This window comes from Onychomys torridus, chromosome 4, assembly GCF_903995425.1.
Source record: "Onychomys torridus chromosome 4, mOncTor1.1, whole genome shotgun sequence".
Classification (NCBI taxonomy): Eukaryota; Metazoa; Chordata; class Mammalia; order Rodentia; family Cricetidae; genus Onychomys; species Onychomys torridus.
This window is the reverse complement of record NC_050446.1, coordinates 76,329,948-76,597,339: the sequence shown is the minus strand read 5'-3', so window position 1 is coordinate 76,597,339 and position 267,392 is coordinate 76,329,948. Positions and strand designations below refer to the sequence as shown.

Sequence of the window (267,392 nt, the reverse complement as noted above, 5' to 3'; positions counted from 1 at the left end):
TTGAACAGAGGGAGCCTGGTTTAAAAAAAGAAATTCTGGTACCCCTGGGAGTCCCTCAAGGTCATAAACTTGGGCATTGTCTCCATTCAAGAAAGAGCATGTTGGTATGTGACCTGGAAAATATTGTTCACCTCCATTCAGCTTACAACCCACAGTCAGTGTAAGTCTGTCTATTCAAAGGCTCAACTGGATGAAAAGCATTAGATTGGTACAAAGGAAGTGTACCTGGTATTCATATTCATAAGAATAAAAGAGCTATGCACCCACTGAAATTCAGGAAAAAGGTTGGTGACAAGATCTACTGACTCCTTTAACATCCTGTAATCCAGCAAGTTCCTAAGACATAAGTGAGAACCCCAGTTACAAGTAATTAACTTATTGAAAAGTGAGTATTGTCTATTACAAACAAGTCTTCAGGCCTGGATGGATGCAGTTGATGAACAACTGTCATAAATAGTGTATTTCTTGGGAGCTCCCAAAGCAATACAGTCTATGGTCCACCATAACTGGCTGATATGACCCTATTGCTGAAGACACCATACATGTTGGATACAAGACACAGAGAAATCAACCTAGAACTGAGGTGGCAGTTCCCTACTGCTTGCTAGTGTTCATAGTACTAGAAGGTGGGAAGAAAAGATATCAACAGTTATTCCCAGTTACAGACTCTACTATAATAAAACCTGCCAACAAAGGCTGGTTAAGGGCTAACCAACCACTCCCCAATTAGTCTGAGACCTAGTACAAGAGGGAATATGTGCCTCATACTGTAAACCTTATCTAAAGTCTGGCAGTTATCTTAGTTAGGGTTCTGTTGCTGGGAAGAGACACCATGACCACGGCAACTCTTATAAAGGAAAACATTTAATTGGGGTGGCTCACTTCCACTTCAGAGGTTTAGTCTATTATCATCATGGTGGGGCATGGCAGTGTGCAGGTGGTTGTGGTGCTGGAGAAGTAGCTGAGAGTTCTATATCTTGTAAGCAACAGGAAGTGATCTGAGACACTGGGTGGTATCAAGCATATATGAGACCTCAAAGCCCACCTCCATAGTGACACACTTTCTCCAACAATGCCACATCTCGTAATAGTGCCACTCCTTTTGTGGGCCATTTTCTTTCAAACCACCACAGCTGTGAAGGTCAAGGGGCCTAGAGAAGATTGTACTACTGATGTTTTGCTAAGTGGGCATTGTAGCCAAACCACCTCCTGAACACTTAAGTTTATACTGAGAGACTAATGCTGCTCTCAGCCTGGGTCAGAGAAATTTCTTTTTGTAAAGGGTGAATAGAACAGAGACTCACAATTGGTCTCTTAAGTACTGAAAATAAATGACTAGTGGGTGCTGAGCCCTAAATAGGACATTTATTTCACCCACTTTGGGAACATCTTGCAAGAAGAGGTGCAAAGATTTTAAGAGCTGGAGGATTGGAAGGAAAGCTATGAAATACTGTTGTCTATGTATGTCATGGCTTTTGTGATCATGGACACACAGAAAGTGTGGGTATCTGCACAAAAAGACATAAGGCAACTAATAAGGAAGAATGAGTCCATGGGAATGAGAAGGGATAAGAGAATATTGAGAGATGAATATTCAGGCAGTGATGGCGCACACCTTTAATCATAGCACTTGGAAGGCAGAGGTAGGCAGATCTCTGTGAGTTCAAAGCCAGCCTGGTCTACATAGTGAGTTCTGGTACAGAACTTGAAAAACCAAGAGAGAGGAGGAGGGCAGTGATTATGATTGCAAAATTAGAGTCATGTTACTTGTGTATAAAATTATCAAAAAGAGAATTTGTGGGTTGGAGAGATGGCTCAGTGGTTAGAAGCACTGGCTACTCTTCCAGAGTTTTCGGGTCCAATTTCCAGCAGCCACATGGCAGCTCACAACTGTCTGTTCAAGGGGATCTGACACCCTCATACATGCAGGCAAAAACACTAATGCACATGAAATAAAAATAAAGAATTTTTTAAAAAAGAATTTGCTTCTAGGCCTGGGGAGATGACTAAGTAAACAAAAACACTTGTCATGCAATCCTGAGTTCAAATCCCCAGAACCCACACAAAAACTAAGTACATAGTTTAAGCTCCTGTAATCCCAACACTCCTGCAGGAAGGTGGGAGGTAGAGACAGGCTGGCTAGCCTGCCATACTTGTCAAACAAACAAACAAACAAACAAACAAACAAACAAGAAAAAGGCCTGTTTCAAAGAAGATGAAAGGCAAGGACTAAAACCCAAGGTTGTTGTCTTCTGACTTCCACATGTGTACCATGCATGTGCACGCCTACATTCACACACACAAATATATCCATACACATTTCATTGTCCTCCCCGCACTTCTCAGCCCCGTTTTGCTCAGTATTGGTTTCATGAGAATGAAGAGACATTCTAGAATCTACAGACACTCCTTTAAATTAGCTCATGATTAGACATCCTTGATCATGTCACTACTACTGTGGGTAGGACTTAATCCCTTAACTGACAGCACCACCAAAGTTATATGGAGTAGGAAAGGGACAGTTCCTATGTGAACGGTTCTAGTAACAGTCAAAACCTTAGTGTATCTATTGGAAAGCTTCACCGAGAAAGGCTCACAACTAACTAGCCCAGATTTTAATACACATAAGAAGATAACGTAGGCTTTAGGGCAATAGAGCTACAGACATTAAATGCTTTGCAGAGTGCAGAGGCGATGTCAGCAAGCATTGCAGAAGAGTCAACCAGCCTTTCTCCAAACCCAGAGGCAAGACAAATTAAGATGATGCATCTGAGGCTGGCATCATGTGCTTTTCTTAGATAGTCATCTGGGCTTGGCCACACAGACATAAATATCTATAGGAGGAAATCTACCCTATAAATAGAAAGAAGTAACTCCCAAACTCCAGACCTGCCCTTGAGCTCTGAAAGTGCTGAAATGGGATAATTATTCCACCACACGTATCCCACTGCCCTGACCTGCAGTGTTTTAAAACTGATGGATCAGTTTCTTAAGACCTCAAGACTCACATATGCATGGTGTTAATTAATGAGGCTTCCTGTGGTTAATCATTTTACTCATGCCAGAGAGCAAGGGTGCATCAACACCTAGGATGACACCCCTCAGGAATTGGGACAGTTGTTGCCGCCAGAGCTACGGGGTAAATTACCATCAGGTGTGTCACTTAAAGACACAACCATGCAGGACGAAGGTGTGGTGTCAGAGGAAGCATGTTCCTTTAAATATGACCCGTGTCTCCATTGGGCTGGGTTTGTGTTTTGAACCAGAATAATTCACTTTGATGCTTCAGTACCACTCCATATTTGACTTTTTATGCTCCTCACATTCACTCTGCTGAGCCATCCCAATGGACTAAGAGGGAAACTCACAAGAAGGACCATGACAGGCAGTGTGTGTAGAGGGACCTGGAAGCTGCCATGCACCTCTCACATTCCATTGCTAGCACTCTCTCTGGCACCATAGCCACGCCTACCTGCCATGCAGATCAGCTGTGTGACCAAGAACCACAAGAGAGTTGGGATACGAGTAACCAAACACATTTGGGTTTTTCTTTTCAAAGGTACATTCACCCTTTGTCCATGAGAAGACCCTGCCATTCAGTGTGATGAAATTCAGAAGTTATGATCAAGTGAGAATTCTGTGTGAAGCCAGATGTCGTTCCTCTGGAAAGACTTTCTCACCCCACCCCCTCCCCCCCACACACACACAGCTCTAGTCATCTCATCTGGATTGCCTCCCTTATGCTGTTTTTAAAATTGTTGAGTGGTATTCATTTCACTCGGAATAGAACAGGGTAGAAATCAAAATGGTGTTCCACAGGACCTGAAGGTGTCTGGCTCCCCCATGACCCACCCACCCTTTCTTCTGTCCTCCCCTTTCTCTGCCCCAACTGTCACCTTGCCAACTCTTGAACCCACCAGGCATGTTCCCAGCCAGGGCCTTCGTTTTTGCTGTAATTCTTCTGGAGCACCCTTTGGAAACCTTTCCCCAACTGGATCCCCATCCACTTGAAATCTTGATATTGATGTCCTTGGGGCTTCAGCTATGGCTACTTTGAGACCCTAGAAGAGTTAAGTACATGGATTCCACTCTTGACAGAATATAATTACTATTCAAATGATTGGGAGTGAGTCCTAGGTCCAAGTAGTATACAGGAACTTGGGGTGGTGTGTTAGGAGTCTTGTTCTTATGTGGTCTGTGCTCAGGTAAATCAACTCAATTAATATCTTGAGATTAGAAACAGTACAGCTCAAGTGTGAGTAACAATTGCCAAGGACTGAAGTGGCTCCTGAACATATACCTGCCTGACCCAGCATGCAGTGTGATGCTTCCATGCAGTGTGACTCTTCATACAGTGTGACTCTTCATGCAGCGTGATGCTTCCATGTAGTGTGACTCTTCATACAGTATGACTCTTCATACAGTGTGATCCTTCATGCAGTGTGACTCTTCATGTAGTATGATCTTTCATGCAGTGTGACTGACTCTTCATACAGTGTGACACTTCATGCAGTGTGACTCTTCATGTAGTGATATTCATGTAGAGTGATCCTTCATGCAGTGTGACTCTTCATATAGTATGATACTTCATGCAGTGTGACTCTTTTGCAAGGGAACTTGATATGGCTACCATCTTATAACTGTGGTATACTAGTCAGTGAGTTAATAAGAGCATGTGAATATGACTCACACCTTCAGGGGTGTAGGACCACAGATTTTTCTTGAGCTAGTGAGTGATCTCTCCAGTTCATGACCCCTTGTTCAAAGAGGGAAAAAGAGCTACAGAAATTATTGAATGGAGATCCGTGCTGGCCTCCTTGTGAATACAACATAAACTGCTTTCACAACTCATCGCTCTGGTTGGAATCAATCACCAGGAAATGGCTGAATGTAAATGTCTTGACCCCACTTGCTGGCTTGGCTTAGATTGATAAGTGGCTCTTTCATGGAAACACTGTTTGTACTTGCCTGCTGCGTTCCCTGGGATCAGTTAGAGCCCCAGCAGACTTTACAGGAATAAGGGGTTTAATATGGAAATTAGGGCTTACAGTGACATGGGAAGAGCTGATGAAATAATGGCTTCGAAGTTCCAACTGGAGGACCTAGACATAGTACCCAAGAACAACTGCTTCGAGCCTGGGACAAGGAAAGAAAGCAGCAGGCAAGGAAGGCCGGAAGGCCCTTCATGGAGTCTCCAAAGGTGGTGCTGCTGCTCCTCATGGCTCAAGGGAGCTCAAGGGAGCTCAAGGGAAGTCATGGCAAGGACTGCAAAGACATTGTATCTAACTACATGGGGGTTGGGGAGAGACAGAGGAGGAAGGGGTGGAGGGAGGAGAGAGAAGGGGGAGGAAGGGAGAGAGGGAAGAAAGGATAGAGGAAGGGAGAGGGGGAGGAAGGGATGGAGGGAGGGGAGAGAGACTGAGTATGTAATAGTTATATATGTGTGTATGTAGATACTCAGTACACAGTGGTACTGAGCTCTTTTGCTTTGTAAAGTCTCATGAGTTCCTTTTACTGGCATACTTGTCCACACAATGGCAGCCACAGGACGGAGGGGCAGGAGGAAGTGTGGTCCAAGAATGCCGACAACAGTTGTCTCAGCCACATCTGAGGGACCTTGATCTTGGTACCTTCCAGGTGCAAGGATTCATATTTTGCAGGAAATTAAAGTCAAGGAAGTCAGGAAGTGTTAGGCTATTAATTTTTATGTACCTAATGAGGAAAGGAAATTTCACTTCTGACCTTTAATTTGTCTCATTGTAGCCTACAACCCGAGTGTGTAGTTTCCAAACCAGGAAAGATTCCTTTGAAAAAGTATGGTGTCATCTCTTGTAAATTATTTGGACAATTTGTGTGGGCACAATCCGTGTTAAGAAATAGAAAGACATAGCTTTGGAAGTGAATTTGCTGGTGATTAGATTTGCCCCCGAACAGAACATTCTACTGCCCAGAGATCTGTTCATAAAAGGGCAGTTGTGAGAGTGGGTGATGGATTCATCAAGCTAGGGGTGAGTGGCTGTCCCCTCCTCTCACATACGTGACCAGTAGACAGGCCAGAGGTTAGAGTTAGAACCCAGGTTGGAAAGCGGTGAAAGGGTGCTGAGATGCTCTTGTCAAGCAAATTAACTAGGTAAATGCCAATCAAGTAAGAAATAGAGACAGGCATGGCATCCCGGAACACAGTGTTCAACTGCCCATACTGAGCTCAGGGATGTCTTGGTTTCTGGGACAATTAGCCTAGAAAAGGTGAGTCCTCTGTCTGTCCATGTCCTCCACCCCACCCCATCTTCCTCTCAAGCCCTCTTTCTCTGTTCCCTTCCCTCTCCTTCCTGTATCTCCCCCTCCAATCCTCCCCACACTTGATGATGAGTTTCTGAGACAAGATAATTTGTGCTCTTTGGAACAAGCCAGTGTCCAAGGTAGCTAAGTGTCTTCAGAGTTTAACCTGTAGCCCAATTTTGTCCACTAGAAGATGAGAAGGTTGAGAATTAAGGAGTTATACCAAGAGAGCCTCAGTCTGCTTTCCGTAAATAGCTGTTTTTGTTTGTCCTGTGTACTGGGGGAGGGGTTAGCTGTTACAAGGGAAGCATGTACTTTGGAGATTAGTAATCACTTCACAACTATTAAACCTGAGGTCTTAATTCCGTCCCTGACCTAGTGGGGATCAGGTAATTTTCCATTTGTCTGCTTCATTTTACTGAAAATACTGTTAGCAAGGTTCATCCACATGGTGAACCTCAGAATTGCCTTCCCACTGTAGAGAAATACCACATGTTCCACCGATTTGCCTATTGGTGGCCATTTGGGTTGTTTTCCCCTCCTTGCTATATGACTAATGTTGCTATGAACATGGATGTAAAAATAGCAGCTCATGTTCCTGCCTTTGTTTAGGGTTTATATCTAGGAATGGAGTTGGCCCAGCATGCTTGAACATCCTTTCCAGCTTTGGAGAGTTCTGTGTTGGAGTCTAACCTCCTTAAGAAAGGGATCAATATCTCTTTCTCAGACTCCTAAGGAACTGGGGCCCAAATTGGTGGCTAAGGCCCTCTATCAGGACCTGCTCTTGGAGTCTTGAACTGAAAGAAGAGTTTCCAATTGGTGAGAAGGTTCTGTTGGGAAGGGTCCGTGCTGCCAAGCCCAATGACCTGAATGAGTCCTTGGGACTCATATGGTGGAAGCAGAGAACCCCTTCACATTGTCCTCTGATCTCTACCTGCATGCTATGACACACACATGCACACATGTTTGTAAGTTGATGGTTGCAGGTGTCTGCTGAAAGGATTGAGAGCCACATAATCTGACCTGCATCGCACAGAACGGGGGTCGGAGGTGGCAAGGCCTTCTCCAGCTGGAGACCACAGCAGGGACAAGCAGCTTCTCGTGCTGTGCCAACTTGGCTTGTTCAGATGCTGTTTTCTTAATTAGCTTACAAAGTAGTAAGTTTGCTCATACTAGTTTAGGGTGATCTCTTCCCACCCCCTTCTCTCCCCATCTCCCTGCTCCTCATCCCCATTTAAACCCTTCTACCCCCACATTTCACTGTTTTTGATTTGTATATGTGTGCTAGCTTGTATGAGATGTGTGAATGTGAGTGCAGGTACCCCCAGAGGCCAGACAGAGCCTGATCCAGCTGAGCTGGAGCTACAAGTAGCTGTGAGCCACTTGACATGGGTGCTGGGAACTGAACTGGGGTCCTCTGGGAGGGTAGTACACTCTCCTAACCCTGGAGCCAGCTCTCCAGCTCTCCAGCTCTCAGTATTCCACTTCCAAATCACACCAGTTCTGTACTCTCCTGATCCCTCTCCTTTAAGGCCCCTCTCACAGATCCCGTTCTAGCTTTCTGGCCTCTACACACACTCACTTCTATAGTAAAACAAATATAGAAAAGTTAGAAGCTGGGGGGTTGGGGATTTAGCTCAGTGGTAGAGCGCTTGCCTAGCAAGCACAAGGCCCAGTGTTCAGTCCTCAGCTCCAGGGGGAAAAAAAGAAAAAGAAAAAAAGTTAGAAGCTGGGAGTGGATTGATGGCTTTGTAGTTAATACCACATGCTGCTTTTGCAGAGGACTGGAGTTCAGTTCCCAGCTTCCTTGTTGGGAAGCTCACAACAGCCTGTAATGCTAGCCCCTGGGTATCTAACACCCTCCTCTGGTTGCCAGGCATGTGTGCACACAGATATACACACAAATTTTTTAGTTCAAATTAGAAGAAAGTTTCAAGTAAGGATCCACATGGAAAGAAATATTCCTGGGTTCTGTCTTATTTGTAAAGACTTTACACAGATCCCCTCTGGATCTCACTCTCTGCATGACTTCCTGGTGACAGCATCAGGCCTTGCTGGAAGTGGCCTCTGGCTCCTGCTCAGAACTGGATGGTTCTTCCCCATGGGTTATTAGTTGATTTCTTGGCCTCAGAATCGATCCATTCCCAAGACCCTGATGCTTTCCTTTTGAACATCAGGAGAGCTATCAGATTAGGGAGCTGGGTTCTGGGCCAGCTGTTCAGAAACTTCCTTCTGAGTCATCCATCTCTAGGACTCCAGTCATGTCCCTCTTGTGTCCCCACCTCACCCTGAATGCTATTTTGGCATCCCTTACTTCTCATCTGAATCCAGAGCTTATTTGGGATAGATTAGTCTCTGGCAGTAAACAACCATAAATCATGGGTAGTGCGGCAGCTTATGGTCCATTGGAGAGGGGCTATCAGGGTGGGCTCCCACTCCCTGGTTGTCAGGGTAGAACTGAGAAGGGCCTGAGCCATGGGACAGCCACTTGAGGGGCGAGCCATCCTTGCTTTACCACCCTCACCATCCAGTTGCTGCTGCTGCTGCTTCTTCTTCTTCTTCTGTTTTTTTTTTTTGTTGTTGTTGGTGTTGGTGGTGGTGGTGGTGGTTTTTTGAGACAGGGTTTCTCTGTGCAGCTTTGCACCTTTCCTGGAACTCACTGTGTATACCAGGCTGGCCTTGAACTCACAAAGATCTGCCTGCCTCTGCCTCCCAAGTGCTGGGATTAAAGGTGTGTGCCACCACTGCCCAGCTCTAATTGCTTCCTAATGCCAGTGATGTTTGTTGGACTCCCGTCTTCACTGGATTGGGGTGTCCTGAAATGCTTTACTGTTGTTGAAAGCAAGTGGTCTGCAGAGAAGGGCCTGGGTCACTCATACAAAGCATTAGTGAGCGGACTAGTACTCTACTTCTGCTCAGAAGCCTCTTTCAAGCTAATGAATGCTGATGGAATAACACTGGTGGTCAAAACGAGATTCCCACAGCCTTCCCCAGCACGCATCCAGACTCGTTTATCTTTTCAGAATGTATTAGGTACACACTGTCACGCATAATACCCCAAGATAGACAGCACAGGCCAATCCTGGCCTCTGCATACCCCAGGACTTTTCTCATGTCTAAGTCCCTCTTCTTTCCCTCAGCAAGTCCGTCTGTGAAATGGAAGAGCAGATGGCCAGTTGCCAGCAGCCCTGGAGAGTCCCCATCTAGCCTTGGTCCCAGGAGATGTGTGGGTCAAGCGGCCCAGCAGCAAAATTCTACCTCTGAAAGCAGAGGCAGAAGGCTCTGCAGAGAGTCTCTCAGTCGGCCTTATATCTTGAATAAATTGCATGTTGGAATTTAATTTGGAATCCCTGCTGTTTCCTTGATGAACGCAAACCACACCGCAATTAGAGTGATGAAGCAGGCCGCTGCTGAGCCTGACAAGAGCGATCTGTCTGAGCAGCGAGGGAGGGAGCCAGCGGTTGGCAGGTGGCTGGTAGGCTCATGCTGGGCATGTTCTTGCATCTCTCCCCATAGAGGAAAGCCCACAGGACAAAGGTGGCATTCTCTAACCACTCAAGGAGCTGCATGGAGAAGATGGCTTGAGCTGGCAACCTTTTGCAGCTTCTAGATAAGGCCTGCTCAGCTCATGGCTCTAATCTCAGAGTCCTACCTTCTCCCCATCTCAGTATAGAGGGAAATAAATACTTATTGATCCCTGTGTGCCGACTACTGGGCTAACCCTCTGAAGGCATCATCTCATTGAATCTACCCAGAAACCTCTTGAGAAAAGCGCTCTTATCATCTCCACTTTACATGAGAAAACCCCTGCCTCACTCAGAGAGGCTAACTACCCTGCACACTAAGTCATATGACACACAGCAGGGTGGTAGATAGGCTCTGAGCCCAGCAAGTTCACATTCCTTTTACTCAGCCTCATCTTCATATTCACCAACGTCTTCACTGGAACCCTGTTCTTCCCACCCAGCGCTTTCACTCACCCTCCAATAGCCCCTTCCTCACAGGCAGAGGACTGTCTTTTCTGATGGATACAGTTAGGAGAGTCAGCCATTGCCAGCCAGGTGAGCAGCGGCTGGGAGCACGTCCTGCCCGCTTGGCTTTGGAAGGAAGGCACTGCTAGTCCATGCCGCCAGGTGCTTGCTGTCGACATCCTGCTCCAGCTCCTCCACCTGAGACTGGAAAGGATGGGGTGACCAGCATGCCACGTTTGCAGAGAGAAGCGGGAGAGAGACAAATTTGAGCCGCAGTCTGTCCTGCATACTGTCCAAGCTAATGTGTGTGTGTGTGTGTGTGTGCGTGTACACCTTGGTGCACACATGGAGGTCAGAAGACAGCTTGCAGGCATCTCTCCTTCCACTGTGTGGTTTCTGGGGACCAAACTTGGGCTGTCGGGCTTGACAAGCATCTTTACCCACTGAGCCATCTTTCAGGCCCAAAACTTATTTTTGAATCCTCCTTTCTTTGCATCATGTTATGGATGGATCAGGATTCTGGAAAGGAAGGAACAGGTTTCAAACCTGATCCTGCCGATAAGACAACTACGTATCTTTGCTGCCTGGCTGGCGGTACAACATCAGACTATGCTAGAAATTGCCCCAGGGAACCCAAGTGAAGGATGCTTCCCGGTGAGTCCCCGAAGCACACGGGCCTAGGAACCCCAAATCCAGGCCTTTCGAGAGGAAGCATGGAGAGACCCAGAAAGCTCGCAGAGCCCAGAGCTGGCATGACTGAAGCCATTTGGCTGCAGACATCCATGTACAGGTGATGGGCCCAGAGCAGGAGAACGAGTATAGTCAGTTTTAGACTGAATATAGACCTGCATTTCAGTCCTGGGTTTGTGCCAGCCTGCTGGGTGGCTTTTCTGGTTTAGCTTTAGTTTTCCACTGGGTAAAGTAAGAACTTTAAGTGAGCTATTTTAAAGTATTAGAATCCTATGGTTCTAATGTGATTAATGCTCAAAGCAACAGGTCAAGAGGTCCCAAGGCTTCTTGGTGCCCCAGGCCCCTATTGGCGACAAATTGCACACATCGTGGTTTTTTAGTTCAATCATTTATTCTGCAAAAGTGTAGTGGATGCCAGGAGGTAGGAATTTGTTGTTATGCAAAAAGAAAGGTCCTGGTCCCGAGGGATTACTACTGAAGGGTCTGAGACTGGTAAAGCACACAAATCTACCACCCGTAACACTACCTAGAGAAGCCATTCGGTCAGTCAGTAGCACAGCACACACAGGGCTGTGTGCATGCCAGCCTCAGCACCTCTTGACCTCACCGTGGATGAATGTTGACCGCTTGGCTGAGAACAAAGTAGCACACACTCAAGTAAGAGAGCCTTTCTGTAATAGAAAGGTATCCTGGCAGCCGGGAGCTGAGGAATACCACAAAGTCACACCACATAACAAACCTCACGAAGAAATTTACTAGGAGGATAAAAAAAGACCAGGAGGGTGGCTGCCTCTGCTCGGGTGAGAAACAGGCTACAGGGCTTGTGTAGAGTTTCTTGGGAAGAGGGTGGAGATTGGTGGAATTTCAGCTCTAGAGATTGGGCTTTTTACTTTGTAGGTTGTGGGCAGGGTCCAGCAGTTAGAGCAGTTAGAATATTCTGTGGGTGCGACCTAGCAGAGGTCCTCAAGGGAGGGGCCTGGTTTACATTCCTCCGCTTTTTTTGTTTATTATTGATAAACAATCAGGTCACAGGAAAGGGAGCAATGTTATCATTAGACTACTTCCTGCTGAATCAGGGTATCAAAGTCCTTTGGGCGAATTTGATCTTCACCATTAGGGTATAATTAGGGAGTCACTGGCCTCTGCCTCTATAGGTAGGGGCTGGTAATCTTGTAATAGCAAATAGCAACTGATTAAAAGTCTGGTTAGAGATCTTTTGAATCTGTTGTTGAAGAAATCTAGACAAGAAGATTATAAAGCAGGATGCAACTAGTAGGATTAAGAAAAGCAAGAAAAAGGGATTAAGAAGGGTAGTACCCAATCCCATAATGGACTGTCAATGCGCCACTGGCCAGAGGCATCGAGCTGTTTCTTACATTTTTGGAGATTCATCTGGAGTTGTCAGATCTTGTCTTTTACTATTCTTGACTGGTTGGCATAGAAGCAACATTCCTCCCTGAGGAAGAGACAAAGACCACTCTTTCTTCTGTTAGCAAAAGCTTTAGAGCGTTAAACCAAAACCGAAAGAGTATGAGATGAGCAGCGATGGTCCCTATGCGAATAGTCTGTCCCTTACTCTTGTTTTGCTCTCCTTTCTCTGTCACACAGCAGATGGCTCACCTGTTATGGGACAGAGATTTTGGAAGAAACCTTTAAACAAGAATGCTTGGGTCTAGAGGAGAGGGAGCCATACCCTAACTCCAGAGCCAGATTTTAATTCAAATGGGATGGCATAAAACAACAGTCTAATGCCACTCATACCTAAAAGATACCTGAATCCCTGTAAAACAAAGAAGGCTAAGAGATAAAAAAAATTTTTAATTAAGAATTTTTTCATTCATTTTACACACCAATCAAAATCCCCCTCTTCCCTCCTCCTGCCTGCCAGCATCACCCCAACCCACCCCCAACTTCTCCCACAGGGAGGCAAGGCCTCCCATGGGGAGGCACATCCAGTAGATGCAAGTCCAAGCTCCTCCTCCTGCCTCAAGGCTGCACGAGGTGTCCCATCACAGGTAGTGGGCTCCAAAAAGCCTGCTTATGCACCAGGGATGGATTCTGATCCTATTGCCAGGGCCTCCGCACCAAGCAGATCAAGCTACATAATTGTCTCACCATGCAGAGGACCTAGCCCAGTCTCATGCAGGCTCCACAGTCATCGATCCAACTTTCGTGAGTTCCCACTAGTTTGGTTTGGTCGTCTCTGCAGATTTCCCCATCAATACCCTAACTCTCATCACAGAACTTTTTTCCAATTGCCTGATGGAGGCAGATGCAGAGATCCACAGCCAAACACCAGGCAGAACTCCAGGAGTCCAGTAGAAGAGAGAGAGGAGGGAGTCTATGAGCAAGTGCATCAGGAGATAGGAAATTTTTGAGTCCTGGCTATAAACAAAGGATTGCTGTAGGAGGGAGCTGAGAGAAGCAGCAGCCAGTGAAGAGTGTGTGCAGGGTGTGTGTATGCTGCAGCTGGCCTACTCCTTTGCTTTCTCTTCCTCCTGCTAGATCTAGTTCCTAGCCCCCACTTTGCAACAAACTTACAAATCTATCTATGGTAACTTAAATGACAGGACATTTACACAGTGTGTGTGTGTGTGTGTGCACGTGCGCGCGTAACAGGGCTAGGAGCTGAGAAATAGGGGATGGGGGATCTCTTTCCATTTCCTCCATCACTTATATTTGTAAAGGTCTCAAATAATAATAGGATCTAAGGTGCCATTAGGTGGCCCTTTGGATTGACTATCTAAGAGATATTGAAGCCAAATTTGGTTGCAAAAGTGAATAAAGGTTTTCTAGCAGGCATCATAAGGGGGAATGGGAGGGTATGGAAGACACGTTCCCATGAATGAGAGAGAAGGAAAATGTTACTGCAGCCTGTAGTCATGAACGTCCCCAGAACTCAGGGAGGACTGAACAAGGACCAAGCTGTTCAGTGGGTCATCACCCTACTCAACGTAGGTCAGGGGCCTAGCCTGGCTGAGCCGGCAGAGACTCGGGCCTGGTACTAGGGTTTTCATAGAGGAGAGAAGGTGAGAACAAAAACCAGGCTCTAGGAAGAAGGGTCCCATCCACAGGAGAGGTTTGGGGCCACAAAACTACAAGGGCCTAAAGGAGCTGTGGGTTTATGGGCTGCTCCCAGCAAGAGAAGTGGACAGGAAGAGGCACAGTAGCCTGGTTAGGCCTAAGGAAACTTTAGGGTTGCAGCTTCAAGGGTGGTGAGATAGAATCAGGTGAAGAGGACCAGCTGTAGACTTAAAGACCGTGGCTGGGGGTACCTTTGCCTCCTAGAGTACTAGAGGGTGCCCAACACTCAATGGTCACTTCCTCAGACTCAGGGAAACATTTACACTAACCAAAGGGGAGACTTACCTAATTGATTCTGGTGGATGGGGTGCTAAGTGATTGGTGAACCAGAAGGTGAAATGAGGGATAGGATCCCAGAGCAACTTAGACCATGAGGGGAAACACCGGCACCAGGAGAGCCTATCTGAATCACAAAATCAAATGTAAGAATTACAGCTCAGATGGAAAGGTATCCTGGCAGCCAGGAGCCAAGGAATACCACAAAGTCACACCACACAACAAACCTCACATAAGAGATTTACTGGGAGGGGAAAAGCAAGGAGGGTGGCTGCCTCTGGTCAGGTGAGAAACAGCAACAAACTGAACAGGATACAGAGCTTCTTGGGAAGGGGGTGGAACGTTTCAAGGTGGAGCTTTCCAGGGTGGAGATTGGTAGGATTTCAAGTCCCAAGATTGGGCTTTTTACTCCATAGGGTAGAGACAGGATCCAGCAGTTAGGGCAGTTAGAGTATTCTGTGGATGAAACCTAGCAGTTAGAGGTCCTTGGGGGAGGGCCTGGCCACCTGTGTGGCTCAAGGGGCTTACATTTTCTGCATCACAAAACAATCAGAAAGCATGGAGATGCTAACAAAGATTGACTTCCTCCCTCCCTCTGTGTGTGTGTGTGTGTGTTTGTGTATGTGTGTGTGTGTGAGAGAGAGAGAGAGAGAGAGAGAGAGAGAGAGAGAGAGAGAGAGAGAGAGAGATCCTTGTGTGTTACTGTGGTCCACATGGATGAAGACACTCACCACCAAATCTATTTAGCCAAGGGAGTGAGGCAGAGTTTGCTCCCCCCTTCTTTTAAATGGTCAATAAAAGTTGGGCATGGTGGCCATGTCTATAGTCCTAGTACTCAGGAGGTGGAAGCAGGAAGATCATGAGTTCAAGGTCATCCTCCAAGACATAGAAAGTTCAAAGACAACCTGGCCTACATGAAATTCTATTTCAAAAAGAAACAGAAAATAGTAAATAAAAGAATACTGAAAACAAATAAAGCCAACAGAGTTTAGTACAGCCGGTGTTATCAAAGTCCCAGAAGACAGAGCCAACATTCTCAGAGCATGAAGAGAAGGCAGGACTCTATGAAAATGCCTTCATGAAGAGGGCCTAGTCAGGAAAGCAACCTCTTCAGGCCTTTCTAACGGAAGGCAGTTGGCACAGTAACCGGCTATCCGGGTAATGGAGAAGCTGAGAGGCTAAATCACCCAGAGATTAGCCATTGTAAGAAGCTATTGCATTCTTGCATGACCAATGGGGGAGCCCAAACCATGATTGTGGTGCCCAGTGGAGCCTGCAGACGGAAGGGCTGCCCAGTAGGAATGAGAGCCAAGGAGAAAATGCTGGAGAATCTACTAAAGGCAGAGAGAAAGAAATGGGAGTGTTCTGGTCTCCTTTCCCACCTTCAGTTAACAGTGCCCACTGGCCAAGTTATCTGGAAGCCACTTGAAAGATTCTTTGAGATGTGGTTCCTGGGAGGGAGCAGGCAGGAGTGGAGGAGGGTGGGGTCTGAATACATTATAATAGACTGGCACAGAGCAGCACAGACCCGGAAGCGCCTGGGAGACAGGCTGGCAGTGTTCTGTCTGGAAGCTGGGTTTTGCCCAGACTATAACTACTATATATAACAGGCTTGGTTTCTGCAGAATCAGGTGGAGACTGGAGCCATGATTTCAGAAAAGCATGAAGTTCACTGGGAAGTAGAAAGTCCTTACACTAGGCTATGATCACTCTTTTCAGAAATTCTACCATTGAGGCAGTAGCTTCATACAATGCCTACTTGCCTTACATTTCTGGAGGCCAGAAGTACGATTGGGTCTTCCAGGGATCAAAATCTAAAGGTTGGCAGAAGTGTGCCTTTTCTCTGGGCTCCAGAGGAGACACTGTTCCCTGCTTTCTCCAGTTTCTGTGGGTGCCCACATTGACTGACTCAGCCACACCATTCCAACCCTTGCTTCTGTCCTCAGGGCTCCTTTTCTCACTCTCCAGCCTCCATCTTATAATTTTGCGCACCACCAAAGTGATCCATGATCGCCAGTCTCAGGAATTTTGACTTAATCACACTTGCAAAATCCCTGCTACCTTGTAAGGTAACCGAGCCACCAATTTTAGGTTTAGGAAGCTGACATCTTTAGGAAGGCCATTATCTTTTACAGCCCTCACTTTATTTTTCCTCCTAACTCTGGATCTAGGCCTCCAGGGACTCTCCATATGCAGAAGTGATCACAGCTACACAGTCAGGTCCTCGGCAGGCATTCTGTAGGTTCTGTGTGGACCCTGACTGCCCTCTGTAGACTGGTACTCAGTACGTAGGTAAATGATCATCCAATCCTGGGTAGGTTGCCCTTGCATCATTTCAGAATTCTTTGGAGCTGGGCGGTGGTGGCGCACACTTTTAATCCCAGCACTCGGGAGGCAGAGGCAGGCGGATCTTTGTGAGTTCAAGGCCAGCCTGGTGTAGCATGAATCTTAAATGATCTTATTAATAAAAATCAAACCTGAGGCCAGTTATTGGGGTGAATGCTGGAAGATCAGAGAAGCAGAACAAGCCACAGCTACCTCACCTCACCAATTCCTCAGCTGATCCTGTTTCCTCAGACTGGAAGCCTCTGTATCATCATCCAAATGAATCTCAGCTGAACTGTGCTGCTCAAAGCCTAAAAGCTTAACCAGCCAAATGCTTCTAGTTCCTGGTCTTCACGCCTTATATACCTTTCTGCTTTATTCCCTCACTCCCTGGGACTAAAGGCTCACTTTCTGGGATTAAAGGCCTGAGTCACCATGCTTGGCTGTATCCTTGAACAGATGGATGTCTGCCTCTGGAATGCTAGGATTAAAGGCGTATGCTACCACTGCCTAATCTCTATGGTTAATATTGTGGCTGTTCTATCTCTGATCCCAGATAAGTTTATTAGGGTGCACAATTATTGGGAAACACAATATATCATCACAGCATGGTCTACAGAGCGAGATCCAGGAAAGGCTCAAGCTACAAAGAGAAACCCTGTCTCGAAAAACAAAAAACAAAAAGCAAACAAACAAAAAAGAATGCTTTGGGCTGCAAGCTACTGAAAACAAGATTTCAATAAGCTTTTTGTTTTGTCTGTATGTGGCTGCTGGCGTGGCTTCGGCTTTGATGTCAGGCTGGTATAAACCTGCTATGACACGGGGTGAGGGGAAGGAGGTTTGGCACTGAGTTAACCAAACACAGTGTCCCCTTTCTTCAGTTTACTTGTGGGAACCTGTGGACTGTGCATGTATAGTAAAGGTGTGGTTGATCATGCCCAGAGGCCTAGTCTACCTCAGCTCATCTTTTAACTCCTATGGCGAAGTCAGCTCTTTAGACAAGCATACGTCCACAGGCCTAAAATTCTACCTATTCGGCAGGCTAAAGCAAGAGGATTGCAAGTATAAGAGCTTCCCTAGATAAAACATAAGTTCAAGGCCAACCCAGGCAACTTATGGAGACCTTGTATCAAAATGGAAAGTATGAAGGGGACTGAAATGTAGCTCAATAGTAGAATGATTGCCCAGCATAGGTAAAACTCCAGGTTCAAGATCTATCTAACACTGGGGGGTGGTGGGGGGGAGTCCATGGCCACTTTACCCAACCTTGGTGAACCCAGGGGCCTGATAAGCTGAGGGTCATGCTGCATACCTTTTCCTGGGGAGATGCATCTACTCACCCCACTTAGGTCACCAATAACCCACTAACCTAATGACTCTATCCAAGCCCAATTTGATAAACTAATGAGCTTGGTACACTTACTCTCTGGAGAATGAACGAGGGGTGACTTATAGGAATGTGGGTGACCCTGAAGCAGCTGTATCACCAAAAATCCCACCCCATTATGGGTGGATGGTCTTGTAGAAGCTGAGATGAGTGAGGACTGCAATCCCAGGTGAGTTTCCCATGACCCCTTCCTTCTCTGATAGAATGATAAAGTCTCCACTACTATTATCTTAGACCTGCTATCACTGCATCACTTTGTTTATTTCCCTGGTAGGACTACAGGGCCACGGCCATTTCTGTTCCATGGTGGCAATGGTCATAGTGGTATAATGTAATAGTTGGATTGTGCCCAGAAGAATAAACACACACAGTAGGTAGGATTTGGAGAGCTCATTAAAGGCCCATAACATGAATGAAAATGCTTCATGGTAGTGGTAATGCTGATGAAAAATTATCATGTGAGTGGGGGCTCATGAAGCCCCCCCCCCAGCTGAGAGCATTGACAGTGGAAGGCTGAGAGGAGAGAGTCAGTTTTCTTAGGAGTGTGGCCTCTCCCAGATTGCCCATGTACCCTGGATGGCCCTGTACCCATGCTCAAAGAAGCAGCTCTAATTGGACTCTTGGTGGGTTATATAGGGAAACAATAAGGAAGATGATACATGAAGTTGGGAGGGAGTTACACAGAGGGTCTGGGAGAAATAGGCAAGGAGGGGGAGATGGGTATGATCAAAATACATTGTACACACATATGGAACTCTCAGAGAATAGAGAGAAGGAAAACAAGTTTTGTTTTGTTTTGTTTTGTTTTTTAAAAATCACACGAGTGCATTCCACCATTATTATGTAGAGAGGGGAGAAGACTGGAACTGGAAAAAACTAAATGACCCATCTCAAAGTGTCAGCACTTCCAAGAGCCTGAGATTTTGGTCACTGTGCTAAAGCGCCGTCTGGAATTCACTTTCCAGAAAGAGAAAGCAGAATGTTTCCTAGGTCTATCCAGACTAGAGAAGCAACCATCCAAGAATAATGACCCAAGTATTGGTATCAAAGCGTGTTGCCTGTAGAGCATCAGTGGCGTGGGATGCAGTCCAGGGAGATGATTGGCACAGCATGCACTTAGCCTTGTCCCACAGTTCATCAGTCACCCTCAGTTCAAGAGCATTTATCATGATTACATTGGTCCTAGTCTCCATAATGAGGTGGGGTCTTTGCAATTTTTTTAATAAGGAAGGATGCCAGGCAGTGGTGGCACATGCCTTTAATCCCAGCACTTGGGAGGCAGAGGCAAGCAGATCTCTGTGAGTTCAAGGCAGATTGAGTTCCAGGAAAGGCACAAAGCTATGCAGAGAAACCCTGTCTCAAAAACCAATAATAATAATAATAATAATAATAATAATAATAATAATAATAAGTGCCAGGCAGTGGTGGTGCATGTTTTTAACCCCAGTACTCAGGAGGCAGAGGCAAGCAAATCTCTGAATTCTAGGCTAGCCTGGTCTACAGAGCAAGTTCTAGGACAGCCAGGGCTACACAAAGAAACCTAAAATAATAATAATAATAATAATAATAATAATAATAATAATAATAAAATTTTAAAAAGAAAGAAAAAGCACATCTTTTCTGTAATTTCTGTGGTGAAGGTTTTAATACCAGGCTCATTCATTTAATGAATATTTGTTAAGCTCCTACTGTATGCTAGGCAGTGTCTTAGATGATGGAAATCCATGAGGGATTAAAACAAATTTTAAAAAATCCCTGCTTTCATGGAGTGAAGGGACAGGTAATACACAAGACAAATAGGTAAACTATAAAGGTGAGTTCTATGATATCCCACGCTCCTAGGAAAGCTGATTTTTTTTTTTTCTATAATCTTGACGATCAGCTTCCACCAGGACTGGTTTTAAGCCTGTCTAGTTCATCAATGATGGTTCTATAATCTTGAACCAAACACACCAAGAGCTGTTTAAAATTGGATGAATGGGTGAACGGTAGTTTGCTTCAATGAACACACTTCTGAAAGCCAACCCATGAAAGACAGTGTTGTGTATGGAAATCAACCAATGCCTGGGGAGAACTTGCATTTGTGAAGACACATCTGAGGCAGACATCGACCCACTGCCTCTAAAATCCAACCTGATCCAACGCACTTTCCCAATGATTTTATAAAAGATGAGCAATTTACTTTGCTCAGAGAAATCTGCCTGACCAGCATGGCTCTTCTCTACTTCAACAGTCTTAAGAAGACACTCAGATTCTGAGTGATGGGCTTCATCTTCGATAAATCTGAAAGTGCCTTTGAGATTGTTTTGAAGATTCCCAGCTGCCAACATTCCATGGGACTCCTAACCAACAGATGCCACCACCATGGCCTTTGTCCCAGTCCCACTGGATGTTGCTGACATATCTCACTAAAATGCTTTTGGATTCATTTTGTTCTCCTAGGACTTTCGACTAGATTTTCTTTGTTCTTGCAGATTCAGTGTTTGTATAATTAGATATTCTTTTCTAGATGCATCATCTGATGGATATTTTTGCTATTGATTTGCTTCGTTTTTTCTCCTGCTAACTTAGCTTTGTGTTGCCTAAACTATTAGTCCAAAGTCTCACTGTGTGCCTTTTGTTTTGATCTCGATTGTCTGGTATTGGTTGAATTAGCAGAGAATATTCCACAGGGAGACTGGAAACACAGACTTCAATGCAACCCAAGCCAGCCTGAGGACCGAAGTGACTAGCAACCGCTTCTGGCAAAAGTGACAGGCTTTTGTCCTGGGTCTCCTTGGAATTTGTATGAGGCCATTTCCTGTCTCTAGTTTATTTAATCAATCCCAAGGCTGACAGTTGTTGAGCCATTGAACATATGGCCCCTTCCAGGCTTCTGCTTGGCTATGGGTTCTGAAACACACACAGGAACACCCACACTTCTGACCTGCTCTGGAGGTCACTTTGTCATAGGTTTGGTAGGTCAAGGCCTCAGTCTCTTCCTGGCTACCTTGATAAGATGCCCATCACTGTGGCAGAACACCTGGGACAATCAGCTTGCAAGGAGGCAATGTATACTTTTGACTTACAGTCTTCTGGCAGTTGGCTTGTGCTACTATCCTGGGTCTGAGCCATGCCGTACATGATGGAGGGAGTAAGCAGCAGAAGAGGCCTGCTTACTTCGTTGTAGCCTGGAAGGCAAGAGGCTAGGTTCTGATAGCCCCTTCAAAGTACATTCCTGTGACCTAACCTTGACTAGCCCTCCCCCCCCCCCTTTTTCTTAAATTTATTATGAGGAGAGAGGACATATGTGGAAGCCAGAGGACAAGTTGCAGGGATCTGGTTTTGCCTTCCACTGTATCTATATATCCCCAGAATCAAACTCAGGTTGTCAGGCCCACTGAGCAATGTTGCCAGACCCAGAATCCACATCTTATATATTTCCTCACCTCCCAATGGCAGGCCAGCAAGCAAACATCTAACTGCAAACATAGGCCTGGCCACGTTCTCTTCTTACACAAATTTGCATTTACTATATAACAACTTCTAGTAAGAACAACCAAACAAAACTGTCTTAGTTTCCTAGCATTGCCATACAGAAGAACCACAGGCTAGGTGATTTAAACAACAGGAATCCATTTCCTCATGGTTCTAAGGATTCTGAGGTCAGGTTGTCAGCCGAGACTTCTCTGAGCCTCCCCCTTAGCTTATGGATCAACCCTCACCTGTGTCTTCACACATTCTCCCTACTGTGTCTCCGAGCATCTGAATCTGTTGTTCTTACAAGGCAGTGGGTCATGTGGAGATGGGTTCATAATAATGACCTCTCTTTAACCTCACCGCCTCTTTAGAAGGAGTCTATCTCTAAACAGTTACCCTTTTGGAGTACCTGTGGTTAGGATTTCAACTTAAGGATTTCGGGGGACTGCATAATCCTTGAAACAACTGATCACTTAGTGAAGATCTTGGCACATAATAGTAAGAAATCAGCACTGTTCAGAATAGGTCTAGAAAAGTGTAGGAAAACTGTGTTCAATGTTGTGCTTCTTTGATTAATATGCCAGAGAGTAAACACAAAATACTAACTCCAAAAGAGATTCAACTCCTCTGCTCTAACATCCAGACTTCTGTCCCCTGTGTCCCACGCTCCATCATCACCATTCATTTGCTTTCCTATGTTCCTTCTACTTTTCCTCATGACCTTGTAAGTGAATCTCTCATGGGCAAAGAATGATCACATTGCAAAATGTATCACGTTAAAAAATACGAGAGTAAGAGAGAGGCATATCAGTAGAAGATGACTCTTAACCAGAGCTAAACTGGGGTATAATAAAAAGATTTCTGTAAACTTCAGGAAGACAGGAATTTGCTGTAGAATTCTGAGGATTTTCTTACATCAATTGTCCTGAGCTTTTGGATTTATATCAACCAGTTCACAGAATCATTAGTCTTGCTGAGGAGGGGAAATGTTAAAAGCAGTGGTGTGGGAGAGGCAAGCAGAGAAACTAAATAACCCAGAGATGTCACAATTTTTAAAGGACAAGAAAATAATATTTAATAAGGCATTTCTGGAGGCTTCTCCTTAGAGGCAGGGAACTGTTTAAGCAGGAGCTCTGTGGTGGGGAAGCTGTGAGTTGCTGTATTTGCCAAGTTCTGTGGTGTAAATACTCCCACCAGGGCCAATTTCCAGGTAAGCGCATGACGTTGCTGAATGTAGCACTGGACAGACAGACTCTCAAAGGTGGGTGGCACTACTGCTCAGGGAGCTTGGGCAGAGAGTTAAAAACCAAGTAAAAATGAATCCGCAGGGACTCCAGAAACCATCTGCGCAGGATGTTGCCATGAACCCTCAGTTAGCGTCAATGGCAACTCAGTCTCTTTCTTTCATTGTGCTCCGACCTGAAAAGGAGAACAGAAAAAATAAGTTAAAAGGAAAAATTGTCAATTTGAGAACTTCCCAATATGTGGCCTTATGCAGAATTACACAAGATAGAAATGGAGATAAGTACCCTGTTTATCCTGTTAGGCAATGGCGCAGGGAGCAAAAGGTACACTATTTACTCAGAGGACTACTTAGGCCTAGGGCTATAGCTTAGTGGCAGAGTGCTTGCCTAGTATGCGTGAGGCCCTAGGTTCAATTCCTACTTCTGCAAAAAAAAAAAGGAAAAGAACAAAAGAAAAGAGAAGATTGCCTATTACCTACACATACAATGAGCAGAAGGGCCTTTAGGAGAATGAATGTCCTGTGACATCACAGAAGTCAAGATCCACTTTTCATTAATCTAAATGAAGCTGATCCTGGCTCCTTGAACCTCCTCCTCTTGTCTAACAGGGGACACAGGTGGCTGGACAGGTGCTCAGTTGCTTCAGTAGTGACCAAGAGACTCAGATGAGGTCAGTCTGAATCCTCCTTATCTCTGCAATAGTCTCTCTGCAACAGTAAGGGGATTGTTAAACTGGGTGCTAAGTGAACAAGGGCCCACTTCTCCTTATGCCTGAGCTTCCCTCAGCTATGCTTTTGATTCTATTCCCTCTACACTGTAAGACCAGCTAATTCTCCCTCTTCCTCTCACTTTCCATCCCAGGATCCATTTCCAAATTATCACACAAAGGCTTATATCACTTATAAACTTGGCTGATAGCTCATGCTTGTTACTAGCTAACTCTTGCGCTTAAATTAACCCATATTTTTATTTATGCTTTGCCACATAGCTCATGGTTGGTTACCTCATTTTTCAAAACTTCCTGTTTGCTGGGTGGCTGGCTGGAATCCCCCTTGACTGCCCTGACCCCATCCTTCTCTCCCAGCATTCTTAAAACAATTCTGTAGGTCTTTGAAGTGTTTGAATATTGCCTATCTATCTGAAATATATCTCTGTATGACCTTGAAAACCTAACTAACATGACCATAAGTTTGTTAATATAGATGACTATTAATTTGTATTTAATTATATATTACATTTTTAAATGAGCTGCATAAACATAGCACTCTAGACAAGAGTAGAAATATATATATATATATATATGTATATATACAGTATAACAAAATTAACTTTAAATTTGTATTAACAAGCTAAAATCCATAGAAATATAAAATATTTTGAGATTAACAGTTGTTTTTTGGATTAAAATAGATCAATAATCCACCCCTTTCTCCCATCATGTCTATGTCATACCCCCTTTCTTCTTTTAAAAAGAGATCTCTGGGGGTTGGGGATTTAGCTCAGTGGTAGAGTGCTTGCCTAGCAAGTGCAAGGCCCTGGGTTCGATCCTCAGCTCCACATACAAATAAATAAATAAATAAATAAAATAAAAAGAGATCTCTGAATTTAACTCTTTTGTTTAGTCTTTTTTTTATTATGACCAATAACTATTTGTAACCAACCCCCCGTAAATGAAAACCAACATTTATAACCAAAACAAACATTTTGGGAATGAGGGCATAGTTGTTTTCTAGGCTACTTCCTGTTGATTGGAGTGCTGGCAATCTTTGGGGGATCCTGAGAAAATCAGGATAATTATTAAGTCTTGGCTGGAGTGTTCTGTGAGGCTGGATCACCTCAGTCAGCAGCTTTGAAGCTGTTTTAGATGCTGGATCATCTGGGCCATCTTATTGGTGTCTGATCCCCTTGCTCTGAAAATACATAAACTTTTAAAGGTAACATACATATCTATATTAATAAAATATAGACTCTGCATTGTATACAATTTAGCCAAAGATGATTTTTTTGTTATGTGTTTGAGCAGGTAAAATATACATCACATGTCTTGTAGTTCCTTTGGGTTTATTTTTCCATGTCTGTAGTCAGAATTTCAGGGGATCTTCCTTGATCAAACCTGATTTTCTTTAACCCAGAATCAATCCATAGCCTCTCATTTCCTGTGCAAATAAAAATATAACCTCTTTCCCAAAGTAACATATCTTTTGACTTAAATTTTGAAGTCAAGATATTTTTAAAATGTATAGGTTGGTTTAATCTATCAGTTTTTATAATTCAGTATCTCTTAGCAGCCAAAAAATTTAAAAATAACACAATAACACACAGTATCCAGACTCTCTGTGTATATTTCATTTTTATGAGGCTTATTATGTATTTATCACTCTATTCCTTTTTTAAGAACTTTATCTTAAAATTATATTTTTTTATCTAAGACTGTATATATTCTTTTTTCCCTCTCTTCCAAGTCTCTCTCTATATATATATTTAAACATACTGTAACCCATTTATGTTTTTTTTTTTTTTTTCGGTCTCAATTTGTCTTTACTCGTACCAAAGGATTATCCCACAACACACTTCCTTAAAACTAATGCTTTCTTATGGTGACTGCTGGCCTTCCTCTATCAGGCCTTCCTTGCCATTGCCTATTTCCTTTGCTCTGTGCAGAACAATACTTCTTCCTATTCTACTGCAAAAAGACAGGTAGCATGCCTGTTGTGTGGACTTCATCTACCCAATGCCATGAATATTTTTTTAAACAAACAAATGTTCCATGTCTTTCTCTGAGCTCATCACTAAAGTATTCCAAGGAATGGGACCTGATGGGGGGAAGCCATCAGCTTTCTTTTTATTCAGTCATTCTGCCATGGTCCAACTCATTGTGGCCAATGTCATGAACTATCTAGCAGGGCCACCCAAGGATAAACACTGCAAGTGTTTGGGGTTCCCCCAAAAGATGGAGATACAGTTTTTAGATGTGGTCTGCTCACTCCTAACAGGTTTCAGGAGGTAGAGGCTGACATGATTCCCAGTTCCTAATATTCATGCCATTGTGCATGTCCTTCTCCTTGGATGTAGGATGGACTCATGACTCACTGCTAATCAGTAGAATATGACAAACATGTTGGGTTATCTCTTCATAATTAAGTTAAAAGACTATGACCTTTGAGTGGCTGGTATTCTCTCTCTCTTCTCTCATTATATTTGTCTGAAGGACAAGCAAGGTGTTGTGGGCAATCTGTAGACAACAGTTGGAAATGGAATCTGACTAACTGTCACATGACTTTGGAAATTTTCCAACAAAGTCTTCAGATGAGGCTGCCACCTTGGTTTCAGCTCTTGAGATATCTGAGACAGAGGTTCTGGCTAAACTGTGTCTGGATTCCCCATTGACACTAACCATGAGATCATAAATATGTCCCTTTTGAGTCATCAAGTTCTGGGGTAACTTATTGTGTGTCAGTAGATAACTATACCCAGCCAAATGACATCTCACCTCAATGTTATTTCAACTGTTTTCTTAAATATTCAGGTTGGTCCTCCTGGGTTGACCATTTATATCAGCAGAACCAACACATCTTTCAGACTTTGTGTTTCAAGGGTGAGAAGCAATGGGAAGTTTGACAAGATGTCCATGAAAGACCTCCCAGCTTGAGCCTGTACTCAAGGTGGAGACAGAAGCCCACCAACTACTGGACCTCTGGAGCCTTGTAATGCCAATATATCTGGAGCTGAGGTGTCATCATCCTTGGAGAAGGTGACCAAGCCTCCTGAAAGAGACCCCAGGCCATCAGATCAAAAGATGCCATGTGTTGGGCATGATTGGTCCTCCATCACCCTTGGAGCACGGCTTATACTTTGGACAAAGGTGGCTACCGGGTCCTATATTTGAGTCTCTGAAGCAATCCTGAGCTGCCAGTGGTTTTTTTTTTTTGGTTTTTTTTTTAAGACACTCTAAGCTCCTGCCTTGAATAAAAGTGTCCCCTGCAAAGAGCCCTGGACCCCTCTAACCCTCAGCCAGAGCCAAGACATGGAATGGCCAGGAAGGAATGGTGCAGAAGCTAGGCATCTTTCCAGTCTCCCCACAGCCTGTGGTATCTTAGGAAACATTAAACACCCAGCTGAGGCCCCCAACAGAAGAAAAACAAATCAGCTCACAGAATGTCTACACCCTTTCCATCCAACAAATTATGTGGCTTTACAGAGGGTAACTGGGAAACCTATGACAAAAGAGACAAAGAGCTGGTGTTTGTATTTTCCCATAGGCTGTTGCTGCTGCTCTGTGTGTGAGGGAGGGGGTTGAGAGCTACCTGGGCACCTTCAGTGCAACTGCAGGGAGGGCAGAACAGCCCCTCCCTCAGGCCTCAGAGTGCCGTGTTGAGACGCCCTCTCCTTCCCTTCCCCTGGCTGTTGCAGGCCAGAGCTCAGCCAGCATGCTCTGTAAACCACAGATTCTGCCATGTAGGTTAAGAACAGGAGAGTTCCAAGAAATGTCTGGGTGTGACAGTCCAGAGAGCAAGCTGTCTACCTTGAACCACAGTCCTCCTTTACGGTACAGGATACAGTGACTCTAGAGAAAGGTTCTAACAAGGCTTTGTGGAGAGGAAAGAATAGTTGCTCTGGGGCCTGAGAAGCTTGGGTGGAATCCTGCCCCAGACACTTGTGGTGTGAGCTTGGGTATATGACCTGATACATGTTTCATGTCTCAGTGTCCCTATCTACATATGTGCAATAATTTGCTTGTTCTGCGTCCACCTTGTATGGTTCAACAAATTGAGGGGAGCATGAGGAAGTTCAATAACCAACATAATTAATATTCTAATGACATGCACACATGTATTTGCATATGATATAAGTGCACTTCGTGTGTGTGTGTGTGTGTGTGTGTGTGTGTGTGTGTGTGTACATGCAGATGTGGATGCATGTGTGTGCAGGTGAAGATGTGGATGTGTACATGTGCACGTAGAGACTTAAGATCAGTGTTGGTGCCGGGTGGTGGTGGCACATGCCTTTGACACACGCCCTTAATCCTAGCACTTGGGAGGCAGAGCCAGGAAGATCTCTGTGAGTTCCGAGGCCAGCCTGATCTACAGCGAGATCCAGGATAGGCACCAACTACACAGAGAAACCCTGTCTTGAAAAACCAAAAAAAAAAAAAAAAAGATCAGCGTTGGTGTCCTCCTCAATTGGTCTCCATCTTCTTTTTAAGACAGGTTCTCTCACTCAACCTAGAACCTAGGGCTCACTGACTGGGGAAAACTGGCTACCCAATGAGCTCCAGAGACTTGCCTGTCCCTGCCCTGTCCCCTCCTAGACTTAGAAGTTATGGACACAAAGCTGTGCTTGGCTTTTAAGTATTTTCATGCTCATGTGCCAAGCACTGTACTAACCAAGCCATCTCCCCAGGCTTTTTAGTGCAATATGTTTAAAGCTCTAAATTAGTAAAAAGAATTCGTGACAGGAAAAATACCACAAGGTATTGTCTGCTTAATAAACGGCTGTGAACCATTAGCAGCCTTTGTTTGGATGTTTTTAGGGGGCTTAGGAGGTAAATTCTAACTGCATAAGAGCCTCTGTGGGTCAGCCTTGGCTCAAATTCAACATTACTATCCTGATTGGCACTAGGAAAACGAGTGACTGAATATGTAGAGAGGGCCTGTAGACCCTGTAGACCGTCTGCGCCTGTCTTCTCTGCTCCTCAGCTCTGTCACCTTAGATAAGTTACTTCACGGCTCTAGGCCCCAGACTACTTATGTGTAAATTAGGCAACATACACTACCCCCACCAAAGGGTTTTACAATTCAGGCTACCTGACCCATAGCTGGTGTTCGGTCACCATGGCTGTCATTATGGGATCATTTACCAGGCAGGCATCAGGATAGCATGAAAATTTTCTCCTGGCTGGGAAGTGCTGAAACAGGCTGGCATTTGGTGGGTGCTTTCTCACTGCCTCTGTGATAGGATGCATCTGCCCAGCTTTCTTGTTAATCAAATATGCAGCTGGCCTGGGAGCCGCTGCCAGGAGCCGCCATTACTACTGTGTCTGCTGCCATCTGGATATCAGAGGGAACACAGAAAGGGGGTCGGGGCAAAGCAAAACCCAGCTGAGGCAGAGGGCCCAGAGAGTCCAGGTCCCAATCTGTTTGCAGCACACGAGTTTGAGATGCAGAGGTTTTGGCAAGGAACAAAATAGCACCCCAAGGTTACAATGAGCCATCCTCTGCTTTTTCCCTTCACAGGTACAGAGTTGAAGCTTGGCTCAGTTTTGTCCGGTCATCTGTTCTGATGAGCGAGCTTTCCAGTTTAAGGGGAGCTGAGGATGTAGGGAACTCCAGCAAGGCACAGAAAACATTTCTAAGTCATCTGGGGTAAGTGTTTTCCTTCTGACGTTGAGAGGCAGAAAAGGCTTTGAACAAAAGCTGGCCGTAGGCAAGTGTCCATTTGCGCATTTAGTAAGACAGGCTACACTAAGTGCCAGGAGGATTGCTGGTGAGACCAAGGAACTAAGGATGGCAGAGTGTAAACTCATCCCAGTTTCTACAGGGCTGGAGAACACCTGGAGAGCTATTAAAAAACAGTTTTGGGCAGGAGAGAGAGCTCATTCCCTAAAGTGCATGCACAAGGTCCTGGGTTCAACCCCCAGAACACATTTGCTTGGTTTTGTTTTTTTTTTTGTTTGTTTGTTTGTTTTAAGCTGGGCGCGTTTGGAATTCTAACACTGGGAGAGGCAAAAGTGGGTGGATCCTAAGCCTTTGGCCAGCCAGCCTAGCTAGCTAGGCAAATCTCAGGCCAATGAAAGACTCCATCTCTGGGAGGAAAAGGGTTAGTGGTACCTGAGGAACAGTGCCCAAGGCTGACTTCTGGCCTCCACACTCAAACAGACATACCTGTGCATATACCTGCACTGACATGAACGTACACACATACATATAAACACAAATACACACCACACACTTGCCTCAGCATGTCTAAGCGGGGGTGGGGGTGGAAAGCAGGAATCTGCATTTCTAATATCCTCAGGTGACTGTGGCTCTGGTGGTGGCTGGTTTGGACTCTGGGGTGAAGAACAGTTCAGCTTCTTACGGGCAGTGGGAACTTTGGCAACTTGATCTCTCCAAGAACCAGCTTCCTCACCTGTAAAGCAGATGAAAATAGTAGCCATCCATGGGGTTTTCGGGAGAGTGAAATGAAGTAAGCATGCATCTACACGTGAAGCCATGCCTGGAACACAGGAAGCCCCCAATACATGCTAGCCCTTGGAATCCTTAATGGCAACGCATCTCACCATGAGAACTTTGAATGCCTGCCTTTGTAAACAAATTAGAAAACATGAGTAGGAAGGTCCCTATGTATTTAGGCCTACACAAAATATTTGCATATCCTTTCAAGGGTCTCCCGTGGCCCTGCAAGTTCATCCTTCTCACAGCCTTGGTTAAGTAGATTATAACAGCATTTACGTCTGTAACGCCTCTTTTTCAGGATTCACAATGCCAAAAGACACGATACCAGGTAATAGCTCCTGCTTTTGAGCCTTTTCTCTGTGACCATGGTGATCCATGCTTCTCTGTTCCTTCAAAGGCAGTCACAGCCGTTTCTAGTCTACAGTGTAACTGAGGCTCATTCCCGCATTGCTGAGTGTGGGAACCAAGGTATGCTCAACTTCGTCAGCCCATCACCGTACCTACCTCCTTTCACTTCTGTAGGATGATGATATTACTAGAGGAATTTATTACTAGTCTTTGTGTTTAGCAAAGACTAAGTGATCAGGAGAACCAGTTAAAGGATGGAATTAACCTGGAACAAATTAAAGGATTTCCTTGACCTCACAAAATTTTCATCTAGCTGAGAATCAAGATGAACACTGAGGCTGGGATGTACCTCAGTGATGTGAACTGCCTCATAAGCTACAGCCCTGGGTTCAGTCCTCAGCATTAAGTAAATGGATGAATAGATAAGTAATCATTATAATCAAATAATGGATGTGGCAGACATTTCTGAGCTTCCCCTGGTATGCATTTGGTCTTCGTATTTTGAAGCCTCCTTTGCAGTTATACCATGACAGTGGATATGGCTAGTGAACGTGGCGGGCATGGAAGATGCTACCTTAGGTGTGGCCCTTATGAACATGTGCGTTCCTTCTTCCTCTTGCCTTGCAATAGTGATTATGACAGCCCTGTGGTCCAGACGATGCTGTTCAGATGCAGGAAGACAGCTCAGTGGGTCTCTGGATAAGGCAAGAAAGGGGAATAAATCTGAGGGGATCACACCGTGAGATCCTTGGTTACCAAAATATTTTCTAATTTCCTCTGCTCAGAGAAATGAGGTCGCCATGGTTGTGAAGGAAGAGTTCCAAGAAGATCAGTGAGCCCTAGAACATATGTGGGGAGTCACCTGAAGACCTTGTTCTAGACCCAGCAGGACAAAAACTTTAGGAAACGTGTTGGAGATGATACACCTTTAATAGAGCAATTCTAAGGATTGACCAGGTTTGGGGAACCCTGCAGTATGAACTTCTCCATCCACCTGAAAACCACTCTCAGCAGAGACATTGTCGAATGACCTCCAAGAGGGAAGGCTCTGGGGTGGAATCTCCTCAGCTAGAGGAGATTCTATGACCTCCCAACTGAGTCACTTTAGTAACTGAAAAGCTGTTTCATCTGTAGCACGTAAGAAAACGTATTTTATACAGTTGTTGTGATGATTGAGTTAGGACAGCACAGTTGTAATAAACTTAGTGGTACAAAATAACAATAATCATTCTGTATCTCTTGGAGTTTGTATGGGTCAGGAATTCAGAGGTTACCCCTGGGGGCAGTTCTGGGTCAAGCTGTCTCTTGAGGTGTGTTGAATGTTGACTGGTGCTGTGTTACCTGAAGACTCAAGATGGGATGGAAGACCTACTTCCCAGTGGCCTTGCTCATATGACTGTTGGTCCTAGGCCTCCCCACAGGACTGTATGAATGTCCTCACTGTACAGTGGCTGGCTTCTTCCCAAAAGAACCACCCAAAAGACCAAGGAGAAGGTGGTGATGGATTCACAGAATCTCTTGGTCACACAGGTCAGCTCTGCTCAGCATGGGGAGGGGGGCAACTAGACAAGGCAAGAATTGCAGGGGTGAGGATCTGTGAGGCTGGCTAGCATAACTACTCCTGCCAATATCTGAAATACTCCAAACCATGCCTGACACATGATTGGAACCTGGCAAACATTTGCTATTTGTAGTAGAAACAAAATGATCTGTAACCTCTCACCCAGAACCCCAGCTACTCCACTACTTTATTCTTCTGCATGCATTCCACAAAGACACACAAGTGTCCTTTGTTCTGGAAAGCTGTGGACTGGACACTTGACTGCTAGGAAGAAGGGACCCCATCCTGGTACTCTGTATCTCTGGAGATGAAATATACAAACAGAGACAAGCAAACTGCTAGGAGCTTGCATTTCCCAAGGTGTATTCACCACCATTATCTAGCTTGAGGTACACAATGTGGAGGGGTTAAGACCACAAATTCTGGAACAAGATTGCCTGGGACCAACTCTCAGCTCTCTTTATTAGTTGTGTGACCTTGGACAAAGTTACTTCCCGGACCTGTTTTCTTCTTTGTTATAAATATGAATAACAATTCCTATTTCATGGAGCTGTTGAATGAATTATATACTCTAACTATATGAAAGGCTCAGAACCATGTCTGGCTTGCAATGAATGCTCATAAATATTAGCTATTATAACTACCCAGAGATGGGGATCAAGGACGATACAAAGGAACAAGGAAATAAAGAGATGCATGACCAGCTCAGACCTTTATCTGTGACCCTTTGACAAGTGCAAGGTAAAGCTGATGTTAAAATAACTTTCTAGTTCTTCCCCCAGACACCTGAGGTTAGTTCAGAGTGATGGACACAAAGCTTGAAGAAGCATATGCATGGTACTGTGAGCTGATAGGCCAGGCTTGTGCACCTTCAACCTCACCTGGTACGAGTTATTTATCTGACTTCTCTGGCTGGGACCAGCTGTTTTCTGGCTCTCTCCAAGTTTGTTATTTTTACCTCCATTTCCTAATTCCCTTTGTTGAAGAGAAACCTGGGTGCCTGAGTGGATTGCCTTCCATTGATGGGGCAATGGAGTTGGTGCTGGGGTCCAGGGTTCTGTCTCTATGGACGGGCACAGATGGAATGAGATGGGGCAGCAGGCAGGTAGAAGAAATCAAAGGGTTTAGCATCAAATTCGAAGCATCAGTCAGCTGGAAGACTCTCAGCACCCTAATTTGTGAATCTTAGGTAAGTTACAGAAAACAGAAGCTAAGGGTCGCTGGACTTTTTGTCCAGGGAAAGTTCTAGTTGAACAGATTCAGGGTATAACATAAACACTGCTCCCATGGCGCAGGGGTCTCTGCAACCTTCATGGCCAACAGAGTGATGAGCCACCATGAGAGGCAAGAAGGAAGTTTGGCTCAATGTGACTCAGTTGCTAGTGTTTCAGACTTTGGGAGTCTGACCCCAAGTGGTTTATTTTAGGGTTATTTAAGCACAGCACAATTTGGTGAAAACTTCATCATGCATACACAACAAAAAATACACAAATCTCTGAAGAACAAAGTAAGCTAAACACAGATCAGATGTGACTACATAAAAACTCTTTGTAGAGCTTATAGATTGAGTGAGAAAAACAAATCCATGATAAGTGTCTGGGGAAATGTCTTGTGCCAAAAAATATCTCTGGCCACACAGATAGTGCAAAGATCATCAGGCTAGAAAGCACAGCTGCTCCAGCCTTCTGGGCAGAGAGCAGGTCTTGCATTCCTTCTCTTGAGGAAACAACCCCGTGTGCTTAACATTCCAGGTTCCCCTAGTGCATGTCTGTGAGCACAAAGACCTCCATGCCCCCTAAACCATGGAACTCTAATGAGATTGAGTTCTAGAAGGTAGGGATACCACACAGAAAATGATACACTGTCTCTGTGTTCCGGGAGCTTGCCTTCTCAAAGGCTCTCTTGGTTCAGCAGACACCAAGAAAATCATGTTGGAAAGTGTAATACATGAGAGGCTCATGCTTAGGTTGAAACCTGAGCACCAACCTGTGGTATTGGGAGCAGAGTATAGAAGAAGAGTTTTGTGTGATTGAGAAGAGCAGGGAACTCCGGGTGGCTCTGGTAAAGTGAATCCTCTCCAGGCTCAGAAGATGGTATAGGTGTACAGTTAGCCCTATGGCAGGGCATAAGCTTAGGAGTGAGAACATCTGATGGTTTAAAGTGATCACTTGGCTACCAAATACAGATAGAATTCAGCGGGCTGTGTAAGTGGGGAAGTCTAGAGAAGGACTTGAAAAGTCAGTGAGAGAGACAGTTGATCAGAGGTGCACAGTAGACCAAAAAGAATTGGGCTTCTTGGAGTCACATTGTGATAACAGAGGAGAGAAACAACTCACACACACACACACCACACACACTATAACTCTTCAGTGACAACCACAAAGGAAACTTGACCGCTGCTGCTACTCAATGGGACTCTGTGGGAAGAAGAGATCACACCCAGACATGTACTATACAACAACAACAAAGACCATTCCCACCCCAAGCCATTTCCCTTCATCTTGGGTGTCACCAATGGGAGGTGGGGGTCATTGGCCTCCAGTCTGAGCAGCCGATGGCTGGCCTTCTGGCTGGCAAGTATACAGCTATACACACTTCTTTTTTTTTTTTTTTTTAAAGATTTATTTATGTATTATGTATACAGTGTTCTGCTGCATGTATCCCTTCAGGCCAGAAGAGGGAACCAGATCACATCACAGATGGTTGTGAGCCACCATGTGGTTGCTGGGAATTGAACTCAGGACCTCTGGAGGAACAGTCAGTGCTCTTAACCACTGAGCCATCTCTCCAGCCCTATACACACTTTTTAATGGAGAGTTTGGAAAGTAAGAAGCACTGGGAGGTTTGGAAAGGGGTACAAGGCCAGGATATGCATGCTCTGGGGCTCTAGGTCTCAGCTGTGGCATGCCTTGGGCCCTGGAAGCTCCTGCTCTGGGGAAGGCTATCCATGGGACTTCAGCCCTTGGTCTGGGGAGTGGGACATGCGCCTGCAGAAGAGCCCAGAGGGAAAAGTGGCAGAGCCAACATGCAAGGAAGGGCAGGGAACCCACAGGGGATCCCCTGGTGTTCTGGAGCTACAGCCTCGTTTGAAACATTCTCTCCTGGAGGAATGTGAGAGGATCATAAGACTCAAGAAATAAAGAAAATGTGTGCACACATTCAAATAAATGCAAACGACAAGGCCCAGGAAGCTCCCAAAACTTAGAAAACTCACAAGATCATTGCCACAGTTAGACAGACAGCAATGATCACTGGAAAGAGAGACTCCCTGAATGAGCTGTCACATATTACCTGCATGTAACGACTGTTAGAATATTTTCTGGGCCAGGACTCTGCTTGGCTTTGTGGACATACTGTGAACAAATCAAGCTTCTCAACCACATGGAACATCCAATGAGAAGGCATACAATGAGCATGAAAAATAGAATACACGTAAACTCATTGAATTAATAGAACTTTATTTTAGATGGGGGGAAAACAGGGCCTGGAAATACAGAGGAACATTGTTTTGGAGTTTCTCTGAGGAAGTGGTCCTCTAGATGAGCCCTGAAAAATGAAAAGCCACTCTTTTGAAGAGCAGGGAAAGACTGTCCAGGTGCAGATATGGGGTTGGGCATAGGGCATACAAAGACTCTGGGATTAGAAATATACAAAGGGACCCTGGAACTGACAGAGGCAGGGGAGTGAGGTGATGGGGAGCAACAGGATATTGGGAGGCAGAGGCTGATGGATGATCTGTGCTGTGACAACATGGGTACATAGATAAAGAAGAATGGATGAGTTGAGTGCATTAAGAGATAGGACTATCAGGGTGTGTGCTCATGCATTTAAACAGTTGGGGATGAGCCTGGGGCTGAGAAGGAGAGGCAGCAGGGAAGTGTTCCACATTTCTGGTTGGGGCTATAATTTACTAAGATAAAGAAGCGTGGGCAGGTGAGACTAGGTTTGGAGGGTAACACAGAACCAGGTTTGTCCATGGCTATGTGGGCATGGCCAAAGACACAGCCCACAATGCTACCTTAGCAGCCCGAAGAATGCTTCCCAGAGGCTTCTTCAGGCAAAGCTGGGCGTCTTAGCTAAGGTTTTTATTGCTGTAAGGAATCACCATGACCACAGCAACTCCTATAAAGAAAACATTTAAGTGGGGGCTTGTTTGCAGTTTCAGGGTTCAGTCCATTACCATCATGGCAGCGAGTGTGTCGGTGCACCCTCATGCGGGAGCTGAGTCCTTACATCTTGACTTGCAGGCAACAGGAAGTTGACTGTCACACTGAATGAAGCTTGAGAAAAGAGACCTCAAAGCTGGCGCCTACAGTGTCACACTTCCTGCAAGGCCACACCTCCTTCCTAAGAGTGCCACTCTTTTGGGGGACCATTTTCTTTCAAACCAACACACCGGGATTCTTGACTTTGCCACAGAAAAGAATTTCAGGATGAGCTGGTATGAAACGGAGCTGGATTTTATTAGGAAGATATTTCAACAAAGGATTATGGTTAATAAAAAGAGGGGTGTGGGAGGGAGTGCGAGTATGGCCTTCTCAAGGGAGACTCAAACACAAATGTCTTGTCAGTAACCGTAAATACTATTTTGGTAGCCCCAACTACTGAGAAAACCCTCTTTCCTTCTCTTTCAATACATGAGATGATTATAGGGCTGCTCCAGAGGTGCCTTGGAGAGGACCCAGCTGTTAAGAAACCATGGTCACAAGGGCTGCACAGTGGGACTTGACGTGCCTTTTACTGTAAATGGGGTTTCTTGTGGGAGTCCTAGAAAATTGCAAGTTTGCATATGGCAAAGGAATAAGGCCGAACTCAAAGGCCGGCTGAAGTATGATTTATCGATATTTTAACATTCTTATTTGAAATGCCTCTATAAAAAAGGAGTATTGCCTCTATGTAGGCAACTTTCACAGTAATTAACCTGGAGTTCTTAACTGTCAGCTGCTCTGAGACTCCAACAGGACTGCTGGCTCGGGGCCTCCTTCCCCTTCCTCTTCTCCAGTCTTTCTGTCCTGCTGCGGGTTGATGCCTGGACAGTGCTGAAAAGGCTGACTTTCAGGAGAACAAGCAGGCAGCCTGATTCAAGGTTGGTCCGGGACTCCAGATGAGAAATGGGGATGCCCAGGGTGGTAAAGGAAACAGATGCCCGTCCTAAGCAAGCAAGGGCCCTGGGTTCAGTGGTAGAGCATTTGTCAAACATACTTGGGGGAAAAAAAAGACAGTGAGAAAGTGCTTTGTAACCTCCCCCAAATGCTCTGGGTTTCCACCTGTGAGATGCTGAGCGGCCAGCCAGATGAAGGAGTTCTTTTTGGAGAACACTGAAATGAAACCACCATCTGGAGAGGAGTGGATGGAGAAAATGGGGTCGAAAGAGACCAGGCTGAGCCTCAGCGATGCGGCGTCCTCCACAGCTGATTGACATGGTGAGGAAGTTCTGGGTACCATCTGTGCCAGGGAAACGGTATCCTGGGAAACAGATGGCTAGGCAGGCACGCCCCCTGGCTGACCAGAGTCCTGCAGCCAGGGTCACCTTCCTGGGAGGTTTAGGATGGAACATTCAGGAAGGCTGTGGGCCCAAGAGGCTGCCTTCCTTGTCATCATGAGGTCCCCCTGTTGCTGGACCAAGGCCGCTCTGTTTGGGGCACTGCTTTCTCATTGGCTGCACTGTTCTCTCCAAGCTCCCTGTCCAGCTTCTCAGGTTAGCAAAGGTCAGGGGCTAGTGAACACTAGTCAACCCACGGCACTTCCAGGACGCTCATTGTCTCTTTCATTCATTCATTCTCATTCATTCATCCATGCTGGGTGCTAGGGACAACATGGTGAGCAAAAACTAGACTCTGTACTTAAGGGAAGACACATCAAGAGGACAAGTCACCATGCCCTCAGAGGAAGCTGAGGCCGGAGACTCATGAATTTGAAGCCAGCCTGAGCTCTATAGCAGGACACTCCCTGACACAGAAAGAGAGAACAAGGGAGAGAGAATATGGGGTAGGGTGGGGAGTGGAGAGCTTCCATTCCTGGTACCCAGACCTGTTCATGTTCATTACCTACAACCTCCACCCCCTCCAGCAGCAGGGCTTTACGCTGTTAATTCAGATTTAAGCCATTTCTTTACCTTTGTTCCAAGAGCTTAAGATGTAAGTGGAAGGACAGTGAGTATCAGTTCCGAGTTTAGCCTTCATTCTGCAGGCATTAAGGAGCCATTAAGAGTTTTGGGCAGGGGAATGCCATTTGACTCTATTCACACAATGCCTTCGGCAGGGAGGAGGACAGGAGGAAGCTGCTGAGCCCAAAGGCAAGGAAATCCAGATGCGAGTTCCCTGGGGCTCCTCGCCATCCACTGCCTCAGCACATCAGACCTCCAGGTCACATCAGAACCGAAGAGCTTTCTGCCTACAGAGGGAGGGGCTTACCTGGAAGAGGCCGCTCACACATAGAAGTTTAACCAACAGTGATGGGCATCTTCCTCCACTCAGATACCTTCATACATAATTAATCCACTCCAGGCTGGCTTGTCAGGAAGAGTTAAACTTAATCTCTCTCTTAGACAGGTGAAGAAATTGAGACTCAGTCCGAGCCACCCTGGACTTGCATCCATCCTGTCTCCACTGTCTACCAAAGGAACAGGAACCTCTGTTGGCGGAACTCTGGACCTGTGGTCACCACTAACAAACCTTGTTTGGAGAAGCTGCAACTGATGAGTCCTAACGGACAGGATCTGCTAGCCTGTGGCAGAAGCAGCAAGGAGGCAGTAGGCACTACCTCAGGAAACCAGATATAGGGGGGTGTCCTTAAGAGCTCCCCGGGAGTCTGCCCTGCCTACCCTCTGCCCCTTCTGCCAACCTTGGTTGCCCTGGGGAGATAACAGGAAGTCACGGGCCTTGATCTGAGGACTTCTTTTACAGGTAGCCTCTCCCCAGCTGGGGTTCTGGGAGAGGTCTGTTCCTGCCTCCCCTTCCCTACTCTGGTCTTTGTTTTCCTTACTAGGCCAAGATGGGAGCGAGAGGACAAGTGCGCCACCTGCTGGAATTATCAGGCAAGTTCCAGCTGCGTCTAACTGAGAAGCAGGCAGCAATTGCCTCACAAGTTAGATTTTAGGCTTTAGGCTTTTGAGTCATCAAAGAGGGTATGACCTCTTGACCAGTGACATCTTTTATGAAATTAATCCCAGGGACAGGTTATCAGTTGATCTGGCAACTGGAAACTTGGTACCAATAGGAACTGCCAATCACCTGAGTGCTCAAGTGTGTGTGTTGTAGGATGAGCGGTCTAGGGATGGAGACAAGTAGGCAGACCATCAACACCCAGTGTGTCCACGAAGATCACGCAGAGGAGACAGGCAACAGGGTCCGACTTCCTAGGCCATTGCTGGGTGTGCTCTTGAGTCTATGAGAGGAATAGGGATCAAATGAAGGCATTCCAGACAGGACTCAGCTGGGATGAAGGACTGGCTATCTGGACTTCATCTTGACTTAAGACCCACCGGCCCAGTAAATCCTTCATTTTTTCCCCCACCTAGCTGATGGAGAGAACCCAACACCTCTTTCCATGGCTCTTTATAAATGCTGGTCCCCAACCTCTAATAATGGTGGGACCTCTAGAAGTGGACACCTACCCTCCACTGTCACTATGGCCGTGACACTCAGGATTCCCAGCCCTTCCCCTTCTACCCATAAATTATGGTGGGTGGAAGAATGTGCTGTAGGTATCCCCACTTCCATGGACCTGAAGTCAGTGAAAGCTTGAAAACATAAAGAATGGCTACAGTTGATGAATTAGGGCCTAGGCAACATAGACTTATTTAGAGACAATATAAATGAATGCCACTTCCGTCAAACCGTTATTCAAATTCACCCATGACCTCTATAAAAGTGACCCCACAGGTTAGTGATAGCGCTCAGGTCCCAGATGAATTCGTGAATTATAGTTGGGTGGCTATTGGTCAATCTGTTGTGTGTTGGGCACTGTGGTAGGTACTGAGGACTAGGTTAATGAGACATGGCCTCCTTTACCAAGAAGCATACACATCTCCATCTCCATCCCCATTGCGCTCTGTCTTCTTCTCGTCCCCCATACTTGAGGCTACATTGCGCTGAAGTTTATGACATCACCTGTCAGATGTCTCTGCTGTCTTCTTCCTACCTTCCCTGTATCTGAGGACAGGCTGTGAGCCTGAGCAATGGAGACAGTGGAAAGAATGTGGCAACACCCGGTGCACTCCCTTCTTCCTCCTAAGGTGCAGCCTCGGACCGTAGTGGTGAGCAGACTTTGTCCAGGGCAGTGAGGGTGACACTCAGTGATTGGTAAAGCAGACAACAAAAAGAATCTACGCCCATGAACTCAGAACTATTGGAGCCCACTAGGTTTCCTAGTGGCTGTATCCAGCAGGACTGCATAAGAGGTTGATTGGACCACGGGCCTGGGTACCAGGTATTTGTAAGGGTCTACACTTGACTGTATCTAGCAAGGGAGAGGTCTTTTGCTCCATGCCTTGGCACTGTTATAAATAGACCTTTGGACTAAAGTTGTGGGCCGGTGGATAAGGATCCAGGCCCACCTGAGTCTATTCTGTGTTTTCTCTCCCCTCTATTTCTAATTAAGTCTCTTATTCCTTATTCCTCATGAGTCCCTGGGGTAAATAATGGTGGGGGCCGGTCCCCCACACAGAACCATCCTATTAACACAGCCTTCTACTGGTTTGGACTTTTACATTATACATGCCAAAATGTTTTGACTCAGGGAAAGTGGACTTTTGTTATAGCCAAATCAACACCTAACAGAGTGAGCCTCACTCCTTGAAGTTAGTGAGCGCTTTAGCCCTAGGGACGCACACCCAGCAAGTTCCTCCCAATTCCCACTAGGTCCTCCGAGGACTGGCGCCATGCCTGCATTCATATATCACTCTGTGGGGTGGGGCATCCTTCATTGTGGGCACCATTGACACCAATGGTCATGAAAGGTTCATTCTTCAGCCAGCAGGCTTATGAGGTGTGCCGTAAACCCATGCTGCCTAAACAGTGCCCTCATCTCCCCTTATAGGTGAGTTCTGAAAGTGCCCCCCCATCCTGGGGGAATGCTTTCCCGGGCATTCAGGGACAGCAAAAATCTCTCCTTGGAGATTAGGGTCCTCTAGCACCAACCAGGGACTACTGTTAGTAAACTGGATTTCCTTTTCAAAACTGCAACGAGGGCAATTAAGCCATAGAAATGTGAGCACCAATCAAGGTCAGCAGCTGTACAAAGATCAACAGTGTGCAGTTAAGAAAATCCAGGAGCTACCAGTATTTGGAAGTCAGCAGAGCCAAGCCCAGAATAGTTCTTGTGTCTAATGGCTTGAAAAATCTTCAAAGTGCCAGGTGGCCAATAGCTTCTAGATTAGAATTTATAAAGAATGATAAAAGTTTCTCACTGTGGTAACATCTCAGCTTTCAAACCATATCGGACTCAGAAATCTATGAACACTGGGCTGGATAGTTTGACTCTGGATGCCGGGACAGGGTGCCTGTGTGGGTGCAGAGACCCAGTGGGTGACTGACTCTGATGCCAATTTGTCTTCAGACAGAACACCACCAGAAAAGGGAGGGTAAGGAGGACAGTAGGATCCACAGAGGTGGTAAGGTAGGGAGAGCTGGGAAGAGCTGGAAGTCGCCACATTCAAGGCAGACTTAGGTCATCTGTGGAGAATCACAAGTTTTTCCCCTACTGAATCAGCAGCGTTAGGGACATGGCTCAGATAGTAGAGTCCTTGTTCAAACACAAGGACCTGAGTTTGCATCCCTAGAACGCACACAAAAAAAGCTGGGTGTATGGTGGCACATCTTATGATCCCAGCACAAGGAAGACAAAACAGATCCCTGGAACTCACTGGCCCATCAGCCTAATGTATGGCAAGTTCAAGACTGACTCAACTGTCACCCAGAGGGTGACTCAGCAATCATAAAATCAGGTGGATAACTCACGAAGAGTATCTCGCCTCCAGATGCGCTGTGACGCAGTCTCATCCACAGGCATGGATCGGCACACTAGGAGGAGTGGGGTTGGCTCAACACTGGTCTCCCTTCTCATCCTCTGGGGTCTGGGTAGGCTGGAGCAGACAGGCTCCGAGTGCCAGGAAAGCAGGTCTCAGCACTGCTGACTCACTGCCAGAGCCCAGAGGCCAGGGCAGCCTTCTGGGCAGATCCTGGCAGGGAGAGGCAGATGGGCTTTCCGGAGTGAGGTACAGCCACAGCACAATCTCAGTGACAGACACACTGATCAGGACTGAGACAGCAGCCCACCTCTGTGCTGTGGAGGTGGAATGTGTTGGGCAGCTCGCTCTCTCTCTCTCTCTCTCTCTCTCTCTCTCTCTCTCTCTCTCTCTCACTCACACACACACACACACACACACACACACACACACACACACACATGCCCCGAGATTGACTGTTGTCCTTTGACAGACAGTCTGCACATCAAATCTTCCTGCAACCTAGGGAAAGGGGCTTACTTACACAGAGCTGCTCCTCATACAGAGAGTACCAGGAAACCATACAGTCACCCAGTGAAGAACCTCCTTGGAGATCAATGGGGAAGTGAGAAGTTCTTCTGAAATCCTGTTGACCTGACCAGAAATATGGTACCTGTAAACAGTCTATCCTTGCTAAAACAAACAAACAAACAAAACAAAAAAGCAAAAAACAAAACCAAAAAAAACCAACCAAACAAACAAACAAAAAAAAAACCCAACAACAAAAAAACCCAAGTCCTGTAGAAAAGCAAATTATCCAAGGTCACCAAACATTGGCTGACTTTCCCAGGTAAGCTCGTGTGACCCCACACCATAAGTGTCATTGCATTCAAATAGAATATCCAACTCCCCAGACACACAGACAGCACTCCTTGTATAAGTTCTTTATGAATGACAATGGTTAATGGGAGACTGAGAAGATGTGATGTGAGGTCTCAGCAGATCACAGGAGCTGGAAGGAAAATGGGGTGAATTCCTGTCAAGGCTGACTCATACATGAGAACAGCAGCTGTCAACCTTAAGTAGTGGGCTGGGGTCTGAGCCATGGCATGCAAAACACGAAATAGTCCTTTTCTACAGACAGGATCCACAGGCTCTCCATGAGTGTGGCCCAAAAGAATTCAGGTCAGCCGTTTTAAGAACAGGCGACTGCCCCTTACTTTGTATCTCCATACCCACAGCTTAGCAGAGCTCTCTGACCTCATTAGAGAAGTTCCTTTGTGTAGCAGACAGTAGTGAGCACAGAAATTCACAAGTGGCCCTGGTGCAGAGTGTGTTTGTGGAGTTCTCAGCCACAAACAGGACATCTGTATCCTACTTGCCCTCAAGGCTCAGGGACAATTGCAGAAGAGTTTCAGAAAGACTGTAAGGGCCTGAGGTCAGAGAGGACCAGACTGGAAGTGTTTTCTGGACAGGACGGAACCCTGTACCAAAGAACACATAGCAGCTGTGGTTGCTGGGGGTGGGGGGAGTGGATGTGGGGTGTATGACCTGCACACGCTCAAGCCAGTCAGCATGCCAGGACAGAGGGGGAGGGGAGCACAGTCTCCTACTCCTAGCTGGAGATACTGACAATCTAAGGCTTCTGGGAGAGGAAGAGTCCATTCTAAGAGTGTGGCCCTGTTAGGTCAATCATCCACCAGGAGATGGCTGGAACCGTGAGTGTCGACAGCCCAGACTGGACTTAACTGGTTATCTTTCCAAACAAAACAGAACGAAACAGAAAAAGAGGACACAAGTTGGGAGGGATGGAGGGGTGGGGGCGGGTCTGGGAGGAGTTAGTGGGAAAGGGATGGTGGTGAATATGATCAAGATGGAATTCTCAAAGAATTAGTAAAAATGCTTCTTGAGATCAGGTTGCTCAGCGGGTTGTCTTGACTTCCCAGGATCTCACTGGGTGGCCAGAGGTTAGATTTTTTTATCTTCACATTCCGATTTTCCAAACCAAGCCACTTAAAGAACTTCATGTCCCTTGCAGAGACCTGTGTCTGAGAGAGAAAGCTAGAGAAATCTGGCCTCACATCCTAATGAGGCCATTTGCCAGCAGGTGACTGAACCTCCACGAGCTGGCTGTCTCATCCACTAAGGGAGGACAAGGCGTTCATCCTCATACCACCCCGTTGGTTAGACAACGCAATGGATGCCCAGAGCGTCCCACTGCTGTCTCTATTAATAGTCAGAGCCAGTGTTCTTGAGCCCATTAGCTGTCCCAGTGCCAAGTGCTTTCGGGAGTGCTGGACTATTTAATCTTCACAGTCTTATAAGGAAGATACAATTAGGTGTCTACTTAATTAAAAAAGGTTAGCAGGGGTGGGGAGGAATTGATCCTTAGAGGTCAAGCACATCACCATCAAGAAGCAGGGCTGTCTTCCCTGCCTGGCTGCCTGACTGCCAAACCTATACTCTTCACCAGTGATGCTACCTCCTCCTCCCTGCATCACCCGCCCTAACACACACACACACACACACACACACACACACACACACACACACACACACCTCCCCCAACACAGACACACAGCACACACACCAACCAGGCTGCATGTACTACTGTGGAGATCACTGAAGGAGAATAGGTTTCCAGACACAGGGTCCTATGGCATGTGAGGCACATGAGAGAGCTGTTCTCACATGGCTAAACTCTGAGGAGTGTCTCTCCTGACTGTTAACCCTGTTTCTTTTCTGTTTTTCGTTTTACATGATGGACATCAGCAGGAGAGTGGTGAGGTTCATTAACCGTGCATTAGCGCCTACCATGCAGTTGTGAGCTTAGCTTGGAATTAAGAAGTTAAGGTCATTTATCCAGATGAGAGGTAGCAAGGGCTGAAGACATCACCTCAAGTAAAAAGAATCATGACCAGAATCATAAAACTGTTATTTATTTCCGATTCTTCCCACTTTCTCGCCCAGGAGCAGTGGCAAATAGCACGTTTCAGTTTTCTGAACTGGAGCTATGGCCCAGCAGGGCTGCAAGCTCAGGGAAGGCGCTGAGGGATCTTGCTGTGGTGTTGCATGCACTCTGGTATATCTGCCGGCTTCTCTGATGGGCGAGCAGGCGCTGCGGACATCACCCCTGATTCCCTCCATGTATTCTGGGGCTGGAAATGAACTCCTCTGAGCTAGAGCTGGGGGGAACTCATTAGGCAAGCTCCACAGTTTGGGCCTGTAGTTTTCCACAGCAGCAGGCACAGGCAGCTGATAGAAAGAACATGTTCCCTCACACAGCTATGGCAGTAGCTCAGCTCCTCACAGGGCCTTCTCAGAGGTGGAGGCCTCTGCTCATCCCCAGGAAAAGGAATAAACTGAGCAAGAGAAAGATTGGCGTGGCTCGGCTGCTTCCTCCCTCCACTGTGCCCTCCGAAGAGCAGCAGCCCCTCCATCTCGCCATCTGCCCCGTCAGCCCGTGTGCTGAGAGCCGCACCGGGCCGGGTCAGGAGCTGGTTGGCCTATTTATTGGCTACAGCGGAGAGCTGGTCCCGGATTCGGCCCAGACCATCTAACATGGTATCCAGTGTTTCTTTGCTCAGTTCCATGGTCACAGCCGAGATGGAGGGTTTGTCTCCACACAGACTAGGGTCTTCTTGGATCTGCAAGAAGAACATGGTCCAGAAAGCAAAGCTGCCTGTCTTTCTTTCTCCCTGAAAGTGAGTCCTACTCAGTTCTGCTGGCTCCTGAAGGGAAGGTCGCTACTGAGTGCATCGGAGAATGCTAGCCTTCCACCCGTTAGCAGCTGGTAATGAAGGAGATGCTCAAAAGGCCTGGGTCACTTTCTTTTTACACACCATGGGTGAGTGAAGGCTCACTTACCTCTGATACTGGGTCTTAGCACTCAAGTGAGAACACTACCTGTCTATACTGCTCTGTAACAATGGCTCTACAGCATGCATAAGCAACTGGACACAGAAAAGACAAGTCCCAGATACACTTCTGATCTTAAAGGAGGACATGAAATGTTACTATATATTTGAGAGGGGGGGATTGGTTTTTTGAGACGGTTTCACTGTGTAGCCCTGGCTGTCCTGAAACTCACTCTGTAGATCAGGCTGGCCTTAGACTCACAGAGATCCTCCTGTCTCTGCCTCCCTAGTGCTGGGATTAAAGGGGTGTGCCACCACTGCCAGCTTCCCCCACGGCCTGCCCCAAATGTTACTGTACTTTGAAAGGGACCGGTTAAAGACACTTCCTCATCTTCTACAGATGCTGAATTTCAGGGGGTCTGGTAAAGTGGGCATTACACTCTTCTAATTTCAAGTACACAAACCCTAGAAAATGTGTATGTGCCTTTGCAGGGTTCCAGAAAAGAATAGTAAGGTGGAGATAACAAGACAGGACATGTGAATAGGAAAATGAAATGCTGACCAATCAACCGCCAACAGAAGCTTGGGCTGTACCGCAACAGTGCTGGCCCAATTCTACTGGACAGGAAGCTAGTGAGAGGCTACTTGATAGATCCAGAGGGCTCGCTGACATCTACATGCATAACCGTGCTGTTAAAGCCAAGCATCTTCAGACGTCAGCACATCATTTAAGAAATACAATGCCCTGCACCTGTCGTTCTGAAACCCCTGCTTTTACTACTTCATTATGACCACGCTAAGTCAATATGGTGTAATCTGTGAACAGCATCTCATTGTGTGTGTGTGGGGGGGTGTGCAGTAACTTTTTTTTTTACTTTGACTTCTGGTATTTAGATGGTTGTGGATGCAGGAGGGCCAACTCACTATCGCTCCCTCTTCCCTTCTGAGGAGCCTGACAGTGGGCATACCTTCATCTGAGGGGCCTGACAGTGGGCATACCTTCATCTGAGGGGCCTGACAGTGGGCATTCCTTCATCTGAGGGGCCTGACAGTGGGCATTCCTTCATCTGAGGGGCCTGACAGTGGGCATACCTTCATCTGGAGCAGGCAGGTGGGGGCGGCCATGCGGCTGATGCTGTCTGAGGAGGTTTTGATATCCACTCTCCAGTCCAGGTCCAGCAGGCGTGGCAGAGAGACTGGAGGGAACAGTTTCGACAGGGGTTATATATCCTATCTCTCCTGAGCTTTTATTTAATGACAGGGGGCTGTAAGGCTTGGTACCACCTGTCCTTGGCACTGACTCCCAGTGGGTGCATCTGCAAACACCCACACCCACACTCTAGACGTTGGGAGAGAATGAGAAGTGAATGACACACGGCAGAGATGTGGCCATGGCCTGAGTCACAGAGAAAGGGCAACTTCAGTGACCGTGCTAGAGACTTGGTTTATAGATGAAATGGCCTTCGTCTGAATGCAGGCCCCACACTTGCCTAACCCCCTCATCTAGAAGCCTGGACCGCAGGGGGACTGGGAGGGTTGGATGAGTCAGCACAGACACAGCTCCAGCTGTGGGACTGACTTAACCCAAGTGCAAGGGCAGTCACTCAGCAGCACGCTCTTCCTAACCTTCACAATACATACACAATTCTCACTGTTTATATTCATTGTATACGGGACTGTGTGACATAGGGTCACTGTCACGTGCGTCTAAGTTGAACACATCACGCCCTATACCCACTCCTTTCTTTCTCCTCCTTTCTACTAGCCTGCTTTGCTCCCCTATTTATTTTTTGTCTTAACTGACACATACTTTAAGTTCTTCACTTTCTGCTTAGGAATTTCTATATTTTTTAGCAACTTGCTTCCAACATCATCATCATCATCACCATCACCACCACCACCACCATCATCACTACCATCACCACCACCACCACCCTCAAGAGGGAAATTTGAAAGGCACATCAGAGTGTGGTTTGGGGCTAGAATAGTTCTCTTTGGTCTGTGGTTAAGTTCCTGGTCGGGGGACTCAGAGCTGGCACTGAGGAGCAGGGGCAGGAGAAGGAGGGCAGGGGGAGGCAGGTAGGGCAGGGAAAGGCGGGGTAGGGCAGGAGAGGGCAGGGGGAGGAAGGGAGGGCAGGGGAGGGCAGGGGAAGAGGGGGTGTTCTGTACTCACTCTGGTTTGCTTGGGCTTCAGTTCTCCAAGTCGATCTGTTTGAAAGGGAGAGATGAGGAAGAAACAGTGGAAATGCAACGAAAGACAGCTTTCTGGTAACTTCTGATAACGAGGGACCCCACTTGTGGCCTCTCACTTAGAAACCCTTCCTACGGAAGGCAGCTGTCATTGTTTTGCAAAGCTCAGGGAGGGCAAGACCCAAGTGCTAGGAGTTTTCATAGCTCAGGAAAAACAACACAAACCACAAAAGGCAGAAGGCAAACACACTTGCAGCCCTAAGGAGGACCTGAGTTCAATCTGAAGGACCCATCTGGTCGAAAGAGAGGACTAAGTCCTGCAAGCCACGCTCTGACCCGTGCCACCATGGCATGCCCCACGGCCCTCCAAATAAATAAATGTAATAAGACAGTAGAGAATGCTTACTGTGTCACAGTCTTACTGTGCTACTGGTCTCAAAGACAAAACAGAAAAGGTCAATTCACTCTCCCCTCCCTGAGCAACTACTAGAGTGCTGCATCTTAGGTAAAGCACACCACACACGCCTCACAATGCTAGAGCAAGTGGCCCAGGTGAGGTGCCAGGCAGACGGAGTAGAAAGTGGTCACATGTGAGAGTTCTAATTCGGCAACAAAGCCCTGGGAAACAGCCATTACCAATTACTGCTGCTAGGGGCTGGAGAGATGGCTCAGAGGTTAAGAGCACTGATTGCTCTTCCAAAGGTCCTGAGTTCAATTCCCAGCAACCACATGGTGGCTCACAACCATCTGTAATGAGATCTGGTGCCCTCTTCTGTATACATAATAAATGAATAAAAATCTAAAAAAAAAAAAAAAAAAAAAAAGTAGTTAAGCCTAAAAAACAACAACAAAAACACTTTAGGGTTGGGGATTTAGCTCAGTGGTAGAGCGTTTGCCTGGCAAGCGCAAGGCCCTGGGTTCAATCCTCAGCTCAAAAAAAAAAAAAAAAAGAAAGAAATACCAATTACTGCTGCTAGACTCCTTAAAGCTTTCAGTTAAACAACAATCCTTTCTACTTAAGATTTGTGTTGAAAAGCATCTTCCCAGCTTAGAAAATATAGACAATTCATAAGAGAAATTTAAAATGACCAATAAATACAGGAAAAAGACAAGCAATATCTCCAATTTCAAAAACAAAGAAGCTAAAATGAGGTGCAATTTCCTATTCATAGAAATGGGGAAAGAAAAGTAAGGAAAATTGTCTCATTACTGGGAGGCCCGGCTTTAGGATGCATGCCTCTAATCTCAGCAGCACAAACAACAGACGCCACATGCAAGGCTAACCTGGGCTACACAGAGAATCGTAGTCTCAAAAAAGGGGGGGGGGCGGGTTGGAACAATGGTTTTGGTAGCCAGCTTGACAACATAATTCAAAACCCAGTATGTCCCTTTATGTGCAAGGCTTTTAAGCCAGTAAGTGAATAACTGAATACATAACAAGTTTCTATTGCAAATAGTCTTTGGGAGAAACTGCCAATACCTTAAATGACTAACCTTAAAGAATTGTTAAAAATTAAACCAAATTCCTCCATGTGCTAGAATATATTTTACATTTAACTATTAAAAATGACCCTAAGGGGAAACATTTACAGAAGTGTCATCAATATTAATACTGTTTGCTGAAAATAAGCAAGCTATAAAATGGCAAAATCCTGTTTGTTAAAAATCAAACCATGGGTTGGGGATTTAGCTCAGTGGTAGAGCGCTTGCCTAGCAAGCACAAGGCCCTGGGTTCCATCCTCAGCTCAAAAGAAAAAAAATGTAAAAAATCAAACCATAACATCAGCTTTTCCATATATATACTAAAAGAAACTGTTGTTTAAATCTTAGATGGTCTTCTAATAAAAAAACCCAGAGCCAGATATTGGGGTGAAAGCTGAAAGATCAGAGAAACAGAGCAATCCACAGCCAACCTGTTACCTCACCAACTCCACAAATCCTCTGACTGAATTCCTTTGAGTCCTAACCTGAAAGGGTCTCAGCTGAACTGCTCTAGTTCCTGTCTCCTCACGCCTTATATACCTTTCTCCGCCCTGCCGTCACTTCCTGGGATTAAAGGTGTGTGTGCTTCCCAGTACTGGGATTAAAGGCATGAGCTACCACTGCCTGATTGTTCCCAGGGTGGCCTTGAACTCACAGAGATCCAGATGGATCTCTGCCTCCCGAGTGATAGGATTAAGAGTGTGTGCCACCACTGTCTGGCCTCTGTGTCTAATCTAGTGGCTGGCTCTGTCCTCTGATCCTCAGGCAAGCTTTGTACACAATTAGGGAACATAATATATCTCCACAAGAAACAGCAGCCAGGGTCTCACCTTCAAGCTAGGAGTGGTAGCATATCCCTGTAGCCCAGCAATTGGGAGGTGGATGTAGAAGGAACAAGTTCAATGTCATCCTTAGCCACAAAGGGAGTTCAAGGCTGGCCTAAGCTACATGAGACCCTTCCTCAAACAACAAAAATAAGTAAACAAATTAAATGGCTTTCCATTAAGAAATGGATGCAGCTAACCTCTAGGTGTGGGGTTACAAGCATCTGATTTTCTTCCATCATTTATCTGTATGCATTTTCACTCACAAATTTGCATTATTTCTAGGCTTTGTGTCTATAATAGCATAGATAATATACTAACAGTAAAGACAAGAACATGAATTGCACAAGGACAGTAATAACAGGAAATATGCAAGTTAGAAGGAACTCTCCAAAACACACTTACATGTGCTCCAGGACGATTTTTGCCAGCAGGTTTTTGAGGTTTGGGTGGAAGTTTTCTGGAAAGAGAGCCAGAATCGCTTCTGCAGAGGACAGGTCACGGAATGCCACAAGCCTGGTGAAGCGGTGCAGAGCCTGGAGCAGCTGCAGGACAAAGAGAGGACCCCTGTAGCTGCAGGGCAGAGGCAGGAGGGTACAGGCACACACAGAGGGGCAGGGGTGGAGCTCAATACACTTGCCTGTGGGCACAGCATCACAGTCACATGCATGAGTAATCTCAAGTGTGGGGCCTCTGCAGGAAACGCTGACACCCCAGCTGACTTTGCTAGTTCACTAACCCTTCTAGAAGACAGACGCAGCTATCTGACCTAGGAAGCCATCAACTTTTCAGAAACTTGTTAGCTGTGGGCAGAGGGAAAATATATTTTTTTGCCTTCTGTGGAAGAATCTGACCTTCACTTAACTTTGTGATGCTGTTTCCTTGGTAACCTGAGAGAAGTGCAAAGCCAGCTGAGTTACTAGGCAACCCTGCATTGGCCCAATGCCTCTGGACTAAGAGGGCTATGTAAACACTGGGCCATACTTCCATGAGTGAGGCTGCACCCTTTCTGCAAGAATCTGAACTTGTGCTTATTGAGTCATTAGAGAAGATATCAATTCCCCTGGAGTGGAAGGCATCATATGTCCTTACTCTTAAGCTGTCACCTGGAAGATCAAAGCAAAACAGTTCCTGAGCAGTGGTGTAATTCTCTCTGTGAAAGAGGAGTCTTGGACCTTGCCTTGCTATGTGTTCCCACTTTATACCCTGTAGACACTGCCTAGCAAACCCAGGGCTTCTGCACAGTGGCCCAGCACTCTATCATTGAGCTGTACTCCCAGCAAATGTCCTTGTAGAGCTGTAGCCAATTGTAGATTGGAGCTCACTTATGAATATAATGATGCTTAGCTGAACCCAAGAAAGCTCTCTGTTTCTCTGTGGCTTCCTCTGATATCATGGAGGTTGTCTGACTATAAATGATTATACTTTCCTCTGGTTGATTTCCATGAATAAAGCTCTAGATTAAAGGCAAGTGACAATAACAGGATTATTTGGATGAAGACAGTCCTGTCAAGCACATCTGCCCTGGATGGACAACATAGTCACTGCTGTGTAACTTAGCATGAGTCACTCTGGCTTCCTCTTAGCTGCCTCATGAAAATCATATGACCTGAGCAGAAGGTGTCACAGGAGTGGAGAGACAAGAAGGGGGTGTGGGAACAGCTTTCCTGAGGGAGCCTGATTGAGCCCAGCAGTGAGTACTCTCTAGACCACTCAGGCCTCGGTGCCTCAGCTCAAAGATCTCTACGAGTTCTGCCCACAGACGCTCAGCTGACAGTTCATCAGCATCCGCAAGTCACATACTGAGCATGAAAATCACAAAAGGTCGTTTGTTTTTATTTATTTTTTTAAATCCACACTGCCTAGATAATAAGCCTGAAATGAAAATGGCTGGGATCTGGTTATTTTTCATAAGGGGGCTTATGTGTCATAAGGAAAGGCTCAAAGACCGAATCCTTTGAATTCATTAATATTTTTAAAAAACTATGAAGGCTCACTACAGTGTCAACAAATGTGTGAAAGAGAAAATGTCTTTGGGCATGCAGCTGACTGGGAAGTCAGGAAAGAGGTAACACGTGACAAGGGCTGGCGGCGATGGTCACTTCTCACCACACTTACTTGCTCTGCCTCCTCCTGGGCCACAGACAAGCTGGAACATGTAATATCCAAGAGTTCCGCTGAGTCAAGGGCTGAAGTGGAAAAGCTTTCCTGGCACAGTTGTCGGACAACATCTTTCGAGGAGGCCTAGGAGTTAATTTACAGGTGGAAAGTACACCAAGTTAGACTCTGCAAATGTTTGTGTTGGTTATTTTATGATTCTTTTGAGAGTGTCTTAACAGTGAAGATTCAGAGGACACTTCTGTTTCTGGGGAAGTAGCCTGGACGCCCCTTTCCCTATTCTTCCTGCTGAGAACCAACACCCCTGGGCACTCAGGGAAAACAAAGTTAACTCTGGATGGAGGAGAAGGCAGATCGGCTAGGATGAGGCCCAGGGAAAGCCACAGGGCTGAAGTTCTTGGTTTCCCTTTGCCTTAGTGATCCCAGACCTTATCCTAGAGGGGCAGCCTCCTAAGACAGCTTTACTTCAGCCCCAACGACGGTCACATAAAGAACTGTGAACACATATCACCCGGGCTGGCAATGGCTGAGAGGAAGCCTCGCCATGAGCAGCAAGGAATCCCAGCATCTGTTAGGGTGGACTGAGAAGACTATTCTTGGTTGTCAACTTGACTAGGTCTGGAATAAACTACAATCCAGAAATGGAGGGCACACTTGTGATCTGGATCTTGAGGCAGGAAGGCACACCTTTAATCTGGGCCACACCTTCTGCTGGGAATCTATATAAGGACCATGGAAGAAGGAAGGGGTTGCTCGTTCTTCTCCTGCTTGCCAAAGCCTTGCCAGCACATCCATTCCTTCTCTGGCATTGGAGCCTGTTTCTTTAGGACTCCAACATATACAGAAGACCAGCTGAGACACCCAGCCTTGTTGGACTGAGCACCTACTGGATTCTTGGACTTTCCATTCACAGCTAGCCATTGTTGGACTGCAGCCTGTAAATAATTCCAATAAATTCCATATATCTCTGGGGTGAGGGAAGAGAGAGAAAGAGAGAGAGAGAGAGAGAGAGAGAGAGAGAGAGAGAGAGAGAGAGAGAGAGACAGAGACACTATAAGTTCTGTGACTCTACAGGTGGTATCCAGGAAAGACAAGAGGGGATCTTGGATCTTCAATTCCACTGGCCTGTAACAAGCCACACTACCCTATGGGGAATCTGGACTTGTACCTTCAGGTAGGATTAATGAGGTTTCTCTTGCTGTAGAATACTGACCAAGATACTGACCAAAACCAACTTGGGGAGGAAAGGGTTAATTTGGGCTTACAGGTTACAGTCCACAGGGGAAAGCCAAGGCAAGAATCTGGATGAAGAAACTTTAGCCAAAGGCCATGGAGGAGCAATGCTTACTTGCTCAGTCTGCTTTCTCAGGACCACCTGCCCAGGGCTCGCACATCAATCATTAATCAAGGAAATGCCCTTGTACATAGCCAGTCTGGTAGAGGCATGTTCTCCATTGGAATCCCCTCTTTTTAGATGACTCTATCAGTTTGTGCATGTGTCAAGATGACAAAAGATGCCCCTTCTCTCTGTCTTAGCAGTGTCGGGAATGAATGAAAAGGGGGAATGAACAGATAGATATCACATGAGGCTGAGGAAATAAGATCAGAAGTTGCACATCAACTTGGGCTACATGATGGGACAGTCTCAGAAGATGTTAAAATGATCTGACCAAGATTTTGAAGCAGCTTATGATTGCAATATTCCAATAATTAAAAACATGCCTGAAACAAAGACTGGCAAAAAACACAACACAACAAAACAAAACCAGAAGGCAACAATAATATAATGTAAACAAAATGAAAAATACCAGAGACACAACCCAAACAAACACTCAGAGGACAAACCCAGCTCAGCAACATGGAAGGGACAGTGAAGAAGTGATAGATGGAGGACAGCCCATTATATGAAATTACCCAGCCTGAACAGGGGAAGAATGGACTGAAACTAATCAACAAGGCCTTGGTGGTCTACAGGGCTCCACAAAAGATCTAACAAGTGTACCAACTAAGTCATGCAAGGAGATAAAAGAGAAAAAGGAAAATAGATGATAGATAGATAGATAGATAGATAGATAACAGATGATAGATAAGAAATAGATGACATACAGATGATAACAGATAAATGATAGATGAATAGATAATAGATGATATAAATAGATAACATTTAGGAAATAATAGAACAAATTAAACTTTCCAAATTTAATCAGACTTAATGGTAAATATTTCAAGAAACCAAGTAAACCCTAAAGAGCATAATTTAAAAACCTCACACCAAGACACACCAGTTATTAAACTTTAAAAAAAATGAAACACACAAAAAAATTGTAAGCAGTGTGAGAAACACCCAGAATGGCAACAGCTTTCATGTCAGAACTCAGAGAGGCAAGAGACTATTTCTCAGGTATGAAATGTACTGTTGACTTGGAAATGTCCTTCAGGAATGAATGAAAACCAAGATACTTTGTCAGAAGATCTACCATGAAGACTGGCTATGGCAAGTTCTTCAACAGAGAAGGAATGAGTAAAGTGTTTGGGGGGCACTTCGACCTGGCTGAAACTATCTTAGGTCATCACTGCCATACCGCCCCTCAGGCAGCCTGGCCTCTTCCCCTGCATCCTGGGGATACACAGAACCATGAGAGTGGTATGTGAGCTTTTCAAGCTGATCCTGGCACCATCAGCATCAACAATGTGCAGGACACTTTTCTTTAGTTTTCTGCTACCTTCTGACAATAGCAGTCAGTGCTTTTATAGATTTTCCTAGAACATGAAGATAGAAAAGAACAAGCAAAGATGGAAGAAATTAATTTTCTAAAATATATTGGAAGGCTAAGCAAAAATTATACCATTGTTTGGTGAAGCTTCAAATGTAATGCAGAAGAAATATTTAACACAATGTGTTATAATTAGACTTCATCCTAGCTGATAAAATGATGACACCAACAGACTAGAAGGCTCTATTGAAAGTGCATTTTAGAACCCCAGATAATGTAGAATTCTGTGTGTAAATGTACATGCATGCATGGCGTATGTATGTGCATGCATATGTGTACATGAGTGTGTGTGTGTGTGTGTGTGTGTGTATACCAGAGGAGGGATGTCCAGTGTCCTGCTTCATCACTCTCCTCTTATTCCCTTGAGACACTGAACTTGGAGCTAGGCCGGCAGCCTGAACATCCCAGAGACCCTCTTGTCCCTGATCTCTACAGTGCTGGGATTACAAGTGGCTGTGTGGCCATGCACAGCTTTCTGAGTACTGGGGATTCAAACTCTGGTCCTCAGGCATGCACAGCAAGCAAGCCATCTTAGCCATTTATCCACCTTCCGGGCCCCTAAAATAGAACTCTTCTTAAAATGTTCAAAGACCCCGTGGGAAAGTGGAGAAATGTAAAAAAAGAAAAACAAACTAAAGAATGAGCAGAAAACCAGAAAGAGCAAATTGAAGCCCTAGCATGGCAGTATTTGTATTAACTCTAAGTGACCTAATATTCTAATTGAAATAGAAAAATGGGCAGAGTGGATGAAAAATATTAAATGCTATATACACAGATCTCCCTTCAAGTATGTGGGCAGGCTAAGAGTGGACAGATGAATAGAGAATGCCTTTCAAACATCAACCAGTGGACTGCAGGAATGGCCACATTGGTAACAGGTAAAGCTTACTTCACAAAGAGAAAACTATCAGGACAGTATTATAAAATGCTGTAAGATTTTGTCCACTAAGAAGACATCCAGAATGTGTATACAACCAACCTGAGGACTGCAGACTGAAGCAGTAACTGACAGACGTGTAAGGAGGAAAGGGTGAGTTCCCAAATAGAACAGGCACAGCGACACCCCTCCTTCTGCAACTGACAACCAGCCAGCTATGAAACAGGGCAGGGAAGAATTAAGCAGCACCATCAATCACTCTAATTGACATCTGGGGGACAGTCCCCAATAAGAGGACAGGGAAGTGGGTGAAACAAAGAGCTGGCAGGAACGACAAGCCAGACTTCAAAAGGATAAGGGAGCCACACAGACCTGACGGCTTCCACAAATGGACCAATTACTCAAAACCCCCATCACAATGCCCACAGACATACAACAGCTGTCACTACTCAGGAAATCGAATCCACAGCATTAACTCAAAAGAGAAATCTCTAGACATATACATCTTCACTGGAGAATTCTAACAAACACTTCAAGATTAAAAATTCTATAAATCTCTTTTAGAAAAAACAAGGACAGTTTCTAATGCATTTTACTGGTAAAAATACTTTAATATTCAAACCAGACAGACAGTTCAAAAAAGGGAGAGGAAAGGTATAAAGAAAGTTACAGATCCTCATCCCCTCATAAAAACCGACACAAAAATTCTTAGCAAAATATTAACATATAGAAATGAGCAATAAAAATATATATAAAAGGGATTATACACTACGGCCAGATGGGATTTATTCCAGGGATATAAATCTGGTTAAGTATTTGAAAATCCATGTAACTCACAATTTTAACAGATCAAAGAAGGAGGAATCTCAAACAAACCAAGAAAAATGTTTGATAAAATTAAACACCAAGTTTTCACTTAAAAAAAAAAAAAAAACAAAAAACAGAGAAACCCCTCTCCACTAAGGAGATGGTTTGGTAGGTCAAGAAAGGCATGAGCTGAGGACCTGAGCTTGCTTCCCAGAACCTATGTGGTAGAAGGAAAGAGCCAACTACTGCAAGTTACTGTGGAATAATCCTTCTGTACACTATGAATATATATTACTCTCATTGGTTAATAAAGAACTGACTGGCTGGTAGCTAGGCAGGAAGTCTAGGCGTGACAGCCAAAGTGAGAATGCTGGGAAGAAGGGCAGAGTCAGTGGAGTTGCCAGGAGACACAGAGGGAGCAAGACATGCTGGAGGACAGGTCAAGCCACAAGCCATGTGTCAATACATAGATAAGTAGAAATGAGTTAATTTAAGTTGCAAGAGCTAGTTAGTAAGTCTCAGCTATTGGCTGAGCATTTATAATTAATATAAATAATAAATAATATAAATATAATATAATTGAGGCTCTGTATCAGTTATTTGGGAATTGGGGGGTGGGATAGAAACTTCCCCCTACAGCAAGTTGTCTTCTGATCTCCACACCTGAACCATGACGCGTGTCTGTGTGCGCACTCTGTAAAAAGCCTAGTTAACAACCTCTACTGTGTCTAGCACAGCTGGGTTCTGGAAACCCGACTGAGGTAACTAATGAGGGAGTGAAGAAAGGAGTCACACAGACATGTGTCCAGAGAGTCTGGGACTGAGTGGGCTGTGCTCACTCTGATAGAGTGGCACCAACTACTATACAACAACGTGGACCCTCAGCCTGTTCATCACTTACAGCAGGGGAAGAGAGGTTAGCCAGGCTCCATAGGCAGGAAGAAGCTGCAGTGGGTGCTTTCGGAACACTCTGTCAGCACCTGCACACGGACCAAAGGCTTTGGCAAGTCCCTGAGCCTGGGCCAGTGAAGGTTTTGCCAGTTCCCATGAGTCCGAGGCATTGGAGTCCTTGTCGATAGCACACATTCACTCGGGACTCATCTGCTCCTCACATCCTCACTCATGCGTCTATGGTCCCCATAAACAGTGTCCTGTCCTCGGCTGTTTACTCTCACCACTCCTGTGAGCAAAACCCTGAAAGGTCCAGAAATAAGGAAAGACAAGGAACTGAAGGCTATGCAGACGACACAGAAGAATTAAAAGTCTCTACTGGTAAACATGGTCTTCTATGTGGATACACAAAATCACCAAAACCCAGTAGAAGTGAATTCAACAAGTTTGGACATACAAAATCAACACACAAAAGCCAGCTTTACTTCTACACAGACATTCTTTGACTCAGCATGGGATGACATCAACCTTGCCTTTAAAATACCCTAATTCGAATTACACATGTAGTACACCTTAACCTATGGAATGTTGTGGTTTGGCGATGGTATACTGGATGGTATAGTGTTCTTGTTTCCACTGAATGCTGCCTAGCTCACAGGGTGCTGAGGAACTGCTGCCTATCATTTCAACTATCTCCCCCAGATGCTGCAAGCCAGGAGATGATCTAAATCCAAGGCATGGTTCGACCCAATGCTATTACTTTCACACTGTTGTAAGGTCAACAATCAAACATTGAATCATCTTAACTCGGGCGCTGTCTCTCCGAGGAATGGACAGTTGTTTCTCAGAGAAAATGTCACCTTTCAAAATAGGTTACTGTGATGATGAGCAAGGACTGTACTCCAGCTTCAGTGCCCTGGCTTTGGCCTTAAGTATTAACTAGTATATCAATATTTTCATAGGACTATTGGGTATCTTCTCCCATCTACAATTCTGAGAAGAGCATTCTAGTATGTTCTGGCTCCTCATTTATCCACTCCCCCTCCTTCCACCCTCTCCCTTTCCTCCTTCCCCTCCCTCTTTTCTTCCTTGAGAGTGTATCTTCTGCTCATTCTACTTTGTAGCCCAGTACTCCCGGAAGACTGGCTTGGTTTGCTTCCCATTATTGTGATAAAACATTTGCCAAAAACTTGGGAGAAAGGGGTTTTTTTTTTTTTCATCTTACAACTCTCAGGTCATACTCTATCACTGAGAAAAGTCATGTCAAGTTATATGTAGATAATTTTAAAAAGTGTCCTTTGCAATTGGTCAAAGAATGAGTCCTAGAACTTCTGTGCTGCAACCTACACACTGCAGACAAGAGAGCTCGGAAAAGATGAAATAAATATGGAGACATATCAAGTTTATGTACTGGGAGATTCAACATCCTAAGGAGGGCAACTCCTCCCTAATTGGTTAAAAACAATTCCTATCAAAATCTAAGCAAGTTCATTTTAGATATAGCCAACGACACTTAAAAATGTATGCTGAAATGTTGTTAACTGTTTTTTTTTTTCTATCTACAGTGGACTATTGTGCACAGGTATGTGCATAAATGTAGAGGCAGAAACAGTCTCACTATGGCTCCTCAGGCGCCATCCATCTTGCTTCTGTAAACAGGTTCTACCATTGGTCTGGACCAGCCAAACAGCCCAGACTGCCTTCCAGCTGTCTGTATCTCCCCAGTTCTGGGATTACAAGTGCACACCATCATGTTGGCTTTTTCACGTGGGGTCTCGCTATTACACTCACATCCCCCTTCTTGCCCAACACACGATTGACTGATTGAGCCATCTCCCCAGCCAAAGCAATTTTGAGAAAAAAGAATAAAGTAGGAGAAACTGGTCTGATTTCAAGATTTATTATACAGTTAGAGCAATCAAGCCTGGGCATATTTAGACGGAAGAGCTCATAGATCAAGGAAACAGAGAACCCTGAAACAAACCTACACAGATATGCCCAAAGGATTCTTGAATTGCAAAAGTAATCCAGCATAGGAAAATTTGTCTTTTTAACAAACAGTACTGAAACAATATGACATTAAGAAAGCACACTCAACCTAAGTATCACACATTTTATATGACTCAGTACGGAGATCACAGCTGGGGAGGTGGCTTAGTGGGTAAAGCAGTTGCTGCACAGCCTGATGACCTAACTGGGATCCCCAAAACACACACAAAAGCTGAAGTAGGACACATGTCTGCAATCCCAGGGCTCCTGTCAGAAAATGATAGGCAGAATTCCCAGAAGCTCATGGGGTAAGGCTGGTGTATGCTGCAGTAAATGATGAGAAAGATCCTGTCTCCAATAAGACTGAAGACAAAGACTGACACCCAAGGCTGTCCTCTGACCACATGTACACACCCACAATCACACACACACACACACACACACACACACACACACTCATGCACGAACACACATACACACCCTCCCCACATGCACACTGAGATCCAAGACACATTTATTAGAATGATTCAGGTAAGAGATAGAGACAACCCCAAATTGATGCTGGTACAGATGTAATGTAAAGTAGTATAGGCACGCCAGAAAAGTTTGGAGATGTCTTTAAACCATGCAACTTCCAGATGACCTAGCAACTTTATCTGTAATATTGAACGCTGGAAATACTCTACATGGCTTTCAACAGACCAATGAGCTGACAAAGAGAATACAGTACAGAATACTCCTAAGCAGTAAAGGGAGGCAACTGTTGACACACATGATTTATATGATTCTCTGGAGCAGTGGTTCCCCACCTTCCTAATGCCGTGACCCTTTAATACAATTCTTCGTGTTTTGGTGACCCTCAACCATAAAATTATTTCATTGCTACTTCATAACTGTAATTTTGCCACTGTTCAAAACCATAATGTAAATGTCTGATATGCAGGATATCTGATGTGTGACCCTGCTCTAGAGAATTAGGCTGAGTGAGGAGAGCCAATCCACAAGCATCATCTACAGTGAGACGTAAAAAAGTTCTTGAAATGAAAAACAATGACAGAAGAACACAGAAGTGTAAAGGAGGTCTGGAAGCTAACTGCAAGTGAGCATGGCCATAAGACACCAACACAGGGCTCTGACACAGACAGAAAGGCCTTGTAGTTTAGTCCAAGTTATTTACATTGACTCTATCAATGTATCAACTGTGATATTGTTCTGTAGGAAGTCACCATTAGGGGACACCTGACAAAATGTAAATGGCATCTCTCTGCATTATTTCTTACAACAACATGTGACTCTATTGTTAACTTATAATAAATGTTAATTTAAAAAAACAGAAATAGCAAGGAAAACGAACGAGCAACTGCTACACATCACGCCTGAGAGCCAGATGTGAAAATGAATATGCCGAAGTGTTCCATCTGTGTGAAGTTCACATCTGAGCAATGTGAAATCAACTGTGTCAGAAGCAATGCACTACTGGGAAGTAAGGGGCAATGAGGGACTTCTGGGGGTATTCTGTCTCAGCTTGGGATTGAGTGCCAGCTACGAGTGTGTAGTCAGTAAGTGATGCCCTCATGATTTCTGCATTTTCAGTATCTCCGTTATATACTATTTTTTAAAGTTTACCAAGGGAAACGAAGTGTCCCAAGATAAGCAGGCATGCAGAAGGAATGATTCAAGTCAGCCACCATGAAGGTTAAAAACTTTCTAGTCACAACTGTTACACTAATGTACTTAACAGCTATTTCTTCAGGACATACTGGGTGCCAGGTGTTGTTCTGCTTGTTGGGATACACTTGTGAACAACAAATCCTTCAGGAGTGGACTGAGCAAATGCTTACTGAGGAGGTGTATGCTTACTGTGGGGATGTATACTGGAGAGGGCTGATAATGATAGTGTCGTGAGTATCATTACCGATCTTCAATTAGAGAAGAGAGAAGAAGGGAAAATAAAAAGAAGGCATGTTCCTCAGAAAAGACTAAAAACAGATCCACGATGTCGGTTAGTGGTAAGTTCTAAGAGGGAAGGCAAAGCTACCCTCTACAGAGTAATTCAAACTTTACGACGTCTCCAGAAGAATGTCCCTTTCAACCTTACAACCTTACCAATGACGATCAGGGAAGTGTCTCAGCCCTCACACAGGCCAAAACTAGACCTCTGTGGGACAGAACGCACACACAACCCAGGGCTGGGCTGATGAGAGGGGCAGCATTTCTCTGACAGAGCGGGCAGAGAGACCTGGATGAAATGGGGAACTGATTGCCACCCCAGGGCTCCAGTCCGGAAAACCACTCGTAGTCACTAATTCTTGGGTACATTCACATCCATTATCTGTTTTTTAACTTCCACCGTAATATCAGGGAGTCATCAATTTTGTTGCTCCTGTTTAAAGGCTCAGAAAGGCTGAGCAACTTTCTCAGGGTCCACACAGAGAAGTACTGGCAGGGGGCGGGGAGGGAGTGCTCCGAGCCAGGGCCTGTTTATTCCCAATTCTTGCTTTGCACAAAGTCCCAGAGACTAAGGCAGCCGCCGCACGCGTTCCCACCCCTGCAAGATACCTTCAGCAGGCTCTGGAGTGCCCCGAAATGCTCCGCTGTCAAGGCCGCCATCTTTCTGGAGTCACGTGACAGTAGGAGCAAGCGGGGCGTGCCACATGACACCTCGTGGGGCATGCTGGGAGTTGTAGTTCTTTACTGAGGCAGGCTGGGATGGCATAAGAGTACTAGGATGTGCGGAAGACACGGAAGTCACACTCCAAGATGGCTAAACTCAAGGACCGGGGGCCGAGATGCTGGGAAAACTGGGGTATAGGATGGTTTCCAGGGAGCAACTGTCTGGACTTTCTAGTTCTGAGAAACTGTTTTTGCCTTTGCCCTTCTGAGTAGGCTGGCTGATTTGGGGAATACACCTGCAGGCGTGGCAGGCACCTTGGCAATACAGACACCCAGAAATGATCGGCCTACTCTCCATCTGGATTTAAACGAAGCAGTGCCTGTTTGAATTCTTGGAATTCACACACACATGCATGCATGCACACCTGCCATATACCCTGAAAACAAAACAAAACAAAACAAAACAAAAACACCCAACAACAACCCAGTGTTCTTAGGCATATAGTTTCTTTTCTGTTTAGGGAGAAGTAGGGGCATGGCATTATAGTTAACCTTATCCAAACAGTGAAGCCAAATCATCTAGGGTTCTTAGTAACTTTCCTGTGGTCCCCAGAAGAGCTCTGGTTTGAAGAACAAGTGATTAGGAAAGGAGTCAGAAAGCAGGAAGGCATATGACATTATTACCTATCTCAGCACTGCTTGTCTCAAACATGCTCTCCCTGGACTGTTTCCCTAGCAAGCATCTCTTGCTCTGAGAACTCAGTGTTGAGGCTCATGCATTAAGGAACTGAGGCCTGCAAACACCTCCTTCCTAGGAGGCAGAACCTCCGACCTCTAGAGAGTCCGAAAGCAGCAGTAGCCAGGCCAACAGCTAACTGCAACCTTGTTATGGGTTGAAATCTACCTGGCAGCTCCTGCCTTGGCCACTTGGTCCCCGGCTTGGGGGGCTGTTTTGAATGTTGTGGAACCTTCAGGAACTGGGACCTGGCTAGCAAATGTCCCTATTGCCAGGCCTTTGAGAGCCATACTGCTTCTGGTTCTGGCCCGTTTGCTTGGTGACTTGTCTGCTACCATGTGCAGAGCCTTGCCTATATATTACTGCCACCATGCTCTGCCATGTTGGACTACAACTTCTGAAACCTGGAGGCAAAAATGAACCTTCCTCCTCTGAGGTGCTCCTGCCCAGTATTGTGTCATAGTGCATTGGTCACAGTGACCCATGCAAACCTTTTGAGATGTCGGAGGCAGAACCACTCAGCTGAGCCACCCCAGGGTTCCTGGTCTTGAAATATTGTGTAAGACTTTAAGTGCAGCCTTCCCAATCCTGATTCAAAGTGGCTGCAGGCTGTGAGCTTCCAGCACAAGGCACTAACCACACTTGCCAGCTACTAGAGAAGGCTCACATCCCAGTGGAGCAAAGATGGAGGCCAAAACAGCCACCTCCACTGGCATGTGAGGAGCTCTCTTTGCTGGATACTACATCTACTTCAACTGCAAGATGGGGAGTGACTTCAACTGGCTTCCAGAACTAAGAAAGAAACAGAAACCTGTGCAGGAGGGAGCTAGGCTTTCCCTACTACCTGACTTTAAAGATGCCATTTTTAACTTGAATAAACACAAGTAGGTGAAGAGTTACCAGGGAAAGATGAATGTGCCAAGGGTATGGAGCACCTGAGGCATGCCACAGCAGTGTGTGGGCAGCCTCAGCAGCTGCTGCAAGGATCATGGCTGTCGCCTCCGCCACCGGTCTTCCAGATGCCACCAACCAAACTTCTAACCATCAGTGAGAGAAGTGCAAGTGCTCAGCGCTTGGCTGCAGATGATGTGGAGTGTGCCAGATATCAACATGATAAAATGTCAATTAAAATGCTTCCAAAATTCTACACTTGGAAGCTGAGCAGCCATGTGGGAATAAGGGCAGACATGCTTGTTATGACTGTTCTGCACTGAAATCTACCAAACTGAATGTTTACTGTGAATAGATTCACTTCTCTGTTTTATTTATTTATTTTCTGTGGAAAGTGCATCTTGACAGAGCTCTTTAATTGATAGATACACTGTAAGTTATCAGACTATCGTGGGTTCCATTTATTTCTTAGGACATGCAATTAAGATGTAAATTCAGTAGAACATGTCTCTTCTGGTTCTATCTCTGTCGCTGCTACAATTATGCTGACAGAAAGTGATAGACAGGAAGAAAGGGTTTGACTTACAGTTCCAAGTATCAGCCCATCATTGAAGCAGGAGCTTGAGACCATGGTCACACCACATGCACCAGGAGCCGAGAGGAAAACAAACACACCTATGCTGTTTGCTTGCTGCTTACACCCAGCTAGCCTTCATCTTCCTTATACATTTCAGTGCTCAGGCCATGAAACGGTGCTTCCCACATTCAGAGTACATCTTCCATCTCAATTAACAACCAAGACAACCTCCCAGAAATCTGCACACAGGCTAACCCAGGCTAACCCAAGAGAGAGAATTCCTCCATTGAGACTCCCTTCTCAGATGATTTATTGGCAGCAGCATGTTGACATCTAAAAACTAACCACCACAATTACTTAGGTTAAAAACTCCCATTGACAGTTTCAAAAGATTTGGGGGTGCTGAAGTGTGGAAGTTAGCCACAGAATGCTGTAAGTCAGAATATTGGCTAGAGCTTGTTGGTGTTTGTGAAACTAAGCATTAGAGATCATAAAATGATTGCTACAGCTCTTTTGACTCTAACATCTTGGGCCTTTGAAAGCTGGAGAGGGAAGAGGAGAGAGACACTGGGGATTTAGCATGTGTTGAAAATACCAGGAAGCAATAGATGACTCTTGGGACAGTGTCCCCTGATTCCCATTATAGAAACGACAGGCTGAAGGTGCCTGTGTCTTGTCCATGTCCTAAACGGCCTGATTGCTAAGATCAGTTGAGTTCAGAGCACACTATGGCCTCATTTTTCATCCACTGTCCCCAGGAGTGACATCGAAGCAGCTGGGAACACAACAGCATTGTCCCTGGATTTGTACACAGGCCCCCTTTGTTTTTCTTGTACACATTCAAGGCTGTGACAATAGCCCTGAGTAGCACTGTATCCTCCTTTCTCTAATGTCATACTTGTTTATCGGTTCTGAGATTGGCGAAACAATGATTTCCTGCCAGGAGGGGGCACTTTTTCATATTCTGTTTCCCTTTCCATCAGTCTTCAGGGTCAGTGAGTGGTGAGAGAGGACCAGAGAGATCTGGGCTGCCCAAAAGGTCACCACCTCAAGAGACTGGCAGGACAGGATACCTCACCTCTCCTGTGCAAGGTAGGAACCACCCTGGAAGAAGGAACCAAACAGGTAACCTGGAGAGAGGGTGAGAGCCTAGGGCGGGGCCACTACAGGCAATGGTTGAGTGTGTAGCCCAAGAATGAGACTCTGGGTTGGATATACCCTATTTACTGGAGAGACACCTCTGGCTCACACACGGGGAAAAGCAATTGTAGGCAAGTTTGACAACCTCCCAGCAGGGAAGCAGAGCCGAGTCTGCTGTATCCATGGGTTTCACATCTGAGTATGTAACCAATGTTGGATTAAAAATTATCATTTAAATTTCATCTGTCCTGAGCATGCAGACATTTTCCCTTGCCATTGTTTTCTAAACAGCACAAAATAATACATAGTTACAGAACCTTTGTGTTGTACTAGATAGTGGGAATAATCCAGTGATGACTTAAAGTATGTGGGAAGGTATGCATAGTTTTATGAAAAAGGCTGTATCGTTTTTAAAATAAGGGCCTTGTGCATTCTCAGATTCTTGGTGTTCCCAGAGGTCCTGAATCCAACCCTGAGCTGATAAAAGGCAGCTATGCTTTTAAAAAACATTTTAAAAGACTTATTCACTTCATTTTATGTGCATGGGTGTTTTGCCTGGTTATATGGCATGTTCTACCTAATGGCAATGTTCTCTCCAATTGAAACATATGTCCCAAAAAGGGGGTGGGAGAGAGGCTCCCAAGTCTCACGTGGTAAACAGGAGGTTACAGTGTCTAGGAAGAATGGGAGTTTGGAAGAGTCTGGAGGTCCCCTACCAACAATATAAAAAGGAGTAAACAAACGAACAGGCAAAGGAGTAAACAGCTGATGCCTCTGAGACCTTTGAGTGACCATAATCTTCAGGGACATGTAGGTTTATTGAAGTTTCTAAATAGCAGTTGTTACTATTAAGCTCTTATTGTATGTACTGTTACATATAGATATTACTCTATTATCTCACAGTGTTAATAACAACAACACCAAACAATTACACAGTCACGTTTCCCATTCTTTTTTTAAAAAAAATACTTTTTTCTTTATTATTATGTGTTTTAAATTTTATACATCAGCCATGGGTTCCCCCGCCTTCCCCCCAGCCCCTCCCCTCCATTCCCATGTCCTCCAGGATCAAGGCACCCCTGGGGATTCATTTAAACCTGGTGGATTCAGTACAGGCAGGTCCAGTCCCCTCCTTCCAGACTGAGCAAAGTGTCCATGTGTAAGCCCAAGGTTCCAAACAGCCAGCTCATGCACTAAGGACAGATCCTGGTCCCACAGACTGGATGCCTCCCAAACAGTTCAAGCTATTCAATGGTCTCACTAATCCAGAGGGCCTGATCCAGCTGGGGGCCCAACAGCCTTTGGTTCATAATTCATGTGCTTCCATTTATTTGGCTATTTGTCCCTGTGATTTTTGCAATCTTGGATTCAACAATTCACGCTCTTGCAGACCCTCCTCTTTCTTGACAGTTGGACAACTGGAGCTCCACCTGGGGCCTGGCTGAGGATTGCTGTATCCACTTCCATCAGTTATTGGATGAGAGTTCCAAGATGACTGTTAGGGTGTTTGGCCATCTGATCACCAGATTAGGTCAGATCAGGCTTTCTCTCGACCATTGCCATCAGACTACAGAGGATATATCATTGTGGATTTCTGGGGACCTCTCGAGCACTCTGCCTATTCCTGGTCTCATATGGTCTTCATTTATCATGATCTGTTATTCCTCATTCTCCCTTTCTGTTCTTGATCCAGCTGGGATCTCCTGATCCCCTAAGCTTTCTTTCCCTCAAATCTTACCCTTCATTACTCCCACTGTCATCCAGGTTGTTCATGTAGATCTCATCCATTTCTCTGTCATTGGGTGATCCTTGGGTCTTTCCTAGGGTCCCGTTTTCTAGGTAGCCTCCCTGGAGTTGTGTAGCAGTCTAGTCATCTTTGTTTTACATCGAGTATCCTCCTATGAGTGAGTACATACCATGTTTGTCCTTCTGAGTCTGGGTTACCTCACTCAGGATGATTTTTTTCTAGATCCATCCATTTGGCTGCAAACCTCATGATGTCATTGTTTTTCTCTGCTGAGTAGTACTCCATTGTGTATATGTACCATATTTTCTTTATCCATTCTTCAGTTGAAGGGCATCTAGGTTGTTTCCAGGTTCTGGCTATTACAAACAAAGCTGATACGAACATAGCTGAGTAAATGCCCTTGTGGTATGATTGAGCATGCCTTGGGTATATGCTCAAGAGTGCTATAGCTGGGTCTTCGGGGAGATGGATTCCCAATTTTCTAAGGAAGCACCATATTGATTTCCAAAGTGGCTGTACAAGCTTACATTCCCACCAGCAGTGGAGGAGAGTTCCCCTTGCTCCACATCCTCTCCAGCATAAGCTGTCTTCTGTGCTTTTGATCTTAGCCATTCTGACAGGTGTAAGGTGGTATCTCAGAGTCATTTTGATTTGCATTTCCCAGATAATTAGGGATGTTGAGCAATTCCTTAAATGTCTTTCAGCCATTTGAACTTCCTCTGTGGAGAATTCTCTGTTTAGTTCTATTGCCCATTTCTTAATTGGACTGTTGGGCATTTTGATATCTAATTTCTTGAGTTCTTTATATATTCTGGATATCAGCCCTCTGTCAGATGTGGGGTTGGTGAAGACCTTTTCCCATTCTGTAGGCTCTCGCTTTGTCTTGTTGACCGTGTCCTTTGCTCTACAGAAGCTTCTCAGTTTCAACAGGTCCCATTGATTGATTGTTTCTCTCAGTGTCTGTGCTACTGGTGTTATATTTAGAAAGTGATCTCCAGTGCCAATGCATTCAAGAGTACTTCCTACTTTCTCTACTATCAGGTTCAGAGTAGCTGGATTTATGTTGAGGTCTTTGATCCACTTGGATTTAAGTTTTGTGCACGGTGACAGATATGGATCTATTTGCAGCCTTCTACACATTGACATCCAGTTATGCCAGCACCATTTGTTGAAGATGCTTTCTTTTTTCCATTGTACATTTTTGGCTTCTTTGTCAAAAATTGTATGTTCATAGGTGTGCGGGTTAATGTCAGGGTCTTCAATTCGATTCCATTGGTCCACATGTCAGTTTTTATGCCAGTACCAAGCTGTTTTTATAACAGTAGCTCTATAGTAGAGCTTGAGGTCAGGGATTGTGATGCCTCCAGAGGTTGTTTTATTGTACAGGATTCTTTTGGCTATCCTGGGTTTTTTGTTTTTCCATATGAAGTTGAGTATTATTCTTTCCAGATCTGTGAAGAATTGTGTTGCTAATTTGATGGGAATTGAGTTGAATCTGTAGATTGCTTTTGGTAAGATCACCATTTTTACTATGTTAATCCTGCCTATGCATGAGCATGGGAGATCTTCCATTTTCTGACATCTTCTTCAATTTCTTTTTTCAGGGACTTAAAGTTCTTGTCATATAGGTCCTTCACATGCTTAGTTAGAGTAACCCCAAGGTATTTTATAACATTTGTGGCTATTGTAAAGGGTGATGTATCTCTGATTTCCTTCTTAGCTTGTCTGTCTACTGTATATAGAAGGGTTTCTGATTTTTTTGAGTTGATCTTGTATCCTGCAATGTTGCTGAAGGTTTTTATTAGCTGTATCAGTTCCTTGATTGAATTTTTGGGGTCACTCATGTATACTAACATGTCATCTGCAAATAGGGAGAGCTTGACTTCTTTCTTTCCAATTTGTATCCCCTTAATCTCTTTGTGTTGTCTTATAGCTCTGGCTAGAACTTCAAGTACTATATTGAGTAAGTATGGGGAGAGGGTACAGCCTTGCCTTGTTCCTGATTTTAGTGGTATTGCTTTGAGTTTCTCTCCATTTAATTTGATGTTGGATGTTGGCTTGTTGTACATTGCCTTTATTATGTTTAGGTATGTTCCCTGTATTCCTGATCGCTCCAAGACCTTTATCATGAAGGGGTGTTGCATTTTGTCAAATGCCTTTTCTGCATCTAGTGAGATAATCATGTGGTCTTTTTCTTTGAGTTTGTTTATATGGTGTATTACATTGATGGACTTTCATATGTTGAACCACCCTTGCATCCCTGGGATGAAGCCTACTTGACCATGGTGGATAATTGTTTTGATGTGTTCTTGGAGTCTGTTCACCAGAATTTTATTGAGTATTTTTGCATCAATGTTCATGAGGGAGATCGGTCTGTAGTTCTCTTTCTTTGTTGCATCTTTGTTTGATTTGGGAATCAGGGTAATTGTAGCCTCATAGAAGGAGTTTGGTAATATGCCTTTTTCTTCTATTGTGTGGAACAATTTAAAGAGTATTGGTATTAAGTCTTCTTTGAAGATCTGGTAGAATTCTGCAGTGAAACCATCAGGTCCTGGGCTTTTTTTGGTTGGGAGACTTTTAATGACTGATTCTATTTCCTTAGGGGTTATTGGACTATTTAAATGGTTTATCTGGTCTTGATTTACCATAGGTATGTGGTACCTATCCAGAAAATTATCCAGTTCTTTTAGATTTTCCAGTTTTGTGGAGTAGAGGTTTTTGAAGTATGACCTGAAGATTCTCTGGATTTCCTCATTGTCTGTTGTTATGTCCCTCTTTTCATTTCTGATTTTGTTAATATGGATGCTCTCCCTCTGTCTTTTGGTTAGTTTGGATAAGGGCTTGTCTATCTTGTTGATCTTCTCAAAGAACCAACTCTTTGTTTCATTAATCCTTTGTATTGTTCTCTTTATTTCTATTTTATTGATTTCAGCTCTCAATTGATAATTTCCTGGCATCTGTTCCTCCTGGGAGACTTTGCTTCTTCCTGTTCAAGGGCTTTCAGGTGTGCTGTCAAGTCACTAGCATGAGATTTCTCCAGCTTCTTTATGTGGGCATTCAGTGCTATGAATTTCCCTCTTAGCACTGCTTTCATAGTATCCCATAAGTTTGGGTATGTGGTGTATTCGTTTTCATTGATCTCTAGGTAGTCTTTAATTTCTTTATTTCTTCCTTAACCCATTGGTGATTCAGTTAAGCATTGTTCAGCTTCCATGAAATTGTAGGATTTCTGTAGTTTTTTGTTGTTGTTGTTGAAATCTAACTTTAAACCATTGTGGTCTGATAGAACACAGTGGGTTATTCCAATTGTTTTGTATCCGTTGAGATTTGCTTTGTGACCAAGTATGTGGTTGATTTTTAGAGAAGGTTCCATGGGGTGCTGAGAAGAAGGTATATTTCTTTTTTTGTTTGGGTGGAATGTTTTGTAGATATCGATTAAGTCCATTTGTGCCATAACATCAGTTAAGTCCATTATGTCTCTGTTAAGTTTCAATTTGGCTGATCTGTCCAGAGGTGAAAGTGGGGTGTTGAAGTCTCCCACTATTAATGTGTGGGGTTTTATATGTGATTTAAGCTTTAGTAATGTTTCTTTTACATATGTGTGTGCCCTTGTGTTTGGGACATAAATGTTCAGAATTGAAACTTCATCTTGGTGGATCTTTCCTGCGATGAGTATGTAATGTCCTTCATCATCTCTTTTGATTGATTTTAGTTTGAAGTCTATTTTGCTGGATATTAGGATGGCTACACCAGCTTGCTTCTTAAGACCATTTGATTGGAAAGTCTTTTCCCAGCCTTTTATTCTTAGGAGGTGACTGTCTTTGAATTTGAGGTGTGTTTCTTGTATGCAGCAGAAAGATGGGTCCTGTTTTCGTATCCATTCTGTTAGTCTGTGTCTTTTTATAGGTGAATTAAGTCCATTGATATTAAGGGATATTAATGACCAGTGATTGTTCGTTCCTGTTGTTATTTTTATTTTTTGGTGGTAGTGTGTGTGTGTGTACTTTTCTTCTTTGGGGTTTACTGCTGTGGTGTTATCTATTGCCTGTGTTTTCATGGGTGTATCTGCCTTCCTTAGGTTGGAATTTTCCTTCTAGTGCTTTCTGTATGGCTGGGTTTGTGGATAAGTATTGTTTAAATCTGGTTTTGTCTTGGAAGGTCTTGTTTACTCCATCTATGATGATTGAAAGTTTTGCTGGGTATATTAGTCTAGGCTGGCATCCATGGTCTCTTAGTGCCTGCATTATATCTGTCCAGGTCCTTCTGGCTTTCAAAGTCTCCATCGAGAAATCGGGTGTTATTCTGATGGGTTTGCCTTTATAAGTCACTTGGCCTTTTTCCTTTGCTGCCCTTAGTATTCTTTATTCTGTACGTTTAGTTGTTTCATTATTATGTGCCGAGGGGACTTTTTTGGGGGGTCTAGTCTGTTTGGTGTTCTATAGGCTTCTTGTATCTTCATAGGCATTTTCTTCTTTAAGTTGGGAAAGTTTTCTTCTATGATCTTGTTAAATATATTTTCTGTGCCTTTGAGTTGGTATTCTTCTCCTTCCTCTATCCCTATTATTTGTAGGTTTGGTCTTTTCATAGTGTCCCAAATTTCTTGAACATTTTGGGTCATGACTTTGTTGGTTTTAGTGTTTTCTTTGACTGATGAATCTATTTCTTCTACCGTATCTTCAACACCAGAGATCCTCTCTTTCATCTCTTGCATTCTGTTGGTTATACTTGCCTCTGAAGTTCCTGTTTTCAACATTCCTTCTGCTAGTGTCTTCTTCATTTTTTTCTATTTCCCTCTTCAGGTCTTGGATTGTTTCCTTTGCTTTTTCATGATTTTCATTCAAGGATTTATTGTTTTCTTCTGCTTTAATTGTCCTTTCCTCTAGTTTTTTATAGCGTTCTTCCCATTTTTTGTTTGTCTGTTCCTCTACTTTATTTTTGATTTCTTCTATATAAGGCTCTAGCCTCTTCATGATGTTACTTATAAGGTTGTTTTCTTCTTCTTCTTCTTCTTCCATTCCATGGTGTTCAGGTCTAGCTGTTGGAGAAGGGCTAGGTTCTGGTGATGCTGTATTGCTGTTTATTTTGTTGTATGCACTTCTGCCTTGAAGTCTGCCCATCTCCTCTTGTGTTCGTTCTTTGTGTTATCAGTGTACTTGGTCCAGAGAGCGTTTACAGATTTAGGGAGCCTCTCTCTGGTCCAGATGGAAGCTCTGGGCCAGATGGGAGTGCTGGTCCAGGTGAGAGTGCTGGCTGAATAGGAGCTGGGGGGCTGGACTCTGAGTCTCGGGAAGTCCCTGGGGTCTCCTTATTTTGTCCAGATGGGAGCTCCTCTTGTCCAGATGGGAGTTCCTCTGGTCTCTGGTCCAGATGGGAGTTCCAGGGCAGGATGGAAGCTGGGGGCTGGTCTCTGAGTCTCAGGAAGTGGCTGCGGTCTCCCTGGTCCAGATGGAAGTTCTAGTTCAGACAGGAGCTGGGGGTTGGTCTCTGAGTCTCAGGAAGTGGCTGGGGTCTCGGGCAAATGGGTGTGGGGGCAGGGTGTGGAGACTGCCTGCAGTCTTGGAAAATGGGAGCCTTCCCACAGGGCCTGCCGATTGGCATGTTTCCTATTCTTGAATAACTCAAACCCAGGAAGTCTGGTTTGAGAATCTGTTCTCCACCAGGAACTCCTCATGCTGCCAATAAACTGTGAACATTACTGTGAGAGGTCATGCAGTGTAATGCTAAATCTGTGTACTGACTTTGCCCTAGTTGGATATTGCTTTAAAGAATTTTGCATTTATTTCCTCATCTATTCTAGATGATAACTAGTCAAGTAGATACTTTATTACCCCAACTTAATAGATAAGGAAATAGAGGCACAGACAAGCAAAACCTTTCACCTAGGGTCACATGACCTCTAAATGAGAGAGCCAGATTTGAACTCAGTTCTCATTGGAGAATTACGTGAATTTGAGGCTTGCCCAGCTTCCCTCCTGGCCAGGAGTCAGTGTCTCTCAATGAACCGGTGTATTTAGAGGGTGGCATTTACTCCTTGACTTTATAGAATTTCTGTACCCAAACTGTCAGCTGGAGGAATGAGCAGATAGGAAATGACTGGACTGCTGCCATCAGCTTTGTCTGGTATGAGGAAGATGAGCTTCTCCAGTGGTGACAGGGAGGCAAGAGTATGGACTGCTCAGTGAATGATGCCTCTTGCTTGACTGTAGATGGACTGAGGAGCTGTATACACAAGATAATGAGTTTTCTTATACAGTAAACAGGACTTGGGAAGTACATTCAGTGGCCGGCTGTATTTCTGCCCACCACTCTATCTTACTGTTCTCTGTAGGCCCCACTCTTGTCCTAGGATAAGAGTTAAAGGAAATCTGTCATTTTCCTGGATGACTTTCAGGAACCAAAATTCTCTTAGTAATTTAATAGTTTTAACATTGTGTCAATGAAAAAACTGATATGCTCAGTCCTGTGGGGGGGGGGATGCCAGACTTCCAACACCATCTGGGGTGGAAACCTCCCCACCACCTCTCATGGAGTCAATGTTATGCTTTTATCTGACTCCTGGGATGTCAGCGGGGAAGCAGAAAAAACATTAGAGTTTCAGTTTGGTTCCTGTTGTGGTGTGTTAGTTGTAGTTGGAGAGCTTATCTCCAGGTGCCACTAAGCCCCCACGGTCCCACAACCCACATATAAAATAATCACTCAGATGCTTATATTGCTTATAAACTGTATGGCCATGGCAGGCTTCTTGTTATTCATTTCTTCTATCTTAAATTAACCCATTTCTATTAATCTATACTTTGCCATGTGGCTCGTGGCTTACCAGTACCTTACATCTTTCTTGTCATGGTGGCAGCTGGCAGTGTCTCTCCCACAGCCTTTACTTCCCAGAATTCTCCTCCTCCTTGTCCCGCCTACCCTATCCTTCCTGCCTGGCTACTGGCCAATCAGCACTTTATTTATTTTAACCAATCAGAGCAACACATTTGACATACAGAACATCCCACAGCAGTTAGTTAACTTTCTGTTGCTTGAACAAAATACCTGAACAAATCAACTTGTAAGGAGCAAAGTTTCATTTTGGCTTATACTTCGGCAGGGTTCCTCGTGGCATAATCACATGGTAGAAGAAAGCTGTTCATGTCCCAGCAGCAGGAAAGCAAAGAGGAGAGATGTTTTAGTTGGGGTTTTCTAGAGGAAAATAACCAAGGGTGTGTGTGTGTGTGTGTGTGTGTGTACAGAATATATATCAGAGTTTATTAAGCCAGCTTGGAAATAGCAACAATGGTCAAACCATATCTGAGTCACTGAGAACCCAGTAGTGACTAGGTCCTTGATGCTATAAACTGACAGCATGACCCCTCCATGGTATGGTTAAGGGGAAGGTTTTTATTGTAGACATGAGGGAGAGAACGGCCAAAGACATCTGGGAAGGATCTAGGGCAGAGTGAGAAAGTAGTAAACTGAAGATGGCCAGGGGAGAAGCAGGAGCAGAGCCGAGAGGGAGAGTTAGGAGATCTGAGGGAGGAGGGGACAGAGAGGAGGAGGAGGAAGAGATAGAGACAGAGATGGGGGAGAGAGAGAAAGAGAAGGGGCAAGGAAGACAAAAATAGCCGAGGGCAGGAGAGAGAGAACATAGTTGAAATAGCAGGGTTATAAGGAGAATGGGTAGCTGTGGGGAGGGAAGCCCATGAGCTGGGGAAATCTAGGGTAGGGGAGGAGGTGAGAGGAGCTTGGATGCTAGCATGGACTCTGAAATGTGTAACAGGTACTTGTGACACTCAGGGAGCCTGGAGTCCAGTACGTGCTTTGGTATGTTATTAGGCTCCCCAGATATCCACTTGTCCCTTCTGCCAATGATAGGGAAATGGCTCCTTTGGTAGAGAGGAACCAGCTTCACAAACTCCCGAGGAGTGCTGGCTTTTGTCTAACCACCGGAATTTAGGGGAAATGGAGTTTCCTTTGGATCTAACACTTGAAACTGGCACCTCAATGGTTGGGGTAGTCCTACAATGGCTATCTCTCCCTGGAAAGCAGCAACTGGTAGTTTCTTAGTCCATAAGGTGAGTCCCTCAGTAGTTCTTATGTACTGCTGGATGTCCAGAAGTTCCTCTGGTCCCTATGGCACAAAGAAAGCTAGGAAATGCTGGTTCTGCTGTTGGTGAAGAAATCAGCAGCAGCCACAACAACAGAACAGATCAACTTGAGGTCGGGGGAAGGCCAACCTAGCAAACAGCGAGACAATCTTCCTTCTGAAATACCTTTTTAATCTGGGCTGCTACCACAACCAGGGAGTGTCTTCCCAGCTCAATCAAGGATATCAGGACAGTTCTTTAGGTGAGGCTCCTTCCTCGGGTGGTTCTAATGTATGGCAAGTTGACATTAAAACCAACCATAATAAAAGAGGGAGATGCTAAGCTCCAGACGTCCCATCAAGGACATGGTTCTGGTGACCTTTCCTTGAAAGGTCCAAGATCCCAAAGCTTCCACCTCAATTCCAATACTGCCTCAGGTTGGTGACTAAGCCTTTAGTGTATGGCCTTCGGAGGACACCTAAGATCTAGAGGGTGACACCGGCTGGCCCCTAGGCTTTTCTTTTAGCATGACCTGTGGGCACTTCAGACAGTGCACTTCTTTGTAAACTTTGAGGATCTCTGAACTCCCCAGGAAGTGGCTGCCTAAGTCTCCCTCCTTAAGCATCAGAGACAGGGCTGCCACAGACATACCACAGACTTGGGGATTAAACAACTTAAATGTTAGAGACTAGAAGCCCAAGGCCAAGGGTAAGCCTTGCAGGTGCCAACTCCCTCTCTGTTCTCCTGTTGTCTACCTTTCGTGTGTATACATCCCCAGGGTACACTGCTTTGGGATCTACACTAAGGACCTCATAGTTTAACATAATCGACGTTTTAAATAGTGATTTAGTGTGTGTGTGTGTGTGCGTGTGTGTGCGTGTGCGTGTGCGTATGTGTATGTGTGCGCGCTGCGTGTGTGCCACCGTGCATATGTGGAGACCGGAAGACAACTTGTGTGAGTCAGTTCTCTCCTTCCACCATGTGGGTTCCTGGGATTGGACTCAGGTCATCCAGGTTGGCAGCAAGTATGATTACTCACTGTGCCATCCTTCTGGTCCACAGTCAGCTTTTTACAAGTCCTGTTTCCTTATGCAGCTGTATCCAGAGGCACTGGGCACAGAGGCTTCAGCTTGTAAATCTGCATCTAACAGGTACTGACAGCCTCTTTGTGCAAAAGAGTTTCTACTATACTCAAAGCACTTGAGAAGGTGAAGCAGAATGATTGCTGTGAACTGAAGGCCAGCAAGCCTAGTTATAGAGTGATCCCCTGTCTCAAACAAACAAATAAACAAAACCAAATCATCAAGGAACTACAGAGTCCATGAGTTTTGTCTGTGGCATATCTCAGACTTATGGAAAACAATTTCAGTTTACCCTGGCAAGCCCAAAGCCAACTATTCCCTATTATTCCAGCTGGCTACCTCCTCTCTGGTCTCCCCTTTGCATTTCTAAAGTGTGGTACAGACTTAAGTCCTCAGTAACATCTCAGCTCAAGGGACACTGTTCCTCTGAAGCCACTCTTGGCAGGCAAAAAGTAGATAGTTGGAGCTGAGAGCATACCCACTGCTTTCGCCAAAGCTCCTCCTGCTCAGTCCCAGCTGTTTACCTGCATGCTGGAGGCAGTAAAGGAAAGGGAAAAGGAGTTTCATGTCACCGCTGTCCTTCCTTCTGCACCCTGGCATCACAGCTCGCTTTGGAATGTGCCAGCTATTCAGTTCAAACTGATACCAAAATAGCTTCCACATCCTGCTCCCCAGACAACACCTCATTTTGCTTTCACAGAGAACCCTAGGATATTGTTATCCACAGATGGGAGAAGCACCTGGAGCTAGGAAAGGTTAAATAATTCACCCAAGATGGGGTGTTATGCTAAATGGAGGTGGAAAGAGAAGAGTCCAGATTTAGCTTGCATCCATCCACCCTTCTCTGGGCCATCAGCATCTGAGACTCTTTCAGCTTTTTTTTTTTTCCTTCCTGTCACAGTTAGGTGTGCACTGCATAAATGTCCTCCTTTGCAGAACATTCTGAAGGCAAAGGTCATCACTGTGATGTAGGCTGCTGACGGGCCTGACAGGTGCATCAGGAGAGTCCTCCACTAGAGTGTGAGATGAGTTTCTCATTCCTAGGAGATGTCTGTGAATTTTGAAAATCCTCTTCTCCTCCCCACAGTTGAAGTTAAAAGCTGGGATAATGAACGGGAGAGGAGTGTCTCTTTGTGGGAGCCCATTAAAGCGGCGACCTTTGCTCAGGATCCTAATGGAGGCAGAAGGACCACACCATCGCACTATTTCTTAGAAGCTTGTTACCTAGCGGGCTTCAAACTATAAAACTCTGCTTTAAATAACAAACAACAAGGGGCTGGAGAGATGGCTCAGTGCTTAAGAGCATGGACTGCTCTTCCAGAGGTCCTGAGTTCAATTCCCAGCAACCACATGGTGGCTCACAACTATCTGTAATGAGATCTGGTGCCCTCTTCTGGCCCGCAGGGACACATGCAGGTAGAATACTGTATGCATAATAAAGAAACAAATAAATCTTTAAAACAAACAAACAACAACAACAAACAAACAAACCCCATTTTTTTTTCCAAGATAAGAAGGCCAAGGCTGCTTTTGCCTCTGCCACCCTGACAAAGGGAGACCACAAGTTTCTCTGGCAGCATTTGGAAACTGTATGTCCAGGGGGTCATCCAATGGCATTGTGGGACTGGGTTGGGGGTGGGTGGGGTGGGGTGGAGCTGAGATCCTCGCAACAGAACCGAAACAGGCTGGGCTGCAGCTGGCAGGGAGAGGGAGGAGGAGAGAATGCATTTTCTCTTGTCTATCCAGCGGTTCGGCTCTTATCATGCCAGGGGCTTGGTGAACCCTCACCAGGAAGGGAAGATAGTTAGTGAGTGACTTATGAGCTACTCTCTGGGCTTTCAGGGGAATGTTGGTACTAGAAGGAGAGCATCAGTGGTGGCTTGAAAGAAAATAGCCTTCAAAGGGAGTGGAACTATTAGGAGGTGTGGCTTTGTTGGAGTAGGTGTGGTCTTGTTGGAGGAAGTGTGTCACTGTGGAGGAGGACTTTGAGGTTTCCTATGCTCCAGATACCACCCAGTGTCTCAGTCCACTTCCTGTTGCCTGCGTATCAATGTGCAGCAGCTCCTTATCCAGCCCCAAATGTAAACACTGATACATCCCATGAGTGTGAATTTCAGAAACATGCAGAGAAATAAGCCACACCCCCAATATCCCAGACTATAGACTGTATATGATGCATCTGAAAGGCCAGTTCAGAGACAGCAAGCACAGCAGTGTCTGGATTAACCTCCAGTGGACATGAGGGGTCCGGCTGGGTCACTGACAATGTGCTCAAACTAGACTGGGGCAGTGATGGCGCATGTTGGAAAGTTAACTAAAAGTCATTGAATCACACAGTTAACGTGAGTGAATTTTATGTTCCATGAATAAGACCTCAATGAAGTTAGCTAAAAACTCAGAGATGGGAAATGTAATTCCCAGGGGTCAAGAGTGAGAGTTCTTGGGGCTCCGGAAATCAGGTCTTCATTGAAAATGAATGATAACGCTAATGTAAGGAAGGTAGTATGTACATCTGGGCTCCAGATGTCTGCAGAGCTCCTGCTCTGTGCCAGGCCCTGGGTTGATCTCCACAGATACAGACTCTGGCGTCTGTCTGTCAACCTACTTTCTGTGTCTGTGCCCTTTGGGAAGTTCTGGGAATGAAAGTCTAGACATTCTCGGGGCTTCTGAAGTTTGGCATAGACAGCAATGTCAAGGGTCTAGAACGGCAGCTGGCACTTTGTGCTACATTCACACGCGTGTTTGACACACACAGTATATGGTATTGAAGCTTTTAGTTTTGCTTTAATTCTTTTTTTTTTTTTTTTTAAAAATTCAGGGTTTCATATATTCCAGGCTGGCCTGTGACTCACTGTGGCCAAGGATGACTTTGGATTTCTGATTCTCCTGCCTCTGCTCCCTGACACTGGGATTACAGACATGGGTCACCACTCCCCACTTTTGCAGCATGGGGATGAGATCCAGGACTTCATGCATGCTAGGCAAGCACTGTCTCAACTAAGGCAAGGCACTGTTTTTAAGATGAGCACAGTGTGTCCTGGTGAGGCTGGTTGCCCTGACTAAGATCACTGAGGCTGAGGGAGGAGCCCTTGTGACCTAAGCTACTGCCTGACCCTCCTCTATGAACACCCAAGAAGACACAGCAGACAACTGGCAGGCATTTCCTCAGGTCCCAGGGTGATGGTCTGGGTCACACCCCATTTCTGCTGACTAACAATACCTTCCTCCCACATATGCTAATGAGCCACACTTCAGTGTTTCAGGTGACCTGCTTCCCAGCCAGCAGGACACAGCTGACAACCTCAGGAAGTCCAGGCAGACACAGGAAACCAGGACAGCCCCTCACAGAAACCTGGGGCCATCTTGTTTGTGCCAAAGAACTGCAGCAGCCCACTGCTGTGCCCGTTGGAAGAATATTCTAGTTTCAGTCCCAGAGGGTGAATTTGGGACCACAGCCCCATGCTTCTTCATCTGTGACTCAGGAGGAGGTTTCTGTGGGTCCCAGAAGGACTGGCATTTGTTAATCTGCAGTAGCAGCAAGAGCTGGAACTGGGTGATTCACTCTCTCCTTCATCCTGAGCTCTTCATTTTGTTTGTCACTACAGTCCCGAGTGGAGGAGGAGACGCGGCAGACAGTAGGCACTCAATAAGTGCACAGAACTCAACAACAACCATCTGTTTGGTCACACTCTACGGTAAACAGTAGGTGCTATTATAATTTCTATTTTAACTCAGGGAGGTGGGTTAACCTGTCCACAGTCACAGACGGTGCCTGGTAGCCAGGTCTCCTCCTTCTAAAGCCTGTAGAACGCATCATTTCTTCTTTCCTGATTAAAAATTCAAAAATAGAAAGAAAAAAAAAAAGACAAACAAAAAATCTGAGGCAAAGAAGGGCCACACTGAAAAGTGAGAGGTCAAGGTTGTGGGAGGTGAGCAAAGGGTGTGAAACAAAGAGCAGAAACCAAGCAAAGCCAGGGGGGGTTAGGACAGAGTGTGGGCTCCGACGGGATCAGCCACGGAAGACACACAGAAACACCCAGGGTTTCTGATTTGAGCTATAGAAAGCACACGCACCAGCCTAAGTGCTCCCGTGTGAGTGTGTGTGTGTGTGTGTGTGTGTGTGTGTGTGTGTGTGTGTGTGTATGCATATGTGTGTGAATGGAGTAAAGAGAGAATCCTTCCTAGTTGGAGAGACCGAGGCATAGTAATTACTCTTCAGCAAATGTGAACAGAGTTGAATGCTGGGCATGAAAAATAGGATGTCTCCTAACCACTGCACCACAGGGCTGCTCAAGCCCACTCGGATTTCTGTATGGGGACTTGGCCAACAGTTTAGGTAAGAAGCCTTCTTGTGGAACAGTGAGTCCAGGCAGTGGAGCTGAACAAGAGCAGTAACAGTGGGTATGGAGATACAGGGGAGGGAAGAAAGGAATTTCAGAGCAGTATCACCCAATAATTATTCATGCCTGAAGTGGAAGAAGAGGCCAGTTTGTTCCCCACTGAAAACCTGAGCCTGAGAAATTAGACAGAATAAGGGAGCATAGAATGTTAGATTTGTTAAAAACTCAAGAACATGCTAGCAGACCCTTAGCATCCTCCTCTTCCACTGTGCGGGGTGGGTTGTTGTGCAGCCAACTCACATTCCTCTTGTCCTGGGCTCTGCTAACTATCATTATTAGTGCAGCTTGTCATTTGTGCTGTTTGAGCCCTGTCATCTGCAGCTGCTGTGGTATGGAGGTCACCCCTGGACCCCCAGCTGATTGGCAACCCAGTCAAACCACAGCTCCTGGTCCTTCTCTAATCGTTCCTCGACCTAGCATCGTAGCCTTAGCCTTGGATGGCATGATCACACACCTGTGTGTACTCACCAGCAGCCCTTGATCCGTGGGCCTCTTCAGAATGCTTAACTGGGATGAGAAATTAAGCAAATATTGAAAAACAATAGAAAGAAAAGAACATGACCATGTCTTCTAATGCCTATTGATTTGTGGGATCTTCTCGGGCATGAGAACAAGATTCAGTGCTAGTATCTTGACATTGGATTCCTGTTCCCTAGAAGAGTGGTTTATTGATTAGGTGAGGGTTCTTCCCTGGAAAATAACCAGCCTTCAGAGATAGAGCTATACTGGGAGTGAATGGCACCCATTTGAAGTACAGGACCCTGAAGCCCAGAAGAAGCCGTGGCCTCCCTGAAAACCACAGAGGCCACTTTTCTGTTTCCCATCAACCATCTCTGAGTCTCCTTTTTTCATTCTTTTCCTCGCTAAAGGCCTCAATAATTCCTGGTTGTTTTTTCTGTGTTTAAAAAAAAAAAAAAGGCAAGGGCTGTGCTCAGAGGACACAGGTCTGCAGGATAAAACACCAGCTCCTCCGAGGAGTTCTCTCCTGTCATACCTCTCTCAGAAGAGACTGTTCCTTAAACAACAAGTATTTGGTCAGCTGTTATTCCATACTACACACTATGTAAAGGATTGGCAATACAGGTATACACAAGACAGCAAACAGCCTTGCTCTTCTATAGCTTATTTTTTAATTGATCTTTGTGAATTTCATCAGTCCCACTCATTTTCCTGTCCCTACATATCCACCCTCAGTCCTTGCAACCTCCCCCACTAAAGAAAACAAAGAATAAAAATGATAAAAAAAATTAAATTTAAATTAAAAAATAATCTTGCCCTGGAAACTACAGTGTGTCCTGGTGAGTCTCACAGTGTACGCTTTAGTCCACGCATCTGTACTAGCAAATGTTCATGCAATGAGTCTTTGGTCTGGTTCGAGGCCTCTGGCTTCTGCTGCACTATCAGTACTGGACCCTCCCAGAACTCCCCTGGGATATCCTGCTGCTGTCTGGTGTCATGGAGATCCTGCAGTCCCTTCATGTGCTCCAGCAGTTCTTAGATGGGGCAGATGTTGGGGTGGGCCTGGGTGGCAGCGGAGTTGGTCAGGTTTCCCACCCTCCTACCCCCCCCAGCACCCTCAGCTCCCCAGCACTGCCCGGGGAGGGGCAAGACCAGCTCACCCACTCTCACATCCTTGGGGCCTGCTCTCCTGTGCCCATGCTACCAAGATCAGTTTTACAGCATTGCCCAGGTGAGGTGCAGGGCCCACTCTCTGGCAGCTGGTGAGGGGCCCAAGCAGCTCTCCTGCACCACCCCAGTTAGGGGTGGGGCCAGATTTCCTACATCCACACCTCCAAGGCCAGCTCTTCCATATTGTCCAGGCAGAATGGGGCCAGCTCTCCCATCTATCACAGGGGGTGAGGGTCTGGGCCATCTTTCCCACGCTCATGCCACCATACAGCTGGCAAGGGGTGGGGCCAACTCTCCTGAGCTCACATCCTCCCGGCTCTGGCCCAAGCCATGTGGCTGAGGGTAGGGGCATCTCAGGACTCCTCTACCTGCCTGGGTCTCCTCTACCTGTCCAGGCCTAGTAGTGCCAATGAGGCCTATGAATGTCTTTACCCACCCAGGTCTATTGACTGGAGAGTCAATACTATACTATACTTATTTTTAAGATTGTATTTTTATTTCTGTGTGCTAGTGCATGTCTCTCTCTGTGTCTCTGTCTCTCTCTTTCTGTGTGTGTGTGTGTGTGTGTGTGTGTGTGTGTGTGTGTGTGTGTGAGAGAGAGAGAGAATGTATGCCACATGTGTGTCTGTGCCCACAGAGCCCTGAAGAGGGCATCAACTCCTCTGGTGCTAAGTAACAGGTGTTCATGACCTGCCTGATGCGGGTATTGGGAACAGAGCTCAGGTCTTCTAGAAGGTCAGTATGTACTCTTTTCTGCTAAGCCAGTTCTCCAGCCCCTTCTAGGCAATGTTGTGACAACTTGGTATACAGTTTTCCAACCCATACATTTACAAAGGAAAACACATCAACGTGTGCTTCTGTGACTGGCTTTTCACTAGCAGTGTGTCTTGGAGCTCATTCCATGTGACCCTTCCTCACCCTTTGATAAACCCTGAAGCCAAACATATGGAGATTTTGTTAATCTCCAAACAAGGCTGGAGAGATGGCTCAGTGGTTAAGAGTGTTTGCCGTTTTTTCCAGAGGACCTGAATTTGGTTCCCAGCACAAGTTTGGGGCAGCTCATGACATCTTGGAACTCCAGCCTAGGGGATCCACCACTACCTTCTGGCCTCTGAGGGCACATACGTAACAGACAAGCACTCATAGACACACATACACACATACACATACTTTCTTTTGCACATGGTGTTGCAAGTACACCAAGTAAGCATGTACACCAAGTATTCATGTGTGAATTAGGTAGATTCTCTGTACCTCACTTCTCATCTGTTACAATTGCAATAGTGAAATAATGTTTGCTGGGGATGTTTTTCTGTATGCTGTGAATGTGTTACTCTGATTGATAAATAAAATACTGATTGGCCAGTAGCCGGGCAGGAAGTATAGAATAGGCGGGATAAAGAGAGAGGAGAATTCTGGAGAGTGGAAGGGTGAGTCAGAAGATGCTGCCAGCAGCCACCACCAAAAGGATCAAGATGTAAGATACCAGTAAGCCACAAGCCACATGGCAAGGTATAGATTTATAGAAATGGGTTAATTTAAGATATAAGAGCTAGATAGCAAGAAGCTTGTCATGGCTTCTTGTTTATAAGTAATAAGTTTATAAGTAATGTAAGTATCTGTGTGTTTACTTAAGTCTGAGCAGGAGCTGGGTGGACACAGGAAAACTCCAACACAAATGTTTCTTTTCTACAGACATCAGGGAAGCACACTTCAAACCCATGTGGAGACAGATTCTATTTCTTCCCATGCTTATCCTTGATTTCTGGGAATCCTTTCTTATAGGATACCACAGAGATACTGTTGCCCCCTAAACAGCAGGAAGCAATTTTAAGAAAACAACACCCCCTCTCCCAAAAGTTTTCATTTTCTTAGGGTTATAGATAAGTTGTTATAGGGTTGTGGGGGCAATAACTTAGACTCAGGATTATTATTTGGAAATGAAAAAAGGGAAATGGATAGGTATAGTATATTAAGGTAGATTATTGTATATACTACTAAACTAATTTAGCAAACTATCAGCCTTAGATAATTTGCAGATATGGGTTATTGTATATTGATACAAATGTAAACTATTTTCTACTCCTATTTAAGGTAATTTATATATTGATACAAATTCAAAACTACAATTGTCACATCGTACACATATTCCTACTCTTATTTGAAATTGCTTGTATATTGATATAAATGTAAAATTATATTCACCATACTGTATGTATGGTCTACCTCTGTTTAGGATATTTTGTATATTGATACATATTAAGGATATTGTTATCATATTGCACTATACATTTCTAGCTCAGTTTAAGATATTTTGTGTATTGCCACAATTTTGGGGCTGGAGAGATGGCTCAGAGGTTAAGAGCACCAACTGCTTTTCCAGAGGTCCTGAGTTCAATTCCCAGCACCCACATGGTGGATCACAACCATCTGTAATGAGATCTGGCACCCTATTCTGTGTACATAATAAATAAATCTTCTTTAAAAACAAAAGAAGCCACAATTTTGAGGTCATTGTTCTTACACTGTACATCAGTTAGCAGACTGCTTACCCTGTTAATGTGAATTTTTAGTCCTTAAGTTATTTAGGTAGATAAGTCTTACAGATTAATAGTCACCCATGAGTGTCATATCTATAATTACGCTAGTTAGGTTTTCCAGATTTACAGAAACATATGTCAGATGGATAGGTAATCTTCAAACACTTCGTGGACCTAGAGAATATGGCATTTAAATGTTTTGATAAGTTAGAATTCTGTTGATGTGAGACACAATTGCTCCTGGCAGCCCCAATCTACTCCCAAGAGAATGTTGGGCTTCTAAGCCACTCCATTTGGAAGTTTGTCTTCTTGGCACAAAACAGCCTGCTGGGCAATGAACTGCCCTTGCCTTGACTTCTAACAGCATGAATGCTGTCCTTTCTGGATGAGCAGGACACAAGGAAGAATGACTACTGACCTTGCCAAGACAGGGTAAGATGGTCTTCCAAAATTCCTGCTTCTGAAAATGGTCTGTCAAGTATTCTAGGTCTGTAGCCAAAATGGATGCCCCAACAGTGCTGAGAATCTTTAGGTGACTGTCCAGGCTGCCAGCTATTTCTGTCTGTTCTCAATTTTTTCAGAAAATGCCTGCTTGCACTCCTTGTTTTCTCAGGTAATATCATTTTTCTTCTCAGGTCTTTGATGGGGTTGAAGACTAGATAGTTACAGTTATAATCCTCTCATATCTCAGCTAAGAACATTTCAGATAATAAAGTTAGATTCTTTAGGATAGAACAACTTTTGGAGCAATAGTTACAGAGGTAGCAAGCCATTTACCTATGATCTGGACATTTCTTGGTTAGTATGTGTTTCTTGTTTGATATTGTTCTTATTGGTTGTATTTCCATTTTTGTTTATGTTATTACCTTTCCCCTCTCCTGGACAATACTTGATAATCGTTCCCATTATATATAGTTTTGTGTTAAGTTAGAACCTTTTTATTTAGACAAAAGGGGAGATGTAGTGGATAGCTGTTCTGTGTATGAACTTAAAACACTGTCCCCTAGAGATGTAGCAGTTAACTAACTGTCCCATCTACCTATGACATTGAAATACCTGCCCCTGGGTATGGATCTGGCCTGAGACACACGCACATAGGCTGCTTTCTTTGCTCCCTCTTGGGACTTGGATACTGGGACAATCTCAGGCAGAAGAATAGCATGGAACCCTGCCTCACCTTTCCAGAACCCTGCAAAACTTCCTCTGTTCTGTCTTGTGAGTTTTCCTTTCTTAATAAATCTCTTTGACCTTTAAGCAGACTCCGTGGATGTCTCGCTTTACAGCAATGCGCATCCCCAGGGCTAGGCACAATAAAATAATCAAGCAGATGAGAAATGTTGGTGAGGACAGAGAGAAATGAGCAAACTTGCCCCCTGCTGGTCACAGCATAAAATGCTGCTGCTACCTTGGAAGACAGTCTGAAAGTTCCTCAAGACAGAAAACCCAGGCTAATTTAATCCAACAAGCTCTCTCTGAGGTCTGTTCCCAAGAGAAATGAAAATAGATGTCTGCACAAAAGTGCTTACAGCAGTTTTATTTTAGCACACCAAAGATAAATGCAACTTAAGTCTCCATCAACTAATGAAGGGATAAATAAAAATTAGCATATCTATAAACTGGAATATTACTCAGCACTAAAAAGAGATTAAGTTCTGATAGCTGCTACAACATGGACAATCCTTGGAAACATGCTAAGTGAAAGAAAAGAGTCAGAAACAACAGCATAATATATGTATCTACTCATAGGAAATTTCCAGAAGAAGGGAGCAAGTCATTAAGAGGCATGGGAACAAGTAAGGACATGGAGAGAGACTGCTTGATGTTACTGGGTTTCTTTTTTGGAGTGATAAAGATGTTTTAAATCAGCCATATTTGGGGATATCCTTTAAACCATCTAGCTGTTATATAAATAGTTTAATTTTATACTAGATGCCAAGCTCTGAGCACCATGCTCACATCTTCCACAAATTCCTATGTTGGAACTTGCTGATAGTGTGATGGTCTTAGGTGGTGGGCCTCTGGGAGGTCATTAGACCATGAGGTCGAAGCTCTCATGAATGGGACTAGTGCTTTCATAGAAGAGGTCCTAGGTGGTGCGTCATCTCCCTTAACACTTGGAGGCACATCCAGGAACTGGAAAAGGAGCCCTCACAAGACCCTGCCTGCATCATAGCTTTGATCTGGGATATCCTAGCACCCAGAACTATAAGGAATAAGTTACTGCTGTGTAGAAGCCATCATTTGATAGTGATGGTTACAGTGGTCCAAACAGACCCAGGCACCATGTGAATTATACCTCAACAAACGTATTGTTAAAAAAAAAAAAAAGAAAAAAGTGGTCACACTTTGAGTATTCCCTGAAGGACAGACATAAAAAGTATACAGAAAGGCTCTAGCAATCTGTAAGCTGTGTGTATATACTCACTGACTTCTTTGCTGTTTCCAGGGCACAGGGTCCTACAAGCATATTTTTAAATTAATTTTACTAAGTTAGCATACAAGTAATGGGTTTCGGGCCAGGTAGTGCTAGCGCAAGCCTTTAATCCCAGCACTCGGGAAGCAGAGCCAGGCGGATCTCTGTGAGTTCAAGGCCAGCCTGGTCTACCAAGTGAGTTCCAGGAAAGGCGCAAAGCTACACAGAGAAACTGTCTTGAAAAACCAAAAGAAAAAAAGAAAAGAAAAGAAGTAATGGGTTTCATTATAAATACTTGGTATTATACTTTGTTCTTATTTCTCGCCCTCCCTCCAAGCAGAATTGCTTATCGAAAGGGTGGGTACATTATTCTTTTCAAAGATTGAACGAAGTTGCTGCGCCCTGAACGTTCCCCAGGCTCTTCTCCAAGATAGTGTAGGAGGCTGCCCGCAGGAACCTGGCTGTCTGTTTGTCAGTTTCCTTTTGCATCTCAAAAGCAGTCCGTACCCCAACTGTTGGGAGGACATACCATGTCCACAGTGGTTCCTTTGGGCAGTGGAACCTGCGGACAATGCTTTCCCTTTTCTTGATTGTATTTTTTTTTTTTTTTTCTCATAAAAAAAGGAACAGGTACAAACTGTGTACTGCTTTAAAATAAAAACACCCCACCCATCTTCCTTCTGGGCCCCACCAATGGCAGACGGGGTGTAGGTTAGTGTAGGAACCTTCATTGGTGCAACCTAACAGATAGGGACCCTTCCCAATGTGCAGAGTAGGTTGTAAAATGAGTTCTAGACGCGGCCGCTAGGGGGCGACAAACTAAACCTGGGGAAAAGGCAGCCACTATGTCAGGCCTTTTTTTTCTTAGTTCAAAGTTCCCAAATTTCCTGTAATAAAAGCTATGGCCGTGTGGCTTTGCACCCTGCACAGCTACCAGACCCTGTCAGGTCTCAATGACTTCCTCCGCAATGTCATTTGCCCCTCACAGCCATTCCATGACATGGGCGCTAGCGCAAAAGTAGAGTGAGGGGTCTTGGATGACTACCAGGATACAGGCTACAAGGCAAGCATGGTAAACGAGGCTGTCTCTTTCTTTTTTAAACTGTATTAACCCATATTCTTTTTAAAAATATAGTTTTTAATTGAAACATAACATTCTGATGGAAGTTTCCCCTCCCCCAACGCCTTCCAGCTCTCTCTACCTCCCCATCCACCCAACTCCTCACCTTTTCTTTCTCTGTTTAAAAACAAACAGGCAAACAAACAAACAAACCAGAATTTTTAAGGACAAGGAAATAGAGACCCACAAGAAACAAACGCGCGCGTGCAAACACACACACACACACACACACACACACACACACACACAACACACACACCGTCAAAACAAAATTGGAAACCATAATATACAAGCAAAAGACCAATAAGACAAAAAGTGCCCACAAAAGCAATATGATATTGAGTTCATTATGTGTGAGCCATCTTTTGTTGGGCACAGGGCTACCCTGAAGTGTGGTTAATACTCAGTGAGCTGCTTTCTGCCTACCATGAAGTGTCCAAGTGCAGGGGTATGAGGGACTGTGGGCTGAAATGGAAAAACTAAAGTAAATCTCCCACTCTAAGTTGTTGTCTCAGGTCCCGACGCTGAGAAAGCTAACGTCTTAAAGGCAGAGCTTACGAAACACCCACATCTGCCCTCCTGTTTTATCCCAGGTTGCAGTCTTAATGACACAGGGTTGAAGACTTGGTTTGGGTGGTTGCTTTTTAACTATCCCAGTGTCATAGATAATCCCTCTTGGAAGTCTCTAGGCTGGGAGGTGGCTACTTTACTCTCTCAGGAGAAGTCCCTTCAGGGTGACAGGTCTGTGGCAGCTCGCAGGCTTGGATTTGGAAATTGGGAGAATTCTAGGTTTGAAGGACTTAGGAAAGGCATACTCTCCCTTCTCTTGGGGAAGCACATACTTACTTACCTGGCATGAGAGAAAAGGGTGTCAGTCAGCAAATCTTCACCCACTTGTTCCTGTGGTGATATTGTGTTCCCCAAAATATTGTGTACCCTAATAAACTTATCTGGGGTCAGAAAACAGAACAGCCACTAGATAAAGAGGCCAGAAAATAGTGGCACACATGCCTTTAATCCTAGCATTCCAGAGGCAGAGAGCCACCTGGATCTCTGTGAGTTCAAGGCCACACTGGAAACAGTCAGGCGTGGTGACTCACCCAGGAAGTGATGGCAGAAAGCAGAAAGGTATATAAGGCATGAAAACCAGGAATTAGAGCTGGTTAAGCTTTTAGACTTTTGAGCAGCACAGTTCAGCTGAGAGGCACATCCAGTCTGAGGAAACAGGACCAGCAGAGGCTTGTTCTGCTTCTCTGATCTTCTAGCATTCACCCTAATACCTGGCTCTGAGTTTTTTATTAACAAGACCCTTTAATATTCGTGCTACATGTTCCACCTTGGGGCCGTCTGAAGCTTGGTCATGTCCTCAAGCTTGCTTTGCTAGTGGGATGATTGTACATGATAGGGTAGTAGAGGCTAAATAATGCTTCCACAGTGTGTTTGGCCTTGTGGTCCTATTTCTGCCAAGGAAAGAGCATGCTGGGAGTAGCTATAGCCCTTCCTCCCTAGACCCCAGAATTAGTCATAGGAAACAGAACTGAGCCTAACTCAGAAGGGTTGCTCTAGCCCACCTACAGATCTTTAAGTAACGCATATTAGTGTCTTTCTTTTTCTTCTTTTTGGTGTGTGTGTGTGTGTGTGTGTGTGTGTGTGTGATTTCAGGTACGAATACTATGCCACATTTATGGAAGTCAGAGGACAACTTTTGATGTTAATCCTCACCTCCTACCCTTGTTTGAGGCAAGTACACTGTAGGAAACACTGACTGATCCGGGGGCTTCTAAGGCTTCTCCTGTCTTACTTTCCATCACGCCAGAGAGAAGCTGGAATTACAGATGCATGCTATTGATTTCACGTGGGTTCCCGGGAGCCAAGCTCCCGGCCTCATACTTGCATAGCCGACATTTTATCTGCTAAGCCATCTCGCCAACCAACATGCTTGTTTTCTTAGACCACAAAGTTGTTTTTGTTTTTGCTTTTGTTTTTCATAGCATCATTGGCGCACTAGCAAACTGATATTTGGGGCATTGCTCAAATGTGTGGACATGGAGGACGAGCTATGAGGACATGTCCCATTAAAACAACTCCTAAGACAGCAGCCTTGAGTAGAGCACATCACCAGAATGAACTGGAAGTATCTGGGTGAGTTTCCTGAAACAACCCAAACTCTGAACTTTCATATAAACTGCTCTGTGACCCCTTATCACCCAAACAAACTTCATGGCCAAGAAATTGCTAAACCATACATTTCATCATCAGCTCTCACATGCAGTATGTAGAGGAAAGAGTGATGGGTGTGGCATGGGACTGGACCAGAGTTACAAACCACAGTCTGGCTCTTGTCTAGTCTGAGCCTTTGGGTAAGTAATTCAACCTCTTTGAACCTCACTGTTCTTCTCTGCAAGATGGAGGTGGTCATAAAAATAAGATGATTGCCTGGTGATAGTGGTGCACACTCAGGAAGCAGAGGGTAGAGGATCTCTGATTTCAAGGCCAGTCTTGACTATAGAACAAGTTCCAGGACAGTTAGTACTACACAGAGAAACCATATTTGAAAAACAAAACAAAAACAAAAGAGAAAAAAAAAGATAGACAGAAAAAAGATAATGGAAAGAGAGAGAGAGAGAGAGAGAGAGAGAGAGAGAGAGAGAAGTGATCATGTCTATTACTAGTTTCCAAACTGCTTTTAGTGAGTGGGACGTTCTTTCAAACAAAGTTAGCATACACAACTGGTCATTTAATACAATCTAAATAATCGTCATTTAGTACCAAGTCTTTCAATGTTGACTGAACTGGTCAGGTTCCTATCACACACCCTTAGGGTTCTCTGCAGCCTGCTTTGGAAAAAAATCCCGACACAGTGAAGACACTTGGCAAATGTAGGTGGTGGCAATAGTGGGTATGTTGGTGGCATATGATTTCTAAGTCTCTCAAAAGTTTTCACCTTCTTCTCCTCCCCTTAGATCTCTATTACTTCCTGTAATTGAAAAGCCATAGCTACAGACTGTGTGTGTGTGTGTGTGTGTGTGTATGTGTGTGTGTGTGTGTGTGTGTGTGCTGTTAAGCATATGTTAAGCATAAGGACAAGAAGACTCAACAACACAGCTATCTTTATACTGTCATTTTTATAATCCTGCAAGCATCAATGTATCGGCTAACTACCCACTGTTACCCTACGTTTGTATGTGGTGGCTCTTTGCCTCAACATCAGTATTTGAGCAGAGCTTGATATTTGTATCCAGTCATCTCAGAAGAACACCCATGCATGGCTTGACACAGCTGTGCATTGTACCCCAGGCTACTCTTCCTCCAAGACATGATCAGTTCACAAGGCTATGACATCATCCAATGACAGTCAGTTGTTACTGACAATAATCTGTCCTTTGATCGTAATTTAGCAGCACATCTTTACATAGCTCCTATGTGTCTAGCCCATTGCATCAGAACCACAACCTGAGGATATTTCTTCATTTAAATTTACTCCACTGGAACACGTGAGTCATCTGTACCTTAAGGAAGAGCCCGCCAGCATCTATCCAAAGAGAATTAATTGGAGTGGAGTGAAGTGTCTTGGTTAGAGTTCTCCCAGGAGCCAACGGCGAGACAAAGGCACAAGTAATCTAAGTGTAAGGTGTAAGGTGAGGGAAATGCTCTTATTGAAGCAGGAAGCTGAGAAGGTAAGGAAAACAGGCCCATAAAAGTCGTGTTCTAAGGAAAATTATCCCTGTAATGGTGGTTGTAGTTTAACTCCTAAAAGCCCTGGGAGACTGTAGACACACACCTCAGAATTTCTCATTCAGGAAGAATCAGATGAGTATTTCTACACCAGCCTCTTCAGTCAATGGTTGAGAATGCTTCTGAGGACATTATTTCCCTCCACCAGCCTAAGCACAGTGACCTCAGTGAATGGAGACAGCTCTTTAGAGGCAGAACCACCTCTCTTATCTACAAACTTTTATCTGTATGTCAACTATATCATTATCTCCTCTTCTTTCATCCTATCCTACTATTCCTTACCCTAGTCAGAAATTGTATGGCACAGGCTTTTTAATCAAGGAGATATGCTAGGCTGACATCATCAAGGAATATGATCTTCTAGTTATTGTGACTTGGTCAAGATGTAGGTGTGTGGCTGTTACCCACACAGTTATTTCTGAATAACTCAAATATCTCATATGTGCTCAAGCATTTCTCTGACTTCTGAACATATATTTCCTTGGTTCTATTATGTTTTGATACCCAGATCAATTATCAACACCTGTGTAATAACTCCCCGCTTTGCCTGCTGCCTTACTGGTTTAGGTTGGGTGTAACACTTACTATTTCTATTGTAAAAGTTTATTCTTCTCCCTACCAAGAATCAACAACATTAAATTTGAGCACATAAGAAGCACGAAGTCCATAAGTAGGTCACTGGAGTTATAGCAAGAGGAGTTAGTTGTAACTAAATACAGGGTCTCTGAATCCATGTAGTTTAGTGACTGGGAACACAACTCCAGATAATGACTACTGGTTCAAAATACACCACATTTTCAAGGAGTGTCCCTTGACTCCATAAGAGGTCATCCCAAACTTGGCATCACACCTGTGCCTTTATGAGTCAGTGTATGAGTTGTTTCCATCCAATTTTAGACAAACAGCTTTTGTGTGATGTGGTGTAAAATGGAGGCAGTGGATCTTATGGTTATTGCAGCATTGCCTTGGCTGTGCAGTGAGTCCCTTGACAAGGCAGTGATATACAGCAGCCCATGACAAGTCAGGCATTCTGAGAACTCTCAGACTGTAGTACCAGCTATGCCGCTGAGACAGGAAAGGCAAACCCTTCCTATGAATGCATTGTAGGGCTTAATATTCCTTCCATATCAGGATTTTGACATTAGGACAGGAGGTATACTGTTCCTATATTTACCACGCTTTGCTTCTTAACTGTTTGTGCAATTGGATATCAGCACAATCTGCCCTCTGGCTGCAGGCATTAAGAGTCTCTTCATCCACGTTCAGAGGAGCTGTTAGACCGTCAACCTAAGTTGATAGCTTGTTTTTGTTTTTATTCTTGTTTTCTGAGACAGGGTGTCTCTGTGTAGCCCTGGCTGTCCTGGAACTAGTTCTATAGACCAGGCTGGCCTCGAACTCAGAGATCCACCTGCCTCTGCCTCTCTAGTGCTGGGACTAAAAGCGTGCACCACCACATCGGGCGTGAAGCTCTGTTTCTTAGGACCACTTCAGTTATAAAGAAGACCTTGAAGATAAGGTGTCTGGTACCAGTAGTTCTTTTGGAAGCCGATGGAAGCACCCCCAGGCAGGAGACGCCAGGGAGTGTTACATTACCAAAACAGGCATAATCCTGCTAGAGAACTTTGGAAAACAATATGAAATGTGTTTCTTAGGTTATCTTCACTAAGTGGCATAAAAGCTGGGTTATTTATTTATACCAACTTTGTCCAGTCATTGGCTGAGGTGATGCCCATGGTGGCATTAGTTCCTGAACACGTGGATCCCCTACAGTGAGAAAAGGACAGAGAAGAGAGCTGAGAACAGGGGACTAAATTTGGGGAAGGTGAAGATGTCAGGAGAAGTCAGGGATTTTTCTGAACTTTCTCTTTGCTTAGTGTTAGTCTCATGCTTGACATGAGCTCTTTCTATGAACCTTAAAGAGACTGGAGAAAAGGAATACTCAAATCTAGCACCAGTGTGCCATTCCTGCAGTTTAGGGGAATACCTCTGTGGGGCTGCAGCAGCGCTGGGGGCTCAGGTATCTTAGCAGAGAGGCTGTTGTTCATCTCTTCATGAGCCCAGCCTAGGAAGGAAAGGTCCCTGTGCTTGGCTTTGAGCTGCTAAGCTGTGCTAGATTCAATTTTGAGTTTATCTTAGTGAATTTACTGAAAGTACAATGAAAAAATTAAAGAGGTCTGTCACTTTTAAAATGGCTCAAAGATACACTACACCTGGAGAGATGATTTAGTTTAGACTGTTTTTTATCTTCTGGTCTGAGAAGAAATGAGGTCTCTGGTAGAATGAGTGGATATAGCAGTTTCCCATGACTTACTAAGATCGTTTTTTACGCTGGGCCTTTTGAGTGTGTTCTATTTTTCCTCTATTAAAGTGTTCAGTGGAGGGTAGCGTTGGAATTCTGGGATGCCCTCTCCTTCCTTCTCTCTGTGTTAAAGCCAATTGAGGTGCAGACATAAAATCAAAACATCAACTTAAGTGTAGCAAAAGATTAGAAATAATCCCTGTTTGTTAATAAGGGATTGATGAAATAAACTATAGTCTAACCGTAGAATGGGATGCTATCAGCTATTAAAAAAAGAAGGAATATGTTCTCCCAGCTTATTCACATAAAAAAAAAAACCGCTGAGAGTAGGAAGGGGGAGGGAGGACAACATGCTTCAACATCTTAAACATACAATAAAATCTGAAGGCAGTCACAGGACGGTGCTGTGGTGTTTTGAGTAAGAACAGTCCACATAGGCTCATATAGTTGAATGCCTAGTCACCAGGGAGTGGAACTCTTAGAAAGGATCTGAAGGATTAGGAGGTGTGGCCTTGTCAGAGGAAGTCTCTCTCTCTCTCTCTCCCTCTCTCTCTGTGTCTCTCTCCCTGTCTCTGGGTGTCTCTCTGTCTCTATCTCTCTGTATGTCTCTCTCTCTCCTTCCCTATCTGCAGATCAAGACGTAGCTCTCTCCTACTGCTCCAGCATCACGCCTGTGTCCTGCCATGATGATAATGAACTAAGCCTCTGAACCTATAAGCAAGCCCCCAGTGAAATGCTTTCTTTTATAAGAGTTGCCTTGATCATGATGTCTCTTCACAGCAATGGAATAGCAGCTCTGACAAGTACTAATAGGGATTAAGGATGGCAAGAAGGTAGATAGGAACCTGTTGGGGAGAAATTAATCTTTTAAAATGGTTTTTGTTTATTCTTTGAGAATTTTAGGCCGGGGGGTGGTAGTGGCGGCGCATGCATGCCTTTAATCCCATAACTCGGGAGGCAGAGGCAGGCGGATCTCTGTGAGGCCAGCCTGGGCTACCAAGTGAGTCCCAGGAAAGGTGCAAAGCTACACAGAGAAACCCTGTCTTGAAAAACCAAAAAAAAAAAAAAAAAAAAAAAAAAAAAAAAAAGAAAGAAAGAAAGAAAGAAAGAAAAGAAAAAGAAAATTTTATACAGTGTATTTTTTTTTTTTATCATAGTTTTCCCTTCTCTCAAATCTAGAAAGAAACCTCTCCTGGAATACCATTTTCTAGAAACATCAATATCTATTTCCTATGTATATATAGAAACACACAGAGAAAACCCAAAGAGGGGAAGATGTAGAGGGGGTAACTTAAAATAGTTGCTCCTGGGGCTGGAGAGATGGCTCAGAGGTTAAGAGCACTGACTGCTCTTCCAGAGGTCCTGAGTTCAATTCCCAGCAACCACATGGTGGCTCACAACCATTTGTAATGAGATCTGGCACCCTCTTCTGTATACAGAATACATAAATAAATCTTTAAAAAAAAATGGTTGCTCCTGTGTACATTATAAGTTACTGGGATGACCTTTATCATGACTTTGGGAAGGGCAGAAGAGGAAAGACAGGAAGGTATGAGTGCGAGAAGAAGCCGAGTGCTCAGCCTGGAGGTAAAGGCCCACATCTGTCTGCTAAGCACATCCTTGGTGTGCTCTCTGCACCCTATGCAGCAGATGTATTTTACTCTGAGCAGGTGCTTGGCAGTGTGACTGCTGAGGTGTGAGGCAGCTGGAGTACTATACGTAGAATCTGCCGGGCCTGCCTCTCTTTGCTGTTCCAGGGGAGGAGGGTAGGGCAGGGTTAAGATCATGGGCTCCTGAGACAGAAGCAACTTACATCCAAGTCCTGCCTTTGACCTTCACTAGATATGTGAGTCTCATGTCTATTTTACCTTGCATGTACCTCCACCCTCACACCTATGAAACATGAATAATACGAGTGCCAACCATGCTCTCGTGAAATGTGTCCTGTAGGAGGGTCAGTATCTGGTCCACTATAGATGATCAAGCGCCTTTATTGCTTGTGTTCACTGCTTTAGCAGCAATACCCACACACAGCAGTGTAGACCCCGATTCCTTGTACTTAAGGTAATACCAAGTCTATGATTTCTCAGGCAGAGCAGGACAACATGAACCGTCTGTCTTCGGTGTTCAACATGGTGTCCGTGCTTCTGTGGCAGCAGGTAACAGCCTTGCCTGGGCATCTCTGAAGCACTGCTCTGCTGCCAGATGTGTCCTCTAGGGTTCCAGAGGTCATTCCAGATGTAGCCTCGCATCTGTGTTCTCAGACACCCCACAAGTGTTTATTCCCCATGTGACTGCTAAGTAAATGGCTTAATGTCATTGCAAAATGCCTCTAAAGGCTAATGGTTCTTCGGACAGAAAAGCCCTCTCCCTGCCTCCAGCCACACCAGATTATGAGTTGTCAGGAAGAAGTGATGGGCCTCACTGTCCCCTAATCAGCGAGCCTCCACGAGTTTCATCTGTAATCAGCAAATCTTGTTTGAGGCAAGAAAAAGAAAAGTTGATGTCAGGCAAGTTATTAGGGATTCTCCACTCTTAATGTTATGTGTTTTACTCTTCCTGAAGGAAGAGATTTTAAGTTGCACCAAAACATTTGGGGTTCAAATAGTTCAGTCTATTCCAGTTTTAAAAGTGTTTAGTACAAAAAAAAATTGGGTATAGATGGTCTATACCCAAATCCAGAAGGCCCTGGACTTAATACCCAACACCAAGCCAGAAAAAGAATAAAAGGAGGAGGAAGAGGAGAAGCCTTGAGAATGGGGTGCTGTGTAGCACGACTCTTAAATGGTCATATTAATAAAAACAAACTCAGAGCCAGACATTGGGGTGAATGCTGGAAGATCAGAGAATCAGAACAAGCCACAGCCACTTCACCTCGCAATTCCTCAGCTGGTCCTGTTTTCTCAGACTGGAAGCCTCTGTGTCTTCATCCAAATGGATCTCAGCTGAACTGCTGCTAAAAGCCTAAAAGCTTAACCAGCCAAAAGCTTCTAGTTTCTAGTCTTCACGTCTTATATACCTTTCTGCTTTCTGACACCACTTCCTGGAATTGAAGCCATGAGTCACCATGCCTGGCTATTTCCAGTGTGGCCTTGAACTCACAGAGACCCATGCCTCCAGAAGGCTAGGATTAAAGGTGTGAGAGCCACCATTTTCTAGCCTCTGTATCTAGTGGCTGTTCTGTTCTCTGACCCCAGATAAGTTTATTAGGGTGCACAATATTTTGGGGAACACAATACCACCACAGTGCTGGGTACAGCAGAACACACTTGTAACCTCTGCTTCTCAAGAGGCTGAGCCAGGAGGACCATTGGAGCCTGGGAGTTCAAGAGCAAAGTGGGAGATAGAGTGAAGGCTGCATCAGTTTTTTTCTTTTTGGTCTCGGTCTATGTTCTGGACAGACATATATTTCTTTGTTGTACCACCAAATAGCTTGTCCTAGAAGCACGAGATAAGCCAGTAGCAGCTGAGGCTACTCTTCCATGTGGACAGGTGGGGGAGTAGTGAGGGACCTGGGGACCGTAAGGTCTGAGTTGATCTCCAAGGTCTTTTCCTGTATGAACATGTCAAAAATCTCAAAATGACAGTCCAGCAACAGCCAAACAGTAGCCTGAATAATGTCATTGACCTTATCTGTCTTGCCAGTCACATCTGCTTTGAGGAAGAACTAAAGAGTGTAGGTACTGTCAAGTTAGAACTGGAGAGATGGGGATAAAGGGCTTTGCAGTTCCTGCTGAAGCAGATTTCTGCATGGCACAGCTTAGTGAAAAGTCTGGATTAGGGGCTCTGGAGCCCTATGACCCAAGTTTAAAGCCAACTGAGCTTCGCACCAGCACCTCTGTGGTTTTGACTGGTCACATGCCTTCTTTCTGCTTCACTTCGACTTCTGTTGAAAGTGCTGGTGATACAAGCACTTGTTCCACCAGGTTATGGTGGGGATTGAATGTGTTAATAAGGAGAAATAACTTTCATAGCAAGCAGTATACAAAGCCAGCCTCACCTAGCTAGTAATGTCTTTTCTTGTGCTTTTAAAGCACCTGGTACTGAAGAGCCCTTAACTCAGTGGAAACATGTGGTTGGTATGAGGTCATTGAAATAATTCCTTGTGAATTACTTCTAAAACTCAGATGAGAGGTCAGCTAGTGGCTAAGGCATGACTTCTGTGCCTATAAGAATAGCCTACTGTTTTGCCTGGTGGTAATCTAGATCCAGTGTCATGCAGTGACTTGCTGTAAAAGAACCCCCTCATATATCTACAGGCTGGATAGAGCCTGCTCACAGTGCTCTGGGGAGCTCTGGGAAGGATGGAAGTTGTGTGTTTATAGTGTGTGCATACACACACACACACATGCATATCCCACAGCCAACAACATCAACATCTCTCAGGGTTTCTTCTCTCCGAAGTCCCACTTGGCTGTGCTCTGAGGGTTTCCCTCCATGACCTTTTCCTTATACCAGCAGCCAGTCTTGTTCTCTGAGTGCCTCCTGGGAAATTCAAATTCCTTGTTTGTTTCAGTAAGCAGAGCCAGTAGGCCCTGATTCAGCTTCTTCCCACAGTCTTACTACATGGAACACAAGCCAGACCAGCATCTATGATTCAGTTCACTGATAAATCAAAATGGCCCTTTCCTAAGGGATCCCAAAGCCAACAATGGAAACACCCACTCTCCTGCTTACTGGCCCTCAGGCCTGGGGCACGTTATTTTCTTAGTCATCTCGTTCTCAGGTAAGTTGTCTGAGAAACAGAGATAATGACAGTGCTATTAGAGTTACGGGGAAGAAAGTGTGGAATCATGCCTGGGAAACAGAACAGTGCCTGTGCATAATCAGACTGCTGTGCATGCTTTATGAGTGAATGGATAGTCCCATGCCTCGTGTAAGTGGGGTTTCTCATAATAAAAAATAGTCACTGATAACTATTTATAGTTATGTATAGAGAGCACAAAGGAGTGAAGAGTTGGGTCACAAGTAATGGTGGAAAATTTTGCAGCTTACTTAACCAATCACCATATTAACTTCCCCTGTCACAAAATGGGGAGAGTTACATTTACTTATGACTTGTGGGAAAATTAAATGAGATAATACATGTAAAACACAGTCTAGTCCAACTAAGAGTTTAGAAACCCTTGGTACTACTAAAAGCTCATGCCTTGGATTGAGCTATTAGGATATGAAAGTATATCTGCTTCCTTCCCCGGTATAAAAATTGAGTTTGCAAGGTTCAGATATATTTAGGCAATCTTAATGTTATTATTTTTTTTCTTGAAAGCGTTAGTCAAGACAGAAATCATTTAATTTAGGCTAATAGCTTTAGCTTTTAGAGGTTGAAAATTACTGCAGGATCCATAAATGTGCTAATGGCTCCCTCTTGATATTTGGCTTAGGAAACCCCAACTTCTTTGGGGCCTTTTGGCTTTGTAGTGGTTCCCTCTCATCGGTTACACATTCAGAATTAATTCGGGGTGTGAGCTAATAGCCCAGCACTTCTGGCCGGTGTTCCCTTTGATTTTGTGTAAATTGTTAGCAATTGGCCATATTCCACAAGCAACTAGTTACAAAGATGAACTGTGGATGCATGAGCAGAGTTTAATGCCTAGATCAAATAAAGCTTGCAACAAACTTAATGTGATGTTATAAAGGCTACGCAAAATCAATATTGTGCCTGGTGGTAATTAGACACAAACACAGTTCTCGGAGATGACTACAGCCGCTTGCTCAAAGCAAGTCCCCCCAGGATTACCCAAAAAGGAAAGGGTTAGGCCTAGCAGGAGCAGAAAGCAACTTGGAGCCTTTCAGGATGTACCAGAACTTGGAATGTCCAGATGCCACCCTTTGGAGGTGGAGCGAGGGTGACCAGGAAGATTAGGAACAGGGCATGATGGTCCTTGTAGGGAATTGTTGGTAAAGGATTCCATGTTGGAATTGTTAACTGTCTTGATGTTGCACAGACCTTGTGTGGACAACAACAGCTGCTTTGAGTTCCTGTGTGCAAGAGCTGTCTTGTGTCCAGTGGTTTGGATGTGAACTGTTAATGTCTTTGAATACATAAGCCAGATGGTGGCGCTGTTTTGGAAACTTGTTTTAGTGTTAGGAGACACAGTTTCTCTGAAGGAAGTGAGTTAGTTACTAGAAGCAGGCCTTGGAGTTTTACAGCACAGCCCCACTTCCCCTCCACCCTGTTTTCTGTTCCTCCAAGATATGAGGAGGTGGTGCATCCCACCAGCTGCACGTTCCTGCCACCCGGAGAGATTGTCATCATAAGTTAGTTCTCCATGATAGACTATGTCCCCAAATTGTGGGATTAAAGTCCTGCCTGCTTTAAGTTTCTTTTATCGGTGTTTTGCCATAGCCATGAGAGAAATAACCGGACCAGGAAGGAACCAGGTGGAGAGGAGGGACGACAGAATGGAAAGAGTGTGGAAACTGACTGGGGTCATGTGTGAATCCCTTCTCTTGATTTGAGTGTGTGAGTTTCGGCAAGTTACTTTGCCTCTCTAAGCCATCTATGGAATGATAGGACTTACCTCAGATAGGGCCAGGGGGACTTTGGTAAGGAAACTGGTTAGCATGCACAAGATGGTGGAGGTGTGTACCTATATGCTATTTTATTTCTAATTTAGGGAAGTTCAAAGATTTGAGGGAACTTACCACCTTTCATAAATATTTACATCTCAAAATCCAGGTCAGTGCTCAGAGTTAACTGATTTCACAGTGTCCCTATGAGTGGGATTGTTGTGTCCTAGGATGTATGGATGTGCATGTCTAGCTCTGGGTTGCATGTGTTTAGGAGACAATCAATGGCTTCGTAAACACTAAACAGTTTTAGAAAACCGATACAGCTGTTGGTGTTTTCTTGAGTAATGTGAGAAATCCAGTTGCCTGCCTTTCTGGTTTCTGGTGGTGTTAATGATCACCTTCTTAGCGAGTAATGAGCTTCTGTGGTTTTTCATGTACTTATTGACATCTGAATATTCACACTCATAGAGCTCCTGCTCAAGGGCCAGCTTTTCCTACTGACTTGGAGTAGTTCTTCATATAATCTGGACCTGAGATCTTTAGCTGTTTCAGATATTAATTGGTAAAGAAAGCTCCTGATCTAAATATAGTTCTACATATTAATCTCACTTCCACTTTTTAAAGTCTCATGCATGAGACGTTAATGAGATAGCAATAGATCCTGTCACTTACATTATCTGGCACTCATACATGCCATTGAGAACCACAGGGCCAATAATCTCCCTCTATTGCAGACATATTCTATTATATTCTAACATGGTGGATTCATGAAACTCTAGCAGTTTCACTTGAGCTCATTTTCAGCACACACGAGGGCGGATGCACATGGCCACTGTGAAACGGTCACGCATGCTTGGGTGAGATTCCACTTCAGCTGTTTGTCTGAGGGTGGTTGTACCAAAGAGAAGATGGAGCAAGTTCCTGAGGGTGTAAGCCTGCAAGAGGACAAGATTTCAGAGGAGAGGTTAAGTTGTACGAGATAGAGGTTTGAGCAGACGTGGAATGTAGCCAATGAAGGCTCTGGAATATGCAGGAAAATGAGAGAAATTGGGAGGAAGTGAGTCACAGGATAGATCGAAAGGACAGAAGAGCAGGGAGGAACGCAGAAAAGAAGATGGAAGCTGTGGCAACAAATATCAGAAACTCAAATATAGCAGGGAAAGTTGTGGGTAGGGGCTTGGCCTGAGAAGAGCTGGGTGCTTGGGCATCTCTCCCTCTTCATTGCATTGGAAGACCCTAATGGTCTGTGCCACATAACAAGGCTGTTTTGATAATAGAGATATTTAATGTCCTCTGTTCCCCCCTCCAGATGGGGAGTAAAATGGATCATTCACTTTAAGGTACTATATGAAATAAAGAGAATGAAATCATTTTAGAAGCAGCAAGCACTGTGAAAGTATGTATCCCACGTCAAGTTTATGGAACTAGTCCAGTCTAAAATGATCCACATCTTGGAGGGTTCCATTAAGGTCATACTAGGAGGCTCTATTATATCAGATGGATACACACATACACACACACACACACACACACACACACACACACACACACACACACACACACACACACATATATATCCTGCTTGCAAGAAAGTAAAATTCCAATGTGAACTCTTCAACAATCAGAGGAAGGTTTTAGCTTCCATAATGGAGCAGTCTAGAGCAGGTGCTGCCCTCAGATGAGGCCTTTTCTGGCAGCTCAAATGGTGTCACTGAAATGAGCAGAATGGGAGCATGACCAGAGGATGGAAGAATGGAGAAAAGCATCCTGCCCACAGCACATGCAGAGCGCACTGGAGAGATTCCAAAAGCGACGTTCTCTCCAGACAAGGGAAGCATGGGGATTTCAGTTAGGGATCCTCTATATAAAAGGGGAGGCACATTTCTGAACACACTCAGTTGAAGGTCATAGTTCAAGACAGAAAAATGGCAGATCTATTTTGTAGCATGCTCAGTTCACGGTCATATTTTGAAAGATTAATATGGTGGACAGGAACACTTAAGGACATCCTCAGTTCATGGTCATAATCAAGATGCTGAACAGAAGGGTCTCTGGAAATGCTTAGTTTTCTCTCCAAAGGCTTAACCAAACACAAGAACAAAGGACATGCTGAAGATACATTAGAATGAAACTTTCTCCTAGAGGTACCTGCTTCACTTAGAAGACATGCCAGTTTTCACTCTTGAGGGGTTCAGGGACGGAGCTCCTTCTTTTAAACCATGTGTGGCCTGATGGGAGTGCTGTAACTCACTAATTAGAGGAGAAACTCAAGATAACAAAGCAAGACTGATCTGCATGCTGTGGCTAGAGTTCAGTGCATTTTATTTTATCTGTAGCAATTTCACTAAAACCTCTTAAGGCACATCTAAATATGACATAAACCACAGATAAAATAAGTAAAATTGACATTTCTAACTTAAGTGGCCCAGCAAATACAGACTTAGTGTCCCTAGGAATCCAGGCCAAAACGCAGTTAAGCAAGCAAGCCAAAGCTTAGTGTTCTATGTTGTAATAATGCAATTGTAGGGAATGTGATTTGAACTTCTGGTAAGAGCAAGTAGGAGGGCAGTGGTGGCGGCAGGCCTGTAATCCCAGCACTCGGGAGGCAGAGGCAGGCAGATCTCTGTGAGTTCAAGGCCAGCCTGGTCTACAGAGCGAGATCCAGGACAGAAACCAAAACCACACAGAGAAACCCTGTCTCTGAAAAACCAAACCAAACAACACAAACAAACAAAAAAGCTGGAGGAAAGAGCAAGCAGGAGAGGAAGTGAAAGGGGCGCTGGGGCTTGTCTTTGCTTCTTATTCGACCCTGTAGCTTTACGGTGAACATAGGCTGCAGTTCACAGGAACATTCTCCTGTTTGGGTGGGAAGTGTCCACCAAAGGGAGCCGTGTGTTCTGAGTATCCAGCTGGAGATATTAGTCTGAGAGTTTAGAGAGTTTTGGAGGGTTGGGGCCTGGGAGGAAAAAAGTGAGTCACTGGGTGCTTGTCCTGGAGGCCCTGTCTTCTCCTAGGCCTCCGTCTCTCTGTCCCTTTCTGTGGTCACCTGCCTGAGGTGCATGGGCCCTTTGATAGGTGCCTTCCACCGGGATCTTCTGCTTCACCACAGGCCCCGAATGAAGGGATCCAAGAACTAACTGCATGGCTGAGTGGGTTCAATCTCTAAAATCACTAACTCTTAGCTTATCCTCGCAGGTTATTTTTGTTGGAGCTGCCGAATGTTAACTAACCCAGCCTCTGGAGGCCCACTTAGGGACTTATGCTTGGGGATGCCAGGGAAGAAGGAATAATTAGTAAGAAAGGACCTTGTCCATTGGAAGAGGCTGGTCTAGAGGGAACCCTGATGTCCAGGTTTTAAATATACCCTCTTCTGAACCGCCATGTGTTTGAGGCCCCTGTGCTACAGCAACAAAGTAGCTGGGCTAGGGGCCGGACAAATTTTTAGAAGTCAGGGTCTAGTAGCCTGCTTCTGTGGCGTTTGGCTGAAAAAAAAAAAATCTTATTTGGTGTTTTGTCTCCAGAATAGCTGTTGTAGGGTCCAGACTGTTAGTGACTGATCCATAGTCGAATCATTATCCTTCCAGGAAGGAATGAGAGCCTCAGCAGTGTACATACACGTGTACTCTAGATGCCTACCCACCCTAACTGGGCACCAGTAACAAGCCAAGTCCAACTTGGTAAGACTACAAAAGTGCAGGTGATTCCCCAAACTACTGCATCACCCAAAAATTTCACCTCATCAAGGATGATGGCTGGAGTCTGCATCCCTGAGTCTTGCTTTTAATTAACCTTTTCCTTACTATACACTACTAGCCTCTCCCAAGATCACTTGCACTGGGGGAGGGGATGCGCAGGTGGGGGTAGGGGTGGGGATGGTGTTGGTGCGAGGGGATGGCAGGAGCAGAGAAACAAAGCTGAGCTCTCAAGTCAGGGTCTCCTGACCTTTCTTTCTCTCATCTACTAGGAAATGTTAGTATCTTGTTACCATAATGTTACTAGGAAATGTATCATCCTATCCACAGACCTGGATACTACTGTGTCTCTTCTAGTTGCTATGCCGACAAGGCAATGTCCAAGATGGCATCTTCTTACCAGAGGGGATAAAAGTACCATAGCAGCTTGTCATTGGCCCAAGCTAGGTTATGTGGCAACACCTTATCCAGTCTCATAGTAAATAGTCTGATACAGGCGAAGGTAGCAGATGGTCAGGATCTGGCACGGAGGTAGGTATAGAATCAGTTCTGCCAACTACACCAGGAAGGATGGGAGGAAATTGATGACTTCTCCAATGAAAGTAGAGTGCTGACAATGCTGAGGAAGCACGAGACAAGGACTCTCCTCACCCCTCACAGGAAGAGCTGCCTGTGGCTTTGCACTCCTTCAATCCCAGCACTAGGAAGCAAAGGCAAATGGATCTCTGTGGGTTCAAGGCCAGCCTGGTCTACTCAATGAGTTCCTGGATGGAGAGAGACCTTGTCTAAAAAAAATAAAGAAAGAAAGAAAAGAAAAGGAAAGAAAAGGGAACTCTCACAAGAAAATTTGGACCATCAAGGAAAGTGCATGTGATAGGAACAATCACACAACTTAGGCTCCACGTCTAACCAAGTACCTCTTCCTGTATTTGGCTCCGGTTTCGGGTCGATTAAGGGTCCTAGGTTGTGAACAATGGAAATGGGCTCTGAACTCTGTAACGAAAAATGACAAATTTAATACCAAAATAGCCAAAACTCAAATTCTCTGGAAAGAGAGTTAAATTGGGGTGGCATGCGTCACATGTCCAGTAGAAGGGACCAGTTCCTCCACAGCCACCTGCAGGAGAAGAGGGTTTCTTCAGTGATGAAAAGGAGGCGCACAGGCTCTGAATGCTGAATGTGCTGAAGGCAGGGTGGATTCCCACGCCAAGCACTTTCAGCAGCTGTTCTGTATACATTGCTCACCAACCACAGGGCTGTGAGCTTAAAGAAAAGAAAAAGAAAAAGCCCCAAGTGGACAGAAGACCTGACCTGTGTCCTGGCTGAGCTGCTGCTACTTGCTGTTTTGACTAGGACTTATTCCAAGACTTCTCTGAGTCTTTATTCCTCAGAAACAAAAAGAAAACGAGAACCTAGTCACTGAAATCTCTTGAGTGCCAGACTTTGGCATTCCCCTCCAGATAGCCATCATCTTGCCAGTTAATCTCTGAGACATAACACCCAGTGCCCTGCAGTTCACTTTTTACATAATCACTAACTGCAGGATCATGCTGTGATACGTAAGTTGTGTGAGTGTCCATCTCCTCATCCTTGATCAGCCCTCCCTTGCAAGGTGCTGTGGGGATTAGATTCACAGCTTTGTGCCTAGATGAGTTCAGGGGATGGCTTTGGACTTGTGGATAGCAGGATTCCGTCTTTGTTTAGCTTTTTTTTTTTTTTTTTTTTTAACTGTGCAGGATCAAACCGACTGTTTACACCCTTGAAATCCCAGAGATTTCTGTGTCTGTAAAATGTGATTATTTCTAAATTCCTCTTCATGGGATTGACATGAGGATTAAGTGAAATACTACATATAACATATTTAGTATGGGGCTTGCCATACAATGCCCTGTACATACTACAGTTTATTACAATTGTTTGTAGGGGTTTTACTTGGAATTCTCTCTATAATTTTTTCTATAATTATGAAAGTAACAAATGCCTATTTAATTTTTTAAAGTTTCTAACTATTATAGTTGGATATTTTCTAGTATAGTAAAAGGTTTATATAAGAAAGTGCTTTTGTGAAAGCAGAGAGTGCTCTTAACAGACAAGCTATCTTTCCAACTTCTAGTAATGGTTTGAAGCAGATGTTTTTAGTAGTTTGGGCATCTGTCCCTAAGGTTTCCATATCAGTATACTTAATACAATGAACCCTAAAAATAAATTCATAATAAATGTAACACACAAAGAAATAACTCAATAATTTAACTTCTCGTTTGGAACTATGGCAGCTCATGTTTTTAGCTGACTGACATATTTTAGTATGGTACAAACTATATTCTTGGTTTCTTTGAAGAATTCCTTATGTACTTCATGTAATTTTTGAATATTTGACAATCATTGCCTATGACCACTCACCTCTGGATTCATCATAGTCTGAAAAATGTGACCAAACTAAGCATCCTGTGACATGGTAGCAAGTTAAAGCAGTGGCCATGCAGCTTGGGTTAGACATTGCCCTGACATTAGAAGTTGAAGCAGTGGATTGGCCTTCTTGTTGTAGGTCCAGTTGTGCCCCTGTACCAATAGATGGATTGAAGTTCTAATCCTTGGTACCTATGAATATGGTCTTCTTTGGAAATAGTCTCTGGGGCTGTAGACCGGGCTGTAATTAAGGTGTGATCACACTTGGTCAGTGCCATGGCATGTATACCAATAGTGCTTCCCAAAGTCCATATGTTGAAGGCTTGGTATCCAGGTAAATACTATTGGAAAGTGAGTGAATCCTTCGGAAGTGGGGACTAGTCAAAGGTTTTAATGTATGTTCTATTGGTAAATCATCATGGAGTGTTTAAATTTATTGAAAGTAGATTCTGGGAGCCAGCAAGCCCTTGTTTATCTCCTCAAAAACTCCCTGGACAAAGGTGGCACGGTGTCCTAACTCCTAACAAGGAATAAAATTAGCAAGCAGCTAAGTATCTGTAAAAAGTGTGGGAGCAGGGTTGGGGATTTAGCTCAGTGGTAGAGCGCTTGCCTAGCCAGCACAGGGGCCTGGGTTCGGTCCTCAGCTCTGGTTAAAAAAAAAAAAGTATGGGAGCATGCTGGGTAGTGGTGGCGCACGCCTGTAATCCCAGCACTCGGGAGGCAGAGGCAGGTGGATTTCTGTGAGTTCGAGGCCAGCCTGGTCTACAGAGCTAGTCCAGGACAGGTTCCAAAGTTACAAAGAAATCCTGTCTCGAAAATAAAAAAAAAAAAAAAAAAAAGTGTGGAAGCCCATGAGAAGGCTCAGCAGATAAGGGTACTTGTCACTCTCCCAGAGGACTAGGGTCCAGTTCCTGGCACTCACCTCAAGTGGCTTACCACTGCCTGTAACTCTAGGGGGATCCAATGCCTTTTTCTAGCCTCCAAGGATACCTATACATGCATGGTACACACACATACATTCAGGCACAGACAAATAAAAGTACAGTTGTGTTCTTGAGAACAGCTAAAAGGTGAACTATTTCTAACACAGTTACCTTGTTTATTATATAATATCAAAATAACTACAGAGGAGAGGGAAAAACTGAAACTTATCCATCAAGAAGACAGAGGGGACCCTCTGTCCCAAATTCTCTGGATCAGAAACTCTAGCTGACTGCCTCAGTTTCCCCAGTAGGTTTATGTTAGATGGTTGTTAGTATTGATTTGATAATGTTACTATAGGTTGCTCTCTGCTATTTTACTTGGAAGTCTCACCCAACAGGACACTCTGCAGGCCCAGGACTACCAGCTGGGAACTCCAGGCTGGCTGCCTCAAGGGGTCTTCCAAAGCTGAATTCTTCTGGGTATTTGCAAGCTGATTCAATGGTGTTACCTTTTGATTACTCTCAGGTGGGTGACTCCAGTGGTCTCTACTAGGTATTGTGAACACTGAGCTCTGTTGGTCTGCTTCTCTCTACTACCCATTATTTTTTTTTACTACTGCTTTTATATACCTAATAAACTCAACCATCCAATACAAAAACACGCAGCTACTGTAGATCACTCTCCAGACCATACAGATCTATCCTTATGTCAGCGTGGGTGTGCCTTCAACCAGGATTGTGACACTCTGCTCTCTTCCTCTTCTGGTATTTTCTCTGCTTCAGAGCTCATGATCCAAACACCTTATGTGGCTTCCACTAGTGTGGACCAAAGATATGAGGATGCTCAGGCTTGGACTGGAACCTCCAGAATTATGAGCCCAAACAAAGCCTGTTTCTTTAAATTAATTGCATCAGGTATTTCAGTGTAAAACCATGAGGCTGGCTAATAAATTTAGGCTGGGTGTTTTGTGATATCCACAACAGTCCAAATAAGGAAACTACCGAAGTCCAACTTAGTGAACCAATGAGTTATATTGGGGTTACTTACAGGAGTGTGGGGGAAGGGGTTGTTTCCAGGAGAAGAAATGACAAAAACGTCATCAAAAGCCTAGCCCAGCACCGGTGATGGTTCATGAGAGCTAGGATTGTGGAACTCACTGCACAAATTGTAGGCAGCTCAACAAGTGTCCAGGCAGTTCCACCAGTCTCTGCTTCTTCCAGGAAGCCCAGCTTGTCTGATAGTATCTCTCAGCTGTCCTCATGGCTTACAGACTCTTGAGGAGGGAAGAACCTACTGCATCTGGTTAGTTTCGGGAATTTCCTGAAGCCTGTGGGTTTGTGATTTCCAGGGTTGATAAGCTTCTAGGCTGGCTGGTTTTATGTCAACTTGACATAAGTAGAGTATCTGAAGAGGGAATCTCAATTAAGAAAATGCCTCCATAAGATCCAGCTGTGGGACATTTTATCCATTTGTGGCTGATGGAGGAGGACCCAGACCACTGTGGGTGGTGCCACCCTTGACATGGTGGTCCTAGATTCTGTAAGAAAGCAGGCTGAGCAACTATGAGGAGCAAGTCAGTAAGCTGCACTCCTCCATGGCCTCTGCATCAACTCCTGCCTCCAGGTTCCTGTCCTGTTCGAGTTCCTGCCCAGACTTCCCTCAGTGATGGACTGTTGCTAGAAAGTGTAAGTTTATTTCAAAACCCCTTCTTCCCCAAGTTGCTTTGGTCATGGTGTTTTATTACAGCAATAGTAACCCTAACTAGGACAGCTTCCCTGAAGGATAGAATGTTTCACCCTACTTTAGATCATCCTGTGTCTTAAGGATTTTCCCTCCAAGTGGAAGGCTTTCACTCAGAGGACATTGCCACACAACAGTGGACCCTATTCTGATATAAGTGTCCTTAGGGAATGAGGAGAAGAGACAAATGAAGAAAATGTCACTTGAGGATGGAAGCAGGCTGCCATGATGCTACAAGTCAATTCCACGTACAAGGAGCCTGCTGGTTTGTAGTCTTGCAAGAGGCTAATTTCTATTTTTCGAAGCTACCCAGCATGTGACAAGCAGTTTCCCACAGGAGCTAAGACCTAGCATCACTCCCGTCCATATGTTAAGATGTTTATGGAACCTGAGGGTTTGACATGGCTACCATTCCCAGCCTATGGAGAAAGAGAAGGTCCAAAACAAAGAGATGAAACAAGATGAGAATTCAGCTGGTGAGAAGTAGGTTCTGACATCATTGATGTCTTTTACTCTGCTTCCTCTAACAATCCCTTAGACCTACCTCAGAGCTTTCTAGCCCAACCACTAAGGACAGGAGGGCTATCATTATCCCGGAATGTTGGTTCCTTCAGCTTTATCGTCATCTGCCTGGGGTTAGCAGTCTCCCTTCAATTGCAACAGTAGTTGACTCAACGAAAGATTCTTCTGTGGGCTCTGTGATCATATGCTGTGCGTGCCTCGACACGAGCTGAGAAAAACTGACTTATCCTCTCAGCCTTATGAACCTGTAGTCCCTGTTTTTGCTGACACCGTTTTGACCTCAAATTATGTCATTTGAAATGGAAAAGATCCTGGCCTATTCCATGTTATTAGCTGCCAGTTTGGTGAGTATTTGGAGACTGTCTCCCCAAACTTACTAAGACTAACATTTAAAAGGAGGATGATTTTATGTGTTGACTAGGTGGGTTACAGCTGACAGTCTTGTACATCGTTAGTGGGAGTAAAAATAGCATAAATTCTTTGGAGAACTATTTGGTTGTTACTATAAAGCCAGCCAATTATTTAACTACTAGGTATAAACCCAGTAGAGCTAAGTAGATATGATCACAAAAAGATTTAAAGAAAAAAGAAAAAGTTTATGGAATTATTCCTAATGGTCAGTAACTTGAAACAGTCCAAATGTCACAGCAACAAGATATTAGATAAATAAATGATTGTATACTTTTGTAGTGGAATTCTATATAGCTTATAGAAAAAAATCAACACATACAAGAGTATAGATGAATTTGATATTGCATTAGATTATAAAAACCACACACAAAAGGATATGTATTATATAATTTTATTTAGATGATGCATACATGTTTGAATATTTGTGCAAGCTAAAATTGTGGTTACTTGTAAGCGGGGGTGGGGGGCTGGAAGGTGGAGGGTGGGGGACTGGGAGGTGTAGGGTAGGGGTGGAGGGTGGGGGGTGGTTAGGAGCAGTGGGAGCTGAACAAGGTGCGAAGACTTCCCTGAAGTACCCAGTGCTCTGTATCTCAATCTGGCGCGTGGTAACATCTGTCCACATAAAAAGCCACACGGGACACTGTATCAGCTATTTGTCTTTTTACTACATCAAAACATAGGACTAAACTCACTAAAGGGAAAAGAGTCTTTTGTCTTATAGTTGAGAGTGCAGTCCACTGTTTCAGGGCGGTCCTGGAGGCAGGACCTTGCAACACTACACTTACAGTCAGGAAGCAGAGATACACAAATGCTAATTCTCAGCAGGCTTTCTCTTTTTTGTCCAGTCTGAGACTCCCCACTATGGGATGGTGCTGTCTACAGTTGTTGGGGGTCTTTCTACTTCAGTTAGCCTGACCTAGAGAATTCCTCACAAGCATGCCCAGAGACTGGTCTCCCTGATGACTCCAGAGCCTGTCAAGTTGACAATATCAACAGAATCACAACAGTACACTTTACTTTTAGGTGTGTTACCATGGAACTAGAAAACTCTAGGGAATAAACAAAAAGAAACGAGATTTCTAAGGGGAAAACAGTGCTTTTGAAACGTGTACAATGATACTAAACGTTAAGAAGCTTCTTCTCACTTACCTCATTATTCAGAGAAAACTCATGGTTGATTTCTGAGATGTAATATTTTCATTTTCTTACTTTTAGTAAAATTCTGATTATAGTAAACTGGTTATTTTGTAATTTTTGGATACATTTTTGTGATAGTAAATACTCTTCAACACTATTTTCCATGTTGGTAAAATACACCGAAATGTCCTTCACTGGAAGTAAAACTCATTTTTGGTGGACTTTAAGATTGTCTCTTATGGCTTGGCATTAGAGATCTGAGGAAAAATAAACGTGTATTCTTGCTCTTCCAAAGTCTTTCCTCAGGAAGATTTTCTGTGAGACTTGCAAAAGTGCTGACCTGTTCTCCCTCCCTCCTCTCTCTGTTCCTCTCTTTCCCCCTCCCTCTCTTCCTTCCTCCATTCCGCCCTCTCTCCTTCCCTTCTTCCCTTCCTTCCTTCAAGGTAAACACATCTTTTATTCCTCTTGTTGTAACATTGGAAATTACTCGTCCCACTTTTCATTGGAGGTCACCAGCAGTGGCAGCATGTGGGTTTTGCTTTGCCTTTTGTTATTTACAATCGTGGATACCCAGTATTAGGACAGCATCATGAGCCTCCATGAAGCCGTCACTCACTTTAACAACGCTTTATATTTTTCTGTCCTTACTTAATCTGTGCTCTCCCCTCCACTAACATGCAGCACATTTCCTTTTCTGCTCTGCATAAAGCAAATTGTAGGCGCTGTCATTGTTTTTAACCGTTAAGTAGCATCTCTAGTGGACAAGGATGACACACACATGCACGAGTACATCTATGTACACACCACTGTCATTATCACACATAATCTGTGATTCATTTCTGACTCAGTCTTTCATAGCTACCCCACAATGTGTTCACACACACACACACACACACACACACACACACACACACACACATTTACACTTTCTGTTTGCTGGGATTAGGGAAGAATTCAGCATTGAATTTGAGCTGTCCATGTCTGAGGTCCCCATCCTTCTCCCCCTCTTCCCTCTGTACCCTCTAATTGCCTCAATTCCACCTGTTGGAGGCCTTGGGTGGATCATTCGTCTTGTGGAAGACCCCATATTCTTCATTTGCCTGGCCGCATCCCTGGGGTCCCCATGTGCTCCTCTCACACCCCACAAGGTGGGGTCTTGGCAGAAGCTCCATTACATCGCTCCAAAGTTGCTGGACCCTTGAACCAGCTGCTAAACAGCCCCTGGAAAGGTCACAGCTATTCTAAAAATCTGAACCATTCTTAAGGACTCAATTAGACATCAGGGTAAGTGTTTGTTCAAACTTTGCGTAGCCGAGGGCAATGAAAGTAAAGCCAGCTTTTGGCATCTGGTAGACTTCTCCAGATGCCAGTGAGAGGAAGTGTACTGCTGTGAAATCTCCCAGGCAAGCCAAAGGGGGTGGGAACAATGATTCCTTCTATATTTACTTAGTCACTCCTTATTCTGTGTCTCTTGGCTGAGAGCACTGGACAAAAAAAAAAAAAAAAGGAATTATTATACAATGGCTAGCTATCAATTTCATACCACCTGTGGGATGGACTGATACACTTATCCTGAGGAGAGAAAGCTGTTTCCCTCTAGCTTTTACATTCAGTATTTAGAAGACTTCAAATTAAACTGACAAAACACAGGTTGCTGGGCTGAGGCCAGACTGAGTTAATAAAGTTCTTGCCATGCAATCGTGAGGAGATGAGTTTCCAAAACCCATGGGAAAAAGCAGAGTGCTGTGGCATACACTTGTAATCCCAAAAGAGGAAGCAGGGGGGAGGTACATCTCTGGGGCCTCCAGCCAGCTAACCCAGCCAATGAGAAACCCTGTCACAATAAACATGGTGGATGGTTTCTGAGGAACAACAGCTGAGGCTGACCTCTAGCCTCCACATTCACACACACACACACACACACACACACACACACACACACACACACATGCAAGACTTCCTTCACTTAGGTGGAAGTTCATGGGAAAATGTGAGGTAAGGAAGTAGCTATTAGAACACGGTGCTGGCAGAATGAGAGCAGTAAAGGATGCTCACAGACGTTTGAATGACTTAGGAAAGATGGGTGAGCCTTTGGAAATGAGATGTCAGACCCAATAGTTGGTGACAATGTCCATACAGTGCCACCTTCTCATTCCACTGACAGACTCAGTCCTCTTTTCCTGTAGCAAAGTTTCCATCTCTAGACGGTTTTTGTAGTTATTTTTGTTTGTTTGTTTTTCTCTTTGGGGGCCCCGCCACCCAGCTCCCAAGTAAATACACAGAGTCTTATTCTTACTTATGGACGCCCTGCCATAGCTTGGCTTGTTTCTTACCAGCTTTCCTAACTTAACTTATCCTGTTTCTCTTTAACTACATTTTGCCTCTGAGCTTTTTACCTTTATTCTCTGTATCTTTCTTTCCTTCTTATTCCATGGCTGACTGTGTGGCCAGATGGCTGGCCCCTGGTGTCCTCCTCTTCTTTTCTTGCCCCTCCCTCTTCTTCTCTAGCCAGGATTTCTCCTATGTGTTCTCTCTGCATGCCAGCTCCACCTGTCCTTTCTCCTGCCTAGCTATTGGCCGTTCAGTTCTTTATTAGACCCATCAGGTGTTTTAGGCAGGCAAAGTAACCCAGCTTCACAGAGTTAAACAAATGCAACATAAAGAATGCAACACATCTTTGTATCATTAAATAAATATTCCAAGCATAAACAAATGCAACATATCTTAAGCTATATTCCACAGCTGGTCTTGTTATTGTTGAGTTCTGCTCTACTCTTAGACGGTTATTGGGTGTTGGGGTGGGGGTAAGGGTGTGGGGGGGCTCCTTATTGGTTGTGTTTTTAGGATCTCTGCACTTGCTTCATAAGAATCTCCCCTATGTAAGGGGCCAAGTCACTTGATTGTTCCAGAGCTCAGAGAAGCAGTCCCCCTGTCTGGGAAAGGTGTGCAGTTGTACCCCTGGTCACCAATGCTGCAGGTGGCAACAGTGTGTTTGGAAGATAGGTATTTCTAGAGCTTTATACGGGGTTGCGTGTCTCACAAAGCCTGCTTAAACCCAGAATGTAGCCACCCAAAAGATTTCCAGATATTGGACTTGCTGTATTTTCACACAGTGGAGTGGGGGGTTAGTGGTATGTGGAACACTAGAGACTGGGTTTGTCATGACAAACTTTTTGGGAGCCCCAGACTTCCTGATCATCCTTTTAATGTTACATCAATTGTCCAGCTTCAGCTTGCAGGGCTTTGGGAAAGCACAATTTCAGTTTTCATTGATGGGAGAAATATTAGAAATGTTAATTACTAGCATACTATTAGATGGAAATATCCAGTTTACAAAGAGGCAAACATATCTTAAAAATCATGACTATGGCTTAGAATCTAATAACCCACAAGGGTGGGTTATAGTTTCCCACCAAACATAACATTTTGGTCCATAATTGCTCCCATTCTGATCAAAGACAAAGTTAGATCATTCTTGCTTACAAAGGAATTCTACAGCCTCATTAAATTTAGCCGGAATGTTTGTATAAATGTAGCAAAAGTGGTAATTGATCACATAAGTCTTTGAAGTTTGCCTTGGCTGGAACTTTTTAAAAGAATCTCAGATCAGACTTTAAAATGCTTTTGAGATTAGGAAGCCGAGAACCAAACTTGCTATCAGAATTGACTGGAACCTAGAGATTTCGGTGAATTTGTCTTTTATTGAGGTTAGGCTGACAGCACAGCTTAAGTCCGGAGGGTTTGTTCTGGCTCACACATGAGGATCCAGTTCATCAATGACAATAGGAATGTAAGAGGGAAAAGCTCACACTGTGTCCGTGATCCATAAACAGAGAGCATAGATGCTGGTGTTCAGCTGCACACACACACACACACACACACACACACACACACACACACACACACTCCGTATTCCATCCAGGACTTCTGCCCATAGTATGGTGTCATCCACATTGAGTGCAGGTCTTCCCACCCCAATGAACCTGATCTAGAAGTTCCTTCACAGACATGCCTAGAAGTCTGTTTCCACCAAATCTCCTCAAGTTCGCAATTAAGACTATAACCATCACAGTTAAAGTCCTGAGAATATCTTAAACTTAGAAGCAGGTTGGATAGAACGCACATGTAATTCCAGAACTTGGGAGGTTGGCATAGGAAAATTCTGAGTTTGAGGCCAGTCTGTGTTACATAGCAACACCTGTCTAAAACACAAAAACAAACACCCAAACAAAAATATAAATTACATATATATATATGTGTGTGTGTGTATGTATGTAAACAAACATATATGTATATACTTATATGTGAGGCATATATAGAATTCATACTAGGGTATATATTAGGATATATATGTACAAATATCATATCCTAATATTTTTAAGACTGTCAGAAATTGACCACTTAAAATATATAATTCTTTGTGACTTTCATACCTGTGTACAATATATTTTGATCATATTCACCCTCATTTTCCTCCCCTTACTCTTCCCAGATATGTCCCCTTTCCCATTCCTTACCAACTTTGTATCCTTTCTTTTAAATTAACTCACTAAGTCCAGTTTGTGCTTCCCATAGACTCTTGGGTGTGGGACCACCAGGGGCCACACCCTTAATACTGATTCTCCTTCCTCCAAAAGCCATAGACTGTCATAAAAGTGCCCCTTGTTGCTCATCTGGCAGGCAGAGAGCCCTGTAATCCAGGAACTAGGCCACTGTTACAAGAGGACTTTATAAGCACCAGCTCCACGAAGATGAACTTAGGTACATGAATTGGACTCTGTGTGCGTCATTCTCAAATATGAAGGATCACTCAGAGCTTGTCATAGTCCCAGTATCTCCAGATATGCTGTTACCAGAGAACAAATTCTTACAGAACTTGGACAAACTGCTGTGGAAACAAAATGACACAGTAATTGTCTCCGAGTTCTGGAGGTGTAGTATAGGGAGGAAAATGTGAATCTGTCACTTTTGTTTACAAATGTGTAAATAACAAATTTTAAGAAAAAAAGGGGGAAGAACACTCCTTATATCCACAAAGTATAACATTAAAGTAGAAACAATGTTCCCAACACAGGCCATAAAAACGGTGACCATTCTTCATCACTTCATTTAGGCCTGCGGGATTAATTCTCGCGCTTCATCTTGGGTTGGCGGTTTTACGACTCCATTTGTGCCGGAAAACTCTCTCTCAGTATGCTGACTCAGTCTTAAAGTTACTTAGGCAATGATATCAGAAAACTGTACTGAGTGTTGTGGTCCTTTCCATGGGTTTCAGAACACAGGGAGAATATGATCAAAACGCATTGTATACGTGTAAGAAATTCTCAAAAAATGAATGAGGTGAATCACTTTATCCTTTGACTGCTTAGAAGAGCATTTAGGATAGCATCGATGTATAACTACTGTGGATGATGGGGGCATAAGATCACATGGTTAGAGATCTGATAGGCCTGCATTAGAATGTAATAGAGAAAGGAATTTACCTGTCTCTGAAACATATGAAATACATTTATTTATTTTAAATTATTTTCTGTGTATGGGTGTTTTGCCTACATGCATGTCTGTGTGCATGTATATTCCTGGTACCCATGGAAGCCAGAAAGGGGTGTCTGATTCCTGGAACTGGAGTTATACAAATGGTTGTGAGATACTATAAGGGAACTGGAATTAAACTTGAGTCCTCTGGAAAAGCAGGTGAGTCATTTCTCCAGCCCCGACATTATACCAGACCAAGTGCCAGGGTGGCAAAGACACTGACAGCCTTCTAGGAGCCTTAGATGATCTTTGAATTCTACATGTTAACATAGAACAAAGCAGATGTGCTACTGAGGGCAGTAAGCATTTCTTCCTGGTTGACAATGCTTCCTATGTGGCATAGAATATCAAACCCCAAGTGTGTTTCTGCAAGGTCAGAGGACAAGTGTGGGGCTCTCTAGTGGCCCTCTTGATCTCGGAATCACCTCAGGATCAAGAGCACTTTATTTAGCAGACAGTTGTCGAGTCCATCTCCTGGTTTGCATGGTGAAAGTGCTAAACACCATGGGCAGAGGAGGGGCACGTTCACGGCTGTCTGAAGGCCAGGCTGGAGATGAGGCAGATGTACATTCTGTGGCAGCCCATGGTTTCTAAAGTCAAGAACACTTTTTGATGGGAAAGAAAATAAATAGGAGATCGATGATTTTCCACACTTTCGTATTTGGCAGTTTACAATTCTAGACTTTTCCTGCTATGGCAATCTTTTTTAACAGTTCTTCGGAGGTAACACAATATTTTGGAATCTTAATGAATTTAATTTTATACCAGTAAGAAATAAAAGTTAGGGATCTTTCCTGTAGTGAATAGTCTTACTCTTTTAACGAGATCTCTGGATTTTAGAAGAGAACCAACTGTACTTGGTGGCCAGACTCCAAAACATGATTTGGGAGCCCCAGTCCCTTTTCTCTACACCCCCTCCCTTGCAGGATCTCAAAAAAGGAAAATAAGAAAAAGGGATAATTCTACTTAGACGTGTGTCTTCTGTTTTTAAGCTTCCATCGGGTTGGTATTTAAGCTCTATCTTGTAGAATACACCCCCCACCCCCCCTACCCCCCCACCCCCGCTTTAGTATGCTGCATGTGGATATGAAGCTCAGAGCTGTTTTCCACTTTCTCTGTAATCAATGCCTACAATTGGCTTTCCAGAAGCATTTATTTTAACCTAAGGAGGACTTTGGGCAGGCAATGAAATTTACATATGTACCTCAAGTCCAAGACCAGCATGTGCTGCATTTGGTTTGTTCTTTTGTTTTGATTTTGTTTTGTTTTGTTTTGTTTTTTAGCTTTTCTATGTAGCATTATATTTTACTTTATTTTGTTACTATGTTTTTTTTGATCCAGTAGTCTGTTGAAAGGAAACCTAAAACATCAGTATCCTTTTCTTCTCCCTGCAGTATGTGGTTCTAAAGGTCACCCCGCCTTAGGAATCTCTCCCAAGCACACCAGAAGAAATGGGTACCATGCTTCTCAGCAGGCCGTGGCGCTGGATCCTTTGTGTTCCTGCGGCTTCCTTGATTTCCTTCTCCACATCACCCCAGGGTGGGGACCGTCAGTGCAAAGCTGTGGCATCCTAACTTTTACACAGCGACCTCACGAGTGTCTACTGAGCAGTAGCAGGACCCTAAAGGCGTGGCCGGCGTGCGGCCGCTGGGCAGTCTGGCCTTGGAGCAGCTGCCCACGTGTCTTTCCTTCTCAGCTCTCACCCACAGTGACCTGGTCGGGTGATCAGCACGGACAAGACAGCTGGGGAAGAAATCTGAACGCTGAGACGCCGCGCATCTCTTGACGCGTTTAAGCTTAGCTGGCTCTTTCAAGTTTGTTTTCATAGCTTACTAGGTTAAATAGTTTGCACTATTTTTTGCAATAAATTCATGGGAAACCTAACAGCTACTTATGTTGTTCTTACTGTGTATATAAACTAATACTAAAAGTTAGTTTGGTATAGTGCTTTTTCATCTCCTTATGTAGCCCCCTAACATGCACAGGATGCTGCAAATCTGATTAAATATGATACGAACAATATTAAGTTATTTTGTATGGTGTCAATTTTGTTTTGCTGCATAGTATATCAGCAAAAAATAAAATAAAATTCCTCATATTTTAAAAAGAGAGAGAGAGAACTTCATTTAGAATTTGACTTAAGGTAGTTGTCAAAGATGTTGAAAAGTTTGAGTCATAGGTCAGTTCCTCAAAAGAAGATTTTGTTCTGTTCAATAATCAATGATATGAAAATCACTTCACATGGCTTTAATTTCAGCACTTGGAAGACAGAGATAGGAGGATCACAAGTTCAAAGGCATCCATCCTGTTTGTTGGTTGGCTTTGTGCTTTTGGGGGGCCTGCCACCCAACTCCCAAACAAATCACCCACGGGGGCTTATTCTTAATTATAAATGCCTGGCTGTAGCTTGGCTTGCTTCTTGCCAGCTTTCCTTAACTTTAAATTATCCCATCTACCTTTTGGCTCTGGGCTTTTCCCATTCTCTTACTTCTGTAAATCTTACTCTTACTCTGGGGCTTGCTGTGTAGCTGGGTGGCTGGCCCCTGATGTCCTCCTCCTTCTCTTGCTCCTTCTTTTTTCCTCCCAGATTTCTCCTTCTATATATTCTCTCTGCCTGCTAACCCTGCCTATCCTTTCTCCTGCCTCACTATTGGCATTCAGTTCTTTATTAGACCATCAGGTGTTTTAGACAGACACAGCTTCACAGAGTTAAGCAAATGCAACATAAACAAAAGTAATACATCTTAAAATAATATTCTACAACAATCCTGGCCATGTAGAAACTTCTAGAAAATTATTTTTGACAGAATACAGAAATTTTGTTTCCTAGGTAGATCACCTCTTATACACTGTCACTAAAAGACCAATGATCTAAGAAATTTTATCCTTCCAAGAAAACACCATGTTCTAGCTTTGTTTTGAAATGCTAGTGAGATTAAAAACCATTTGTGGAGGGCAAGGGTCGGGTGAAAGAGAGCTTAGGGGAGCAGGAGGTCCCAGCTGGATCAGGAACAGAGTGGGAGAACAAGGAAAGAGATACCATGATAAATGAAGACCCCAAGGGAATAGGAAGAAGCAAAGTGCTAGAGAGGTCCCCAGAAATCCACAAAGATACCTCCACTATAGATTATTGGCAATGGTCGAGAGAGTACCTGAGCTGACCTACTCTGGCGATCGGGTGGCCGAACACCCTAACTGTCATTATAGAACTCTCATCCAGTGACTGGTGGAAGCAGATGCAGAGATCCACGGCCAAACCCCAGGTGGAGCTCCAGGAGACCAATCAGTGAGAGAGAGGAGGGATCATATGAGCAAGAGACATTGAGACCAAGATTGGAAAAAGTACAGAGACAACTAGCCAAACTAGTGGAAACACATGAACTATGAATCAATAGCTGAGGAACCCCCATGGAACTGGAGCAGGCCCTCTGGATAAGTGAGACAGTTGATTAGCTTGAACTGTTTAGGAGGCCCCAAGGCAGTGGGACCGGGACCTGTCCTTAGTGCATGAGCTGGCTTTTTGGAACCTAGGGCCTGTGCTGAGACCCTTTGCTCAGCCTTGGTGTAGGGAGGAGGGGACTGGACCTGCCTCGGCTGAATCTACCAGGCTGGGCTGACTCCCCAGGGGAGACTTTGCCTTGGAGGAGGTGGGAATGGAGGGTAAGTTAGGGGGAAGGCTGGGGGGTGGGAGGAGGGAGGACAGGGGAATACGTGGCTGGTATGTAAAATTAAATTAATTATAAAATAAAAGTATTTTTTAAAAAAGCAATTTGCAATAAATCTGCTCAGTCTTAAGTAGTTTGGCACAGGAATTGCAATGGGAGTTCAACTGATAAGAGAACAGTTAAAGCAGAATTCTGTTCATATGTGTACCTGGGCAAAATGTGACTGTACAGGGCTACGTAGTGATTGGGGCTTGCATTAGCCAGGCTTTTCTGAGGAGACAGCCAATGGAGCATCAATACAGAAGCAGAGATAGAAAGTAAGATATAGGTTGTGGCAGTTTGAATGTAGTTGAGCCCCATAAACTCATGAGGGTGGCACTCTTAGGAGGTGTGGCTTTGTTGGAGTTTAGGTGTGGTCTCATTGGAAGAAGTTTGAATTTGAGGCCAGCCTGGTCTACAGAGCAAGTTCCAGGACAGGCTCCAAAAGCTACACAGAGAAACCCCAACTTGAAAAAAAAAAGAAAAAAACAAACTACCTGTCTTAGTTATTGTTCTAGTGTGGTGAGGAGACATCATGACCAAGACAACTTATAAAAGAAAGCATTTGATTAGGGACTTGCTTACAATTTCAGTAAGTCAGTGAGTCCATGACTGTCATAGCAGGAACAAGGCAGCAAGCAGGCAGGCATGGTGCTGGAGCAGCAGCTGAGAGCTTGCATCTGACACACAAGCAGGAGTCAAAGAAAGCCCCTCTTCCCCTAGTGACACCTCCTCCAACAAAGCCACACCTCCTAATCCTCACCAAACAGTTCCACCAACTGGAGACCAAGTATTCAAACATATGAACCTATGGAGACTGTTCTCATTGAAACCACCACAGTATCTGAAATGTTCAAAGAAAGTTTCTACTTGCTGAACCGGTTAGGTTCACTTCTAGGCCTTCTGGGCTCATCTCTACCCATCACAATCCCAAAATACCAAATCTCATTATTTTCTTTGAAAGTGAAGCTCCAAACATAAGCTATATCACTGACAAGCTGTATGACCTTCAACAGGTCATTAAATGTCTCTGCATCTTAGCTTCCTTACTGGTGAAATGCAGAAAACAGGGTGTCATAAAGATGAGATATAAAACAATTATTTAAAGCTTTTGTTCTAGTTTCTGGCTTCAAGTAGCTTGGTGGCTAATCTTCATTGTCAGCATGATTAGATTTGGAATCACCTAGGAAACACACTTGTGTCTGTGTGAGGTTGGACTGAGAAGGGATCCACTCTGAATGTGAGCAACACCATCTCATGGACCACACTAAATAAAAAGAGGAAAAGGACTGGGCTGAGCATTGCCTTTCTCTCTCTCTGCTTCCTGACTATGGAGACAATGTGACCAGCTGCGTCACACTCTTTTCTTCTGGTGTTCCATCTCCTGATGGACTATACCCTCAAACTGGGAGCCAAAACAAACCCTCCCTTCCTTCTTTAAGTTACTGTTACCAGGCATTTTGTCACAAAAACAAAAAAAGTAACTAGTATAGAAAATTCCACCAAGGAGTGGGACAATTACTGGGAGAAAGCTGATCATGTGGGTCATTGGTCTTTGGAAATGGTTTACAGGAGGAATGGGAAAGACTTGGGGGCTAAAGACTACAGAAGTCCTAAAATGCTATAAGCAGAAATGAATGGACCATTCTTGTGGGATTTGGGGGAAAACCAGAGTACCAAAAGAAATGCAGGTAGTAAAGAACGTGTTCCTGAAGAGAACAAGGACATTCTTGGGAACTGGGCTACAGCACATTCATGTTATGCTCTGACACAGAATCTGCCTGCATTCTGTCCATGTCTGGAGAATTCGAGTGAAGCTGAATTCCAAACCAGTGAACCAAGTTATCTGCATGGGAAATATAAAGGTGGTAAGCTTACCGGCTGTGACATGGTTAGTTCTCACTTGTTAGCTCTTATCCAGGTTTGCAGTGAGAAAGCAGCAGAAAGGAGCAGAAAGAAATGAGGTGAGGACGGGACTGCGAGCAAGTCTGGGGTCGCAAACAAGGAGACTGTGGAGACAGCAGCTACAGTGAAGTTCAATCAAGAAGACTTCTCACTCTTCACCAGGAGAGTAGGAGAGGTGCCTTCCAGGCAAGACTGTCCATCAAAGGCTGCAGTGGTAAAAAGGTGGGTTTACCTGAACAGAGAAAGGCTGAACTAGGAATGTCAGTCAAGGGATTTCCTGTTGAGAATAACTGCCTACAGAGTGTTTCCCCAGGTTAGCTGCCAAGGCACACAGAAGCCATTATAATTGCAACAGAAGATGGCCAGATAACACCCCAAGCTGGCAGAACTTGGCAATGTTGTTCATATGGTTTTGCAGGATGCAAAATACAGGAGTTACAGGGTCATGGAGGCTTGTACCAAGGTTCTGGAAACATGCTGAGCCAGATAATGTGTAGCAAGGTTGAATTCCCTGCAAGAAGGACCTGACAGAGAGAGTATGAAGCTAAGAAGATGAAGCCTTATTTGCTGGTACCATGGAATGTCTGTGGAGAAAACCTGCATGGATGGGGGGTAATGAACTCAAAAGAGATGCTATATGTGCTGCAGGTGACAGACCTGGACCAGAGGAGGGAAACACACCCAACACTGTTTCTGCCAGGTAATTCTGCAAACCTCAGATGCTCAGCCTCTAACTGAAGGGTTTGTTTTCCCTTTTGGGTTTTGGTTTTACTTTGCTCTGGCTTTTTCTAGCCATGCCCCTGCCTCTGCTTTTTAGAGTGGGACTGTTTATTCCATGCCATTGTACATTGGAAATATGAAAGTTTATTATTTTTGTACAGTAGCTCAGACTTAAGAGATTGCCCTGAGTTTTCTTGGACACTTGATCAGTGTTGGGACTGTTAAGACTTGGAGGACTCTCACAGATGAATTAAACACATTTTGCATTATGAGAATGCTACAGGCTTTTAAAGATCAGGGGTAGAAAATTATGGATTAAAGGTAACATATTTAGGTGTCAAGTTGATAACGGGTTGACATGACAGTTAATCTTCTTTGTCAACTTGATTGGATATGATGTCACCTAGTCACCTCAGGGTGTGTCTAAAGGATTTCCCAGATTTAAGCAAGGCAGGAAGATCCATCATGACTATGGATGGCACTATCCATTGGGCTGGAGTCTTAGACTGAATGAAAAGGGAAAATGAGTAAGTAGAGTAAGCCCCAGAATTCACTGCTCTCTGTTTCCTGACAGGATGCAGTGTGCCTGGGTACTTCATATTCTGGCCGCCGTGACTTCATGAACTGTGGTGGATTATATCCTCAAAATCTGAGCCAAATGAACCCTTCCTTCCTTCATTCGTTGTTATTGTTGGGTACTTTATGGTAGAAAGAACACAAGAGACTAATACAGATGGACTCATTCTTGCTTGGTGTTTGGTTTTTCTCTCCCATAGACTTAAAGAGAACTACACATAGAAATAGGTAACAATCATCATTTAGTAACAACATAATCTATAACAATGTTACAAAGAGCCCCTCACCATTCACACTTCCTCCTCACTCCCACTGAGTATGTCCTCCTGTAACAAACATAGGCATATGCAAGTATACTACCAAAAGCCATGTGCTCATCAGTTCTACATGCGACTTGGAAAAGCCAGTGGCTAGGAGACTTCTCAGGCATTAAGCAGGCTTGACTCTGAGCCCAGCTCCTCTGTTGCAGCCTGAGTGATTTTTCTTAACCCACCATAACTAATCCACTAATGAATTGTAAAGCCATCATATCCCTAGTACCATGCCCTCCTACTCATCTCCTGCCTCTCCACTGTAACCACCACCACCTCTTGCTGGAATCATAGATGTCTCTAGCTACTCCTTCTCCTTCCTGTTTGTTTTGACTATTTGGGATGATCAGTCAGCTTTGTCTGAGAGCAGTAGAAAAACCAAAATAAGCAAAATAAGGTTTTTTTTCCTCATATAAAAATGGAGGCAGGTTGGGGATTTAGCTCAGTGGTAGAGCACTTGCCTAGCAAGCACAAGGCCCTGGGTTCGATCCTCAGCTTCAAAAAAAAAAAAATGGAGGCATCTCACCAAGAGCCCAATATAATATCTAAAATTCAAAGGACTGACAGTTCCAGGTCTTGGTGAGGATGTGAATCAACTGGTGTGCAAATTCTCCAAGAGTGTCAAATAAGTGCCTAGTGCTCGCTCACTCATGCTGCCTGGTCTCTCACTAAACGTCTAGCCAGTTATCTCCCAGGTATTTACTTGGGGTTCTAAAAGTCTCTGTAAATGTTTGTAGCAGTTTGGTTCACACTGGCCCTAAACAGTGAACTAGGTTCCCTATCAAATGTCTATCTACCAACTGTTGAACTGCCTAAGCCAGTGGTGGTGAATATGTAGAAGAAGATTCAACTTGGTCATAAAAAGGAATGGACTTGATACAGCAAAATAATTATACATGGTGCAAGAAGCCAGACACAAAAGAGTGCATACTATATGACTCAATGTAAAGTTCTAGGAAGTAAAAAGCAGGCAATAGAACATATAACAGGGTGGCTTGGTGTGGAGGGGAGGTAAGGGCAATTGCAGAGGCATAGGGTGTTTGATGGTGGAGGGATGGGATAACAGAAAGGTTCTCAACTTTGGTTGTAGTGGTCTTTAGCAGGTTTTATGTATAAAACTCAGAACATACCAGTCAGTATATTTTTAAAGACTTTTTATGTGTATGCATAAGTGCCTACATGTATGCATGTGCACTACATATGTGCATGGTGCCCTTGGAGGCCAGAAGGAGTCATCAGATCCCCTGGTGCTGGAGTTGCAGGTAGTTGTGAGCCACTTGATATGGGTGCTGGGAACTGAACCTGGGTCCTCTGAGAGAGCAGCTGAACCATTTCTCCAGCCCCAGCCAGTACATTTGAAATGGATGCTGTTTTTTCCTATATAAAAGTAGAACGCTGCTGGTGTGTTGGTGCATGCCAGGCAAGCACTCCATCACTGGGATACATGCTCAGCAGCTTCAATTTTCATTGGATCATTTGTCCTCCACCCTGAATCTTCGTTGAAGTCACTACCTATGTGAGGAGCTAAAGTCTTCCTGTAAATATTGCCTCAGTGTTGGTGTAGGAAGTGGAGTGAGTAAAGCTCACAGGCAAAAATGTTACTGGAAAGTTCATCAGTCGCTATTTCCCTGTGAGGGGGACTGAATTACTGAGTTGGAACAGGACGTGTGTGTGTGTGTGTGTGTGTGTGTGTGTGTGTGTGTGTGTGTGTGTGTGTATGTGTGTAACAGGCCCAGGGGACAGAGCTGTATGATATGATATGGACAGGACAGGTAGTGTTGCTCAGCAGGTTATCCTCGAGTGTGTGGTATTGATTTTGAATGCAGATACAATGGAGGCTACTTATAACAGTGCTTTGATGGGATAATTATAGGACAGTAACAGATTCAAAAGCCTAGGTTCTCCACTGGGCAATACCTGCTCAGCCAACAGTACCATTAGTAAACATGAAAGCATTTCTTTATTCTTATTTTCTTTATACAATGTGCCCTTGATTAGTGAAGTTTAGTCTCAGTGATTTCTATCATCAGCAGGCACTCATAAATTTGAAAAGGAAATACTTTCATTTTGTTGAAGAAATAAATAGAAGACTGGAAATGTGAACAGGAGAAGAAGCTGGTGTACCTGGGAGAAAGAAGAACAGGAGGAAGAAAGGAAAAAGGAAGGAAGGAAGGAAGGAAGGAAGGAAGGAAGGAAGGAAGGAAAAAGGAAAACAGAAAGGAAGAGAGGGAGGGAGGAAGAGAAGTAGATCTCAGTTCCTGGAGAGAGCTGCAGCCCACAAAGCATCTCCCCTCTGGGTGGGGGGTGACTCAGCCCAGTCCACTCATAGCTTGTATCATGAAGTTTTCCCTAGCCACCCACATGGTTTATTTAAAAAGATAGATTCTAATTTTAAACAAATGTATTTCCAAAAACAAACTATGTGGGTCAGGAATTTTTCTGCTTCACTCTCTAAGATGCTTAAGATAATACCTAGTAGGGACTAAAGGAATGTTTGTTGAACGAATACATTTCATCATCACCTACGGAGAAATGTATTTTTCTAAGATGTTATAAATATATAACTGTTATAAACATAAATATTTATGATCTAATCCCTGGGTGGAGTTCTTGCCCACCACTGAGATAGTCCCACTAACCATGCTTCACCTTATTACCCAGCCATCATAACTGCAGAAACCATCTCACCACTTTCTTATCCTTCTTCTTACTCACTATACATACACCTTTGCCCCATGGTGGTTTGGTCCATCACTGTGTCCCTGGCACTTTGCACCACATAGTGAACATCTGTAAAAGTGTGAGTAGCTTACCTTACTTAACCTTCAGCACAACCTGAGCATGGAAATTACTGCATCATTTAAAAATATTTTACTATGTTGTGTTGTATTCTCTGCTTCAGCTCCAGCTACCTTGTCTGTCAATTTAAGACAGACTTATAAAAATGCATGACTTTTCTCAGTATTATTGAAATGCACTATAAGTCAGGGAGCAGTAAAGAAACCACCAAAAATGGCTGATTTGGGGGGAGGTTATTATTGTGGGCAGGAGAAAGAGAGAAAGAACAGCTAGAGGCATCTAGAAGAGTCCAGAACAGAGAGAAAAAGAAGCAGACTAGATATGGCCAGGGCTAAGAAAGCCAGGTATGAAAAATATCACGCAAGTTATAAGGAGGATGGATAGCTGTGGGGAGGGAAGCAGCTGGAGCAGCCTGGGAGTTTAGGATAGAGGAGGAGGTGAGAAGGGCCAGGATGAGGTGTGGAACAAGTACAGATGAATGAGGTCTGTGGTGGTTTGAATGTAATTGGCCCCCATAAGCTCATAGAGAGTGGCACTATTAGGAGGTATGACTTTGTTGGAGTGGGTATGGTCTTATTGGAGGAAATGTGTCACTATGGAGGCAGGCTTTGAGGTCTCATATATGCTCAAACCATGCCCAGTGTCTCAGACCACTTCCTGTTGCCTATAGGTCAAGATGTAGGACTCTCAGCTTGTTCTCTAGCACTGTGTCTGCCTGCATACTACCATGTTGCACCATGATAATAATGGATTAAACCTCTTGTGGTGGTTTGAAGAAAAATGCCTCCCCCAAAAATAGTGGCATTATTAGGAGGTGTAACCTTGTTGGAGAAAGTGTGTCAATGTGGGGGTAGGCTTTGAGGTTTCCTATGCTCAAGCAACACCTAGTGAGGTAGGCCACTTCCTGTTGCCTACAAGTCAAGATGTAAGTACTCTGAACTCCAGCACTGTGTCTGACTGCATGCTGCCTTGCTTCCTGCCATGGTGATAATGGAAATGTAAGCTGCCCCAATGTTTTTCCTTTATAAGAGTTGCTGTGGTCATGAAGTCTCTTCACAGCAATGGAAACCCTAACTTAGACAGGGGCTAAAGGAGCTAGGAGGCCAATGTGGGCTTTGATATGGAACCACTTCTTGTATATGTCAATGGAGAGCCATGTCCCTTCTGCCAGAGGCTAGGGAAATGACTCCGTTTGGTGGAAAGGAGTATTAGCATTTATCTGACAACCAGAAATCTTTCTGCAGTCCAGTTTGAACTGACTCAACTTTGGACCAAGTCAGTAGGCCTGACCTTTTGGGGAAGATGGGATGTCCTTTAGATCTAATATACATTATCTGTGCTCTATGGTGTCCTCCCAGATCTGCATGTTAAAGTCTGATTTCCAGAGCAACAGGATTAAGAACCAAGGTAGGATGATTGGAGATTAAACAAGTGGATTAGAGCCCCTACCAAGGGGCTGGAGGGAGCCTTCTTGGCCCTTCCCCCATCTACCCAGCACTGCATCTGCTGGTCCCTTGACCTTGAACTTCCAGGCTCCAGAACTGTGAACAACTGATTACTACCATTTAAAAATTACTCAGTCTAAGATATTTTGTAAATATAAATGGATTGTAAATGGATTATGATAATATTTGTGTATGTTTTTTAGCTTCTTTAAAAAAAAACAAAACAAGGGGCTGGAGAGATGGCTCAGCAGTTAAGAGCACTGGCTGTTCTTCCAAAGGTCCTGAGTTCAATTCCCAGCAACCACATGGTGGCTCACAACCATCTGTAATGAGATCTGGTGCCCTCTTCTGGCAGGCAGAACACTGTATACAAAATAAATAAATAAATCTTTAAAAAACCCAAAAACAACAACAACAACAACAACAACAACAAAACATCCAGTTCATACGATGGGTCCCCAAATAGTTTTCAGCCCTTGCTCGTTTATATTTCTTATCTTGATTACTGCACTGGGCCTCCTCTTCCAGGGCTCTGCTTCTGAATTCTCCATCCCACATCCATTACTGTGAAGTTGCCACCAAACTGTTCCGCGCCGTACCTGTCTGCATCGCACTTTCAATTTGCTACTTGACTGTTCATAGACCTTGATGGCTACATACTGCTTGGGGTTAAAGAGCAGTCAGGGAAGTGTTTGTCAGTTAGGAGTAAGTTCAGTCATAAGTTAAGACTAGATCAAAACATTGATGTATAGCCAAGAACTTCCCGTTCTCTCCTGATAGGTCTGGAGGTAGTCTGCCTACCACTAGCAAGAGTCACTCAAAAGTTCGGTTCCTTCCTCTTCTGTGATCCTCAAAATCCTGCTTCGGCTACTGCCACTGCTGATGACTGTCAACCAGAACTAGATGGTGAGACCCTATGGCTGAAGACAGTACAGGCTTTGGTTGCAAAACATAAAGAAATCAAGTGGGGAACTGAACTGGAAGCTTCCTACCTGCCCATTGTTTTGCATGGTCCTGGAAGATGCTAGGAAGCGTACTGGGAGAATTGTCCTCAATGGTCTTCCTGAGCTGTGGACCCTGTACGCTATTTTACCAAGCACAATAGTGGCATGACTGTTAAAAGGATAACAAGTCACTTTCTGTCACAAGAGGGAATTTGTATCTAGTACAACAAAAATGGCTGAAAGCTGTGGCTAGAGGGATCATGGGCCCTAGTGAGAAAGACACTGCTTTAAAAAACAAAGTGTGTGTGTGTGTGTGTGTGTGTGTGTGTGTGTGTGTGTGTGTATGCGTGCATGTGTGTTGAGTGGTATATATAGGAGTGCATGCCAGACAGGTGGAGGTCAGAGTACAACTTTGTGAAGCTGGGTTCTCTTGCAACCTCTACTTGGGTTCCTAAGATCAAACTCAGGTCAGCAGACTTGCACAGTCAACACTTTTATCCACTAAGCCATCTTGCTGGCCCCATGCTTGGATAAATGGATACTGTGCTCATCAATTTGCTTCCTAAATGCTCATGCTTACAGACTACAGTGCTGCTGTTGGTTCAGGGAGAGAGGCTTCTGTGTGCGGTGGGTGGGGGTTACTGCAGAGACTCATAGCTGGACCGAGGGTTGAGAATAGGTGACTATTGAACTCATAGACATAGCTGGGACATCTACATCATCCACTCCAGTTCTCAGGGAGCATCTTGCAAGGGTTTCAGAACGAATGTGAGAGCCAGAGGGTGCGGTGGAGTGCTGAGAGATGATGATGTCTTCCTGGCATGACATGGCTGCTGTACTCGTGAACTTTCAGCTGTGATCCCTTGCACAAGATTGGGCCTATTAGCATTTTGTCATGGACGAGGGAGAGGCTTCTAAGGGCCCTGTGCCTCCCTGAAGATTTATGGACAGTTAATGATTGCTTAAGGAGGGGAAGGACATTGTCTCCAGTGGTGTAGCCCCCGGTAACTTACCCATACACATACAAACAAGCCCTCATCTGCGCTCCTACTAATAACCATAGTCAGGCTCAGCAGAAAGAAGAATCCTCCCTCATGAGCTGAGATGACTGCCGACATTCCAGCCATCGTGTCTGAATTTGTGCATAGGACTTTCCCTCAAGTTCAACCTGTCACATGGCAACATGCAACCAAGAGAGGCAGGGAAGTAGAGTCCCTTTGGGGCCAATATAGCAGGTTTTTTATTTTTACATTTATTTATTTTATGCCACAGGATGACTTGTAGAAGTTGGTTCTCTCCTTCCAATCATTCAGTTCCCAGGATTGAACTCAGGTTGTTGAGTCATGGCAGGTGGCATTATCCACAGAGTCATCTTGCTAGCCCCCTATAATAGATGTTTTATTCAAGGTAAAGAAGGGGGCCTATCCAGGAGTTTTCCCCACAGCCAACCATTGAGAGCCCTTTCCAATCAAGCAGCTTTCCAAAATTGCCAAAATTCTGTCGCCTACCCGCAGTTCTGAAATCTGTCCCTTTAAGCTCTCTTCCTTATTGTTCCTGAAAACGTGGAGCTTGTCACTGTTTCCCGGGTTCACTCCCACCCCTGTGCCCACAGAACTTTTGCCTGAAAGCACATTGACTTGTACAGCTATAAATGATGCACAGAGAGATCAAGTTGCTTACTCAAAGTCACACAGCCAGGAAGGGGTGGAGTCAAGACCTAATCCTGAGCTCAGGCTCTTACTCCGTTAAAAGGTGGTTAAAAGAGAAGGGTGATCCCCTGGCTCAAAGATCTGCTGACTTCCATCATAAAAACTATGCCTGCCACTCTACCCCAACATGAAGCTTTCTGGAGATGGGATCCCTGACCCTGGCTACTACAGGCCACTGCCAGCTTCATTAGCAGCTTAGCCATCAATCTCGGTCCTCACTTCCCTTTTAATAATCAAATCCTACTTTGGCTATAATTAAAAGAATTCAGGCATGGTAGTGCCTCTTTGATTCCAGCCCTTGGGAGGCAGAAGAAGGATCTCTTAGTTTGAGGCCAGCCTGGATAAAAAGCAAGTTCCTGGACAGTGAGAGCTACACAGAGAAACCCTACCTCGAAAAGCTGGAAAAGAAAGAAAGGAAGGCAGGCAGAGGAAGAGAGAGAGAGAGAGAGAGAGAGAGAGAGAGAGATTCATTAGGGGGCTCTGTTTAACTTGGGGTTACAGAGCTCATATCCAACACTTGGTGGTGGCAGGATAGAGTGACCCTGAGCCAAGGCAGCCGCCACAACATCTGGCTCGATCCCCGGCTCCCATGCTGTGTTCAGTTCAGTCCAGGGTTTTATTACCAGTGTTTATACACTGGAACCTGTTGCAGAGTCTGGACTTGGGGCTGTTCTGGGAACATGTGAAAGGGGTTGAGAATCATGGGTCGTCCATCCCATAGGCTCAGGCTGCCACGTCAAGTGCAGCATGTTCTGTCTGGGCCAGTACAGTTTTTTCTCCATTTGTTATACGGGAACACCTGCAGCCACATTAGTTTTCCTTACTAGCCTGCCTCAAAGACAATAATGGTGCAGAGTGTGCTTGTATTTAACGCTGTGTGCCACAGTGGAAGAGGTACTGTTATTCTCCCCAGGAAATTGAGGAGGACCACATTAACAGTCGGTGCTGGGTCGCAGTACCTGGCATTTTGGTTTCCAAGTCTGTTTTAAAGCCCTATACTACCACCTCTCTTTGCAGGCCTTGAAGTGTGTGACCCTGCTTTGAAAGGACAGAGGGTAGATAGGGGACCTGCCTTGATGCCTTCTGTGACCTAAGGCCCACACACTGAAAACTTCAGCCACGAAGCTCTTTTCCTAGGCAAACAGCAGGCCAGCAGAAAAAAGCTTTTTTTACTTCTTGCTCTGAGCAAAGTTGAACTTGAGCTGAGAGCAGGGTAGTGAGAGGACCAAGTGAGACTTGGCAGTGTCTCTGGGGACTTCAGAGCCAGCTGTGGTGAACAGACAAGCTTATCTCTCTTGGAAGAGAGAGAGAGAGAGAGAGAGAGAGAGAGAGAGAGAGAGAGAGAGAATTTAATTCTGTTCAGTCTGTGTCTTAACTCTCACTTGAAACCTTAGCCCATGAACAAATACAAACCATTTGGACTCTCAACCACCTTTGGAGAGGCAGTGCGGCTGGGTCACAAATAGGAACAGAGACACTCAACGTCTTCATGTCACATCCACAATGGTCACCAGACTTCCTGAGCCCTGTGGGCTACCCAGTTCATAGTCTGACAAATGGAGCCTGTTGTACCAAAAGAAATGAATTTTGCTTGACAGCCTCCAGAAACTGAGCCATTTTAAGATTCTGGTGCTCGAGGGAGAGTCGCACTTGACAATCTCCATGGGTCAGAGGCAGGAAGAGTTATGGCTGCTGCAGGTGTGTGGCATGGTACCCGCAAGCTATAAACTGAAGATGCTCATTGAACACTTCCCCTTCCCTGTGCCCAGAGCTGTGCATATGACAATGGGTGGTTAAGGTGGTTTGAAGATTCTACCACAGTGCTTGAGAGTGGGCTTACATAGGCTGAAGTTAGCACCCTCTGGGCCCAACTGGGACGTGTGGTCAGAGTGAGAGATATTAAATTCTCCCTGAGCGATGAAGTCAGGATCTGGCCAAATGACTATGAATAAGTTACTCTATGAACCCACGGTCACTCCTGCTCCACAAAACATTCCCAATAAGCACCAGCTCTTGCTCTTACCACGATTGCCATCCATTCTCGTGTGTAAGTCACTTCCATCTGAAACTACCAACTAGGAAACAGACTGAGGAGTGGGGGAGCTGGAAGGAAAAGTCCTGCCCCATGAGAAGAGGGAAGATATCATTACAACACACTATTGCTGTAGAAGCCCAGGTTCCAATAAAAAGAAATAGCTTTTTAAAATCTCCAGTGAAGCAGGGCATGATGGCACACACTTTTAAACCCAGCACTTGGGTTGCAGAAGTAGGTGATCTCTGCCTTCTAGGCCAACCTGGTCTACAGAGTGAGTTCCAAGACAGCCAGGGCTACACAGAGAAAACTTGTCTCTAAAAAACAAAAAGAAACAAACAAATAAACAAAAATGGAGCCGGGTGGTAGTGGCGCACGCCTTTAATCCCAGAACTTGGGAGGTAGAGCCAGGCGGATCTCTGTGAGTTCAAGGCCAGCCGGGTCTACAGAGTGAGATCCAGGAAAAGGTGCAAAGCTACACAGAGAAACCCTGCCTTGAAAAACCAAAAAAAAAAAAAAACAAAAAAACAAACAAACAAAAAAGGAGCCTTGGGCACTTTAAGAATATGCAGCGTTACCTCACACTGGCCAGACCCCAGTCCCCTGCCTTGATCTACATTCCTCTGCAGAATGACAAGAATGTCAATTAGTCCTCTTATCTGAGCCAAATATTTCCCGCTTTGATTTCTCTGATAAAACCTCCCTACACGGAGAGCTCTCTGCTTGCCAAAACGGAGCTCTGCACAGAATTCCTGAGGTGTAGAAGATCTGGGGGACAGTGGAGCGGAGTGCTTCCTCCAGCCCTGCGAGCCTTTGGGGGCAGCACCCATACTTTCCCATGAGGGTTCTGCTTGGCCACCCACTATTGCTCCCCTATTGTCCATGGCTACACTTCAGAATGGAATGAAAAAAAAAAAATTCATAAAACTCTCCCTCTAAGATCAGATGATTTGACCATTTTCTTTTTCCCATGCTGTCTCTGTTTAAAAGCTTGCAGGTGCTTTTAAATTCCAGCCAGGCACTGCATACTGTACACGTATGGAAACTCCTTCAGGACAGATGAATAGATTCCAGGAAGTGCACTACTGAGTTGAACACATGAATGATGTTGTTTCAGCAGAGGGCATTGTTTTTGTGAAAGAGGAGCCCCCTGTTTTTGTTTTTGTTTTTAAAGGAAGACTTTTTAAAAAGCTAATTTATTTAACTTTATTTTATGTTCATTGGTGTGAAGGTGTTAGTTCCCCTGGAATTGGAGTTACAAACAGTTGTAAACTGTCATGTGGGTGCTGGGATTTGAACCTAGGTCTTCTGGAAGAGCAGCCAGTGCTCTTAACCACCAAGCCATCTCTCCAGCTTCTTCTTTTTTTTCTTAAACATTTATGTTTTTATTGTGGGGAGGAAGGGGGCATTCATCGTGTGTGGAGGTCAATGTTCAACCTGCTTCTCTTCTACCACATGGGGCCCAGGATTCCAACTCAGGTTGTCAGGCTTAGTGGCGTGCACCTTGACCCACTGAGCCATCTCAGCTACAACAACCACCAAAGGATTTTGAAAGCTCACAATTAAGACTTGCAAGTTAATGTGAAGGGCTGATATACTGAGAGGCAAAGACCCCACATGATTCTTCCAAGAGCAGCCTATGATCAGCTCTATAGTTGACTCAGAATTAATCCAGTTAAGCCAGAGAACCATTCCCAATTGTTTCAAGAGGAAGGAAGGAAAGAAGAAAGGAGGGAGAGAGGGAGGAAGAAAGGAATATAAAAGACAGAAGACAAGGCAGAGAGAGATAAGAGATAGAAAGAAGGAAGCAATGGAAAGAATGCAGAAAAATATAGCTCAAAATCTTTAAGGGTGTACAGGCCCAAAGCATAAAGTTCAAGTATTTAGCCATCTAGGATTTTTGCAGAAGAGTTCATACCACATAGTCTGTTACATGCTTGCTGTACGTATGGGGGCTGTCTTTCTTGTTTGCAGGCCTGTAATCTCCCTGAAGCACGTGAGCACACACTGTAAGATATTTATGTATGTATTATTATTTGAAGTCGGACCCCACGGGTAGCTCCCATGCTAACCAGCATTCAGCCAATATTACATCAGAAAAAAAAAATCTCCTTACAAATGGGTCATTTTAAAAGCTTCAGATATCTTAACCTTTGAGAGACATTGGCTGTTTTGCTAATGAGCACACTAAAGACCAGAAATGAATTTTCACTGGTGAGATTCATAAAATACACAAGAAGACTTGGCCCCCTTTGTGGCTATTCAAGTAATGTCTTCAGTGCTGGAAGCGGTACCCACAAACCTGCCTCTGGAATGTGGTTTCCATGCCTTGGAGACCTCGTGATGTAAAGTGGCTGGTTTAGCAGCTAAAAGAGCCAAGCGTGTGGACTTCCTAAGAGTGTAAGACAATGTGTAGAAACCACATCATTTCTGCTCATCTGCATTTTGTGGAAGAGTGAATGCAGACCTGCTTTTAGGTTGTGGGGGAACAGCTTGCCCACTCAATCCTCTTTTAGAGTGGCATCCATTGCTTATCAACAAGAGCCCATGAGCAGGGCACGGGGGCGATGTGGTTGTCCTCACAGAGACATAGATCCCATTGTGACTGTCCTTTACTGCTGAGGGAGCAGGTCTGTCTGCACAGCTTGAGTCACCTGTCTAGAACCACAGAACGAAGATGGAAACTGTTCTTTGGTCCTAAAGCCTTGCTCTTTCACCATGCAAGCTTCCTGTTTGCAGAAAAATTAAAAAAATATATGAGCATATAAAATAGCTTAATCTTATCATTTGAAGAAATCCTAGGAGGCTTTGCCATGTCTCCTCTAGACTTGTTCACATACATATGTAGATGAGACCGTACAGTTGTGTGATAGGTCTTGCTGACTTACCATGCCATAAATTTTTTTTCACATCCTTCAACATCACTAGATTGCTTTTAAGGACCCGCTGGCCTGGCTTATGGCTATCCTGAACCACCTGCTCGTTGGACACTAACTTCTTTCTGATTCTTGGCTACCATGAGTCGTAACAATACAGTCGTCTCTGAGAGTAATCTCTTGTTTACTTTTCTTCTTATTTCATCAGGGCAGATTCTGGGAAGGAAATTACTAGATCAAAGGGCAAGAACAGTTTAATGGACATCGGGAGGCCCGAAATAGACTGCAGAGTACTTTGCCTTATAACAAAGACGAGGGTTACTTTCCAAGACTGATATTTAAAGCCAACCTAATTTAAAACAATTAAGTATTTTGACTAAGAGCAGGCTGGCCAGCAGATTTATTGATTTCTATCCAGTAGGGGGCAGCACAAACACCGAGGGAAACCCTCCTTTCCTGTTGAAGTTTGTCTCTTAGTAACGTTTTTATCAGGATTGCTTTGTTAAAATTTAGCAACAACATGGGTCGTCAAGTTTACAGGCAGGAGCCAGAAAGGAAAACCTAGTTTGCAAAGATTTATGGCTTTCAGGAATGTTCCGGAAGACTGGTCCAGATGGCAAAGTGCTGGAGATAAAAGGGTCTTTCCCCTGTGGGCTTGCACTGGGAGCTAGGAAAGCAGGTCATAGGGGGAGCAGCAACCAGAAGGAGGGCTGGTGAGGCCCTCACTGGTAGTCTCTGCCCAGTAAGAGGTGGGTTGACAGCTCAGAAATGAATTTGTCTTCCCAAACAGGATGGCAGGAGGAAGAAGGGAGCATGTGACTGCCAGCCTGCGGAAGACCTTTGGAATGGCAGACACAAGGTCAGTGACAGGAGGGAAGTGTGAATGAGTCACTGAGAAGTGTGCTGTGTCTCACCCTCTGGCAAGAGCCCTGGGAAGGTTGGTGAGGAGGGGCAATGTGGCAGGGCCTCAAGCCTGGTTGACAACCTAGAGATAGTACCATGGTAGCATCTTTAAGACATGGGAGCACACCTGAGTTTACCCAGAATTCCTCTGGAAAAAACACATGTATTACCTCTTGGGGAGGAGTTATGGCTTCAGCACTCTGACCCACAAGGTGGTCAGGAGTAAGTACCTGTGAAGATTCCTTTCATAACTCTTTCTGCTTTGTTCCAAGAGGCCTCCTATCCTGCCAGTGGCAGAAAACGCTGTCTGGATGTGGTGGTGTGTGCCCCAGGTTGGTACTGGGAGAGTTTCTTAGAAGACGGGAATGGGTCAGGTAACAGAATGCATGCTCAGCAAAAGCTCTACACACAGGAGACATCCAGGAAGCGGCAGGTGACCATGAGGGCACAGGTGTCACTTGGAGACAGATTTTGCTTCCTCCAAGTCTAATTCCTCCTAGCCCTCCAGCTAGGGCTAGCTTAGACTGCTGCTTCAGTGAGTTTACAGTAGGAGTTGCATGTTTTGCAGTGAGGCTGTGTTTCTCTGGGGGGGGGGGGGTGGGGACTTGGATTCCTGAGCACAGCCAGTTCCAGGGAGGCAAAAGCCTGAAAGCAAGCTAGTGATCATTGATAGTGAAATTTGAGAATACTTCTCTTATGTTGTGAAATGATAGATAAATGGCTTTAAAATCATTTTATTAGTATCGCATGTATTTGTTTGTTTGTGCATTTGTGTGTATAAACACAAGTGTCTGTGTAAAGGATAGAAAGAAAAAGAGATTGAAACTGGGTATGGTGGCACATTCCTGTAATTACAGCACTTGGATGGCTGAGGCAGGAGGATAGTAAGTTTAACACTCACCTGGGTTCCATGTACAGCAAAACGTATCTCTCAAAAAAAACAAAAAGAGGGAAGGAGAAATGGAGGGAGGGTAAGAATAGAGAAAAGGAAAGAAAAAAAGAAAAGAAAAAAAAAGGGAAATTAGACCTATGCTCAGTGACCTAAAGGGTGTCCATGATATTTTCTGATGTGTCTCAACTACTCCAAGATAGTTGAAAGAGTAGGGCACAGGTCAAAACAAGCACTTCCTGCATCCATGCATCTCTTTTTGCTTTGGAAAAGCTAGCTATATTTCAATGGGAAATAGTACCTGTGGCCAAACTTGATGAACACCCCCCACACCCAAGGACCCACAGTGTGGCATAATGTCCTCTATCCTTTACACAGACACCTCACACACAGATGCATAAATGGCTGGATTATAGCTATTTTAGACTTTGTGTGACCCACGGCCTTTGTCATAATGATTTATCTTTGTACGTCTGATAGAAAGACTATTGCCTATTGGTGAAAATTTTAAGGCCACTCCACGTAGTTAAAAGGGGGGTTTATTTTGTGGGGTAACTACAAGTGAAGGGATAGAAAACAGGGTCTGGGAAAGGTGTGTTGCAGTCTGGCGGTGTTCTCTGGAGACCTCTGTTAGGTTTACCTCCAGCGTCCAAGGTCCAGGAACCAAGAGAGCCTTTGAATCTGGGTCTTCAGCATCCTCTCTCAGTCCTGCCTTGTAGGTGTAACCATTACCAAAGCCTCAATGGGGGTTGGAACTTCCAGGTCAAAGCTGGAATGGCTACTCACTACAATTGCCAATATACAGAAGAATAGATGTGACTGTGTTCCAATAAAGCTTTATTGATAAAAGCAGTCAGTGAGTCAGATTTAGCTTGCAGGCAGCTTTGAGAAGTCCTATGTGTATTATCTATGTGTTTAGGAAAGACTTCAAGTTGTTCATACTAATTACTTTGTGGAAAATAAAAATGGGGAGTGGCTTAGTTAAAGTTCTATTGTTGTGAAGAGACACCATGACCACAGCAACTCTTGTAAATGAAAACATTTAACTGGGGTGGCTCACTTAAAGTTCAGAGGTTCAGTCCATTATCATCATGGTGGGAAATGGTGGCATGCAGGCAGACATAGTGCTGGAGAAAGAGCTGAGAGTCCTACATCTTGCAGGCAACAGGAAGTGGTCTGAGTATCACACTGAGCAAAACTTGAGCATATGTAAGACCTCAAAGCCTGCCTCCATAGTGACACACTTCCTCCAACAAGGGCACACCTACTCCAATAATGACACTCCCTTTGGGGGCTCTTTTCTTTCAATCTACCAAAGGTAGTGATGGGATGATTATTGTCTCCTAACATTCCTGTTCTCTTTGATATGAAACGGAACATATCTATTGCTTTTGTAATGTCGTCTTTGAATCCCCAAAATGATGTGATTGAACAATTACATTTCTCAGCTGTAGAGAAATTCCTTTGCCAGTGGAATGGGAAAGTGTTGAATGGCTTTAAGGGGAGTTTGTTAACCACAAACTCCAGAAAACCTAGCCACTGCTGTAGTCTTGACCCAGTTTTAGAGGACAAGCACCTCAGTTGGTGACGCTGTTCAGTGAGGTTTCAGGTAGAGGAAGTATGTCATGGGGACTGGCTTTGAAAGTGTATAACCTTGTCCCACTTCCAGTGCACTCTCTCTACTTTGTGCTTGTGGTGGAAGATGTGAGCTCTCAGCTTCCTGCTCTGGCTACTGTGTCATGTCTGCAGCACCGCCATGTTTCCCTGCTCCCTTAACCCCCACAATGGACACTTATCTCCCTAGAACTGTAAACCAAAATAAACTCTTTCTCTGTAAGTTGCTTTTGGTTGTGGCATTTTATCACACAATGATATAGTCACAGCCACATGAATGATGCAGATAAACAGTGAGGAACATCCCATTGGTGTGTTACCTCCCATCAAGCCACATCTTGGGCTCTCTTGGTTGAGATTCCTGGGGTGTGAGGCAGATGTGGACAAACCAAGTAATTTCTCAAGACAGAGACTCTGATGGTGAAGGGACACCCTGACAGGAGGCTCGCTTAGCCTGCAGAGGTGAGGGCAGCTGCTCCTCTCTCTCTCTCTCTCTCTCTCTCTCTCTCTCTCTCTCTCTCTCACACACACACACACACACACACACACACACACACACACACACACACACACTGCTGTGGCACAGAAAGGAGACACATCCCAGCTCCAGGGTACATCTCAAGCCCTGTCATCCCCCAGTCTTATTTAGCAGTCACCAAGCAATGCCAGAGAGGATAGGTGACACATATCCCTTTTCTAAAATATTGTAGAAGGAACTGTTCTGTGCACGACTAAGGAGTAGAGGGGGCGAAATCTTGCTGTGGCTCAGAGTCTGTGCTTTATGGTTCACAGACATGAATTTGCAAACTTGGAGAAAGTTTATGAATACCTCCATCCCTTCCTTTCTCCTCTCACAATACTATGGTTATAATGGTGATGATGGTGATGATGTTGGATAACAATACTGGCTAGAGATGTAGCTCAATGGCAGAGGTTCTACTTAGCATCCTAGAGGAGCTAGGTTGGATCCTAAGAACAACAACACATAGGAATGGGCATCTCTTTCTGCAGGTTGTCATGGCAATCAGCTGAGTTGGTCTTCATCCAGCTCCTCTCATGGTGGATGCCACAATAGATAAGAGCCTTGTCAATGTTGGCATTTGCTGGCATGGCTTTCAGTGTGGGTATTACTGTCACATTCCTTTTGTCCTTTCCTCTTCACCTGTGTTGGGCCGGTCTCTCTCTTTAGCCTCACAGCACTTCGCCTTGTGGGCTTGGATACAAGCAAGCCGATTACTTAATGGTATGGTTTTCTCTGGGCTCAGCTCTTCACTAGTCTCCTGCTTCTGACTGTGCAAGGGATGCACAGTGCTCTCTAGGATGTACCCACAGAGTAACCAGCAGGCTACCAATTGTGGGGAATATAAAACACAAAGCCTGGGGTTTCCTGCCTCACCTCCCTTTTCTTCAGCCAACCTCTTCTGTCCACCCAGATGTCTTCTCTTAGAACTTCCAGACATTTCCATCTGCCTTGTCCATTGATAGATACAAGCCATTGCTTTGCACACTAAATGGTTGTTTGTGTGTTCTTCATGGCCCCAACATCTTAGAGAATTAAAAATTTGTCTTGTACATTTTCATGCACATAACCAATTAAAAGCTAGTAGTGAGTGCTAAATGCAAGATCAGGCTGTTGATCTAGTGCTAGCTATCTTTACATAGAAAGGACATTTAAATCAAGAAGTAGCGTACAGTTTAATCGCAGTATATAGAAGGTGGAGGCAGAATTGAGAGCTCAAGGCCAACTTGGGCTACACACTAAGACCATGTTCAAAACAGTAATGTTTTTAATACGACACTCACATAAGGTAGTATTGGTGTCCCTGCTGTGTGGTGAGCAGGGTTCAAAAAAGTGCTATTAGGAACCAATGCAGCTGAGAAGTGGTGGTGCACACCTTTAATCCCAGGACTCAGGAGGCAGAGGCAGGTGGATCTCTGTGAGTTCGAGGCCAGCCTGGTCTACAAAGCGAGTTCCAGGAAAGGCGCAAAGCTACACAGAGAAACCCTGTCTCAAAAATAACAAAAAAAAAAAAAAAAAAAAAAAAAAAAGAACCAATTCCCCCAGCTCCACTCAGAGTAAGTTCAGGGTAATATGCACTCTTCAGTGATGAATGGAAATTTAAAAAATTGCTATTCTATTTGCAACAAGTTGGGATTGGAAAAGATGGATCAATGGTTAAGAACACTGGCTGCTCTTCCAGTGGATCTAAGTTTAATTCCTAGGACCAAGAGGATAGCTGTAATCTATGTCCTCCTCAGGCACGAGACATACATGAGGTACACAGATGTACATGTAGGCAAAAGACCCACATATATAAAATGATAAAAAAAAAAAAATACTTTTAAAGAGTATTCTAAGAATGCAACAAGTTTTAAAAAAATGTTTCTAAATCCATCTAAGCTCACTGGCCCTCCTTGGCGTCTACTTCTCCAGCAGGCTGTGGCTCACCTGGAACTCCACCAGGGCCATGGAGAAGGGAAGCAGGAGGCCAGAGTTTCCTGTGGGGAAGTCCAGGCCTGAATGTCCTGTTTCCTTCTGCTCAATTGTTCATGGGAGGGAAGGCAAGCTGAGTGTTCTTTCTCCGGAACCCTGAGGTACCAGCTCTTTCCGAAGCAGGAATAATGAGCATATCTGCCTTCTATGGGTATGGGGTGAGGTGAGGTGCTGGGGCAGTGGTACATGTCTGAGTAATTTCCTTTGTGTCTGCTCAGTGGCAAGGTTTAGCTCACTGCTTCCTAAATTTTAAAAAAGATTATGTGTGTGTGTGTGTGTGTGTGTGTGTGTGTGTACATCTCTGTGTGTGCATGCTTGTGTGTATGTATGTATGTGTGATGTGTGTGTGTGTGTGTGTGTGTGTGTGTGTGTGTGTGTGTTAGGCTAGAAGAAGTTGGACTCCCTGCAGCTGGAGTTAAAGACGGTTGTGAGCTACCCAGTGTGGGTTCTAGGAAATGAACTCAGGTCCTTTGAAAGAGCAGCAAGTGTTAACTGCTGAGCTATCTCTTAGGCCTCACTTCCTAACATTTTTAAAGCTCTTACAAAAGAAAAACCAACACTTAATCTGCACAAAGCTTCATGGAGTAGTCCCAAGCAGCTTCCAGGTTTCTGAGCTCACACTTTTCTCTTGTAACCAGAAAAAGTCTCCCAGAGGCCTGAGCAAAGCAGAGGGGCAGGACCATCTCTACTCTGAAATCTGCAGCTGGCTTTTCTCCATCCCATGTGTGAGGATGCTAGAGGTCACTCCCAACTCTCTCCAGAACTCTGTCTCCTGAGTCAAAATGTGAATTCAAATATCTCCCAGTTCTATTTCCCAGACTGTTCTAGATGAACAGTCACTCTCTTAGAGTCAACATCATGACTTGTGGGTACGTGCTAGCACAAGACCTTCAGCACTGAGCTTCAAGATGCTAAGCCAGTCATGCAGCCTCCCTGTACCACAGAGTTCCCAGGAAGTCATGGATAATGCCAATTGGTGGAGCTGTTGTGGAGAAGAAATAACTGAATCCTCCAGAGGTGGCAGAACCACAGCTGGCCCATGGTTCCAAGGTAGCAACAAAGCATCTTCAGCTTGTAAAGGTACCTGTCTCCGACCGACCGGCTCCCTTCTGTGCTGCTGGGCCTTTAAAGGGCCCTACCTTGAAAAACAATTTCTTTCCTACTCCTTTATGATTTGGGGAGGCTTTCAATATGCCTGTGACTCAAGCTGAAAGAGAAAAGATAGAGCAATTTTGCCATTGTGTTGTAGTGACCATTTACCTTCCTTTATTCCTGACTCTTTCCCCTTTGAACCCAAGAAACCTTTGTACCCAGCGATTTCTCACCTTGCTTTTCCAAACAAAAGATCGTCCTGTTTTCCAAGGCCTCCCACCGCTGTGGTAGATACCACCCCCACATGTGCACACACTGCAGAAACAGCTGTGACCAGTTAATTTTAAAAATAATGTTCTTTGCCTTTTTACTGCACAAAGATAAATCAGAGCTTTCAAAAAGAACTTTACTAATCAGATAGGAGATGGGAAGCATACAGATAAACAGGCCTTTAGGGAGGGAGGTTCTGTGTCAAAATTAATAAATACTTAAGATAATAAGGAAAGTGAAAGCCCCAATTGGCTTACTGTTATAAGGGGAGAAAGGTCATTAACTTTCACACTGGAGCTTCAGACATGTATGTTAATCCCCTATCAGCATGCCACAAACATGACAAACAGACAAAACCCCTCTTTGCATCACCTCTCAGCTCTACCTCATGTCATCTTCTTCTCTACTTCAGTGATGACAGCTTATTTCCATCTGTATTCAGCCTTGGCATCTTCTCTTTCTCTCAGTATCCAAACTGGCACACCGAGATGGCATATTCCTCCTTTAAGACAGGCCTGGAGACCGGCTGTATTGCACCCACTGCCTCTACTGACCTGCTTCAAGTCACCAGCATCCTTGCCAGGCAACTGCAGTGGCTTCTCTGGGACTCCCCCTGTCTCAGTCCCTATTCCTTTTCTTACCAGCTCAAAGCCCTCCAGCAGCCCCAGTTCACAGCGCTTTTCATGGTCCTCTACCCTGAACTTTTGTGGCCCAGCAAAAGCTTTAGCAACCCAGGCACCTGGCACTCACTATTTTTCCACCCGGAATATTCTTCCCCTGGATTCTCAACCCCCTTGTCTTTATGCAATGCTGCCCTTTCAATGAGGCATGCTGGGATCACGTGATTAAAAATGATTAAACTCCCTCTCCTCATACTCAGAGTCCCCATTCCAGAACATGTTTCTCTTTTTCCATAATGACAAATGCCTTCCAACACTCCTGTCAATTATTTCATTCCTAGCCTGTCTTTCCCCACTTGAATACAGACTAGGAATTTTTTTCAATCTTTTTTTTTTTTTTTAAGTGTAGGGATGGATAATTTGTCTGCATGTATATCTGTGCATCGTGTGCATGTCTGATGACCTTGGAGGCCAGAAAAGGACATCAGATCCTCTAGAAATGGGGTTACAGATGTTGTAAGCTGCTGTGTGGATGCTGGGAATCAAACCAGTGTCCTCTGGAAGAGCAGCCTGTGCTCTTAACTGCGGAGTGACGTCTCCACCCCTGAGTGGGATTTTTGTTCCTTCTGGTCTGTTGTCTTTTTTGCTCTATTTGTGCATTTCTATCCAAGTCTGTGTACAATAGGCATTCAGTAAATATCTCCTGAAGAAATGAGTGCCTTTCATTGTCAGAATGTTTACAGGGTTTGGCTATGAAGTCTAAAAGGGCATTTTCTTTCACCCAAGGCTAACAGTGCCTCAGTGACAGGATTAGGGATAGTCTTAATTTCTGATTTTTGACTTTTCTGAATATTTTCTAATAGTCAAATTCTTTACCATCACATATAAGCATAAAAGAGTTGTAAAAAAAAAAAAAGCAGAAAATGTCACAGGAGATGTGTATGTTTGATCTTCTCTACTGACTCTTTCCTTTATAAAACCACTTTAAAAGCTGGATCTTGCCAGGCATAGTGGTGCACGCCTCTAATCCCAGTATTCAGGAGGCAGAAGCAGGCAGAGCTCTGTGAGTCTGAGGCCACTCTAGTCTGCAAAGTGAGTTCCAGGACAGCCAGGGCTGTTACACAGAGAAACCCTGTTTCGGAAAAACCAAAACTAAAAAATAAGAAAGCTGGCACTCAGGGCTAACCGTGGTGGTGTACCTCTTTAATTCTAGCAGAGGTGGAGGCAGGCAGATCTCTGTGAGTTCCAGGACAACCATGGCTACATAGTGAGACCTTGTTGAAGTGTGACCCTAATTAGTCTTAACAATAAAAACCTGGAGTCAGATATTAGGGCGAAAGCTGAGAGATCAGAAAAGCAGAGCAGCAGCCACTAGAAACTTCTTACTTCTATGAATCCTCAGCCCAAATGGGGGCCCGAAATCCTGTCTCCACCCACCTTATGTTCCTGTTTCCTCCTCCCTAGTGCTGGGATTAAAGGCATGCACTACCAGCTCTGTTTCTCTTCTTGACTGGTTCAATCTAGTGTAGCCCGGGATGACTTTGAACTCCTGACCTTTCTGCTTCCTCCTCCCAAGTGCTGGGATTAAAGGTGTGTGCCACCACTGCCTGGCCTCTATGGTTAACTAGTGTCCAGCTCTGCCCTCTGATCTCCAGGCAAGCTTTATTTGTCAGAACCCAAACAAAATATCATATAACACCTTGTCTTGTCTCAAAAAAATAATAATGAATAAAAAGATAGGTTCAGAGATGTAGCTTAGTGCTTACTTAGCTTGCATGAGGCCCTGGGTTTGATTCCCAGTACTGAATAAAACCAGTCTGTGATGTATGCCTATAATCCCAGAACTTGAAAGTAGAAGCAGAGGATCTGTTGTTCAAGACTATCCTCACTGCACAGCATCCTCAAGGTTAGTCTGGGCTACATGGGACCCTAACTCTAAAAATTAAAATTCAGCTGGATAGAAGTGGCTCACATCTTTAATCCCAGCACTTGGGAAGCAGAGGCAGGCAGATCTTCAAGTTTGAGGCCAGCCCGGTCTACAGAGGGAGTTTTAGGACAGCCAGGGCTACACGGAGAAATCCTGTCTCAAAAATCCAAAAAACCAAACAAACAAAAATTAAAATTAGTGGGGCGGTGGTGGTGCATGACTTTAATCCCAGCACTCGGGCAGAGTCAGAGTCAGGTGGATCTCTGTGAGTTCAATGCCCTCCTAGGCTACAGAGTGAGTTCCAGGAAAGGCACAAAGCTACACAAAGAAACCCTGTCTCAAAAACCAAAACCAAAAACAAAAACAAAAGTTAAATAAAACAAAAGCCTAAAGTTGTAAAGATTTAATTAAAATGTATAACATCATTTGTTGAGAACTAATTTATTAATACTTATTTACCCATATTGTCTTTGGAAAGCTGATTTGCTCATATGTTCCATGACTGTGTACTGTTTTGTACCAAGCACGGAGAGCTGTAGAAGCTGTTGGGGAGACAAGAATGAATGAAGTGGATCTGGGAGGATTCATGGTCAAATGTGATGGACCAATGAAGGATCACCCCATACCATTTCTTGATTCCCACAGGGAATAAAAGAAGAGAAAGAGGCCAGAGGTGGTAAAAGATCAACAGTGGGGTTGGCCAGAAAGCCAGGAGCGTGTTGTTCGGCAAGGGTCACAGACACAGATCTAATAGGGTGAGGGCTTGGTGGCAGATGCGCTTGTGTTGGAAGCCTGGCTTGCTATGACTGGGGTGGATTCCATTTTGCCTTCATTTTGACTGTGTGATGAAGATCATAGTGATGCTCACCCACGGTGTTTCTAGAGACCTGGTTCTATGATGCTGGGAGAGTCCTTTGCAATGCCAGGGCCTGCAGAACACTCCACAAACCTACAGAACGGTCACCTCCCCACTTGTATTGTCTTATGCCTAGGAGCAAAAGCACATCCAAAGGTTAGGGCAGGTGTTAGAGTAATTTCCTTAGTTTGGATCATCTGACTGTTCCTTATTCACAGCCTGTTGGTGGTACCCGTAGTTAGCTTTAAGGTGTCATAAATACTACTGAGCCTGTTATTTCCTATACACACAGAGGCAAAGAGAGGAATGCACTACTTAAAAGAGACGCCCTCTCATAACGAAAGTGGAGGTCAGGTGGGGTTTTTTTGAAAGCGAAAAAATGCAGAATGCTTGCTGCATGTGCCTATGAGGTGAAGCATTGGATGGTGGCAGTGATACCGCTGTGGCAAGTAGTTAGAAATGAGCTGGCACATCGCAGCACCAAGACACTGCTCCTAGTCTGACTCTTACCAGGCAGTGCAAAGGGGCAGTCTTATGGCGTTGCAAACACGGAGCTATGCACAAAACAGTTACAGCACTATTGCACGGGCTTCGCCAAGGCTAATGAAGTAGGTTTATAGATATGGGAGCCTCTAGAAATGGCTTGCTTCTGGGAATAGGCTAGTCCACTGGGGCAACAAGGTGACCTATGCAGTCTGGCTCCACAGACCCTGTTTTCAGCCACTGAACTATCAACAGTCTTCAAATACCTGACCTATTTTTAAGTAAAAGGAGCGTCTGTGTTATTACAATGGCTCTCTCATGATGACAGAAGCTAGGGCACGGACAGCAAGAATTTCAACGACAGGAAAGCCATTTGACAAGTGCATCATTGACCCTTGAGTGGGTGATTTCTGAAGAGTGCTGGGAAGGCAGCCAGGCTGCAAGGGTTTCCAGGAGTCAATGGAGGGGAGAACGGGTAGAAACACAATGTATATATCACTCCTGGGAGGTTGGCAATGGCAGATAAGAGGCCAATAGAATCACCACCGCAAGAAGCCGACCACATGGTTTGCTCCTTCCCTCTCCTGGGGTGGCGGGCAGACCTCGGGGATAAGGAAAAGTAAGTGGCTGGGGTTGGGGAGAAGAGGATGAAGATGCTTGAAGGGAGGGAGGGTGACTCAGATACCTGCGGTGGGATGGTGTTCAGCACGTTCACAGAAGGGTTTTTTCCTGTGGTTTGAAGGAGACATTTTAGGCTTTGTTCGATGATTCCCAAAAAGTCCAAGTTAGAATATTCTGGAGCCAGTGATTTGGATCGCCAGTGGTCTGGACTCATGATGCCATGGAGTACACATTCTCCTGGTGTGGCTGGTCTGTCATTCATTTGTTAGGTATGATCCCACTGCTGCTGTCTTACAGATAGGTGGTCTTGGGTGAATAAGTCACTTCATGTCTCTGAGTGTGTTTCCAGATAAAGTGGCAGATTTGACCCAAGGATCAATGGCACCCCTGGCAGTTGCCACGGTCCCAACTTGCAATGTGAATGGAAGGGAGTTTACTGTTCCTTAGTGTGGAATTTTTGTCTTAGAATGAGAGAGAGGCCATAATGATGTACCTTGATGCTAGAGAGAGAGGTGATTTGATCAAAAATTAACAATCTGCATTGCATTTATAAATGTGTGTGCTTACCAAATTTTGTTGCTTTGCAGTCTGAAGTCTAAGGTTGTTGTTCTCAATAGTATAAAAATCTTATGTCCTTGGAGTTGTTGAGATGGCTCAGCAGGGAAATCAACTTTCTGCCAACCTGATGACCTAGGTGATCCCTGGAACCCACATGATGGAAGGAGAAAACAGATTCCTGCAAATTGTCCTCTCCCCTGCACAAGTATGCTGTGATATGTGTGCCTCCTTTCTATGAAAAATAAAGTTAACATAAAAATTGTTTTTAAACTTAGGTCCTTAAAAAAGATAAATTAAAAAAATGTATGTGTGTGAGAGTTTTGCCTGTATGTATGTATGTATGTATGTATGTATGTATGTATGTATGTATGCACATCGTGTGCCTGCCTGGTGCTCTCAGATTCCAGAAGAAGGCTTCAGATTCCCTGGAACTGGGAACTAAACCCAGGTCCTCTGCAAATACAGTGCTTTTAACTGCTCAGCCATCTTTCCAGCCCTGAATCTTATGCCCTTTACCAGCCACATCCATATGTTAGTCTCAGAGAAATCATGAACTACCACAAGCTCATTACTGCAGAGCAGTGAATTGTTGTTCTTTGATTGCACAAGCCCACTTCTTATTAGTGGGATTTCTGGTCTCCCTCTATGCCCAGTTCTCAGGAAGGAGAATCAGGCAATGGTCTGTGTCACTAGCCATCCACTATTAGCAGTATTTAGGAAGCATATTTTTCTGTAATGACCAGAGCTATAAAATTCAAGTCAGCTTAGACTGGCAGCCGTGTCCAGCTTTTTGATTGTCATCGACAGAGTTCTCTCTCAAGAATGGAGTCAATAAGGTACAAAAACAAAATTGCAAAAAAATCTGATGCCTTTTAAAGTAAGTTTATGATGTTTTTTTTGTGTGTGTGTGTTGGGCCCCATTTGTAGATGTCCTTGGCTATGTGTGGCTACATGCCACCCACAGGCTGCAGATTACCCATGCCTGGTAGAGTGCCTGCTATGGGAAGGCACCAAACAGGAAAATGAGGAGCTTAGATATCTCTTGTGTTGATCAAAGCCTGTGCCCACAATCAAAACACAGAGCAAGAGTCTGTGACAAGTATCTGACTATCTAGGGTGTAGCCATTTGAAACATAGCTTGAGGGGTGTGGAGGGATGTGGTTACTGGGGACTAATGGGCTGAAAAGGTGAAAGGTCTCATTGGACACTCTAGGAAACGCTACATAAATTATGCTTGTGTATTGAGTGTGCATGCAAGGGTCAGGGGAGGATGATCACTGTCTTATTCTCTAGACACTTGGTCTCTCAGTGAACCTGGAACTAGGCTCCAGCTGGAAAGCTCCAGCAATCCTCCTGTCTCTGCCCCCACAGCACTGGGGTTACAGGCTCTCATATAGCTACACCCAGATTTTCATATGGATGCTGAGATCCAGACTCAGGTCTTCATCCTGGCACAACAAGTGCTGTCTCACCAAGCTATCTCTCAAGTCCAAGTTATGCTTCATCCTCTGTGCATGGTGTCGCTCTAAACACTGGTTCATAAGTGGTACAGTAGCACCCCTATTCTCCGTGTGTGTGTGTGTGTGTGTGTGTGTGTGTGTGTGTGTGTGTGTGTCTGTCTGTCTGTGTGTCTGTGTGTATCTGTGTCTGTCTCTCTCTGTCAGCCTTTCTCTGTCTCTGCTGTCACTGTCTCTGTCTCTGTAAATATGAAATCTAGCAGTCTTTTCCCAAGTTAGACATTAAAGAGATGTGCAGAAAGATATTTTATTTTGGAAAGTATAATTATATTCTCATAAAAATATTATTTGTTTTTATTATTTTAAATAAATTAATAAATTATTATCAAATAATTTTCTCTACCACCTGGGTGTAACTGTGATAGAATATGTATTTGTCATGGGTAAAGCCCTGGGTTTCATCCTTGGCAACAAAACAACACATAAGAAGTTTGTTGTTTATGTTAGTTCCTGATATGTTTAGTAACAACAGATACAACTTGGAAAAACTAAAGCCTTCAGAAATCATCATTTTTAAGGAGTTCTTTTTACTAGAGGGAAGTGATCGTATTTGTTTATTTTGTGGGTGAACCAACAGAGGCTCCCATGGACTGGAACTCCACAGGCTTCCGATGGCGTGAACTAACACGTGTACTTGTATCTGCTTCCTTTTCTCCTCTATGGGAGTTTGAGAACAGCAGGATCTGGATTCTGTGGGGTGTTTGGAGCTCTCTAAGATGGCAATGCTGCTGGAATGGCTATCACCATTCACACAGAAACCAGCTGCTCATTTCCCAAGGGGAACGGACAGAGGGAACCACACAAGGCAGGATGGGATAAAGTGACCACTGAGGTTCTTCTTGTGGCTGAGATATCCAATAGAGTTGTTCCTTTCCAAATCCACAGTCACTGGGCTGAGGTCATGGGGAATAGATAGATAAAGTGGGTGTGAGGAGGCAGGAGATGCCACTGTCAGTCTGTAAGCCACTGGGGGAGTCCCTGAAATTCTCACCCCATGCATTAGAAGAGGAGCAGGCCACCATCTCCAGTGTGCTGAGGGCTTGCTCAAGCAAGGTGTGCAGGAGGGCAGGGTGGGAATGGGCATAGCTGGTTCTCACTCCTGTACTCTGACTCACTGAAACTGATCCCTCCCTTCCCTTGGGGGGCCCCTGTCCTCCTCTCTCAGCTCCACAGTTCTGATGTGACTCCCTCCCACTTGTCTTTTAAAATTCAGCTTGTAAAGGGATGATGGGATGCCTGACTGTTCACGATCTCACATGTCACCCTGGGAAAAGAAAGAAGGAGGTACCTGGGTCAGAGCCTTGACCCCCAAGGAACACTCCTTTAAGGCAGGGCATTTTAGATGCTGGACGAAAAGAATGGATGTAGTCAGTGAAGGCTGTCTTTCTAGTGCTTCTCAAGCCATATCTGTGGCTTAAAATCAGTCCTATCCCTCTCTCTCTTCCTCTCTACCCACCTTCCCTCTGCATTCCTGCTCTCCCTTCCTCATACTGTAAAAGGCTAAGTGTGCTCTGTCATGTCCCAGGCACTGTCTTGGCATTGGGAACCAGAGATAAATCACACGGTGTGAGGGGAATGGAGACAAGCAGGTAACCTGATGATTGCAACAGGCTAAGGGACATACTGAACAGAGAGGGCAGCCTGAGGTGGAGGTAGAAATGGGGACAATGTTTTTCCCTAGATCTGGGAGTAAGAGTATGGTGTGTGTGTGTGTGTGTGTGTGTGTGTGTGTGTGTGTGTGTGTGTGTGTGAAGGCCAGAGATCAACCTTAGGTATTGTACCTTAGGTGCAGTCCACCTTATTTTTTGAACGGGATCTGTCACTGCCCCGAGACTCTATTATTAGGCTAGGATTGCTGGCCAGGAAGCCCCAAAATTCTCCTGTCTCCAGTCAGTCCAAAGAATGCAAGGAAGGACCACCAAACCACCAAACCTGGCTTTTTTTTAAAACAAGGATTCTGAGAATTGAACTCAGGTCCTCGGGCTCACTTGGCGAGAGCTTTACCTATTGAGCCATCTAGGGGTGGTGGTGGCGGCGGCGGTAAGAGATTAAAGCGCTCCAGGCTCAAGAGAGTCCATAACGTACCCAGGATCTGGTGAGTGGTGCGGTGCCACAGGCAGCACAGTTTGGATAGTGCCTCCTTTCTCAAACACCAGCCAGAGTGACAAAGCAAAGCAGGGAGAGGAGAAACAGGGAATGGAATGTGAACGTGGTCGGTCCGGCCGTTCCTGTTGGCATACCAGGAAATAGAAAAAATTCAAGTTGTGGACCAAGACTGGTTCTTCTAGGTGCCTCTACTTACATTCCTGTTCTGAGTTATGTAGCTTCTATATAGGCACACATGTCACACATTAGGACTCCTATCAAGGTACCAGTCTCTGGGGCTGGACTGCCTGTTTCAGGCTGGGTTTGCAAGATACTCAGCTCAGGACCTCTTTCTGCCCTCGCTGGGGTTGAAGCTCCCCACTGCTTCCTTTGAACTTTGGCTCCTGCTGCAAACAAATGACCCAACTCCGGTGTGCCCTGTCTCCCCCACCCACCCCCACGTCCTCTGTTGCAGTTTTGAAAGAGCAGGCATTGTTGTGGGGAAAGTCTCCTGCACAGGAGGGAGGGGGCTCAGCTCCTGGATCAGCAAGGAACCCACCTCTGTCAAATGCACTGGACAGAGGGAGTTGGTCCCCTCACAGCCAGTTTGTCTCCATTTGCCTGACCCTGGCTGACAGTGAAATCTTCTTGCATCTGCTAGACCCAAGGAAAGCAACCTCATGCAAACAAAAAAAAAAAACACCCAATTGGTTATAAGCTTATAGAAAGGCCAATAGGATCCCATCTAGCTAGGAACTCTACATTGGACAGTGATTAATCCACCTAGTTGTACAGCTTGGGAACTTTCTAGACCATACCTTTCAGAGACCACGTTCAGCCATGTTTCCCATCTCTCCATTGCCTCTGCCCCTTGCTTCTCTCAAAGTCTCTGCCACTGGACAGAAAGAATGAATTTAGTGAAGAAGAGAAAAGCAGCAGTTTGAGGCTAAAGTGCATCTTTTCAAATCCCGGCTCCCCCACTGAATTAGAGGCTAAAGTAATTATTTTCTGTGCCACTCGGTTTCCCAGCCTGTAATGATAGAACTCTACTTGTTTCTGGGGAACAGCTGTGGGGAAGGAGCTCTCTGAACTTCTTAAAGTGTGCCACTCAGTAAGTGCTCAATAAATTTTAGCTATTGTCATTAGCAAGCATGACAAAACGGGCCACCACACACACACACACACACACACACACACACACACACACACAATTTTAATTATGCAAGCTACAATACGGGCTTTTGGAAAGGGCGGTTCATGTAGTACAAGCTGGCCTCTGACTCAACGTGGAACCCAGAATGAACTTAAACTCCTGGTCCTCTGGCCTCCAGCCCCAGAATGCTAGGATTATAGGCATACACCACCATGCTCGGTACAAGCTAAAATCTGACCAGGGTTAGTTAGTGCACTGAGCAGACGTGACCAGCAAAGAACCTTTTCATGGTACCACAAGTCCTGGTGGCTTGTGAGGTGCCAAAGGCTCAGCTGGTCTGTTTGGAGGCCTGGTGCTTCTTGCTAGAGGTGTGATGTTGAGCAACTGATAAGTCTAAACCATAATTAACTTCCTTCTCTCTTTTCCTCTCCTAACTTTTTTAAAATGATCACTCACTGAGCACCTATCCCATGCTATCTCCCATTTCAGTTTCATTGCTGTGTGTGTGACATGGGCCTTGAGGATTCAACAGTTACTGACTGTGGAAGCACAGAGTAGGAGTGGGGTGGGGTGGGGTGAGATGCTGAGCTGGGGGTGGCATCTCATGTGCACTCAGATGTCCTTAGATCACACCATGGCCGGACTTAGGCTTTCCCAGAATGCAGCTGCTTGGTTCTTAGGAAGAGGAGCCTAAGCAGGACAAGGGGGAGATTGTTCAAGGTTACTCATTCTGCTTCTGCAGGGGAAAGCAAAGCAGGACTATTTCTTCCTCTGTAAATTTCTGATACTATCAGCAGACTAGTCATCCAAGAAATTAAAACGCAGAAAGCAGGGGCTACCAAGTAGACTCAATTAAGATCTCTCCTTGATCTTGTACCCTCCTCAGCCCTCACAAGGTGCATTTGACTGACGGAATTCTTTTGTCTTGGACAACGCTTTTCCCTCTCTGCTCTGCTGAATGCTTTTTCTTTAAGCTGTTAAGAGTGTTCCAAGCCCAGAAATTAAACTGTTGAATGTTACTTTTCTGAAGACCACCTCCAAGGTCTTAATATTCTAATGTGTACTATATGCAGTCTCTCTCTCTCTCTCTCTCTCTCTCTCTCTCTCTCTCTCTCCTCCCCACTCTCTCCCAGCTCTCTTATCTAGGCTGACCTGCAACTTGCCATGTATCTGGAGATGAAAATTTCCTACCTCCATCTTCCTGTTTCTGATGTTACAGACATGCACCCCTCATACGGGGTTTATTCAGTTCTGGAGACTGAACCCAGGCTTTGTATATGCCAGGCAAGCACTGTACCAACTGAGCTACATCACCAGCAGTATTCAGGATTTCTGAGAATTATTTAAGTATCTTGTTCCAGTAACAGTGGCAAAATCTTGAAGTATTACCCTTTCTCAGAAACAGCCATCTACGGGGAGCTATCTTGACTTCTTTGGTGAAAGGGTGTGAAACACCAGGTTTCTGGTGGCCCAAGTGTAATCCCTGGGAGGAGATGTTGAGCTGGTCTGGGTTCCTGCTGGGACAGGAGGACTATCCACTCATGTTGAGAATAAACAGAGAGCTCTTTGTGCAGTGGCTGTGCACCCTGCCCAGCGCACTTCACTTTGTGCCAGCCTGGGCAGATCCAGTGGGTTCTTGGGTTCTTGGGGACAACAACATCTTTGCTTTAATAGCTTTCGTTTTATGTTTCTATGAAATTCCCCTCATTCCTCACATCTGTCAGAATGGATGCACTGGATGAGAATACTTCTTTTATCCAAACAGTTTTATAAACTGCCTCTTCTAGAATTACAGGGTAAATATGACTGAAGTTGGGAAAGACTGAGGAACAGAAAAGAAAATAACGTGATTTGTGATTATTTCTGTTTCCAATAGGCAATGAGACCTTGAGGCCATTTTTTAAAAGCCCAAGGTGGTTTTCTGTGAAATGGGGTAAGAACACCAGCCATTTCACAGCTTCTCCAAGGAGTGGGGCTCTGCTAGCAAAGTCCCCCTCAATCGTGTCCACATGCTGCATGTGTGTGGTTAGTATCAGCTCTACTTGCTACCTCTAGATTTCGCATTTGTGTGTATGTGAAGTGGGACAAAAAGAGGAGAAGGTGAGGGCTGGAGAGATGGCTCAGAGGTTAAGAGCTCTGGCTCTTTTTCCAGAAGACCTGGGTTCAATTCCAAGCACCTACATGGCAGCTCACAACTGTGTGTAAGTCCAGTTCTAGAGGATCTGACACCCTCATACAGACACATGCAGGCAAAACACCAATGCACATTAAATAAAGAAATCTTAAAAAAAGAAAGAGGAGAGAGGGAAGGGAGAAAAGGAGGAAGAGAGACATATACAGTGTACATTACACAGAGAATATAAAAATTAATATATTTCCTATTAATAACATTTCTTTTACCTAAAGAGACAGCGTATCAATGGAATTCTGGACAGAGTCTTAAAAACAAACAAACAAACCTGTATTACAGGTTCTTGGTTCATTAATGTTCTAGTTTATATACCAGTCTGTGGGGAACACAGCTTGAGTTGATCCTCTAAATGTATCAGATGGACCTGTGTGTGTCATAGTATGTAGCATACTAAATGGTGGCTATAGGGTGATGTGTGGAACTTTGATATTGAAGAAAGAGGCCCAGATTACCTTCAAGGAGTGTGTGTGTGTGTGTGTGTGTGTGTGTGTGTGTGTGTGTGTGTGTGTTTGTACATGTGTACTGGTGTGCATGAATGAATATGCGTGCATGTGTGTGTGGAGGACTGAAGTTCACATTGGGCGTCTTCTTCAGTCTCCATTTTATTTTGAGGCAGAGCCTCTCTGATTCCTGCTAGTGTAGATAGCCAGCTTACCCTGGGGATCCCCTATCTCTGCCTCCAGAGTGCTGGGATTGCAAAAGGGCCACTGCACCCGCCTGGCCTTTATATGGGTTTAGAGGATCCCCAGCAGTGCCTTATCTACTGAGCCATCTCCCCAGACTCCTTAAGGCACTTTGGATCAGGCTTCTGGCTCACCAAGATAAAAGCTTCTGGCCGGAGTTCCACCCCAGTAGCCACAAAACTCCTGTCTCTTGTTTCTCTTTGCTTTCTTCCTCCTTTGTGCTCCTCTTTCCCCCAAACATACCCAGGCAAACATGATTGAATTCGAACTCCTCATTTGCTCCATCTGCCTTTGTATGTAACTGATGCTCAGATCACTATCTACTGTCATTATTCATGCTGCGGTTATGTGGGTTTTGGAAGAGGGAAAATATGAACGTCATGCTTTACTTTGTAGATGACTATTTTATTTACATTTTTTTTTTTTTAGGCAAGGTCTCATTATATAGCCCTGGCTAGCCTAGAACTCACTATGTAGACCAGGCTGGCCTCAACATCACAAAGATCTACCTGCCTCTGCCTCCCAAGTGCTGGGATGAAAGGCATGTACCCAGCCTCTCTATATTTTTGGCTGACTTATGGAGGTCTCCTTAACTTCATTTATTATTCAAAATTGTAACACATATTAGACTGTGAAGAAAAGCTAAAATAAACTGAAAATATAGTACACCGTTAGACTGATAACGGAACTGGGGTTGTTTATCAAGGGAAACAAACATGGGCAATAGACACAAAAAGTTTTCTCATCTGAGGTCAGGAATGTGGCTTGGTTGGTAGGCTGCTTGCCAGGCAGGTAGGCCCAAAGCCTTAGGTCTGATGACCCCTGACATGCATAAAACTGCATGTTAAGACAGCATTTACGAGGTGAGGGCAGGAAGATGAGGAGCTCAGGGTCATCCTTGGCTACACATTGAGTTGGAGACCAGCCTAGGCTATATGAGAACTCTGTCTCAAAATTGTCTTCTTACTTTGAATGTCATACCTAATATTTGCTTTAGCCATTAAAAATACAATGCTAGGCTGGGTGGTGGTGGTGCATGCCTTTAATCCCAGCACTCAGGAGGCAGAGCCAGGAGGATCTCTGTGAGTTCGAGGCCAGCCTGGGCTACAGAGTGAGTTCCAGGACAGGCACCAAAGCTACACAGAGAAACCCTGTCTCGAAAAACCCCACAATAAAAACAAAAACAATGCTGTGTGTCAAACACCATTGCAAATATTTCACATATTCCCATAAGCTTTATCTGGTTGTCACTAAAACCCCGAGGAAAGCAATTAGCTGCAACTGAGGCCCTAGTGGAGTTAGACTATTATAATTCTAGCTGGGAAGATAGGGTGTGGTGGTTGGAGTGGGAGAGAGTGTCCCCAGGAGGTGACAAGATCAAGGATGACTGTAAGAATAAGCAGAGGCTGTAGAGCAGAGGGCAAGGCCATTGGAAGAGAATTCAAGGATCTGATCTGCCATGATTTCAGAAAGATTCTTTCTATGGATATTCAAATCATCAATAGGTGTGGGTGTGAGCCATTGTTAGGAGAGTGACCATAAACCAGGAATAACAGCTTGAAGGAAGGATGGGGATAACTCTGGAGTCAACAATGACCACAGAAAGAAGAGACCATGAATAGAGTGGTCTGGCAATATCGTGTCCATCCTGAGGGAGAGACTGTGGTCTGGCAGGAATGTGAACAACCAGGAAAACAAACAGTTTAACTTCCAGCCCAGTAGTTCGAGGAATACTGGAGAGGAACCAACACCATTTGGAGGACTTGTGAGGAAACAAGGAACAACCAGGATTCTAATCAGGACAGTCATTCTCCAGGTGTTCCAAGACCCTAGGCCACCCATCCCTAGGACCTGGGCAGAGATCCATGAGAGTAACACTACTTTCACAGAAATCCGAAGGTGTTATTCACCATCTTCATGCCAATTCTTTCATAAGTCTGCTGCTATTCTGGAGCAATGTGTGTGTGCCAGTGCAAAAGGCTGAATGTAGAAATGTCAGAATCCAGCTGTCCTCTGTTAAGCTGGATAGGAGTCTCAGAGATGCAGCAACTGCTTCCCAGTGTTATCATTCTGAACAATCTTATCTCTCATAAAATACATGGTGATTTTATTTTAAACTTACTCTATTTGTTTTAACTTTTAATTTTGAATACAGGAAGTACGAACAGATACTAGACAAATAAAAGCTTTTTAGGATCCTGAGTCACTTTTTTTTAATGATTGAAAGTGTCCTAGATCAAAATATCGAGTGCTCCTCAGTCTGGACATAAAAGCTGGTAAGAAGCTGCCGTTTACGTGAGTTTGCTGGTAAGGAACCGTTGGACCCAGAGAACAGGGACAGGGCTCTTGAGAACAGGGATGGGCTGGGGAATGGATCATAAAAGGGGAAACAGAGAAAACAATAATTTGGTGATGCCATTTTAGGGGTCAAGAGACCCTAATGTGGCCTTATGCCTTGTGCAGATTGGGAGAGAAAGGGAGAAAAGCCCAAATGTAGAGTGGTCAGGAGGCCACAAGGGTCCCAGGAGACAAGGAGCACAGGGCACAGCACAACAGCCTCTGCTGGGGGTGGGTGGGGCCAACCCAGGAGAGGTCAAACATCCCAACTATGTGTGGATTCCAGTTTCTGCTTTTGATGATGGTGTTTTTGTTTGTTTGTTACAAGGTCTCACTACATAGTACACCCTGGCCTGGAACTTAAAAATCCTGCTATGGCTCTCTCCCATGTCTTGAGGTTAAGAGCATGAATTATTATACCTGACACTTTAAAATTGCAGCAACACTTCCATTACAGATGCTAGTGCTCGGCCCCCAGCTTTTGTGTAGATTCTGACAACTGAGACAGGGGCGAGCATTTTCATCCACTGAGCCATCTTCCCATTCCCTAGCTTGCGTTAATTTATTATTATTGTTGCTGTTGTTAAGACTTGGTTATTTTATTTTGTGAGTATGATTATCTTGGCTGCACATATGTATGTGCACAATATTTGTGCCTGGAGCCTGCGGAGATCAGAAGAGAGTGTTGATCTTGTGGCACTGGAGTTACTGTTGGTTGTGAGCCACCATGTGCATGGTGGGAACTAAACCTGGGTCTTCAGCAAGAACAAGTGCCGGGCCATCTCTCCAGAACTGCTAGCTTTCGTTCTTAAAAGGCCGTCTGGATGTCACAAGCTCACCTTCTCTTGTGTAGTGTTACCACCATTTTCAGTGTCCAAAGTATGGTGGTTCTTGGCATAGGTGCCTCGAAATGCCTTCTGTGATGGTTGGAGGGAGATGGAATCTCCTTTTTGGATGAACTTTAGTATGTATTTGGAATGTGCTCCCTGCCCCCCCCACCTTTGGCCCAGCCTTAATGGATAGGCGTGTGCTGACCTCTATTGTAACCTGGCATTTCCACTGAAAAACAAAACGTTATCTATGGGCACGTTTCCTCATCCACCTAGCACACCGGACAGTGCTGCATCACTAAAGCCACACTGGATCACAGTCATCCCTGCTCAGTCCCTAAGCTTCCCTGTCTCCTTCTTCCTTGATTTCTCACAGCCAAGTCCTAAAGGGACCAATGCGGATCACCTCTGCTCTGTTTCTAGTTCGTCCTGTCATCTGGTGAGATCATTCTGGGAACTAAACTCGAGTTCTGTAGAAGAGCAGTAGGCACCCTTAACTGTTGAACCATGTCTCCAGCCCAGTGAGAGCTTCCTGGACTGGTGGCACATGCCTTTAATCCCAGCACTCTGGAGACTCAGGCAGGGGTATTTTTGAGAGTTTGAGGTCAGCTTGGTCTATATCTACATAGCAAGTTCCAGGACAGCCAGGGCTACATAGACCTTATCTTTAAGAGGGAAATAAGATTTATAATTTTGACTGTATGTGATGAATAGATGTATGCTTGTTAGTGACTGGTGCTCATGGAGGCCAGAAGAGGGCATCTGATCCCCTGCAGCTAGACTCAGAGATGCTGGGAACTGAACCCAGGGCCTCTATAAGAGCAGCCAGTGGTCTTCAGAGTTAAGCCATCTCTCCAGCCCTCAGTGAGAGCTTTCTAAGGCAGAAATAAGATTGTGTTACAGAGGGCAGGAGAGATGGCTCAGCAACTAAGATCACAGGCTGCTCTTGCAGAGGACCTGACTTCAGTTCTCAGCACCCAGATCAGGTGGCTCACAGTCACCTGGGACCCCAGCTCCAGGGAATCTAAGGCACTATACTCATATGCATAAAATCACACACAGACATGCACATCAATACATAACTACAGATAAAACCTTAGAAAAGACTGTTAGAGTACTCCCTCCTTGTCCTCAGAACCCTCTTGGAATTTCTTGCAACACTGAACTCTGGCGTTTCTGCAGACAGTCTTCTTTCTCTTTAAGTGGCTTTTTTTGGTTATGCCGGAGATGTGGCAGCTTCTTCTTCAGGCTGTTGTGTAACAGTTTCCTCCAAGATTGAAACATTATATCCTACAGGGAAGCTCCTTAAGCAGGAAGGTAAACAACTCAAAATAGTTTCAGGATGTCCCCAAAATTGACCAGCTTCACTAGGCCCCTCCCTGCCAGATTAAACAATAAAAGCTCAGAGTCCCCCTCAGAAGAGCACACAGCCAAGCTGCAAACAAGACTCTGAGACCAGACCAGTGCCTGAAAAAGCCAGAAACCAACCAAGCTTCCTGGAAGGGGTTTATATCAGAGTCACTTAGAAAGGACACTTTTCAAGCTATTGAATTGTGGACAGGCTATGCAGTATGCTCCAGGTTCCCAGCTTTGTGAGCTATCACTTGTGTTGGGGTGGGGGCTTTGGTTTGCACCTGTCTTTGAGTTATTTCTGCTCCTGTAAGAAACTCCTCAGCCATGGTCTTGTAAGTAACCGCAATAAAACTCATTGGTTATAAAGTGGACTTGGATGGTATCTGTCCTTTGGTCTATTTTTTGGTCTGTTGTGGGAACCTTGTCTAGGGTGAGTAGACTTGAGTGTTGACTCTCTCCAGGGAAAATGTTGCCAGCCAGCACATGGGCAGAAGTGGCCTGTTGTGGCACTCTACCTGTGCCAGCCATCTTTGTGTCACATCCAGGACAATCAGTTTACGGTGCTAGGTTTCCTTTGGGTCCTGGTTTCATTGGTTGGCCTTGTTGTGTGAACAGGGAAAGAAGGGACCAGGGTCGGTCCTGCAGTCCTCTTCAGGGGCACATTCTCGGTGATCCACCACTTTCTATTTGACCCATTCTCTTAATAGCACCACACTGAGGATCCAGATTTTGCCAAATGGTCCTTTGTGGGACACTCAAGGTCCAAAACTGCAGTACTACTGATCATAAAACTCTTCCATGACTTCCGGTGGTGACTGGATGACCATTAGGTCCTATCTGATGTTACCTTGATTTTGTCCCAGAATTCATTCTCCCCCTTCTTCACTTGCTTGTTATCTTTTAAATATGTGGGTGTTTTTCTCTGCCTCTCATCTTTCCTAAGCTTATTCCTGACTCAGGCCTCCTATGTTCCCAGGAGTATGTCTCATCATATTAGTCTCACTCCATAGTTACCTTCTCTGAACAATCATCCCTAAGGACCACAAAGAAAGCCCTTCTCTTTCCTTGTCACCAGTGTTCTGTTCTCTCCTTTTCACAAAATTCAGGTGAAACCTGTTATGGTCTGAATGTGTAGTATCTCCCACAATTTCATGTCTTTGCACATTCCATCCCCAACTGGCGGTGTGATCTTCGAAGGTTGAGGATCCTTTGAGGAAGGAAACACAGCTGTGAAATTAGGTTCCTGTAGGTCAGCCTTTAAGGGTTATAGTCCAGCCCACCTCTAGTGGAGTGCTCTGCCTCCTGATCTACCAACTCATGAGAAGCCTCTGTTACAGCCCTCCACTGCTCCAGCCGCCATGCCTCTGCTGGGATGGACTGATATCCCTGAAACCATACGCCGAAATAAATCCTTTCTCCCTCAAGTTGTCTGTCAGGTTTTCATCACAGCAGTGAGAAGGTTACTCAAAAGTGATTCCCTTCACGTGAGCGTGTTTGTCTCCTGCCCCTTGAAGGTAGGAACCAGGCCTTTGTGTTAATTCTTGCACCTCAGGTACTTAACACAAATCAACAACTGGACAATGTTTTGGCCAACCAGCAGAATTGGGATTGTGCAAGGGAATAATTGAGTTTTTAATCCAAGGCATTATTTGTGTAGGATCTCTAACTTGCTTTCCATCTGTAATACCTACTTTTTTCAAGCAGTCTCAGATTTAATTAATCACCAGCTGTCTTAAACAGGAAGGAGGACACGCCTCAATACCAAAAGAAGAAAAAAAGAAAGTTAAAAACCAATGTCTTAGAAATGCTCTGATGCTAACAAGAAAAAGGTGGAAGGGAATTTTTGTTGTTTGGTTATATCATCTAAATTCTACTCCCTACCCCCAACAAACTTGGAGGTACTGAATTTTTCTGGTGGATGTTGGCAGGAGGCAGCATGTGTGTGTGTGATAAACCTTCCCTGGGTACCAAAGGTCACTGATTTTATACCTTGCAATTAGGTCAGATGCAGAGCACATTTCTCATATGGTCCTGCTTTTATGGCCAGTGAGTGCTGAGGATTTCTAAGTGCTTGCTATGTTCTATATTCAGGTTGGCACCTATCATAAATAACCATGTTTACTTATTTTTATGACTGGAGCTTTGAGGCCTGATTGTGCACATGGTTCAGAGACCTACCTACATCCCCATAACCTCTGGGCCAAAGGATCTTGGAGTTTTAGAGTCTCCTTCCCCACATAAAAGGCAATCAAGGGAGTCTGGGGAGATTTGCCCATAAAGCACCTACTTGTACAAAACTGGATTTGGGCATCCTATGCCTGGAACCTCAGTGCTGTGACAGCAGAGACAGATCCATCCCTAAAGTTCACTGTCTAGCTCCAGCATCAGTGAAAGACCCCATCTCAAAAACAGGGTGGGGCCTGGGCGGTGGTGGTTCACGCCTTTAATCCTAGCACTCAGGAGGCAGAGGCAGGCAGATCTCTGGGAGTTCGAGGCCAGCCTGATCTACAGAGCGAGATCCAGGAAAAGCTCCAAAACTACACAGAGAAGCCCTGTCTCAAAAAAAAAAAGTGGAGGGGGGTGGGGTGGGGGGCAACTGAACAAGACAGCCATCATCAGCCTCTGGCCTCCACACCCACGCCTCCATCCCCCAAGTGCACACACACACACACACACACACACACACACACACACATACACAGAGGAGACAAGACAAGGTCTGGAGGGATGCCTTTCCTCTCTGGACTACTTGCCTGACGTCGTATGAGACATCAAGGACGCTAAGGTATGGGAAGGTGGTCTAAACTGGAGAGCAGACCTCTATCACTTAAATTAGAGACAGTGTGTCACTCCTGTTGGATACCAAGCCTGTAAGGTCTTGTGTAGTTTAATGCTGTTGACTGGAGTGGTTCCTGTTATGATTCAGAGACGGAAGCAGGTAATGAAACAAGAGAAAGGTCTAGTATTGACTTCACAGAAGCCCTGTGCTATTCTTTCTCACTTGAGGATGGTGTTGGACTGCTCATCTGACTGTGGCCTGATTAGGGCTCTTCTGGGGTAGGAATGAGTAATAAGGCTGGATGCGCAGGACTGCTTGCTATGAGAAAAGAGGAAAGGCCGCTGAGCAGCAGGCCCTTGGAACTGAAGGTAGTTTGTGTGCCTAGGGGCTGCCCCCCATAAGGGCCTTTGCTTCTTCCTGCCTTCCAGGCCCACTTGTCTCTGTCTCCTCTGTGGCCGCCTTTACCTGAGTAGTACTCAAATGATGTCACTACAGGTAAAGTTTTGTTTGAAAACAACGGGCTCTCGTGCCTGGGGGAAATGTTTGAAGCCCATGACACTGTTGCAAAATCTGCTTGCTCAGAGCTCTGGCTCTTCCTAGCACAGGCAGACATCCCTCTCGAGTTGCAATGAGAGTGGTAGGGAAATGGATGAACCCATTCCAGGAACCAGAGAAGCAGGGAGTAGCTGGGATTGTGGCAAACTAGAAACGGGGTTTCCTCTCCAAACAGGGAGAAAACCATTGCAGAGCTGGTCCTGCGGTCCTTCGGGCCTACAGTATGGCTGACTGACATCACTGCTCCCAGGTCCTTCACGGCAGGCTGAGATCACTGTTTTTAACACGAAGTTTTCTGATTTAAGGAAACGGAACAACAGCATGAAGTTCAGTTAATAGGCATCTAACTAGTCCAGCTGTAGACAGTCTGCGGCTTCTATAATCTAGAGTTCTGACAAAATCATGACCTTTCCCCTTTTCCCCTCCTTCCTTTCTCTCTCTTTCTTTCTCTACTTCTGGTCCTGAAAATGGAATCTGATTTACCCAATACATTTTGGGACTGATTGTGTCAAAGGACAACTCTATGGCTTGGCTGAACCTGTTAGGTTCCCACCCTTAGTCCTAAAAGGGCTGCCTCAGAATTACCCTTTCATCTGAAGCCTGGTCTGGGCCAAGTTCCATTTCAGAGACTGCCACGGCAAACTCTGCAGGGATATGCTTGATAAGGAACTAGCTAGCACCCCACCCCACCCCCACCTACAAGTGAATGTTGGAATGGCATGATCTGTGTTGAAAAGTCAGCGCTCACTGGACATATGTCTATAAATTTGCAAAGTGACAAGCACGAGAGATTGGCATTAGAGAAGTCCTGATTTACACCAAAGTACCGGCTTCTCGTTTTAAGAAGATTCTGTTTACAAATTAGCAACAGTAAGTTGGGTGTGGTGTGGTGGTGTGGATGTGGCTAGCCTGTAATCCCATCATTCAGGAGGAGGAGGAGGAGGAGAAGGAGGAGGAGGAGGACGAAGGGGAAGAGGAGGAAGGGGAGAAGGAGTACGAAGGGGAGGAAGGGGAACCTGGAGTTCAAGGCCATCCTAGGCTAAGGGAGTTAGACACCAGCCTGGACTTTGAGAGTGCTAACTCAGTAGATAAATAAACAAAAACAAACTTAAGTTAGCAAAAGTTCAGGTTAAAACCTCTCTAACGCTTGCTCCCAATCTTTGGATACTTTTTCGTGGCCCCTCCCCTTCTCCTTCACTGTGAATACTTCCCAGGAAGGTCCTTTTTTCACAGGGAAGAAAGTTTCCTTCTTGGACAAGTCTGTTAATTAATTCCCACTCCCCATCCCATACATTGCACAATTCCTTGCTCATCAGGGGCAGTTAGTGTGGAATGAATTTATTCATGGATTTATTCCTACAGTATATACCATGGACATACTATGTGCCTGGCTCTGGTCTAGGAATTCGGACACTACCAGTGAACAAAAGGGGTGACTTTTAGATGGTTCTTTCTATATGTAGATAGACAGGAGGGGGAGATTAAACTTAGGGCAATTAATTTATGTAATCTATAATATATTATAAGGTATTATGGGTGCTAAAGGGGGAAAGGAGTGGAGTGAAGGGCATTGGGAAGAAGGAATGAATTGCAATTTTATTTTTATTTTGAGACAGAATTTCCTTATCCAGCCTAGGCTGACCTGGAACTTCAGATTCTCTGGCTACTGCTTCCTAATGCTTTGTTTCCAGGCAGATAGAATACAGTAGGTCTCCTTAAACAAACAACTGTAGGGGAGGAGCCCTGGAAAGGGAAATGCCTGGGCTCAAGGCTATCCTTTCCTTACAGCAGGGATAACGGTAGTAACAGCATTCTGTCTTGTGAGTTCCTGGAGAGATTCTATGTACTTCCTCCTTGTGAATTCCTTATTATCAATGACTCTGAGATATCTATTATGTTTATTCTCATTTCAAAAGAGTAAACTGAGGTCCAGCAAGCAGCTCTTCAGTAACTGGATAATATCCTGAGGCTAGGAAGGTGTGTATATAGGTGGTGTATGGAACCCTGCCTTGTAGCTGCAGGCTTTTTGGCTTTCTCCTTTTTCTCCTCTTCTTCTTTTCTCCACCCCCCTCTTTTTTGAGACTAGGTCTCTCTGTGTAGCCTTGAAATGTAGACCATGCTGACTTTGAACTTGCAGAGATCCACTTCTGAGTGCTGGACTTACAGGCCTTTTGCAGCCACCATGCTGGCCAGGCCAACTTTTGATTCTCCATCATCGCCCAGCTCCCCAGGCTTTCCACCTCCTGCACTGTGCTGTGCACCCCACCCCACCCCACCCCAGCTATGGGAAAGATTCATTATATATATATATATATATATATATATATTAATTAATTTAATTTTACATATCAGCCATGGATTCTCCTGTCCTCCCTCCTCCCAACCCCCTAGAAAAGATTCTTAAGAGTGAGATTTAAAGACCTTTTGTCATCTTGGGGGTTCTTTTCAGAGTCCTTTAGATTTCTCTAACATTCCTGGGGCTCAGAGACTCCTCCACACCCACACCTTAACACAAAGGCTTCATAGGGTTATGGTGACCAAAGCAAGCTCACGCTTACTTTTAACCAAAAAAGGGCACATACATCTTTTCCTTCATCAAATGTCACTGTGGTTTTGAAGTTCACATGTTAATAATATGAGGTCGGACAGCGCTTTTAAAACTAGTTCCTGCTCAACCACAGAATAAAATTATGCAAGCAGGGAGTCCTGCAAACAGCTGCATAAAAATATTTTTTTCTTGAGACTAGGGCTTGTATAGTGCATGGTGGAATAGAAGTCATTGTGTAGAGCATGACGCCCTAAACTCTTGGTCTTCCTGCCTCTACCTCCAAAGTGCTACATTGGTTCTCAGCCTTCCTAATGCTGCGACTCTTTAATACAGTTCCTCATGCTGTGGCGACCCCAACCATAAAATTATTTTGTTGCTACTTCATAACTGCAATTTTGCTACTATTATGAATCATAATGTGAATATCTGATATGTAGGATATCTGATATGCAGGATATTTGATATGCGGACTTCCCAGAGGGGTCATGACCCACATGTTGAGTACGGCTGTGCTAGGATCATGAGTGCTCCACTATCAGCTCAAATTCTTAGCACCGACCAAATAACGACAACAACATCAAAATAAAATAATTTTACATTGTTTTTAAAATTTCGAATTGGTTGGTTTTCTGTGGTTTCAATTCTGAAAACCTGTCGTGTTCGTGACTCCTTCGCCTGGAAAGAGAATCCCAGATCTTTAAAGTCGTTTTGCAACGCTAAGAGAGGCAAACAAGTGTGGAATTGGTTTGAGAACCTTGCGCGTGCGCGCCCCAAAGCAGCAACAAAAACCCTGTCAGCCTCACGAAAGTTCTGCAGAACTCCTCTCCTTTTTATCTGGTTGCACAAACACCTCTGGGCTCCTGGGCAGTTTCTTATCTTGTGGTTAACAGTGGGATGCCAATCTCCTCTTGGGCGAGCTAAAGGTATCTCTGAGTTTCCTTGACTTGCAGCATCCTCCTCTGCTTTTTAGGACCACGAGCTTGGATTTCTTGAAATTGTCGAAGTGGATTTAAGCGCAGGGTCCTCCACTCTGCCTCCCGTTGTTGCTGGAGAGGAGGCGTGGGACGGGGTGAAGCGAGGCGGGGGCGTTGGAGAGAAACTAGAGCGATGTGCACCGGACAGGAAAAGTGGGAGGAGGTGGGGGGAGGAGAGGAGGCGGCCGCAAGTTGAGAGAGGAGGGAAACAGTCACCAGCCACTCCGGGAGCTACTCAGGAGAGGAACCCGAGCTGGATGCGACCAGGCGGAGGGCACAGCTGGGAGAGGAGGACCCAGGGAGGGAGAGCAAGACGAGAACCACCCAGATCGTTTGTTTCTCTCCAGCGAGAAAACTTTCCCTGGAACGCCGGAAACTTTTTCCTGCGCGCGCAGTGTCTGGGACGGTGGCGTGTGGCTGCTGTGTGCGGCTCGGCTCCGGTGACTCACGCCGGGGACCCCAAGGGGGTGAGTGGGGAAGTCCCTGGAGGGCCTGGAGTCATCCGTTCTGCACCTTCACAGTCTTGGAAAGGAACTCGCCTGGCGTGATCTGGGGGTGGGGGCACGGAGACAGAGAGTCTGAGAAGAGACTCCGCGTGGTTAAGGTGCCTCCGCATTGAATGCTGAGGGCGGGAGGTAGACCTCCAAGAAGTGGATAGGGAAGGCGCAGGCCACCCTTGGCGTAGTTGGTCACAGTGGGCAAGGAAGCACTGTGAATGGTTTTGGGGGATGCTGCCGATCGTGGGACCCATAGTGAGCTAGGAGGCAGATAAAAACAGTACGTGTGTCTGTTTCTTCCTCCCATGGCCCGAGTGGCATATCTGCAGAGCCAGGGTTGCTCAGGGGGCGACTCAGACGCGAAAGCGATCCTCCCAGCCGTCAGTCCCCTTCTTTCCTGGAGGGAGGCGTGGGAGCCGAGGCTGCACAAGGCGGCCTCTTGGTTCCGTGCGCTGGGCAAGTCACTGTAGCTTAGGGGACAGCCCGCGGGAGACTTGGCCCCTGGTGGCGGGAAGCTCCGAACAGCTCGCTGCGGCTTAGCGCTGGGCAGCCACGGTGTCCCCTTTCCTCTTCGTCTTTCGCGCCCGCGGGGCGTTGGGCCGGGATTTCCTCCACGCGCCTCGTGTGCACACAGCGCGTTTTTGCGCGCAGGGGGCGCTGTGGGACCCGCGCCTCACGGTGAGACTCTGTTCCCAGGGCTCTCGCCCAGTCTTCCCTGAACTGTGACGTGAACCAGGTGTGCTTGCGAAGGGTCCTTCATGAATAGATTCTAGGGTGCCACCTTCGTGGGCAGTAGGGGTTTCCCCGATTTCTATGCTCGCCCTGCCGGGGATCACATGCCCCCGCCGCCTCTTCCTCCGCGGTGCCAGAAGCCCGCGTTTTGCTTGTCAGCACTAAAGTGGGGAGTATTTATAGACGCCACTGCAATCCTGCGGTGTGCAAGGTTTCAATTACTGCGCTGCGTCGCGCCCCACAAGACGAGATGCTTACGCACGCCGGCTCAGCTATAAGTCTGCTGCGGAGACCCGCATGGAAAAAAATCTCCAGGCATCCAAAACTTGGAGTTTTGGAATCCTTACCCAGGCGATACATGCAAATTCAGAAACCCAAGAGCATGACCACAGCAGTCCAGGACAATCAAGCTTCTTCCCCCTCCCCCTGCCATCATTCAGCATGGCATCAGTCGGCCTTGGAGACTGCGCCTTTGACAGTCTCTTAGTGATCTTGACAACCTAGGGTTTGAAGTAATAGTATTTCTTGCCTCCACATACTTCAAAATGACATTGTTAGTTCTGGTAAATTGCTCTGGAGGTAGGCACTGTTACTGATTACACCAAGCTGCCAGTGAAGCAGGATAAAAATGAAGCTTATGGAAATCAATTTAGCCACATTTTAAACTTAGCTCTTAGTGAGGTTCCTTATACACCTGAAGAGAGTAGGATGGTCTGCCAGGTGGAACCCGGCAGAGGGGCCCTCTCGCAGCAGTCCTGAGCTCCAGGGAGGACCAGCGTTGCTGTGGAGAGTAGTTTCTGTAGCATGTTGCCTTTCAGAGAAGGCAAGCAACGGTTGACCAGGCTGTCAAGCTGTCTTCTGGTTTCTCCACTCCCACCCATTATTCTAGTTTTTTAAACACACTTCTAACAGCTGGACCCATCAATGTGTAAATGAAAGCTGGTAGTAGAAATAAGACTGCTTGCATTAGGGCTAACCTGAGTCTAGCCGGTTTCTGAAGTGTTGAAGCTTATTTCTTTCAGATCTTGGAGGGGCGTGAGTATGCATTTATTTCAATGGGTGTGGTTTTAGCAGTTATCTTTAATGTTGAAACGTCAAGAAAAACCTGCTTCTGGAAACAGGAAAAACTGTAAACACCTCTTCATATCTTATGATAACACTTTGCACTGAGCCTGGTATATTATATGCTCACCAAAATGGTGAGCACTACTGTATGCCCACTAAATAGGTGAGCACACTGAGGCTCTGTCTTAGGTTATGTGTACAGGGGATGGAGCTCAGACTAGATTGCCACTCTAGGTTTGGAGGCTGCAGATGTCTTCCCCTTCTGTGGGATTCCCCAGATGGTCACTACATCATCATATAGTTGATTACATTTGTGTGTGTGTGTGTGTGTGTGTGTGTGTGTGTGTGTGTGTGTGTGAGAGAGAGAGAGAGAGAGAGGGAGAGTGAGGGGGAGAGAGCTGTGTGTGTGTTATGTCTGTATGTACATGCATATTGCATTGCATATGTTTGTGTGTCAATGCAGGTGTCTTCCTCATTTGATTCTGTTTTGTTTTTTGAGTCAGGGTCTCTAATGATTCTAATTGGCTAGTCAGCAAGTCCCTGGCATCTTCCTTTGCACAGCTGCGCCAGTGCAGAGATTACAGCACGCCTTCAGGTCTGACTTTTTACGTGAGTTCTGGGAATCCAGGTTCGGGTTCCCCTGCTTGTGTGGCAAGCACTTTACCAATAGATCTGTTTCTCCAGCCCACGGGCCGTGTTGTTTCCAAATGGCAAGGAGCACACACTTACTGAAAAAGCTCTCCCTTTGCCGTGTCCACCTGAGAACTCCACACAAGAGAGCTTACCAGAATGTTCTATCTTCTGCTTACTCATTAACTTAGTGTATGGTCAACATTTAATCTACTCATCTGGAGAAGGTGCAACTTGGAGCAACCCTTGTGATGCTTCAGCTCTGTTCACAGTACTCTGTCCTGGTGATATGACTGTTTGTTCCTGTGATACAACCCTTGTACCAGGTAAAACAAATGCAAAGTCCTTTCTCTCTTTCTCTCTCTAGTCCCTTTTGCAGAACCGACCAGCACAGGATAGATTTGAGAAATAGCATGTGAGTCTCTGTGAAGGAGCTCTTAACAACGCCTGCCATCTTTGAAGGGCTCGGTCAGTAGAGCTACCTGCCTCTATGCACTGTAAGTATGTTAGAGGCAGTGCTTCTAAATAATGTTCATCTACTCAGGCAGCCGAGAGAATGAATACCTCTGTGGCTAGAATTTGAAGGGAAGATATTTTGTGTATTTTGTCCAGGATTCGGGGTTCAGAATTTGGAAACAGGGGTACCCTAGTAAGCAGAAGGCATTTGCTTTTACAAGGGAAGAGTCCACATTGGAGTCAAGAAGGCGACTGGGGACATAGATGACAAGACAGTGACAAGCCATCAGAGATCAACTTGAGATAATTCACAGTTTGGCAGACTCCCAAGTTCTCGAGATGGTTGTAGTGGTTTACATGAAAGTTTCTGAATCAGTTCCAGCTACATGGGGACTCTACAATGGGAAAAAGGAGGTCATTGGACTCAAAAGGCCTGAAGGGATAGTTCCATGGAAGGAAAGGAAGATAGAGTAAATAGAACAACTCTACATTGGTGTTGGGGAGGAGTGGCCAATGTAGAGTTGGTGTTGGGGAGGGCAATGTTCTTTGTCACACAGCCAAATAAGACTTGGTGAATGACTTGCCGGATGCAGTTCTGGGGCAGGAGAGGTGGGAAGAGCAGTGGGAAAGTGAGTCCCCTCCTCCTGGGAGTGCCTTTTGTTATTCTGCACCAGCCAGCTTACAGGCGTAGATGTAAGGGAGCCCGTGAGACCAGTTTCCATTTTAATTGGACTTGGCCCTTTGAGGTAACAGTCACTCAATCTCTCTTTAAATATTCTTTTCTTATGCTTTGCCAGTTTATAGCTTTTGTAGATCAATGCTTGGGTTTCATTTAGGAGAAAGAGAAGGAGAGGGGGGAAAAGCCCAGAGGTTAGTGATTACCAAATTGGATTAAGTTCTGTCTAGCAGCGTTTAAAGAGATGCTGCTTGCTCTCTAATTACCATTAACTAGGAATTTAAACACTCTATTAAATTGAAGCTGGCTTGGGGAAAAAAAAAACCCTACAGTATTTTTTAGCTGTAACCTATTCTGGAATTTTAGAAACTTTTACATAGCATATACATGTGTAGAGATACTCGCTGTGTATGTGTATCTCTCTCTATCTAGGTCTTACATTTCCATAGCAAGTAATGCATAGCATTGTTATAAAAATCAGGAGCTCTTGGCCAAGTTCAGCCAGTTTCAGCAGCCTGTGGAGACCCCAGTTCACTGCGGTAGCCTAGTAAGGTGTTGGAGACTCTCCAGATGACTCTTCCTCTTTTGGCTGTAGTCTATGGGAGGACCTGGCAAACACTTGCCCTGCTGCTGTCCAGCATAATTACATGTGCAGTACACTCTGTGTGTAATTATGTGTGACATCGAGTTGTGTATTTACACATGCATTTCTCTGTGCTCTCATGCCCCCTCCTTGCTTCTGAGGTGTCAGTAGAAGTTTCACACGCACCGCACCTGTTCAGGTTCACTCTCACTCGTTGGCAATGGCCTTCTGTTTCTCTTATTACTTTACAGAGTGTTTTTTCCCAGCCTTGCTGGTGCTTTGGACACTGGCTGAGTTCTTGGTTTTGTGGAGGGATCTGGGTTGCTCATGAATTTGAGGATTAAAGAAAGGACTGCCTTTGAGTGCTTTGTCTGTTTGGGGGCACTGGGATATTCAGTTTAAGCAGAGCCCGGGACAATAGCTAAAGGCTTGTTTCTGTTTCCTTGCTCAGAAATGGGACACAATCCTACCTCTGGCTCTGAAATGTGTCTGTGTTAGCCTTCTCTGAGCCGCCTCAGACCCTGTCTCAACCTGCTCCTGACCTCAGCAGCCTAGCTCCTCAGGGTAAATCCTTTCATTCTTGCTGTTGAGTGCTTCAGAAATCCTTTGGAACTGACTCATCGTCCTTTCCTGGATGTCTCCAGGAGACCAAGTCAACTTCTGCTGGCATTTGGAGAACTCGGAAGCATCAGGCAGCTGTCTCCCTGCTCCCCTCATGGAGCCCTTTGGCTGTTTTCCTTGTGATATCTGCAGGCAAAATTAGTGGGTGGACTTGGTAATCCTGGTGTTTGAAATGATTAAAAAAAAACAACAACAACAAAACACCTACCAGCAGGATAATAGATGTCTTTTAGACCTCAGAAAAACCCTCATGGCTTGCCTTCTCTCTCTCTCTCTCTCTCTCTCTCTCTCTCTCTCTCTCTCTCTCTCTCTCTGTCTGTCTCTCTCTCTCTCTCTCTCTCTCTCTCTCCACACACACACACACACACACACACACACACACACACACACACCACCACCACCCGCCAAAGGTGAGTGTCAATGCAGAGTTGTTATCTTAGCCCACTGTTAGCCTTTACTGCATTGGGGAGACCACACAGGTTGGGGAGCTGAGGTTGGGAATCTGTTTGAGGCTCTGCCTTGAGAGAACTCTGAACATGGCTTCCCAGTTGTTCTGGACTTCACCTTTGCTGTCTACAAATCTTGTAAAACTCACCTCTCACAAAGGGTCATCCAGGATGGCCAAGGATGAAGTAAGTTCAAAGAGCACACAGATCTGTTGTATGGTACTGTTCCTGGAAGGACGTGCACAAATGTCTGTTCACATAGGGAACAAATGATACAGCAACGTAATGATATCTCCAAAGTCCAACTTGTTGAACCAATGAGCCTATTGGGGGTTCCTTACAGCATGGAAGACTCAAAGACAGTTGCATCACCAAAAGCCTGCCCCAGCATGGGGAAGCCTGGAGCTAAGGCAGATAGATTGACAGGCTGGACAGTCTCTTATTCTTAGCAGTCTTTCTTGGCTATCTAAGTTTGTTGGGGTGGGTGGGGCTTGTGAATCTAGAGAGTTTCAGTAACTTCCTAAGACTTGGAAGTTGCTTATTTCTTGAGTCTGAAGGAGCCCCTCTCCTTGATGGGATGTTTTAATTCATAAGAAATTGCTACATAGCAGGGTCAAAAGAACTCATAACACTACAATCTGTGGATCCAGTGGATCTAAATGGGGCCCTGGACTGATACCCCACTCCAGAGTCCCATCAATTATGTAGCCTCTCAGGACATGTGCTTGTGCCCAGTTGCCAGGATTTGAAGCAAGATTTCTCCTCCTTGGCTCTGGTGATGTTTTGAGCTGCAGAGTTCTTGTGCTAGTGTGAGATGGCCTGTACCTACTGGATACTCATGGTGTCCTCTGAGCCCCACAGTGGTAACAGTCCATATTATCTCCATACATGCTGGCTGTCCCCTAGGAAAACTGGACACTTTTCGCTTTGCTTCAGAATGTTGGCCTAACCCTATGTTATCAATGCTAGATGTATACTAGAGACATCTGGCACAAACCAGTACCAAGCCTCAGGGTTAATGTCTCAGAATCCCCAGGAGAGGGACCAGGAACCTGCCTTGTTGCCCTTTATTCATGGTACTGTTCTTGGTTTCAGTTACCTATAAGCAACCTTAGTATGAAAATGTTAAATGGGAAATTCCAAAAAAGAAACAATTCATGTTTAAAATTATACCCTTTTCTGAGAAATATGATGAAGTCTATGCTGTTCCATGATTTGCTGCTTGGGTGACTCATGCCTTTGTCCAGTGTGCTCTCCTTTGATGGGTCTTGCCATGTCATTTCTGAATGTAATCTAACATTCTGCCTCCAGTTGTCTGGACCGGCCAGCCATCTTCTACAGAAACCTTGGTGCCTCCTGCAGTGACAGCACTACTTTTGAATGTTTGCTGACAGACCCTGAACTCTCTGGGGGTAGTTTCTTAGTCTTCTTTATGGCCTAATGGCTTCCTCCACTTAGGTCCTGGCACACACTGGAATATGATTGAGTTACATAGACTTTGGCTGACTTGTGACTTCCGTGAAATGATTGCCTTGAGATGGTTCTGCTTTTTTGCCGAGCCTCTCCCCTGACCTATTACCTGGGGAGGTGACTTTCTCTTCACTCCTCCTTCTCTTAGGAAAGAACATTTTATCTCTGAGAGAAGACCTACTTTTGAAGGAACAGTACGTTTAACGTGGAGCACATTCCCCGGCACCTCAATGTGCCATTGGCTGCCAGGCAGTAGCATTTGACCGTTCCTTCACCCATCAGTGTTCATATTTATTATATGTCAGAAATGTAATTGCTCCATAATGGTGCGTCTCAGCTACTGCCTGCGTCTAGACTTTCTGGCTTACCGTTGAGTAGGCATTGCAGAATCACTGTGGATGACATTCACGGGCCACACCCAAACCATGTGCATTCCAAGAAAGTTGATGTTTAAGTGGGGCCATCAAGGTGAGTAAATAAGAAGTGTGGTATTTCCCACAGTTTCACTTAACTTGCACCAAAGAAAGGGGTTTTGGGGGGTAATTATACAGTGGGTTTCTGGTCCAAGTAGTACTGTCATAGTTACTTGTAGGTGAAACTAAATTACCAGTGTCATGTGTCTTCCAGATAATCAGTGACCTCTGCTGATTCAAGGTCAATCCCTGAGCTTGTATCCTGTTTGCTCAGATGTAGAAGAGTGTCCAAATTTGGACTGCTAGATTCTTGGTTTGGTTACCAGGGCATGCTGAGAGTTGCTTATCCTTCCCACTGGGCCTTTTCAATCTTGTTTGTAAGACCCAGTGTCTGTCCCTCAGCCTTTTGTAGTAGAGATTTTTCTTTTGTTTTGGTTTGTCCGTTTTTGAGACAAGGTCTCACAGTGTAGCACACTCTGACTTTAACATCTTAGTGCTGAAATTTCAGATGTGAGCCACCCCACAGACTTTCAAACATTGGTCCTTAAGAAAAGAAGTGTGCTCTGCTATACAGTCTGCCTCTTTTCCTTACTAGGTTTATAAGTGCCGCTGGCCAGTCAGCTGACCCAGAATTCCTTGCCTGTGTGGTTCTGGTCCACAATGTCCCTGTGAATGGTAATACTTAGATGAATACATGCCGGATCATTAGTGAAGAGAATTTTTCTGGCCCCTCTGTAATGGTGTTCCTGGGGACTTAGAAAATTGTTTTTAACTCACTCATTTAGAAGTACCTCTGGTGTTTTTAGGGTACCCAGGGCTGTGCTCAGTATCAGCTTACAGTGTAAGAAGACAGGTGGAACCTTTGCCTTGAAGAACTTTTGACCGGTCAGGGCTGGTCAGACTCAGAAAGAACAATTGGTACAAAGACTGTGGCTTGCTAAGTAAGTGCTCTGGAGAAGCAAGGGCTCCTCCTGTGAGGGAGAATGGATGAGATGGAAAGCTCTGTGATGATGCTCACAGTGGGAGGTGAAGGGTGGTGGGCAGCTTCTTGGCAACCTGTGCAGCCAAGAAATGCATGTGTAAAGCAGAGTGTTTGGGAGCCCAGACTCTGGGGTCCCGTAGGATCGCCCTTTGGGACACGTTTGCTAGTTTTCTGCTTTGGGGCAACTGACTCTCCATGCCTCGGTCTCTTCATCTTGCATCACAGCTATTACAAAGTAGGTAAAAATCTGATAAAGCCAGCTTTTTGGATTTTGGTGGAAATTGCTGATGATAAGAAATGAAAATTGAGGCCTGATCCATCACAACCAGTCTTTAGTGATAGTTAGTATTAATCAACCAATAGTAATAATGACAGTAAAATCGCCATGTTCGGCATTTTATTTGATGAAACAATCTCACTCTTTTTGTTTGTTTGTTTGTTTGTTTGTTTGTTTTTCGAGACAGGGTTTCTCTGTGTAGCTTTGTGCCTTTCTTGGAACTCGCTTTGTAGACCAGGCTGGCCTCAAACTCACAGAGATCCGCCTGGCTCTGCCTCCCGAGTGCTGGGATTAAAGGCGTGCGCCACCACCGCCTGGCCTCCACTCTTTTTTTATTGTCATTTCTTTCTTTTTCTTCCTTCTTCTCCTCCTCTTCTTGAATGTTTATTTGTTTGGTTGTTTTGGTTGGCTTTTCCAGACAGAGTTTCTCTGCGTAGTCCTGGCTGTCCTGGAACTCACTCTGTAGAGAAGGTTGGCCTCAAACTCAGAGATCCGCCTGCCTCTGCCTCCCGAGTGCTGGGATTAAAGGTGTGCACCACCACTGCCTGACAACAATCCTACTCTTCATAGTAGCCTCTTTCTGACCTGGTTTCCATCCGGTGGCTCTGGAGCGTGGATTTGGTTTCTTGCTTTGGCTTGGAAGGCTTTGCTTTGCTTTGTGTCTCTGAGATAGCTGGGCTGCTGCAAGCTCCCCCTGTCTCCTTGAATCTCTGTGTGTATAACAGAGAGAGATGATACTGTGTTTCAGTGGAGGAGTAGGTGATGGAGTGAGCTCAGACAGAAGAATGAGTTACGAAGTGGATCTGATGAAGTGGTGCATTGGAGCCCACCATAGCTGATTGTGGGCCATGTTATGGTAGGGATCAAGTTCTTGTGTGTGTGGGGGTGTCTCTCAGAGGTGCCTACTGTTGACATCTCAGCATAGGGTCAGCAAGTAGGAGATCGCCCAGCTAGCCAAGCAGAAGAAAATCCTGGCTAGTGGGAGGCCAAACCCTTAGTAAAGTGATAAAAGTCAACAGATGGTGGGAAGAAAAGTGACTTGCCCTGAGAATGCTGGGGGCCACAGCTATGATGGATAAAACAAACACCCGTGTGTTTGGTCTCTGAAGTGCCCAGCCAGCTGAGTAAGTTCGATTAGTAGTTAGCAGTTAGAAATTCCTTGAAAAAAAATCTCATTAAAAATATCTCAGGTCTGGGAGATGGCTCAGTGCAGACATGAGGACCCAAGTTCAAATCCTTAGCAGCTATGTAAAAAGCTGGATATGGCCATAGGGAAGGGACAGGTGGATTCCAGGAGCTCGGTAGCCAGTCACCCTAGCCAGAGCAGCAAGCTTGCAGCTCTGTGGGAGAGTCTATATTAGAGGAAGAAGGTGGAGAGGAGCAAAGGAAGATTCCTACTGTAGATTTCTTCCTCTGTCCTCTGCTTGCATGTGCATGAGTATACAGCCACATAACCATGCAAACATACCACACACACATGCACGCACGCACACACGCACATACATGCACACACGCACATACATGCACACATGCGAGTGCGCAAATTCTGGGAAAGGTCAGGAAAAATTGGGCTTATAGACAAACTTCTAAACGGTCTTATTAAATAAAAAACTCGGAGCCAGATATAGGGGTGAAAACCTGAGAGATCAGGGAAATAGGGAAAACCACAGCTAACCTCACCTCACCAACTCCACAGCTTCCAAAAGTGAGCTACTTCCTGTCTACCCACACCTATATGCCTTGCTGTTCTGCCATCTGATTTGCTGTCTATCCAGCTACATCACTTCCTCTTCCTGCCCAGCTCTGTCACTTCCTGTCTGTCTGTACAGACCTCCAAACCTCCATGATTAACTAGTGTTGAAATTTAAAGCATGTGTCACCACACCTGGCTCTGTACCAAGTGTGGCCTTGAATCACAGAGATCCAGACAGATCCCTGCCTACCAAGTGATAGGATTAAAGGCATGTGCTACCATTGCCTGACTTCTATATAGTGTCTGGCTTTTTCCTCTGATCTCCAGGCAAGTTTTATTTCATTGGGAGACACAGTGTACTAGGGGACACAGTACATCACCACATGGGCTAATATCCCAATGTCAAGAGCTGATTGGGTTGTGCAGTGACTGTCTTCTTTGACTTGAGTAGGTGCTGTTTAGCATGACACATCGGTTGCCCCTTCCTCCTTGCCGCAGTCAGAGCTGGCCTGTTTTGTTCAGTTTGTGATATATGATGCAAAAGAGGGGGTGGGGTGGAATTGCTTGATCTTTCCTCTTCTCTTCTGTCAGTGATTACTCCTAGCCTCCTGGTCCTTCCCCACAGCAGCCCTGCTGTGGGAGAGCTGCTGAATAAACTCAGTGAACATGCCCATGAACTAGCAGACTGTCATTGTTAGCCCTGACTCGAGATCAGAAGCCAAGTTCTGGTTCTGACCACCTTGTAAACACTGACTTTGAACAAACCACAGACCCTTTCCTCCTTCTCTCTCTCTCTCTCTCTCTCTCTCTCTCTCTCTCTCTCTCTCTCTCTTTCCCCAGGGCCTTAGGAGCCACTGTTGGTGCCCTTGTTTATTTGAATGAGTAACCCAGGTCCACATTTCAAATTCAGGAAGTACAGGAGGGCATACAGGGAAAAGACTTCCCTGGTGTGCCTGTCACCCCGCTGATGCCCTAAGGGAAACAAGCATGATTTGGTCCAGGGTTCCATAGTCAGTTTATACTCTGAACTGAAATATTAAAACTGACCCCCGAGCTGTTCTATGGTGATAGCAGAACGATATGCACATAGCTGTGTTCAACCTTCTTTCTTTCTAAGCCTCCCTGGATAGACCCATCACGTCACAGTACACCAATGGGTGGGGTACCACAGGGCACCTGAGAACATGGGTCTTTTAAAAAGTAACAATTTTGGGCTCTCACATAGGTGAGGGGACCATCGGGGAGGTGCCACTACTTAGAATGAATGTGTGATGGGCAGGTGGGAAGGATGGAGGAGCTGAGCAGTGTGTGCACTGTGGAGAGAGGTGGAACTGGAGATGTGGTGGGGTGCGGAGAGGGGGGTGACAGGTGTGAATGAGGCCTGAGGGTGACAGGGAAACCATTGCCTAGTGGGGTTGGCGAGGTGTTGTACAGCAGCCTGGAGCTTATGCAGATGCACACTCAGCCCCTGAACACACCACCCAGCCTCAAGATAGCCCTGGCTCTGGGCAGTGATGCAGGCCTGAGATGAGGAATGGTTCAATTCCTGGATTGGACCTCCTCAAAGGACCATGTGTGTATGGGTCAGTGGTCCTGATGCAGCAAGAGTCCAGGTTGATGTCTGAGGCCTGTGATACCACCTAACACCATGTGGATATCTATGATGGTCTGTGCTGTGGCTTGAAGCCATGTTGGTGTCCATGGGCCGTGCTGCCGCTGGGGGCCATATTGGTGTGAGTGGCCTGCACTGCCACCTGAGGCCATGGTGACTTGATGTTCATGTTTTGGGCTGCCACCAAGGGCTCTGTGTGGGTCCTTGGCCTTACTGCAGCCAAGGCCAGTGTTTGTCATCTCTGCTGTTGCAAGAAATCATGTAGAGGCCCATGATCCATTCTTCCACGGACTGTAAAGGGAAAGGAAGCTACTTTGGCAGTGATACACACAGTTGAGAAAGAGGGACATGGACGGCTTCTGTGACAGCCCCTACCCGCCCCCTCAACACCTCTCAAAGTAACAGCCTAAACAGGAAGCCATTGAAGTGAACTCTTATAAAGTGTGATAAGGATGCTGAAGTAGCTCTGTACACTTGATGACTTCCGGGGGGTGCTGGAGGAGAAGGACTCAGTTCTATTTGGGGACAGGCCACGGAGAGTTTGACTGTGCTCCAGTGAGTATAGATAACATAAATTGGACTTTCTTTTTCTTTTCTTTCTTTCTTTCTTTCTTTATTTCTTTTTTTGTTGAGGGGGGGAAGTCACAAGGGCAAGGGGTGGGCATGGATATACTGGGAAGTAAGTGTGATCAGGGTGCATGATGTAAAATTCCCCCAAAGAGTCAATAAAAATATCTGTTGGAAAAAAAAGTAGCAATTTTGCATATGTTTACAAGTCTAATGGTGATAAGACCACAAGGGTGGTTAGGAGAAGGCTTTTTGGGGATGATGAGAACTCATCAAGGGGTGAGGGGTTAAGAGGGCTCTCCTGATTAAAGGATGAATTGTGGATTTGAGCCTGGAGAATGGGAGCTACTTTATGCAGAGGGCACAGCATGTGGGAAGGCCCTGGGTGGGGAATCTTGAAGGTGGTGGTGGAAGTGATGTGGGCCAATGAGTTGGTATGCAGTGGCTGGAGGAGATAGTGTTAAGATGGACCTAAGATTTATTCTCAGAACCGTGGGGAGTCGCTGAAGGTATTGATGTGACCGAGGGACATAAATGACAGGAGTGCTGTGGGTCCTTCATGGTTGGATTCTTGTCCCATCACGCTTTCTCGTAAGTGTGTGACCTAGATAAATTTGCCAGAGTGTACCCCCACACCCTTCTCTGTGTGATGGGGATGGCTAACAGAACCTGACTCCTGGTGACTGGGGAGGGGGGCAGTGCAAGGGCTTTCATGGACTTTGGGTGCTTCACAGTGTGAAATATGTGACACATTTTGATTTGAGTAAATGTGAGTATAAGTGTCTCTACTTGGCTACCTGTTGCTATGATAAAGATCATGGCCAAAAGCAACTTAGGAAGGAAAGGGTATACTTTATCCTATAGCGTACAGTCTGTCATGAAGGGAAATCAGGGCAGGAACCTGGAGGCAGGAACTGAGGAAGACCACAGAGGATTGCTGTTCACTGAAGGCTTACTCCTCACATATTGCTCAGTTTGTTTGCCTATATACTCTAGGACCACCTGCCCCATTGTGGGATGGGCCCTCCCAATCAACCATCAATCAAGAAAATGCCTTACAGATTTGCCTACAAGCCAGTTGAATGGAGGCAGTTCCTCAGTTGACATTTCCTCTCCCTAGACAACTCTAGCTTGTATCAAATAGACAAAATACTAACCAGCACAGCGGCTATGGTTGTCTTCGGGCTTCTGCTCCTCAGTCTGTTTGTGAGTGGAGGGTGTGCACCACATGGCAAGTGCCTGCTGTCTGGCAAGCCCCTAGGAACTAGCTCTGGCATTCCCATCATCATTACGAAGAAGACTGCTCTGCTGCAGTTAAGAGGACAGGTCAGCTGAGTTACAGTGACTGCAAATGTGGGGTTGAGTCCTACTGAGTCCCTGCCTTTCAGGGAGACACTGGCTCCTGTGTTCAGGATGCCAGGCAGGAGCTGCTGAGCTCCCAGCGAGTATGTGAAATGGGCTGTTTTCTGTCTGCCTTGGAACTGGATTCTCCTCTTGTTCCTGGAGGTTACATCAGACTGGGTGGCTCTGTCTTTGACTTTGTTATTTACACTCAAAGTGGATTTTTCCTGGAAGCCTCCAGTCATTACCAGCTACACACTTCTTTATTTTAAGCTGTTGTGTCATGATCCTACTTCCTTTTTCGGAGGCCAAACTGGAGACTTGGTGTGTTTCATTTACATGTTCCATTAAGTGTAACATCTTCTTTTGCTCTTATAATTGTGTATAGGGTCTCTGTATCATTCCCCACCACCAGGCCTGTCCCCAGGCCTTCTCCTTCACCCTGCCTGACCTTATGCTTTGTATCCCCATCCCTAGACCCAATCTCGTTCCTGTCTTTATACTCTGTTTCTCCACCCCATTCCTAGGCCCTGTCCCTCTCCCCATTCCTATCCCCACCCCTGCCCTCATGCTTCATCCCCATGACCCACCCCATCCTCATTCCCCATCCCCATCTCTAGCTGAGGCTTTTCTGCATCCCAGCCAGTCCTGCGGCCACTTGTAAATAATCTCTCATAGGCTTATATTAATTATAAATGCTTGGCCGATGGCTCAGGCTTATTTCTATTAATCTATGTATTGCCATCTGGCCGTGGTATTACTGGTCTGCTAGCATGTTGCTCCTTGGGCAGCTAGCTGGTGTCTCTCTTGACTCTGACCTTCTTTCTCCTTGTATTCAGTTTGGCTTTCCCGCCTAGCTATATTCTGCCCTACCATAGGCCAAAGCAGCTTTACTCATCAACCAATAAAAGCAACACATATTCGCAGCATACAGAAGGACATCCCACATCACCCATCCTCATGCCCATACCATCCTCATTCCCACCCCCATCCTCATGCCCACCTCCATCCTCATTCTCATCCCCATCCTCATTCCCACCCCCATCTTTATGCCCATCCCTGTGCCCCCTTCCCATCTACATCCACACCCCTGTCCTCATGTCCCATCTCCATCCTCATCTCCACCCCATCCTCATCTCCTTTCCCATGCCCCCTCTCCCTCCTCATCCCCATCTCTGTCTTTGTTCCCCTCCTCATCTCCATACCCAATCCCTGCCTCTGTGTGCCATCTGCAACCTGTTTTCTTAATCCCAAACCCCAACCCTGCCAGCTGTGGGGAGAAAGTGGGGCAACAGATCCTTTTCCAAGAATCCTGTCATGGACCTCGGGTTAAGAGGTTGGCAAAGAAACTATGTGGGGCACCTAGAGAGCCACTAGGCCAGTGATGCCTCTCAGGGGCTCTGTGACCCTCAAAGTGGGCCCTGCACCCTAGCTGTGTCCAGAATTGAAATGGACCATTGGGCACCCAAATTTACTAACTTAAAGCGGTGTTACATAATAATTTAAATAGCTTGGTCCTTCAGAAGAGAATTTGTTCAGTGCAGAGACACTAGACTTGAGCTTTTTGTGATAGTGCTGGTGATATGGGCTGAAGTGTGTCTCTTTGTAAGACCCCATGCTGAAGCTGTAGCCACCGTGCTTCCTTCCGAATGTGTGTAAAGATCACGATTAGTTAAAACAAGGCTGTTCCAGTGGCCCTGGCCCAGTCTATTAGTACCCCATAAATGAAGACATTGAGTAGCTGGAGACTCAGGATATGAGAGTGTGGAGGAAAGACACAGTGAGAGGGAGCGGCCATCTGCAAGCCAGAGTGAAGGCCTCAGGAGAGACCAACCCCATTGATCCCTGGGTCTTGGATTCCGACCTCTAGCACTCTAAGGAAGTCTGTTAGCGTGGTGTGGTGTGAGGCAACCTGGCTGCTGTGTTGTGTTTGATCAGATTCAGCCGATGAACAGAGTTGAGGGAGTGATGGTGGTGATATTCATCAACAGTGGACTGCATTTACCAAACTCTTTCTGGATGTCTTCCTGGCCTCACCACACCTAACATCATGCTTGTTCTGAGTCATCTGCCCAGGGTCCTACAGAAATGGTAATACCACCCTGTCTGTGTCCCCTCCCCCATCCTGGCCCAGGAGAATAAGTTTTGTATTAAGGGTAATGCATATTTGAGCATACATAACACAGATGGCAGATATAGCTTCTCCAAAAGACAGAATTGGCATATAAGGTTATTAGGACAAACAAACACCAAGAAGATAAAGAAATCAAGTACCAGAAGTAAGATTGAAATAATGATAAAATACAATAATGGCCATTTTCTTGTTTCCCCCAACATAACATTTTTATTATTTATTTGGAAATTTTGTACAGTGAGTTTCTATCACACTCACTCCCCATTCCTCCCAGGTCCACTCTTCTACCCTTGCATCTCCCTGCCAAAATCAAAACAAAAAACAATATACTCATTGGTCAAACTCCCAGTGGCCAGCCATTTAAAGAAAGCTGACACCCCCACCCAATCCCACACTCCCCTTCTGCTGGAAGCCATCCACTGAAGAGCTACACTTCAACGTCTTTATCACAGTTTTTAAGCTTCAGTAGCTTCGTTTTTGGACTGTTTCTTTTGGGGCAGGGGAGGTTGCCCAGAAGCCTTCAGTGTCTTTCAATCTCAGTTATGAGTCTGCACTCATAGCAGCTGGTGGCATCTTGGATCATGGATATGAACTTGGTCCCCAATGGCAGCACAGATCACACCTTAACCCATGTGGCAGCACAGACTGTGGACATCAACATGGCCTCTGCTGTCCGTGTTTTGTGACCCATGCTCCTCTCTACCTGGTCCATTCTCTGGACAGTTATAGGAACCATGACCTGTATTTCCTAGCCAATATCTCTGATCATCACGACATCTCTACAAGGAAACTCTCCCTATTCCTTCTCCTTGATGGACACTGTAGTTCAGATAGTCTGAGGCTATGCATGCAGTGAGTGTTAGGTTCCAGTAGCTACTGTAACAAGTTACCACAACCTTTGTGACTTAAAACAACAGAAATGTATTTACCTACAGTTCTGTAGAGTCAAGGTCCAGAGTCAAGGTATACTGGAGCCATATTCATTCTGGAAGTTCTGTCATGATTCTGAGAGGCTTCTTTCTGACTGTCCTTGGCTGGTAGCTGCATCACTGCTGTCTTTGTCCCATGTTTTGCTGTGCTGTTTGTCTTTTTGCTCCTTCATCTTCATCCCATTTTTTTGAGGTTGCATGGATTGCATGTAAAACACACAGATCCTGGATAGTCACTTGCTCTTAAGAGCTTAGCTTCATGATAGCTTCTGCCATATCAGGTAATACTTAATGAATTCTGGGGATTAAGACATAAAAATAAGCCTACTGTGGTGGCAAATACCTGTAACCCCAGCACTCAGGGACTCAGAAGTTCAAGGTCATCCTCAGCTTCATAGTGCGTTCAAAGCCAACCTGGGCTGTATAAGATTTTTGTCTAGAATGTATCCTCAGGTCATTCTCTCTGCCTACCTCTGAGTAACAGAAAGAACCATAATGGGCCAGGTGGCGGTGGCGCACACCTTCAATCCCAGTGCTTGGGAGGCAGAGGCAGGCGGATCTCTGTGAGTTCAAGGCCAGCCTGGTCTACAGAGCGAGTTCCAGGACAGGCTCCTAAGCTACACAGAGAAACTTTGTCTCAAAACCAAACCAAACCAGACAAAGAACCGTGATCCCCAGGCTAGAGTGACAGAGCCTTGTGGTGGTTTATCCACTGGAACCAGAGACATCATCCCTTAGCCCTTTCCTGTGTGCTATTTCTGGACTGCTGCCACAGAGTGAAGCTGGCTAACGACCAACAGACCCAGCCATCAGAAACACATCAGGGCTCCAAGATCTACAAATGGACTCATCCTTGGCAATCCCAGAATTCTGGAATCTTCCTAAATAAAATGTGAGTTTCCCTAAGTGGGTTGGTTTATCTGCCATTCTAACAGTGAAGCAAACTAACAAAGTGATAGGAGATGACCTTAGTGTACTAAGAGGAAGAAATCCACCCTTGTTAAAATAGTGTGTCCATTAATAGTGAATAAGGGCTAGGGAGTTGTCTCAGTCAGTAAAAGAGCTTGCCACATAAGGATAAAGACTTGGTTTTGCAGAAACCATGTAGAACAACCAGGTGTGCTGGTGTGTGCTTGTAATTCCAGTGTTGGGATGGCAAAGACAGGCAGATCCCTGGGACTCACTGGCCAACATTCAGTCTAGCTGAATGAACCACGTCTAGGCCAATGAAGGACTCTCTTTGAATGAAAGACAAGGTGGTATATAAGCTGCTAAGGGAGAAAAGCTACCAGCAGCTATGAACTCTGTGAGCCACAATAATGACTGTCCTGACAGGGAAGGCCCATGGACATGAGTGTTATGGGAGTAACAAACTCCATCTTCTGATTGTATTTAAGGCATAGTCCACAGGATCAGACACACATGCCCAGTACTAGAAATCTGGCCCCATGTCCGAGGCAGGGGAACTGTTAGGCCTCAAGTGTAAAACGACCAGTTTTTGCTGAACAGACATAGCATCCAACTGCCTTCTAGAGACGTGTATCTTTAGCCATAGATTAGTGAATCTCAGTCCTCATCAGAGAAGCGTTTTTTGTGCAGTAGATGGTGCTAATGCAGAAACCCGCAAGTGGCCAATGTGTAGAGAATAGTTGTGGAGTGATCATTCACAATGGGACATCTGCATCACATCCTGTCTCCGTCAGGCTCAGGGACAACTGCTCAAGAGGAGAGGAGAAAGGTCTGAAGAGGCAGGAACTGAGGAAGAAACGGTGTTTCCTAGACATGATAGAATCCATAGCAGCTTTGGCTGCCTGCACAAGACCTGTCCAAGGTCAAGCCAGTCGGCATGCCAGCGTGGAGGAGGGGAGGGGAGCTCAAGTATCATTCCCAGCTGAGGAGCCCTTGAAAGTTTCTTGGAGAAGGAGAGTCAGTTTTCTTTTAAAATCAAGGTGGACTGTTCCTGAGGAAGAGTGGCCCCTGATGGTGACTTCAAGCCTCCACAGCTGCGTACTCCTACAGATTTACACACACGAACATGGAGACACAGACCCAGTTAGGTAAAATCGAAATGCACTCCTCAGCTGCCCAAGCCGTGTGTTAAGTGTTTAGTGGTTCTATGTGGCTACGGGTGACATCATAGATAGCATCAGTGTGTGTACTCTCAGCTTTCGGGTAGCCTTTCGCTTTCTGTTGCAAACACCATTGCAGTGGGTACCTATTCCACCGATGGCCTTGAGGTACCAGCCCTTAGGGTGTGGCCTCAGGGCTAGCTTAAGACCTAAGGGGGCATGCTCACCTCTCTCTCTCTCTCTCTCTCTCTCTCTCTCTCTCTCTCTCTCTCTCATGGGCTTGGACGATGTTTACTGACTCAGGAGGCAGATGCAGTATGGGACCAGCCATCAGCCTTCCAGGACTCTGTGATGATTTTGCCTATCCTGTTTAGTGAGTTTTTCTCCCCAGTTTATCTCATAATAAACTCCCTAATACCCTTAAGCAGACTCCCTTAGATTTCTCGCTATACACCATGAATGTTTTCTTTTTATTTTCCTATAGAAGCAAATATGCCATTACTCAGAAAGTGGGAGCATGGCTTTCCACGGCAGTAATGTATTCCTCAATGTGCTGGCCAGTCTCTGTCATAAATGAAAATGTGCTTGTGTGCATACACACTTTTCAAGCGTGAATCATAATGAGAACATTTTGAAATATTTAAGAAACAAAGACAAAAACCTATCACCTGGGATGGTACATTTGGGGACCAGGATTAAAGGTAGAGCCTTTCTTGATTGGCCCTGGGTTTCTTTCAGCCCAACAGTCCTGGCTGAGTCACTAGGTCTCAGTTTCTTCATTAAGGGTGGTATCCCTGCTCTGCCTGCTTCCTGTGGTTGGGTGTGATATGTTTATTTGTTTGCATGAATATATGTATATATGTTTTCTTTTCTTTTTCTTTATTTTCCAGAGCTGAGGACTGAACCCAGGGCCATATGTTTGCTAGGCAAGCGCTCTACCACTGAGCTAAATCCCCAACCCGTTTTCTTATTTATAAAAAAGAGTCCCTGGTAGCCCAGGCTGGCCTTGAACTCCCTACACACTTCTGACCCCCATATCCACTTCTGCAATGCTTGCATTACTGACATGTACATTACATTACACCAGTTAATGCAGTGCTAGTTCATGCTACACGGACACTCTGATGGAGCTGCATCCCTAGCTCAGGGTTGGGGGAAACTTAGAAGCAGGGGATGTATGAATTAGGGCAGTGAAGCCTCAGTACATAAAGCTATGTGTGTCATCCAAGGCAAGAGACAAAGTCCATTTCTGTGATAGTGTTGGGGTCCTAGCTGGAGTCGATGTGTCTTAGAGTCTGGGGAAGCCCCTTGCAACCAAGAGAAGCATTGCAATTTACCCCTGCTGTGGGGGCTGGGCAGTCTTGATCCAATACCAACCAATATTCTTTTATTGATTTGGCCTGTACTGTGGCACACTTGCTACTTGTTGGGCACTGTTGCAAGCAATACTTCCGGTACCCCGAGGAGTCACTGTTGGCGTACCCCTTTCCTGGGGAGAAAAATCAAGCTTCAGAGGTCAAGTACCTTGTCCAAGGTCACAGAGTGGGTAGGAGTGTCTTGTCTGTCTGACAGACCGTCAAGCCTGCATTTCTTCATGGTCTCCTTCCTCTAACTCCGTTCCTTCTGTCCCGATCATGTGTGGCTGTGGAGTTGATTTGGGTAGATTACTTATCTCGGGGGTATGAGATTTAGGTTTTGATATAAAGGCTGGTGACTGACATTTCTAACTCAGTAGCTTTGATTCTGGGATCCTGCCTGAGTTTAGTAGTGTGGAAAGGGGAGATGGGCTGGGAAGGCGGGCTGACCGTGACATGGCGGTGACTTGCCTCTCGCTAGCTGGGTGCCCTCAGGTTGGTTACTTAATTTCTCTAACTTCAGATGGCATTTTGGGAGGGTGAATAAGTCACTTTGGTGACAGTGCCCCATGTGCTGTCAGGCAACTTGCCCATGCTTCCTTTATGTTTAACTCTACCTGTGTCTTGAGCTAAGATGTGTGTGTTCAGAGTGAGTGACCCTCCTGCCTGTCTGCCTTCAAGGCCTTCCTACCATGGCCTCCTGCAGCTGCAGAACTTCTCAGGTCTGGCGCTGGGGAATGGAAGTTCTAGGCCTTGTTAGCGTAATCCTGTGTTGGAGATTTTGGATAATCTGTTTGCTCATTTGCTCCACGTTTGTTGGTTCTAAATGGCTGCACTCCGAGGCCCTGTCTGTCTTGTCATTTCTGATTCATCATATCTGGGTCAGGACAAGCCGGTGCTTGAAGGGCCGGTGTCTTAGCAGGTGTATACAGGGTGTGCCAACCTTTCTTCAGGCCCTTGTCGGCACGTCCTAGAGCTTCCTTCCTTGGTCTCCATGCGGCTGCTTGGCTGTGTGACAAGCAGAGATGATGTGGACCACATCCTCTCTTCATCTTGTCAGTAATTGAGAAGGACAAAGTGTGGGGGCTGAAAACAAGTCAGAGGGAACTTCTTGCTGTGTGTGTCCTTGACTCAGGGTGTGGGCACTGTGGTCATTGTCCTTTGGGCTCAAAGTTACCCTTGTTTATAATGGGGCACCAGGGCTGCCTTGGGTGCTGTGCAGGGTGCTCAGACAGCTTGGGATGGGAGACCTGAGATCTGTAGCTGAGACACGGAGGGGCAGGGGCCACCTTAGATCCTCTGGAATCTCAGCCCCTAGGAGAAGCGACAATGTGTCCGGTGCAGTTCTCTGCTTCCCTGAGCTAGTGCCCCGAGTGGGCGGCAGCTTCATTGCCTTTGGTTTAAGATCCTCACAAAGTGAGATAATATCCGGTAATTACACAGTGAATTGCACTTCACAGGCCTTTCAAAGATGGGCCCAGGGATGCATCCTGTCTAAGCAGAGGGACCTTTGCTGGCAAGTGAAGCCTCAATCCAGCTAGTGTTAGTATTCTGAGGGATCCACAGTTTTATTTTGCTTTCCCCTCATCACTGCTGTAAGTAGATCTTTCCAGATTTTATTTTATTTTATTTTTATTTTTATTTTTATTTTTTTGCATTTGGGAACATGTCAGCCCTCTCCAGAACTTAACAGGCTTCTGCAACATTTATTCATCAATTTTGATAACTGTTTCTTTGCTCGGTGTGCAGGGTTCCCAGCCAAAGACTGTCTAAGAAAAGGGCACATGACACTGCTTCCCTTAAGGACAGCAGTTACAGGGTTACAAAGTGGGTCGAGCTGTCCTTCTGGCCTTCGGTCTTATGAACCGGTGTCAGTAGGCCCTCTGCCCACACAAAGCCACCAGCACCTCTGTGCCTTCCTGACAAGTTGCGTTGTCGTGGTTCTGGCTGTGTCCACCAAATGCTGCAGCTGAGGCTGTGGGACTTCCCTTGCCAATCTTCAGGCTGACAATCTTCCTTTGCTTTCTTCGCTGGTCTCTGGGACTTATCTGAGTTAACTTGGCTCCAAGTAAGAGTAAAAAACAAAACAAAACAAAACAAAAAAACAAAACCACAACCAAAACAAACAAACCAAACAAAAACAGTAAAACAAAAACAAAAAACAAACAAACAAAATCAACCAAACCACAACCAAACCAAACCAACAAACCAAGCAAAAACAAAAGCATGTGAGTGAAATCTGTTAAGCCCACCAAGAGAAAGTGCCTTTGGCCGTTTCCTGCAGCACTCCAGTCTGCTGAGGTGAGAGAGAACATGTAAGGAGCTAGCCATCCCTGAGGCCCAGGGCTCTGCCAATTCTGCTGGGCATGTCAGCTCATCTCATTTCATCCCTCCCGGTCCTGGGACGGTGGTGCATTAGCACCTGAGGACATTACACTCACGGTGTCTGAAGTCATGTAACTTGGGAGGGTCCGAGTTAACTCCTGAACCCCAGAATCAAAGCTCATTGCAAAGCCATCAGAGTCACCAGAGCTTGTTCTTTGCCACAAGGAATAAGATTTGTGTGTGTGTGTGTGTGTGTGTGTGTGTGTGTGTAAGTGGACATTGACCACAGAGAGATTTAGGTATGCATACATGCTAAGCAAGTGCTCTACCTCTGAGTTACATTCTCAGCCCTCTTTTTACTTAAAACAAACAAATGTTTGTTTACTGTTTTTCGAGACAGGGTTCCTCTGTGAAGTTTTGCACCTTTCCTGGATCTTGCGCTGTAGACGAGGCTGGCCTCGAACTCACAGAGATCCTCCTGGCTCTGCCTCCTGAGTGCTGGGATTAAAGGCGTGCGCCACCAATGCCCAGCTAATGTTTCTTTTCTTTTCTTGAGCTGAGGATCGAACCCAGGGCCTTGCGCTTGCTAGGCAAGTGCTCTACCACTGAGCTAAATCCCATACTTTTTATTTAGAGATGAGGGTCTCATTAAGGTATCCAGGTTGACCTTAACACACTCTGTAGCCCAGGAATGCTTTTGATTTTGGATTCTTCTGCTTCAGCCTTCTTGAGTCACCCAGATTACAGGTCTGCACATCATGGCCCTGCTCAGGAACACGATTATATGACCTAACCAGACTGAATTAGTTGGATTTAGAAACGCACAAAGCAAAAGGAAGATCATTCTGGTAAAAGAGAACAAGAATTGGCTTAAAGCCTGGAAAGGGGCCTGGGGCAGGGTGTTAGGACAATGACATGGGACCCATGGGACAGTCCCATGGCCGTCATCTTATCATCTTCCAGTCTCGCAGTGCCTGGAGCTTATAGGCTCAATAAGGATTTATTGAATGAACAGGTACAAGAAGAGTCATTTACCAGAGAGTGTGAGTCCCTGGAAGGGCAGGACCTGGGCCTTAGAGATTTTGAATGCTTGACTGTTACAATGATTGTTATACATCAAACAGTAAACATGTCCTGATGTACTGAATACACACATGGCAGGTAGGAAAAGGATGGCAAGGATGTGCCTGAGAAAAGGAACTCATGACCTGAGACATATTGAATAGCATGTAGTGGCTGATGGGACAGAAGTTAAAAGGTCTTTATTGTCAAGGAAAAGGAGCGTTTACATTTTCTTGAGGCATTCACAAAGTCTGTCTTTCTGTTAGGGCTTGGTGTGTATCTCAGTCATAGAGTACTGGCCCATGCTCTAAGCCCTGGGTCCATGCCTAGCACACATGCATACACAGACACACAGACACACACACACACACATCCACACATCCACACACAGAGGGGGGTCAAGAGCCTCAGTGGCAGTAGAGGCTCTTGCTGTGTCTCTCTGTTAATTGATTTTAGGATCATTTAGCCAGAGAGTCTAGCCAATACCCTTTAGTTCTATGTTTTCAGCCAGGTTCTCAGTAGAGGCTGCCTCTCATTTCAGGTGTTGGCTCAGAGAGGGGTTTTAAAAAAATCCCAGAAGCAGCATTGGGAGAAGCCTTTTCTGTGGGTGGCCAGAAACATCTGGTCCTGAAGACACAGCTCAGTCTTCACCTGGACTTATGACCCGAGGCCCTGCTTCCCTCCTGCCCACTGAGTTCCACAAGATGGGCTCCTTCCGCCGTCCTAGACCACGATTTATGAGCTCCCCCGTGCTCAGTGAGCTGCCCCGCTTCCAGGCTGCTCGGCAGGCTCTGCAGCTGAGTTCCAACTCTGCCTGGAACAGGTAAAGGCCTGTGGGTCCAGCACCACCAGGGAGGGGTCTGGAATGATCTGGGGGTGGGCCGAACATCTGCCACTCAGAGAGCTTTGCTCATGAAGTCTGATCATGGTGCAGATGGTGAATGGGGCGAGCGCCCCTGTTTTCATAGTGAATGAAGCTCACTGTGAGTTCTAGCCTATCAAGGTCAGTTTTGCCAGGCTGGGACCATCGAGTTAGAATTTACAGTTACTGTTCATGCCCCTTAACACCCTACACTGGGTGAGTATCTAAGGGTGGGTGAGTATCTAGGGGTGGGAGTCTTTCAAGTGACCTCATATCACTCATTTCCCCTTTAGGAAGTTTTGGTGCATTTCTGTGCAAAGCTCACTGAGGGGGGTATGCCACAGTCTCTTCCACCTGAGCCACTGGTGCTTGGGAGAGGAGATGCAGCTTTGGAAGGTGTCCCTCAGAGCTTATGAACCAAGCCCTGAGCAGATCAGCCAATCAGCACTGCCCTGTAAGTTTACTGGTTTCCAAATCTGTGCTGGCCTCTGGATAAATGAAAGCATTACTGAATTCTCTGTGTGCTTTTTCAGTGACTGGCCATCCAGCACACTCAGCTGATGCAGCTCAGCAGGCCTGCCTGGAATGTTCTGGCATTCTGAGAATCATTGTCCTTTGTAAAATTCCTCAGCACAGACAAGATTATAATGAGCTCTTCGGCTGATGATTTGGGTGGAGATCCCTGGAGTTGAGTGGAGTTGAACCCTGACTGTGGCCCTTTAAGAGCCTAACTCTCTGCCAGTATACTTCCTTCCCTGGGGTGAAATAAAAGGGTAAAGAAGGGCCATGGAAAATTCTATTCTAAAAAGGCAAACAGTTGCAGTTTCTATGTGAGAAGATGGTGACTTCCTGGTTGTAAGACCAGACAGGGTCAGCTCCTGCTGGCAATGGATGCTTTCTGGATGCTTGTAGACCCCAGCGATGGCAGTTCTCAGAGAGCTGATCCATTGCCTATCTCCATGTGAGCAAGGAAAAGAAGCCCTCTGGGACTTACAAGGGGCCTGGCACTGCCTTGGAATTCTTTTGCCTCAGTCTCCTTAGTATTTCTGGGGCATTAAGGAACGGGGCAGAAGATATGGCTGCTGTTTGAAAAAAATAGCCCCTGGAGGCAGATCTCCTAACTGGGATGTGTTTCTGTCTTTTTGCAGTGTGCAAACAGCTGTGATCAACGTTTTCAAAGGGGGCGGCTTGCAGAGCAATGAGCTGTATGCTCTGAACGAGAACATCAGGTACCTGGCTGGCCAGAACCAGTGCTGTGTTCCCATTAGGAGGCTCAGCGTCCTCCTCACCCACCACCTTGCTTAGTCCTTGCTGCTCCTCTGCTTGCTGTTAAATTGTTGTTGTGGCTGTTGTGTTGAGACCTTTACTATCCAGACTTCTCATTCTGATATGATGCCTATGCTCATGTATATTATGCACTTTGTGCTGGGGGTACAGGTGGATAGATGGTAGCTGGTGCTAATTCTGTAAACATTTATTGAGCACTGTATTAGGCAATATGGCTTAGTGTTTGGAGCCAGATTACTTGAGATTTATACCTGTTAATAAAAGATTTAGTAGCAAATATTAGAGTACGTCCTTGATGGCCAGGTGCTGGAGCAGACATGTGGACCCTGCTTTCCTGGGTTTTGTTTTTGTTATTGTTTTTTTTTTTTTTTAGACAGTTTCAGGTAGCCTACACTGGCTTTGAACTAACTATATAACTGAGGGTGGCCTTGAACTCCTGATCCTCCTGCCTCCACCTCCTGGAGTGCTGGGATTATAAGTATGTGCTACCATCCCTGGCTTATAAAATGTCCAGGGCCTCTTGTACAGTAGGTGAGCATTCTATCCACTGATCCACATCCTCAACTCACCTTCTTGGAATGTACAGTCTGATGGGAAGATGATCATCAGTCAACCATTCACAGGCTGTTGACATAGCTGATATGATGAAAGCATGTTCATATGACTTGGGCTTGCCACGAGTCCAGGGACAGTGGAAGTGATGCTTCTGCTGTGATCTGAAGGTCAGGAGGGATTCATTAGCGGAAGAAGGCTCCAGTGGGGAGAAATCAGCAGGTGCACAGGCCCTGTGCTTGCAGTGAAAGAGAGCCTAAGTACATAGGTGCTGGAGGTGGGGTCGTGGCACAGTTGGGTTTGTGTCTTGTTGAAAGGAGAGAGGAAACAGGGCTCAGAGTCACAGGCTCAGCTGGGGCTAGGAAGTTGAATTAGCCAGGCTTTTAGTTCCTCTCTGGGTATGTTAAATGCAGAACATCTAGGCTAAAGACCCAGCCCTGCAGTGGGTTAACAAGAAACAAGGCTATTGTTCAAGCCTTGTTTACGTTGAATCAGGTCTGTGGTGAGGTCAGCTGGGTGTTGAAGAGCTCTGTTTTCATTCAAGCCTGTTCAGCACATAAGCAAACGGTTGTGTTACATTTCTACCTATGGACTTGAATTTCATGTCACAATTACATAAATGTGAAAAGAGACAAAAGAGACCGTCTAGCCCAAGGCCTCATTTTACAGGGAAGGAGAGTGAGGTCCCGAGGAGGTATGGTGTCAGGGGCAAAGCTGGGTCACCAGCCTCAGACTTACAAGAAAGAGCCCAGCTTACTCCAAGCACTGAGTTCCTCAGCCCCCAGTGGAAATATAAATAAATAATCCAACGGCTCAGGAATGTGCTAATTGTTTCTCACTTCAAGACACGGATCCTGACATTGTACTTCAAAGATCTTTGTGGGCAGCTAAGAAGGTGGGAGCCAACTCTGATGTCACCTGCCCCCATACCTCAGGGAAGCAAGCAGCCCCTAGGTGCCAAGGGGCCTTCTGAATGGGGAGGCCAGCCGGGGAGCATGCAGAGATGCTCCCAAAAAACCTGAAATTAAATTTTTTTTAATGTAAAATTTCCTCTTATTTTTATTTGTTTTAAAATTTATTTCAGGGTCTCACTATGTAGCTTTGGCTTTCCTGAAACCCACTATGTAGACCCAACTGCCTTCAAACCCTCAGAGATCTGCCTGCCTCTGCCTCCTGAGTACTGGAATTAAAGGCATGAGCCACTATGCCCAGCTCTTTTACAATTTTAAGCTTTATTATTATTTTTTTCATTATTTTTTTCATTGGTGTATCTGACTTTCAAAGTTTTTTTTTTTTTAAATGTAAATTTCTCTAAGTTTTGGTGCAGAACTCACAAAACACCTCTGGTCTGAGTGTGGCTAACAATCTACCCATCACTAAGAAGGGCCATAGTGTGTATGGAATGACATTTATGTTGCTGAAATGTGTTGTGTCCTAGACAACTTGAGGAATCTCTTATGTACCCACATAGCTATCTCCTCATTATGTAATTTATAGATGAGAAAATCATGAGTGAGAGAAACCACATGTCCTTTTTAGGATTGCACAACTGTAAAAGTAGGTCCCGATTTGAACTCCTGCCTGAACACCTGCATCTGAAATCCACACTAGTTTCCTTGGGTTAATGTGACAACTACCACAGACAGAGGGGCTTAAACAACAGGAATCTATTTCTTTATGTTCTGGAGCCCAGAGGCCCAAAGTCAAGGTGCTGACCAGCTCAGGTTCTGGTGTTAGCTAGCTCGTGATCAACACCTCACTGTGAGCTCACATGACCTCTTCTTTGTACGTTCAAAGGTGGAAAGCCAGCAAATCCCTAAGAAGGACATGGGTCTACCTTGAGGATTGTAGCTGACCCAGCATACTATCATGTGGAGGGTCAGGGCTTAGACACAGGAACTGAGGGGTGGTGTGCACAGTAGAGCACACAGGGAAACCTTCGCTCTGTACCACATGGTGGTGTCTGGAAGCAGTCTCCTACTGGGAAGATGGTAAAGCTAATGTCCATGACGTTTCCCCCGCTTTAGTTTCTTTCACGGGCCTTGATGAGCACATCGCTTACTGTGTGATGATTCTACCCCACCCCCCACCCCCAAGAAACAATGACCCTCCAGATATTCTCTACAGTTTAGGGGTACCACCAAAGGTTCTCGGTCTTCAGCCTGGTGGGAACTATAGGGATTGGTGTTTGGAACAACAGCCTGGGTATGAGTTCAGCCTAGAATAAGCTGTAGCTTTTAGAATGCCGAGCTTGGCCTCTGTTCACCTCTGGGAGGTCTACTCTTTGGCTTCTCCAACCTAGTGGCTGCAGTAGAGGCAGGCCTCCCTAATACAGAGACACAGAGTAGACCTGGGAAGATGAAGCATCTTCCAGGCATATATGTGACCTGGTGTCTTAGTTATTATTCTATTGCTGTGAACAGACATGACCAAGGCAGTGTTTATAAAGGAAAACATCTAATTGGGGGCTTGCTTACAGTTTCAGAGGGTTAGTCCATGATGTCATGACAGGAAGCAGACAGGCATGGTGCAGGAGGAGTAGCTGAGTGCTTTACATTCTGATCTATAAGCAGCAGGCAGAGAGACACTGGGCCTGACATGGGCTTTTGAAACCTCAAAGCCCAACCCTAGTTGCACACCTCCAACAAGGCCACACCTCCTAATCTTTCTAAACAGTTCCACTGACTGGGGACCAAACATGCAAACATATGAGCCTCTGGGGCCATTCCCATTCAAACCACCATACCTGGACATCTCAAACTGCATAATGCAAGCCACTCAATATGTTCCATATCTGCAAGTATCCGCAGACACAGCCGCTCCATGGATCTCAGCACTGAAGTGGATATGTCTCTCTCCCCACAATCTCACAGACACAGGGCTTTGAATTTCCTTTTTCTTCTCCTAAGCCCTGATTGCAGGACAGATCTATACGTTTAACAGACTGGAGGGCCTAAAGGTGACAACACAGGACAGTAGGAATGTTGGAAAGAGGATGTGGTAGGAGGGAAGGCTGAGTTGTCCCCAACCTCATTCTTCAGTTAATCTTGACATTCCTACTATGTGGCATTATCTGTTCTAGGCACGATAGAATGCTTTAATATAAGAAAGCCAAACACCACTGATTTCAGAGCCCTACAGATCAAGACTAGTTAAGCCCCATGAGCTTGGGGAAGTTGCTTAATTTTTCTCTGTCTGTTTTTCATTTCATAAAATGTGGGTGATAGTAGCACCAACTTCATGGCAGTTGTGGGGATTGTGACCTTGCTGAAGTAGCCTTAGTACAAAGTCTGATACAGAAGAATGTTTCATGAATGTTGGGCATGCTCTATGCTGTTATGGTATGCACTTGGGAACAGTGCTGTGTTAAGTGCTGTGAAGGATCCCACAGGGTAGTGTGATGAATTGTCCTAGGGATAGAATGAGCATGACATTTCCCCAATGTTTTGGATGAGGTGAGCTCACTGAACTTGAGAGTTGAATGGACTGCTCAGAGTTTGCTTGGAACTAAAGTTTGGGTGAAGCTGAGTTCTTCCAAGGACAGACAGTTATTTCTTCTTTCTGTGGCGACCAAATCTAAGAGGAAATGACTCTTTTAGTTCTCCGTTCTATTCAGCCAAGCCTTTTGATGATCACCCAAGTCTAGTGTCAAAACCTGAATCCTCTCCCTTGGGTCTGATCCTAGCCAGGCTTGGTCCCCTTTTCCACTCCACTTTCCCTTCCTCCCCTACCTCTCCTCTCTCTCTCTCTCTCTCTCTCTCTCTCTCTCTCTCTCTCTCTCTCTCTCTTGTGTGTGTATGTGTGTGTGTGTGTGTGTGTGTGTGTGTGTGTGTGTGTGTGTGTGTGTGTGTATATGTATACACTTGATGGGTGGCCAGAGATATATATATCAGTGTCTTATTACTTTTCCTTATTTATGGCCTCCTTGGGCACCTGCACAAATGTAGTACACACACACACACACACACACACACACACACTCACACGGATTAGGGTTTTAAGCTTGTTTTTGAGACCCTGAACCCAGGATATACCTATTTGACTGAGCTGGGTGACCAGTGAGATCTAGGAAACCACCCCAATCCCAATGCTGGCATTACAGACCCACACCACCTTGCTCAGCTCTTATGTGGGTCTTGGGATACAAATCAGATCCTCATGTTTGCGCAGTGGGCATTTTCCTGACAGCTTCCCATGGCCCTCTTTCTGACAATATAGTTGAGATGCACCTGGGAGGAGTGGATACTTGCAAGGGGGAGCCAATGTGCAAGATGGCCGAAAGTCAGGTGTTTGTGTAACTGGATCTTACAATGCAGTCATTGCAAATGTTGGCCCTTTTTAAAGATGTATCATTGAAGACATTATCTTTGTAGATAGGCTTTGAAGTTTGTACAGGAAAGAACTTGGGTCCAAGTGTGCCTATGTTCTAAAACATAATATTGAATTTATAGGAAAGTATTTCCAGACCTTAGGAGAAAGTCCATCTACAACAGAGTGGCCAATTTTCCCCAGATTAAAGTCAAGGCACTTGTTTTGTCAATATGAAAGCCATAAATCAGGATAGTTTCTATTTGCAACTGCCTTAGGAAACAGAACATGATTCGATATCTTCAAAGGCAAGGGGATGACCTTTCTGAATAGACTTATTTTGACCAGAATGCCAGTCATCACTGTCCACAGTGCTGGCTCAACCACACACTTTCCTGGAGCTCGGACGTGGCATGTAACACTCCAGCCTCACCCCTGACGGGAGGTCTGAGTTTCAGAAATCTTCTGGAAGCAGGGGTGGCTGAGTCCTGATGTGGATCACATTCTTCCTCAGCAGACAGCGTTTTTTTACTCTTATCTGGCCCACAAGAAGAGTGAGAAAATTAAGATTGATAGTCATTGGTTTTTATGAGAACCTGGGTTGGGGTTCAAGACAGAGGGATAATTGGTGCTGTAATCCACTTATTGAATGTTTGTGGTGGGCTCTGCCAGGTCTCTGACCTGTTCTGGGGCAGCCATTGAGACGGGTGACTCAGAGCTTGCACCAGAAAAGAGCTAGACAGGGAGTTGTCATCTGCTCTTTTAAGTGGGGTGGCAGCAGATGGGCACATCATTAGATTGGGGACAGGGTTGATTCCTAAGTTGGAATCTGAGGATTGAGCAGGTGGCAATCAGGTACACGGTTAGCTGAGGATGAAATTGTCTTTCCATTTCTCACCCTGTGCTCTTAGCTCCCAAGGAGGACTTTTTCTCTGCAGAAATAAGTACTCAGAGCGAAGGATTTTTGGAAGCTGGAGATGAGCTAGTTGCAAATGGGAGCAGCTGGCCCAAGGCAGGAAATGGACATTTTCATTCTCTCTCCAATCACATCACTTCTGTTCTTGAGGAGGAAGGTGTTGGCATAAAGGGAACCCCGAGTTATTTAGGAGAGGAAGCTCCAATGACTGTTTGCTCTCTGGCAGGTCTGGGGTGAGACTACCGTCTGAGGAGTCAGTTGGCTGCTCGAATCCCATAGAGAACTCCACCTTAGAGGTCCCCATCTCTCTGAGCCTGCTGACCTTAGTGGGAATCACAGCTGGGAAAAGCTTTACCAAGGGATGGGAATTGGGGGAGCCTAAGTCCCACCCAAGGGTGGCTGATGGCACTGACGTCAGTGTAAGGCACGATGCCCTGAGGCAATGATCGTAGCAGGTGCCTGCCAGGCACAGTGTGCCACCCTTCTAAGGCTGTGTGTATATACTCACTCTTGTACACGTGTCATGTCTAGGAGATGGATGTTGTCTCCCTGTTGTGTTGATGAGGAAGTACAGGTGCACAGAAGTGGACTAGCTGACTGGGGTCATCTCTGCAGAAAGTGTTGGGATTTAAACTCAGCCCGCCATGTTGTCAGAAGATGCTAGAGTCCCATAGCACAAACGGCCACACTTGACACCTGGATGTGGCTTCACTGATTAATAGATCTTGTCTTTAAAATTAAAACCCTAGTTTGGGAGGAACTAAGATAGGTCTGCCTTTACTTTTCTTTGTTTTTGAGATAGGTTTCATCATAGCCCCAGCTAGCCTGGAACTCGTGTTGTAGACCAGGCTGGCCTCAGACTGTCAGAGATCCACCTGGCTTTGCCTGCCACATCCTGGATTGACAACATGTATATCACCAGGCTGGGCTCTTGAGGGCTGGCTGCCTTGTGAGCTTTTTGGGTCTGCCTGATCTTGTGTTGGCCCCTTCTGCTGCAGTTGAGAAACAGCCATCTTTGGGGGACAGGAAAGTCCTTAACAAGAAGTGCCAACTGGGAACCAGTGCAGCTGTGTTGGTCTGAATATTGTTTAGAAATCTACCCTTCTTCCCTAAAATTCAAAGTTTCTAGACTTTCTGGAAAGTTCCAATCTGGCTGTATTAGACCCTCAGCTTGGCCTAGGGTCTGAGACTTACCTGCTTGTTTTAGAGGCATTTTCCTCAGCCCTCAATGATCATATTTCATCTTTCCCCAGCTTGCCTTCTTCCTCTGTAGACATGGTGTACCACCTTCATTTGATTTCTTTGAGCATTAGTCTCCACAGGCAGAGGAGGGCAACCTAGGAGACTCCCACCTGGGAGGCTGTTGGAACATTCAAGTGTGTGAAAGGTGTATCCTACACCTCATAATTAGGAGTTTAGCATGTGCATGTTATTGGGTGTTTCTTTGCTCCTCAGTGTTCCTACTGAGGTGCAGACAGAGATGTGTGGAACTGGTAGCACTGCACCCCATTTAGGGATAATAACTCCAGTGTATCCCAGTGGAATAGGCCAAAGGACCTTGAAAGGTGAGCTTTCTCATGCTACTACTTAAAAGGCTGCTGCCACCAAACTAGTCCTGTTGTAGCTGCTAGGTGGGGTTCTGCAGAGGTAGAACGGTCAGGATGGATGGACACAGCTGTGGCATCTGGTTTGGAGCCCTGCCTGGAGGGCCTCGCTGCTCCTGGATTTTGAAGCAGTTGAGGTGGGTCCCATAAAGGGACCTAGGGAGAACTTGGGGTGGCCAAATATTTAACACCCAGCATTACTCTCTTGACCCATCCAGGCTGGATGGCAGTACTTGTTGCAAGTGGAATGTTAACCTGGGGAGACATAAAGCCAGCTGACAAGCAGAGGGACTTGACTGTCCTGCTCCTCCACCCCTCTTATCCATGCAGCGGGGATGGTGGCTGGTGATTCAGAGTGCTTCTCAGAATCCCTCCTGCCCAGCGGCGCCTCTGCTGGCTGGAACCCAGCTTTGGAGCTGCCCACTTTACCTCCAAGCCAACATGAGCGGAGACTGTTGACAGCATGGTGTGAGGAGGAGATCAAGGGTCTGTGTAATCACCGGAAGCCCTGTGAACCGGAGGGGCGGCTCAGCTGCACAGCCTGGGCCGGGATGGGTGTGTGACACAGTGTAGCCCAGTAACTTCTTCCCCTTTTCCCTCTGCTGTGGCTCCTTTTGACTTCAAACTGAACTTCATGCTATTTCTGCTTTCACGGGGCTCACATGTCCCACATAAACGTTTCCTTCCCATTGCTCAGCTGCTTGTGGTGGGGTGGCTGTGAGCGGAACCCTGCTGTCAAATGAAGCAGGGTCTGGGAATGTGAAACTGATGATGTGGGCGTGACCCGGACCAAAAGGCCCTTTCACGTCAGCCTCCTGCCACAGCAACCCTTCCCCACATGAGTCCTACCCTTTAACCCTTTGAGTGCTGTGCTCTGGGGTCTACCATGCTGTGCCATTCACAGGTTTCCCAGGTCCTAAATCTGAGGCTGGGGTAGGCCTGCCTGCTATATCCTGGGCAGGAGTCAAGAGAAGGGTGGGCTCATAGTGCTGTTGTAGGCTTCAGGGTCGGGCAGACCTGGTGGAATCCTCATGACTAACCTTTGCCAAGCCAGGAGCTCATCCACACAATCATCTCAAAGATAAACTCACTTCCTTCTTGTGGTCATGCTGCTCTGGGGATCTCACTACCCACACATTCTCTGAGGACCAGGAGGAGGAGAGTCGGGTACATTTGCTTGCTTACTGCTGTCGGTAGCAGGGAAGTGGCCATCAATATTCAGACCTAGACAGCGGCTTCCAAGTTTAATGAGCTGCTGTATCCGAGGTCAGCTTCTTGGTCACAAGCGTGGCTGTTCCTGCGCCTCTGCAGACACTGCTTAGGCTAAAATTCAAGAATACAAATGTTGTGCATATCAGGGCTTGACACACGTGAATAGCAAATCGACTTATAAAAAGAGACACCATCCTAGGTACAGTTTGTCCTTATTCCTTATTATTTTAATAATGTGTTCCAGCAAATAATTGCATTTCTGTTGACAAGGAAGAAACTTTAGGAAAACTTGGAAAAGTAGAGAAGGTAGATTGCAAGATTCTGAGCCGTGTAGGAACCTGTGCCTAGGTACTGGGAACCTCCTCTTCCTATGCTTTATTCATGAACTCAATAAACTTGGTGATCCAGAGTGTGGCGAAGGTGGGAGTGGGGTTATCCTGCTGTGATTTGGACCCGGCGCTCTCATACCGTGATTCTGTGTGTGTGTGTGTGTGTGTGTGTGTGTGTGTGTGTGTGTGTGTGTGGCTGTGTGTGTACCTCTGTGTGTGTTTACGTATGTCTGTGTGTATGTGTGCCTGTGTGTGTGTCTGTGTTTTCATATGCGATATGCCAGCACACACCTATGTGAGCACCAGAGGACAACCTTGGGTGTCATTTCTTAGAAGTCATCCATTTTGTCTGGCCAGCGAGTCCCCCTCTGGGGTGGGGAGGGCTGCCTGTCCCCACTTCCTCAGTTCTGGGGTTACAAGTGCATGCCACTTGTTTTTTTGGTTTGTTTTTTTAACTTGGGTTCTAGGGTTCCAACTTGGGCCCCCAGACCACTTTTTAAAGAAATCTCAGCTTTTGAATGAGGGAGTGGCCAGGAAGAAGAAAACCTTTGTTTGAGTTTTTTCCTTTCCTTCTTTTCACGAGCATCATATCCAACACCTAACAGGTTTCTAGTAAATTATTGTGGACCAAATAATTAATTAGCAGGCTTCCTATTCTCTCTGCCAGCTGTTCTTCTCTGTCTTAGTGGGAGGGTGTACAGATGTGCCCGTACGAGGGACCATGTCCACTAGATTCCACTGAAGATGGTACTGTTACCTGAGTTAGGGGCTCTGGCTGCCCGAACAAGCTAGACCTGTCATCGACAGCTAATTTAAAAAGTAAGTAATGGTGAAAAGCAGAAAAGGGAGATTAATTTAATAGTCATGTTGAAAAGGGAGCAAAGAAAAGCCAGGCATGGTTTTAGTCCCAGCACTAGGGAGGCAGAGGCAGGAGGATCTTTGAGTTCGAGGCCAGCCTACCCTGGTCTACAAAGCAAGTACTTGGACAGCTAGGACTGTTACACAGAGAAACCCTGTCTCAAAAACAAAACAAAACAAACAAACAAAAAACCAACAACAAAAACACACCAAAAAAACCCAAAAAACCAAACAAAACAAAACAAAAACCACAAAACAAACAAAAAGAAGAAGAGGAAGAAGGAGCAAAGAGATCTAGTGACTCCCCAAGTCCATCTTTGGGGTCCTGGCATAAGATTTATTTAGGCTGAAATAGAAGGCCAGAGGTATGCATAATTAAGCAGTCTTGTTGAAGGTCCTGTCCATCACTGACTCATCATTGTCTCAGCCCCAAACTGTCCTATAAGATGGTCTCAAAAGTTGACAAACTACATGCACTCTCTTTCTGGGAGACAAGTAACCCTTTGGCTGGCACCAGGGTTCAGCACTTTCTTTATTTGAACATGGCATTCCTGGGGAATTTCCAGTTTCTTGGGGACTACTGCTTCAATAGTCTGATGGGATATGGGACATGTATATGTGTATGTGCGAGTGTCTCTTTCAAATGTATTTATGGCCAGGGTGGTTATAGAATGAGCTGGGACTGAGAAAGAACTTCTGACTCTCAGTTTGGCTGAGTAGAGACTTTTTTAGAGGTGTCCTCTCCTTGTTAGACAAGGACAAGCAAATTGATGGTGCAGAGGCAGCTGTGTAACCCGACTTGCTATGGTCTACCCACAGGTTGACCAGCTGGCACTGCTCCTGGCCCCTGGCCCTGGCCCTCTGTGTTCCCGTGGATCAGTGATTCTCAAGTTTCCAGTCCAGGCAGGGCTGGAAGGGCATGTTCTTAGGACTTCCAGGATTCTATCACCTCTATACCTGTCTGCTTCCTGATATTGTTCCCTTACTTGGAACTTATCTCATAATCCCTTCTTGGGTTTCAGACCATCCTCAGTAAGCTTGGTGAAGGTTACTGTTAATTTTAGAATCATTTTGAATAAGATTGTCTTCATACAGTTCAGAAATGTCATAGTTGTGACTGGAGATTACTCAGTGGTAAGGTGTTGCCATTGAAGCAGATGGACCTGAGTTTGCTCCCCAGTACCCATATGAATAGGTAGGCATGGTGGTGTGCATTTGTAATCACACACAGTACTGGGAAGGCAGAGCCTGGAGGATCCCTAAGACCGCTAGTCATCGAGCCTAATACAATCATTGAGCCAAGGGTCCCAGTGAGAGAGAAAGAACTTGTCTCAAAAAACAAGATGGATGGCTCCCAAGTAACACCCAAGGTTGATCTCTGGTTGTGCCATGCACATGAACACACATGAACATATACCTATGTGCTCACGTGTGTACACACACACACACACACACACACACACACACACACAGGTACACCTTGTAAAAAGGTACAAGGTCGAGAATCTTTACCCCAAGAGTCCATTTCTCATTTCCTCCTTATCAAAGGGAGATGCTATTATAACAGTATCTCATTGAGTAGTCTTCTAGAATATCTCTCTGCGTGTGTAGGAATATACACAGAAGTGCACCTGGTGCCATGGGGCACCTTATTCAAGGACCATAGACTAGGTTAGACTAGGGTAATAAGGTGGTACATCTGTAGGGCCCTGAGTCCCTCTAACTTCAGGGACTATAGTTTGCTAAAGTGTCGTCTGGCCCTACGTAATTTCCTGTCAGAGCTTCAGTGTTCTCCAATCTCTTCCCTGGGGGAAGAAGACACACAGCCTTGTGTTTTTTCTGTGTTATTTTGAAAGTGTTTCATGTGTCTAGAAATCAAGGTGCCTCAAGAATTCACAGCAGCTGTGGTTGCCTGCACAAGACTCATGCAAGTTCAAGCCAGTCAAAATTTCAACATGGATGGGGAAAGGGCTCCTAAGCCTGAGGCCAAGGTGTCATTTGATTATCTCTGAGACATGGGCTAGCTGATAGCACTTGGCTTTTCTACTTTTCCAGAAGCTTATCTTCTTCACCCATGGTCTTCAGACTTGCCAATGGCCACAAAGACTGTCAGGGGGCATTTTTGCCTCTTGGTTGGAAGCAGACCCCTTGCGTCATTCTGCTTTGAAATGTCCTTAGGTGTGGTGCTGGCCACTCTGTTCTGTTTCCAAGGTGTGCTCTCAGGCCAAAGGCTTTTTTTTGAGACAGGGTTTCTCTGTGTAGCTTTGGAGCCTATCCTATCCTGGAACTCACTCTGTCGCCCAGGCTGTCCTGGAACTCACAGAAATCCACCTGCCTGTGCCTCCCGAGTGCTGGGATTAAAGGCGTGCGCCACAACTGCCTGGCCCAAGGGCTTTTTAAAAAGATTTATTCATTTTCTTTTTCTTTTTCTTTTTTCTTTTTTGGAGCTAAGGACTGAACCCAGGGCCTTGCGCTTGCTAGGCTACCACTGAGCCAAATCCCCAACCCCTTCATTGTTATTTTATATATATGAATGTTTGGCTGTATGTATATATATACACCACATGTGTGCCTAGTACCCATGAGATCAGAAGAGGGCATAGGAGCCTCTGGAACTGGTGTTACAGTTATATATTTATGGTATAATCTGGGAGACTGTCTTCTGTGGCCAGGTGACCTAGCAGGCTTTGTTCCACCCCTTACTGTGTTCTTAGACAAAGAGTCCCCTCCTCTGAGCTTCATCTGCAGTGTCTATAAGAAAGGGGTGCAGAATACAGACTCCTGAGCCTCCATGTGGGTGCTGGGAACAGAACCTAGGTCCTCTACAAGAGTCCCAGCTCAATAGCTTTTGATAGGTTTCATCTCTCATCAGACTTGTCCACATCTTGGAGAACCCCTGGGGTGTATTGCTGGGGTGGCTCTTAGATTGCCTGCCATTATGCTGAATCTCAAAATGCTTCATCTACTACCTAGCATGTTTCCTGCTATGGGACAAGGTGGTATTTTCTATGTGTTTCAGCTTTCCCAACTTTTCTGGAAATTTTAAACATGAATGTTTCTCTTTTATTCTGTTCCTAAATTCTTGTTTCCATTTTATGCACACAATGGATGATATATTGCTGTAGTCACTTGTCTGTTCTTCAGGGACATGAGTGAGCATGTTTGGAGGAAAGTTAATACCCAACAAGACTGTCAGAAATTCAAGTATTTGCTCCTTAATAACCATAGCAGGTGCGAAGGGCAATGAGAATGTTGAATTCAGGGAGACTTTGTTCCCTAGAGAAGTTACTGGATTCCAGGAGCCAGTTTTTCTTGTTTTTAGCTTTTTCTCACCTTGTCTGGATCAAATTCAGGATGGATTGGTAGGGATGGGCCCATTATTTATCACAGGGGGAAGAAGGCTGCTGTCCAAATCTCTACTATTGTTAGCACTTAAGATGCTTTGGCATCACCTTGTGAATATGTTTACTAGCATGTTATCTGTCCACATCCTTGGCCTAAGAGTAGAAATTGTGAGAGCAGAAACCTTATGTATCTTCTTCACCTTGGTGGTCTGCGTGCTGGAACAATGTGTGGGAACCTACAGGGCCGCTCAGTAAATGTGTTGCCTAGGTAACCAGAAACCCGGTTCTCACTGTGGTCCCTTTTGTAGATTGCCTCATTACATTTATGATGAATGGTGAGACCACCCCATCATATCGTCAAGGTGAATTTCAAGTCTGGACATCTCTGGAGTTAGAGGAGAGGAGTTGTGGAGTTATAGGAAAAGATGTTCAGTTTGCAGAAGGTCTAGGTTTGAACCTTGGCTCTTGGGTTAATGTGTAGGGTGGGGGTGGGCTTGATTTCTCTATCTATAGTAGTTATAACCATTACCATCTTGTATACACATTGAATCTTTGGATGGGGAATGTATGGAAAGTGTGTTTTAGACTATAAAATGTTTGTAAATGTTATCACTGCAGTAACACTGGAGGTGGGGGCCCTACCAGGACCTAGGAAAAAGTACTTCCCCCTCAGGCCTAGATTCCACCCCTGTGCTACTGGTAAACACATTGTCATCAATGATGAGCCCTTTGTCACTCTCTTTTGGAACTGGTCTTCAGGAGCTGTGATCACACCTACAGCTGCCTGACTATGTTTCTGTGTTTCTCTCTCCCCAGGCGGCTGCTGAAGAGTGAACTTGGATCCTTCATTACAGACTATTTCCAGGTAAGCTCCGTGGGTCCCAACACCCCTCATACTTGAGGTTGACATGCCCGCAGGGGTGTTGACGTGGCACATTTGGATGTACATGAGCTGCAGTGGCTACAGAGGGCTTCTGGGCCAGCTTGGTCACTCATGTTCATGGAGGTCAGGTCCCTTGCAGTCAGTCTCAGGCTCTTGGGTCTCAGGACTCACTTATATTGTTAAAAATCGTTGCTCGTTTGGGTTGCTCTGTCTGTCCTTACCATGAAAGGAACTGTGCCTCAGCAGCTTTATAACGTGTCTCAGTTAACTTACAGAAGAATACATAGCACTTCTGTGAGGGGAAAAAAAGAGTTTCCAGAATAAACCAGAAGTGGGAAGAGTGTTGTTGTTCTTGTGTATGTGCAGACATCTTCACGGCCTGCTTTCTAGAAGACAGTTCTTTCTCTTGTCTGCTTCTTATTCTGTGGGTCAGGTATTGCATATCTCAGGATAGCTGCACTGTCCAGCTCTGGGACACAGGCGGGAAAAGGCAGAATCAACTTACTGTTACAAAGACATAGTTTTTACCCCAGGGGACCCTGAGTCCCACCGCTGCCCTAAGCCCCTCCTGTCCTAAGTGTGGGATTTAATTGGGTTAGATATATGTGTCCTTAGACAGATTATTTCTTGTCACTAAGGCTCCTAGTCTGCTCCATTGAAGGCAGGATTGGATTTGACAGTCTAACTTCCCTTCTGTACACACGTTGTGAGGCTACAAAATCCAAGGTCCTAGGTCTCTGCAAAGGACAGCTTGTAAGCAAGCCATAGACCTAAGCTGCTTCCTTAACTCTAACCAAAGGGAGCTGCTGGGTGACAGGGAGTAACCAACTAGGTGACACTCGCATGAAATCAGTCTCTACTTCTCTCTCATTTGTTTGTGTGGGCTTGGCAAGCTGCTTTCTTTCTGTCTGCCTCAGTTTCCTCGCTTGTGAAGTGAGAACCTCATATTATCTCATTTTGTGGTTCGCATGAAATAATAGTGGTGGAGAACTCAGGCTAGCTATAGCAGGCAACATAGCATGGTAGTCAAGATCATGGGTCAGTGAGGCAGGCTACCCAGGTTCAGGGCCCAGCCCAGCCATTTACTGAATGTGTTACCATGAGCAAGGTGCTATATCTCTGTTTCAGTTTCCTTTTCTCCAAAACCAGGACCTAACCTTTAGGACATACCCATATAGTGTTCATGTAGGAACTAAATAGTTATTTATAAAGCCCTTACTGACTAGCACAAAATAAGAGAGTAATAGTGTTTGTTAAATTTATGCTGCTTCTTATTATTCTGACGTGCAAAGCATCTATTTGAATTGGAAAGGAATGTAAGAATACATATGATCTTGTTTGCAGTTTGTTTTATATTATTTTATGTCTGAGTAAGACACAATTAAAACGTTGTTTGAAGAGAATTTTGTTCAATCTTTTTTTTTAAGCTGAGGATCAAACCCAGAGCCTCGTGCTTACCAGGCAAGCGCTCTACCACTGAGCTAAATTCCCAACCCGAGAATTTTGTTAAAAAAACAGAAATCATTTTGTTTTTCTACTCAAGTGTCAAGAAATGTCAAACTCTTTCTTTCCTTTTTTTTTTTCTTTTTTCTTTTTGGAGACAGGGTTTCTCTGTAGTTTTGGTGCCTGTCCTGGATCTCGCTCTGCAGACCAGGCTGGCCTCGAACTCAGAGATCTGCCTGGCTCCACCTCCCGAGTGTTGGGATTAAAGGCGTACACCACCACTGCCCAGCAGGAAATGTCAAACTCTTATATGTCCACTTTTAAAGATGTCATTCAGCTTAACACCAGTGCATATATACATGTGCATATAGTACACACACACACACACACACACACACACACACACACACACATCAGGAAACACTCACTCTAAACCTGGACAGACCAAGATCCAATGGAAACGTGGATGGAGTTCAGTCTGGCCGTCCTCAGGTGCTTGGACCATAGCATGTGTTATGTAGGGAGGAAGCCTGAAGACTCAGGATGTGATAGAGTCCCACTGAGAATCATCTCAGTTGCGCTTCACTCAAAGGTCAGCCTCTACCTCACTCTGCCCCCTGTGGTCTCTATTGATTGATTTGAAGCAAGGCTGCTGAGAATTTTTTTTTTTTCCACCAGTTCTGAAGAAGCCTGCTGGGCCTGGCTGCTTTCTGCCTTGACATTTCAAAGAGACAGGGGTCCGTGTGGTTTAAGTCAAGTCTTAAATGTCAGCTGTCTTTGGCATTGGGGCCTACCCCAGACCAGTAGGAAGGGTGTGTCTGGGTGGGGACTTGTGCATCAGGGAAGCCCTGAGGTTTTGGGAGGGCGGCTAATACTGCATACAAAGTTGCCAGATACTTCAAAACTAATAACCACATGTCATTTCCTATCAGGATCCTAACCAGAGAAGCTGTGTGGTGAATGCCGAGTCTTCTTGGGGTGTGGTGTGGGGACTGATTTTCAGAACTTTGAATCTGGGGTTTTCCTTATTTAGGGTGCTAAACTGAAAGAGGGCTCTTCTAGACACTCTTCTAATGGAGGTTTTAAGTGTTTGTTTTTTTTTTAAAGCTGTGGGTGTACAGCCCCCCCCATGGTGTTTTAAAGCATTCTCTCTCTCTCTCTCTCTCTCTCTCTCTCTCTCTCTCTCTCTCTCTCGTGTATATTGGATGTTCTGTCAACCTTTTAGGAGGGTAGGAGAGATTGTCTACCATACATGCCAGAAGTGACATTTGGTGACCTATACAACGGCAATGAATAAGATCGGGCTTAGAAAGTGTTTCCTTTAAATATGTTTTCCTTCAGCCCTTCTACTCATGCCAGAGAGTCTTGGACTGTCTTCTTCAGACTTGGCAGTCTCCTTATGTAAGGAAGAGGGGGCTGGCCTTGAACTTGGTATCTTTAGCTAGAGATACATACGTGACTGGATAAGGTCCTGTGGCATTATTTTGTTTGCTGTGAGTTGGTTTCTGAGTGGATTTTCCACTTGTGGTAAGTGGTGCTGCTACTGGTTTCTTTTTAATATACAATGACAATTTTGACAAGTAGTTTTAAGAAAAAAATAGCTCACAAAGGACCGTGGTGCGGGTGGCCCTGGCGATGACCCCCACAGTGAAGGTGGTTCAGGAGACAGTCATATGGGAAGGCCGGGCTGGGTGCTGCTGAGGAGGGTTCCAAGGCTGCGAAAGAAATCTCCACAGGAGAAAGTGAGGCTCACAGAGGCAAACTTAGCTTCCCAACAGTTTCATTTCCAGGGGTGAAGCCATAAGAGCCTCCAACAAAGGGCCTGGGGGGAAGTGGGGGCCTATGAGAAGCAGAGTCCCAGGCAATCAGGAAAGTCCCTGAGTCATGGCGGCTCAGAAGAATGTAAACAAGCTCCTTGGGCCCTGTGCTCTTCCTCTGTGTGAGGCTCAGACCCCCATCCCCAGGCACCTGCATTTGGAAGTGAGGTCTGCTCCCTCTTGGGACCCTTCCCTCCCAGTGAGAGCTCTTCCTGTCTGAGGCTCTGCTTTTGCAAAAGCAGGCAAGCATTTTCGGCCTACAGTTTTAAAGAGAGAGCATCCACAGTGAAGAATAATGAAAATAACCTGAGGTGAGGGCAGGGGCAGCAGGCAGCAGAGTGACGCTTATCTCTGGTTTGCACACAGAGAAGACAGCCTGTTTGATGTGCAGGAGCCTGAATAGATTTCCCTGAGACACTGGCCAGAGCAATCTCTGACATTTCCAGGATGGATTCCCCTCCACACTTTCCCCTGTGTGTTTTGAATCGCCTGGGAAGAAAATTGAGGTTTACAAGTAGCACTCTGCCCTAGTGACTGCTTGGAGGAATAATTGGCTCTCTATCGAGCTTGACAACAGCTATTATAAAATGATCTGCATTTTTGGTTTGCCTCATAAGGTATCTCTATGGTTCATAGTTGAGGGGCAGGGTGTCCAATACCTTACTTTCTTAGTTCTGCATCTGTGGGTATACTATTTCCTAAAAACTTTGCCCCCAAGCCCAGAAGATTGCTTTTTTTTCTTTTTCTATTGGTGGATTAAAGTTTTGCTTCATATAGAAACTTGTGCTAAAGTCAAAGGCTCTGGGTGAGTTAGTGTTAGGGAGGAGGGAAATGTGTGTGTGTGTGTGTGTGTGTGTGTGTGTGTGTGTGTGTGTACATGCATGCACATGTGTATGTTGGCATACACATCTATGTGAATATATATATGTGTGTATGTATATATATGTGTATATATATATACATATATATATATATATATATATATATATATATATATATATATAGAGAGAGAGAGAGAGAGAGAGAGAGAGGTATGTGCATACATTTGTTTATCTGATTGCTGCAAGAGCCCCGGGAAAAGACTGAACATCACAGTGTTATGGAAATGTGCACTTGGCAGTAGCTGAGACAGAAGATGATGTTGCGGGGTCCCAGACAGAATGAAGTTTGAAACTGTAAACAGTGCAGGAATATAAATGAATCTACTATCAGCAGCACACACAGCAGCATTGCCTGATGATGGGAATGGATGGCAGGGTCTTCAAATCAAACCCAGAATAAATAAATATAAATAAATACAGTAAATAATTATGAAAATGGGATGAGCCTGGCGGTGGCGGTGCACACCTGCAATCCCAGCATTCAGGAGGCAGAGGCAGGTGGGAACTCTATAGAGTGAGTTCCAGGACAGCCAGTGCTACACAGAGAAACCTTGTCTCGAAAAACAAAACAAAACAAAAAACAAATATAGAAAAAAAGAAAGAAAAGAAAAATGAGACATGTGGATGGATGGAACGGGTATGGAGCGATGGATGGAACGGGTATGGAGAACAGCTCTTGTGATTTCCAGTCCAAACTGAATGGAGGAGGAAAGGTACAGCTCCCTTTTTTGATCTTGGAAGACTTCTATTATAAGCAAGATTCCCCAAAAGGAAATGGAGATTGTGAGGTGGCCATCTGGGAAGAAGGGTAATTCCATGCATACTCTGTAGGTTAAAAATGGGGCCAGTGCACAAAGGGGCTTTGACAAGGAGGCTGGGTGAGGATTACGTTTTTAGGTGAGAAGGTCATTCGGATTGAGGTTTGACTGGTATTTGGGACAAAGGTGTGGTGAAGCCTGCAAACATCCGGATGGCCTAGAAATTCCTGGGGGCCACTCTGACCTCTGAGGTGGAGCTACCTAAGTTGTGGGGTACAGAGAGTATTCTCTGCCAGCCAGGAGTTACCTTTTGGCAGATTTCTTGCCCACAGCCTCTGACGCAGTTGCATGAATTCTGTGCAATTATTCAAATATTTTTATCATGCTTTTCTCATACTTTATGAAACTACGTGGAAACAGGAGTCTTGAGATTGATAACGTCAGGCCTTAATAGTCTTTAGATAAAGATGAAAGTCAATAGGTATGCTGAGGTAATAGATCGTTGGCTCCATTGGATTTGGGTTACTGCATCTTGAATTGTGAAGGAAAAGAATGCATAGGTACAAAACACTGAAAAGAAATCACCTGAAGGTGGACTCTGAAGAGGTGTGGCTCTGGGCTTTATCACCCTTCCTAGCTCCATGGGAGCAGGATTCAGAGCTTTGAAGTCGTGTAGGTTTGGTGTTCTGGGAGAACACATTTTCAGGAGCCCGTTATGTATGAAATGAAGCGATTTCTTATAGACCAGAGAAGGACTAGAATGAGCCAGAGGCAGTGAGAAGGCACAATAAAGGCACAGCAAGCTGCGGTAGGTGCTGCACAGGATGTTGACATGAGTAACAGTGGTCAGCAGTCTGATGGTCATGAGAAGTAAAGCTTGTTGTGCATTCTTGCTTAATATGGGAGGCTTTCTTGAGAATTATAATGGAGGCTGGGTATGTGACTCCGTTGGTAGAGTGCCTGGCAAGCATACATGAGGCCCCGTGTTCAATTCCTGATACCCCTGAAGCCAGGAATGGTGGTATATGCCTGTAATCCTATTTGGCATGGAATTCTTCCTCCTGGGAAGGTGGGGCTGGCATTAGTCTTCCCTGGTCTTCTTGATTACTTTCTTTCCTGGGTTCCTCTGACTGGGTTGGGAGGTACCCTGCCTGACGTTCACGGTTGACAGGCTGTACCCCACATGTGCCTGTCCTCTTCTTTGCTCATCTCAGCACCTCCACTGAGCCCCATGCTGCCCAGGATAAGACTATCTCTTTCCTTATCAGAGGTAGATGGCTTGGGATGCTTTCCTCCTCATCCTTGTTGGAATTTTTCCCAAGCCTCATTTTTCTGTTTGCAGTCCATTTCTCTGTGTCTTAGGGGGAAAAAATATCAGCTCTTTCCACTTCCGGATCCTTCTGCCACTTCATTAATGTGCTGTTTTGTCCGTGGCCAAGTTCACTGATGGTGTGCCAGAAGGATGTGTTAAGTAACAAGTGGCCCATGGCCAAGTCCCAAGCCATTTCCTAAGGAGCTACTCTTCAATGAACTGATGGTTTGTGGTTTGAAGCTGTCTGGCTGGAGGGAGGTAGGGAGAGCCTTGGGCAGGGGAGAAAAGCAGAGTCTAGCTATCTCAAAGCTGCCTAGCGGCAAATGTCTGCTAAGATCCTTCTCCATTCAGGCCCTTGTCAGGGATGGAAATTCTTTGAGGTGAGGTCCAGGAAGAACAGATGCTTAGAAAAGTAATACAGAATAGTTACCTCTCTCTTATTCCCTTTCCGATCCTCTCTCCTGCCTTCTCTCTCTCACATCCTTCTCTCTTCCTTTCTCTTCCATCCTTGGATTTTCTTTTTTCTTTTTTCTTTTTTTTTTTTTTTTTGTCTCTCAGAACCTTTGAGCAGGCCTAAGTTCCATAAACGCCAAACTGGCATCTTCTTAGGTCAAGTGGATAGTGGTGGTCTGGGCTTCCTAAGCTGCAGGGCCCAGTGCTAAATGAAAATGTGACTGTAGATGGGGTACGGACTTCCCGTGGGTCTGCTGTTGCTACATACAGAAGTCAGGTAACCCTTAAGAAGTCTTTGAAATGTCAACACTGAGACACATAGATCACAGGGTGGGGATGGGAGTGGGGGACAAGGCCCACCTGGCAAATGTGTCACAGCAGTGCCAGACCCTGGTGGGGATGGGTGTCATCATGCTTCTGTTCAAGAATTAGTAGACATGTGTCTAACCCTAGCCTCCATGTACCATGCCTAGATCTAGACTTCTGCTAACTTCTACTAACTCATCTCAGCCTTATGGGTAGGATGACAGCAGTGGGAGGTCAGGGTGGGGAAGAGTGGGTGTGGCCCAGACACTGGGCATGAAGAAGGCCTGCAAACTCTCCTGGGAGGTGGCGGCTCCAGACTTCCCTGTGCTTTTGTGTTTCTATGTTCTATCATACCTCACAACACACACACACACACACACACACACACACACACACACACACACACACATCATATACCTCACAATACACACACACACACACACACACACACACACACACACACACACCATACACCACACCTCACAGCATGCACACATATACACCATACCTCACAACACACACACACACACACACACACACACACACACACACACACATACAACATACACCATACCTCACAATACACACACACACACACCCCATACCTCACAACACACACACACACACTATACCTCACAGCACACACACACATACACACCACACCTCACAACACACACACACACTCACACACAACATACACCATACCTCACAATACACACACACCATACCTCACAACACACACACACACACACCGTACCTCAGATTCACTAGAGGAAGACTCTTGATCAGTGGGGCCCCAGGAGGGGAGTGGGGACAGGAGCAGCCCTGGTGGCTGAACAGAGAGTATGGCTGTGGTCAAGTCTGTGTGTGAATAAGAGGATCAAGGCACGAGGTCTCCAGAGAAGGGAAGTTGGGTGCTGGGCTGCCCCTGGAAATCCTGCAGGATGCAGCAGGCACTGAATGAAGGATTCCTAGTGGAATCCGAGCTGCATTCCTGTGGGTTGGAATCTGGGGAAGGAAACTCTAACCTAACCTCAGTTACGGGAAGATCAAAGCATTTGTGGCATGCTTTTCAAGGGGTTTTCAGCTTCTTGGAAAACGGAGCCCCTTGAGTATCAGCAAATCGCCTGTGAGCAGACTATGGCGACCGCAGACTCCAGGCTGGGAGAAGCAGTCGGTGACCGAGAGGCTCCTTCAGACCCTTCGTTTTTTGTTTGTTTTGATCCAAGCTCCAGAATTTCCGTGCTGTGTATCATGAGAGACTTTGAAAGAATGTTTTCTGTGTCATTTCCCCCCCTAATCCAGAAATAACTCCCTTTCCTTGGAAACACATATTTTCCTTCCAGTGTCTTCTCGAAGGGAGAAGACGAAAGGCCGGGAAGGAGGCTCTGGGCCATCTGCTGGAATTTATTCCTTCTGATTTGGGCAAAGGAATTTTTACCAAATGAAGAAAATGGTGACAGATTTAGGGACCCTATGTCACCTCCCCTAGCCCCTTAAAAACATCTATTTCTTATCTTGACTCCTTAAAAATACAAAATCATTCTTGTCACCAAAATAGGCAGTGGATTAAATTCAACAAAGATTTTCCAAGCACCAGCTCTACCCAGTGTTGTGCTGGGAGTGGAGTACTAAAGTTAGAAGTGGTCCTTATCCTCAAGAGTCTAAAAGTGTAATGGATATATATATTCAGTTTTTGTGTGTGTGCGTGTGCGTGTGCGTGTGCGTGCGTGCGTGCGTGCGTGCGTGTGTGTGTGTGTGTGTGTGTGTGTGTGTGTGTTAGATCTGAGTATTCGTGGATGGGTATCTTCATGTACATGTGGAAGCCAGAGGACGGATGTCAGATGTCCTGTCTCTCACTCTCCACTTTAATCTTTTGTGGCTGAATCTCTCACTAAACTGGAAGTAGACTGGCAGACTACAAACTTCAGGGAGAACCTCCTGCCCTCACCCTCCACAGCACTGGGGATTTGAACTTAGGTCCTCATGCTTGCCTAGCAAGTACCTCTCACCTATTGACATACCTATGTTCCTAGCCCTGGAAGTATTTATTAATTCATGTTATAACCAGACTAATTTTTTTTAAATTTCCTATATCATCCTGGCTTGCTGCTGTTTCCCTTAGTGTAGCTAACTAGAGAGATGGAACAAGATGATATAAACCCTTCTGGAAGGAGTCTTGGTTGCACTCGAATATGTGCCTTAGAAAGGTGACTAGGAGATTGGTTCTGGAGGAAGGCTGAGGTACCTGTGTTGACATGAGGAGTCTTGAGCAGCACAGAGGTGACATTCTGAGAACCTCACCTGGACTGACTCAGAGGAAGTACTAGGACAGATGCTTCAAGGTCACAGTGGAATTGGTGCTCAGGTGGAGTGCCTGACTGTCCTTTCCTCTTGTCTGAGGAATCTTTCACATCCACCTTGGCTGCCAGGCGGTCTAGACCGGCTGACTTTGGCCTGTGTCCTTGCTTTCTGACCCAGAGGCAGGATGCACCTGCTGGACCCGAGCTGGAGAATAGGCTGGGGCTCTGTTTTAACTGCCTGTTCAGTCCATAGTATTTTGTGATGAACAGGGTTTTTTTTTCCCTCTAACAAAATTGGTATGTTCCAGGACTGTGTAATTCAAACTGTGATTTGAGGTTCCATCTGCCATCTTGAAATTAAACAATGGCCAATTACATTTTAAAACTGGGTCTTAGCTGAATCTCCTTGGGATTTTAGAATCTGGATCATGTGTACCTGTCATAGACATGTGATGGTGCTTTTCATAAACTGTGTTGGTACAGAGGTGGGAGAGATGGCTCAGTGGGTAATGTGTTTGTTGTGCAAGCATGAGGACCTGAGTTTGAATCCCCAACACCTGTGAAAAAACCAGGCCTGGCTGTGTGTACTTGTAACCCCAGTGCTGGGAAGGCAGAGGCAGGAGAATGCTGGGGGCTTGCTGGCTAATGCTCTTGTTGAAAATAGTGATCTTTAGTTTCATTGAGAGACCTTGTATCCAAACAAACAAACAACAACACCCGTGGAGAAGGAGACAAGCGCCCGCACAGACCCATGCATACCTACACACAGACTCCCCAAAACTCTCAGGACAGTTAAAGTCCTGTTCATCACGGACTCTCTTACTTCTCACTCCCGGGAAGTTGTTGCCACCTCCATCACTGACTGCTGAGGATATTCAATGGTATGTGTCTGTAGTCATTCGTTTTGGTAACAACTTAATGATATGCCAATGGTATCATGATAAGGAGGATTTTAAATGTTCCCAACACAAAGAGATGCTAAATATCTGAGATATGCGAGTTACTGTGAGCTCATCACTACATATTATACACGTGCATTTAAAGGTCACAGATACATAACTATTTTATGTGTCCGTTAGACTTTTAAAATACGGGGCTGGAGAGACGGCACCTCAGCTGAGAGTGCATACTGCTCCTGCCGAGAACCCAAGTTCGGTTCCCACAACCCACACTGGGTGACTCACACCTACCTGGAACTCCAGCTCCAGGGGATCTGATGTCTCTGGCCTTTGTGAGGACTGTACTCATGTGTTCACACTCCCCACCCCATCCCCACAGACATAGGCACATAATCACAAATAATAAACATACGTTTTAAAAATTAAAATATATTGAATCAATTAAAAACATAATAAAATAATACAATTAATGAGGGGGAAAAAAAGAAGACTAGTGAAAGCCAGGAGGGGCTGGAAGCACATACCTGCTATCCCGGTTCTCAGCAGGCGGAGGAAGGAAGGTTACAAGTTTGAGACCAGCCTGGGCTACATAGGGACTAACTAACCGACTAACAAACTGGATACATATGTAAAGTAACTGAGCAGGACCTGAACCTGTGTGGTACTCACATTCTACGGACTCAACTACATACACTGCTGTCATCACTGACTAGTTTTTGTGTCAACTTGGTCCAGACTGGAGTCATCTGAGAGCTGGGAACTTGAATTGAGAAAATGCCTGCATAAGATTGGACTGTAGGCAAGCTATACTATAGGGCATTTTCTTAATTAGTGACTGGTGAGGGAGGGCCCAGCCCATGGTGGGTGGTGCTGTCCCTGAGCTGGGGGTCCTTGATTCTGTAAAAAAAGCAGGCTGAGCAAGCCCTGAGGAGCTAGCCAGTAAGCAGCACCCCCTCCATGGCAATGGCCTCTGCGTCAGTTCCTGCCTCCAGGATCCTGCCCCATTTGAGGTCCTGCCTTGCTGTCCCTCAATGGACTGTGACTCAGGATATGTAAGCCAAATAAATATTTTCCTTCTCAAGTTGCTTCGGTCATGGTGTTTGAGTACAGCAGGAGAAACTCTAACGAAGATAGCTGTATTAGGAACTTGGGTTTTATAAAAAGCAGTGTGAGGAGAGCGTTGGATTTTGTTGTTCATATACCACCTTGCTGTCTACTTCCCCCAGGACGGAGCACAAGTCTTTGATAACCTGATGAGAGAGGCCTGGAGAGGTACCAGGCCACCAGTGATTTCAGAGTTTTTGTGACTTCTATGGGGTGGTTCTATGTGTTAGGGACACAGAGAAGAGTGAGATCTTGACTTGCAGAACCAGGAAGGGCAGTTTTGTCTCCTGGGCCTGCAGCCGTTAGTAAGTGAAGACAGTTCCCACTGTCTGAGCAGAAGTGTGACTTGAACAGTTCACATTCTCTGGCACATGCTGGTTGTGACAGGAAAGAATGTTGCCTGGCTCTCTCTACAGCTCTCCCGTGCACACCCTATTGTTGATAGAGACATGCTCACTGCTGCCCAAGAGTTTGCATATGATCTCTTTCTACTGTGTTTTAAGTGTGAGAAACCCCACATTTATTCTTTTTAATGTTTTATTTATCTTTTAAGTGTGTGTGTGTGTGTGTGTGTGTGTGTGTGTGTGTGTGTGTGTGAAAGTATGTGCACAATGAGAGCAGGTACTTACAGAGTACCAGGCAATTGTGAGCCATAGGATGTGGGCGCAAGGATTAAAACCTGGGTCTTTTGGAGGAGCAGAGCCACTGAGTTTATTTATTTATCTGTTCTTTTGAGATGGAGGTCTTCCTTTGTCACCCTGGCTGTTCTGAAAAAAATTCACTACATAGCCCAGGCTGGCCTTGAACTCACAGAGATCCACCTGCTTCTGCCTCTTGAGTGCTGGGATTAAAGACATACACTACCACACCTGCCTTTGAACTTATTCTTAAGAAGGAAAAAAAAAATCTACCTCTGTTTAATTTCCCATTTGTCTAGACTCTCCATGTGGGTTGAAGTCATCCGGGGCCTCAAGGACACTGGGCTCAACAGTGAACTGGGCTGGGCCCCTTCTGTGCCTCTAAGTTTGAGAGTTTGGGTGGCAGCTGCGTTTGGCTTTTGGCTTATTGTCCGCTGGCTGCGTGGTGTCTCACAGTCTTCCTCTGAGTTCTTGCCCTTCCAGGAGGACAAAGGTTTTCTTCAACATCAAGGCCTGACTGGCCCAGCAGGCCCGGAAAGTCCGCGCTGCACACTGGAATCGGAGGAGGGCTGGCCCCCACGCCTCAGAGTCTCCCAGCTCTTACGCTCTTTGTTCTCTTCTGGCAGAACCAGCTTCTTGCAAAAGGACTGTCCTTCGTGGAGGAGAAGATCAAGGAGTGTGAAGGCAAGTATGAGGCCCTGGTGCCCAGGGCTGTGCCTCAGCACCCCCCCCCCATGTTTGCGCAGCTGAGACGCTTCTGTTCCAAAGCAGCAGACTCCCAGTGAGTGAGTCACCCCTGCTTCTTGCTGCATCCAAGGGTCTGAACCAGCTGCCCCTGTCTGTGCCACCCAGAGTGTCTTTGCAAAACTGGATTGGGATGGGGTGATATATTGGAGACCTGGGTTTACATGGATGTGTCCGGGTGGTGTCCTTTGAAGGGATACAGGGAGCTCCTTTACCGTAGATACTGCTGGTTGCTCTGATCTGCTCCAGGCTGTTCCCCATCCACTGTTGCAGTATGTTTCTTGGAATCACAGTAGACAGAAGTGCTCCTCATTTGTGGGATGTTAGGACCAGCCAGCTCCCACTCAATGGGATGTTCTCTGAAAGATGAAGAGAAATTTCCTGGTCTGTCTATGGTTTTAGAATCCAGCTGACAGAATGGAAAGAAACTGACTGGAGAAGGGAGCTGGTCTCGAAGGAAAGGACTGACCACCCCTTCTACTGCACTGAGGGTTTCTGGGGACTCAGTAGCTGGTTCCTTAGTTTCTTGTGACTTTTTCTCCTCCCTCTCCCTCTCATCCCCTTTCTTCTCCTCCCCCAATCATCTCAGGCTGGCCTCAGATTTCCTACATAGCACAAGATGACCTAGAACTTCTGATTCTCTTGCCTCTGTCTCCCAAATGTTGGGTTTAGAGGCATGCAACACCATGCTTGGTTTATACTGAGCTAGAGATGAAACTCAGGGCTTTGTGCATTCTAGACAAGTACTCTAGCAACTGAGCTACATCCCCAGCTTGTTCTCATTTTAAAGTTATGAAATGGGGTGAGGGTTTGTAGTGAATATATAAGGGCCATATAACACCATACTCTGTACACAGCCAGTCTATCTGTTCTTTGTGCTCGAGCCCAATGATCTTAGTTTAGGTCAAATGGATGTTCAGACTCAGACTTCATAGGGTCATATACTGGAGTACATGACTTCAAAAACATTCTGACATGGGACAACATGTATGTACCTTGAGGACATTATGTCCAGTGAAAGGCATTTTTACACACGCTTGCATACACAGGCACACACATTTTTCCTTTCACATTTAGGCTATGGTTTTTGTTTCTCTTAAGTCTGTAAATACCCATGAAAGCATGTAGTTGGACTTTCTTTGGACCACCAGCCCTCAGATAATGACCCAAGACTTATTATTAATTATGAAAGCCTGGCCTTAGCTTAGGCTTGTTCCCAACTAGCTCTTCTAACTTAGTTAACCTGTTTCTGTTAATGTATGCTCTGCCACATGGTTCTTTATCTCTCCTTCATTCTGTATGTCCAACTCCTCTGTGGCTCCTTGGCGAAATCCTGGCGCCTGGATCCATCCTCTGAGTTCTTCACTCTGCCCGCAAGTTCCGCCTAACCTCTCCTGCCTAGCTGTTGGTTGTTCAGCTTTTTTACATTAAACCAATCACAACAATACATCTTCACACCATGTACAAATATCCTGCAATAAAACAAGGCTTTAAATTTGTTGAAACTAGGGCTGGAAGGATGGTTCATCAGGTAAGGATGCTTGCTATTCTTGTAGAGAACCTAGGTTCAGTTCCTAGCACCCACATCAGGCACTTACAAGTGAGTGCCTGTAACTCCAGCTCCAGGAGATCCGACCCCCTCTTCTGGCTTCATACACCACACAAACTCAACATAAAATTAAATTAATATTTGAAATTATGATAAAACATATGACCTAAAATGTCCCCCTGTCACCACCTCACGGTCCACAGCATTAACTTTTCTCATCTCCGTGTTGTGGCCTCTAGTGCTTCACCCCGAGACTGGAAATTCCATGCCACTGAGCACCCATGTTTTTGCAACCACCATTCACGCCTTGCTTCCAGAGTTTTGACTAAGAGAGGTCATGCAGTAGTTGCATTTTGTAAGTGGCTTATTTTACTGGACATAATCTCCTTGAAGTCCATATGTGTTGTCATATGTCAGAAGATGCCATGTGCTTTTGAAGTCATGTACTCCAGTATATAGCTAGATAACATTTTCTGAATCTAGTCTTCCATCAGTGGTACCTGTTTGACCAGCAGTTAGTAGTTCTTCGTATCTTGGAGTCAGGTTAGCACACAGATGTGGAAGGTAGCCCTCCAGTCAAGGGAGGGACAAGAAGCACTTGTTCCTGGCCACTCCACTTGTATGTCAGTCTTCTGGGGCATTACTGCAGCTCCTGGAAATGTGTAAAACCAGCTCTATAAAGCAGGCATTGAGTAAGAATTAGATGTCGGGGTTGGGGATTTAGCTCAGTGGTAGAGCACTTGCCTAGCAAGTGCAAGGCCCTGGGTTCGGTCCTCAGCTCCAGAAGGAAAAAAAAAAAGAATTAGATGTCCTTAAATTAGGAAGGTGGAAGTATGGATATAAGTGACCATCATCAGAGATGGACTCAAGAGTGGAAACTCAGAGATAGAGCTTAAATGGGATGACCAAAGATCGTCCAAGATTTTGTGCTCATAAACCCAAAGCACGGCCCTGGTGATGCATTGCAGGCATTCCCACGAGGCTTCCCAGTCTCAGGGTTGTGGAGTTGGAGCCCTTTCTGTACACTAACAGGCACAGGAGGACATGTAAGAGACATCCTCATCTTCAGACAGAATGATTCATAGATTTCATGTATTAGAACTTCAAGAATAGCTTTGTTTGGTTGAAAGGGTTCTTGGGTCACAAAAAAAATAAAATTTAAGAATGACCAGATGCCTTGTGCCATTCCTAGGTGAAGGTCCCCTGGCACTTCCTGCTAGTACTTGGGTTTGTTATTGTGTTCAGCTGTACTTGACAGCAGCTGCTGGACAGGAGACTCCATGTTGTCAGTCTTTCCCACAGCTGTACTGGCCTTGCTTTTCAGGATGTTTTTGATAGCAACCTGTGTGCTGCTGCTGATCTGATTCCTGGGGTATATCAGAGGGCAGATTCGATGACAGACATCTAGAACTTTCCATTCACACCTTCACCTTTGTAGGGAGCTGACTCTGACTTAGTAGACTATTTCTGGACATGAAGCTACCTGTTTCCTTTACCTTTTTCTTCCTTTGTTGGTCTCTGACAGAACACTTTTTGGAACCTTCTTTCCTTCCTGACCTTTATAGTCATCAGTCAGATCCAGCCTCCCACCTCTCAGCTGCAGGGTGGAAAGACTCCTTTAAGCATCCACGAGGCTTCCATCTTAGCATGGAAGTAGGCACAGCCCTGCATCACAGGGTTCTTCCTCCTTCCCTTCGTTGTAAAAGGCTTCAGGTAAGGGTCGTGAACCAAGCCACCAAAATAGCCTTCATTCCTCTTCGGGGTTCAGTTTGGATTTAGGAAACCAGATGACCCTTTGATTCCCCTGCCTCATCCCTGCAGTGCATGAGCATTGCATACATCTGCAAGGTGGTTCTGTGTGGCTGATCAGTCACTTATTGGATGCCAGGTCCTTTGCTAGAAGATTCTGAGGCTGGAAGTGGGAACAGATATGAATCAAGTCACCATGTAAGAGTATGTCACTTGCGTGTGAGTGGTTGGGTATGAGTGTAACCAAGACTAGTACTACTAATATACACAGGAGGGGGTTGATTCACTGGAGGAATAAAGTGAGACTGTAAGAATAAAACCTGAACCGAAACAAGGAGGATTAACAGGCAAGTGGGGCAAAGAGGGAGGGAAAGAGAAGTCTGGACAGAGGAATTATCATAGGCAAAGGCTCTGTGGTATGAGGAAGCCTGGTGAGTATGAGGGGCTGAGATCAAGCCTGCATAGCCACAGTTCAAAGACTGAGGGAAATCTAGCTGAGGATGAAGACACGGGAGAAGGAGACAGAGTCTCGTGGTTGTGTAGTCCATGTTGTAGAAGTGTCTTTATCCTAAGAGAAAACAGGAAATGTCCCTACTCACTGGAAAGGCTTACTAACTGGAATGTCACCTATTTGGGTCAGGTAGGAACCTTCTGCCCCTGAGAGACCTGGCATGTGCAGAAACCTACACATTCGACACTTGCAATTCCTTGCCGTGAAGGCCTTTACCTGGTGGTTTATTGATGTGTCTGGCTTGGTGCTCTGCACCTAAAACATAAGAAGGACAAACCTGGCCCAGGACAAACCTGTCTCAGCTTCTCAAGTTCTAGCCTGCGTCAATTCCAGCAATGTTTGGTGAGTGCTTTGCCAGGGAAGGCAGAGCATGGCACGGGTCTGCATCCACCCTGACCTCCCAGCAGCTGCTGGCGACTAGCTGTGCCCTTGTTCTGGGCTTTTTCCCCAGCTACTGCCTTTATTGGCCATTAAATTAATAGACGGGAGACACTAAATGAATCTATCAAGGTTCGTTCCAAGGAACTAGTGATGTTTTGCCAAACACATCTCTTGGTTTCATGTCTTGGCTGACCCAGTTTCTCTGCTCAGGATGAGCAGACAGTAGCCCATAAGCTCTGACATCTAGGTCATTAGGCAGCGGCTACTTCAGCCGGGCTCTCTCCTCTCACATCTCTTCAGTGGCATGAGGTGACCTGTGAACTTTAGCCTGTGTGTGGCATTTGACTTCCTGGTGCCAGGGGTGAGCAGGCACCATCAGGAGGTGCCTCCCAGCTATGGTGCACCAGTGGGTAAAGGGATACTGTAGATCATCTTACTGCTTCTCACCTGACAGCTCAAACCCAGAGGCAGGCCAAGGTATGTAACTGTGCGAACGTATATAACTGCAAACTGATCAGTGTACAACTGTGAAAACAGCAGTGTGTGACTGTGCAAACAACCTTCAAAACAGGGACCCCGACTTTGTCTTTGAGCTGTGTGTTGTTAGCCTAGGTACTTGTGGTTTCTGAGCCTGTAAGATGGGGTAACAGGGCCGACTCACATCGTACTGATCAGTAGTTCAGCACAGTATCTGAAAGTGCTGTAAACATTCAAGGATATTGATTATCATGTGATTTTAAACCTTCACCTTCCTTTTCTGAGTTTGGAGATAGAAAAGCACATTTGTGTATTTCCAGTTGAGGCTTCCCACTTGAATTTTGCTATAAAATAAAATACCCAAGGTCATTTTCTAAATAAGAAATTGACTTGGCTCACTGTTTTGGAGGCTCAAACACTTTGGTGTGTCTTCTGGTAGAAGCCTCATGATGGGTGTGGCATTGTGGTGGTAGGCAAGTGTGGAAGGGATCAGGAAGCCAGGAAGCCAGAGCAGAAGCCAAAGACCAGCTCTGTGGAGGCCCATTAGGGTCAGAGAATCTGAGCTTGCTTTACCCAGCAGGGCTGCATAAGGAGATGATCAAGGTTGTGTTTACCAGGGGTTTGGAAGGGTTTGCACTTAGCTGTATGGTGTGCTTTGACCTAGCAGGGGCATTGCTATAAAAAGCCCTTTTGAGTAAACAGAAAAGGCCATTGGGTATTGACCCAGGTCCTCCCAAAGGTATATTGTGTTTCTGTCTTTCTCCTCTTGACTATATTTCTATCTAATATTTTCTTATCCCTCTCTCCTCCTCATAAGAACCCTTGAAAAGGTAGGAGCTGGCCTCCCACACAGCTCATTTTCAAAACCCTCACCAAAAGGGCCTCGCTCTGCAGCAGCCTGATACTGGTCTGTTCCAAGGTCAGGGCTCCCAATGACCTCTGACTGGGTCACACCTCTTAAATATTCTCTTCTGCCATCCTTACTATAGAGCACAGGCTAGTTTCAAACTCACTATACATAGCCCAGGCTGGCCTCAAACTCCTGATCCTTTTGCTTCTACCTTCCAAGTACTGGGATTACAAGCATGCAGCTGCACTCCCCACCCACCACACTGGGGCCTGAGCTTCCACCACGTGAACCCTGGGTACCACTTCATGGTACACTGACTGCTGTCATATTTTGTGGCTTAAACACCCTCTCACTGGTTCTGCAAAGGCTGTTCCTCAACTTACATTCAGGATCTCACCAGTGATGTTGGATTTCAGTTGCTGTGTGTATCCTATGAGGAAATCTCCTGATGGCCTTAGCAGGGACAAAGACCCTAGAGTACTGTGGCTGTGATCTCTGGGTGTCAGCAGCTCTGGGCTACAGGTTCCCCAGAGTATGCAACTTCACATTTGAGGAGGAGCTGTCCTGTGGCCTCTCCTGTGAGTAATGACATTTTCTCTTCTTTCTCCCATCTTCTCTCCCGTGTGTAGGTGATAGTCGAATTGAGGTTCTGGCTGAAGTCTGGGACCACTTCTTCACCGAGACTCTCCCCACCCTACAGGCAATATTTTATCCGGTTCAGGTTAGTGTCACTGGGACGCAACAGCCTGTCTCTTCCACTGACCTTGGTGATCAGGCCTCTCGCTAAGAGGGGGACAGTCTAGAGGTGGGCACCTTGGTTAGAAAGGGTGCTGGAGGGCTTCTGAGGACTCTCTGGGTCTATATTTAGCCCCTAACTTCAAGTGAAGAGAGTCTTATGTATAACCAGCAATTTGAAGGATCTTGTTGGCCTTGTGGTTTGGATGGTATATATTTCTGAGCAGGGCGGGTTTTCTTTTCCTTCTCTTCCGTGCTCACTCTGCCTTTCCCACTGGCATTCTCTTTGAAGCGCAATTTTAAAATACTTTATTAGTGCACATTGATCAGAAAGGCTTGGTTCTTTCGGATAGCTTCACATGTGTGTCTAATGCACTTTCATCACATTCACCCCCTTACACTCTGCTGCCCACCCCTACGTGCACCCCCATCCCGGTCTCCTTGAAACACATTTTAAGCAAGTTACTGTTGTCTGGAGTCATGAGAAAGGATACCGTTCCTTGCTGTCTGTGATGGACTCTCACCCGAAGAACTACAATATCTAACCGTGCTGGGTGAGGAGTGGGGAATGGGCAGACTGGAGTTCTGCAGTGTTAGTTGGGGGTGTGGGGGGGTGTTTAACTTTGCACACAGCACCATTCAGTCCCTGAAAAACGTGGGATTGGGATTTAGGGCTGGAGAGATAATACCGCAGTTAAGAGTTTGTAATGTTCTTTAGAGGCCCTGGGTGCAATTCCCAACACTCATGTAGGATGGCTCACAACTGCCTGTAACTCAAGCTCCAGAGGATCCAATGCCCTCTTCCGAACTCCATGGGTCCCTGTACTCATAAACATAAGCCCTCACAGAGACACAAGCATCTACATATAATTCAAAGTAATAACGATAATAAGTGTCTTTCCAGAATGTGGGAGTTAGGGAAGGGTATTCAACAGTGAAAAGCTTGCCATGGCAAGCATGAGGCTCTGAATTCAGATCTCATCATCCATTTAAAAGTCAGTAGAGCCACACATCCTAACCTCAGTGGTTGCAGGAGACCGGCAGGTCTCTGAACCTTGCTGCCCAGCCAGTCTAGTTTAATTGGCGAGCTAGTCCTCTCCCAAATTGCTCTCACAGACCTGCAGCTTGCTCACGTTCCTCTCCCCACCCTGGGGTTAAGGCTTTTGCCTGGTTTGGCTTTGTTGGAGGGTGAGAATAACAAGCAGACTGGAAACAGCCACCAGGGATGGTTGGAATTTCCTCAGTCCACAGCAAAGGCCCCAGGAGACTGTTTGCACTCACGGTGTTTTAAAGGAGTATGGGATGCCTTGTGCTCCAAACCCAGTATTTAAAATGTTGTTTAGTGATGTCACTTTCCATTGCAGACCTGCCTTCACGGCTCCTGCAACACAGTGCATGTAGTAGCCTGTAGCCCGTTCCTCTCGTCATCCTTGGTCTGGACCAGTGGGGTTAGAGACCCTGCAGCTTCTGCCCCCACAGATACCCTTTCCCTTGCAGCGGTCACCCCTTAGCGAGCAGCAGGTCCTCAGAGAGACAGACCTGAGGGTAAGGTTCGCCGATGTAGCAAATAAAAATACAAGGTGTTGCCTTAACTTTGAATTTCATATAAATGTCAAAGAATGGATTCTGATACACGTGTACATGAAAACAGAATTTAGCTGGTATCTTGTGTTTGATCTGTTTACAACCCAAAGGAAAGGGATGTGCAAATCAGGGTCCTTTGTGTAGCAACTGCCAGGACCTGGTGATGGCTATAGAATGTGGAGTGTGGGTCGGGATGGGCATGGAGGGGCTCAGCGCCAGGCAGGAGCAGTCCTCCAGACCTAAGGATGGTTCTGTTTTGATTCTCTTAGAAAGCAGTCAGATCTGGCAATATGAAGTATTTCACTTTTCTCACCCCCAGCAACTGAGTGGCTCTCACACCCCGACCACTTTCTTCCCCTGCTGACCTTGAATGGCATCTGCCTGTGCAGACACATTTTATTTGCTAGCTGAGACTGAGTGGGAGAGGCATAGATTCAGAGCATAGATGGACTATTCAGAGGGGGTGAGGGAGGCCTGTAACACATGGGTACCAAAGTAGAAGGCCCCCAAAGTGGGCAGCCTGTACATTAGGTACCGTGGAGGTGATTTTCTGTTTCAGGGACAAAGATAGACTTGCTTTTGCTTTTGAATGAGTAGGTGTCCTTTCTCTGCCATATCAGTCTGAGGACTCCCCAGGGCCCTGGTTAATGGCTGTGAATGGAAGTCCCAGGAGGCAGTGATTGACTTGTTTCTATTGGTAAAAACTGGGCACCTCATCTCTCCCTTCCAGTACATCTCCTGACAGTACGAGAAGGCAGATTTTGCACGTCGAAAACACCTTTGTGGCTGCTGGGGCCCTAGATCTAAAGCTCCACAGTGCAGCCTGGATTGAAAGTGGTTCAGTTAGGGTGGCTGCCCTAATTGTTTGGATCTGTTTTTCTCTGGCCTGGCCCAGCTGGTGGGTTTGGAATGGGTTGCACTTGAATGCCCACTGTATTTGCACACTTCAACAGTCCTCTCCATCCCCTCCATTGTGTGAGAAAAGATGCTCTCAGATACTCACTGGGAGCGTGAGGCAGCTCATTCATTTGAGAGGCTAATGTGGCAGTGTCCTTAAAACATGTGTGTGCCCAGGTATATGTGTGTGTGTGCACGCATGCACACATATACATGTGTGAGCATATATGTAGAGGCCAGAGGCCAATATCAGGTGCCCTTCCCTTTTTGAGACAAGATCTTCCCAAGCTTGTTATTTCATTGACTTGGCTAGACTATCTGACCAGGAAGCCCTAGGAATCTGCTTGGCTCTGCCTATCTGCTTTGGAGATTACAGCCTGCATCTGGTCTTTTGAATGTGGGTTTTGGGGGCGAAAACTCAGGTCTTCAGGCTTGTTCAGTGCTCACTTTAACGCACCATCTCCCCATCCCTTTTTAAAGGTGATTTTGATAGTGTCTGTTTTCTTTGAAAGAGTGGTAGCAATCTGGATATACTAACCAATGTGTCCAGAGAATAATAATGTCATGAATAAACATGTTTACTACAACATTGTTGTAGTATAAAAGGCGTTTAGTTGAAGAAATATTCACTTATTAGAATACTGTGTAGCCTTAAGGTAATATGGGGCAAGGGAAAAGCAAGGTGAGCTGATATACAAGGATGTGCAAGTTAAACTAAGCTAAATAAAGGCATGCAAAACACGGTCTCTATGTGTAAATAATAAAAGGTTATGTGTGTAATTTTATAGAGGTAAAAACTTTCTAGAAAAATCCAGAAGATAAATACAAGCCTTTGAAGGGTGGTTTCTTGTATGGATATCCAGAAAGCTACAGAAGGTGACTTCTGCTTGCCTGAACCCTGTCCTAGCTGAATCGTAACCTAGAAATATCTGTTACCTAATGGCTTAAAAGTGAAATCAAAACAAAATGACAAAGTATCGGGAGCCATCCCTATGGCTGGCAAGTGGAAGGCCCCCAGTGCATGGGTGGACTCAAGGGGCTTTCAGTTATGCAAAGTAGTTCTGCAGTTGCTGGGGGGGGGGGAGTTCTGGACTTGCCTTCCTGTTCCTCGCTGTCTCCTCTTTCCTCCAGACTGACGTTCAGACTAGTTTCTAAATGTCTACTTGCCCTTGCCTGCCTTCTTCTTTCTCTGCCTTGCATGGCTTAAGTCAAGCAGTTATACCACAGAGGGGGCGTGGACGAACAGTTCCTATCATCCCCCAGCATCCTCTGTCACCAAGTAGCCTGGCATAAACAGAGTAGTGCAGGCTAGAATTGGGTCGTGCATCCCTAGCCATCTAGCTGTCAAGCATGGGTAATCCCAACTTCTCAACTTTTTAGGTAGTGAAAGAATTAAGAGTGTATGTGAGGGATGCAGTAAAGAAACCACTGAGATGTCTACTCTGGGATTAGGGGGGAGTTGTTTTTTTTTTTTTTTTTTTTTTAATTGTGGATAAGAGAGAAAGGACATCCAGAAGAGTCCAGGGCCAAGAGAAAAAGAAGCAGACTGGACATGAGCTAGGAAGTGGGGAGGGGTAAGGGGGAGAGAGAGAGAGAGAAGAGAGAGAGAGAGAGAGGGAGGGAGGGAGGGAGGGAGGGAGAGAGAGGATGGTGGGGAAGAGAATAGCAGAGAGTGGGGGATGTTGTAACAAGGAAACACCTTGCCATTATAAAGGGATCTGGAATAGCCTGGGAGCTGTCACAGTGCAGGAGGAGTTAGGGGAGCAGGAAGGGCCAGAACTGTAGTGTGGGGGCCTTGAGATGTATAACAAGTAATTGTGGATAAGGACTGAGGGAGCCTGGAGGCCTGCATGGGCTTTGATATGGAACCCCTTCTGGTGTATGTCAATGGAGAGCCATATGTCGCTTCTGCCAGAGGCTAGGGAAAGGACTCCTTTTGATGGGTGGAAACCCATTCCACAAGTTGCTACGGAATGCTGGGTTTTATCTAACAGTCAGAAATCCTCTAGTCCAGCTCGAGCTAAGCCAAGAATGTCATTTCTAGACATATGTACTGCCTGCGACCTAACAAAGACCAAGTAAAAGAACCTTTCATTTGTAATTTGTAATCATTTTAATGCTATAGAAAGAAAAACAAAAACAAAAAAACCCTGAGGTATACATTGCAACATCTCAGGTGGCTTTGAGAGGACCATTGAGGATTGCTGGAGTCAGATTACTAGAAGGTTACTAATACCATGGACAGACAGAGAACAGCGTGGCTGGGCCTCTAAGGAGAGTCCAGCCCCCAGCTCCACGGACAGACAGCATATTGCAAGCTCTGAAGAGGCCTCAGCTGATTGGAGGATGCCCACACATGTGGAGAGAGCCGCTGGTTTGTCCTGTCTGCTGGTTCCTGTGCTGATCTCACTTTGAAGTACCATCATAGGCACAGGGAAGAGTCATATTTAATTAGGACAGTGGGGGTTGTCAAGTTTATACCCCCCACATACATGCAAATAAATCTTAAAAAATGTAAAAATGCCTCTCCAAGTCCCAGGGTTCCAGTAGATGAGTTTGAGAAGGACACACACAAACCACAGCAGAAGGGGAGATGATATGCACTGTTTACATCTAAGTGCTTAGGGTCCTGCCTAGCACACAGAGCCTAGCAAATGCAAACCCTTGTGACTACTGGTATGTTTAATCTCCTGCCTACTACTTGAATAGCTGAAGTAGTGACACTTTTTCTACTTAAAAATCACTTTTCCTTAGTGACTTGTGATTATGTAAGAGTCTAACATCTTATATAACCACGTAAGGGCTGGTGTCACCTGACCTGTGATGAGCACTTAAATATTTAGCAGATGAAATTGAGAAAGCAGCCTTGAAGTGGGGGAGAGAGTCATAATCTGTTCTGTCTCTTTCTCTCACCTTCCTCTCTCTCTCCTTGCCAACCACTGGAGTCTCCTGACAGCATGGCCCCTATTATATGTGTCTTGTATCATCTTTGGGTTATCAAAAACACGTTGATCCATACCTTGTCTTAATGCCAGAGGAAACAAGACCTGGGTCTTCTGGGACAGCCCACAGGCTTTGCACATGCCTGTCCAGTCCATCCTGAGTACACTGTAAACACTTCCCTTGAACTACTTGAGGCCGGTGGGGATCCAGCAAGCACTTACCTCTCACCATACCACCTGTCTTCTTCCCTAGGGACAGGAGCTGACCATCCGCCAGATCTCCCTGCTGGGCTTCCGGGACCTGGTCCTGCTGAAGGTGAAGCTGGGTGACTTGCTACTATTGGCACAGTCCAAGTTGCCCTCGTCCGTTATACAAATGCTGCTCATTCTGCAGGTGAGCGCTGGGGGAGGCCTGCTCCTCATGCCAGCCAGTAGTGAAATAATCCTGCCCTGATGGAGGTGGGGAGGAGGTCTAACAACAGAGCAGGGTAGCTGAGCTGTGCGTCCTTCTCATCCACCTATGTTTCTTGGTTCACTGGCTCATGTATTTGCTGTACACCCATAAGGTCCCTAGTGCTATACTTGGTGCTGGCATTGGAATAAGGGGGAAAAGACCTGGAACCTGATTTACTGGGTGCTGTCCTTCTCAGTCCCTGTGAGGGTGGGATTTGGGTGCTTGCATTCCCTCTGTTGTCTGGGACAGTCAAGGCATATCCTAAACATTTCCCTCATGCTTCTGACCTCAGCACCCAGCCCAGAGTTTTGAGCACAAGAGTAGGCTTTCATTGTGGTGCCAGCTAGTGAGGAGTAGACATCCTTCTGTACTCTTCAACTATGTCAAGGAGCCAAAGAGTGTAAATAATAACCAATATCTACCATAGTTGAGTCAGGATAGACCTAGAACTCCTAGATGGGCATCATGGCAAAGCAAGACCATGGCAGGTCTCAGAGCTGCCAGCTCTGGTCACTTTCTGGTCTCTGTTTGTATGGTTCTTCCTTATTTTTCTGTGATGCTGTCTCTTTTGGTCTTGCCTGGTTGCTGCTAGACTTGGTCTTTCCGCTGTTTGTGGAGTTATTTGGATCAGATTACATGTGACGCGCCATGGTGTTTGTTTCCAGTGAGACACTACCCAGATGGCTCCAGGCTGTCTTCTCATCCCGACCCTAAATCTGCAACAGGAGGAGGAACCAACACTTCTCAGGCTCTGGTTGTGTGCCAGGTGCAGGCACAAGGACTATAAATGTCCTGTTTTCTTAAACAATCCAAACAACCATTTTATGAGGTCAGCGTTGTTGTTATTCCCATGCTCCAGATGAGGAAACAATAACAGGACACTTCGGCGCTTGAGTGAAATCCCTCAGCTGGGAAGAGGTGCTAAGATTCTGATTCTCAGAACATCCTGCCCCTCCTTGGGGCAAGGGATCTGATTGGCGCATGTTGGGTTTGGGGATCCCTTTTGCCCAATCAGCTGTGACCTTGAGTGAGGTCAGGTGGAACCCACATGCCCTGGGGAGCCCTTTCCCATGGATGGTTCTGCAGTTCTCAGGTTCCAGTCTCTACCAGGCTCTTGATGACTGGAGGAATGCCTCCAGCCCCACCTCCCTCAGCTACTGGGCTTTTGGCTCTCTTGGGGTCATCTTTCTGCATATTCCCCTTTCCTGTACTCAGAAAAGAGGAAGGGTCATCTTAGAGATGACGATGGGTATCAGTTTAGGTCGAGGGAAGAAAGGGATGGGCATGGCAAAGTTTCTGCAGCTTGCATCTGAAGTACTGAGCACAGAGCTTAGCTCACACATAGGGAGTGTAGAAAAGGAGCCCCTGAGGATTCTGGGAGTGAGGTTAGGAAGCCGGGCTCCACTTTCTGTTTTTGTGTATAACCCTTCGGGGAGGCATCCAGCGTTAGTTACTTCCCCTTTTGCTGTGACAAAATACCTGAGAAAAACAACTTAAAAGAGGAAGGGTCATTTAGGTTTCCAGTCATCACCACACAGAAGCCATGGCAACAGGAAGGTGCAGCAGCTGCCCACACTGTATCTTGTATCTATATCAGTAAGCAGAGAGGGATGGATGTTGGCACTCAGCTGGGTTCCTCTTTCCATGCAGCCTGAGAACCCAGCCCAGGGAATGGTGCTGTCCATTTTGTGTAGGGTGGGTCTTCCCACCTCTATAACCCGATCTAGATAAGCCTTCACAGACAGGCAGGCATGCTCCCCGGGGGGGTGGGGGGGTGGGGGGGGGGGGGGTGGGGGGGGTTCCATTCTGACAGTGAAGTTAACTACTACACATCCCTTTCTATTTGTGGATATGGTTGCCGTCTGAGGATTTTTCCCCACTTGCAGGAGGGCCTGTTTTTATTCATGAAAGCCTTTTGAGGTTCTGGGTCCTGTGTAGAACAACCTGATGACACATGTCACCACCCCTTAAAGCCCTGAAGATGCCCCCAGAACTTCCATCTAATCTGCCCTGTCCAACTTACCCACCATGCTGTATACCTGCATCTGTTTCTGTCTCATCTTAGGAAATCTGCTCAAGATGGTCCCTGGACCTTCAGCCCCTTCCACTTTTCCATCAGATATTGGAAGCTGGCTTACCTGATGCTCTGGCCCTCTTGGTCCCTGCAGGGCTGGGATCTTGGTACTCACTTTCTCTCTGCTCTAAACACTGTTGTCTGGAACAGTCAAAGCAAAATCTTAAGCTTCTTCCTCATGCTTGTACCCTCAGCACACAGCCCAGTCTTGATCATAAAAGTAGGTGTTCAGAAAATGATGGAGCCAGCTAGTAAGATTTTACTAAAGAGGGCCCAAGTCCATGGCCTTTGAGGACCATGGTGGCTTCTTCCTATAAAAGAGTGAAGCTAGAGAAGCTCCGTGGCTATGTTGAAGTTCTGGAAAATTGGCCAAGGAAACAATCTCTGCTGTGGGTCTCTTTGGTTTTCCCACGTCAAGGTGGTGGAGGATCAGAGAGGTTAACTAACAGGAATACAAACTGATCCATGGAAGCTGGACTAGTCAGCCATTCCTCACTCACTTGCTCTGTCTTCTTAGCCTTACTTCCTGTCTCCTCCTAGGTACTAGAAACACGCTAAGAACTTGTAAGATGGTCACACACCAGGGTGGGACACTTGGCATCTTTTCCCTCTGTACCTCCTGGGATTAGATCTCCTGGACCCTTCCTCCCTTGCATCTCACAGACCCAAGGCAGGAGGATGACAGCTGTCAATGTAGGTCTTTCCTCAGTCCAAATCTATTTTCTGGGGCCTGAGGGGCAGCAGCTTGGGAGTCAGAATAGAATGTTCAGGGAATCCACTCTGGAGCCACACCTGCTACAGGGAATGTATTGTGAATTGTCTGTTCTTTCCTAGGCCCTTACTCTCCACAGGACATGAGACCTGGGAATGATTTTCCCAAAATAACCTGACTCTGATACAAAGAAAAAGAGCCTTTCTCAGACTTCAGCTCTCTCTTTCCACCAGTCTTCCAAACATTTTTTAGCTAATCCCTCCCTTATCGGAAGATACAAGGGCATCTCCTGCTATAGGTAGAGAGCTCATGTTCTCAAAGGGTCCCACCCAGATGATGAGGGAGGCCTTCTATCAGTATGGGGGGCCCTACCAAGAGTCAAGATGTGTGACATTGTCCTTGTTGGGCCCTGTGCCTAAGTTTAATAGTTTCTCATTCTTAATAATTGTTGACTGTAGGACTCAGCATCTTGTTTCGTACTGGGCTGTGAAAAGTTGTCATTTACGGGCTATGTTTCGATAAGTGGGCTAGCGGTGGGGCAGAAGGCTGAGGATGCCCTCAAGGGCTGTGTCCTTGGGAGAGCTACCAGCTCCAAGCTGAGTTATCATCCATTTTCCTTTCTCTTCTGGGGGAAAAGCTAGAGAAGAAGTTGATGAGAACTATCAAGAGAATAAAAATAAAAGAAGAAGAAAGCCTTTATTAGGCTTCGAGACCTAATAAAGGTGGTTTTATGGCTTGGAATGCTCTGCCCTGAGGTCTGGTTTGGTTCCTGCCCCCCTTTTTTCATACTGCCTTGAGTAACCCTGGTTTGGGCAGGCCTTCCTAAGTAAAGCAGCTTATTTTCTTATCCTTTTCATTTCCAATGCTAAGCATTCTCATGCTTGAGCTCAGGGGGAGTGTGTGGCGATTCGCCATGCCTATTCCCTCGGCCACAGTCAAGTTCATCCCAGTGAATAGTCAAATACTCTGCATTTGTCTCTTCCCTCCCTTTCTAATCCCAGACCACAAGCTCTGCATACACCTGTAGCTTCTTCTTAGGTTTCTTGTTTCCTTAAATCACCCAACACCCAAGCATCTTCAACTCATTTGATGTAGCTGAGAAGGACCAAGGGAGAGCCTGCTTCCTAGGAACCACATCTCATCTGTCCAATCCCTCATCTGCAGGAGTGGGCCCAACCTGCTTCACTCCACAGACAACTCGGGGGCTATGGTGAGCTTTGTGTTTTTAAGGAAAGCCATTCAGGGTCTATTTTGGAGAATTTGAGGCTTTCTGGCTATAGAGACCCCTGAGCCTCCTAAGGCCCTTGTCCCTTTCCTGGTGGTCTTTGCCACCCCTCATCAGGAGAGCAAATTTCACACCCTTTCCAGTAAGAAACAGAGTTCACAAGGAGCATGCTGGTTTTTTTTTTTTTTTTAAGTGTAACTGTTACTTTCATTTATTGCTACTATTATTTATTTGGTTTTTCTTTTTTTAAAAGGCTACATACTGTATTATTCCACTGATATGCAATAATATCCAGAATACACACATCTTTTCTTATTTATTTTATGTATATGAGTGCTCTACTTAATTTTTGCCTGAAGAGGGCATCAGATCCCACTATATGATGGTTGTGAGCCACCATGTGGTTTCTGGGAATTGAACCCGGGTCCTCTGGAAGTGCAGCCAGTGCTCTTAACCACAGAGCCATCTCTCCAGCTCCAGCTGCTGGTTTTCTAGGAAGCAGGTTTTTCCCAGCACCTTTCCCATTTTGGCTGCCATGCCTTTATTTTGGTTGGCTTTTTCCCAAAGCTTAGTGCGAGGGCTCCGGCCCTGCTGGACTGCAGAAATCAGATGGAGAACCACGCTTCCTCCCTCCTGTCCTGGATGGTTCAGTGCTCTTCCTCCGTTTTCCAACCTGGTAACAAGTAGCAGTCACGTGGGCTCAGAGCCAGGTAGCTTGGGTTCCAGTCCAGGGGGCTTTTTGTGTTGTTATTGTTCTTTGTTCTTATCATTTGTTGTCTGTGTTATACTAGACAAGTGTCCTAAGCCTCCTCCTGGTGTTTATGTTTGGTCATTAGAAGGATTGTTCGAGACAGGGTTTCTCTGTGTAGCTTTGGAGGCTGTCCTGGAACTCACACTGTAGACCAGGCTGGCCTCAGACTCACAGAGATCTGCCTGGCTCTGCTAGGATTAAAGGCGTGTGCCACCACCGCCCAGCTCACATGCAGTGCTTTTGTGAAGTGCCTGTGTGCTGTGGGTGAGGTCTCCACTCCTCTGTGGGTGGCATAATTGTTGGACCTTGCCACCTGCCCCTTTAGAGCCAGAGTTAGGACTATGCTACATACACTCTCCTGGGAGAACCGAGATATTGTTCTTAGAAGGCCCAGTTTCTGGTTTAATGGTTTTGTTTTGTTTTGGTTTGGTTTTTGAGACAAGGTTTCTCCTTGAAGTAGTCCTCGAACTTGCTGTGTAGATCAGGCTGGCCTTGAACTCAGAGATCCACTTGCCTCTTAGTTTCTGGTTTAATTAATCTCTAATCTTCCACTCAGCATCCTTATTGATTTTTCACCTCAGGGCCCTGCATCTTCATTTTGTCCTGGGTCAGGAAAAGCTGTCATTTGTGTTTTGCTAGGCAACCTGGCAGAGGGGCTGAGGACTGGGGACTGCTGCCTCTGGAAGGGCGTGCAAGCTGTGTCCCTATGGCTGTGGACCCGGAGAGGCACCCAGCTCCAAGTCTTCCATGTATCCTTCCCTTCCCTCCTACTCCTCCTCTCCATTTCCTGTGCGCCTTCATTCTCATCCATTGACTTGGGACAGATGACCAGCGCTTCTGGCCAGTTTCCTTCATTCTAATCACCAGGAGGCTGATTGTGACCACACTGCCATTGGCGGGCGCTGACAGGTGTCCATCGCTTCGACACTTCTCACTAACCTTTATCTGTCTTGGTTGTTTATTTGTAGAGTGTTCACGAGCCCACAGGCCCAAGTGAGGGCTATTTGCAGCTGGAGGAGCTGGTGAAGCAGGTGGTGTCTCCCTTCCTTGGCATCAGTGGGGACCGCAGCTGCACAGGCCCCACGTACTCACTGGGTAAGAAGAACATAGCTCTGAAGTCTAGAGCCTTGGGGATAATGATACCCACCACATGGTACTGAGCACCGATTGTCTGCCTAGCACTTTGTTCCAGTGACGGCCAGTACAATCTTGGTTTGTTAATTACAGATATTCCTTGACCATGTGGCAGTAACCCTGCCCTTCTACCACTCTTTCTCAGAGACTGATCCAGGCCCCTGTAGTGGTACCTGTCTTATCCATACCTTTGATCTTTGAATGTGCCTGGACATTAATTTTCTTATATCTGATACCAGAAACTGTATTTTTAAAATTATACCTGTCTTAGTCTGGGTTACTATTGTTATCATCAAACACCATGAGCAAAAGCAACTTGGGGAGGGAAGGGTTTATTCACCCGCCAGTCCATGTAACAGTTCATCATTAAAAGCAGTGAGGGCAGGAACTCAGGCAGGACAGGAACCTGGAGGCAGGAGCTGATGCAGAGACTATAAAGGGGTGCTTTTTACTGGCTTGCCTTCCCTCTTATAGAACCCAGAACCACCACCCTAGGGATGGCACAACCCACAATGAGCTGGGCCTTCCCTCCAGCAATCATTAATTAAGCAAATGCCATATAGGCTTGCCTACAGTCAGAACTTAAGGAGGCATTTTCTTAATTCCCTCTTCTCAGATGACTTTAGCTTGTTTCAAATTGACATAAAACTAGCCAGTACAACACCCTTCATGCATATGAGTGGAAATCCACCCATTATATTTCTTCCCTTGACAGCAGCTCAGCATGTGAGGCCACCATGTCACTTTCACAGCCAGATCTTTCATCTGCTGTCCTCACTCCATTTCTGTAGGTACTGCAAGGTCTTACACTGTAAGGGTTGGGGTTCCCGGGTTTGGGGATAAATTCTTCTGGGGCCTCCCCTTTTGGTGACCATAAAGCTACTGCAGTACCGGGTCCTGTCCTAGTCTCTTTAAAATATCTAGAGGGGAGTCAAATCTGGTCCTTCTTCCAGTGAGAGCACAGTCCAGATGGCCTCAGAAGAAATGGCTGATGATGTAGTACCATCTACTGTAGAATAGTTCCCAATAAAACCATGGTCTTGGTGGAAACAGCCTTGTGAAAGGCTTGAGATAAAGACTCTTCGGTTACTGCCTGAGATGTAAGCACTTAACGTGCAGACACTCACTTGCTTATTTCTGTCTTCGGGGTCTGCAGTGGTGCCTGACACCTAGCCATGCAGCAATACAGCAGATATTTGAGCATGATTGTTAGACCCATGCAGGCAGCTGTGCTCCCAAGCCTGGGCAGCCGGCACCCACAGAAAGGTGCGGAACAGGGAACATCACCTGGATTGGAACCTCTTGGCCCTCTTCCTGCGGTGATAGAGTTGTAGTTGAGCTTCCAACCCAAGGAGGCAAGGAGCAGTCTCCAGGGAGCTTGCTGCCCTTCCTGGGTCTCTTGGTGTTGAAGGCTGAGCCTTCTACTGGCAGTTTTCCTGGCCCTGGTCCTGTCTCTCTGGGGGTGCCAGCTTTACCTCATCCACAAACTGGAGGAGGCTGGCTCCAGTCAACCGACCCCCAGGGCTTTCCACAGCCTCCATCTCTGATCTCTTCCTCACTCCCTTCACATAAGGTCAGAATGCTATTGAAGGCAGACAGCCTCCCACCCTCTGCCCTAAGCTGGCTGCTGTATTGCTGCAGTCTCCGAGGACTCTACCTTCCTTATTACTGCCTGGGCTCATGCCGTTTCAGGGATGGGGGCCCAGGGAGCTGTCAGGATGCCAGCAGGTTAGCTGAATTATGCCAAGAACTCTACCATCGTCAGGGCCTAACGCCAACAGAGAGGAAGAAAAAACACTTTTCTTCAACCTCCATAAGCTCTTAGTTGGAACAGATCCCTGTAACAGATTAACGAGAAAAACAAACAAGTGTACTGAAACATGTGTTCTCACATGCAGGAGAGAATCCAGGGAACAAGTAGTTTTCAAACAGTTGGCTTTGAGTCCCTGTTTATGTAACATTTAATAAAGAACAATAATTTCTGAGAACAGGGTCTTTTGTAGTCCAGGCTGACCTCAACCTTACTATGTAAGGTTATGTAGCCGAGGATGGCCTTGAACTTCTGACCCTCCAGCTTGGACCTGCTTCTCCATTGCCTTTACTTCACTAATCTTTCATGTTTTAAAAATTACTTATTATTTTATGTGTATGGGCTTTGCCTGTATGTGCTTGTGTGTCTAGTTCCCAAAGAGGCCAGAAAAGGGCATTGAATCCCCTGGAGCTAGAGTTCCAGGTGGTTTTGAGCCACCCTGAGCTGCTGGGAATTGAATCTGGGTTCACTGGAAGAGCAGCCAGTGCACTTAACTGTTACTCCATCTCTCAGCCCCACTTCATGTTTTGAGGAGGCATAGTCTGGTTTCCCAAGCCTGAAACAAGGGTAGGTATAAGAACTCTAAGAGGAGCTACCTCTGGCTCTCCAGCCCAAAGAGGAATAATACACACTTTTGTCAGATAAGGTGAGGCCTCAGACTTTATTCTTGTATGAAGAACAGTGTATTTTTTTAAACTTACATTTATTTTATATATTTATTTGTGTGTGTGTATTTGCACGCATGCGTGCACTCATGTGTGTGAGTGTGCATGCACACACATGTCCACCCATCCATGTCACAACCCCAGTATGAAGGTCAGAGAACAGCTTATGAGGCTTATGAGAGGCCATTTTCTCTTCCCATCATGTGGGTTCTGGGCTTCAAACTCAGGCTGCCAGGCTTGGTGACAGGCACCTTTATCTGCTGGGCTGTTCTGCCAGCCCAGTTCTTATTTTTGAAAGGGACTTTGTCTTAAAGGGACAGAGGGTGGCCATTATCCTATTTGAGCAATTTAAAAATTATTATTATTCCAGTTAATAATAATCTCAGCAGATGTGTTGTCAGCTTCTCTGCCAGGCACCTTGTGTGCTGCTGCAGGTGTGCTAGTGAGCACTGTGGGATCTGTTCCTGCCCACGGTCAGTGAGGGCCAGGGTAAGGCAGAGACTCATCTGTATATGGATGCTGTGAGGGGGAAGCACAGAGACCACCCAGACAGGACACTGGGGAAGGCTCCCTGAAGAAAGTGAGGTCTGTTTGGGGAGGTGTAGGATGTGCAGGAGTTAGCTGGGAGACCATCCAGTCAGGAAGGACTTATTGGGAGGACCAGGGGGTCATGGGAGGGCCAGAGGATGGAGCACTTGAGGAACTGAAGGAGATTCAGAGGTTTGGAGTCACTAGCAGCAAGAAATAGCACTGGCCACCGGCCAAATAGTAGGCACTGTGCTGGGCGGGCTGTGGAGTAGGGTCACCATTCCTGTGTTATATGTGCTAAAGTCGCTGGGCTCTTTGAGTTAGGACCCCAAAGCTAAGATGTTTGAGCTTCTGCAGCTGCCCTTGACAACCCCCCATCCCCCATCTCAGCCCTGTCAGCACTGAGGACACGAGTTCATTAGGGCATAGTAGTATTGCTGATCCTGCCCTTCTATCCCTTAGTCCAGGAAGTGTCCCAGGCCAGACATTTCATCGCAGACCTCTGCATGTTAAAAGCTGAGGTGGGGTTGGGGATTTAGCTCAGTGGTAGAGCACAAGCACAAGGCCCTGGGTTCGGTCCTCAGCTCCGGGAGTGGGGGGGGGTTAGGGGGGGAGAAGCTGAGGTGAGTGACCTTCCCTACCCTTTGGGGACAGAGACCTCTATTGATGGTGAAAGTACCGTTCATTCAGTCTGGGTATTAAAGACAATAATTGAGGGGTTGGAGAGAGGCTCAAAGGTTAAGAACACATATTGCTCTTGCAGAAGACCCAAGGTCGGTTTCTAGCCACCACAACCCACTGTAACTCTAGCTCCAGGGAGATTACACCACCTCTGACCCCTGTGAGCCATTCACTCAGGTGCACACACCTACACATGGACACACATATATACACATAATTATTTAAAAAATGGACAGTGAAAAAATTTTAAGAGTCACATCGGTGTCACGAGAGATCCTTTTATCTGGGGCAAGGCTGTGCTGTGGCTCCGGAGACCAGAGCAGCATGAGATTTGTCAAGGCAGCTGGGACATCATCTGAAAAGCCACTCAGCCAGTGGCCATGCTGCACACTCCTATCCAGGCTGTGGGCAGGTGTGCATGGCCTGAGGAGGGTGGTGCTGCTGTTACTCCTGGAGTCCCTGAGAAATGCCCCAGCTTTGTAGGCCAGAAAGGTACTTACTCCTGTATCCCTGCCGTGTGCCCTGCATCTTCGACTCCAGAGATGCTGTCTTGCTTTAGAACAACAGATACGTGATCTAATCCAAGGCTCCAAATGGAGCATGAGCGTGTGCATGTGTGCATGTGTGCAAACCCACCCTCCAAAGCCTCAGGTTTTTTTTTTTTTTTTTTTTTTTTCCCAGAGCTGAGGACCGAACCCAGGGCCTTGAGCTTGCTAGGCAAGCGCTCTACCACTGAGCTAAATCCCCAACCCCCTCATTTTTTTTTAAATTACCATAGGACAATGGCGGTATCAGGTGAGGAAGGCAGCGTGAAACTGTAAGAACAGCAAAAGCACAGTGTGGAGGCCTGACCCAATCGCTGCCTTTCACGTTACCCAAATTCCTGAGCTGTCTGAGGTTTCCTGAGCTTCTCGGGGGGGGGGGGGGGGGGGGGGGGGCCCTCCTCTGCCGCAGACTCGGAGGCTAGATTCCTCCCTCACAAAAGCTCCAGCCTCCTTCACCCTCCCTCCTTTGTATCCCTGGGGCCCCTCTGTAGCCTGCCTGGTAGCTGGACACTAGCTTCTCTGCATGACAAAGGCCGTCTGGGCCTTTCAGGTTCGGGACTAGAGAGGAGCCCTCAATGGCTTTGGTAGGCAGGGGCATTCTGGGAGCCGAGAAGATCAAAGGCCTGTTGAGGAGCCAATCCCCCAATAAAGGACCTCCCTACACGGGCTTTTCCTCTCAAGGAGTCTGAAAGGAACTGTCATTGCTGGCTTTCACAGGGATGAAAGCCTGGCTCGGTTGGGGGCCTGTGAGCAGGGAATAAAGGCTCTGCCGGCCCTACCTTGTGGAAGTCAAGGAGGAAGGGGAAGTGGCCTGAGAGCGGGTGCCAGCTGAGGTGGCAGACAGCCTGTCCCTGCAGGAGTGCTTCATCGCCAGGACAGCTCAGTCTTTAGGTCTCTGGTGTTCCTACGAAGACAGTCCCAGTCAGTCCCTCAGTAGGAGACCCCTGTTTCCTTTCTGCTGCGGACGTGGGACTGCCATCCCTGGTACAAAGAAAAAGAGAGGAAGAGGATGATGAGCCCAAGGGTGGGAAGCTGCCTGTCAGGTCCCAGCCTTTGGTTTTCAGGCTTCTCAAGGAGCCAGGTAGGGTTGACTGATGGAGTCAACGTTCTGCTGAGGTATCTGAGGGATTAGCTCTGGTGACTGGCAGCTCACCAAGGAAGCACTGTGTGCCAGGACACTTGGTGGCAAACCATGAGGCTCATGGGGCCTTGGCTGTGCCAGCACCATCTTGGGAACCCAAACATTCTTCCAGAAAGCAGAGGCCTCTCTTGCAAGTCACTGCAGGGTCAGAGAGGAGGAAATGTGGGAAGAGTGAGGCCTTGGCGCCCACTAGGGTCAGGGCTCTGCTGTGTGGTCTGGTGTTAGTTCCCACCTTCTGTGACCCACATGCGGCTTGAACACCAGCTCTGACCTTCTGCTGGGAGAGAGCAGGAGGAAGAGACAGTGCTGAGGGCGGGGCCAAGCAATGTTTTGCCATGTTGTATTATGGACCCCTTAGGGGCAGCTTGTCCCCCACTCTTCCTCCAGGTGTGAAGTCACCCACTAATCTTTCCCTGGGCTCCAAACTGTTATTCATTAAGTGGCTCTGTTTACCATGTGAGAGAAGCCACGAGGTACAACAAAACCCACTGTAAGAGTTTATTAAGGGGAGGGAACAGAAGGGTGCTTAGGGCTATGGAAAGATCATGCAGGAAGAAAAAGGGCAGAGGGATGAGGAATGGGACCCACTTTTATAGACCCCCTCCCCCGCACATACACATGGGCTTACATAGCATACGCATAGATTACGTGATCACGAAGCATAAGGATAATGTAGGACGTAAGGCCCCAGGATGCCAGTGCATGTGTGGTCATGGGGGAGTGGCTAGGAATTCTAACACAAACACTGTACTGCTATGATTTGTCTGTCCTCCCCTTAGACTGTGCAAGGCATGGGACACATTCTTCTTTGTACCCCGGGCCCTAGAGAGGTCTGTGTGTCCCCACTAAGCACCTCAGTCTGAAGTGCTCTCTCTTCAAGACCTCTCTTCAGGCAGTAAAGTGCTGGCCATGCAAGGGTAAGGACTCAAACCTAATCCCCCAGAATCCACCTTGAAAAGTTGAGCAAGGTGGTACACCTTTAAGCCCAGGTATAGGATCTCTGAGGCTTTTCCGGCCAGTTGGTCTAAGTGAATTGGTGAGGCCCAGGTTCAGCGTGAGAGCCAGTCTCTAAAGAATAAGGTGGAGAAGTGATTGAGAGAGATACAGATGGCAGCTTCTCTGCCTTCCTTCATATGCATGTCCACACACATGTACACGTATACAACACACACACACACACACACACACACACACACACACACACACCCCACAGGATTACCTGGGTTTCCAGGATACTCTTGTTATCTCTGCTCTGACATCTGTCACAGTGATATCAGGGAAACCAGGATCCCCTCTTGGGATTGTTGAGCTCATTAATAAAATAATTTTAAGAGAAAGTTGAAGAACCATTCTATTGGAGTTGAAATGAAAAACTCCTCTTAGGAAAAAAAAAAAAAAAGTCAGGCGGCAGTGAGTTAAGCTTTTAATCCTAGCACTTGGGAGGCAGAGGCTACTGGAGATCTGAGTTAGAGGTCAGCCTGGTCTACAGAGTGAGTTCTGGGATAGCCAGAGTTTCATTGAGAAACCCTATCTCGAAAAAGAAACCCCCAAATAAAAGGACTCAAAGTTGGTTGGGGGTGGGAGGGTGAGTGGATCTGGCTTGACTTAGGCAGAGGGGTTAGAGGTGAATATGATCAAAACATCATGCATTTCAAAGAATGAATAAAAATTTTAAAAGGAAAAGAAAAAACCCAGGACAGGCAAGCTGTAAATCTCAGCCTGGGGGAGGGAAATGGAGGAGGCAGGGCTCAGGGTGCGGGCATGCAGTCTGAGTTACTGGAATGGAGGTACACCACATGGCTGCAAGCAGCCACATGACAGGGGCTGGAGCATTAGAGAAAGAGCAAGGAAGCCTGTGGTAGCAGAAAACACACTTGTGTTCTAGTCAACATCTAAACATGAATGCGGTGGGGGCCAGGAAAAGTTATACCTTCTCAGAAAGGTAGGCAGACCCAGCTTCACTTCAGGGGGGGCGGGGGTTGCGGCTTCTGAGAAGGAAATAGAGCATCTTCATTGAAGGGATAATAATTCTGCCTATCTCTTTAGCATGGCTTAAGTTGACCCTGCTTTGCTGGGGTAATCTTTGGCCAGGTCATAGACCCCGACCAACTAAAATAGTAGGTCTCTCAGCAGACCAGAGATGCTTTCCTCTTGACCAGAAGCTTTCCTGTACTGCCCCGTTATCACTACTCAAACAACCTGACCTCTTTCTAGCTTGTGAAGGTCACAAGCAGGAGCTATGCTGTAGGCCCCAGACTTGAGTCTCTGTAAGTAATTGGGACTACAGACTTCATGTTCATCTTCTCCAACACACCGGGAGGAGATGGAGTTGGGGAAGCGTCTCCTGGGCACAGTACCCAGCACTTGGTGGGCACCCAGCACATAGCGGCAGCAGGACTTGGACCCCCAGGCTCTGCACAGTTAGTGCAGCCTTTGGCAAAGTGTTGTTCTGGAAGTGTTTGCTGAAGGCTAAGGCGGCATGGACCCCCCACATCCCCCCCAGACTGCCCCAGTCTCACTCTGGCTTCAATTCGCAGCTCTTTTCAGCTGCAGCCAAGTGGCCTTTTGTTAATTCACTGCCCGTAGAACGACTTGACCGCAGTGAAAAATGGATGATGTCCAGAGAACCCTCCGAGACACCTTTTCTGGGCTCATTCCAGTAGGTTGAGGCCGGGGAAAATCCTTCAGCCAGAGATGCAGTGTGTCTCAGCGATGCACATTGAGTCTGCATTCCCTCAACTGCTCCTGTGTCCTCTCCAACCCCAGCCCCTGCTCCAACTCTGTCCTCTGCATGGATGGCCCGCCCTGGCAAATCTGTCCGTCTCAGGTTTTAGCCACATATAACAACTGAACCTCATAGCAGTGTGGTACTTTGTTCCCCAACTAGAGGATCACCCAGCTCCTGGGAGTGGATGTGGTGTTCACAGCTGAAATGGGAGAGCTCTCGTCTTCTCTTGGCTCTGGCTTCTGCACACAGCCCACCTTTGCAGATAGAAAGATGCCTTGCCTCAGGAACAGAGAATGACTTCTAGTACATGTCCTCTGAAGCTGCTGGGCCCAGCTTCTGCCAGGCTGATTGTGGGTTTTCTCTGCAATCAGTCCCACAGTGCGTGGTTGTAAAAGTAGTGTGAGAAGTGAGTTGTTCCTAACGGCAGTGTTTGGAGGATGGTTCTTTAGCTGGGTCCTTGCTGCTGTGAAGTCTTCGGTGCTTCTGTTGGAGAAGTGTCCATTTCTAGGATCATAAAAGCAGCCCATGGCTGTTCTCAGAAGTTGAGAACATTATAGCAATGGCTGTCTCTGGGGGGGACAAGTACTATGCACAGACTCTTTTTTATTGTCCATTGGCATTCTGTATTTAATTCCTTCTCCAAGACACCAGCCTCTTGGTGAGTACCCATGGATGGGGTGGCCTTTCTTATTACCTGGGTTCAGAGGGTGCTGGCTCAAGTCACCTGAGTCCTGCTCCTCCACAGCCCATCCCATGAGTTCCGTGGTATCAGTGACTGGTATCCTGAGCCCATTGTCCCCTTCGTCACTGTGGGTCTCTGTCCTGTGAACCACCTCTTTTCTGTACTGATACTGGCATAGGGCTCTCGGTTGAACCCAGAGCTCACTGATACGGGTTAGTCCAGCTGGGTAGCTTGTTCCAGGGATTTCCCGCTTCTGCCTTCTGAGTGCAGCCACCATACCCACCTGGTGTTTACATGGGTTCTGGGGATCCAAACTCTGGTCCTCACTTTTCTGTGGCAAGTGCTTTATCCACTAAGTTATGTCCGCAGCCCCTGGGCTTTTGTTTGTTAGGTTGGTTGGTTGGGTTGGTTTTTGTTTGAGTTCGTTCGTTTTGGTTTTTGAGAAAGGGTTCCTCCTCACTGGCCTGGAACTTGCCAGATAGGCTAGGCTGGCTGGCCAACCAGTACCGAGGATCTGTCTGTCTCCACCTCCCCATCTCTGGACTTGACAGTTCACGTCACTACATCTGGCCTTTTTGCTTGGATCAGACTCAGGTCCTCATGCTTGCAAGGCAGCCATTTTCCTGAGACACCCCAGCCCTCCTGACCCTGCAGAAGTCACCTTCTGAGCAGGGTTCTGAAGCCCTGGCTAACGTGTAAGTCTTCAGAGAAGAGGGTTAAAGAGGAATTAAAGGCCAATTCAGTGAGGCTCTGGCAGCACCCGGAGAGGGTGCGGGGTGTGTGTGTTCACTCCATTCAGGAAAGTCTTAGGTGAGCATTTATTGTGGAGTTCTGGTTGACTGGACACAGGATCTGGTGTAAACAGGTAAAGCTGTGTGACATGAAGATGGTCCTGTCCTCCATTGTATTCAGCGGGGCCCCACCTAAAGCTGTTCCCAGAGGCTGAGCCACTCCCTCTTCTTCCACCTGAGGAGAAGCTTCTGGTCACTCTCTGTTACCTTCCCCCAGTCACAGCCATTGCTGCCTTTTTCTCTTGCAGCCAGGAGGCATTCCAGGATCCGGCCCAAGGTGACTGTCCTCAACTATGCCTCTCTGATGACCTCAGTTGGACGGCCACTGAATGAGATGGTCCTGACTCCGCTAACAGAGCAGGAAGGAGAGGCGTACCTGGAGAAGTGTGGGAGTGTTCGGCGACACACAGTGGCCAATGCCCATTCGGACATCCAGCTGCTGGCCATGGCCACCATGATGCACTCGGGGTTAGGGGAGGAGGCTGACAGTGAGGACAAGCACCTGCTCCTGCCACCCAGCTTCCCACCGCCACACCGCCAGTGCTCCAGTGAGCCCAGCATCCCCGATAGCCCTGATGAACTGGAACTAGAAGATGGAGCAAGTGGCAGCCAGGAAGACTCCGAGATGAACTGTGCTTCCCTCAGCTGAGCTGACATCTCCAGGATTTCTCCCTACTTTGTAGCCAGGATGTATCTATGTGGATGTATCTCCTCCATGGATCACCAAGGGGCTCTTGCTTTGAGTGGCACTGCCTTATTTCTTAGGGTACAAGCCAAGTCTCCAATGCCTCTGGGAAACAGGTGTAAACCTCCCCACCGTGGTGTCTGTGACTAGCTCCTCATGCTACTGTTCTCCTGACTTCCAGCCTCACCTGCTTCACCTGGATCCTCTTCTCTGGGCCCTTCCCATCCTATTGGACTGGCTGATGCTGCTAGTATATAATGCTCTGGCATTACTGTCGCAGAAGCTTGGACCACACATGATTATCTAGAAAGTGCCAGCCCTTGCTGTTCCCCTAGTGATCCATGAGGCAGAAGCCAAGGGGTAGAAGGAGTAGTAGAGGGTCTGTATTACATGGAAGTCAACTGTAGCCCATGCCACACGTGGTCCTAGGAATGTGGCCTTATCACTTACTTTAACTGCAGTTCCTTGAAAGCATTATCCTACTCGTGGGTGAGGGTCCATCCTTACATATATGTCCAGATGTCTTGTGCTGTCTACACAAAGGGCTTTAGCCTAGCAGAATTTCTGTCTTGGACTCAGCCTCTAGGAATGAACCTTCTCAGTCACTGGTGCCTTACTCCTGTAGTTTCAGGAACTGACCACTTTCCTGTTGTGTATAAGACAGCAACTGACCTAGTCTGTACCTGGATTTCACTTGAATTTGTAAAACATGTATTGTTTAAAAAAAAAATGGCCATGAATATTTGCACATAGGACCTTGCACTGCTCATTTCCAGTGGAGTGTTTGCAGACTAAACACAGTGGGCCCCTTCAAAAATGATGAAATAGCTCAGAACAAAAGGCTCAGTAGTGGACAGGACTCACATACCTCAGAGCTCTGGGGGAGCCAGACCTGTGTCTGGAATGACCTGTGTTCTAAGTGTCTTGGCTTCCAGGGAGGCTGTGCTGGAGCAAGAAGACTGCCTGTTGAGCAGAGAAGTAGAGTGACTGGAATGTGTCTGGGCTTTTACTTGGACAGAAAGACATGGGCATGTGGGCATGTTTTATTTGGAGGGACATTTATTCTCTGAGATTACGGAAGTACGCAGAAATGTCTGGGATTCCTGTCATGTCTGTCTCATGATGCTATTTAGGCAGCTTGCTTAGTTACTGTGCTAGGTCCTTATTAATGTTCTCTTCAGGTTGGGGAAGGGGAACGTTTTTTGTCTATGTTGAATCTCTGACTTCCTCTTTTTTTTGTTTTGTTTTTCAAGGCAGGGTTTCTCTGAGTAGCTTTGCGCCTTTCCTGGAATTCACTTGGTAGCCCAGGCTGGCCTTGAACTCACAGAGATCCGCCTGGCTCTGCCTCCTGAGTGCTGGGATTAAAGGCGTGTGCCACCACCGCCCAGCTGTGGCTTCCTCTTTATAGTTGTCTGTTGGTCTTGCTAACAGAAGCTCAGAAAAACATAGAAAGTTTCTCCTGATCCTGTTCTTGACACATGCCGCCCTTTCAGGATCTGGTCAGTCTTTGGAAATTTTGTTGATGGAATCTCAATATATAACCCACCAATAGAAGAGGCCATTCAATCTCATCTAAGCCTTGAGAGTGTCACCCTTCTGGGCAAATACCTGAAATATGACCACAGCTGTGCTTTTGATGTGTTCTACTTTAAAAATCTAATTTTAAAAAATGTTTTAATTTTGTCCTTCCAAGAGAAAGTGACAAAAGAGAGATATCTGCCTGTCACAGAAATGTCTAAATGTCACACACTTGTGCTCATGCACTTGCACACACATATGCACCCATCCATGTACACACAATGTGTGAACCCATATATGTGTGCATATGCGCACACACACACACACACACACACACACACACACACACACTAAAAAGAACTTTTAAAATAACCTCCATAAGTAATTCATGTGTGTTAGTGGGCAGAACATTGTAGTTTATTTAACTCAACTGATGGCTAGGTCCTTGTTAGTACACCAAGCACACACTTGAGATTATTTATTGATCGAGACAAAGGAATTAGTCATGTTTGGGCTTGCTTTTTTCATTGATAAGATTAATGTTGTAAATATGCCTTTTCCTTATTGTGGATGTCTCTGTTGTGGACGGTAGTTGTCAGTATAACACATGGACTCTTGTATAGAAAGTCTACAAGCTGTTGAACTTCATTGCTGCTGACTTTAAACAGTTTACAAGTTTCTCTTTGGACACACCTGGTGTTAGTACAGAAATATCCCAGACTGTACACATCAATATTTTATGGCATTTGTGGGCTTTAGCCATCAGACCTATTGGAAGAGTGTCACCAGTGTCCTGTTCCCCCCACCCCTACCCCTTATGCCAGGGAGATTCTTGGCTGTCTATGCCAAGGGTTTCCCTAGGTTGTTTAGTGACAGAGTAACCCAGCTCTGGGCTCTGAGTGAATCACAAACTAAACTCCTTTTTTATTGTCTGTTCTCAAGATAGATACAATAAATGTCGCTTTGTTTATGCCATGGGTGCTGTGGTGCAGAGTGCTGTGAGTGTGTCTTGACTGAATTTGCAAGCACAGTAAAGCTGGCCACGGTGCACTCTGCCCTCCAAGCTCCCCGTACTGCCCGTGTTCTGCCCACTCCGTTGTCCTGTCACCTCCTCTCCAGAGCCAGGCCTTAGCCCTTGGTTTTGTTGGCTATCTGAACTGTGTAGGCAAGTTTTTCTGGAGAAGCATCTCATCTGTGGAATGTAGAAAATGCTAAAAAAGCCCTTCAAGAGGTTTTCCTTCCCTAGTGTCTGACCTAGAGGGAATGCTTACTGTATTATATTTATTATGGGCTCCTTGCATATTCCTTTCTGGTTCTATTTGACAGAAGAAGTTTATAATGTTTTACTCTCTGCATAAATACTTTCAGAAGGGCAATATTAGTTTGAGGCCTCAGAAGGCTTAATAAAAGTGTTTGGAGAGGTGCTGTCTTAGCTGGTTAATTCCACTCTAGTTGTATTGGTAGATGGTCACTGGACATTCTACCTCAGCGGTGATGTAAGGCCCATAAGCAGAGGAATATGGATAGTCTCTGGAGGCTGCATAGGCAAGGAAACATCCCTGGGAGCTCCCCGAAAGGAACACAGCCCTGACACCTTGGTTCTAGTCCAGTGAGAACCATGTCAGACTTCTAAGTTACAGAACGATGAGGTTAACACAGTGTATTGGCTCATAGTTACTGGTACATCCACGGCATGATGGTATACCACTGTACACATCCATTTTCTTGGCAAGTTACCCATTACACCTAGGGGAAACTTCCACGGCATAAGCACTTTTCTTGGTGCTAGGGGTACAGTGATGGAAAAGTGACCGAGGTGCCTGCTTCCTCGGAAACTGGAGTGGCGGGAACCCAAGCCCCAAGTCTAGAGTTGTAGCATCTTGTTCCAGCAGGCATCCTGGCTTGAGAGAAAAGGAAGAGCAGAGCAGCCAAGCCCAGAGTGATGAGGTGAGTGATGGTTTCATGGTTGCCAGAGAAGCTGAGGATTTGCCGCTTCCAGAGGACATGAACAAGAGCTGGGCAAGGAGAGTCAGTGTCTCCTAGGCAGGGGTGTTGAACACAGAATAGACTTGGCTGGTTTTCCCCCTCTTCCATATTATTTGTTTAAGTGTAGCTTTAAAACTGATTACTTAAAGCAGGGTAGTGGTGGCGTACGCCTTTAATCCCAGCACTCGGGAGGTAGAGAGGCAGGCAGATCTCTGTGAGTTCGAGGCTAGCCTGGTTTACAGAGCGAGATCCAGGACAGGCACCAAAACTACACAGAGAAACCCTGTCACAAACAACAACAACAACAACAACAACACCCCAAACAAACAAAAAACCTGAATACTTAGTAAACATAATAAATATGAATTTAACAAATATTTGCCATTAGTGCCAATAAGCAAGTTAAACACCCTTTTTAGGATTTTATATTTGTGTGACAGATCTTATTATTACATTTATAAATCTAGCAAATTTTAGCAAAAAATCTGAGCAGCCTTTGGATAATGCCTAATCCTGTTTACGAGCTCAACCCAGGCCTTCACACACTTTCAAGTGCATGTACAGATTAAATCCACCTCCTTTAAATACCTCTGCTTTTTTGGCAGTAAGCAAAGGCATCCTATACCATAGAAGCTGATAACCTGAGCTCATGAGGAAAACTGGAAGTCTATTAAATCAGTTTATTCTACTCTATGTTAACTTAGATGCCACCATAAAAACATCATGCGTCTAAGTCAATTCCCAATTACATATTTTAAAGTAGATTTATAAAACTGGCACTAATGGGCTTTATGCTATTAAACATCAGGTGTGTCAAAAATACCTGCTATATATTAGGAAGTCCCTTCCTAAACCCAAATACTGCAAGGCAGCTTTCAGGAAACTGTAACTCAAGCTCCAGGGGATCTCACACCCTCTTCTGGCCTCTGTGGGCACCCATCCACATGGTACATACACACACACACACACACACACACACACACACACACACACACTCATATAGATGAACAAATTAATAAAATAACAGATGTGGCTTTTGTCCTCTTATTAGACCCTGACTGATGAACCAGGACTGAAGAATATATTCCCTAGAGAAGATCTCAGTGTTTCCAGGTAACCAAGGTTACTCACTTAGGTGTGGACAGAGCTGGAGACACCCAAGGGATTCTTCTCACCGTACCTAAGGACCCTGCTATAATCTTATGTAATCTTGGTGACTGTTCCTTAGCATTCTTGAGATACAGGTGAAGCACAGAAACCAAGAAAAAAAAATGGGTCCTATTTATGGCTCTTTAATCAACAGTTTCATACTTTAGAAACATTCTTGTAGGCCTTGAGTGCAACTGCCCAACTCTTCAGAATGCCTTTCTCACACATCAGTTTACTGATCTTTGAAAAGAATTCTAAAGCAATGGGAATACCTTCTTCAGTTGAGCAGTATTCTGATTATGAGCAATCTTGAGCCGGACTAAGTAACTGGACTCAGCATAAGGCCTTTGGTTTTTCGCATGGGGAAGACCTGTGTCAGACTAATTTCTCTGCCAAATAATGGTAAAGGTAGGGGTGAAAAAAAAGTATAAAGCAAATGTTTGAAAGAATTGGCAATGTCTCAGTCCAGGTGGCATCTGAGAGGGTCTGGCTACTGAGAGGGCGCAAACACGTGAGACAAACTCAACCTTGTCTCCCCCGCCCCCAACAAAATTATGGGGTGACAGCAGACAGGAGCAGACTCTGGACTGAGATGAAAAGCTGTGGATGAGTGGGAGCTTGAAGAGAAAGTGATAGAGATGGATGACTAAAATCCACAGACAAGGTCTCCCTCCCCTTAGGCTGATTCCTAAGCAGAGAATGTGTTATGGTTGATGTGCCAAGTGTCTCCCAAAGGCTGGATGTTGACTTGGTCACTAGCCTCTAGATCTGTTGAGAGACAGGGGACCACTAGGTGGTGGACCTAGCAGAAGGAAGTTGGATCACTGAGGGTTATGCTCTTGAATGGGAAACTGGGACTCCAGCCTCTTCATCTTTGTTCTTGCTTCCAAGCTACCATTGAGCAAGAAACTTCGTTCCTGCCATGTATTTCCACTGTGATGTACTGCTCACCACAGCATCTGAAACAATAAAGCCAAGTGGCCATGTGCTGAAGCATCTAGTGTGTAGATGCCAAGACAAACTTCCCCCTTCATCTCAGATATTGTCATAGCAATGGAAAGACAGCAGGGTACCCAAAACTACCAAATCTAGCTGAAGGGAAAACAGCAGCTACCATGACCAACAGAGGAATTCATTTCCATCTTTTCATAATGTTTGAGGAGATTCAGGTCCTACCAAAGCTGGGGACTTTGGCATATATTCTCAGTATTGGACTGAGTCTTACTCTAAGGATCATGGCCAAAACAAGATCCTGGAGTTAAACACAACTATATTAGTAATCACATGGAATGCAAATGGACTAAATAAGTCAATGGAGAAACAAAAATGGTCAGAGGAGAGTAAAATTTTGTTTATGAGAGATGCAATTTATGATTTATTTACTTATTTTGAGACAGAGTCTCACTATGTAGCTTTGGCTATCCTGGAGTTCACTATGTAGATCAGGCTGGCCTTGAACTTACAAAGAGATACTTACCTCTGTCTCTTGAGTGCTGGGACTAAAGATGTGTGCCACCATGTCCAGCAAGAGACACACTTTAACTCTTAAGAAACAGACTGATAGTACAATGATGGGAAAAGATATAGAATGTAAAAATAAGTTAGCAAGAGAGACTTGATGTTGCCAATTAGAAGGATGCAAATTTCATAATGATAAACAGTCAATTCAAAAGGAAGATATGCATTATAATACATAAATTAGCATTTATTAGTCATCAGCTATAGGTCAAGGACCATTATAAGTATTATGCATTAGTTGTTTTGTGTGGGTCCTCTGAGTAATTTTATGAAGCAAATTTTAGTATCCCAGTCTCACTAGATGAGAAAGTTAAAGCCTCAGTTCCTGAGGTCACATAGCTAGACAGAGGTACAGACAAGAAAGACATGATTCAAATCTGGCTTTGTCTGAGTTTCTGTGCTTATAGCCACAGCATCGAGACAACATGACACTCTTGTAAAGACATGTAGGTCAATGGAACAGAACCAAGAGATGAGAAATCTTTGTATTTATAGTCAATTGTTTCTTCTTGTACTGTTTTACAAATGTGCAAGGCAGTTGTCTAGAGAGCTGTTTAAAATAACAACTCGTGGTTGTTGTTGACCCAAGATCCTCATGCACACAGGTGAGTTTAGACTATTGCCAGCAGCACACTTACAAATGAAATCCATGGGTAATAGGTTTAACATGAGAGCTAAAATGATACATTGTAGAAGAGGACAGGAGAAAACAGTTGAAACAATGAGCTAAGCAAAAAGCTCTTCCCGTTTATAAAGAAACACATCATTAGACTTCACTAAAATAATTAAAAAGAAAACCAACAGTTCAAAACACACCACCAACACAACAGACTAGGGGGAAATACTTGCAAAATATGTATTTGTCAAGGACTTGCAGCAAGACTCACAAAGGATTCTTAGAAATAAGACAATAAATTCAATGGGGAAAAAAAGCAAAAGTTGTGAACAAGAAGTCCACCAAAGAAATCATGTAAATGGTTGATAAGCTCTCGTGATGAAGATTGACTTTCCTGGGCATGGGCGAAATGTTCATTTTAAACCACAGATACTACTTCATACCTCTTAGAACAGCTGGCTACAACAAATAAGACAGACAGTAGCAAGAGGTGGCAAGGATGTAAGCAAATGGGAACCTTTGTCCACTGTTGGCCAAACTTAAAAGCTATTATTTCTAGATTTCTACCCAAGAGAAATGAAAAAGTTTCTCTCTCTCTCCCCCCCCCCTCCCTCCCTCCCTCCCTTCTCTCTCCCTCCCTCCCTCCTCTCTCTCCCTCTTTCTCTCTCTCCCTCTCCCTCCCCCCCCTCTTCATGTATATGTATGTTCAAGTAGTATTATGCATTGACCCCAAACTGTAAACAACTGGGACGCACACTACGCAGCCTCTGGGCTGACTTGGGGCTCCCTGAGCGGCTCAAGTGGGCCTTACACACGATCTTCCTGCCTCAGTCTTCTGGGTGCTGTGGCAGACCCACAGACACATGCCTGGCTCTGTGTTGGTCAGTTTTAAACCTACAGTTTTGTGGCATGAGGCAAATCACATTGCTGTACCACTATTGCCACCATCCATCTCCAGAATATTCCAGAGCATTGCCATCTTCCCAGCTGAAACTCTACTCATGCGCACCGACTCCGACTGCCCTCCTCCTCCTGACAGGCATCATTCTACGTGTTGTAGTGATTCTACGTCATTGCTGTCAGTGGGCTCTGTGACACTTGTCCTTGGTCAGGGGCTCAATTCACTTAGCATGTCTCCAGAAGCCCTCCACACAGCAGATTTTTCAATTTTTCTTTCATTTTTAAGGCTGAAGACTATTCTACTGTATGCATAACATTTTGACCTTTCATCCAGTGTGGGGTTCCCCCCCCCCTTTTTACACTTGTGAATGATACTATTTTTATTAGAGACACCTGCACATTGGAGAATTTTATGGTATATAAAACATACTTCAATATAATTATTTAAGTCAAACTAATTACTTGTTTTCAAAATGTAAAGAATCAGCAAATGATATGCTATTATAAATTAATGGATGAATGATAAATTTGTCCTGTGAAGTGAGTTTATTAACTCACTTTACAGTTAATTTAGGAAGTTGGGAGCATAGGTCAGTGGTAGGGTACAGGTTTGACATGTATGAGGACCACAGTTCAACTCTTGACACTGAAATAAAACTTTGTGAGATAATTTAATAACAAGAAAAAGATACAGTCTTGTTTTTGTTTGTTTGTTTGTTGTTGTTTTTCCAAGACAGGGTTTCTCTGTGTAGCTTTGTGCTTTTCCTGGAACTCGCTTTGGAGACCATACTGGCCTCGAACTCACAGAGATCTGCCTGCCTCTGCCTCCTGAGTGCTGGGATTAAAGGCGTGTGCCACCACCACCTGGCCAGTCTTGTTTTTAAAGAGAGGAAAACAGCAGCAACAGGAGAAGAAACAAAGTGGATGCTGGAAATCCCCCTGGACAAAGACATCACTACATCTTAACCTTACTTGAAATAAGAAGGAACTGAAACACAGAAGCAGCTCAACTTCAGTACTTATTCCAAGGTGACATTTCATTTCCAACCCCACCCCCACCCCTTTCCGAGTCAAAACAGTTACAAACCAGGATGAGAGGGCCAGGGCTTCATCTATATGCTAGGTGGCTTGACATACACTTGCAACCTTAGCTCTGGGCAGGCTGAGACAGGAGAATCCCTGACGCCCTCTGGCCTGCCAGCCTAGCCTGCTTGATGAATTGGCTACCAAGAGACCCTGTCCCCAAAACCAAGGTGGATGGTGCCTGAGGAATGCCCCTGAGGATGTTCTCTGGCCTCCACACACATGTGCCTGTACATACATGACTGCCCCTGCTCCCACCACATACACATAACACCCAGAGGGAGAATGTTGAATTGGGACATCTAGCCTTTTAGTTCCTGTTTCTTGATGGCCACAGTTTAATTCCAGTAAATACTGTGTCACAGAAAGCAGAGGATGGTTTTGATGTTTAAACAAAGTATGAATTTTTCACTTAAGAACAAAAGAATAGAATTTGAAAGCTTAGTGAGCTTTTATGATAAACTTCTAAGAGCAGTTGTTAAGCATGACTAGTTTTGAAGCAAAAGATAGAAGTCACTTAGTTAAACGGCAGGAAGAGAATGGTGTTTGTAGTGGGGGCCATGCCACCGCTGCTCCCTAACGCCAGCGCTGCCTCGAAAGAGAAAGGGTAGTCGGTAAGGAGGTTCCCGTACCATGCCTCCTACAAAGCAGACTGTCCGCAAATCCACTGGTGGTAAAGCACCCAGGAAACAACTGGCTATACAGCCACTTGCAAGAATGCGCCCTCTACTGGAAGGGTGAAGAAACCTCCTCGTTACAGACCTGGTACTAAGGCACTCCGGGAAATCAGATGCTATCAAAAATCCACTGAACTACTGATTTGCACGCTCCCCTTCCAGCATCTGGTGTGAGAAATTGCTCAGGACTTCAAAACAGATCTTGGCTTCTAGAGTGCTGCTCTTGGTGCTTTGCAGAAGGCAAGTGAGGCCTATTTGGTTGGCCTTTTTGAAGGTACCAATCTGTACCAACTTTATAACAATTATAAATTAACCTGTTAAACATTTCTGGACAATTTGGATTTTTAAAAAATAAGTAAATTTCTTAGTGATGGCAACTGAATGGTATTTGTAGCGTTCTTATCACACAGTAGATTCCATCCATTCACTACACTTTTCTGAGCTGTCTACATGAAAGCACATGTTTTTAATGCTGTCTGTTTTCTGGGCTGTTCCGGTAAGTTTGCTGTTAAAATACACTACACTATGAAGAGAAGAAAATGGCAGGAAGAAGCGGCAGCAGTGAGTGTCCCACAGAAATCCGAGAGTTCAGACATAAACTCAGAATCGCCAGCAGTGTCTCCTCCCAAGTCATGGTTCTTGGTTTTGGTTTTTGTTGTTGTTTTGTTTTTGTTTTTTCGAGACAGGGTTTCTCTGTGTAGCTTTGTGACTTTCCTGGAATTCACTTGGTAGCCCAGGCTGGCCTCGAACTCACAGAGATCCTACTGGCTCTGCCTCCCGAGTGCTGGGATTAAAGGCATGCGCCACCACCACCCGGCTGGTTTTTGGTTTTGAACATAACCACTCCAACCAGAATTCTCAGCCAGAGGTGTGGGGTCCATTGCATAGTCTGCTGTCTTTATTCAGTTTAAAAAAATATTGGGCCAGGCACAGGTGGCACATGCCTTTAATCCCAGCACTCTGGAGGCTGAGGCAGGTGGATCTCTGAGTTTGAGACCAGCCTGGTCTATAAAATGAGTTCCAGGACAGCTAGAGAGGCCCTGTCTCAGACAAACAAGCAAACACACACACACACACACACACACACACACACACACACACACACACACTAGTTAAAACTAGGAAATAAGGGAAAATTCAAACACCCCCTTCTTCCAATATTTAACAGACCTTCCAAAGGATTATTTAATTCTCTAAGATTTTTGTGTATTTGACCCTCCAGTTTCTTTTTTAGAGTCAGGATACTGTGAAGCTGTGTGTTAGTTTGGGTCAAACTCTACAGTATCTTTTTTGGGGGGGAGGGGAGTCAGATTCCGTAGTGTCTTTTTTTTCTTCCTGAGGGACATTGCGGTTTTCATCTGTAAGCAGGTAATCTCACTCTGCCGTTCTCATTTGTTTGAGCATGCCTCTTCTGGTGGGTTATATAAAGCTCTCTCCCCAAGGGCTCATTGAATTAGTTTTGCCTGGTGGTTCAGTCACACATCTATGAACAGAGCGCAAACTTGGACATGCTTCAGTTTCTACACTGGTGTTAGAGTCATGATTTTAACAGTCCCATCTGATGCTGATGCACCTCCACTCACCCCTTCTCCTGGTACCGGTGATCACTTATTCTGACTGCAGATGTCGGGGAGCATCCTTAGAATAACGATTCCTTTGCCCACCCCCTTGGAGTCTAATGCAGCAAGTTTCCTATACAGGTTTGGCGTAGGTGGTTGTGGTAGTGGAGGCAGCTTCTTCCCTGCCTCCTTTCTTCTGCTCTAGCCTCTTCCTTTTCTTATCTATCTATCTATCTATCTATCTATCTATCTATCTATCTATTTAAAGTGCTAGTGACTGAATCAAGAGCCTTGTGCAGGCTAGGCTAGCACTTTACCACTAAGCTATACCCTCAGCCCTTAACTGGCACTTCTATCAGCATGTGGGGAGGTTCTTTGATCAGACACCTTGAGACAGCTGCCTGGGGAACTAACTGGATGGCTAGGGATTCTAATGTTACATTGGTTCTCATTGTTCAGTCTGATTGGGATGGACTGGAGCCTGATAGTCCATTTTCCTAAACACAGACTTGGATGAGGCAGTTGATCTTAAATGGTAACCCACCATCAACTATAGTAGAAAGGGGGCTGGGGACAACCACGAGTCTGTATGTACAGCTTGAACCACATGAAACAGCCGAAATGTAGCTCTTCATTGACTTTCCAAACTGGCAGTGTGTGGTAAGACCTATAACTCCCAAATGCTTCAAACTTGAAGCTATTTGGCAACCAATTGGTGTATAGAAATGGAACAAGGCTTTCCAACATTTGTTGAAAATGCCTCATGGCTTTCACTGGGTGTAGAGCAAAAATTAGGCACTTGCTTCCCAGAAAAAAAAGAGTCTAGTACAACTTCTTACGTACAATCTCAGGAAAGTTTATGGAGCCTTTAGAGACACAGAGGCCCCGAGTTAATCCTATTTCACACTTGTTTTTTTGAAGGCTGTATTCTTCAGGAGTAGAATTCTGCTGCCACCTACTGCTACAGTGTTCTCTTTCTTTTTCTTTTTTAAAAAAGTGATATATATATATATTTTATTTTATTTGTATGGGTGTTTTGCTTGCATCTATGTTTGTGCATTGCCCATGGAGGCTGGAAGAGGGCATCAGATCCCCTGGAACTGGATTTACAGATGGTTGTTAGCGGTCATACGGTGCTAAGAATTGAACTTGGGTCCTCTGGAAGAGCAGCCAGCAGTGCTCTTAAGGTCGGGACCATCTATCTCTTCAGGATCTCCTATGTTGTTCTTTCATTGGGTTTGCTCTGTAGTCTTGTCAGGCAGTCTTCTAGTCTGGAGTTCTGTTAACTGACAAACCTTTCTTTTCTTCAGTTCTGGGAATTGCATCTCAGGCTACCATCTTAGGCCTCATTGAAAATGTATTTTAAAATTGTGTGTACTCTGTATGAGTACATGCATGTGTGGCCGTGGGGGACAACTTGCAGGAGCCAGTTCCAGTTCTACCATGTCTTGGGATGTCAGGCTTACCATCTCACTGGCAGGCTTTGAACCTGTGCTCCACATACTTGTAGGCCTGCATCACTGGGCCCTGCTCTACTTACAATCCACACATTTCATGGAACTTTTAGCACAGGGTGTGGGGAGAATTGCTGGAGTGAACTCAGCATTGTTCAATCTAGTACATACTTTCAGGGTTTTGCAGTTCTGAGACTTAGGTACAACTCTGCCTTGTGGTTAGCTGAAAGCCAAGAAGCAGCGAGACTTCACAAAGTTAGCACATGCTCATTTGGTATTGGTATGAGCTGTATCATAATTATTTTTAAAATTATCCTTTTTAGGATTTTGAAATCTGCCTTTTAGTGTGGTTTTTAGCTTTTTGGAGTATGAAGTCTGTGATCAGACATAGTTGTAGCCGGAAATTTCTCGGGTCCTGCTTGGCCAGCAGTTAGGACAAGTCTTTCCCAGTCATGTCCCCCTAGTAAACACACAGAGGCTTATATTAATTATAACTGCTTGGCCATTAGCTCAGGCTTATTACTGACTAGCTCTTTTTGTTTCTGTTTTTCGAGACAGGGTTTCTCTGTAGCTTTGGAGCCTGTCCTGGACTAGCTCTGTAGACCAGGCTGGCCTCGAACTCACGGAGATCCACCTGTCTCTGCCTCCCGAGTGCTGGGATTACAAGTGTGCGCCACCACCGCCCGGCCTGACTAGCTTACACTTAAATTAACCCATAATTCTTATTTATGTTTAGCCATGTGGCTTGGTATGTTTCCTCAGCTCTGCCTTGCCATCTTGTCTCCTCTGTGTCTGGCTGGCGACTCCTGATTCAGCCCTTCCTCTTCCCAGAATTCTCTTTGTCTGCTTACCCCATCTATACTTCCTGCCTGGCTACTGGCCAATCAAGTGTTTTATTAAACCAGTGTACAAAAGCACTATCCCACAGCACATAGTTTCATATTAAAATGTAAAAATCTCCAACTCAACTGCTATAATTTGGATCTGAAATGTCCCCTGAAGGCCATGTGCTTCAGCCTGAGGCAGCATTCTGAGACAGTGGAACTTCTAAGAGGTGGGGCCTGTTGGAGGGAGTTAGCATGTAGGGAATGTGCACTCTGAGGCCCAGTGTGCCAGACATCCAAAGCAACAGGGTCGGCCATGGACCAAATCACCCTAAATAAAGCACAAGCCACAGCAAACCTTTCCCGTTTGGCTGCCTCAGGCATTTCAGAGACAGGACACTCAAAACCAAAGGATTAATTTTGTAATTTGTTCCAGTGAAAGTACTCTTACTCATAGTGGTCCTAACACAAAGTGCAATAAAATGTGGACACAGGTGGAGGAGCTGGCTCAGCTGGTAAAAGGCACCAGGTCCTGAGTTCAATCCCCAACACCCATGTAAGAAAGCCAGGCATGGAGCTGTAACTCCAGCACTGTGGGGGAGGTAGACCAAGAAAAGTGGATCGATCCCTAGAGCTCACTGGCCCGTCTAGCCAAATCAGTGAGCTCCAGGTTCAGTGAGAGACCCTGCCTCACAAAATAAGAGGGAGAACCATCAAAGAAGCCTCAACATTGACCTCTGGCCTCCATATGCACACATGTTGCAGATGTAACCTCAACATGGACATGTGTGTCCCCAATGTGCACTTTATATGCATGCATATTCCGTCCTCCATGTACAAACAAAAATTAAGTAAAAACATGGAAACAGTCATAGAATGAACAGCTTACCAAAAATAGAAGTAGAATGCTAAATTAAAAAATAGGTTACTCTAGGATTAAATTAAAAAAATAGGTTACTCTAGGATTAACAGTGAGTGGTTCATCTTTGTAATTTAAAATTAAGGTGGCATCTTCTAAAGCACTCACACGCCTTACCAGCTTCATATTTTCTTCAGGGTTGCTGAGTCTATTTTAGATAGAAAGTCTACAAAACCTTTTGCTAGCCCTGTAATGGGAGCAGCATTATTTTCAAGACAAAGACACACATAAATACCTCTTGACTGAGGGACGGCTGTTACGAGCACTCAGAGCTCACAAGCATCTGTAGTCCCAGTCCCAGGGGGTCCAATGCCCTCTTCTAGCCTGTCGGGGCACCTGGCACTTACATGCTGTGCAGGCATACATGCTGGCAAAACAGCCACACACAGAAACATGAGGGGAATTTGCTAAGGAAGGGGAGGGCAGAGTGACTCTGTAGGCTTGGAAAAGGGCAGAATGGAGTTTTTGTCGGAAATCAGTTCATGTAGTCACATGTTTTTCACTGGGCCCACAGTGAAGAAAACTGTGTCTCTGGGCCTGTGTTTCAAACAGACTTGAAGCTTCAGGCCAGAAGTCATTGTTTGCCGAAATCAGGGACTACAATGAGTCCTCATTTACTGTTTCCCAAGGGTCAAGGTATTTGTGATTTTTTTTTTTTTTCATTTCAAATAGAAACTAGTGCCTGGTATTTGTTTTCTTCTTGTCATAGTGAGGCCCAGTACCCTAAACAGAGTAACACTAAAGCAAATCCATCTTGTTATTTTATTAAAACCTTTGCGATATTTGCATACTCACTTGTGAAGATACTGTGCAATAATACACTGTACAGGCTGATAGGGAAAGAAGGGGAGGAGGTATGTTAATCTACACTGATGTTCACAAAAATTCAAGGAATGTTGTTTTGGTCATATCTTTACAGCTAAGGCACAAATCAAAGTCGGACTTGTAAGAGGAGTGTGCGTGGACATTTGTGACCTGGGTTTGGAAAGATGTCATACTTATCTATTAGATGAAGTGCAGTGAGTCTGCTTAGCCTAGTAACCTCAGACCTTCCCTCTACATCGATCCTGCAATCAGCTACATTGGCTTGAGGGAGACCATGTGAGGCTAGAGAGTTGGCAGGGCTCACAAAGGGCCTGCTTTACATAGCATCACATGGCACTGTGGTTGAGTGTGGGGCATTGAATCTGGACAATTATTTCTATCTGTTCCTAAACAAACCTGCTTAATTAAAACCTAACATTATTACAACCCACACTTCATCTTTACCCTCCCCCTCATACAGTGCATATTCTGAGTCCAAAGCATTAGAAAGAATCCTTACCAAGTGCACAGTAAAACTCTGAGCACAGTAGGCTTGTGACCATCTGACGATTGCATTTTGATTTTTAAAGTCAGATTTCTCTGTATAGTTTTTCAGTTATAAAATTATAAGTGGTCTCCCTAAGTCTACAAAATACCCATTATGGAAGGTGTCATATGCACTTTGTAAAGTTTTGATGTGGTCAAATCAGATATTTATTTTGATTACTTTGTTCCTCAAAGAGATTTATGTATGTTTTATTGTATACACAGGATTGAGTTAATTATCACCAGAAAAGTTTTCACCAAACTGTGCTGTGCTTACATATGCCCCAAATAAACCACTTGCGTCAGACTTCTGGAGTCTGCACTAACAACAACTACACAGTTGTGTTGAACTGAACTGTCTTCTTCCCTCCCAAGAATCATTACTCTGCTAGCCACAGAGGTCGCAGAGACCCTACAACAACCTGTCTCCTTACTCTACATATAGTATCTGTGCTAAATCACTTTAGTTCCCAGGGAATACAGTCCTGAAATCATATATATTAGCAAAATGTGCCCCAAATTATACTTATTTATGGAATTAACTCAAGTAAGAAAATAACATTAGAATATGCTGCATAACCAGGAACTTCCAAATAAATCATTTATGAAAAATACTCCTGTAGACAAATAAGATTAAAGTTGCACATAACATTTACACAAATTTTAAGTTGGCACAAAGCAAAGGCTACAATTTACAATAAAGAATTGCAATAAAGAATTATAAAGAATTATAAAATATCACAAGATTCCAAGGAAAATCAGACAACTCCGAGCTGTGTAATACTTTAAGACTTAACAGTCTTAAAGAGAATGCAGAGTGGCATTAAAGGTGACACCACACAATAGAGCAAACCTAACAGACGTTCGGGCAGTGCTGGGTGGGAGATGTGCACTAGGCTTTACACGTTCCTCCATCTTGGAGAACTGCTATGATAAAGTGCTGGGTAGAAAGCAGAAGGCAGAACATTCACTTTCCCAACTAATTTACATGACAAGCAGGCTACCAGAAACCAGCCGCCTTCCATCCTAGCTTTCAGTAAGTGTTGCTACTGACTGCTCAGGCCCATGTATAGTATGCTAACAGGGGATTGAGCAGTGACCAGAACAGGACTTCAGTCCTCCCCTGGATCCTGCACAGAAGAGAACTGAGGTTCCAGAAGACAGATTGTGCTACATTCTGAGTGGCAAGTGTCCAGCAGACCACCCTTTCCATTCTCTTGTCAGGTAGGGCTGGGTTCTGCTAAGGAGCACCTCTCCACACTCCACAAAATTTTCAACTAGAACAGTTTTCCTGTGTCATTTTTTTATTAACCTGAATTTTTTGGGTGGGGGTTGAGCAGTTTAAGACATCAAGGACACAGGTGACATTCAGAGAAATACCTAGGTTAATTCCATTCCAATGACCTCAAGGTTTGTGACTGAGTGTTAAGTTTTTCAGGTTGATCACATTTGGTTCATTTTTCTGGATTCTGGGAATAGGGAAGCACCAATCCATTCCACAGACAATCACACCAACTATGAGAGCTGTTCTGAGAATGGGACATTTACAGAGTATTTCAACAGACAATCAAATGACTATTGCCTGTGTTCTAGCCACCCACTTAGGACATCTGGGAAAGTAATCACCAAACACCCCACCAAAAAAAAAAAAAAAAAAAAAAAAACCCACCTCAAAGTCTTAGGTTAGAACCACCTCCCTAGTAATTAAAACATTTTCTGGACACAAGAGATTAAGGAAACTCTAGAAAAAGCAGTAGCAAGCAACTTCTCTGTAAGGAGAACACAGTCTAATTGCACACATAATTCACAAGTTAGCCTTACTTTTCTTGATACTAGTAAAGTTCAACTTTATGCCGGTCATAAAATGTAACTGTGAGAAATCATCCATCCAACACCTGTCAGTTGATTTTATTAGGGTGAAAAAAGCACTCTTGCTTTCTACTTCACCCTTTCCTCCTCCTCAATCTCTGAACGAAAGCTGAACAGCCAGAAATGTTCACAGCCAGAGGACAGTAACCAATTACCAAGCTCTAATTACCAACTGGACTGACTTCTAATAGGAAAATATTTGACTTGGAGAAAACTCTCCAGTAATAAGTTGGACACTTTTGGAACAAAACAGCAATGTTTTAGATTGTTAAGAAACCATGGCCAACACATGTAGACACAGGTCAGATGCTTACAGACCAGCTGGTGAAATGAGAGGCAGCTAAGGAGTGTGTATAAAGAAGCCAGCTTTCTAGGTTAGAAGTGGATTCTGAGTTGTCTTTGAATGCCAGCTTCGTTATTTCCACTCTGCACTCATGGCGACCGAGTGTCATAAAGTAATTGGTTGGCTTATTACAAACACCAAAGGTGGGAAGTTATAAAACTACGTTAAGATGCACTGCAGCTGGACATTAGAGCATTGGTGTCAGTAGTAGGGACAGTCACAACACTTTTCCACTGGTAAAGCCAGTATTGTCACTGTTTGGTGGCTTAGCATCGAGCTTCTCAGCACATACACTAGAAAGATCCAGTCCAACTTGCTTTACAGGCAGGAACATCCTCATGCTGGGAGAAGTTGAACAAAAACTTCAGATGCTGGAGTTAAAAAAAAAAAAAAAAAAAGAGCCAAACCAAGGCAGGAAATGACTGTTCTTACTACCTAATACAGACATTTTTAAAATAGAAATCTGACCAGGAAGCTTTTAAATATCACTTCCTTTTTCAAAACGGAGAGGGGAAGAGCAGCTGATAGTTTGTGGTGACATTTAACTTTCTGATAAAAATGTTTACTATGGAATATTTAAAACAATTAAAAATACATACAGAAAATAGGCCCTCAAATAGTTGAGTACATTTTCCAAATAAATACGGAAGTAACTATGGCTTGCTTTTTCAAGAACCCCCACATTTCTTCAGTGGCAAACTGCAGGAACGGGGCAGGGCAGGTTTCCCTAGGCAGGAGGTACTGTAAGAGGCTCAGCTGAGGGCCCAGCCAAGGACGTACGCCACCCGAAAACTAACTGGTGATGCACAGGAGCTTG

The 267,392-nt window shown here is 45.4% G+C and overlaps 2 protein-coding genes and 1 pseudogene across 10 annotated transcripts; 2 read left to right on the top strand and 1 right to left on the bottom strand.

The window, feature by feature from the left end:
- Nucleotides 1-44,666: 44,666 nt before the first annotated feature.
- Nucleotides 44,667-62,168, bottom strand: Commd9 (COMM domain containing 9). Its single transcript, XM_036184957.1, has 6 exons — nucleotides 62,114-62,168; nucleotides 52,217-52,342; nucleotides 50,504-50,643; nucleotides 47,776-47,810; nucleotides 46,695-46,798; nucleotides 44,667-45,392 (listed from the first exon to the last, which is right to left on the bottom strand). Exons 1-6 carry the CDS (start codon nucleotides 62,162-62,164, stop codon nucleotides 45,252-45,254), a joined length of 597 nt encoding a protein of 198 aa, XP_036040850.1. The 5' UTR covers nucleotides 62,165-62,168; the 3' UTR covers nucleotides 44,667-45,251.
- A 1,419-nt stretch (nucleotides 62,169-63,587) lies between these two features.
- On the top strand, nucleotides 63,588-64,117 carry LOC118581841 (annotated as a pseudogene).
- A 1,240-nt stretch (nucleotides 64,118-65,357) lies between these two features.
- On the top strand, nucleotides 65,358-250,076 carry Prr5l (proline rich 5 like). 9 transcript variants are annotated; one of them, XM_036183782.1, is made up of 16 exons: nucleotides 65,358-65,496; nucleotides 90,503-90,653; nucleotides 123,054-123,259; nucleotides 123,456-123,737; nucleotides 124,534-124,561; nucleotides 137,240-137,308; nucleotides 171,073-171,202; nucleotides 185,681-185,797; nucleotides 192,258-192,539; nucleotides 193,727-193,807; nucleotides 207,805-207,853; nucleotides 220,412-220,469; nucleotides 226,676-226,767; nucleotides 232,458-232,598; nucleotides 238,389-238,515; nucleotides 248,374-250,076. In XM_036183782.1, exons 9-16 carry the CDS (start codon nucleotides 192,376-192,378, stop codon nucleotides 248,772-248,774), a joined length of 1,113 nt encoding a protein of 370 aa, XP_036039675.1. In that variant the 5' UTR covers nucleotides 65,358-65,496; nucleotides 90,503-90,653; nucleotides 123,054-123,259; nucleotides 123,456-123,737; nucleotides 124,534-124,561; nucleotides 137,240-137,308; nucleotides 171,073-171,202; nucleotides 185,681-185,797; nucleotides 192,258-192,375; the 3' UTR covers nucleotides 248,775-250,076. The 9 variants fall into 9 exon arrangements, with proteins under 9 accessions (XP_036039675.1, XP_036039677.1, XP_036039674.1 ...); XM_036183784.1 differs by lacking the exons at nucleotides 171,073-171,202; nucleotides 185,681-185,797 and having other exon boundaries at nucleotides 123,686-123,737; XM_036183781.1 differs by lacking the exons at nucleotides 171,073-171,202; nucleotides 185,681-185,797.
- Nucleotides 250,077-267,392: the final 17,316 nt, after the last annotated feature.

Coding starts and splice junctions, on each gene's coding strand:
- Commd9 (XM_036184957.1), bottom strand. CDS start 62,164: ATGGCGGCCTTGACAGCGGAGCATTTCGGGGCACTCCAGAGCCTGCTG. Junction 50,644..52,216: donor CCCAGGAGGAGGCAGAGCAA/GTAAGTGTGGTG, acceptor TTTGTCCTGCAG/CTGCTCCAGGCTCTGCACCG. Junction 47,811..50,503: donor AAAATCGTCCTGGAGCACAT/GTAAGTGTGTTT, acceptor CCTTTCAAACAG/ATCGACTTGGAGAACTGAAG.
- Prr5l (XM_036183789.1), top strand. CDS start 192,376: ATGACCCGAGGCCCTGCTTCCCTCCTGCCCACTGAGTTCCACAAGATG. Junction 207,854..220,411: donor TCATTACAGACTATTTCCAG/GTAAGCTCCGTG, acceptor CTCTTCTGGCAG/AACCAGCTTCTTGCAAAAGG. Junction 232,599..238,388: donor AAATGCTGCTCATTCTGCAG/GTGAGCGCTGGG, acceptor GTTTATTTGTAG/AGTGTTCACGAGCCCACAGG.